Source organism: Marmota monax, unplaced genomic scaffold (assembly GCF_021218885.2).
Source record: "Marmota monax isolate L192 unplaced genomic scaffold, Marmota_monax_Labrador192_F-V1.1 WCK01_AAM20220418_F8-fsc00018, whole genome shotgun sequence".
In the NCBI taxonomy this organism is placed as follows: Eukaryota; Metazoa; Chordata; class Mammalia; order Rodentia; family Sciuridae; genus Marmota; species Marmota monax.
Window position 1 is genome coordinate 3523409 of NW_026692201.1, and position 288358 is coordinate 3811766.

The following is a 288358-nucleotide window of genomic DNA, read 5'->3' on the forward strand; positions in this document are numbered from 1 at the left end:
TTTGTGAAGGAACTATCAGGGTCATAGCTTCTAGGATAGATTGAAGTTGGAGAGGGCATCTGGCAGCAAAGAGAGCTGTAAGGGAGTTATTACTGGCATTCCAGAAAAGGAGTGCTGAAGGATGGGCCCTAATAACACTGCTACCCCTCCAACACATGCACTATACTCTTGTAGTTCAATTGATTTATACACACGTTATTGGTATGATTTGGATATAAGTTGTTCCCCTAAAAAGCTGATGCTAGACAATGCAGGAATGTTCAGAGATGAAATGATCAGACTTTGAGAGCTGTAACGTAATCAGTGGATTAATCCATTTGAATGGATTACTGGATGGTTAACTATAAGCAGGTGGAGCATGACTAGAGGAAGTAGGTCACTGTTGGTGTGCCCTTGGGGATTATATTTTGTCCCTAGTCCCTGTTCCCCTCCCCTTTTCTCTTCCTCCTCCTCCTCCTCCTCCTCCTCCTCCTCCTTCTTCTTCTTCTTCTTCTTCTTCTCTCTCTCTCTCTCTCTCTCTCTCTCTCTCTCTCTCTCTCTCTCTCTGTCTACCATAAGTTGAGCAACTTTCCTCTGCCATGTCTTTCCACCATAGATGCCTTGCCTCACCTCAGACCCAGAGCAATAGAGATGGCTGACCCTGGACTAAGACTTCTGAAACCATGAACCCAAATTAACTTTTTCACCTTTGACTTGTTTTTATCAGGTATTTTTATGACAGCAATAAAAAGCTAACTTAACACAGCTATATAAATCTAAAACAAATTTTAAACTGGTTTACATAATACAAATAATGATAGCTGGAAATGTAGCTCAGTGGTGGAACACTAGGTTTGATTTCTAGCACCACAAAACAAGAAACATATAAGCCAATTGTATTAAATGAATTATCACATACTATCTTGCTTATCTTTTCTTCTTGATTCTGAGTTCTTTGAAGACCAGTGTGTTTTGTAAGCCTTTGTTCTCTCTTATAAAAGGAGGCCTAAGAATGAATGGAGGAAAGAGATAACTAGTAACAGGAAATGACTTACTGTCTCTATCCTGCACAGCCCTGCACAGTAAGGTGTATATTGCTACAAGCCATGAATCGTTGGTTGCCAGTTGCCACAGGAGCTGAGAGATTGGTAGTTAGAATGTTTCTGCAATTCAAGAAAATTCAAGAAAGTGTCATCCCTAGACCCTGCAGTCTTCTGGGTAGTCAGCTCCATCATCTGTGCACACAGGGTCTCTGGATGCTGGTGGCTTGTGTCCACAAGCTCCCCATTGTCTTTGACAATCTAGTGCTCCTGATCAGCTTCTACTGACTCAGCTGGGAGACTTGACCAGGCAAAAATATAATGACTTCAGCTAAGAACATACTCTGCTGATAGGCTGAGTATGTTTTTATCACATGCTGCTATCTCACTGGTCTGGAGACAAAAAAATAAAATCAGTTTATGTTTCTAATATTCCTGCCTAGCCAACTGTGCAGCTTATGACGCCAACTACAAGGATTGAAAAACAGAAAAAAGCATCTTGGAAATAATTGTACAACTTCACAGATCATTAGCAAACCTGACTTCCCATTATGAACCCTGGAATTATAATGTGAGTTTTATTTCCATCCACCTTTTACTATCATTTAAAAGAAAAATTTATCCCCAATTCCCATACTTTTATTAAACTCACTTCTCTCTAGACCCCTAACAATCAAAAGATCCAAGATAAAAGTATCCATGTAAAACACAAACTATAAATTAATCAAATATATAGCCACTGAAAAAGAGGGTTCTTCATCAGGTAAGTTTTTAAAGGTACAGTAGCTGGACATTAGGTTTTCTCCAGCTAACCTGCTGTAAGCCTGCTTCCTGATGTTACCTCTAGAAATAGTTCCTTAGGATGGAGATTCACAAGTTTGTACAATTTTAGCACTTGAACACGGAATTTACATTTAGCACTGATCAGAAGGCAAGCCAAGGTGTTTTCATTTCCCAAGTGTGAATGATGTAATAACAGGCAGGCTGGGCCCCTTGGAGCTGATCACTCTCTAATTCCCAACTACCACTAGGATGACTAGGTGAGGGCTGCCATGTTTCTTCATCCAATGGCCACTTCTGTAAGCAGTCGTTTCATACTTAAAAGATGCCCTCCAACCATACCCAGCAACAGTGGGCTATGTGCCTCAACCTGGTGACTTTAAGAGATCCATGCTTTCTGATGACTCTTCACAAGATCATGGTAGAACCACAAGGGTTCAGCCAAACATTAAAGACCCTTTGTGTCACTTTAGCTCTTGGACAAGGAAGTGATATTTCTTGTAATTCAGAGGAATAATAATGAGTGCTGGATTTTAAGTTGCAAATTTTAAGTTGCAAATTAATAAAAAGCCTATCTGTGAAGGCAGCACATGCTTACATACATATTTTGAGTTCAGAATCTCCACAGAGGTGGGCGTGTAGCTCAGTGATAGAGCACTTGCCTAGTATGTGCAAGTCCCCCTGGTTCTATCACCAGTACAGTGGAAGGTTGGGTGACCTTTCTGGGGCACTGCTTGATACCTATCACCACAACACCTCAGTGATCACCAGGTAACTTAACTGGGAGTCAGCTCCACTGGCTAAGGGGCACTTTAATGCCTCGTTAGGAAAACAGATATTCTCCAAGGTTTCTTTTGGGAAGCTGACTTCAGAGACATTGATGATATCTAGGTATTTTTTCCTTGACTGCTCTAAGCAATTCTAGGTGATATGCAGGTTTTGCAGTAATTCACATGAAAAAACAAACAGAAGTTGACATTTCTAGGACTTTATAGCCAAGCAGATAATATCTGGAAAATTTACTGAAGCCATATAAAATATGCATGCCTTGGAATATTTGACAGGCTACAGTACTACTATTGTTTAATTACAGAACTTATTTTTTTTATTATTATTCTAGGCATTGAACCCAGGGACGCTTTACCACTGAGCCACATCCCCAGCTCTTTTAATTTTTTTTGAGACAGGGTCACACTAAATTGCTTAGGGCCTAAGTTGCTGAGGCTGGCCTCAAACTTGTGTTCCTCCTGCCTCAGTCTTCTAAGTTGGAGAATATTTATATTTAAAAACTCCCCATACAATAGTTATTTCCCCAAGATTTTAGGAAGCACATAAGGATGTCTTTATCTTCCTTTCTCATAGTTTACCTATTTTTCCAATATTCATTAGCAATCTTCTATTTCATGTATTATATACAATGGCTTTTCTTTGAGGAGAAATAAAAATCTGCTCATACATATGAATCACTTCAGGAGGCGCACATGCCTTATTGAAGAAGCTCGGCTTCCACATTTGACTTTGAAGCATCCTAATCTCTGAAACACTGGGCTGGAAAAAAAAAATCATCCCGGAGGACGGTTCCTTAACAGATGTGTGAAGCAAGTTTTGTATTGCTTACTGACTTCTATTCTAATGGTACCGTGAGGGACTGCTCCTACTCTCCAACTAGAGAACTGGCTGGGGTCTTTCAGTGGCTCTGGGGTCTTTGACTGAATACCGTGGTTGCCATCAGTTGAGATCATAATTCTATCACCCAGAGATTTTTGCTCTTAATGCATACACTTTTAAAAATAAAATTTAACAATATTGTGGTAGCAATGACTGTGGACCTTTGTGATTATTAACAACAGCTACATAGTGTTTCACTCTATAGAAGTTATCAATTCACTTCACCAACTCTCCCAATTTTGTCACACTAAAAACAATGTTGTAATGAACATCTTTGTATACATGTATTCATTTCTCACATTATTTTCTTGGGACAAATTTCTTGAAGTGATTGCTATTTTATGTGAGTTTTTTTTTTTTAATAAAAAGGCTTTGGATTCAAATTGCTAAGATACATTACGCCAATTTACTATCCTAAGATAAAAAAGTAGAACACCTAGTTTCAAGTCTTCATTCCACTCACTGCTGAGCTCACATTGTTAGAAAAGGTGAAAAGGTTGATTGGGAAGGGTGCAAAGGCTAGACTGCAATACGCCAGAAACATGCTTGTATCAGTCAGGAATACTGTGTCTCACTGTGGGCCAGCTCCCCTTCAGCTGTTTCTAGCCCCTCCTCCCTTATTCACTTTCACCATAAAAGCTACTTTTCTCTGCCCCTTAGATCAGTCTGGTCAATAAGATGATGTAAGCAGAGAGTCTGGGAACTTGAGGAAAAGTTTTCTCTCCAGATAAAAAGGACAGACATACTGGAACTGCTCCTTTCCACAGCTGTGGATATAGTCTGGAGCTGTCACTGCCATACTCCAACTATGAGGGAAAGACCATGAGAATAATCTGTGCTGACCAATGACGGCAACAGAAAACCTACAGATTTTATGATATGAAAAACATCTGTTTCTGTTTAAACCATTCTTCTTTTTATCTTTTGTTATTTGAAGTTAAAAATATTTTGACAGAAAACTCTGCATGCCAAAGTTTACAATGATTTCCAAGTTATCACAAATGATCACTCAGAAGTAATCAGAAAGCAAATATGGAAAATATGTATATATATTTAAAAATAGGGACATGAAACTTTAGTACAAAAAGCCAAATATGCCATTAAATGCACATTTGATTTGAGCAAGGAATAGGGAAAGGAACACAATGGAGGAGGGGCAGGGAGTGTGGCAGAGGACTATTTTATTTATCAAAACCCTATTTTTTTTTTCCTCTTGGGTACAGAGCCAAACCGCACTTCCTGTCTTTCCCTGTGTTGGTTGGAACCCCAAGATCAAGTTCTGGCTCATGGACTGTGAACAGAAGTAATGATTCCAAGCCTGGGCGTGGCCCACAAAAAAACTTCCATGTAATCTTTGCTCTTTCCTTCTCTGGCCAAATAGAGTTCTTGAGCAGAATCCAAAATGGAAGGAGCCTGGGTTCCCACATTACTATATAGAGCAGAGCTCATCCTTGAACCTACTCAGACTGTGATGTTAGCAATATTGTATTGTGTTCAGCCCTGGAGACTTTTACAGCAGTTAGAATCCTATCATCCCATAAATGTAAGAGTGGGGATAAGGAGAAAAGAAAAAATAACAAAGAAAAACATGATGGATGTTATGGTTTGGACCTGAAACATTCCCCAAGGTTTATGCCTTGAAAGATTGGTGCCCAAAGTAGTATTGTTCAGAGGTGAGACTTTTGGAAATGATTAGATCATGAGGGCTCTGACTTTAATAGATTAATGTATTAATGGGTTCACAGTTGATGCTACTGGGGGTTGTGGAAGCTTTAGGAGTGGGGCCTAGTTAGAGAAAGTAGGCCACTGGAAGTGAGCCCTAGAAGGGTAATATTCCCCCCTCCACTGTTCTTTCTTCTTGGCTGCCACAAGGTGAGCAGCTTTCCTCTACCACATGCTTCCACCATGAGATTCCGTTTCACTGCAGGCCCAAAGCAATGAAGCCAGCTGATGACAGACTGAAACTGTGCACCAAAACAAATTTTCCTTTGTTTTTCTTAGGTATTCTGTCACAGCAATGGAAAGCTAACTGACACGACAGAGTTATGGTATGAATGTTGAAAGTACTATTTGGTCTTTCCATGGGTTTCCCAACTTGACCTAAATACCTAAAGTGCTCCTTGTTGGTGACAAGAGATTTGACAAAATTTTCAATATTTAGGATGAATTCTTTTTTCTCATTTTCTTCCCCCATTTTTTTTTTCTAAATCTACTTTTTCTTTTCTTAAGGCCTCATGTTCTTGACTACCTCTTTAGAACATTATAATTTTTAAATTGTGTAGACTGTGTTCCTGAGCAGATACTGGTTCGGAGGAAAGTCATTGCTAAAACAACGTTAATTTAAACATATTTAGAAATACATTAAAAACAGTCCCTTGCTGAGCACAGTGGCTCACGCTTGTAATCCCAGTGGCTGGGGGTGGTGGGGGACTGAGGCAGGAGGATTGCAAGTTCAAAGCCAGCCTCAGTAACTTAATGAAGTCATAAGTAACTCAGTGAGACCCTGTCTCTAAATAAAATTTAAAAAGGGCCAGAGATGTGGCTCAGTGGTTAAACGCCCCTGGATTAATTCCCCAGTACCCAAAAAACACAGTCCCTTGTTAGACAATTTCAACATTTTGGAGATATACTCCAAATGTAGTTTTCTATATGACCAATAAAAACTAAGTAACACTTCAATCTGTATACCTGCACAAATGGCTGTATAAAGTTCAAAACCAATTATTCATTTCTTGCCTGGCTTGCATTGTCCTAACATCTATGACAAGCTATTACTACAAATAGGCATACAAAAACACAAAAACCGATTGATAAATTATATATTACATGTTTATTAAGGGTACAACTTTTATGTAAAATTTACATTTTATGAAAAAAAAATCAAAAATATTTACAAAATTTTGGAAGATAAATGTGCATTGTTCTAATTACAATCCAAAGTAGTAAATAACAATCCTTAAAAACTCACATTTGTTAGCATTCCGTGTTTACAAAATCTTGGTTAAAGAGGCAGCTACAAAGTTTATCACTATACATAAGCAAGAACCAGCTTGCTAGACATATTTCCCATCAAAAATCTGATTTTTTACACTAGTAGTGAATTTTTAAAAGAAAAAAAAAACATTAGTATAAACTCATATGGCTTCAAAATTGTAACCTGTACCCAATACAAATTTATGTATCAACACTTGGTATGAAGACTGTGGCAATTAAGAAAGTGCAGAAGTTTAACCATTTCACTAATTGTACATTTTAAAGGTAATACTTGATTAAAAACAAACATGGTGAGTATAATAGTGTCTGAATTCCAATAATGAAATATTAACTGCCTAATAAAAGTAGTTTGATTGCAAAGCAGACTTACAGTTAAAATTCCAGTAAAGGACTGTAATTGGCATTTAAAAGAGCACAATATAAGAGTTAGAAATCCTAATTTTGCTATTTAGTAAAGACTAAAATTTTAGCAAATTGTCTTATGTGTTGCTTTAGTCAAATCTAAATTTAGAATTGGGCTAACACTGGATATATAAAAATGCACATACTGTGTTACATACTGCTAAGGAGTAGAGTTTCTGCATATTTAGAACATAGCAAGATGTTACATAAATGTCTAGTGATAGGGGTTTTATTTTCTGTAAAGCTTAATATTACAATTAGTGGTTTTATATAAATTATCATATATAACACAAGTTATCAATTCTATGCAAAATGAATGACACTGTTTTTTTGTCATTATAAATAAATTCCCATCTGTAAATTATGAAACTTTGTTTAAAATATTTCATGAATACAAAGTTAGGGTTTTTACTATTTAGTATGAATAGTTCATTTTAAGAGCTTAATCCAATCTATTGCTTCAAATAATTTACCTATTTTTACCATGTAGGAATTAAATATTAAAAACACACAAACTGGTAATTTTTCCAATTGTTCAAATGAAAACAAGTGATAGTACTTCTCCCTCTGGGGCCAAAAATAATCTTTAAAAAATGTATTCCTCATACAATACTACATGTTCACAATATAATCAGTTTAAAAATGATAATAAACACAGTTGAGTGAAATGCTTAATTGAGAGTTAAAATACCAGTTTCCAATTTACCATCATAGTTTTTCAGAATTTATCTGTTTCACATACTTTTGATGAGGTTAATGTCAAATATCTGAAGGTAATTTTTTTCCTCCTGTAAACATACTCTCTCTTAGGCTTATTTCTCTGTCTAGTGGCTACAGTGTATCACTAAGGTGAGCCAGGATTCTGAAGTATAAATTATCCTTTAGTTGTTCTGAATTCTCTTCCCAAAGGAATGCCAAAGGTATTAACAAAAATTGCAAATATCCTATAAAAATTCATAACCACTGTAAGATTCTGAATAAGAGATCTGTTGTAAGGGGAAAAAAGTGAGGCACATTAATGAACACAAACTTAGGCACGTTTCTGGTTTTTGTTATTGTTTTAAAAGGCACACATTATGCAATCCATATAAAAATAAATTAAATCTACACCATTAATTCATCAAAACAATCACAAGTTCTATAAAGTTAATTGCAGAAGTAAATTTCTCTGCTGTCTTTTGCAAGCTTATTTTTAAAACACATTGCACTAGAGAAAATTTCAAAAATCATATAAAACACCATTTACACCTTATTAATATGTTTATGAGAATCAAATTATAGATTTTTTGCATACAGCTCGAACTCTGGTTTGATTACCTTATGGCACATAACTCAATTTAATTGAGTGTTCTGAGTTATTAACATTATCTAAAACTTAGAATTCATGTTCTGTTCATATTCATTCAATATCAAACTTATGAAATTTCAAAGCTATCTTAGACTAAAAATTTACGGAAAGCTAAATTATTTTGTGCTTGCTCTCCTGAAATTTTAGGCCTGATATTACACTATAACCCCCCCCTTTTAAACATAGACACTGAAGATAATTTAAAATTTTAGCCTATGAAAACTTCACTTTTACTGAGAATCAGAATAAATGTGTTTCCTGAATATTGCATATGATCGTTTACAGCGTACAAAATCATTTCAGTGCTATTTCTTTCAATGACTCACTTTGAAAGTGCGATTTAATGTTTGTAGTTAGCTCTCAAATATGTCTAAGTTTGAAAGACATCATATAAGTTACAATAGTGTTTGGAAAGAACAGGTATAATGCAGAATGGCAGGTCTGTATTACTCCCTTAAGCCAACCACTTTCTCAGGTCCATCAACAATCTGCCAGGTATCTTCCTGGAAAACACCAAGAAATTACAGTTTCAAATATATTCAAAGGACATTTTTCATTGTGCTCACAGACACAGAACCCTATTTTCCATTTGCTATTTAGAATACATTAGAATCACATTTCCAAGGTTCAAGGAAAAAATTTCAATGCCTTTAGATTATCAACTACTTAACAGCTGTTTAGTAGCTGTTAAAATACAAATGTTTCAGCTGGATGAGGCAGCCCACACCTGTAATTTCAGTGGCTCAGGAGGTTGAGACAGGAAGATGGCGAGTTCAAAGCCAGTCTGAGCAAAAGTGAGACACTAAGCAACTCAGACTGTCTCTAAATAAAATACAAAATGGGACTGGGGATTTGGCTCAGTGGTTGAGTGCCTCTTAGTTCAATCCCTGGTCCCCCGACCCAACCAAAAAAAAGAATACAAATGTTTCCCATGTACATTAAAAATTGCAACTTACCAGTGGCAAACCGCTTCTTTACTAAGGAAAGCCTATAGCCAGTGCCAACAAGTTCAATATCTACTCCTGAGAGGGTACTTCCCTCACTGAGGAATTGCACTGCAAGTGTTGTGGGTTTACTGGGTCCTTCTGAAAGATCAAATTTTGCCCTGAGGGACCCAGAACCTACAAAACAAACAAACAAATAAATAAGAAAGAATAAACTTAAATGAGGTAAAATACATTGTGCAACAAATTAAATCACATTAGCACATAAACTAAACTATTATCAGTCCCACTCTAAATTAATGAAATGTGTACAGGAAAAACAAACCATTATCTTGTTTCCAAATTAGATTATATTCAGTGAATCTGATTTTTTATAATCAATCCATCTTCTTTTTTTAAAATTTTTTTTTAGTTGTAGGTGGATACAATATCTTTATTTTTATTTATTTATTTTTATGTGGTACTGAGGATTGAACCCAGGACTTCATAAGTGCAAGGCAAGCGCTCTACCACTGAGCTACAATCCCAGCCCTCCATCTTCTTAACAGTAATCTTCAGAGATGGTTATTATTAAGACTTCTATGCTGGATTCACATTGAAGTTAAGTCAAAAGGAAAGAAATAAGCAATTAAGAGCAGCAGAAAGGGAAATGCTAGTAGGGATATATATAGGTAGGATAAAGTAAAAAACAAAATTACTGTTGAGTATCAGATCATGGGGACCAGAGAGGTGAAAAAGGAAAGGTAGCTATTGTTGGAAAGAATTGTTATCAACATTACTATTTTCTATTCACTCTTCTTTAAAAATTGTTTTTTACTTGTCTAACATCATGCCTTAGATTTTTCAGAAATTCCTTTTGATATAACAATTTTTTTCAACACTCTCTAATCCTTGACAACACTAAACCAATAATTATAATACATATGATAAATGCTGTAAAAGAGCTCCCAGAAGCTATAGACACAAAAGCACATAGCTCTACATGAAGCTATTAACTTCTGGTAGTGGTGATGGTTACACAGGTACAGAGACAGGAGACCTGCAAGAGCCCAATGCATTTAAGAGAACTGCATCTAAAATGTATAAAAAGAGTACTGCATCTATAGTAGAATAGCTGGAAAATATGATACAAGTGTAGAGCAGTAGATTAGACTAGTTGTGAGGACTTTGGGGAATCACCCACGATAAGGAAGACAGGAATATCTCCGATTAGTGCCCTAGAAAGGAAGGGAAAAACAAGATTCAAAATAGGAAGACCAGCTGTAAGTCAACAAAATAGTTTAGGACCACAGGTGTGAAGAAACAGGGATCTGAACTAGGCCAAGGGAAAGGAAAGAACAATGCATCTAAAGGATATTTAGGAGTTGAAGTCAAGAGGTGAAAAAGGAGTAGGAATCTAGAAGAGTTCCCATGTTTCTGGTTAGGTAAAATAGACAAGACTTGCTAGGTATGATTCCCTGTACAGAAGTGTAACGGTAGAAAAAAATGTGGAACAAGATGTCACAACACTGGTCTATTCTATTGGTGGCACAGATCAGAGTGGAGATGAACTGCTGCAGAACTCTTAACTACTGTCCAAGTCTTCCTTAAACTTTTACAACTTTTTTTTAAATTTGAGAGGTTTATTTAGGAAAGTAGATACATATTCAAGGGAGAATGGGAGTGATCTCAAAAGAGAGAGTAAAGCAAGAAATATACATGCACTCAAGGGAGAATGTGGGCTACCTGCAAAGGGGAAGACAGCCAAACTTTTGCAATTCTTGAAAATTACACTAGGAGCAAAGACCAGTCAATTTAAGGAACTTCTTAAACTTCAGAATTATTTCCTGTCCCTTTTCTGGGTACAGAGCCAGAAGAGAAAACATTTTTATTTTACAGTACAACCAGATTTGTGAATTTTTCACAGAGATTTTTATACCTAAATAACAGAAGGAAACTATTAAAATATGTGGTTAAAAATGCTTATTTTTGAGGGCTGGGGATGTGGCTCAAGCGGTAATGCGCTTACCTGGCATGCACGGGGCACTGGGTTCGATCCTCAGCACCCATAAAAATAAAATAAAGATGTTGTGTCCACCGAAAAACTAAAAAATAAATATTAAAAAGTTCTCTCTCTTTAAAAAAATGCTTATTTTTGAGAACAAATTCTTCTCTTGATAAGTATTTATGAGTTATTGTACAGTTTCGTTAAGTGGGGGGAAAAGACATCCTCCCTTCTTGCTAGCTGAATGCAAGTCCTCAATACAGGTAGAATGTCTACCTTACTTCCAGTTTAAACTAGGAATTTCAGTGTGGTTCCCTAAAGTCATATAACTAGGGTAAAAGTCAGTGTATCTGGTTACTTGAAAACAGCCACCTTTAAGTACCAAACAGAAAAAAGGAACTGCAGATTAGCTTGGTATTTCATTCAAAGTGCACCTCTTTAGTAAAGGTCTGATTCTGCCTAACAGGTATAAAGGAACAGACAATAAAGACATGCTCATGGTACTTTACACAAAAATATGTAGGAGAAAAATTACTGACATTATGCTCAAAATGTTCAAAAAGAAAAAGTTGAGCAAAATCTGAAAAGCCAAGAGAGTAGAGGACAAAACTACCTTCTCAATAGGAAAAGTTATTGGAGGCTAATTAAGCATTCCAAAAAAGGAAGAAGACTTCTCTTTTTATTAAGAGAAAATTAAACTATCTAATATTAAACACTGGGAATCATATGCTAATTTTAAATTTAGTTAGGGAAGATCTTAGGAGTGACCAGCAAGAATAGACTTTTCCTTCCTACTGGAAACATAGGTACGGACTTGAAGGAGGCAAATAACAACTTTTTAAAATAATCTTCACAGAATTAAAGACTGCTGATGGTTAGTTCTAATAAGGAAAAACAACCAGGAAAGACTTTCTTATTAAGTTGGGGTGGGCAAGAGGTTTTAAAAAGTAAGAAGATTCTAAATGATTTCTAGGGGGCCAGAATGAACCAAATAATGTGTTCAATTAGTTTTAATTAGTTATTAGGTTACCTACCTGGGATAGACAGTTCTATTTTTTAAATTCATTTTATTAGGTGTTTTTTTCTTAATGTTATCATGTAAATATGAGAGGCATTTACATAATATTTATAAATTTGTAACAAAACATGTTCATTTTCTTGCAGGGAAAGCTCCTTTAATCTAGAAAGGAAAAATCTGAATCATAGCTGGTCCAGTATATTTAAGGTGTTGACTTCCACCTAGTGGTCAGTTCTAGAACTGAAGGCATGCAATTCCAGGAGGCAACTTTCCATAAAAATGCCTAAAAACCCCAAGATGGGGGAATAGCTCACTGGTACATGTTTGAGGTCCTGGGTTTGATCTCCAGCACCACACATACACAAAAAGAAAACAAGAACAACAAAATTCATTTTCAGTTACACCACAAAAAAGCATGCATATACTTACCTCCATTTTCTGATTTTTCTGAAATGCCAGACAATTTCCAAAAGGCTTTCATTTGTTCTGCATTCCTGTAACACAAATAAATATCGTCAGGTTAAGTGTCTAATACATTAACTTATGCATACATAGGCACTTAATAAATAAAAGCACCTAAAGTATTTTCACTATTAACAACTACACTGCTAAGAAATATGTTTATGATATAGCATAAATAAATGTTCTTTCTTAATTAATGGAAATTTACCAGATTATAGAAGTTCTCTAGTTTCTACTGATAAAAAAAAGCTGAACAGGTATATGTGGCTTGGTACCTTAAATAGGTACTCGGGAAAACACTGTTATTAAATGATGAAACAAATATAAAGAGTTGTTAGAGTCTATACTAATATTAACAGAGGAGAGGAGGGAGGTAGTTAGAGGACAGTAATACTACTGAACACTAACAGGTGTTCCTAGAGATATACCAAATGCTATTTTTAACCCTGTAGAATAATTATCACTTTTTAAAAGAAGTTTAGTAATTAAAGGTATTCATTCAGTCGGATGGCATTTACAGCAAAACTGATTATTTTGGATTAAGGCTACTATATCTTGACTAGTAAAATTAACAGCATTTTTTATAGCATGATTTCTATGGGAAAACTGTACTAAATCTTTTGAAATCTGTAAGATAATTTTGAAAACTTGGGTTCTAAAAGTTGTGGGCTGCAATAGAAATTTAGCAGGAGTTCAGAAATATATATTAAATTACCACACTGCAGGGGGAAGGGACTGCATATTTGTGACTCCTCCATCCACTGGTACCACCACCTGTATGTTGGAAAGCACACTAGGTGCCACCATAGCTTCTGGATTGTACTTATAATCCACTCTAAGATCTGTGGTGCTGGCACTACATTTCCAGTATGTTGCAAGATTCAAAGGAGTGGACTGAATGCCATTTGATGATACCTTTAAAAAGAAAAAAATTGTCTTTGGCCTGAAGAGTAAATTAAGTCATATTCATTACACAGATACTTGAACATAAGAATTTACAGAATCAAAAACTATCTAATAAGAGTACTGATGCTAGTAACAGTAAAGGGTCACTCTCAGCATGTACACATGGGATGACCAACATCAAAACATCTGCAGTGCCTGTATACGGTGCATGTTCCCCTGGCTCTAACTGCTGAAAATCTGATTTGACAGCTTAGAGACAATGCCCAGAAATCAGCATATTATCAGATAATTCTTATTTGTGTAAAGTTTGAGAACTTTTCAACATTCAACATAGAATTATTTATGAATAATGAGAATTTAAATATAAAACAATAGAAAAAAGGGAGATTCACCAAACAGTTCCACAAGCCTGCAATCAATACTTCCAACTTAATATGGTTGACTTTAATCATCTGACCCATAATAAATGACACACTTTCTTCCAATTCTTCAACTCTTTGCTCAAAGGGCTCCTTTTGAAGCCATTTAAAAAGCTATCCTGGATAAAGTTCAGTGGTAGAATGTTTGTCTAGCATCTATAAGGCCCTGGGGTTCAATCCCAGTAACACACACACACACAGAAAAGCTACACTGACCACCCTTTACAAATTTTCGTTGAAACTACACTTTTGTCAGGTGCCGTGGCGCACACCTGTAATCCCAGTGGCTAGGGAGGCTGAGTTAGGAGGATCTAGAGTTCAAAGCCAGCTTCAGCAACTTGGCAAGACCCTGTCTCTAAATACAATAACAAAATAGGGCTGAGAATGTGGCTCAGTGGTCGAGTGCCCCTGAATTCAGTCCCAGGTACTGCCTTCCCGGCCCCCACAAAAATGACCCTTTCAATCTTCCTTAACTTTTTTTCCCCCTTTTCTCCATGTCATTATCTTCTAACAAACAATATTATTTAATTATGTGTACTGTCCTCCTGTCCTGCTCCTAGCAATTAGCACGAACTAAATAATAAATAAATAATAACACCCCCCCCCCACCATCTCTCTGAGGATTGAACTCCAGGGCTCTAAAGCACGCCAGCCTTTTTTTATTTTTTGAGGTCTTACTAAATTGCTTAGGGCTTCACTAAATTACTGAGGCTGGCCTCAAACTTGCTTGCAATCCTCTGCCTCAGCCTCCCAATTTGCTGGGATTATAACAACATGCTACCACAGCCAGCTCATTCTATTATTATTATTTTTTTAATGTGGTGCTGAGGATTGAACCCACTCCCTCACCTGTGCTAGGCAAGCACTTTACCACTGAGCCACAACCCCAGCCCCATAACTCATTCTTTTTAATGGTTGTAAGAACTCATTTAATCAATCTTTTCCTTTGCTGATATATACTTAGATTGTTTCCAAACAATGCTATAATGAATATTCTTTGTATCTTATCTTTGCCCATTTACTATGATTTCTGAGAATAAATTTCTGGAAGTGGAATTGTTGAATTAAAGATTATATCTACCCAACAATCTGCTACAACTGCCTTCTCTGAGGTTCTATTTGTGTTCCCATTAACAAGTGGCCACACCCCTACATACTGGGTAGAGCATCTGTTGATGGGCATCTAGACTGCTTCCATAACTTAGCTTCTGTGAAATGTACTGCAATAAACATAGGTATATGTATCTTTATGAAACATAGGTATCATGTATGTTTAAAATATGCTGACTTAATTCTTTAGGATAAACACCGAGGAGTGGGATAGCTGGGTCATATGGTAGATCTATTTTTAGCTTTCTTCCATTGTGGCTGTATTAATTTACATCCCTACTAACTGTGTATAAGGGTTCCTCCCTGTACCACATCCCCTCATCTTCACCAGCAAGAAACTAAAATATTACTCCACTTTAGTGTTTGGAACATTTCTTGACCCTTTTTATTTCATTCTGTCTCGGTTTTGTTTGGCGTCATCTTGTTGGGTTGTATTATAGTAGAAATATGGGATCAGAAATTAGTAAAAAACAAACTGAAAGAGTGTTAAGTAAATTGTTAGAGGAAGGAGGCATCCCAGTAAAATCAAGAGCAGTCAGGGCATACGTTGATACAATACAAAAATGTAGCCCATGGCTTTTTAAGGAGGAGTTGTTAAATATATCACAATGGAACCATCATGGTGAAGATTTAAAAAGAATAGAAAAGAAAAGCCCAGGGACTCTGCCAGTTGGCACATTGCCATTGTGGACATTCGTATCTTGTTTGCTTAGTCCAAAGCCTTCAGTTCAGACAATGGTAGAGGAAGGAGAAGACATAATGATTCAAGTAAAAGAGAAGGTCTCTCAAGTTAGTCAGACAGAGGAAAAGATTCAAGTAAAAGAGAAGGCCTCTCAAGCTAGTCAGACAGAGAAAGAAAGTGTAAAACAGAAAAAGCCATCAGGGGGAAAGTTACAACAGGAGACTGCTACTAACACCTTTCTATCACCAGAGGGTGTAAGTGTCCAACCAACAGCACCACCTCTACAGGAGACTGCTACTAACACCTTTCTATCACCAGAGGGCGTAAGTGTCCAACCAATAGCGCCACCTCCATATGCTGGGAGGCCCCCAACCCCCGCAGTTGATAGTTGGGATCCTGAGACAAGGTCTCAAATATTAACATGCCCTGTATTTGAGGCAGGAGGGCAGCGATTTTACCAAGTTTTAAATTTCAAAACAGTGAAGCAGCTAAAAGAGGCTGTAACAACCTATGGTCCTCAAGCACCCTTCACTGTAAGCATGGTCGAAGTCATTAACAACTTGAACATGACGCCAGCAGATTGGGCTAATATGTGTAAAGCTGTGCTAAATGGAGGACAATACCTGTTATGGAAGGTTGCCAATGAGGAATTTTGCAAGGAGACGGCTAGGCGAAATGCAGCAGCTGGTTATCCTCAGAGAAATCTAGATATGTTGTTAGGAAAGGGACCTTATGAGGATCAGCAGCAACAAATTGCATATGATCCTGGCGTATACGCACAAATTGCTGCAGATGCAATTAAGGCATGGAAGACTTTACAAGGACATGGAGGTTTACAAGGTCAATTATCTAAGGTAATACAAGGAGCTAATGAACCTTATGCTGAATTTGTAGATAGGCTTATTCAAACAGCTACCAGAGTTTTTGGGAATACAGAACAAGCAATGCCATTACTAAAACACCTGGCTTATGAGCAAGCGAATCGTTGGTGCAGAGATATCATTAGACCATGGAAACATGAAGATTTAAACACATATATTAAATTATGTAGAGACATTAATGAACAAGAGCAAGTCGTGGCAGCTGCAGTCAGACAGGCTTTAGATGCCAGAGACATTAATGAACAAGGGCAAATTGTGGCAGCTGCAGTAAAACAGGCTTTAGATGCCAGGCCAAGAACATGCTACAATTGTGAACAAACAGGACATTTTAAAAGGAATTGCCCCATTGGAGGAGGGTTTAACAAAACTAGGTATCAAAGGAGTAGAATACCAGGTATTTGCCCACGATGCCGTAGAGGGAGACATTGGGCTAATGAATGCCGTTCTCAAACCACCATAGAGGGTACTCCATTATCAAAAAACGAACAAGGACCAGGTGTTTATCCACGATATCGTGGAGAAAGGCATCGGGCTCCATTGCCAAAAAATGGACAGGGGGGCCCAATGCTCCGGGGCCCAAAACCACAAATATACGGAGCACTGGAGGAACCCAGCAACCCCATCAGGGTAGTGCCCAGGACACATTGTCCATCAGATCCCTCATCAGACAAACCAGAGGGAGCGCAGGGTTGGACATCTGCGCCTCCGCCAGAGCAGTACTAACTCCAGAGATGGGAGTTCAAATCATTCCCACAGGGGTGAAAGGACCTCTTCCCAAAGGAACAGTAGGCTTATTATTGGGACGCAGCTCTTCTACTCTAAAAGGACTTATGATAAGTCCTGGGGTAATTGATCCCGATTATGAAGGTGAAATAAAAATTATAGCCAGTTCTCCAAAGGGTATATCAGTAATTTCACCAGGAGATAGAATAGCACAGTTACTAATAATACCCAGCCTACATGATAAATTTTCCAGTTGTACTGTAGAAAGAGGTTCCAAGGGATTAGGCTCCACAGGTGTAGATTGAGCTATGCTTTCTTTAAATTTAGATTCTCGCCCCATGCTAAAACTAAATATTCAAGGACATGAATTTAATGGGCTACTGGATACAGGTGCAGACCTTAGCATCATCTCTCGTCAAGAATGGCCAAAACATTGGCCATTACAACAAGCCACTCAAACGCTTCGAGGCCTAGGAGTGGCAACTAATCCCCATAGAAGTGCAATGGTATTAGATTGGAAGGATCCTGAAGGATGTGAAGGAACTATACAGCCATATGTATTGGATCATCTTCCCGTAAATTTATGGGGACGAGATGTCCTAGATCAATTAGGTTTGACATTAACAAATAACATCAACCAAAATGCACCCACTATTATGACTAGACAAGGTTTTAGGAAAGGAAAAAGATTAGAAAAACAAGAACAAGGTATAGCAGCACCAATACAAATAGATCAAGGAACAGACAGACATGGGTTGGATTTTCAGAAAGGGCCACTGAGACAATAAAAATTACTTGGAAATCAGAAAGACCAGTATGGGTTCCTCAGTGGCCCCTGACTAAAGAAAAGATACAAGCAGCCCATGACCTGGTCAAACAACAATTAGCAGAAGGACATATACAACCTTCTGTATCTCCCCATAATACTCCCATTTTTGTCATCAAAAAGAAATCTGGTAAATGGAGATTATTGCAAGATTTAAGAGCCATTAATAATGAGATGGTTATTATGGGACCTGCTCAATCAGGGATTCCTCAGTTGTCTGCTTTGCCAAAAACCTGGTATGTTTTAGTTATAGATATTAAAGATTGGTTTTTTTTCAATTCCAATTCATCCTGAGGATAGTCCACGTTTTGCATTTACTATCCCTGCACTGAATCATGAAGGTCCTGATCAGAGATATGAATGGAAAGTACTCCCTCAAGGGATGGCTAACAGCCCAACTATGTGTCAAATTTATGTTAACAAAGTAATCCAGCCACTTAGAAATCAAAATCCTGAATTACAAATATTTCACTATATGGATGATGTATTATTAGCACACAAAGATAAAAACACATTGCTAGAATGTTATGCCACACTTACAAACTTATTAAAAAATTATAATCTAGAGATAGCAATAGATAAAGTACAATTAAATTTTCCAATTAATTATTTAGGAGTTCTATTATCCTCAACCATGGTCCGTCCACCAAAAATTCAAATACGAGTAGATCAACTCAAATCACTTAATGACTTTCAAAAGTTATTAGGAGACATAAATTGGATAAGGCCTTATTTAGGTATACCAACAGGAGAGTTGGGACCTTTATTTGATATCCTAAAAGGTCCATCAGATCCAAATTCACCCCGAATGTTAACGCCTGAAGCAAGAAAGGCATTAAAAATCATTGAAACATATATGGAAAATATGCATTTGGATAGAATTGATATAAGTTTGCCTTTATTATTTATTGTACTACCAACAAAAAATATTCCTACAGGAGTATTTTGGCAAGAAGGTCCATTATTATGGATACATTTATCTTATTCTCCTAACACTATTCTTACTAGGTATCCTGAGGCTGTAGGACAATTAATACTCAAAGGAATAAAAGCAGCAAAGGGAGTGTTTGGAATTTCTCCCAATAAAATTATTACTCCATATACTATGAATCAAATTGATGAGTTAGCTAATGAGTTAAATACTTGGGCAATAATCATGTGCAAATCTAATGTTTCATTTGATAACCACTTACCATCTAATCCTTTATTGTCTTTTTGGTCATTGCATCCTGTAATTTTTCCAAAAATGACAAGAAAAACACCTATCATGAATGCTCCAAATATATTCACTGATGGGTCAAATAATGGTACAGCAGCAGTCGTTACCCCTGATCAAACTTTTACATTTTTAGTACCCAAACAATCAGCTCAAAACGTAGAGCTTAATGCAGTTTTACAAGCTTTTGTGATGTTTAAAGATTCTGTATTTAATTTATTTTCTGATAGTCAGTATGTAGTTAATGCTATAGTATCTCTTGAAGATGCTGGTAGGATTTCCCCTTCTTCTACTGTTTTCTCTTTGCTTTCCACTATACAAAGTCTAATCTGGGACAGAAAAGATCCATTCTTTATAGGACATATCAGGGCACATACAGGATTGCCTGGAGCCCTTAGTTTGGGCAATGATTTAGCAGATAAAACTACACATGACATACATATTTTCTCTACACTAGAAGAAGCTATAAATTTTCATAAAAAGTTCCATGTCAATGCTAATACTTTACAAAAGCGTTTTAAAATAACTAAGGAACAAGCTAGACAAATAATAAAACAATGTCAAAATTGTGTGACCTTTTTACCACAAGTTAATCTTGGAGTCAATCCTAGAGGATTGATACCTAACCATATTTGGCAGATGGACGTCACACACTTGCCAGAATTTGGAAAATTAAAATATTTGCATGTTACAGTTGATACTTCTTCTGGATTTTTGATGGGCTCCCTTCATGCCGGAGAAAAAACTAAAGATGTTATAGCTCATTGCTTACAAAATTTTGCCACTGTGGGTGTTCCAAAACAGTTAAAAACAGATAATGCCCCTGGTTATACTTCTACCTCTTTTAAACAATTTTGCTCAACATTTGGCATTACTCATATAACAGGAATCCCATACAATCCACAGGGACAAGGCATAGTTGAAAGAGCTCATCAAACTATTAAAATGTACTTATTAAAGCAAAAAGAAGGAATTGGGAAGGGGTATATATTCCCCAAAGATAAACTTAAAATAACCCTTTTTACTCTAAACTTTTTAAATTTGGATTCATCAGGACTTAGTGCTGCGGAAAGGCATATGTGTCCAAAAAATGTACATAAGCCCAAGGTACTTTGGAAGGATATTCTAACAGGACAATGGAAAGGTCCTGACCCAGTAATTGTCTGGAGTCGGGGGTCTGTTTGTATGTTTCCACAGGGAGAACAGCAGCCGATTTGGATTCCAGAGAGATTAACCAAGGTCCTGACCCAGTGATTGTCTGGAGTCGGGGGTCTGTTTATGTGTTTCCACAGGGACAACAGCAGCCGATTTGGATTCCAGAAAGATTAACTAAAGCGATTTCTACAGACCAAAAAGAAGATGATTTGGCTCAAATCCATAACAACTGATATCCAAAACTCCAGTTTGGCTATTCTTACATCTGCAACAGAACCAGGATGCTTTTTTCAATATCTATTTTATTATTGCCCTTTGCCATATCATGAAGTTCTATTTTGTTTTTTGAGCTCATACAGATCTAGGTTAATGTTTTGCTGATCAGTTCTATTTTTTGACTATAGAGTTTTTAAACATTGCAATGGAGATTTCACCTGTAAAAAGTTATAAGGCCTTTACTATAATGTTATGTGTTGTATGTATTATATTATGTGTGCACACTTGTGTTTTGTGTTATATGTTTGAATGTACGTATGTCCATATATCATATATGATGAGCGCTCATGATAAAATGGATCCAAAATTTTTTTTTTTTCACGTGATTTATATGGTTTAATTTAAATTGGGTAAACAACTGTTGAGGATTGTTTTAATATGTAAACAAAAAAGAAGGTTAACAGATCTGTTTGTTTACTTTCACCTTTCCTTTTCATTATATTTAATAATTCTCTTAAAGATAATGTAAATTGTTAAGAAAATTGTTTTCTTTTAGTGCCTTCTGTAGTGTTACATAATTTTTTCTTTAGCCATTATTGCCAGAATTCCTATCTTCATCCCAGTGCCGGTGAAGACAATGTAAATTGTTAAGAAAATTGTTTTCTTTTAGTGCCTTCTGGAATGTTACATAATTTTTTCTTTAGCCATTATTGCCAGAATTCCTATCTTCATCCCAGTGCCGGTGAAGTCAAAGATAAAACCAATCTACAGCTTCTACAATAGCCATCACTGAACTGCTTGCAGAACTTGCCTGGACACATTGTGAGCTCACCTGTATGCATTGTGAACTATCTGTTGGTGCAGCGACTTGTGGTAGTGTTGGGGTATTTTTGCTGATGATGTCACCGGTGGTACAATTTTTCAAAGGAGCCCTCAATTGGCTTAATGTCATGGCATTTTGCATCCTCCTCTACTAGTGATGGTCTAAAATTTGGGGGCCAACAGAGGTGAGGCAAAGAACCTCACTCCCCCACAGGTGCAAAGGCCTATCCACAAGTATGGCTGTATGCTGGACCGGTAGTCAGTGACGGGTATGATCCAATTGCAGTGGTACCAACCTAAGACAGGAGGCTGACGCCTAGAGGTCAGTTCATCCGATGACGGGTAAGGACCATATGTTGAATTGGACTGCCTAACAGGCACGGTCCCTAAGCCACATGCTTGTTGTTTAAACAGAGAGGGGGAGATGTTGAGAGCCACAGCCAAAGGGGCCCCAGCAAACTTCCAGCTGCCAGCAAACTTCCAGCTGCTGGCTGATGATTGGCTCACAGCGGCCCCAGCAACATCTAGCTGATTGGCTCCTCGGCCCCAGCAACATCTAGCTGATTGGCTCCTCTGCGGTGATGCTCATTGGGCTGTTTCCCTGCCCTTTCAGACCACGGAGCTGCTCATTGGGGGACTTTTTTGGCTCCGCCCACGTGACCCAGCCAATCGGCCTCAAGAGCAGGAGGATTGTGGGAGGTGGAGAGAAGCTTGTGTGGGAGAGAGAGGCTTGTGGAAAGCCGGTGGTGGCAGTTGAGGCTCTGAGGGTTTTTCCTGAGAGGCTGTTTTGTTTGGCGTGTGTGGTTCTAAAAATAAAGTTAGTTTCTTTTGACAAGTGGCTCCTGATTGTGCCCAGCCAGACTGCGGCAGTCTTCCAGGTTTTATTCTTCCAGAGAATTTGAAAATAATTATCAAGTCTCCAAACATAAACAAAGACATAATCTCTATGGGGTCTCTGATCAGAGTCACATTAAATTTAAATTTAATTTAGAAACAACTAAACTTTTTATATCATGAATATTCCCTTAAATGAATAAATACTTTTCTACATATATGCAAAGCCAACAGACTGTTATATTTCTTCCTATTTTTTATTGTATTTTTCTCTATTAGTTTTTCTGATTGAAAAAGTTATTAATTTTGATATTAATTTTGAAACTGGTCACTTTATTAAATTCCCCTAGATCACAATAGTTTCCTAATTGCTTCTCCTGAATTTTCCAGGTATCACCTGAGAATAATACTTTTGGTTCCTCTTTTCCAATATTTATTACTGCTTATTTTATCCTCTTATCCAACTGTACTGGCTTAACACATTTAGAAAAATCTTCAATAACAATCCTATTAGTATTAATAGGAATAATGAGTGTCTTTGCCATACCTCTCTTCAATTAATTATTTTAGTTTTGTTATTAAGACTAATGCTACTGGTCTTTTCAGGTTAAGTACAAATTTATGTATTTATATTTATTCAGTACTTTAAACAAATTCTATCAAATTGACTGTATCATCCTCTCATTTATTAACAGATTTTCTAGTTTTGAAACATCCTTGCATTCCTGAAACGAACCTCATTTGGCTAAGATATATTTATTCATTTACTGATATGCTAGACTCCATTTGTTAATGTTTTAATTTAGGGTTTCTGCAATGATGTAATACTCACCTGATACTTTAATACATCCACATTATAATATGAAGCAGCTGGATTTTGCTCTGATAGCTTCTTGAGGTAGATGGTAACAGCTTGCATGTTCATCCAAAAATCTTTTGTGTTGGAATCACACTGTGATGGATCACTATATGCATAAGAAACATTTTTGTTATTTTATTTGACTTATCTTTTTCCTTTGCCTCTATGTAATAATTTGATAAATAATTCTCTAAGACTAGTAGAAATGAACCCAAAGATGGGTTCATTCATCCTCTCAGATTAGAGGATGAAGAACAAACACAGGAGAAGGTTGCCTGAAAAATAAGATGGAATGAAACAAAAAGTTTTAAAAATAACTGTCATTAGTTCAAAAACAAAATAAAACCACAGAGACTGTTTAATAATAGTAAATAATTTTGGTATTGTCCTCAAATTAAATATTAATTTCTTATAAACATTTCTTTCAAAGAAACTTCAACCTTCAAAACAAACATACACAAACCTGAACACAAGTTGTGCATTTGGAAGAATCTGCTCAAGTCTGCTGATATTTTTCACCCTGAAGCACAGCACAGCAGGAGAGGGATTGCTAGTGAAGACTTTAATAATTCCACTTGGAAATGATATAGTTACATCACCAGTGATCTTCACAATACATCTGAAATTGGGAACGTTGGTAAGTGCTAAAATAAGATACTTTAATTTCTAATTAAAGCATGTTTGGTTTAAAAAAACATACATGTATGTGTATATACATGTGTGACAATGTGTACATATATATATCTTTTATCATAATTATGGATGAATTATTTCTTCAATTTAATTATAAAAATGATTCTAGGAGAAACAGAACACTCATCTAGCATCATCTTTTCCTAGAATTAAACTTCAAACACAAATGTAAGCACACTAATAACGTTTCTTTACCATCCCCTGAACTACCTTAAGGGCACTACCTCCCTGGGAATACTACCCCTAGTTGTAGCCATGTTCCCCTCTTAGACCCATAAAGCACTGGACCTGATGGTGTTATTGGTACATGTCCCTCCTGCTCCTCGTTGCCCTCTATTTCTTCTTTCTTTGAAACTTGTGCATCAGACTATAGCACTCACTACCCCTTTCCCTTTCAAGTTGTATTCCAAACTCCCTCCCTTTCATGCCCTGAAAATCTGAGCTTCTGGCTCACTCTCAATCTTGTCTCATAATTTTAATGATTTCAGTATCCACCTAGATGGTGCTTTCAATATTTTTTGTCACCAAGTTCTTCAGTCCTTTACTTCCAATGATCCTTTCAGCCTACTTCAGCCATGAGCAGCCCCTCCAAAATCTCAAATTCACACTCCCCACTACCTACTTCCTACTTAGTATTTTTCAAACTCATTCTGACTAATACTACATCTTCAAAAATTCCCCAGCCTCATTCAAACCTCCATAACCCACTATTCCTAAACCTTTTTCACTAATCTCTACTCACCCTTTATGTCTTCATTTCCTCCTATCTTTGGAATTCTAGGTCCATCATAAGATACTCTTCTTTGCACAAACCCTCCCTTGTTCTTCTTTCACTGTGACTGCTTGGTCAAATAAAGAGTTTGGGCTAAATCTAGCTCCTTATCCACATCTGTACAGCTGAATGTGACAACAGAAAAACATATCACCACCTAACCAAAACTCTGAACTGGTACCCCTGGATGTTACCTGATAATTCTAAAACATGCCCTCATCTAGTCACTCTTGTCGTACTTTCTTTTTCCCCCTAAATTGTAATATCCCCTTTCCCTCTAATCTCAGCTGATGACTTTGCTTTTAATTTTACTGAAGAAATAAATCAGAAAAGAACTTCCTCACACTTTCACTACTAAACTCCTAATCTATCTGTATCTTATGCCTTCTCTCCTTTTTCAACAGATTTCTGCACCTAAGGTCAATTACACTGACTGACTGGAACTTATCAACTTTTACATACCAAAGGATCTCACTCTCACTGCATTGTCTATTCTCTTTTCTCCACAAATACGGGGTTTTTCTCATCTGTATACAGACATGCTGGGATATCTATATTTAAAGTTTATATACAGATATATAAACTTTATGTATAGTATATAAACTTTAAATAAATGTTTATATAAAGATTATTTATATAAACTTTTAAATAAATTAACAAAAACTAAAATAAATAAAACCCTCCTCTGATTCAGCTATTTTGCTCCTGCCATCATTCCACTTCTCTGCCTCCCCTTAGAGCAAAACATCCAAATAATTATCTATATTTTTTTCTTTAGAGTTTAAATCTGCATCATCTCCTGCTCCAACACTCTCCTGCAAACAGGCTTACTTCCACATGCACCACTAAAACTGCTCCTGCGAAAGCCACCAATGACCTTTACACTGCTAATAGCCAAATTATGACCTGCTGACAGCATCACATATAGCTGCGTATCTTTCTTCAAGAAATGATTATTCATTTAGTATCTTCATCACTGTAATGGTTCTCTCCTCTTTTCTCTTGCTGCCTGCTGTCTAAATTCCTTTGCTAGATCATTCTTGTCTTAACTGTTTTCAATCCTGTAGGAGATCAGGACTTAGTTCTCTAATCACTTTTCTATCCACTCCTTTAAGGTGCCTGGCTAAGTATTATAACAAGCACTTCAAATTTAGCATTCTACTACCTCAGCAAACCTTGAAAACTATTTTCAAAATACATTCAGAGTCTCATGTCTACTCACCACCTTGTTTCTAACATCCTTGCTCAAGCCACCATCATTTCTCACCTGGACTTCTGTAGTTAGCCTCCTAACTCATTCTCCCTCAATCTATTCTGGTTCCCTCCAGTTTATTCTCTATAGAGCAGCTAGAATACTCCTTCAAAATGTTAATAGCAATTTCATCATTCTTCCATTCAAAACCTTCTTGGCTTCTCATCTCATTCAAAATGAATTCCAAATTCTCTATCATGGGCCCACAAGGCCCAACCTGATTTGTTACTTCGCTGGTTGCATCTTCAACTACTCTCCCCCTTGTTTACTTCTACTTAGTGACATGGTTCTCCTTGCTATTTCCTGAGTATACCAAGCATGCTTTTACCCAGACCCTTTCACTTGCTGTTTCCCTCTTCCTAGAATGATATTCCTCCAGATATCTGCATGGCTTACTTCTATTTTTCAAATATCTGCTTAAATTAATCTCAGAAAGGTTTCCCCTGGTCAATGGATCTAAAATAGTACCCTTTCACTGCTATTCTCCACCCTCTTACCCAGGTTTATTTTTCTTCACAGCATATATCAATACCTAAACATATAGTTTTTCCTTGATAAATGATGCAAGCTCAGCAGAGAACATTGTTTTGTTTACTAAAGTATCCTTAGCATTTATCAGAGTCATACACAAGTGCTTAATTATGACTTTCTTAAAAGTAAGATGCTAAGCCAATTCTGCAAAAGTCTCATATGAAACATGCATTCTAGGTCTCTCTAGGAAATGCCATTCTTTCACCAAAGATACACCATCAGCCATACTAGTCAAACAGTAAATAAAATACAGTGAAGCCATCATTTATTACTGACTATAATGATTTTTTTAAATTTGAAAGGTAATACTGAAATTAGAAGGCAAAATGTAAATAAATCAACAAAGGCCCTAACCTACAAAAACTCCAAGAAAAACACTTAAAATTCAGCATAAATCCCATCCTGACCCCAAATACACACACAGACAAACACATGCAGGAGTATTTAAAAAATTAACCTGGTGGGATCTGCTCCTTTAAAATACGCATTTACAGACTCTGTAAGGGCAATTGCCACAGGTAAAGTGTCCTGATTTCCAAGGCTGACAGGGCTGGGACCCCGTGACACACCTAGAATACATAGAAAAACATTTGTTAAATCTTTCAGGAAGACATATATTAAAAACCAAGACAGTCAGATTCACAATGTTAGGTTGTCACAAGTGACCCTATAATTGGTTTTAATGATGCCCCAAAGAGAAATCGAGTGGTTAAAAATATAGCATAAACAAATTGTAATGTAATACAAAGAAAAGAAGAAAGGAAATCAAGTTCCACTGAATGTATATATCATATTTTGCTATCTATTTATCTGTCAGTGGACAGCTGGATTGTTTCCATCTTTTGGCCACTGTAATAAGTGCTGCTACGAACATGAGAATAAAAAACTCTCTTTAGGATTCTGCTTTCAATTCTTTTGGGCATTTATTCAGAAGTGGAATTGCTGTATCATAAGGTAATTCTACGTTTAATTTTTGAGAAATAGCCGTACTGTTTTCCACAGCAGCTGTACCATTTTATATTCTTAATAGTGCTCAAGAGGTCTCAATTTTCTCTATATCCTCGCTAACAAGATAGACAGCAAGCTCTCTACCACTGAGCTATACCTCCAGTCCCATAACCTTTTCTTTTTTAATTAAGGAAAATTACACAGTTGACCCTCCATATGAAGATTCTACATTTGTGGATTCAACCATGGACTGAAAATATTTGGAAAAAAAATTGTCTAATGAACACTTATTTTTTTCCTTATAATTATTCCCTAAATAATACAGTATAACAACTATCTACATAGGATTTATACTGTATAATGTATTATAAGTAATCTAAACATGATTTAAAGTATACAGGAGTGTATGTGCAAACATTATTGCATTTTATACAAGGGACTTGAACATCCATGGATTTTGTTATCTTAGGAAGTCCTAAAAACTAATTCCCTGTGGATACTAAGGGCTCCCTGTTTTAAATATGGAATTGATATTTCTCCTTGAGTAACTCACACAAATGGATATTTACACATAGTCAAGGGTAACATTAATAATGTCTGCTACTACTTTGACTATGAAAATCTAAAGAAACCTACAAAGGTTGGGGATGTAGCATAGTGGTAGAGTGCATGTCTAGCATACAAGAGGACCTAGGAAAAAAAGTGGGATAGAAAAAGGGAGGAAGAAGGAAAGACAGGAAGAGGAGAGACAGAGGGAAAGAGAAATCTTCAAAGTTAGTTATTCTTTCAATCCTCTAATTTGGGCAAATAATATGAAAATTCTTAAAATGGCTTCCCTGTAAACTGTTATGCTTGTTACTGAAATACTACCAAGTAAAGTTTTGGAAAGTAAGAAAAATACTCAAAAATCTACTTAACATTTGGCGGATCCACGTTTTATCTTCTAATTTTGTTAACCTTTCAAATCCATATTGCATAAGCATACTTTCAAAAAAATTAATTTACATATGAAATATTTATTAAAGTCCCTAGAAAAATCTCTAAATTTATACTATATTAATCTAAATAAATAATTTTTAAGAAATGAAATATTCTTTGTATCCTTAATAAGAACATTTTTATTTCCAATTCTGGCTTAAGTCTGTAATATTTAGACAATTGCATGCTTTGAAAATCCAGAGAGCTTATAAATTTGAGGTAAAGGGCACATGGTATCTTCCTGTAACAATGGGTGCTTATGTGTAATTCCTTTCAACTTAGGAGTAAAAATCAGAGGCTCACTCCCAATTATCTCCTACTTATGTTTTCCCAACTTCAACTATCCATGTTTTTCTTATAACAGCCTTTGCTCTAGTAGTTTAAGTATTATAATTTTTTAAGCTGATACATTCTTTGTGCTTCTTTTCTAATCATTTTTTCCCCTAATTCTGACAGCTTTAGAATTCAGATTTAATGATGCTTCTTTTTTATTTTTGATACTTCTGAATGCTGAGGCAAGGAGAAAGAAATGAAAGAAAATGCAAAAATAGTTATCTTTGATAATTGCAGATTGATATCAATGGATCTTGTACAGTAACTAGACACAATTAGCACAAATTTGAGATAGTTAATCTTAGTATTATTCTCAATTTCTGAGATACCATACACTGCTGGAAAAGGAAAAATTAGGTAACAAAGTATTTTAGATACACTTTAGAATCATTAGTCAACACATATATTTGCTTCTGATACAATACCTGGTGATGTCTCACAGTGCTTTTCAATTTCAGAGAGTGTCCCAATCAAATTATCATCTTCTATCATATTTAAATAAAACAAAATATTGCAGGAAAATATTTTCAAGAAACAAGAAGAATCAAAACTTAAAATCTAAACAGAGAGCTGAAAAAGCATCATGACAAAGAAGACTTCATAGATTTAGATTTAAAGACCTCTGTTGTACAAAGGTGGCATATCCACCTGCCTTGCCTGAATCAACACTATCACCAACTTGGGGTTCTCCTGTTGCCAACACTAGCTGAAATCATAAATATGACTTACTCAATAAAAAATTAACCTGAAATATCCATCAGAAATAGAAAATCTTCTAAATAATCTAGATAATGTGAAAGAATTAAAGCTTATTTTGGCTACCCAGACTACCTGCCTGATTTTTTTCTTTTTTCCTCCACGTACAGATTTTATATGTAAACTTTTTTGTTTTAATTAAAATTTTACTTGTGCATTTTAACTGTAAAGAAAAAAGAATTTTGGATCTGGGGTTGTGCCTCAGTGGGTTCAATTCTCAGGATCACATATAAATAAATAAAATAAAGATCCATTGACAACTAAAAAAATATTTTAAAAAATAATAATGAATTTCATTGTGGTATATTCAAACATGCTTATAACATATTTATCATTTCTACTCCACTATTACCCTGCTCTCTTTCATTCCCTTCCTTTTCTCTAGTAGTCTTCCTGTTACTTTCATGTTGTCTTTTTTCCTCACTAGATTCCACATAGTAGGGGGCTGGGATTGTGGCTCAGCGGTAGAGTGCTCGTCTAGCACATGTGAGGACCTGGGTTCGATCCTCAGCACCACATAAAAATAAATAAACAAAATAAAGATTCCACATAGTGGGAAAACAGGCAATAGTTGTATTTCGGAGGTTAGCTTATTTCACTTCAACATGATGCTCTCCGGTTCCATCCATTTTCCTGCAAATAACATGATTTCATTCTTCTTTATGGGTGAATAATACTCCTTTGTGTATATGCATCACATTTTCTTTATCCATTTATTTACTGATGGGCACCCAGGCTGATTCCATAAGTTGGCTATTGTGAATTGTGCTGTGAAAAATATAGATATGTAGGCATGTCTATAGTTAACTTTGATTCCTTTGGATATATACTTGCGGTTGGTTTAGCTGGGTTTTTATAGCTTCCTAATTTCTAGTAGGGTGTGTTGTGTGTGTGTGTGTGTGTGTAGTTTTTAATAGAATCTGCAGGAAGCAAAATTAACAAGACCACATATACAAACAAAAATAAAAATGTTCATTATTATCTAATAAGCTTGTCTTTTTAGATAATAAGAAGACAAGCTTATTAGATATATTCAATTTACATGAATCTGAAAGATGGGAAAATGCTATATATGAAGGTATATAAGGTGGTCACATGTTTAGGCATTTAGAAATCAAAACATTTCATATTTCCTTCTAGCCTATATTACTTATGCTATATTTATAATGGCCACACAGATAAGATACATTACTCTTAAGTAAATTTTGACAAATTAAACTGAATACAATTAAATCAGCTTAATTAAAACTGTCATTCTCAAACTTTAGCATTATAAAAATCATTTGGAAGGGCTGTAAAAAGTTTGGTACCCTCACTTCTAGACTGTCTGATTTTTAAAAGTCTGCATTTCTACTAAGTACGGAGGTACAAATGCTGCAGGTCCAACAACTACACTTTGAGCGCTATTGAATTGGTGCTCGTTTAGTGTACTTCAGGTGTTGCTCTTGAAACACAATTGATGTGGCTTTGCGCTTTGCTTATTACATTGAGAAAAGAATCTGTAGGAAGAACTAAGTAAAGATAATGACAGAAAAATTCTTGAGCAAAATATTCTAGAGCTAGTAAAACACTGGATTTGTTCAATGAGGTTTAGGCTTATAGTTCATATAATAGCTATTTTTAAATCTTTATGATTTAAATTCATATAAAAAATATAATTCATTGAAAGCCCAAAACCCTTTTCTTTCACTGAACCAATTGTTTTCAGAACACAATTGTTATTTTTGGGGGGGAGTACTGGGGCTCAAACCCAGTGGCACTTAACCACTGAGCTATATCCCCAGCCCTTTTTATTTTTTATTCTGAGACAGGGCCTTGCTAAATTGCTAAGGTTGGCTTTGATCTTATGATCCTCTTGCCTCGGCCTCCTGAGCCCCTGGGATTACAATTACGTGCCACCACGCCTAGCAGAACCCAATTGTTTTTAAAACACAAACTTTCTTAAGAATGCATCTACCTATCTGGGGCACAGTGGTGCACACCAGCTACTTGGGAAGCTGAAGCAGAAGGATCACAAGTTCCAGGCCAGCTTGAGCAACATAGTTAGACCCTGTCTTAGAATAATAAATAAAGGGGTCTATGGATGTAGCTTACTGTTAAGTGTCCCTGGGTTCAATCACCAGTACCAAAACAAAAAATAAAAGAATGCAATTATTAGTTCATGGTTGAAAGCATACCATTATATTTGCCTTCAACTATTTATATTGACCAGCACTTTATACATCTGATTTTTTCTTAAAATTACTTGGGAGTAAATCCAGGGGACCTCTGACACTAAGCTACATATCCGGTCCTTTTTATTTTTATTTTGAGATAGGGCCTTGCTAAATTGCTGGAGTTGGTCTTGAACCTGCCATTCTCCTGCCTCCACCTCTGGAGTAGCTGGGATTACACGTACAGATTGACTCATCCTTAATAGTGCTAGCCACAGTTAAAATTCTCCTATACACAATAAAGACTGAAATACAAAAGGAAACATGAACAGTTTGACAATGTTAGGTATGTTTCCTAAAAAATATTTCTATTATTAAATTCTTCAGTAGCCCATTAAAAATATATATGTATGTTATACATGTATATATAAAATAGTGTTCATCCTTCATATGCTAAATTTCATAATCAACAATGACCACTTACCTACTGTTGGAGTATTGGCAGCACTCAATGAAGTAGATGATGAGATAGAGGAAGAACTTTCTGCCCGGGCTAAAGGAGCAGCAGGAGGTGGGCTGGTATTGGAAGTTACAGGTGGACTGAATGGCCTGGGCTTAAAAACAAAAAGTTATTTATCAAAATGCTAAAACAATTCTTTCCTTGTCAGAGAAGATTTTTAAGTATCAGATAATTTTAATATACCAAGCCAAATTTATTGTTTCTTGTAATTCAAAATCAGAGATGCCATATGTCAAATCATTTTTAAGAATATACTGAAAGCTGAAGAGGCTGTTATTAAAATAATGCTATTAAAAATATCTTTGTGCATAAAATATCCTGTATGTCAAAAACTGTGCTTAATAAAGATTCTCAGAAGTCAGAATTACTAGTTTAAACAATATGAAGGCTCTTCATATATACTACCAAACTGCTTCCCAAAAGGGTTATTCACTTTACCCTACTATCCAATACATGTCAGATTATTTCTCCAGTACCCTTAGCAATGAATGGATGACTCATAGAAGAAGGAAAAATAATAATTAAAATGACTTTTTAGTTAATTTTTATTGTTTGTTTTTGGAGACAAGGTCTTACTAAGTTTCCCTAACTGGCCTTGAACTTATGATCCTCCTGCCTCTGCTTTCTTGAATTACAGGAATTACAGGTATACACCATCATGCTTGGCTTTCTAATTAATTTGGTAGGTAAAAACAGAATATGAATTTTCAGTTTTAAGAATAATGTGATGTGAACTTTGGTGTGTGTAAAGGGGAATCAGGGAAGGGGTGGGGATGGGAAGGATGGTAGAAAGAAACAGACATTTTTACCCTATATACATGTATGATTACACTAGTGGAATGACTCTGAACCATGTACAGCCAGAGGAATGAGAAGTTGTGCTCCTTTTGTGTACTGTATGTCAAAATACATTCTATTGTAAAATAAATTAATTTTAAAAAAAGAATAATGTGATGAGGTTTTGGTTTAGTATTACCTGAACTTTCACTAATCCTTTGCCTTACTTGTTACAAATATTTCCCTCCATTAACATTGCTTCCCCTTTATTTTTGATGTTTACAAATTTGTCCATATTTTACTTTGTAATTCCTTGTAATGCTTCCTCATTTAGAAAGTATTTCCCTCATGAGTTTGAGAAAACCTTAATTCTGTTGTCTTTGTACTTTTCTAGTTAAACATAAAAACAAACAAGGAAAATATATCTCCAACTTATTTGTCTTTTACTTGGGTGAATGGACTTTTTCTTTCCAAATTCCTAATTGCTCCAATAACACATTAGCAACATTTCCTAAGGTATTTCCTTTTTCAAAAAAATAGGTATATTCAGCTTAATTAAAAATAATTAAGGAGATCAGGTAGGGAGCAGTGGCACACACTTTTAATCCCAGCTACTTGGAGGCTGAGGACAATTGTGAGTTCAAAGCCAGCCTCAGCAATGGTGAAGCACTAAGCAACTCTCTACATAAAATATAAAATAGGCCCAGGGATGTGGCTCAGTGGTTAAGTGCCCCTGAGTTCAATCCCTGGTACCCCCTCCCCCACCAAAAAAAAAAAAAAAAAGATCAGTAGAAAAAGGAAAAAATGCGGTAGGAGGAGTGGAGATAAGGGGGAAGTGCTGGGGAGTAATATTGGCCAAATTATATGGTTATATTTTATGTATGAATGAATACGTAACAACAAATCATTATGTACAACTATAATGCACCAATAAAAAAGGTAGAAAGAAAAAAATAGATTTTTAAAAAATGCATTTTCTTGCTTATAAAGACAACAAATATTTATTTAGTGCCTACTACATGGCAGGCCCTGGATTAGGTACCAGGTACAAAGCTGTGAACAAGAAAGATACTTTCCTCACAGCCCTATCTATAAGTGTTCATACACTAAATCGGTCAACTCTTCATTATATTAATAAAAACATATGGATATGCTATAAACTATTAGGTTTTACTATACAAAAGTTTATAATTTGTAATCCTCTCCTGCCCATTTAACTATTTTTAAACTATTATTTTTTCCTAGAGTATAGCTTTCTGATGACTCCCGATTATGGACATCACATTGAAAACAACCAGTAAGATCATAAATATGCAGCTATATCTTTATACAGATAAAGATGATACAGGAAATGGGGCTGAACAGACACTGAATTCAATAGCTGGTCTGAAACTAAAAACCTTGGAAAAAGACTTCAGATCAGCTACAGCAGGGAATAGTTTTATGGCAACATGGCTTCATGATCAATGATGTGGCTGCATTTTTAAGAGCATTTTACAATTCTTAAGGAAAAGGCAAAAACAGCTCTTTTCTGAAGTGGTTTTCTCTTATTTTTAGAATGCTATTATGATGTAGTAGTCAATAGCATTTGAAATGTGGCTAGTCCAAACTGAAATGTGATATAAAGTATAAAATACAGAGTACACTTCAAAGATTTAACATACACACAAAAAAGTAAAAATTTTAATTATTTTTATTCTGAATACATATTAAAATGTAACGATAAGCTAAATAAAGCAAAACATCAAAATATCACTGTTCTTTTTTAATACAGCTACTAGAAAATTATACATGTTACTTTAAAACAGTATACATTAGTGTACATCAGAATCACTTGGAGCCCTTTTTAATGCACAATTTCTGGGCCCCTCTCAGAGATACTATTTCCACTAAGTTCCTGGATATGGCTATGCTACTAGTCTGATACCCTGCTTTGAGCATCATTCCTCTAGAACAATGAAGATGCTATCTGATGGACCACACAGCAATAAATATCAAGAGTCTTAAAAAATGTGCATACCATTTAGTTCATAAACTTCATTTTAAAAATTTGTTTACTAAGAAAATAGAGAATGTCTGCAAAGAAGCAAACATAAAGATATTAATTAAGACATTGTTATAAGGAAAACTTGGCAGCTTGTATCTAATATTTCATTTCATTTCTAGTAAGTCAATTCACTGGGATAGGAGTAAAAGAAAAATGTCATCATTTCAATACATGGTGTTCAAGCCTTTTCATTTATTCGATGAATATTTCCTAAATATTTCCTGTACCATGTGACAGGCATTTGCAAAAATCAAGGACATGAAATTGGCTAAGGTATAGTCCAGTAAGGGAAACACACACTAAGTCTACATAATGTGATATGTGTATTAATAGAAATATAAGCAAAGTATATAAGCAATAGAATGATTAAATATGATGGAATGATCAAAAACTAGGTGGTGATATTTAGCTGGGTCTTAAAGAGAGAGGCTAACTTGCTACTAAGAAAACTGAGATATGAAAAATTGTGCTCTATATATGTAATAAGAATTGTAATGCATTCTGCTGTCATATATAAATAAAAAATTTACATAAAAATTAAATTTCCAAAAAACTGTATAAACAGAATATGAAGAATATCACTTATTATAAAACATTTATGAAAAGCTAATTTTAGGGTTCTAAAAAGTTTGCTATGTTCATATATGGAATTCTGCCAATATACTTATAATGCACTAATTAAAATAATAATGATTATGATGATGATGATAATAATAATAAAAGGGATAACAATAGAGGAAGCAGATCAGGGGGAGGGAAGAGGGCAGTGAAAGAGAAAAATGGGGAAATGAGACTGACCAAATTATGTTATGTATATGTACAAACATGGCATAATGAATTCCACTATTATGTATAATTATAATGTATCAATAAAAAATTTTCAAGAACTTAAAAAAAAACTGAGGAGTGCTTTAAATAGAAGAAGCACAATAAGAAAACATGAATGTATAAAAGAGCATGATGTAGCTTAGTGGTAGAGTGCGTGCTAGCATGCACTGGATTCAATCCCCAGCACGAATTTTTTTTAAAAAAGCATGATGTGTTTGGAGAACACTGGAAAGTTTCAAGTGGCTGGAACCTAGGCTAGAATAAGAGGAGAAAGTGGGACAGTTAGTCTGGTGATGCAGGTTGCTAACACAACTTTATGAAGAGTCTTGAACATTCAGCTAAAACATCCAACCACGTGTATTATGAGGTACCAATGGAGATGAATACCAAAGGAAAAAAATAAAGTTTGACTTTTAGAAAATTAATCCTGGCAATTAGTACAGAAGACGAGGCAAAATGAAATGGAGGCAAGAAGGCTGGTTTGGGATACCCTCACTATAAATATAGCCCACAAATTTTTCCCATTATCAAATGACTTTTCAAGACCATATTCCCCACCATACACTTTTAAGTCAATTAACTGATAGAGACACCAGTTCTCTATGAATAAAATAAAGAAGGTGAACTAGATGCCCTCTAGGACCTGGAAGTATAATTCTAAGGTCTTAAGAACACACCACCATTACTTCCTTATATTTGACTTTAAACAGAACTATGTGAAAATTGCTTCTTTATTGTGAGACAACAGGTTCCAAATGGTGTTTTCATATTGTTGAGACTATAAGGGAGAGTGAAGGAAGTATTGGTTGGGGGAATTTTTCTATATTTGTAGGAGCTGAGTAGAAAAGTATTTAAATGTACAGGGGCATACAGAAAAATATCATTTGCATCTTAAATCAAAACAGTTATATAATTAAAAAAAAACACCTGAGTACATACTATTTCATTAATCCCACTGAGTTTGCCTGAAGTAAGCTTTGGTCTGGAAGCAGGCCTTGGAGGTGGGACAATGGTGCCTACAGAAAGAGGAGTTGTGGGCCTGGCTGGTGAGGGGAAAAAGAGAATTTGAAGAAAATCATTAGTATGTAGCAATCTTTATATAAAGACACTCTATTATAAAGGAACTGTTAGGATTCAAAACTCATTTTCTATGTTTTTTCAAAATGTAATTATAGGTTTTGTTGAAATAATGGGAATCTATCAAATATGCTTTTTTTTTGAAGCTACCAACAATATTCCTGAGAAAACAATCATTTATTAACCTTTCAACAAAATTGACATGCATGTAAATGTCATTCCTTTTTCAATTATTTATTTATATGTATATAAATTAAATCTGATAAACTGATGAAAATAAACCCTTTAAGGCCAGACATCATTATTACCAATATATCTACTTTATAGATAGTAAATCAAAACCAAGCCTTTGTAGCTGTGCTTCAGAATAATAATGTGAACTCCAAATAAAACACTTACCTTAATTAAACTTATTAATTCACTTTTAAGTGGAACCACATGGTAACATTTTTAAGAATTAAAAGCATTAAAAATATTCTATTAATTTGCTGAAATTATTTGCTTAAATCACTTCAGTTAATTTTGAAGTTTATAGTATCATTTCTTAAATCTTACACAAATTTAATGTTCAGTTTTGTAATACCACTAGCAAATTTTACAATTTTTTAAAATCTGCATTCCTAATTTTAAAAACTCTTATCACAGTATAAATTACTGAATGAAATTGAAAAATGTACATCACCAAGTCACAAATGAATTAGCATAATCAAAGTAGAAATGAAGATGGAGAAAAATATGCTTAAATTATTTTTAAATAAATATGCTTAAATTATTTTTAAATAAAATAACTTTTAAACTTTCTTGGTTCAATCTAAAATATGTGTTATAATTCAGAGATTGAAAGATATAAAAGGGAGAAAAGAAATATATTCATCAAGTTCTAAAAATTTACAAATGTACAAAATTTAAAACATATAAATGGTCCTAAATGTATACATGGAGAAACAAAGAGTAAAGTTGAAGGCTCTTGATTAACAATGGAGGAATGCAGGAATGAATGGGAGGGGCATACAGGTTGTAAAAAGAAATTTAAAGAAAAAGATAAAGTTACAGAATTGTAAGTAAATGCATGGGAATAAGGAATCATATAGAAAGTGCATCACCATAAAGGGATAAAAGATATAAAATTCAGGTCGTTTGAGGAAAACAGTAGAAAGTTAAAAAAGAAATCAAGCCTAGATTCGGGGGCTGCTGCCTTCTTCCAGTTAGTACTAGTTCTTTCATGCTGTACTCATACTGTAAGATGTTCACTATAAGAAACGTGCAACAACCTGAGTACCATAGTACTTCCCTATGCTATGACGTATCTCCTTTAACGATATGCTCATTATCCAGAATGGCAGCTATTATGAAGACAAACAATAAGTGTTGACGAGGATGTGGGGAAAAAGGTACACTCATACATTGGTGGTGGGACTGCAAATTGGTGCAGCCAATATGCAAAGCAATATGGAGATTCCTGGGAAATCTGAGAATGGAACCACCATTTGACCCAGCTATCCCTCTCCTCAGTCTATACCCAAAGGACTTAAAAACAGCATATTTCAGGGACACAGCCACATGAATGTTTATAGCAGCACAATTCACAATGACTAAACTGTGGAGCCAACCTAGATACCCTTCAGTAGATGAATGGATAAAAAAATGTGGCATATATACACAATGGAATTTTACTCAGCAATAAAAGAGAACAAAATCATGGCATTTGCAGGTAAATGGATGGCATTGGAGAAGACAATGTTAAGTGAAGTTAGCCAATCCCAAAAAAACAAATGCCGAATGTTTTCTCTGATATAAGAATGCTGACTCATAGGGGTTAGGGAGAGGGAGCATGGGAGGAATAGATGAATTCTAGATAGGCAGAGGAGTGGGAGGGAAAGGGAAGGGGCAGGGGATTAGCAAGGTTGGTGGAATGTGATAGACATCATTATCCAAAGTACATGTATGAAGACATGAATTGGTGTCAACATACTTTATATACATACTTTATATGAAAAACGGTGCTGTATACATGTAATAAGGATTGCAATGCATTCTGCTGTCATTTTTTAAAAAATCAATAAATATATATATATATATAATATATATATATAATATATATATATGCTCATTATCAATGACACTAGCACTGACCCATATGCCTATGTTATTTCAAGCTTGTGAGACAGTTTAACACAATAGAGGCATTTATACCTGAAGCTTCACTACTACTGATCAGAAGGCCTGTCCAAAGGCTCAAACCAAGCCTCCTGGTAAAAGAGTAAAGTTTAGTTCCTCCAAACAATCAAAATCGAAGCTTTTTTTTTCTTTCTTTCTTTTTTTGGTCCCAGAGATTGAATCCAGGGGTACTTAACCACTGAGCCACATACTTGGCCCTTTTTAATATTTTATTTAGAGACAGGGTCTTGCAGAGTTGCTTAGAGCCTCACTAAGTTGCTGAGGCTGGCTTTTGAACTTGTGATCCTCCTGCCTCAGCTTCCTGAACTGCTGGGATTATAGAAGTGCACCACAGGGCTCAGCCAATTCTGGCTTTTTGAGGAAAGCTAACAATTAGGTAGCCTCAGAAGGAGATTAATAACAACTGCTTACATTTTTAGGTGTTCTAACTGTACTTTGTTTTTTACTAGTGGATCTTATGGCTATAAATATCTATTTGATGTATTTTTTCAAGGAATAGGAAGTTACTATCTATAAAGTAAAAAAGACAACAGCATTAAGAGCTAAACCATATCTGCTCTCACATAAGGGAATAGACAACACATGTTTGTCAGATCATTCTTTATCTGAACAAAGCAGTAACTAATTTAGAGTCTAGCAGCAATGTTAATGATGTAGGAAATGATGACATCATTGTTAGCTTCTACTGTCAGTATTTTTCAGGACATGTAATATTATGGCAGAGTTCACTCTGATTTTCAGAGATGCTTCTGTTGGAAGACATGCCATCCGAAGAATTGGGGAATCTGAAAGTACTTTCAGCTTTACAATGCACTCTCTGGAAGCGTTGTTACTTTAGGATAAAAGAGATAATTAGGGGGAAAATCTGGTGATGGACTTTTCTAGACCCAGAATCTGACCTGGTTTCAACTAAATTTTCAGTTATTACATACCTAGGTATATCAGTGGAAAAGAAAGTGAGTTCTTATTCTTTTCTTTATGGTTAGCAAAATAAAAGGAAATAACTAAAAACCAAAGCCACAAAAAAATTTTAGAACTAAAATATAAATCTATACAGCCAAACAGTTCTGTTACGTTATTTTAATTACTTAGAACTAGAAAACAATTAATAATACATGGAACAAAAGCATGAGCTCAAACTCTTGTGTGTATTTGTGAGTGGTGCTGCTAGGGATTGAATCCAAGCCATGGCAGGCAAGCATTCTACCACTGAGCTATATCCCCTGCCCTCAAACTTTACATTAAATGAGGAAAAAACTATGAGCATAAGAAACCTAATACATATGAAAAATTATATAAAATGAAGGGCCTAAAACTACACTAAGTCAGAACTATTTGTTTTTCCAGTGAAGCAACATAACTATAACAGTAAGTATAAAGTCTAAAAAGATCTGACACAGTGGCAAAGCGATAGTGCTGTGTATGTGGGGTATTCAACAAAGTTCCTGACTTACCAGTGATAAAAACGGTCTCAGGAAGTACACTGGACTAAATGAGCACTAGTACTAATATTAAAGACCAGCTTAATATTTTTCAAGAGATAATTTTAAGGGTCTTTTGCAAAATACAAGAACTCCACTAATCCATGGGCAAAGAAGAAAATGGCTGACAGAGTATTTACCAAAGGGGAGGTAGGAGACATTTATGTTAAATTTAAAAAACACATACATGAACGATCATATATGCTCATGTATGAAATAAACTTGTATGCTTACTTATAGTCTACATGGTACAAGATGCAACACATCTTTTTAAAACTTATCAGTTATTAACTGATAGAATTAAGATTCTGAAAGACACAAAGGACAAAAAGGAATAATTTCACAACACAGAGCTTGCTAAAATATGCAAATGGTACTTGAATAGATGATGTTAAGATTCCAGGAGAAGTGCATTGCAAAAAATGCTGGATCAAAATTGAAGACATAATGCCTATTTCATACTTAGGGAAAGTTTTTAAAACAGAAAATCATATTAATATATTGATCAGCTTACTTCAAAATTAATCCTGTTCACAAGAAGTTTTTATAACAATTTCTATATAACAGGATAATTGCCTCTTTTGAACATCACTAACATTTTCTGAAGGACAATATAATCTATGACATTTTTCATATTATTATAGGAAGGTATAAAACATCAGTATAAATTGAAAAATCAGCAAAAGGTGAGGATTCTAACATATTCCAAACATCAGATGAAATGATTTTTTTTTTCTATAAGATGAAAGTGGTGTGGGTGAAACATTTTTCAGACAGGTAATAAGAGGGACAATTTTTTTTTTTAAATGGAAGACTGTACGCAGTAAAGAAAATAGCAAGAAACAATGAGCAGAATTATGAAGACATTATATAACTAAAGTCTCTGTGATACCAATTTGAAAATTTTTATTAAAAATTTTAATCACTCATAAAATGATATTAAAAAATTCAACACTACTGCTTATAACTCTTCATTCTAAATACAAAACATCATTCTTATATCTGTACCAAACACAAATGAGACCTCTATAACAATTTCAATTTTGTTATACAATTACTTTCCTCGGGCAGTGTATTGTAAGGTTAGTTTTGTAACACTAAACAGTAACACACATCCACTCAGAAAGCTTATAAGGTTACTTCAGAGTATGTTCAACTATCAGTGTGTTTTTTGTTTTTTTCCTGTTTTATAAGCATTAGGTACAGATTACCCTCCCTTCAAAATTTCAAACAGTGTCCAGGATTAAGCTTTTCTATAATCTACTTATAGTTGATTTTAAAAATATTTACTCCTTAAACAGTCTAATTAAAAATATTTTTAGTTGTAAATGGACACAATAACTTTATTTTGTTTATTTAGTTTTTTTATGTGGTGCTGGGGATTGAACCTAGTGCCTCATGATGCTAGGCAAGCGCTCTGCCACTGAGCCACAACCTCAGCCCTGAACAGTTTAATTTTAAATACTAATATTCATCAATAGTAAAATGTTTCAACATAGCTTATTTTTTTAAGCTGCCAGAGTGTGAAAAATTCAAAAAATTATTTTCAAATTAGTAAAATCCAGGTTGAATCCTGTCTCTATCATTTCTTACCTATACTATCTTGAAGAAGTTGCTGACTATCTCTTAAGTTTTTCCTTTTTTGGTGGTACTGGGGAATGAACCCAGGGGCACTCTACCACTGGAGCTATATCCCAGCCCTTTTTAAATTCTTACTTTGAAACAGGGTCTCACTAAGTTGCTAAGGCTGGTCTTGAACTGCAATCCTATCAACTCTACATTCTTACCAAAGCAACGACTAAAAAGCATTCATCAAATTTTTTCATATATTGCTTGCGTAGTGTTAAAGCCTTTCGGAAAAGCAGTTTGGCAATAAATATCAATGGGAATATCTTATGACCCATATATTTTATACAAGTTATCACAGGATATTATAAAATGTACACAAAATTTATTATTTCCACTGATGTACATAATACTAGAAAATCAGATGCAACTTGAATGCCCATCAAGAAAAGACATTATATTAATGCATATCTATGTATTTGAATTATCTATAAATAATAAGAATTATTATTTGGGCAATTATATAGAATGATAGCTAGAAATAAATATATCAATTTTAAACACCGTTGATATTTGATGAATTTTTATTCTTTTTTTTTTTTTTTAAACACAATGCCTTCATTTTTATGTGGTGCTGAGAATCAAACTCAGGTCCCGCCCATGCTAGGCGAGCGCTCTACCCCTGAGCCACAATCCCAGCCCTGAATTTTTATTCTTTAAGTCTTAGTAGCTTTACACTAAGTTAACCAAACTAGTATGAAATTATATCTATCTGGCAATATGATCAGAGGAAAAATTTTAAAAGGTTTTGGATCACTAAATACAAGACACAAGTGGTAAATAAATCAATTAGAAAAAAAAGAGGCTGCTGTATTCCTCTGGTGAAAGAAAGAAAAAACAAGAGCAGGGGAGAGAGTAAAGAGAAGAGTAGGGAAGAGAAGGGGAGGGAAGCAGGAGCAGGTGCAGGAACCAGAGCAGGAGCAGGAGCAGAAGCAAGAGCAAGAGCAAGAGCAAGAGCAAGAGCAAGAGCAAGTGCAAGTGCAAGAGCAAGAGCAAGAGCAAGAGCAAGAAAAAGCATATATATTTACCTGATGATGATGAAGTTAGTGAAGCTGAAGATGATGAATCAAGAGATGGTCCAAATAGGGGGTCCCAAGCAAGTAAATCACTGGTTCCTTTTCTACCATACCATTAAAAAAAAAGATTTTAACACAATAATATATTATTAGTATAAAAATTAGTCACATTTGTTTCGTAGAATTCTAACAGCTTACTCGAAATGATTGAAAAGTTGGATATTTTGCCAATGGTTTATATGACTTAATAAACTGAATAAAACAAGTACTTAAACAGAACCTACAATAAATTGGCAGGAGAAAATAGGGAAGATTAATCTCCCTTAATCATGCCTTATTAGACTCCCTTAACCTTGGGAATGAGAATAATGGTTTCAGCTTTGCAAATGAAGAAAAGCAGCATACAGATTCTAAATGAATTGTCCAAACACACAGAGTTACTTGATTCTAAAACAGTCTCACCTCTACTGAAACACACCTAGCACCCAGTCTTGAACAGAAAATTTAAGTGATTTACAGATATATTATCTTAATTGAGACACTTCCCCATTTTGAAGTTCACAAAATACAGTCTATAAAGTAACAGTCAAAACTGTAGGAAGACCTGGGTATGTGGTGGTGCACACCTGTAATCCCAGCAACTCAGAGGCTAAGGCAGGAAGGAGGATCACAAGTTCAAGGCCAGCCTCAGCAACTTAGTGAAGCCCTAAGAAGCTTAGTGAGACCCTGTCTCAAAAAAATAAAAAGGGTTGGGAAAGTGACTCAGTGGTTAAGCACCCCTGGTTCAATCCCCAGCATCAAACAAAAACAAAAATAAAAACAGAACTGAAAGAAGAAATAAGAACATTTTCATGAGAATAACTAGTTGAAATACAGACATATATAAGCTTAGGATATCATCATTTATTTAGAAGTAGTGAGGACACCAAGGCCAATTGCAGTTAAACACATTTAAAGAAAAATCATCCTAAAATTTCAATATGGTATTTCACAGTTTAGAAAAGAGAATGCTTAAGAACACTTTACTAGAATTAAAATTCTAGAGGTAAGCTACAGAAAAGTATAGAAAAAAAGAACAAGAGGAGGATACTTAAAATTTAAATGTGATGGAAAGGAAGGAAATAAGCAGAGCAGAGGATTTTGAGGGTAGTAAAAATACTCATGATGGGGAATATGTGCCACAATGTGTTTTTAAAACCCACAGAATGTACACCACAAACAGTAAACTCCAATGTTAACTATAGACTTGGGGTGATTTAGGTGTGTCAAAATTTAGGTGTATGAACTGTAACAAATATACCACTCTGGTGAGGGATTTTGATAGGGAAGTTAAGAAACCTCTATACCTTTTTCTCAATTTTGCTCTGAAAAAACCTTTTTAAAAGACCTTAAAAGAGCGTACTACAGGGATACTGCTACATCGATGTTCATAGCAGCACAATTCACAATTGCTAGACTGTGGAACCAACCCAGATGCCCTTCAATAGATGAATGGATAAAAAAAATGTGGCATTTATACACCATGGAGTATTACGCAGCACTAAAAAATGACAAAATCATAGAATTTGCAGGGAAATGGATGGCACTAGAGCATATTATGCTTAGTGAAGCTAGCCAATCCCTAAAAAACAAATACCAAATGTCTTCTTTGATATAATGAGAGCAACTAAGAACAGAGCAGGGAGGAAGAGCAGGAAGAAAAGATTAACATTAAACAGATACATGAGGTGGGATGGAAAGGGAGAGAAAAGGGAAATTGCATGGTAATGGAGGGAGACCCTCATTGTTATACAAAATTACATATAAGAGGTTGTGAGCGGAATGGGAAAATAAACAAGGAGAGATATGAATTACAGTGGATGGGGTAGAGAGAGAAGATGGGAGGGGAGGGAGGGGGGATGGTAGAGGATAGGAAAGGTAGCAGAATACAACAGTTACTAATAGGGCATTATATAAAAATGTGGATGTGTAACCGATGTGATTCTTCAATCTGTATTTGGGGTAAAATTGGGAGTTCATAACCAACTTGAATCTAATGTATGAAATATGATATGTCAAGAGCTATATAATGTTTTGAACAACCAATTAAAAAAAATAATTATTATTAAAAAAAATAAATAAATAAAGTCTGCTCAAAAAAATAAATAAATACAGAACTTACTCATTGGGTGGAACAGATGGCTTTGATTTTGTTAATTCCTCATCTAATTAAAAAACAAAATGGTATAAAAAAATTCATAATATGAGAAATAAAACACTTTAATGAAAACAAAAACTCTTCACATATCCCAGTGCTATGAACAATTTAAATTTTGGAAGTGTTAAGAGACAATTATGAAGAAAAAGTAAGTTAAATTGAATTTCTGCTCAATCTTTATTTTTTCCAACATCTTCAGTAAGAAATTATTTAAGTCAACTACAACATTCATTAAAATAAAATTACTGGTTACAGATGATAAAACAGGGCTGTAACTTTAAAATTACAAGAAATGTTTAAATACATATATGTATTAGTAATTATTATATTGACTAAAAGTAGTGACTAACTATTGAAGGAAGTCCTATTTCAAAAACTTAAAATTTTTATAGCACTCTGGAGCAATAGTCTTTTATCACCTTTTGCATTTGTGATGTGCCTCATTTCATAAGCAAGTAATAAACAGGAGAATCACATTAGTACCACAAAAGTCATGCTGGGAGCATAAGCAACTTCCCCTGCACATTAATGGTATGCATTACCAAGCACTAGTTGATGAATGCAAAGTAAATCAATATGGGTAGCTGCAACAAACTTCAGAGAAGTACTTCTCTGTACACAACACCCAATCATACTACATTCTTTCATTTGGTTCAGTTTGGCTCCTTATTCTGCCTTAAAATACTTATTGTACTCTTCTCCATCTTTCTACATTTTGCCCTCGTCTCCATAACTCAAAAGTTCTCCATTTATCTTCATTTTCCCCACAATCTCTATCATTAAGCTACTACAACATATCTTTTTCAATGAAAAAAAATTAAATTAATTTTGGTACGTACTATGAATTTAATAAGTCTTTTTAACTGTGCTAAAACTTTAATTAGGATTGATGTTTTGGGTTTTTGTTAGTCATTCTGTTTACAAAATTACATAGCTTTAGAATTTGCTGTCTCAACTTGTATTTTTCCCATAACCCTTGTTATTTTTAATGCATGACTTTGCAAAAGGTGCCAACACCCTGAAGATTTTATTACTAATTTCCTATTTGCAAACCATATAACAAAACTGAAATTATCCATATGATTTAAAAATAGATAAAACTAAAGATTACTTATTTTATAAATGATTTTTGGCTCCTACAGAGTATGAAAATTAAACATTTTTAAGATTCTTAATCAGTAGTTACTCTTTGGTTTTGCTGATTTCAGAAAAATTTTGTAGACACATGTTAAAGTTTAAGGTGTCTCTTAGTGCCCCAAGAAATAATATAGATAAGTTGTTTTATGTTTATAATAAGTGTGCTTCTAATCCATCATTAAAAACTGGTAATAGATGAAAAGACCATTTATTTCTATAACTACATAAGGCAACAAGACTATCAAATTGCCTGATAAATTAAGGTATATAAAATAACCAATTCAGATGTCAAACTTACTAGACGAATTCCGATTCATCTGTACCTAAAACAGAAATGCAAAAACTAAGTACTACTAAATAAATACTTTAATTCTGTAATGAAATATCTGGTAGAACGCTAATACCTGGAATCTAGTTTTAACCTGTTTTTATTATATTTGCTTAATTATAAACTGTATTTACATAAAATATAGAAAAAATTCAACAGTTGTTTTACAGTTAAAAAAAAAATACAGGGGCTGAGGCTGGGGCTCAGTGGTAGTGTACTTGCCTCGCATGTGTGAGGCACTGGGTTTGATTCTCAGCACCACATATAAATAAATAAAATAAAGGTCTATCAACAACTAAAAAATGAAACTGAAAAATTTTAAAAAAACATGTAACTACAATCGCAAGAAAATGTTCTTAAAATATTAAAACATTAATGTCTATAGTAAGATACAATATATAACCTACTAATCTAAATAATTTAACACAAATATTTTAAAAATCAAGATTTAAACAATACAATGTTTTTTAAAAAGTCAATGAGCAAAAATACAAAATACTGCACTTACCGGACTGTGTCTCTAAGTACATGGAAAGAAAAAGAAAGACATTGTGTTCAGTATAGAATTTAAGTTACCCTACTTTCCTGCTCTAATAATTTTTCTATTCCCTTCTGAATCACACCTAAAATATACATACCTTAAAACACATACATTGTTAGAGGCAAGCAGAAAAGATTGCTTAAATAAGCAAATTGGACAACAAAATATACTCAAAGATACCTTTTTTTTCAAATCCGATATTAACTGAAAATTTTTTTTATTCATTTTCTGAGTATGAAATTAACTTATGTTCATCTTAAAAAAAAACAGAAAATTAATAGCACAAAAGATAAAATTCAAAACTCCCCTCTACCTCACTACCCAGAGAGATACTTACTATTTTGATATATACAAGCATTCATCTAGGCTTTTATTTATTTACACAAATGTTTTTAAATTACACAATAAAAAATTTTAATAGTTCACACCACTTGTACATCACTCTTGATGTTACACAGTAATAATACAATAAAACACCACTTTAGAAATCTTCTTTGGATTGGGGATATAGCCCACTGGTAGAGTGCCTGCCTAGGAAGTACAACACCCTGGGTTTGATCCCTAGCACCCTGGGGGAGAGGGAGTTCTACAATTAAATTCCAAAGTACATGTTTGGGAGAAAAAAACATTTTTCCCAATATATATATATATATATATATATATATATATATATATATAGAGAGAGAGAGAGAGAGAGAGAGAGAGAGAGAGAGATATTACCTAAAACATATAATTAGATAATATAAAATGGGAGAACTTTTACTCTTTATTATCAAGAAAAACAGATTTAATATCAATTATGATAATGCACAGACATTTCCCTGACAGTATAATATTTCTGAATTCAGACTATGACATTATCAATGAAAAGATTTATTTTAGTAATGTTTTGTTTTTCCCTCAGAAGCTAGTGTTATAGTGACAGACAGGAAAAAAAAAAAAAAAAAAAGTAAAGGGGCTGGGTAGAATGCTTGCCTACCATGTTCAAAGCCCTAGGTTCAAACCCTTGTAAAGGATATAATTTAATTTTGAAATTCATTTCCATTGAGTACTTTCACACAAAGTTCACAAAATTTGAAAAGAAAACTTTAAAATTAGCTAAGAAAAAGATTAATACTTCCAGTTCACAAAATTCTACCTGAGACATACACCATTATTTATAAAATATAAAAATGACTGACTGAATTTTCCACATTTTTACTTTCTTGTAAAATACTTTCTGATCTAATATGTTCATTGCTAAATTGATGTCTTAGCTTTTTATAATGCTTAAAATTAAGTAGTTCTAGGTAGATGAGGTCAAAAAAATAAATAAATAGACATATCTATGAAGAATACAAATTTGTTCATGTTCCTACTTACAGATATTGCTGGTGAGAGTGTTATATTCCCTATAGAAACTTTTAATTCATCCAAAGAAGCCATTGTGTGATGTGAGTTATTTGGATGCATAGGCTTGATTTCTATCCGGTACTTCTTTGGTTCTTCATCTTCAGAGTCAGAATCACTAGATGAGTAGAAATGGTTCTCTTTGGTATGTGAATATCAGTTAAGGAATTTAGTTTTTAAATTATCTTAATGCATAATCTTAATGCATAATGTTTTCCACACATTAAAAGGAGAAAAACTTAGGGTAAGATAGAATAACAAATACAATGATTAACTTTTGTTAATGAAAGCATGTCAAACAATAGAGTAAGATTTTTGCTATAATTAAAAATTTGAACAGGCTTTAATTAACACATTATTTTGTTGTAACCATCTACTTATATGCCAACATAATCCCTAAGAATACCCATATAATAAAAGGATATCATTCTGATTTCCTTCTGGTTTAATACTATAACCTTCTTCATCTACATCAGGAATGTTCTATGGGGGGGAAAAAACTATTATAATAACAATTCCAATTTTCAAAAATATTAAAGATTAGCAAAACACCCTTAACTATTAGCGAGAAACTAAATCATTTACCAAATATCAACAGGTGAATAAAATTTTTAACACAGTGAGAAAATTAGATCTTTTTAGTTAATTAGCTTCAAATCATACTCCATGCTTCAGATGTCTGAAGAAAGAGGTGCAAAATGGAACAGGAAAAAAAACTCATAATTTCAGGTCAAAAAACCACCAGGATGAAGACCAATTCACAGTGCTCTAAATCTATAGTTGCTTTTCGGAACCAGGAAGGATAAGTGATTTTTTTAAAAAGCACTATGAAACTAAATATTCTCAATGCTATAAGAAGCTGAATGTCAATATAAGATACAGTGTGTCTTTAATCAGCTTAAAGCCTGGGAGAACTAATCAATCTATCTAGAATAGTGCATCAATATCTAACATCTCAGGAAGAGTTATCATGTGCCTCCGGAGAGAGGCAGCCTTGATAAAACAAAACAAGTGGAAAAAAAAAAAAAAAAAAACTTTAACATATATCTGATTAAGTGTTTAGATTCAAATATCAACTTATATAACAGAGAAGGAAAACATAATACACTGGGAACAAAATCATCAAAATCCACACTAAAGTAAACTACCAAACTACCCAGTCTCTTCAATAAATAAAAAGAAAGCTAAAGAAAGAAGGATGGAAGGGGAATCTATATATCAGGACTTTTTTTTTTATACATGTAAACAGATTCAACCAAAGGGTAATGAAACTGACACCAATAATAAATAATAAACACTGAAATGTTACCTGAAAATACTGATTTATCATAAATTATTTTAAAGTGTGCTCATATTGTGATATCATTTTAGAGATATACATGAAGGGGGTTCTGATGAAATTATATTATATGGAACTTGAGCATGAAAATGGATGGGCAATACTGGCTGTGGGAAATTGTTGAGGTTGACTGATGAGTACATGAGAGACCATATACCATTATGTGTATTTTATATTTCTTTAAAATTCTTCATATAAAAAGTTAAAAACAGTCTAATTGGCATTTATTAAAAGTTTGCAAGTTGCATATTACAATCAGATGGAAATTAGTTTTTGAAATGCTTTGAGCATTTTAAAGACTTCAAGAGGAGTCTTCTTTTGACACCATAAAATTCACTAAGAGGAAAGAAGAAAAGAACATAGTAAATGGGGAGACCTAACACGAAGTTAAGAAGGAAGAACAAATAAATCAGGTGTCATGGAAAACTTATTTTTTAAAAAATTAAAGGCAACTAGACATATCTGAAAGCAGAAGACGAGACAATAAATATAGATATTGCAAAAAGGAGAGGATATAAAATGGGAACAAGGTCTACAAAGAGCAAAGAAAAGAAGAAGAAGAAGAAGAAGAAGAAGAAGAAGAAGAAAAAAAAAAAACCCAAGATAAAACAAGGAGGTTCTAAGGTGCAACCCTGTAATCCCAGCTACTCTGGGGGCTGAGGCACAAGGATTGCAAATTGGAGGCCAGCCTCATCAATTTAGCAAGAAACACCCTGTCTCAAAATTTAAAAAAAAAGGGGGGGGGGCTAGCTATGTAGATCAGTGATAGATGGCTGGCCCCTGGGTTCAACCTCCAGTACTGTAAATCAAATAAACAATACACACACAACCAGAGAATACAAGTATTAAAGCAAACATAGGCAAAATTTAAAAAGTGTGAACTCTATTATTCTTGCATTTTTGTCAGAAATTATTTCTAGATAAAAAGCTAAAAAAGAAAAAAGAAAAACAGAAGACTGCCTCGAAATGCCAAGTACTACAGCAAAAATCCTTTTACTGATTAAATCTGCTTTTCTTCCTCTAATCACTTTGAAAGCTCAGCAGGAGAGGTATGGAGGATTGCAAAGTCAGGCAAAGTACAAGATCAAGGAGAACTAGGAGTAGTACTGACATGTGAGAACTTCCAGCCCAAATAAACAGTCAACTGTAGCCACTAATGAGTTAATAATTGAAATCAAGACTAGATATAGAAAATCAAATGTAGGGCAAAAAGATTTCACGGATAAAAAATAACCAATGCATAGGTATGGCACTAGAAGTACAGCACTGTCTTTGAGCTCTACATATTGCCTGCTGATATGCAAATATTACTTTAGAACACTTAAAAACTAAAGAAACTTTGTCAAATGTGAATTCATTAAAAATCAGAGTGAAAAGGGTTTTTTTTTCTTTAAATTATCCCTATAACAAGTATTCTAGAAACATATCAGGTACAGGAGTCCCCCAACTTACCCATGGTTTCATTTTATAAAATTTCAATCACTTGTGGTCAATTATGGCCTGAAAATACTCAATTGAAACGCCCAAAATAAAAAATTCACAAATTTTAATTAACTTTAATTATAGCATATTTCTATAATTATTCTATTTTATTATTGTTGCTAATCTTACTGTACTTGATTTATTAAACTTTATCCTATATATAGGTATATATTCAGAAAAAACAAACAAACAGATAGATGGTTTGTTTATTTCAGGCATCCACTAGAGATCTTGGAATATACCCTCCCCCCATGGATAAAGGGGGACTAAGATTTCAAAACTGACACTACTTTAAATTTCTTTACAGGGCTGAGGTTGTGGCTCAGTGGTACAGTACCAGCCTAGCACATGTGAAGCACTGGGTTCAATCCTCAGCACCACATTAAAAAATTTAAAGTTATTATGTCTATCTACAACTAAAAATGTTTTTAAAATTTTGTTTGCAATGGACTGTATAGTATGATGTAATAATTTAAAATAATACTAGCTGTTTTCAATGAGGCTGAGTAAGCTGCTTTTGACCAATCTCCTACAGAGTACACTATAAACTCTCGTCAAAATATATAAACAACTATCTGAAGGTATTGGAATGACCTAAAACAACCTCTAAAAAAGACTCTACAGAACAACTGACCCAAAAACTCTATAAAGAAAGAAAAAATGAAATTTTTATTCTTATTTTTTATAACTTATAAACTTTAATAAAATAGCAATAAATCTTAATAGTTTTAAAATGCAAGTATTTTAGATCAAATTAAGAACATATTTTGGTTTTATCTTTCCTTGTTTAAAATTTAACAACTTTATAGAGAATATCCTATAAAAAATGGAATTTTTAAAAGGTTCAAATAATCCAAAGGAAGGCAAAAAAATAAAATAAAAAAGATAAAAAAGTAGATTTAAACCCTGAAATATCATTAAATATAAATGGTCCAAGTGTATCAATTATATAAACTAAAAGGCTTCTGCACAGAAACCAGAGTTAAGAGACATCCTACAGAATTCACCCAGTAAGGAATTAATATCCAGAATACATAAGGAACTTAACAACTCAACAGTAATAAACCACTAAAAATCCAATTTTTTAAATGAGTAAAATGATCTAAATAGATATTTCTCAAAATAAGATATACAAATGGCCAATAGGTATAGGGAAAAACACTCAATTTCACTAATTAGGCAAATACAAATTAAAACAACAATGAGATATCTCACTGTAGTAAAATAGTCATTATTAAAAACAAACAAAAATAACAAATGCTTGTGAGGATGTAGGAAAAGGGCTACTCTCATACACTGTTACTAAAATTGTAAAATAGTATAGCCATATGAAAACAGCATCACGTTTCCTCAAAAAACTAAGACTATTTCTACAAAAAATGCCATTGGGATTTTGATTGGCATTGCATTAAACCTGTAGAGAACTTTGGGTAATATCGCCATTTTGATGATGTTAGTTCTGCCTATCCATGAACAGGGTACATTTTTCCATCTTCTAAGATCTTCTTCTATTTCTCTCTTTAGGGTTCTGTAGTTTTCATTGTATAAATCTTTCACCTCTTTTGTTAGGCTGATTCCCAAGTATTTTATTTTTTTTGAGGATATTGTGAATGGGGTGGTTGTCCTCATTTCCATTTCAGAAGATTTGTCGCTGATATACAGGAATGCCTTTAATTTGTGTGTGTTGATTTTATATCCTGCCACTTTGCTGAATTCATTTATTAGCTCTAATAGTTTATTTGTAGACCCTGTTGGGTCTGTTAGATATTTCTTGTAGAAATAGATAAAGCAATCATGTAATTCATATGGAAAAACAAAAGACCCAGAATAGCAAAAGAAATTCTAAGCAGGAAGTGTGAATCTGGTGATATAGCGATACCAGATTTCAAACTGTACTACAGAGCAATAGTAACAAAAACAGCATGGTACTGGTACCAAAACAGGCAGGTGGACCAATGGTACAGAATAGAGGACACAGAGACCAATCCACAAAATTACAATTATCTTATATTTGATAAAGGGGCTAAAAGCATGCAATGGAGGAAGGATAGCATCTTCAACAAATGGTGCTGGGAAAACTGGAAATCCATATGCAACAAAATGAAGCTGAACCCCTTTCTCTCGCCATGCACAAAAGTTAACTCAAAATGGATCAAAGAGCTTGATATCAAATCAGAGACACACCGTCTGATAGAAGAAAAAGTTGGCTACGATCTACATACGGTGGGGTCGGGCTCCAAATTCCTCAATAGGACACCCATAGCACAAAAGTTAATACCTAGAATCAACAAATGGGACTTACTCAAACTAAAAAGTTTTTTCTCAGCAAAAGAAACAATAAGAGAGGTAAATAGGGAGCCTACATCCTGGGAACAAATCTTTACTCCTCACACTTCAGATAGAGCCCTAATATCCAGAGTATACAAAGAACTCAAAAAATTAGACAATAAGAGAACAAACAACCCAATCAACAAATGGGCCAAGGACCTGAACAGACACTTCTCAGAGGAGGACATACAGTCAATCAACAAGTACATGAAAAAATGCTCACCATCTCTAGCAGTCAGAGAAATGCAAATCAAAACCACCCTAAGATACCATCTCACTCCAGTAAGATTGGCAGCCATTATGAAGTCAAACAACAATAAGTGCTGGCTAGGATGTGGGGAAAAGGGTACACTTGTACATTGCTGGTGGGTCTGCAAATTGGTGCGGCCAATTTGGAAAGCAGTATGGAGATTCCTGGGAAAACTGGGAATGGAACCACCATTTGACCCAGCTATCGCCCTTCTCGGACTATTCCCTGAAGACCTTAAAAGAGCGTACTATAGGGATACTGCCACATCAATGTTCATAGCAGCATAATTCACAATAGCTAGACTGTGGAACCAACCTAGATGCCCCTCAATAGATGAATGGATAAAAAAAATGTGGCATTTATACACCATGGAGTATTACGCAGCACTAAAAAATGACAAAATCATGGAATTTGCAGGGAAATGGATGGCATTAGAGCAGATTATGCTAAGTGAAGCTAGCCAATCCCTAAAAAACAAATGCCAAATGTCTTCTTTGATATAAGGAGAGCAACTAAGAACAGAGCAGGGAGGAAGAGCATTAGGAAAAGATTAACATTAAACAGAGACGAGTGGTGGGAGGGAAAGGGAGAGAGAAGGGAAATTGCATGGAAATGGAAGGAGACCCTCATTGTTACACAAAATTACATATAAGAGGTTGTGAGGGGAAAGGGGGAAAGAAAAAACAAGGGAGAGAATCGAATAACAGCAGATGGGGTAGAGAGAGAAGATGGGATGGGAGGGGAGGGGAGGGGAGGGGGGATAGTAGGGGATAGGAAAGGTAGCAGAATACAACAGTCACTAATATGGCATTATGTAAAAACGTGGATGTGTAACCGATGTGATTCTGCAATTTGTATTTGAGGTAAAAATGGGAGTTCATAACCCACGTGAATCAAATGTATGAAAGATGATATGTCATGAGCTTTGTAATGTTTTGAACAACCAATTAAAAAAAAAAAAAAAGACCTTACTTAACCAGCAAGGTCTATGCTAACTCTGGGCAGTTGGTATCTGAACTGAAAAAACAAAAACAAAAACAAAACTAGAACTATCATATAATGTGTCAATTTCAAGATTACATAAATATCCAAAGTAAAGGAATTAGTATATCAAGGAGATATTTGCATGTCCATGTTTACTGCAGCACTATTTATAATAGCCAAGGCATGGAATCAGCCTAGATGCCTAGGTGTCCATCCACAGATGAATGAATAAAAAAAAAAAATCACACATACACACACACACAATTATTCAGACACAAAAGGAATGAAATTATGTCATTTGCAGCAAGATAAATTAGCCTAGAGGACATTATGTTAAGTGAAATATGATCTGACTTACATGTATGAGCTAAAGAAATGAAGGTGGTGAATTGTTAGTTACTCTAATCTGATCATTTACCATTACATGCATGTATTGAAATATCACACTATAACACATAAAACTGTATGATTCTGTATTGATTAAATTTTTTAAATTAGCCAGGCATGGTGGCACACACCTGTAACTCAGGAGGCTAAGGCAGGAGGACAGCAAATTCAAAGTCAGCTTCAGCAATTTCTTGAGGCCCTAAGCAACTTAGTGAGATCCTGACTCAAAATATTTCTAAAAATGAAAAAAGGTTGGGGATATGGCTCAGTGGGTAAGTGCCCCTGGGGTTCAATCCCCTGTACCAAAAGAAATTTTAATTATAATTTTTAATGTATATAGTTATGAAAAATTATATAACTACTAAAATAAATAATACAAATTTTTAAAAGAGATTGGCAAAACAAATTTAAAAAGTCATGTTCCAACTATATAAGAAACTCACTTCAAATTTATAATAATATAAGTAGGCTGAAAGAAAAAGGATGGAAAAATATATCATGAAAACATTAATAATAATTAAAAAGGTAAAAGTGGCTGTCTTGGTATTAGATAAAGCAAATTTTAGAAAGAAAATTACCAGGGCAGAGAGGAATATAATGTCCACCCAAAAACCTGTACACACTGTTCACAGCAACTTTATTTCTAATAGCCCAAAATTGAAAGCAACTAAAATCTCCTACAATAGATCAACAGTTAAACTTTGGTACATGCATTACAAGGACTACTACCTAGCAATAGAAAAGAATTAACTCTTAATATACACAACAACCAGGATCAATTTCCAGAGACTTGTGCTGAGTCAAGAAGAAAAAAACCAATCTCAAAAAGGTGCTATGTGATTACCTTTATATAATGTTCCTGGACGACAAAATTATACAAATGGAGAAGAGATTAGTGGTTGCTCAGGTTAAGGAGCATGTGGGGAAAGAAGAAAAGCGCCTGGTACAGAGGCAACCAACATGAGGGATGTTTGTGGTAATGTGAATGTTCTGTTTTGTTTCAATTCTTAATATTCTAGTTATATACTTTACTGTAGTTTTGTAAGAAGTTACCATGGGGGAAAATAGAATCTAGATACACAACATTGTATTACAGATACACAACATTGCTCTATACTACCTTTGCAACCTTCTGTAAAGCTGTAATTATTTCCATATAAAAAGGGGTTTTAAATTTTTTTTAAAAAAAGGGGAGTTTTGGTTTTTCTTAAAACAGTGATTCTAAATGTACTAGCTTTTCAATGCTAGAACTATTCAAAGAAATCTGATATTAATAAAACCTTGGCCTGGCAAGTAAGGTCAAATTATAGGTGTGCCCTAGTAAGAAAAGGGCACATCTATATTTACAGTTACTAGGGAGGCTGAAGCAGGAGGATCACAAGTTGAAGGCCAGCCTAGGAAACTTATACCCTGTCTCAAAATAAAAAATAAAAAGGGCTTGGCATGTAGCTCAGTAATAAGAGTGCTAGCAGAGTATGCACTAGCTCTGGGTTTAATACTCAGTACTGCAAATAACAAAGCATGACATTTAATTAAAACCTATACACTGCCTCACATATATCATTAGACATTCAATCAAAAATTTCTACATAGGACCCACATTGCTGGGGTGACACATTAGATAGAAACCAGTATGAAGAACAGGCAACTTGATCCACCAATTTTAAAGGCAGATATTGTAGTAGTATAGTAGTAATGGTGATTTTTAAAAAATACATACTATAAGGGAGCTCAATATTCAATGGAATGTTTTGAAATTTCACTCTGGCATTGGGTTTATTAGCCAAAAAAAAAAAAGGAGCAATTTATATTTCCTTGGCCAACTTTCAAAAGATGCAATCCCCCAAATTAATTTTTTAAAATTATATACACTTTTTTTTAAAAAATAAGAAATTAACAATAAATAATTTTTCTACCAAGACAGCCTAATTATTTTAAAAAATAATTAGTAAGATAAGGGCATGAACAGGTCATAAATAAACTATAATTAGCCATAAATAAAAGGAAAAAATGAAAATCTTTTCATGCTCAAAGGTAACCACATTTAAGTGTCTTATAACTCATTAAAAAAAAGGTAACCAATATACCTACATATTTATATTACTTTTAAAATAGCAACTGCTTCAAAGACTATACTATCTTTTAATTGGTAAGTTCTTTCCATATCAGCAGACAGAAATCAACCTAATTCTTTATAACATCTGATTATTACCCTGTCAAGTGAATGTTTAATAATTCATTCAACCATTTCTCATTTTGAAGGATGTCTTGATGTTCCAGTTTTTTGCTAAGTGTAATATAATGTTGGAATTAATATCAATTTCTCCCTTCTCCCTCACCTTCTATAAATGGATATGCCTTAGTTAAGAGTGTGTTACTACTATGGTGTACACTACAGAGATATGATGTTTTGTGAGTACAGCCATTAACAGTAAATTCCTAGCAGGGAATTACAAGGTCAAAAAGAATGTTCACTTCTTATTTGGGGTAATATTGTCAAATCAATTGACTACCAATTTACATTTCTACAAATTAAATTGAAAATACAATTGGAGAGATAATATTTTCATTTTAATTTGCTTTAGTTCTGAGTTACATTTTTTACAGTTATTCCTCATTTTTATTTTTATAAAACTGCCTGTTTTCATCCTGAGTATGTTCTTTTCCTACTAGGCATTTTCTTGACTTTTGTACTAATATAAACAAAAAATTTTTTATAAATTAGCCTCCTGTCACATGTCTTGCAAATATACTCTCCTGGTTTGCCTTCAGTGATTCAAATCATCTCATGGTATATGTTTTTTAATTTTTATGAGTTTTTCATCTCTACACAAATTAATCAATCTTTTCTTACATGGCATTAGAATTTTGTGTTCTCTTTAGCCTTTCCCTAACCAGGAATGTACTGGCTAAACTTCAAAATTGTATAATAACTGATCATAATGGAAGAGTATCAATCAGCTGAGGGAATTATGTCTAATTTAAGAGAGTATATGTAAAATAAAACATGAAGTACTAAATAATTTTATTCAATGTTTCAATCATCAAATAAATGCTATGATAATCAACTGAGAAATAAAATGCATGATGAGAACTGTAGTAAATGTAAAACACATCTGCTTTTTTATTAATTGGTTAATCAAGGGCATCAAGTACTAAGGTAAAGACACATTGTATCTCCAGAAACATTCTAATGATTTTTAACTCAGGAATCCTACTTCTTAATTTTCATATAATTTATTAATAAATCATAATTTTGTTTTAAAACTGAAATAAAAAGTTAATACCTAAGTTACAGAAAATACAATGTTTTACAAAATATTTTTAGTTAACCATTCTACTGTAAAAGATCAAAAAGCTTTAGGGTAAAAGGAAAAAACAGTTATGCAAGTAAGAATGATAACCTTAAAAAGAGAGAATATTTGAAACTCCTATACTTATCAATACAATCAGTATCTAAGGAACAGTTTGAAAAAATAAGTCTGTCTACACTTTATTTCAATCTACTCTGCCACTGAACCCACTTGGCATTTCATTTAATATCTTCTTTAATTATATATAAGGAAATACATTTAACCAAGAAATATAAATAAACCTCCTTTAAAACAAAAAGTGCAAAAAAATACTGACCATGTTTGTTGCTTCCAAAATGACAACGTTTTAAATGAAACTCAAATACATTAACAAAAAGGCAGTATTTTAATAAAGCTAAGACTAAACTAGTAAAAGCACTATAATTTATAAAATAAAGGATGCAGATAGTCTATCTGGCATGTTTCCCTTGAAAAAGAATAATGATACAGCATTGCTCCAATTTCAAAAGTTAAATATCCACTTTTAAAAGGTAGTTGAAAAATACTAACTCACGGGAAAGTCATCTGGCAATGTTAAACCAAAGATACATTTTTAAAATAAGTTTAATAGTGAATTTATACTAACATGGTTAGTATTTTTCTAGTGTTTTAAAGATCTATTAACAATTCAAACATGCTAGTTTTTTTCTAATGAAAAGAGCTAATATGAATTATATCAAAGGTAAATCTACTTACAAGTGAATCTGCATCGGGGCATTCCCTATTAAAACAAAGTATCAAAAACATTCAACTATTAGAACTGTCACTTATTATGCCATATTTAAAGTATTTATTTTGGTACATAAACATAACTTTTACTTAAACTCTACACAAATATCTAGAGAAAACAAATTATGAAGATTAAATTATACCAAATTATTTTAAAATTCAAAAAAGAAATTCCTATACCCATAACACCTGACAAAAACAAAAACAGCTTTCAAATATCCTAAAAATTATTTTCAAAAATACTTCATTCCATGGATACTCATACTTCATACCAAAAAAGTTGGCAGTTCCATAAGGCTTTCTAATGACTTTTAATTCTCCAAGTAGAGAAAGTTTTTGTTTATTTTAAATTCCTTTGCCAGAAGGAAACTTGGCTTTAAAAAGTAAGGTCTATATTTAAGGGAGGAAGTAGTCTAAAACTTTAAAACTAGTGGATAATTTATATTTATTGGTAAATAAAATTTTAAAATAATATTTAAACACTTCAGTTTCATTTGAAGTACTTTTTATAACTTGGCATACACAGAAGTCAAAACTGGTTTTCTCCAAACATGCTGAACAAGAAAACTTGCCTTTGGTGTAACTTTGAAGTCTAACAGAGTATATAGTTGAGAACTAGTATTCTATCATGTATCTGATGAACAAATATTGAATTTTCATATAACCTAGGGAAAGCTATTATTTTAAATGTTAAACTAAAATAAAAAGATCAGAATACAATTAAGTCCACTAAGTTCTTGAGTAATAAGGTTAAAAGAATTTCTATGTATATAATCTAAAACAAATGTACAATAATTGAGAGTTCAAACTTAAAAGGCATTTATACTTTTTACTTAAAATAATTAATGCATACAATATAAGAATCTTATAGAAATAGGTATTTTTCTGGTCTGTGCTTAGAAAGACTAAGCAGAGACCAGAAAAATATGCAAATTTAAGAGTTATGTTAAAGGAAGATAGGATGAAATAGATTTACAAAGGAAAAGTACAGATCACTACACTGCTCTTAAACAAAATGGAAACCCCCAATAAATACATAAATGCAAATCCCTTAAAAGCCACTTTAAAAAAGTCAGGCACAGTGACACATGCCAGTAATCCCAGCTAAGGAAGCTGAGGTGGAAGGACTGCTTCAGTATGAGTTCAAAACTAGTCTGGGCCACAAAGCACATTAGAAAGACCCCATCTCAAAGGGGGGCAAGGAGTCACTGAAAATTGCAGTTTAAAATTCCTTACTCATACGTAAGGAATATAATATGAAAAAAAAATGCATGCTTTGAGATAATGTTCCAGAAAAGACACAGTAATAACATAGATAATTCTTCTAGAGAATTAAATCAATGAAGATGTTAGAACATTCCCATATTCTCCTTTTTTAAAGATACATTTAAACATAAAGTGTTAATGTTCCAAACAGTTTATTCTTTGGCTTTGAGCCAGAACTCTCCAGTCTGTGTGGTAAAGCACACATCTTATCTGTTTGCCTTCATGGTAAGCAGTATGAGACCTGCAGATAAAGCTCTAGGAAGAGTAAGGTCTAAGCAGGACTCATCTATCATAATTACTGAACACTTAAAAGCTTTCAGGCTATGAAGAAAGGCATGCCAAGAGCCTCTAGGATTTCAAGCAAAGTGAATTCTCACATTTTTCCTGCCAAGAAGTTTGAAAGAAGGTGACGGTGGTACAGTGGCTTAAGCACTGACTTTCTGTTCTTGTATTGTCTTTTGTTAAAAAAAAAAAAAAAAAATCTAACATCCAAGTGGTTTAATAATCCTACCGGAATTCATTGATCATGAAAATAATTTCCAAAGCATGGCATTTAAAATTATAAGTTCATTGAGTGAACAGTAGTGAAAGCCAGACATGATAAAAAGATCTTTATTTAAGGCTATTATTCTTTACAATATAGTCACTAGCACATAAACTGGCTACATTTAAAAAAAATTTACTTAACAAATAAATTGTTTAAACTTCAATATGTATTTTCAATATTGCAAAAAGAAATTAGGTTCCATCCTCTTAGTAAAATATCACCTTCATAAATGCTTAAGAAAAACATTAGAAGAAAAGATGCTATCCACAAATATATAAATCACTTTCAATGCTTTTAATTTTTGAACCAAATTAAGAAAAAAGAAACAGACATTTAGAAAAGGAGAAACTCAGTAATTAGATAGGAAGTAAGAATATTCAATGCACAAATTATTCTCTAATGTTGAAAATATGAGCACCAATCAAAATATCATAAGAGTTCTACTGATTATGCTAAAGAAACAGGGATTTTAAGCTTATTTTCAGACAGTGTTCCTGGGTTAACAAATCATTCAAGCCTTTTGATTAGTATCTCTTCAGTTTAAACAGACTGAGTAATTATGGAAAGGAAGATTCCTTTACTTTGAGTTTGTCTCTGAATAATCATAGCTCCAAGTTTTTTCAAACCTAGGCTTATATTAGGAATGCTTATATAGGTTGCTTAAAATGAAACACAACAAAAACTATGCTAAGGTCTCATGCCTAGAGAACAAGATTTAACTGGTCTTAGTGGCCACCCTAAGTAAGTTTATTTTAATATCCTAAGAAGTTTTAAATATAGCCATGGTAATTTTGTTTGGCTAATAATATTAGCTCAATTTATTATATGCTAATTATATATTCTTTGTATACTATTTTCTTATTCTTAAAAGAAGATAAATAAGATGTGTAAGAAGACTACATACTCCATCTAAAAATGAGAACTTCCTAAAAAAAAAAACTTAAAAAAAATAAAATAAAAATGAGAACTTCCTATAAATGGTAAAATATGTTAAGGTTTCCCTCTCTTGCTGTTCAACATTTTCCACTGATATATACATATATCTCTACATGCTTATAGCTTAGAATTGTCCAGGAAGATTTTCATCAAATAGTTGACCAGAGATTTTATTTTAGATAATAAGATTGTAGGATTTTTTGGTTTTTCTGCCTTTTAATTTTTAAAAATATGCATGTATAATTTTATAAAAATCAGAGTATTTTAAAAGTTTCAATTTCAAGACACTAAAGATTTCATCTATAATGTCTTAAATTTATTTTTAAATATTTTTTTTAGCTGTTGATGGACCTTTATTTGTTTATTTTTATGTGGTGCTGAGACCTGAACCCAGTGCCTCACACATGCTCGGCAAGCACTCTACCACTGAGCCACAGCCCCAAACCCAATGTCTTAAAAATTTTAAGTAATTAACTAGGGCTTAAAGTTGTGGTTCAGTGGTAGAGCGCTTGCCTGGCACGTGTGAGGCACTGGGTTCAATTCTCAGCACCACATAAAAATAAAAAATAAAAATAAAAACAAAGGTATTGCTTCAATCTACAACTGAAAAAAAAAAAAGGAATTAACCAATATTCTAACCAAAGGAACTGGCGAATATATTTACAAAATAGGTTTGCTTTTTCATACTTTAGATATATATTTTGAGTGATTTCCAAATGACTTTTCTCTTTCCAAATTCAAAACAACAACAGTCTTATTCACTTATAACAATGGAATAGATTTTCACAATATTTAAAATACTTACACAGATTCTGCATCCTTTTCCTTTTTAATTATTCCTGGCAAAGCAAAAGTCTTTCTTTTCCTTGGTTTTATGCCTTTAAGATAAATGTATATTGTTACAGAAACACATCTGCTCCTAATAAATATATTAAACTTATGAAATATTTTTTTGTGTTTTCAACACGATTTGTTTATAATTGTTGATGCTAAATGTGGATGAAAGAAATAAAAGTATTAACCTTTAAATTCTAGTATTTATCCTAGCATCTCAGGACCTGAATCTGAGGAAGGAGGATCGTTCAAAGCCAGCCTCAGCAACTTAGGATGGCCCTAAAAACTTGGTGAGACCCTGTCTCTAAATAAAATATAAAAAGGGCTGGGGGGGCTGGGGTTGTGGCTCAGTGGAAGAGCGCTCACCCAACATATTCGAGACCCTGGGTTCGAACCTCAGCACCACATAAAAATAAGTAAATAAAACAAAGGTATAAAAAAGGTGGGGGGCTGGGGATGTGGCTTGGTGGTTAAGTGCCTCTGGGTTAAATCCCTGGTTCCAGAAAATAAATAAATAAGCCCTAGTATTTAAACACAATCATAGTCTGTTTAAACTTTTCTTCATTCATTATTAGCCTATTATTCACCAAAAGATTATAGAACATTCACTTAATCAATGAAATTCTCTTTCTTCTCCTAAGTGTCCCATAAGTCACCTCAAGCAAAATAAGCACATGGAGGTATCTTAAAATTTTAAAGAAAGTACAATACTCATTATATTATATTTTGTTTTAAAAGCAGGTCAGATCATGATCCTTGTCCAGAGGGTCACAAATTATAAATGTGTTGTTTTGAATAAAAAGATAATAGAGCTGAGGATGTAGCTGGGAATGAGTGCTTGCCTAGCATGTGAAGACCTTAGGTCCAACCCTGATACCATGAAAAATTTAAAAATTTAAAAAAAAAAAAAAAGGCCAGTCAATCCATTAGAAGAGAGATATGAAATGTCAGTAGTAAGGCATTCTTATGTCCATATGTTATCACTAATACTATAAAGGAATATCACTAATTTTACCTACGAGAACCAAAGAGAAAAAAATCATCTTTGTTCTTTCTACTATGTCAATTCCTCATCCCCTAGTTATATGAAAATTATTTTTAAGAGTCAGTTATGCTAGTAATTGTTGATGGAATTTAAGTGTACTGGTGAACAGTAACAAACCCTCAGTAACCTAAGTTAATCTCTCATTTCAGACTAAGAAATTCAAGAGTTTTGGTTTTGTTTTTTAACTCATCAGATACAGTATCATGATGGACTTGCTATCATGCAAAACAAACCCTAAACATAACACATGATGATATGCTAAAAATCAACTTTTTTATTCTCATAGTATAGGTATTATATTTTATTATTTTCACTTTGCAATAAAAAGTTAAGGTTCAGAGAACTTAAAATACTGTTTTCCAACAGGTAGTGAGTGTTAGAAGGCTAGGTCCCAGGGCTACTGAGAACCCCAATAATAAACTTAGACACTATAACAAATAATTTTTCCAAACTCTTAGGTAAGGATTGGAAAAAACAGAATATTACTTTCAAATTATTTCTAGTAGCTCACATTCAGATTTTTATGTCACTCCACAGGCATGGTAACACCTATGGCTAGCAGCCCCTCTTTGTTTACTAAACAGATGACACTAGCTGTTGCCATGTGAGTTAGCACATTATAAGACATCAACTTACCTTCAACTGCACTAGCAGGGTCACATTCTTCAAATTCAATGAGGCCTGGGGAGTAAAAAAAAAAAAGAATAACTAGTAGAAAATGATTATTGGATAAATTCCATTATAATACATCCTTGTTTTTTACATTTTTAAATTTTAATGTAATTGACAAGACTGTTCTGTAATGTATTCCTGTGTTATTAAAATATAAGTTGACATTAATTAATACTAATTTAAATATCAGAAATAAGTCTTGTAAAACAAATAATCCTAACAGTGAAAAAACTTGAGAATAGCCTATTATGATCACAATAATTTACTGGATACTAGAGAACTGAAGACGCAGATTTAACATATACTTTCTGCTTTCAAGGAGCTTTAGCACAGTTAGTAAGAGAAAATAAAAATGATACGAGGCAGCTGCTAAATCCTTGGCTATGCTCATGGGAAAAACAGGGGTACCAAAAGGTAAATACTACTAGAATGTAAGCTTGGGATCTCATCTGTCTTGGTCACCACTATATCCTCATTTCCTAGAACAATGCTTAGCAAATATGAAGACTTCAGTAAATATTTGTTAAATATATCAATTAATTAATACATGCTAGTTAAGTGGTGGCTCTGGGATTATAACACACACACACACACACATACCTGTAAACTGGTCTTACATGAAAATTAATTTAATGCTAGTATGAGGGATAGGCTGTAGAAAGGAAATAGATGGTAAAATAGCCATGAAATGAGAGAACTGCCAAGACTAGACTTAAATGAAAAATAGGATATATTTCATATATGGGAAATACTATACTATTTAAATAGGAAAGCAGCAAAAGCATGATTTTTCCCATTGCAATATCCTAAAAGCTAAACATCAGTCTAAAAAACTTATCTCACTAAACTGACATATTAGCCCGGTTATACTATGTAAGTTTATGAAAGCCCAGAATTTTTGTAAAATAATTTTTAATTTATTAAAGGTAACTGGTATAACCTGCAATGCCAACTTAAAAATAGAGACTAAAGAAAAAATGACAAGAGGATCTGAAGAAAAAATGATAGAGAATTTATTTAATGGTTCTTGTGAAATGTTAAGCTTAACCATAACTGTGCTAATTCATGATCAGAGGTCTTATTGATCATTTTATTATAAAAAATCACTGATCAGCAAGAAATATTTCTCTACAACTAGGAGAATCTAAAAATAATTAGCCAATAGACTAAGAGCTCATTTTAGAGAGGGGGATAAAGATAAAAATAAAAAACACCAATGCCAAACAATCTGCATTATTTACAAATTGCATTTACTTTTACAACATCATCTCAGTAAATGTGGTATAAAAACATCTTTTTAAAGATCTCTGGGTGAATTGGTATATGTAAAAAGAGTAAATATATCCTTTAACTATAAAACCAGTCTTCAAACAAAAGTCCACATTTCTTCCTCAAAAACCCTTTTCCTATGTAGACATATTTTGATTAATTTCCCCTTTGCTTCTAAAAAGCCTCTAAAATCTATTCAAAATAAAAAAAATATCCAATTAAAATATTCAAAATAAATATTTTTCAAATATAAAATGTCAAATCCTTTCAAGTTATAAAATTTTAAGTACCATCCACATAAACTTTTCTTCTAAAGGCAGAAATACCAAGTTTCTAATATAATAAAACTAAATACAATCTTCAAAAAAAAAAAAAACAACCATTAAATCATGTACAGAAAGATTTTCTTTCTCAAATGCATATGCTCCACATGTTCCTTCACACGGCAAGGCTTTGCGTGCCTGGCTCAGTGCCAGTTGACAGCTCAGCTGGATATCAATGCACAGACTGACCCCCCTTGAAGCATGTCACTTCTGAACTATTTCACAAGTGGAAAGTTTATTCAGCATCTCTCTCAAATGCAGTGTACTGCCCATCATTCTGCTATTTAATCATAAGACTAGTTATTTTTTTGACAGTACTAAAGCCAGAGTAAGAATCTTAATGAATAGTTCACTACAACTGGAATTTTGACTGTTTTAGACTCAATTAATTCTGGTGTCAATATTAATAACTGCTCTTAGCACTTAGATTTTATGCTGGGTCACAAGGGCAATTTAGTTTATATAAAAGTAAATAAAACCATTTTGGTTCTGTCTCTTGATGCTCTTATCACACATTATCTAAAAATGCCACTATGAGTTCAATTAAACTCAAAAGAACAACTCTAAAAGGTCATCAATTTAAAGCAAAACAATTCTTAAATATGATGCTTTAACCAGCCGGTTAGAATAAATTATTGCTACAAAAAAAGCCATCAACCTAATAAATTCATCCAAGCCTAATTTGGATCAGAACTTTAAAGAAATGTTACAAGAGGAAAAGCAACTTACTTAACATTAATGTTTAATCATCACAAATGTTCTATGGAATGAAACAAAGTATAAAATATGTGAAATACTGAATTAACAGTCTCCACTGCTTTGGAATCAATCCTAAATCTCAAAGCCACCAATATGGAAAATTTGCAACTTCATCAAATTAAAAACTGGCCTCAAAACTTGATTTGAGTACCTGGGCTACTCAAATCAAGCACATTTCTGCATATTCCCAATAAAACCAAAGAACATCTGATTCTAATTAGAGCCAAGTTAAAACATATAAACATGCTTAGACAGCTGGGTGTGGTAGTGTACATCTATAAGTCCAGCTACTCAGGGGACTGAGGTAAGAGGATCACAAGTTGCAGCCTGGACAACTGACCAAGTCCCATCTACAAATTTTACAAAAGGGCTGAAGACACAGCTCAGTGGTAGAGGGCTTGCCTCACAATGCAGGAGGTCATGGGTTCAATTCCCAGTACTGCAAAACAAACAAGTAAATAAATAAAACATGTTTACACATACACTCAAAGTCTAATGAAGGGATGTGCCTGTGTAGGGTGAGAGGTTGACTAATAGCAATGGAAGTCAATGGGTACATTTTCAAGCTTGCTCCTATGCCTGAGGAATGTAACAAAGCCACACACCCAGATACCTGAGATGATGAACCAGGCAAGCTAACACATAAAACAGCATCAAACTCCAGCTTGTGGTGACATATAAAGGTCACAGAGATTCAAGTTCCAGTTCCACCACTTGCTTGCCAGCTGATCGTCTTGGACTAGTTACTTTCTTTGAACCCAGGTTCTACATTTGTAAAAGGCGATAACAATAATACCTTTGTCGTACATGTTTTCTCTAAGTATATCCATACACACAGGTTGTTGTTTTTATTTTTCCTTTTGCTAAATAGTTTCAAATTAAGGTACTGACATTAATGACACTTCCTTCAATCAATATCTTCTTTCCAGAGTCCTATGCATGCTAAGTACAAATTACCACTGAGCTACATCCCCAAACAGAGAGTTATGTTGAGGAATTCATAAAGAAAAATTTCTAGTGCAACACTTCTAAGCTCTATCATGTACAGAATCTCATGAAGACTAGTAAAATCACAAAACCTTGAGCCCCCACCCATAGTTATCCTATTTGGAAGGTCTGGAGTGCTGCTCTGGAATTTGCATTTTCATGGTCCTGGAATAACACTTTGAGAACTATGGTTTAAGTGGACCCTGGGGCTACTGCTGTATTTACCTTGGGGTCACATTTATATTCAGTAAATCTATACAGTGCTCTTCCAATTATACTGTACACACAAATCACCTGGGGATCTTATTAAAATACATATTCTGATTCAATAAGTCTGAATTAGGTTTATAACATGCATCCAGGAGACTTAATGTTGCAGGTTCTCAACCTCTATGCATTAAGTAAGCTGAGGAGTTTTAAAACATAGTGGTTCCCACCCTACATAAATAAAATCAGAATTTCTGTGGCAATGCACAGAAATAACAAGCTAAGGAAAAAAATAATCTAGGTACCCAAAGATGGAAAACTAGCAATGAGGCAAATTTGGAAATCAGTCTTATATCAAATAGATTTCAATTATTGAAAAATCTTCCAAATTTTCATCAAGTTCTCCAAACACAGAATCTTAGCATTGAAATATAACCTCCTCCAAGTACATTCAAATTCTGACACTGTGCACATACCCCTAGATAGAGTCATATTTTTGCATCCCCTATGATATTCACTAGAACCTTGTTTGTACTTTTAATTACAGTACTTACATCAGTAAGCCCTGCCCATCTCAGTTAATGGCAATCTCAACCTTTCTGTTATGCAGGCCAAAACTTCTGAAGGGATTCTTCCACCCTCTTTTAAACAGCTTTGCTGAGTTGTAATTAACACATAATAAACTATAAATGTATTTAAATTATAAAATGTGGTAAATTTTGACATGTGTCACATTTGTGAGTCTACTGCCACAAATAATATAAACCACCACTTCATGCTTGCTCTTTTGTATCCCATTCTACCCATCCCAAGGCAACCACTGACCTGCATAATTATTCATCCATGTTCTTCCATGAATCAATAGTTCATTAATTTTCACTCTTGGGTAGTACCTTACACCACTATTTGCTTATCCATTCTTCTGTTAAAGGACATTCAGACCATTTCCTATTTGGGGCTACTATAAATAAAACTACAATGAACATTCATATATGTCTTTTCAGGATATGCATTTCCTCTTCTTTTAGGTAAATACCTAGGAGTAGAATGGCTGGATCATATGGTAGGTGTATGTTAAGATTTCTAAGAACCTGTGGGCTGTTTTCCAGAATGGTTATACCATTTTATATTTACTATCATCAGTGTATATGAGTTCTAGTTCTTCCACATCTTTATGGACTTGGTATGGTTGGTCAGTGTTTTTTTTTTTTTTTTTTTAAATAATCACGCTCTTAAAGTATGTAGTGATGTTAATATGGTTTTAATCTACATACCTCTAATAAATAATGAAGTTCAGAATCTTTTTATTTGCTTATTAGTTATTCATATATTTTCTTTGGTGAAGTGTCTAAAATTTTGGTTATTTTTCTGCATTAAAACTTACTTATTATTTTGAAACAAATGCAAAATGCATTGTAATATTATTTATAACATTATTTTATATCTATACAGACTCATAGATATTTATTTTATTCTTTGGGTTATAATCCAATATATTCATTACTTATGACTTGTTCAAGTCATTCCAACTTTGGCCACAGGGAGCTCTTTTTAGTCTATCATCTATGCCCTTCTAAAAATATAAAATTTCTCCCCCAAACCTACAATATTAGAGAAAAAAAATCTTTTCTGACTTTGAGTTAGACAATTCTTAGATATGAAACCAAAAGCATAATATACACAAAATTAAAATTAGGTACACTGGATTTCATAAAAACTTTTCATTCTTCAAAAACTACCATTAAAATTAAAAAAGACAATCTATAGACTGAGAGAAAATGTAAACAAAATATGCATCTGGGTGGCTTGTATTCAGAATTAATAGGATTGACAATCCAATTTTAAAATGCTCAAAGGATATGAATTACTCTCTGACAAAGAAAATTATTAGCTGGGTATCATAGCAAACATCTGTAATTCCAGATATTGAGGGGGGGGATATGGGGTGGTGCGAGGCAGGGGGAACACAAGTTCAAGACCAGTCTGAGCAATTCAATGACACCTGGTCTCAAAACAAGAACTAAACAGGGATAGGGAGTGGCACAGTGGTAGAATACCCCTGAATTCAATCCCCAATACCACAAAAATTAAAATTAAAAAAAAAAAAACAGTTGGGGCTGGGGTTGTAGCTCAGTGGTAGACCGCTTGCCTAGCATGTGAAAGGCACTGGGTTCGATTCTCAGCATTGCATATAAATGAATAAATAAAGGTTGTCAACAACTAAAAGTAATATTTTTAAAAAAGAAAGAAAACTGTTAATGATAAGTACCTGAAAACATGTTCAACATTATTAGTAGTTGGGTAAATATAGATTAAAAAAAAAAAAATCAATGAGGCACTATTATCCTGGTAGAATGCCTATATTCTAAAAGACACAATCCTACATACAGGCAAAGGTAGAACCTTCATGCATTGCTGGTGAGAACTGTAAAATGCTACAATTATGTTGGAAAACAGTTTGGCAGTATGTTAAAAGTAAAGCATATAGCTATCATAAGAACTAGCCTTTAGTGGGGCTAAATACACGCTTGTATTCCCAGCAGCTCGGGAGGCTGAGACAGGAGAATTGCAAGTTCAAAGACAACTTCAGCAATGGCAAGGCATTAAGCAACTCAGTAAGACCCTGTCTTTAAATAAAATACAAAAATAGGACTGGGGATGTGGCTCAGTGGTTGAGTTTCCCTGATTTCAATCCCCAATACCCACCTCCCCCCACCAAAAAAAAACCTAGCCTTTCCACTCCTAGAAATCTCTACCCAAGAAATATGAAAACATACGTCTCATAAAGACTTACATGTTAAAATTCATAGGAGTATTATTCATAATAGCCCCAAAACTAGAAACATTGTAAATGTTTATCAACAGGAAAATTACTAAATGTGTTAGTCAGCATTTCATCACTGTGACCAAAATACCTGGCAAGAACAAGTTAGAGGAGGAAAAGTTTATTTTGATTCATGGTTCCAGAAGTCTCTGTCCATAGTTGGTCAACTCCATTACTCTCCACCTGAGGTAAGGCAAACTATTGTGGCAGAAGAGCATGGGAAGAAAGCTGCTCAACTTATGGCAATCAGGAATAGGAAAGAGAGAAGTTATGGATCCAGGGACAAAATATAATGCCCAAGGGTACACCCCCCCCAACTACTTCCTCCAGTCTTGCCCCACCCACCTACAGTTATCACCCAGTAATCCATTCAAATCATTAAGCCATCAAATAAATTAACCTATCAATTAGGTTATACCCCTTATTTAATCATTTTGAATGAATGTTGCTACATTGAACATCATTTCCAATATACCAGCCTTTAGGGAAACATTTTATATCCAAACCATAACACTAAATAAACCGTGGTTATTCCATACAGCTCATCAGAAAAAAAGTAATGATAGATGAAATAATGTGAATAAACCTCAAAAACGTTACCTAAGCGAAAGAAGTCAGATATTAAAAATTACGTATTTCATTTATATAAAAAATTCTAGAAAAATCAAAAATAGAGATAGTGGTTGTATGCTTGGAATGACACCATCAAACAGACACAAGGAAAGTTTTTAGGATGATGGATAATGTTTTAAAACTAAGTTGTGATGACATGTGTCCAATTGTTCAAAATTTCTAAAACTTATCATATATACTCTCAACAGATACACTTCATATACCATAAAGAACACCTCAGCCAAGGTTGTGGCTTAGTGGTAGAGCGTTCGCCTAGCATGTGTGAGGTACTGGGTTCGATCCCCAGCACCACATAAAATAAAGGTATTGTGTCCATCTAAAACTATATATACATGTATATGTGTGTGTGTGTGTGTGTGTGTATATATATATAGAGAGAGAGAGAGAGAGAGAGCACATATATATAATGCGCATATATATATATAAAATGTAAAAAAAAAAAAAGAAAGAAAGAAAAACTCTTCAATGTGGCAGGCAGAATAATGTCTCCTTTCCCCCAAAGAGGTCCACATGTTCACTCCAGAACCTTTGAATATGTTACATTAGGTTATAAGGCAAAGGGGAATTTAGATTGAAGATGAAATTAACATTAGTAATCAGATGATCTTAAACCAAGGAGGTTACCCTGGGTTATCAGAGTAGTCCCAATGTAATAAAGAGATATTCAAAAATAGAAAAGGGAAAAAGGAGGGGGAGAGGAGATTAAAATGATGCAGTGTGGGAAGAACGTGGCTAGCCTTTGCTATCTGGAAAATTACAGAAGGGGGCCGCAACCCAAAGAATTTGCACAGCAATAATTTCTAGAAGCTGAAAAAGGTGAAATTCTCCTCTAGAATCTCCATTATTTAGTCCTGCTGACACACTGATTTTAACAAGTGAGATTTCATGTTAAACTTCTGATGTAAAAAAAAATCACAAGGTAACAAACATGTTCAGTAAAAGTTTAAAAATGAGACCCAAGAGAGGAAAAGTTAGAGGTCTCACATTACCTCATTTCAAAACTTACTAAAACTTACTTCAGTCATCAGACTAGTGTGATACTAGCATAAGGATGGAACTGAGATTCCAGAAACAAGCCCATACACCAATACAAGTGATTTTCAACCAAGTGCTACATCAATCCAATTAGAAAAGATTAACCTGTTCAACAAATGGTGCTAGGACAACTGGATATTAATATACAAAATAATGAAGTTAAAACTCTTAAACTGATACTGTATATAACATATAAATAAATCTTTATGACCTTTAATTTGGTAATGATTTCTTTAATATGACAGTGAAAGCACAACCAAAACAAATAATAAATTGAACTTCATCAAATAAAAAAAACATTTGTTCAGCCGGGTATAGAGCACACACCTGTAATCCCAGCAACTTTGAAAGAAAATCTCTAAGGCAGGAGGATCTCAAGTTCAAAGTCCACCTCAGCAAAAGCGAGGTGCTAAACAACTCAGTGAGACCCCCATCTCTAAATAAAATACAAAATATGGCTGACGATGTGGCTCAGTAGTCAAGTGCCCCAGAGTTCAATCCACGTACCCCTCCTCCCCACCAAAAAAAATCTATGCATTATTTTTTTTAAATGAAGATAAACCATACATTGGTAGAAAATACTTGCAAACTATTTATATGATAAGGATCTGGTGTCCAGAATAAACTCTTTGAACTCAACAACAAAAAGAATCTAATTTTAAAATGGGCAAGCTGGTTACAGTGATGTGCACCTGTAGTCCCAGCTACTCAGACGGTGAGCAAGATCACATGAACCCAGGAATTCAAGACCAGCCTGGACAACATGGCAAAACCCTACCTTAAAAGGCGGTGGGGCACTGTTACAATTATCTAATACTTGACAAAGATGCCAAAAATCTATGTTAGAGAAAAGTCTTTTATCAAATGGTGCTGATAAAACTGAATATCCACATATAGAATGAAAACTAGAATCCTCTCACCCTGCATGTAAGTCCAATCAAGGTGGATCAAAGACCTTACTTAGTATTAGACCAGAAACTTTGCAACTGATAGAAGAAAACAGAATCAACACTCCAACATATTGGCGCAGACAGCAACTTCCTTAACAAGATCCCCGAAACTCAAGAAATAAAACCAAGAATCAACAAGTGGGATGCTATCAGATTAAAAAATCTTCTGAACAGCAAAGGAAATGATTAAGAGCATGACAAGAGAGTCTACAGAATAGGAGAAAATATTTGCCAGTCACTCCTCTGATGGGGGGATTAATACCCAGAATACATAAACAACTCAAGAAAACTTAATAGCAAAACAAAACAAAAACCCAATTAATAAATGGACAAAAGAACCAAACAGGTATTTCTCAAAGGAAGAAATATAAATGGTCAACAAATTATGAAAAAATGTTCAATATCCATGGCAATCAGGGAAATGCAAACCAAAACAACACTTTGAGATTCCATCTCAATCCAGTTAGAATGGTATTCATCAAGAACACAAACAATAATAAATGCTGGTGAGGATGTGAGGGAAAAGGTACACTCACACACAGCAAAGGAAATGATTAAGAGCATGACAAGAGAGCCCACGGGCTGGGACTGCAAATTAGTATAACCACTTTGGAAAGCAGTATGGAGATTCTTCAAGAGATTGGGAATAGAACCACCCCATGACCCAGCTATCCCACCACTTGGTATTCATCCACAATTAAAATCAGCATACTACAGTGATACAAGCACATCAATGTTTGCGAAAGTGTAATTCACAATAGCCAAGCTGTGGAACCAGCCCAGGTATCCATCAACAGACAAATGGGTTAAGAAAATGTGGTTTGTATGCACAATGGAGTTTTACTTGGCCATAAACACGACTAAAATTGTGGCACTGCTGGTAAATGAAACTGGAGAACATCATGCTAAGTGAAATATTCCTGACTCAGAAACTCAAATGTCAAAATGTTCTCTCATATTCTAAGGAAGGACTGGGGAGTCGGGGTGGCATGGATCTCATGAAAACAGAAAGATGATCAGTGGAGTAAGCAAGGAGAGTTAAGAAGGGAAAAGGGAGGGTGGAATTAATTTGTTACAGTGAATTTGACCTTTGTGTATATGTATAAAGTCCCAATTAAAATATAAATAAATAAATTAGAAGGAAGACCAAAAGACCAGTAGAGGAGAGGAAGGGGAACAAGGGGAGGGAGGAGGAGAGGGAAAGAAAAAGCACTGGGGACTGAAATGGAGCAAATTATATTTCAAATATGCATCATTACATTGAAATGAACCCCACTATTATGTGTAACTACAACATACTAACAAAAGCATGTTTAAAAACAGTAGGTGGAGGAAGGACTTGAAAGAGCGCATCACCAAGGAATACATACAAATAGCCAACAAGCACATAAAAAGATGCTTAGCATCATTATTAGTCTTTAGGGAAATGAAAATCAAAACCACAATAATATCTACTTCACACCCACTAACACAGTTACAATTTAAAAATAAGTAAAAATAATGTTGGCAAGAACATGGGGAAACTGGATCCCTCAACCCTCAGTAGGAATGCAAAGAGGAAAAGCTGCTGTAGAAAACAGTTTGGGAATTCCTCAAGGAAGTCAAGCAGAATTATCACTTGAATCAGTAATTATACCTCTAAATATACACCAAAGGGACTAATCAGATGTCCCAACAAAAACTTGTAAATGCCAACCTAGGGGGTTGAAGACTGGAGGAAAATAAGTTTAAAGGGTACAAGTGTTCTTTCTCTAGAATTTTATTTTAGAACTAGACAGTGTCATGGCTATACAACATTATGAATGTGCTAGATGCCACTGAGTTATAGACATTAAAATGGCTAAAATGGTAAATTTCACAATAACATACCACGACTTTAAAAAGTGAGAAAGAGGGATAATATGCAGGCCAACGTATCTAGGGTATATACACTGACTTCAGAAACATTCTGAAACAAATTTAAAAAGGAGGAGTGATGGACAGATACAGGGATGGGTGAAAAGATAATAAAGCAAGTATGACAAAATGGAATCTACGTGATGAGTATAGGGTTCTTCACTATAAAACACTTCCAATTAATCTGTATGTTTTCAAGTTTTCATAACAAATTTTGAAGAAAAGTTATGCTTAATATGCATTTACAAACCACAACCCTACCCTGCCCTAATTCCTACCTCCAGAAATTTTCACTTATCTCTTAGATGGGGATAGCTGCAGGAGATACTTGAGGTATTATGTTGAGTTCAATATAATTTCTTTTCTCTAGACAATGCCTCTCCCATCCCCACAAGTGATGGGTGCATAGCCATGTTTACACTGCAGATCCTGGCCAGAACTAACTGGACTAAAAGATGACAACTTGATCCAACCTAGACCGATCACATTCTTTCTCAAAAATATTTGGGAAAGGACCAAAAATTTGGATTAATTCTGAGCTCTGGCTTCAATCAAGGAACCAGGTTAATACAATAAGTCAAAAAAAATGTAGAAATTAATGTGAAGTCACATTATATCATGCTTACATTAATGCCACTGTAAAAATAAAAACATTTTGTAAAGAAAATAAAGCAGTAGAAGTCAGGAAGGAAAGAGAGGGAAATGATACATTACTTTCCTACTACTTGTTTCATCCTACTACTTAGGTTTCATTCTGAGGCCTGTCTATATTCTTCATTTTTGGATCCTTGGGATACCTCAGTTTTTTTCCAATAATTTCCTTATAATGCAAACTGGCTGGAGTTAACTTCTTTTATATATTGTGAAAACAAGTAAAACCCTGACCTTGTTACTATAAAGACAACTTTTCTTCTGATCATTTACATGTAAAATTATTATAAACTTAGGTATTTTACTGTTCTATTTTGTTGCCAAAATGTTTGCACATTTATTAACATTTTTAATGGCTACCTCAAATTAATGAAGCAAGCATTCCTTGAACACAGCGTGCACAACAAACCTTAATCTTCACAACTTAGAATTATTATTATGAGGATCGATTACTGTTTTGTGATACACATGTAGGTGCAGCTGGTGCAGAATAAATGATTTCTAAAACAGAATCTGCTTTATGACAAAAGTTTTGTCAGCAGCTAGTCTTATGACATACCATACACTACTAAAATAAACAAGACATGTATTCTCTAGCACATGGGTGAGCAAACTTCTTATGTAAAGAGCCGGATCTCAGACTTTGTGGGCCACAGGGTCTGTTATAACTACTCACCTCTGCTACTAGAGTGCAAAAGCAGCAATAGACAATACAATAAATAAATTCAAATAAAATTCTATTTTATGTACACTGAAATCTAAATTTCATGTAATGTTGCTATTCTTAACAATTTTTCCCCTTGATCATTTACAAATGTAAAACCCATTCTCTGCTCATGAGCCTCACAAAAAATAGACAGAACTGCCATGTTTGGTGGTGTATGCCTGTAATCCCAGCAGCTCGGGAGGCTGAGGTAGGAGAATTGTGAGTTTAAAGCCAGCCTCAGAACTCAGTGAGGCACTTAACAACTCTGCCAGTCCCTATCTCTAAATAAAATATTTTAAAAAGGGCTGGGGATGTGGCTCAGTGGGTAAGCATGCCTGGGTTCAATCCTCAATACTAAAATAAATAAATAAAATTAAATCTATATATTAATATATATAAATATATATTAATATATATTATTTTTTAAATTTAGTTTCTATGTCTACCCTAGGTAGAATGGGAAACACAGATGAAGCTGTACTCCTTCACTAGAATAGAGCTTTTTTTAAAAAATATATTTTTAGTTGTAGTTGGACACAATACCTTTATTTTATTTTTATGTGGTGCTGAGGATCGAACCCAGGGCCTCGCTCGTGCTAGGCGAGCGCTCACCGTTGAGCCATAAATCCAGCCCCAGAGTAGAGCTTTTTGATGTTCTTTTCTCTATGAGCACTCCTATTTTACTCTCCCATTGGTACCAATCTAGATTATCCTCTTCCCTAAAATCATTCTTCTTTCATCTTTTGCTAGTCATTTCCCCCTTGCTATCTAATAGTAAAACCAATCAATCTAATCACAGCATATCTTGTAAGGGTAGTGTTTCTTTATTCATTTCTTTTCTCTTTATTTTATTTATTTATTTATTTGGTGCTGGGGATTGAACTCAGGGCCTCATATATGCTAAGCATGTACTCTACCATTGAGTTACACCTCTGGCCCCTCTTCTAGATATTTTTAAATTTTCTTTCTGTTTTTAGCCATTTTTAGATTTTTTTTTTCTTTAATGTTTTTGTTTTTTGCTTCTCTGGTTTCAAACAACTTTTTAAAAAAAATCTGGGTAGGGATAGGGTAAGGAGGTTCTTGTTTTTGCTTCTCTGGTTTCAAACAAATTTTGTAAAAAGATGGGTAGGGATAGGAGTAGGAGGCTCTATAGGTCTGCATTATACCAAGGCTTCAAGAGGTTTAATAAGATGATCATTATATGATATTTTTAAAACATCATTTGCTTTGTGCTATAATTTATAATAATATACCTAATATAGAGGCTAATATATTCCTAATATCTAAACTAATACATTAATTTTAGGTTAGTCTGACCACATGAATCTCATTTTCCTCTTTTCCCTGGTAACTAATTTGTTTTTTATGTCCTCCTATTTATATCTTTAATTTGAAAGATCTAAATCTTTAAATTCCTTGAAGACTAAAATGGAAGCTATAAACCTATATTGTCATGTAATGAAAATATAGATAACCTTTCAAAAAGTATGTTTTATTTAAACATACTATATTCTGGTTCACTAATTTTTTACTTTCTTTAAGTTACTTATGCTCTTATTTCTTATAAATGGAAACTTGTGGAACTTTTATGAAAACATATATAATTAGAAGACCATAAAGCTAGCAGAATGACTGTAAAATAGTAAACATCAAAAATATGGAGCTTAATCACTTAGGAAATAAAATACATGAGAATGTCCGGACTAGTAGTATAAGGTCACTAGAAAATAAAAAGATATCTAAAATTAGAAAACATCTGTTTCTTTATGATTCTTTCAGACTGCAGGTGCTTTGGTATTCAAAGCATTCATTTACAACAACTCAAATTACAGAGGAACCAGGTAGTACTACACTTCAAAAATGATGACAATAATAAATACATAAGATATCACTACCTATAATAAGTAGTATAATAGTATCTCCATAAGTAGGGGAATTTTTTTTTTTTTAATGTTCTCCAAGTACTTAACTTACACAGAATTGAAAAGATAAAGTGAAAGGTTACACTGTGCAACAGGTGACTGACTAAAGATTCTTCAGCACCAGAAAAGTAAAACTTTTAAGTATATAAATTTTAAAACCTGGGTCTCATAGTTTTTTGTTAAAATATGTGGCACATAGAACTAAAATTAGTTTAAGAAGGAATTTGTCCACAGGGGACCCTTACAAAAAAAAGGAAAAATAAAATACTAATAGACATCAATAGTATGAAACAACTGAATGACAAAATCCTTAAAGTCCATGAATTTTACACAATCACATGCAAAATTCTGTGAATGTTATTTTTCTGAGAAACACCAAATTTCTATCATTGCAATGGGCCCCTGGACCTAAATGACCAAACACATGAAAGAGCTATAACTAGTTACTCACAGCAACTCAAGCAAAGAAATTAATATTTGTCCCTTTCCACTCTACTCCATACTACCTTCTTTTAGTAAAAGCCAGTCACCTACATACACAATGCCAACAGTCATTCTGAAACAGTCACCTAATTCTGGGTTTAGTGATTCTGGGAAAATCCATGTTATTACCATTCTTGGCTTCCTTCTTACTTCCTACCATCTAATTACATGAAATAGTTTCTATATGTCTTGGTATATCTTGAGATCAATAAAATAAAATGTATGAAGAAACAATATCAGTAGCTAACTATTAATCCAGAATGTATCTGTTTTTGAAAATAACATTTACTAAATACTTAATAACATTATTTCATGTAAACCTCATGGTAACTCCATGATGCAGAAACTACTGCCTATCCTCACTTTATAGATGAGGGCACTGAGACTTTAAGGTCTCAATGATGGTAAAGAGCAGACTACAAACTACAGCACTGAACCAAAGACAAGAAAACACATATGATCTACACATCCAGAATTTAAAAAGAGTCAGGCAGTTAGCCAAAAGACAATTCCTGATATACAGTCATTTTAAATACCCAATCAACAGAAGAAAATTTATAAAATAACTGTGTATTTGTTGAGTCTTTCATAGACAATGTATAAGTAGGTAGGCAGGTAGGTCATTTTGAAGAATAAGAATTCAACAATTCCCATATATTCAGTTAGTCAAATTTTTCAGAACTGACAAAACTTTAATTCACTTGTTAATCTGTATTAAATGAAATTAGTGGCATGTTTTCAGAAATTCCAATATATTTCTCCATGTAAAAAAAATGGTTTGGGACTAAATTATTCTTAAGATCCCATTAAGCAATAAAATTCCATAACTGTAAGAAAACTGAATTATATGACTTTCCCCCTCTAGTTTGATTTATCTCTGCCTCCTAAATGGATGTTTCTGATTATATAAATATGAATAATATGACTAAGCACTATAACTCAAAACACATATACAAACTACCCAGTTTTAAAAGGTTGTATTTTGGGGGTATGGTATCTTTTATACTTTGTACACTGATTTTATAATGTACTATATAGAAGTTATTTTAAATGTCTATTCAGAAATATTTCCACCATGATCTGGGCATGTGGCCTATACTGACGAGTTATATCCCACTATCCTAAACATAGGGATGGATTCAAAGACAGGCATGTAATAAATAATATGCTGACACTAGGAAAAACAAGGGTTTTCTCCTACTTGGAGTCTCAATTGAATTAATTTAGGTTTGGGGCTACTAATGCCTTCCTTCCCAGCAATAAAAGAAAAATATAATAGTAGCTTAAGGAAATGAAGCCAAACAGAGACAAGAAGAAATGAGAAAAAAAGAATAAAGTCTGGAAGACATTAATCTGGCCCGTGAATTCATTCCTGTCCTTCCAAAGTAAAAAAGTCAAAGCATGGAATTTTTGCTTAAGCTTGTTTACACTGGCTTTCTAACATTTACAAGAAGTCTCTACTGAAGTAACTCAGATGACAGGTTTCAACATGAATGCCAACCCTCAATATTGGCAGTGACTGCCTGCAGCATTGTGATGAGAGGGATTCTAAAGTCTTGTCTAGAAAAAGAATGCAATGAGCTAACAGTGGTATCTGTGCAGTAAGTCTGCACAAATGCCACCAAAATACATGTTAACCCTTAATGGAGCAGTGTCTAAGAAAATAACACTGGCATATAAGCAAAAGAGAAAAAAAAAAAAAACCCAAGAAGCCAAAATGGAATGGAAAAAATTACATGAGGGAAGGGATAAAATACCACCAAAAAATGCCAACAAATTAAAAATTGGCTTAACATTTTAATGTCCCAATTATTCTCCCATTTAACAGTTTAAGAAAACACTAATCTATTTCAATTTGATTCTCTGGGTTTTTTTTTTCTTTTTGCTTAAATACACTCTGGATCTTTTGTGACCCAAAGGGGGAAAAAATATGGCTTATCAGTTTAGGTTTCTGCTTCATCTCAAATCCCATGATTTCAGGCATTTTTCTAACTGAAATTTTATTGAGATAAATGTGGATTCACATACAGTTGTAAAAAAATAATACAGAGCAATCCTTTGTTCAGTTTTTAACAATGATATAATTTCTGCAAAACTACAGTATGTCACAACCAGAACACTAACAGACACAATCTGACAAATCTTATCCCTATTTCCATCTACAGCACATTTTAACTAGCTAATACATCTTTGCTTTAATTCTATCAACTCTTCTAAATACTTTTTAAAAATATTTTAAAAGTATATTTATTTGCTCTAAAATACATGATTAAGCATGAATATTTATCTCACAAAAATATATTTTAAAATGTTGTAAATATATGTATTTTGTGCCATATACTGCTAATAGGTATCTTACACTTATTCTTGCTATTTTCTTTGATAACTCTGAGTTCGAGAAGAGTATCTCTCACCTTCCTGATCTCTTGGCTAGATGGTAGCTACTCGCCATCATGTAGTGAGAAATAATCTAAGGTTTCTGCTCAAGTTTTGTTTTCCTAACTTAGTTAAGTTTCTTAAGTTAACATAAGTTCCTAACTTAAAGGTAAAACTGTGTCTGGAGTTGAAACCTCCACCAGGGAATAGGGCATGAGGAAAAACGGAAAAAAGAATCATGGAACCCTTGAATACTGTTGAGTCACTGAATGAGCAGTAGACACTGGCTTTTCCTGGCTACATTGTTCTCGTTCTTAAAAAGTACACTGAGGTTTTAAGAGAAAAATATGGCTATTTATTATTATTTGCAACTATACAGAAACATTTAAAAAAATAAATTGAAGCTTAACATATATTCTTTGTAGACCACAGATGACATGACATGCTGTGGCCATTTTTTTTCTGAATTTTCAAATATTATAGCTGTACTAAACAATAGTCCTACTAGCTCTCCTCCTGCATGTGGTAGTTCTGGCAGGGGATGGTATCTCCCCGTCCTATATGTAGCCTGAACCTAGCTTCTGCTACTGCTGTCTTGGTTTCTTTCTTTCTTTTTTTTTTTTTTTTTTAATTTTTTTATTAGTTGCTCAAAACATTACAATGATCTTGACATATCATACATTTGATTCAAATGGGGTACATAATCTTATTTTTCCACGTGTACAGATTGCAGGATCATACTGGTTATACAGCCACTTTTATACATAGGGCCATACTAGATACTCTTTATAAAAATTCTATTTTAATAGACTCCTACCCCATTGGTGCCATAGTTGTCCCCAGAAAGAGGAACTAGGTGTGTAGAATCAAGGGTCTCAGCGTGTATAGCAGGGGACTTACCAAATGGCCAAGGGTGTTCTGACTTCCTGAGTTCAGTTTCCTTTTTCTCAAAGTCAAGCAACTGATGGAGCAACTTTGTGCAGTTCAGGGAGAGAAGGTGGGAGTTCCCTGAACAATACTAACAGACACAATCTGACTCTTTTAAATACTCTTTATAAAAATTCTATTCGTTCCTCAATTTTTTTAACCTAGACTTTACTTATAATTTAATCTCTTTAAAGGAGCTTTTAGGTTTCATGCCATTCTTTATTTATGTATATCTCACTATCACTATCCTCATTCTATTTATCTATAATTTAGATATAATTTATTTATAATATAATTCCATTTATCTATAATTAGTTCTACTGTAATTTTTTCCCAACAAATTGGTCTTGGGATCAAGAATCCTGGAATTGAAGAATCATGGGCTCTGGGACAGGAGTTCCCTGTGTTTCTCCTTTGCTAGCAAAGTAACAAAACTTTTTCCTTTTTCTTAAAACATTGTCTTCATTATTGGATTGGCATCAAGGACAAGGATCAAGCTTTCTGTTAAAATTTGGCTACTGCAGCAGGACCACGCAGTAATCACGCCCCCCACCCCGGGCCCCCGTCTACCCACTCCAGCTTTCTTGGTCAGGTCTGGCACTCCAAGCAACCTCCACTTCCATGCTGAGGATACAAGGTGGCTGGTGAATTTCTTGAGAGTTGACTGCTGGAAAAACTGGGAGACGGTGAGTTTGCCTTGGATCAAACCAAAGGAGCTGTTCTGTGAGTAAACAGAGGGGCTGAAGGACTATAGAAGCTTTTTTTGCTTCAGGGAACTCCCACCTTCTCTCCCTGAACTGCACAAGTTGCTCCATCAGTTGCTCGACTTTGAGAAAAAGGAAACTGAAATCAGAAAAAGTCAGGACACCCTTAGCCATTTGGTTAAGTCCTCTGCTATGCAACGCCGAGACCCTTGATTCTACACACCTAGTTCCTCTTTGTGGGAACATCTATTCCCTCTTTTTGGGGACAACTGCAGCACTAGTGGGGTAGAAGTCACAGTTCAGCCTAGGGATATTTACTCCCTTTTGATCTGTTCTAGGTTTTCATCTGTTTATTGGCCTTGAGTTTGGGAATTCCCTCTCTGTCTGCCTGTGTGTTGTTGTTTGTATACATTACTGGCCCATTTAAGACATGAACAACACTGCATCAATTTCTTCTGATGGTCCTTTGAGAAAGATCCTGGCTGACTGGGCCATGTATAGCTATAAACCTATGACTAAGAAAAAGATATTATGTGCATCATATGTATGTGTGTGTGTGTGTGTGTGTACATACATACATATATAAAATATATAGAGAAAAATATGGTATTTTACTGAAGTCTGGCTAATATACGTTCTGTAAGGGGAAGAAAGGTGGCCATTGTCTGGTACTCTGAAATACCATATGATATTACAGTTAGTTGGGGCTGTTCTGCCAGAGGAAAATGAGAAGAAATCCCATATATGCAGGCTTTTATGTTGCTACATAATAAGGAGTCTGAATGTCCAGGGACTAAGTTGATGGTTCATAGAAAGGCACAGCCTCTAGTGTGTGAGGACAGCAGAAAGTCAACAGAGACAGTTGAGGAGGATTTGATAAACTTTAATATAACAAATAATCCTACTTCTAACCTAGTACCTGACCAGCCAGCTAGTCTGGCACCACCTCTGGCTCCCACTAGCTCTCTTAGTCCCATAGGGAGCCATCCACATGAAGGGAAGGTGGAAGAGGGGCTCCCACTATCAGCATCAGCATGCTATGACTCAGGGTCAGGGACCGTCTCCCCATCTAAAACCTGCCAGGGTATTCTTTCTGGCTAGGGAGCACCCATTGCCAGGGCAGGTCAATTCCCCCTAAGGCAATACCTCATCAGCATAAATGCACAGGGGCAACCAACAGGGTATCAATGGACTTACAGTCCCTTCTTAACCTCTGACTTGATTAACTGGGAAAATCTGAACCCAACCCGTCAAGAAGATTCACAAAAAAATGGCTGAGTTATTTACTACCATTTTGCTACTCACTGCCCCACCTGGACAGATATACAGTCTCTGCTTAGTATGTTACTCACAGCTGATGAGCACCAAATAGTGATAGATAGGGCAAGGGAAGACGCTCAGAGGCTCCATGATGAGGATCCCAATCACAGAAGCTATTCCTATAAGGGAGCCCAATGGGGACACATAAATGGCAGCAGACAGCAAAATGATTAAACATTATCAGAAATGTCTTTTGGTGGGACTCAGAAGAGGAGTACCCAAGCAGAAAAGTTTAAGATTCAGGAATTACAACAAAAGATCAATGAGAAAACATTAGAATTTTTAGAGCGAGTTTATTAGGCATACAGGAAATACACAGATACAGAAGCCCCTGAAAACCTTCACATGGTCAATATAACTTTCAATGGGCAAAGTGCCTCAGATATAAAGAAAGAGGAAACTTTAGCGGGTGGAAGGGGCAATTGGTATGAACCCCCTCACAGCTGGTTGATATTGCCTTCAAGGTATACAATTCCAGAGAGGATCAGAAACAAAAATCAGTATGTGTTTTACTGGCAACCCCTGCAAAAGGGAGCCTTAAGAAAATCCAAAGGAACGAACAGGAATAGGAGCCGAAGCAAAACCAACGTGCCTACTGTAAGGAGGAAGAAAATTGGAAAAAGAACTGTCCAAGGAAGCAAAGGTTCCCAGAACCAGATCACACCCCAGAAAAAGAAATTGTTTCCCAAATCCAAGGCTCCAGGCCTTGTTGGAGGCCTCTATACCATTAGCCCCAAAAGAGCCCCAGGTACAAATGACAGTGGGGACCCACTGACTTCTGTTGGACACTGATGCCAGTTATTTTGTTGTAAATACTAAATTGATCTCCTTAAGCACTAACATGCTGGCAGTAGTTGTAGTGACAGGCTGCACTGAGCATCATCCATTGCTCCAGCCCCTTGAATGTAAACTGAAAGAAAAAAAATTAAGGCATAATTTTTTTGTATGTCAGATTGCCCGATCCCTCTCCTGGGATGAGATCTGTTATATTAATTAAATGCACAGATAACATTCTCACTCAAAAAGCAATAGCTTCATCTATAAGTACCTGCTGAAATGTACTCTGGCTCCAGCTTTTTTGCTTGCTAACCAGGAAAAGGAAACTGAGCCCATCCCATTGAAGGTCATCAGAAAAGTGAGTAAAACTATATGGACTGATGGGATTCCAGGCAGGGCCATTAATGTTACTCCCATCAAGATCTTGCTTAAGGAAGGGGTAGCCTGCCTCCAAAAAAAAGAAAAAGAAAAAAGTACCCCCTTAAAAGAGGTCACTAATAAGAATTCAGCCACTTCTAGATAAGTTTTTGAAATGGGTTGATTCATCCTTGTTAGTCCCCCTACAATATGCCTATCCTGCCCTGTTAAGAAACCTCACACTGATGAGTACCAATCTGTGGAAGACTTGAGAACTACAAATAATATTATTCAGGACATTCATCACAGTACCTAATCCATACACCCTGTTGACTACAATGCCAGGTAACTCTGCCTACTGGTTCACTGAATTTAAAGGATGCATTCTTTTGTATCCCTCAGGAAAGAAAGTCCCAATTACTATTTGCTTTTGAATGGCAAGACCCAAATACCAAAGTAACTACTCAGAATTGCTGGCTGTCCTACCTTAGGGATTTAAAAACTCCCACTCAATTTAATGAATGGCTGCCAAAAGACTTGCAAGGGCTACAGCTGCATCAGGGAATCCTCTTACAATATGTGGATGACCTGCTTTTAGCTAGCCCAGACTATGAACATTGTCTTTCAAATACTATTGCTGCTCTAAACCATCTAGCCTCATGCGGATATAAGGTGTCCACTAAAAAGGACCAAATTTGCAAACAAGTCACTTACCTAGGATTTCAGATTAGCCAAAGAACCCAAAGTCTGATGCCAGACCAAAAGCAGACAATCTTAAGCTTTAGGAAACCCAGAAACTGGAGGCTGTTAATGGGTTCCTGGGGAAGGCAGGATTCTACTGTATCTGGATCCCTAACTTTGGACTAATAGCAAAGTCCTTGTGTGAGGCACTAAAAGGAACAGAAATACAACCTTTGATTTGGATCCCAGAATGCCAAGCTGCTTTTAAGAAGTTGTTATGGTTTGGAAGTGAAGTGTCCCTCCAAAAGCTCACGTGTGAGACAATGCAAGAAGGTTCAGAGGAGAACTGACTGAGTTGTAAGAGTCTTAACCCAATCAGTGATTTAATCCTCTGATAGGGATTAACTGAGTGGTAACTGCAGTGGTAGGATGTGGCTGGAGGAGTAGGGATTGAGGCATGGCTATGGGGTATAGATTTTGTATCTGGAAAGTGAAGTCTCTCTCTCTCTCTGCTTCCTAATCATCATGATGTGAGCTGCTTCCCTCTGCCATCCTTTCCCAACCATGATGTTCAGCCTCACCTCAAGTCCTAAGGAATGGAGCTGGCCTTCTATAGACTATGACCTCGGAAACTATGAGCCCTCAAATAAACTCTTCCTCCTCTATAATTGTGCTGGTCAGATCCTTTAGTCACAGCAGCGAAAAAGCTGACTAAAACAGAAGTTAAAATATAGCCTCATGATAGCCCGTGCCTTGGGACTTACCAAGGAATTCAGATTCTACATGCATGAGAAACAAGGCACAGCCCTTGGAGTTCCTTTACAGACACTAGGAGATATACCACAACCAGTGGCCTATTTATCAAAACAGCTAGACGCCTGTAAGGATGGCCTTAGGCATGAGCCTAAGCAAATCCATTTTAAAACTCCAGTTTGAAACCTGCAGTCTCACCAGGCATGTCTAACGGAGCCCTACATTATGGATCTCAGACACAAACAAATCACATCTCCCCACCCTGACAAACTCAGAGTGAAGTCTCTAGCATGTGGTCCTCGCCTCGAAAAGGGAGAAAGGCAAGAAAATCAGGGTGGGGACCACCAAACCAAATGCTTTAACCCCAGGGTAAATGACGTTGGTGGCAGCTGATAGGGATTCAAAGGGGTGGTCAAAAGCCCCCAAATTTAGTATAAATAAGGGAGCAAATGAACAGACATTCAGCCAGCCCACACTGATGCCCTCACGTGGAGAGTCTGATGAGGACCTGGAATGACATCCCAACTCTTCTCATCATTTGCCTGATCCTCTGATCTTCCTCACCGCTCTCAAAATTCTACAGCCACATCTTGACCCTGGTGAGAACTGCAACTTCTCCCTACAACCTTCTCCTCAACTGGCCATCAGCTCTACCCCAGGAGAAGCCTGCCTTGGTTCCTGATCTGATCACCACGGTTTGAGAAGTGTACATTTGCGGGACTCAAAGCCTAAGGCTTGAGACTTTTGATCTGACACTTGAACTTAGCATGCAGAGGGATGGCTGGTATGAGCCTGTCATGATTAAGTGTGTTTGCAATGCTTAGAATTAATCTAGAATTGTTTGCTGTAAATTAATTAATCTAAAACTGTTTTCTATGAATTGATTATGTTTATTGTAGTGCTTAGCATTAAGGATTGTCATTTTTCTTGATTAAGAACCTATACAGTGAAATTGTATTGAGTGATTTGAGTGAATAAAACATTGACAAAGGCAGAAGCACATGGATATTCTTTATTTCTTCCCCCTCGACTGCATAAATTGCACCTTTTGCCATTGCGACAACCACAGAGCCCTAGGTGGCCCTCCTGCCTGCAGCCAGCAGCTGCCACTTGTGATTTGCTATAGGAGACTGAAAAGTTCACTCTAGAACAACCCATCACTATATTTGTCCCCCACCAAGTCTTGGTCCTACTAGAACAGAAGGGTGGCTACTGGCTGACTGCTGGGAAAATAGAGAGATATCAGGCCATCCTACTACACAACCCCAATGTCAATTTGTGTTATGTTATATTCAGCAACACTGTTGCCATTAGATAGTAACGGACCATACAACATAACTGCCTAGACATTTTAGAAACTGTCTACTCTAGCAGACTGGACTTTTCTGATCAGCCTATCACAGAGCCAGACTGGGACCTCTTCAGAGATGGGAGCAGCTTCATAGATAATGGTCAGTGTAGTAGCTAGATATGCTGTGGTCACAAGAACAACAGGTATTGGAAGTTAAGGCTTTATCACTGGGAACATCAGCCCAGAAAGCAGAGCTAATCGCTCTGACAAGAGCACTCAGGCTATCAAAAGGAAAGAAGGTAAACATTTATATAGACTCCAAATATGCTTTCACGATAGTACATGCACATGGGGCTATTTGGAAAGAAGGCTCCTCATTGCTGAAAACAAGGACATTAAACATGCTCTTGAAATACTGACATTAATACAAGGCAGTGGCTGAACCAAAGCAGGTGGCAATCATGCACTGTTCCGGTCACCAGAAGGTAGACACTACCGAAGCAAGGGGAAATCAAGCTGCCACTAGGGCAGTCAAAAGAGCTGCAAGAGTAAGCCACCATTTATTAGAGCTCTGATACCTCAGCATGAACTGGACTAATACAAGCCCATTTATACTGAGGAAGATGAAAAATGAGACAAAGAATGGGCTGTTATTATTTTTTTAGTTGTAGTTGGACACAGTACCTTTATTTTGTTTGTTTACTTTTATGTGACACTGAGGAACGAACCCATGCCTTGCACGTGCTAGGCAAGTTCCCCTACCACTGAGCCACAACCCCAGCCCCAAAGAATGGGGTTTCGATTCCTGGGATAGTACTGCCAGGTGGAGACAAAATTCCCAAGGACTCATCCTCCTGTCTGAAAGACTGGTCTGGTCCTTGGTGAAACATCTACATGTGAATACACAAAATGGGAGGGATACTTTGGTGAATCTTATCAAGCCCCATTTGCAAGGACCACACCTCCAAAAAATCACTCAGCAGGTTACTAGAAACTGTGCATTATATGCCGGTAAAAATCCCAACACTGAAAGGCAGCCTACTGTGAGGAACACAACATGTGGGAACACAGACTTTTGATGATTTTACCTAAATGCCCCATACCATAGGAAACTTCAGATATTTGCTTGTACAGGTGGAACGCTTGCCTACCACATGTGGGGCCCTGGGTTTGATTCTCAGCACCACGTAAAAATAAATGATGTAAAGGTATTGTGTCCAGCTACAACTAAAAAATAAATATTAAAAAAAAAAAAAAAGACCTGGAAAGAACAGGGACTGGAGCAACAACTGTGAGAAAAGTGGACAGGACTTAATGACATGCTTCTGATAACCCACACATCCCTGAAACTTGCTGGAATAAAACCCTGGGTTCATCATACTACAGTGAAAAAGTATCCAAGAGACTTGCAGGAAGTTGCATCCCCCGAATGGACATCAGAACCCTTAGGAGATGTACTTGAGGAAACATAATGAGAGATTTGATGCTTTTACCAACTTTGATGCTTATCCCCATTCCCTCTCTAGGCTGAAAGAACAACAATTTGGTTAGAATAGCACAGACCTTGGCTACCTTGCATCAGGAGGTTGATTGATGATCTGCCTTCCAAGAGCATAATCTTCTATGGCCCATGATGACCCCTTTGTACATACAGTTATAAACTTACTCAGATACCAGATGAAGGGAGACTGGGCACCGACATGAGACCTCCGAGCCTGCACCATTATGTATTGTGTTTGAGTAATGCATTACACATCTGAGACACTCTTCAATGTTCCCTTTCTCACTCTTCCTCTTATGCATCTAATGCCATTTTCCTGGTCCATAAATACAAATTCCAGAATATCTTGAAACGAGACCTCCTCCAGAACAAGAACAAACACCTTTGTGTGTACAAAATATTGTCTAATTTCTCACAGAAAAGATTACAGTGTAACTAATTGCTTACTCCTTCCCAGCCCATTCTTGGATGGAATGCACAAAAGTTAAAGTTGGGAATTATTTCCTATTGGGGACCTACTAGATTTCTTTAAAGAAAAACAATGGCTTTCTGGGCCCCTGCAGTACAGGTGTTCACATATAAAATTAATAACTATCCTTGGGCTTTCGAATGCCTCAGAAACTTCACAACTCCCACCCAATGTTTTCTAGGGAATTTAGATACCATTTCAATTCATTATTTAAAGGAATCAGCTCACTGGGCAAGCTCCCTAAAGCTTTTTTACTGGACTGGCATAGGACCTCCCTGGTAGAATTCCTCATAGCGATGAATACTTTTTTGGCTACCTTACTGCCCTGGTGGGGAACTGGGGCACGCCATTGGGTCCTCCAAAATCTGTCAAAAACTTTGATCAACTTGGCCAATGAGACAGCCTTGTCCGTCTCAAATTTACAGACTTGTCTGGACTTCTTGGCCAAGGTAGTTCTAAATAACTGCATGGCATTAGACTACCTGTTAGCCGAGTAAGAAGGAGTTTGTGCTATAGCTAATACATACTGCTGCGTTTATATTAACACCTTCTCACAGGTGGAGACCAGTATTGAAAAGATCAGTAACTAGCAACCTGGCCACAACAGACCCTTGACCACCACACATCCCTTTTGGATGGAATGGGAATAGGCCTAACTGACTGGTTTTCTAGCCTCTTCTCTTGTATACCAAGAAATATTAAGTCTATTTTACTACGTCTTCTCTACCTCATTCTGACTACCTCACTCATCACTGCCCTTGTGTATGTGTCTTTCCATTTACTGCTCTGTTGCTGTTCCACCCTTTGCAATTATGCAACAAAAAACCAGAAGAGAGAATGGGTAACAAGTAAACAGCTTCCAAAGATCTCCTTCTTTGCCCCCTTTCAGCAGGAAATAGCTTGGAAATATAGTCGCCCACTTTCCATAAAAATGGAAGCTACAAATTGACAGTGGAGAAATGGAATAGGGATTCATTTGATGCTTTGACTATATCCCTTGTCGCTTTAAAACTTATATGTTTTTTTCTTTTTCCCGACCTTCTTTTCCCTGGTCCTCTTTTCTCTGACCTTCTCCTCCCTGATGTTCTGTTCCCTGATCTTCTCCTTCTTGATCTCTCCTGCCTGATCTCATTTCCCTCAATCACCTCCTTAAACCACCCCAGCTCCCCACCCCCCATTTCCCCATGATAGAATCATAGGCTCTGGGACAAGAGTTCCTGAATTTCTCCTTTGTTAACAAAACAATATAACTTTTTCCTTTTTAATTTTTTTAGTTGTAGATGGATACAATAGCTATATTTATTTATCGTTTTATGTAGTGCTGAGGACTGAATCCAGTGCCTCAGACACGCTAAGCAAACGCTCTACCACTCAGCCTCAACCTCAACCCCTTTTTCGTTTTTCTCAAAACAAACAAAACAGAATCCTGGAATTGAAGACCAGTTCTGACACACACTAGCATAGGCAAATCTTTTAACCTCTCAATGTTTCCCTCATCTATAAAATTGGAATAATAATACCTACTTCAAAGAGTTGCTGAAGATCAAAGTGTGCCTACAAATGGTTGTCATAGTATATAGCTCAGAGTAAGTGTTCACTAAACATTAACCATAATTATTTAGTATTTACATAATAAAAATTTTCTAACAGCAAATTCACCCACTCCAACCTCCTTAACACTTGAATCTTACCATTATATGTCCATTTGTTCATCATTCAATAAAAATACACTATTTACTAAAAGAAAAAACAGGTGCATAAAATACGTCACTTTTTTCATAAGTGCAAAACTATTAAAAATTAAAATAGACAGCAACAACTCAAGAAAACCAAAAAAGTATAAAGTTTTCTCTTATTTTTGATGAGAGATGTAATATACAACCTGCCACTTTAAGACTACATTCATTCAACACATAAATGAGAAAATATGGGACAGGAAAAGGAATGGGATCTAGCATTTTCTAGGGTAAGGTCATAAAAACAACTGAGATACTAAGGGAAAAACCTGGTATATATAGGGAATAGCTAGCAGTTCAGGTACTGGTATAGAAATAAGGAAAGTAAGAGTACTGAGATTAGTCAGCCCAGATCCATAAAGGCTTTGAATACAAGTTGGAGTCTAATTTATAATCCTTCTACAAGGAAAATTCAAAAATTTATAAGTAGTGAAATAAGTTCACAAATGCATACTCCAAAGGTGAGTATTACATAACATTTAAAAAGGACTGGAGAAGAAATCTGTCCTATGCCAGTATGAGAAACCTACAAAGTAATTAGGCAGGTGGGGGAAAAAATGGAGAGAAAGTGTGAGGAAGAAATACTAACACAACTAGATAAGTAAATTTTAAAATTAGTTAAACCTGGGAAGAAACGATGATTCAAATTTCAAGCCTTAGTTCAGTGAACTGCACGGAAAAAAAAAAAAAAAAAAGGCTCCCAAACTTCACAAATCACTTATCTACTTTCCTGAATTCCATACCATATTTTAATTTCTTTTTTTAATTAGTGATTTTTTTAATACTCCTATTTTATTTATTTATTTTTATGTGGTGTTGCTGAGGATCAAACCTAGTGCCTCACGTATATTAGGTAAGCTCTCTGCCACTGAGCTCCAGCACCAGCTCCCATATTTTAACTTCTTAACTGGACTAAATTATTTTTACCTGTAGAGTGAAACAAGTACCTTGCAAGAACTTGGTATAGTAACTAACACAAAGATTCGAAAAGTCTGGAAGATTCTAAGTAAAGGAGGGAAATGATCTATTAATTGTACCCAATATATTATAACATGCTTTTTAAAAGTAGAATAATTCTATAATCATTTATTCACAAAAAATAGGAACTAAAATTCCCATATCCATTGGTTCATTGGTATATCCCCAATGCTTAGAATAGTGTCCAGTATAATGTTAGTACTCAATTTGTTGAGTACACATGTGTATGAGAAAAGAAAGAAAGAATCACAGCCTCTGGGACAGGAGTCTCCTGTGTTTCTCCTTTGCTAGCAAAGCAATAAATCTTTTTTTTTTTTTTCCTCTCCTTTTTTTCAAAAAAAAAAAAAAAGAAAAAGAAAAAGAATTTTAAGAAAGGTTCTATGTTGGTTTTAATGTCTCTGAGGGTTCAATATTCTCTTCCAATCTTTTTTTTTTTATTAAAATGGTCTTATAAAGCTAATTCTCCTTTCACAAATATAAAAGCAAATTTAGTATAGGTTATAATAATGATTTTAAATAATACTGAATTATTAAGCTATGAAAAGCAAATAAAAATCATAATTTAACATATTATCACATCCCAAGAAAACAACATCAGAGATTTTACACATTTTTAGGTATGCCTATTTTTAGGTTTGGTTCCATTTTATAATTTCAAATGTTATTTAGTTAAACTTGAGATAAAAAGTCAAAATCACCCCATACATGCATGAATTTAAAGGCAGTATTTGTTACTAAGTGAGAAATTTGTGGTTTATCATCTTACCAGGTCTCTCCTTTCCAGTGCCTTTTGACTCAGCAAATTTTTGTATTAAACTTTCAATGGTTGTATTAGCCATATTGTTTATAAATTCTTCATGAACCTATTAAAACAAAGAAAAAATGTTTATTTATCCATAAATATTTTTACTATATTTCAGATAAAACTTCTACAAAGCAATTAAAATTTATTAAACAAAAAAATTATTGTCTTGATCCAAGGGCATTTGGGAACTTTCATTTACCTAACATACTATTACCTAACAGTATTAGCAGATCTGTGAAGACCAATAACTACATACCTTTGCTCCTTTAAGATACGGCCTCACAGCATTAGAAATCAAGGTAGTTTCCAGTTCTCATATTTTGTCTTTTTTTTTTTTTTTTTTTTTTTTTTTTGGTGCTAGGGATTGAACCCAGGGCCTTGCACATGTGAGGCAAGCACTCTACCAATTGAGCTATATCCCCAGCCCTCCAGTTCCTTTTGAATGTTTTAGACATAAAATTCTTATGATAATTAAAACTTATAAAGACAATGAAAACAGTCTGGAGGTTTGTTTATTTATTTATTTAGTTGTTGATAGGTCTTTATTTTTATTTATTTATTTTTATGTGGTGCTGAGGATCCAATCCAGTGCTTCACATACGCTAGGCAAACGCTCTACCACCCAACTCAGCCACAACCCCAGCCCTAGTTTGGGGGTTTTAATAGTAAAAAATAAAAGACTTCATCTTTCTGTATTGTTATTTCAATGCACCCAAAATTCTCATCACTAAACTTCTTTTATATTTCCAGAACATTTCTAAGATCAATTTCTCTAACTTATTGAAGTTTAAAACAGAAATATTCAAGAATCAGCAACTTCAAACTTTAAATGTAAAGAGGACTGAGCATACTTAGTTTTGAAAAAATAATTTGAATTATAATACTTATTAACCAAAAACAAAAAATGCTTGTAATTACATATTCATTATCTGAAATAATCCAGTATCATATTAATTTTAGACAGTGTGATAAAGATTCATAAATAGCCATAAATAAACATAAAATGTCATAAATTGATTCAACATAAAGTAAAAATACTTACCTGGCCTATTTGCAAATGAATTTCCTTTATAGCATTTGACAAGGATCCGATTATTTCCTTTATGTGAATGAGATGAGTTTCTTCAATGTCTTGAAATTTCTGGGTAGCAAATATAAAGTTACATATATACATATATATATATATGCACACATAAATAAAGCATAGATGTATACAATTATATGTTCTAAATCAAAAGAGATTTTATAAATCATCTCAATACTGATAACCAAATTAAGCAAGTTACTATTATTACATAACATTTAACAATACCTCTCCACAAATGATTCTTCAATATATCTACTAATTTACTGAAATACAACATTGAGAAAAGTTAACTTTTTGTTATATCATCTCTTTGGCCAATATGAACTTTTTCAAAGTTTAAAGATACTATATGTTAAATTCTATAGTCATAATTTTTTTAAAAAATTAGGAGATTAAGAGGCGAATAATGTTACAAAATCCAAGGAAGAAGAGTTTCCAAAACTAAAAAACAATTAGCTGGTAGAGGAAAATTATAGTTTACTTCTGAAGACTACAATCTGTCCAAAGATCTCAAAATGTCATTCTAAGTTCTTGAAATTATTAAAATAATCTCAAGAAGATATGTTCTGTGAATGAAAAAATTAGGGAAAGAAGCTCTTTTAACCAAAGGTGGAGATGCTCCAGATCATGTAGGGGACATTTTCAAACTATAAAACACATTGATTCACCAATACTACTTGAGTAATGGGGATGAAAACAGGTAAGAATATTGTTTGGAAAAAATTCCAAGGTATTGTAGTATTTATTCCCTCTGAGATTAAAAAGTAAAACAAAACAAAACACCATTCCTAGCCTTGGTTTCACAATAAACATACTAAAAACTCTTAAGACCGAATGGGGTTATAGAATGGTACTTTTCCATCATGCTCAAAACTTAGGTTTGATCTCCAGCCCACATACATATAAGCACATGCAAGCATGTATACACACACACACACACACACACACACAGAGAGACAAAAAAAAAAACCCTCAGAAATACTCAAATAAGGAAACATTTCACTTTGCTTAACCCACAGCATTTTATAAATTTATTTGTAGCAATTTGTAAATTTCTTTGATCTCACAACCTTTTTTTAAATTCTTTTTCCTTAAATATTACTATCTCACAAAAGAATGTTCCTCAAAACAGGGTTTGCGAAATGCTGAATCAGACATTTTTAAACAACATACAATTGTCATTTCTACTGTACAAATCTGATTAAACTTTTCTTGCCAGGAAAACAGCAGTTCTAAGGAATGGGCCTAACAGCCTTATTATATTTTCCTCATAGTTTATCAAATTACATTCCTTCATCTCATAGTGATGTCCAAACTTCTCTAGCAATGATTTACATGATCAGAAAACACTAAGCCAAATTATATCTACATTTGTGTAGATAAAATAAACTTCTAAAGAAATCAATAAGGGGTCTGGGGTTGTGGCTCAGTGGTAGCATGCTTGCCTAGCATGTGTGAGGCTGAGTTCGATTCTCAGCACCACAAACAAATTTTTAAAAAAAGGTCCATCAACAACTAAAAAATAATAAAAAAAGAAATCAATAAGGACAAAATTACATTTATAGCAGTTAAGTCCATTTTATTAATGAGGAATGGTAGAATTAAAATAAAGCACTGTCATTGATTAATTCTCTAAGCCAAAGAGAATATTTCAAAATCCTGGATTATTCTCAATAGAAATACATTCAGTAGTAAAATGATATTTCTAAGTTCATATTAAAATCAGTGGTCCTCAGCTTAAATTTCAAAATTTTAATGAATAATGTATTTTCTTATAGACTGGCAGAACTAAATACAGTAAAGCTAGGCAATAGAACCATTAATTTCAGGGGATAACCACTAACTTGAAGGAAACTGCATGTTCATTCCTCTTTTTCAAAAAAGCAGAAATCAGTGCATTAGTTATACATAATGGTGGGGTTCATTTCAAATTATTAATAAAATCTTGGAATATAATTTGCTCCATTTCAGTCCCTAGTGCTTTTATCTTGCAGTCTCCTCCTCCCTCCCCTTGTTCCCCTTCCTCTGCTCTACTGATCTTCCTTCTATTTATTTCTATTTTAATTGGGACTTTGTAGATACATCCAAAGGCCAAATTCACTGTATCAAATTAATACCACATTCCTTCACTTTTTCTATCCCTCTTCCCTCCTCTTCAGTCTCCTTTACTCCACTGATCATACCGCTGTTTTCGTGAGATCCAAGTGGCCCCCCACTTCCACCACCACCCGCTTGCTTAGCTCTAACTTCTGCAAATGAGAGAAAACATTTCGTCCTTGACTTTCTGGGTCTGGTTTACTTCACTTAGCACGATATTCTCTAGTTTCATTTATCAGGAAATGATATAATTTAATTCTTCTTTATGGCCAAGTAAAACTCCATTGTGCATACAAACCACATTTTCTTAATCCACTTGTCTATTGATGGGTACCTGGGCTTGTTCCACAGCCTGGCTATTGTGAATTACACTGCAGCAAACACTGATGTACCTGTATCACTACAGTATGCTGATTTCACTTTATGTGGATAAATACCAAGTGGTGGGATAGCTGGGTCATGGGGTGGTTCTATTCCCAATCTCTTCAAGAATCTCCATACTGCTTTCCAAAGTGGTCATATTAATTTGCAGTCCCAGCAACAATTCATGAGTATCCCTTCCCCCCCCCCCCATCTTCACCAGCATTTATTATTGTTTCTGTTCTTGAGAATGCCATTCTAACTGGATTGAGATGGAATCTCAAAGTGTAGTTTTGGTTTGCATTTCCCTGATTGCCATGGATATTGAACATTTTTTCATATATTTGTTGACCATTTATATTTCTTCCTTTGAGAAATATCTGATTGGGTTTTTTGCCCATTTATTAACTGGTTTTTTGTTTTGTTTTGCTGTTTTCTTGAGTTGTTTATGTATTCTGGGTATTAATCCCCCCATCAGAGGAGTAGCTGGCAAATTTTTCTCCTATTCTGTAGACTCTCTTGTCATGCTCTTAATCATTTCCTTTGTTGTTCAGAAGATTTTTTAATCTGATGGCATCCCACTTGTTGATTCTTGGTTTTATTTCTTGAGCTTCGGGGATCTTGTTAAGGAAGTTGCTGTCTGCGCCAATATGTTGGAGTGTTGATTCTGTTTTCTTCTATCAGTTGCAAAGTTTCTGGTCTAATTCCAAGGTCTTTGATCCACTTGATTGGACTTACATGCAGGGTGAGAAGGACCTAGTTTCATTCTACACATGGATATCCAGTTTTCTCAAAACCGTTTGTTAAGACTATATATTTTTCCAAGATAGATTTTGGCACCTTTGCCAAGTCTCAGATGACTGCAACTACGTGGGTTCATCTCTGTGTTCTATTCTATTTCATTGGTCTTCATGTCTTTTGTGTGTGTGTATGTGGGTGTGCCAATACCATGCTCTTTTTGTTATCTGAAACCAGGTGGTGTGATGATGACTCCAGCATCATTATTCTAGCTCAGGACTGCTTTGGCTATTCTGGGTCTTTTATTCTTCCATATGAATGTTTGGACTGTTTTTTCCAGTTCTGAGAGAATATAATTGGTACTCTGATGGGGGTTGCACTGAATCTCCGTAATCCTTTTGATAATATGGTCATTTTGACAATATTAATTCTGCCTATCCAAGAACACGGGAGATCTTTCCATCTTCTAAGGTCTTCTTCAGTTTCTTTCTTCAGCATTCTATAGTTTTCATTTTAGAGGTCTTTCACCACTTGGTTAGATTTATTCCTGAGTATTTATTTTGGTGGTGGTAGGTTATTGTGAATGGGATAGTTTTCCTGATTTCCTTCTCCGTATATTCACTACTGGAGTATCGGAAAGCTATTGATTTATGAATATTTACCTTATATTCTACAACTTTGATAAATTTATCATCTCTAGAAGTATTCTGGTGGAGTTTTTTGAGTCTTCTAGATGTAGAATCATGTCATCAGCAAACAAAGATAATTTGACTTCTTTCTTTCCTATCTGTATCATTTTAATTTCCTTCTCTTGCCTGATTGCCGTACTAGAGTTAGAAAAACTATACTGAATAAGAGTGGTGAGAGTGGGCATCCTGGTTTGCTCCTGGTTGTAGAGGAAATGTTTTCAGTATGCCTATAATGTTGGCTTCAGGTTTGTCATATATAGCCTTTATGATGTTGAGGTAAGTTCTTTCCATCCCTAGCTTTTCCACTGTTTTTTAACACGAATGGTCCTGGATTTATCAAAAATCTTTTCTGACTCTATTGAGATGACCATGTGATTCTTGGCCTTAATTCTGCTTAAGTGGTAAATTACATTTATTGATTTGCAGATGTTGAACTAACCTTGCATCATGGAATGAAACATACTTGATTACAGTATGTCATCTTCTTGATGTGTTTTTGAATGTGGCTTGCTAATATTTATTTAGGATTTTTTGCATTAATGTTGATCAAGAATACTGGTCTGCATTTTCCTTAATGCATATTTGTGTGGTTTTGGTATGATGGTTACACTGGCTCCATAGGATGTATTTGGGAGTGTTCCCTCCTATTTCATGAAATAATCTGACAAAGAATGATGTTAGATTTTTTTAAAGGTCTCATAGAGCTTGGCTGAGAATCCATCTGGTCCTGGGCTTTTCTTTGTTGGAAAGCTTTCAATTGCTGCTTCAATTTCATTGCTTGCTTAGGTTTTCTATATCTCCCTGTTCTGTTTGGGTAGGTCTTTGTTATGTGTCTAGAAATTTGTCCATGTCTTCCAGATTTTCCATTTTACTGGAGTATAAGTTTTCAAAATAGTTTCTAAAGATCCTCTAGATTTCAGAGTGTCTTTGACAATATCTCTTTTTCATCTCTAATTTTGTTGATTTGGACCTTGTCCCTCTTTCTTCTAGCTAGTTTGCTAAGAGTTTATCAACTTTGCTATCTTCTCAAAGAACTAACTCTGTTGCACACATCTTTTGTAATATTTTTTGTTCTCAATTTCATTCATTCTTTTAATCTTAATTATGTCCTTCTTAATTATTTCCTGTCTTCTACTCAGTTTGGAATTAGTTTGTTTTTCCTTTTCTAGGACCTTGAGGTATATAGTATTAGATTATTTGGGATCTTTGTTTTTTTTTTTAAATGTAGGCACTTAATGCAATAAACTCTCCTCCTAGAACTGCCTCATACTGTCCTAGAGAACTTTATTTTTTGTATCTCTGTTCTCATTTGAATCTATTTATTGCTTTCTTCTTTCATTTATGATCCACTCCTCATTTAAAAGAGTACTGTTCAATCTTCATGTGTTTATGTGGTTTCTATAATTTTTATTCCTGTTAATTTCATTCCATTATGATTCTATAAAGCCATAGGATTATACCAGTTTTTGTATTTGCTAAGACTTATGTTATGTGTTATATGGTATATTGTGGAAAAGGTTCCATGAGCTGCTAAGGAAAAAGTGAAATCAGCTATTCTGGGGGTCATTTTGTAGATGTTTGTTTGTTAGGTCCAGCTGATTTATAGTATTATTTAGACTGGAAATATTTTTATTGATTTTTATGTTGAATGTCCAATTGGTGCAAGGGCTTTGTTCAAACCATCCCATATTTTTGTACTTGGATCTATCTGGGATTTATTGTTAAGAAGTATTTTTAATGAAATTAGGTGCACTGCTATTTGAGGCACAAATATTTACTGTCATCATATATTCCAGTTGGAGTGTTTGCTTTCCAGGATGTAGTGACTTAGTGTTTTCTGATTAATTTTTGCTTGAAGTCTGCTTTTGTTGGATTGAGAATAGCTTCTCTTGTTTTTGGACTTCACTTGCATGGAATATTATTTCCATTCTTTCACTTTCAGTCTGTGGGTGTCTTTGCCTATGAGATGAGTCTCTCGCAAACAGCATCTACTTGGATCTTGTTTTTAATCCATTCTGCCAATCTGTCTTTTACTTGGGAAGCTGAGATCATTTATATGCAGTGTTTTTATGGGTAGATATTTGTTATTTGTTGCCATTTTGGCTTCTTTGCTATGTATAATTTGGTCTTATTTCCATTTGCTTAGTTATTTTTCTAGATAGGTTCATCCATTTATAAGCTTTGGAATTTATTAGTTCTGTGTGTAGTATATCTGTGAGTATTTTGTAGTTGTCGTTTAGTGGTCATAAATTCTTTTGGCTTATCCTGATCGTGGAAGTTTTTATTCCTTCTTTGATTCTAAAAGACAACTTTGCTACATACAGCTCTCTTGGCTCTCAACTATTTTCTTTTAAAGCTTGAAACATCTCATTCCAAGCCCTCCTGGATTTTAGAGTCTGATCTGAGAAGTCAGAAGTGAGCCTTATTGACTTACCTCTAAATGTGACCTGACATTTTTATCTTGCAGCTTTTAATATTCTTTCCTAACTTTCTATATTATGCATTTTGATTATGATGTGTCTTGGGAAGAATCTTTTTTGATCTTTATTTGGTGTGCTATATGACTCCTATATGTGGATGTCCATCTCATTTCTAAGGTCAGGAAAAATATTTCTGCTGTTATTTAACTGAAAAGATTCTTAATACCTTTATCCTGTATCTCTACATTTTCTTCTATCCCAATGATTCTCAAGTTTGCTCTATTGATGTTTTCCCAGAATTTTTGTATATTCCAATCGTGGTCTCTTTTTTAACTGCATACTAACTATTCAAGTTCATATTCCCTGTCTTTAAGGTCAGTCTTCAAGAAGTAGTTCTGTCTTCAAGGTCTGAAGTTCTATTTTCTATGTAATCTAATCTGCTGGTGATACTTTCAAGATAATTTTTAATTTTATTCATTGTGACTTTCCCTTCCAAAAATCCTGGAAATCAACTCAATTTCCTTATTGAAATAGTCTTTCACCTCCTATTATTTCTTCCCTTGATTTATTCTTTAGATCTTCTTTTAGCTCACTGAACATTTTAATAATTAGTTTATTATAGTCTTTCTCTGGAATTTCATCCACTTTCATATCTTGTGGATTCCTCTGTTGGGGTACTATAAATTTTGGCAAGAGACTTGTTTGCTCATTTCTTCATGTTTTCAGAGGTCTTGGATTTGCATGTGTGTTGATATGGATTCCTCTCCCTCTTTTATTTTTTTTTTTATTTTTTTTTTTTTTATTTTTTTTTTTTTTCAATTTACAATAATCAGTTTATTTTTTTATTTTTTTTTTTTTTTGCTTTTCCTTTTTTTTTTTTTTTTTTTTTTTTAATTTTTTTTTATTGGTTGTTCAAAACATTATAAAGCTCTTCACATATCATATTTCATACATTAGATTCAAGTTGGTTATGAACTCCCAATTTTACCCCAAATACAGATTGCAGAATCACATCGGTTACACATCCACATTTTTACATAATGCCCTATTAGTAACTGTTGTATTCTGCTACCTTTCCTATCCTCTACCATCCCCCCTCCTTTATTTTCATTCCCTTTTGAAATATTACACTATACTAAATAAAATACTTTCTTAATTATTTAGAAACATTTGAGGCATGAATCCATACAGAAATTCAAAGCACAATTCAAATGCAATTTTAAAATTTTGTTATTTGGGGGGTAAGGATTACTGCTAACTACCATAATTTCTCAAAATTAGTGACTACTAAACTCAGAGCAATTCATCAATAGGAAATAAGGATAGTCAAGTGTTAAGTACAAATAAATGAACTTTATTGAACTAACCATGGTTTTATGTACTGACAATACTGCTTTACATAGGCTTATAATCCTTTATTCACTCTTCAGTACCAGATGAGGTTTAGCATTCTAATTTTCTGGATTTTTAAAAAATAAAAATGCATGCATTATAAAAATACCTCGTGTTTTAGACTACCATCAGCAGGACTTAAAGCAGCATTTTTTTTGTCAAACACATTAATGTTTCTAAAGGAAATTATATGTATATTTGATCTAAATAAGATAAATAAGACTATGAACATCTTTACATTGGTTCAGGTCACATTTTGCTGCCAAATAAGTTACTAAAGAAAAAAAAAAACCACCTTTTTTCTTCTCAGAGCTTTGGGGATTCACAATTGTGTATAAAAGACTGTGGATATTAAATCCAGTTGAGATTACTTGGCCCTTCCAAACTGACTACTTGATGTCTCCATCTGGGTTATCTCAAAGGTATCTCAAAATTAACCTGTTCAAAACTAAATATCTGATCTCTTTGCCCATCAAACTAAGAGTTCTTCATCTAGTCTTTCCCAATCCTCTCTATCCACAGAGAATTGCAAACCAAAATTTGAAAGTAATCTTATTTTCCTCAAAATTTCTCTACCTATTCTGCCACTTTCAAGGCATTCACTTTTCTCCTCCTCCAAGACCACCACTCTAGATATCATCCTTCTCACATATTATATATACTGCCTTCTATACTGGACAATGTCCTTTGGTGGTACTATAATCCTACACAAAACTGACAGAATTATCTTTTAAAATATAGATCAGATAATGTCACATCCTCTCCTAAAACTCTTAGGAGGTTTCCAGATACTCTTAGAAGAAAATGTAAATCCTTACTAAAACCCAGTCCTGGACTTCACTCTTAAACTGCATTTCTCTCCACCATCTCCTCAATTTTAGTATGTATTTTTTACTTTCCTGAATGCATTATTTCTTTTACACCTCTAAGTCCTCATATCCATGCTCCAAATCTTGAAACACTCTTGTACTATTAGTCTCCTACCTTTCTTCAAGTCTCAATTTTTAATTCTCCAAAGTGACTTCCTAACCCAAATTAGGTCATTCCTATTATTCTATCTTATGGAAACCTATTCTTTTCACTTGTAACATTTACAATTATTTATCAACTTAAGCATGTATTTAATGTTTGCCTCCATATTCTATACTAGAAACTTTATCTAAGCAGAGTTATTTACATGTATACTGCATACATCCAGCATTTAGGACAATACCTACAAAATGATAAAGAGGGATGCCTACATGCAAGTCTATTGGTTTCTAAGATGTGAGTCATGCACTTCTTCTAGTGGGAGGACAAAAAATTAAGAGTCCAAAATAACAGATTTACAAAATCCTTCATACTTACTGTATACCCACCAAGAGCTGGGATCTATTTTAAATACTGAGGATATAACAATATAAAAAATAAGTCAATTCCTGTTCTTAGAGAACTTACATTTTAGTGAGGGAATGACAGACAATATAAAATAAATAGCCTGACAATGTGGTGCATGCCTATAATCCCAGAGACATGGGGGGATGATGCAGGAGGACTGTGAGTTTGAGGCCAGCCTCAGTAACTTAAGAAGATCCTGTCTTAGAATAAAAATAATGAGGGCATGGGACATTACTCAGTGGTAGAGCATTGCAGGGTTCAGTCCCCAATACTGCCAAAAGAAAAAAAAATAAATAAGAAGCCAGTGATCTTCTCTATGTTTACAGTCTCTCAGCTATGACTCAACCATTTTAATGAAAATAGCTTTTCATTAGTCATTGCTTTTCAGAGGTTCTAACCTCTAGCCTCAGTATCAGAGCTGTAGTCCACTATGATAAACATGCTGCATGATAAAAAAAAATAAACCCTGCTGGAAGCCACCAGTGAATTACTTGAGGGTTTTCTCTCAGTATAGCAGCCAAGGAGATTTTAGGTTTAACCTTGGGAACTATGTGTGGCTCTCCCACGGCATAGATTTCCCAAGGAACCTGACCTTTATCTGCACTCTACTAGGAAGATCCCTCATAGTAGCTCCAGAGATGGGCATAACCTGTTGGGAACTGGACAGCCTACCTATAACCTTTTTTTTCTTTTTGGTGAAGAATATTCTATGGAAGGCCTTTAATGTTCCCCAATATAAAGAAAGCAAGCACAGGTCCCATTTCATCTTTTTAGTACACAAGCTCAAGCTGTATGATTGGCTAGCCGGTCCCACCCCTGCTTTCTGATAATATTTTCTGTGTCCTATTGTTTTTTTCATCGTTCTATTTTTCTTACCTTTATTTTGCAGCCAGCCCATTCTACCACATTTCCATCACCTGTGTGGGATGCATGCGAGAAAACCCGATATTGCAAACTACTGAGATTTGTGGGTTTCTCTGTCATCTTAGCATACCTAATCTGACCTGATAGAAGTGAAATTCATGGTATCTTGGAATGTGATAGGTGCTAATGAGGAAAATAAAACAAAAAGATAAGAAGGATGGAAGTGGAAATATTAGGAAGGACTCATCTCATAAAGGGCATCCACCTTAAACTAAGCCTTTAATTATGGCTCTAAGAACACCAAACTGAATATAATTTATCTCAAGATTATGGAAGAGATATTTTATTGTCTTTTTCCCCCACTAAAATGTAAGTGCTATAGAAGAGGGTTTTTTCATTATTTCACTGACTGCATTATCCTCAATACAGAGTCTTTCCAGTTTTCTTAAGTAAATCTTAAAATCCACACACAAGTCATTGTCTACAGCATGTACCAATGCCTTCATTTTCCCTAATTATCTTTAAACAGCCTCTTCTGAACCATCTGAATAATTTTTATGACATTATTAGTACTGTATCTTGATTCTCTATCTCATCTTCCAAACATGATGCAAATATTTTAAACAGCATTATCAGAACACTGAAAATTTAAAATTTCTAATACCAAGAAATTATATAGCAGAAAAAATCTACTAATTAGTACACACAAATACAATTATCTTGTTGGGTTTTTATATATACATATACCTTTATTTTATTTCTTCATTTTTATGTGGTGCTGAGGATTGAACTCAGCACTTCCCACGTGCTAGGTGAGCACTCTACCACTGAGCCATAACCCCAGCCCTACAAAGTATCCTGTTTTTAACTTAAAGCCTTAAAAATACCAACCTGGGCTGTTTCTGTCATTTTCTGTTCAAAATCAGCTTTTGCTAATGCATATTTTTCCACATAGAGTTTATACGTATCTGTAGCTTTCTTAGATTTAACAGCTGCCTGTAACAAAACAAAAATGTTTTTAATTTTTTGTTGACCTTTTTTCCCCCTAATATAAGTTCATTTGAAATAACAAATTAAAATGTACTTTTTACATTGATATTTTTATTTTTTTAATTGATTTTACTTATTTAAATAAATTTATTTATTTATTTAAATACATGGTAGTAAAATGCATTACAATTCTTATTACACATAAGAGCACAATTTTTCATATCTCTGTTTGTATATAAAGTATGTTGACACCAATTCATGTCTTCATACATGTACTTTGGATAATGATGTCTATCACATTCCAACATTATTGCTAACCCCCTGCCCCCTCCCTTACCCTCCCACCCTCTGCCCTATCTGGAGTTCCTCTATTCCTCCCATGCTCTCCTCTCCCTCCCTCCCCACTATGAGTCAGTCACCTTATAACAGAGAAAACATTCGGCATTTGTCTTTTTGGGATTGGCTAACTTCACTTAGCATCATCTTTTCCTACTCCATCCATTTACCTGCAAATGCCATGATTTTATTCTATTTTATTGCTGAGTAATAGTCCATTGTGTATATGCCACATTTTTTTTAATCCATTCCTCTAATGAAAGGCATCTAGGTTGGTTTCATAGTTTAAATATTGTGAATTGTGCTACTATAAACATTGATGTGGCTGTGTCCCTGTAGTATGCTGTTTTTAAGTCCTTTGGGCATAGACTGAGGAGAGGGATAGCTGGGTTAAATGCATTTTAAGATTTCAATATGACAAATAACTTTAATACCTGGTGGTCAAGCCTGCCTTAATCGTTTTGTTTTTGTTGTGATCATAAATTAACTCAGGAATTAAACATTGACTCTCCTTTCTATCTGATGAAATATACTTTAAAAAATTAAAATACTCTCATTTTATTAACCAGAGTGAGATTGTATAACCACATTATAATAGTACAGTGTTACTAAAACTATATTAACACACTGTAAGAAAGAAATTTTCTGACAATGTACAAAAAATGTTACAATACCATGAGAATATTCTTGACACCTCTAAATGAGTGAGTCTTCCTTCCTCCCCTACAACATATACATATTCCACTTAATGTCTGATTAAAGTCTATAAACCTAGATCAAAAGCTAAGAAGACTGGGGTTCTTGGGGGGTTTTTTTCCCATTATGTTGCAGCAAATCTATGAATTTGTTTTTAATCTTTGCCTAATTTTTCAAGATTTCTATCTTTAAAAAATGTTGCTACAATATTACCAGTTCAGTTATTTATTCAATTAAAAACATGTTATTTTTTTTTCTCAAGGACTCCATAAAAGAAAGATAGCCTACATATAAACAATTATAAATTGGTAGAAAGTAAACAAGTCACAGATATCAAGATAAATTCTGAGGAAGACAGACATTCAGGGGAATTTCTGGCATCGTGTTGAGTAGGGTATACACATAGCTATCAAGAAACTTTACTAAGTATTCTCAAATGACTGATCAATTTGAACATAGGAAGATTGGAGTGGGTGACTGAAATAAATAAGAGTTCAAAAAAAGATCAAATACAGACAAGTTATAGAAATCCAAGATATAAAAACCTCCATTTTCTTATTGAGGTAACACTCTGCTATGAATGAGAAACAGTAGGGTAAGGCCTCAGAGCTTAATGAAAATTTAAAATAAATTTCAAACCATGGTATAGAGGACATAACAAGCAGTGTAACTAGATGATTAAAAGTAACGGTAAAGGGAAAAGCTGGAAACTATAAAATCTGTATAGAGCCAATCAGGACCACTAATGTAATTATCTCCAGCTGTGATCAGGAGTCTAAGAACAACAGTTAGAAATACAATGGGGCTTACCCTGTGGTTTGGCTAGAGATAGGGTTGTAGCTCAGTGGTAGAGCACTTGCCTAGCACATGTGAGGCATTGAGTCTGATCCTTAGCACCACATAAAAATAAATCAATAGGGCTGGAGTTGTGGCTAAGTGGTAGAGCACCTGCCTAGCATGTGTGAGGCACTGGGTTCAATTCTCAGCACCACATATGAATAAATAAAAATAAGGTCCATTGGCAACCAAAAAGTATTTTTAAAAATAAATAAAATAAAGGTATTGTGTCTACCCACAACTAAAAAAGATATTTAAAAAATTTTTAAAAACATCAACTTTGTTCTAACTACATATATTATAGTAAGTATATATGTTGTACGTTTTCCTACCTTCTTAGAGAATACAGGATGTCATTTTACCATGTAGTGTAAATAAAACTGCTTTGGGAACCAGAAGAACTTAACTCAAAATTTTGGCTCTACCATTTACTACCCTTTTGATCTTGTCTCTAAGCTTTACATAGTTCTCTCATTCTTAAAATAGGAACAATATCATTTATTTGTAAAATATACGGTAGTGATGAAATGTAAGTAAATAAAATCCTTATGATAGGGCTTGACACACAGTCAAATTTAAAAAATAAGTGGTATCAGCTATTTTTCATAGTTTCTAACAAAGAACATCATCAAGAACATACAATATTTAGTTTTGCTACTATGTAAAGATATACATGACTCATACTGAGTTGTCTGTCCCTAGAGAAAGTGACTAAAACCTATAACAATTTTCTACTTTGCTCCTATATATAATTTTTTTAAGAGAGATGGAGAGAGAGAGAGAGAGAGAGAGAGAGAGAGAGAGAGAGAGAGAGAGAGAGAGAATTTTTTTTTAATATTTATTTTTTAGTTTTCGGCGGACACAACATTTTTTGTCTGTATGTGGTGCTGAGGATTGAACCCGGGCCGCACGCATGCCAGGCGAGCGCACTACCACTTGAGCCACATCCCCAGCCCCATCTCCTATATATAATTTATATATATACATATATAGATATAATTTTACCATTGTCTGGTCATTTGACATTATTTTATACCACTGTTATTATATTTTCTCTAATATCCTATCCCTGTTCAAATACAACAATTAGAAAAAATGGTTAGTTAGAGTTTATTACGTACCCTCCCAGGAAACCCAGATAACCATGTTTGCTAGAATTATTTTAGAAACAATTCTAATGTAATGGTTATATAGGTTTCCTTTTGGATTCTTCTTATGCAAAGAGACTTTAATATCTTCTTCCAGCTACCTAATTTTCAGTATACCTGAGCAATCAACAATCCACAGGTCACAAAATTATTTTCTATGACCCAGCCTAGCAAAATGATATAGCTTCACTGGTAGCCCCTTCTTTGCTTGTTCCTCATCCTGAAATCTACTCTTTTTTCCTGCTATTAAATTATGGTTTAATAATTTATGTCACCACTTGATAAAGATGTGATCATTCAAAAATTCATAAAAATGGAAAATATTAAAAATTAACTATAAGGACCCCTGTTGAAACTTTTCAAAGTAACTTATTTCAATAAATCTTTCTTATCATCTTTCCTTTTTAGAGATTTTCTTTTTACAGGTTCTAAACAAAATCAGATACTACCCCCTCTCTAACCTCTTATTCTGCACTCTTTGATAATATATCTTGGTTCTCCAAGATATGAACACTTCTTTTTTTAAAATATTTATTTTTTAGTTATAGGTAGACCCAATGTATTTTACTTTATGTGGTGCTAAGGATTAAACATGCATGTCTCATGCATGCTAGGCAAGCACTCTACCTCTGAGCCACAACCCCACCTGGATATAGAATACTTCTTGAAGCAGGAAGAGAACACCATCAGATTCAGTCTTTAATAACACTCATGGCATCTAGCATGGTAAAAAGCTAGGAACCAAAACAATTATTTACTATTAAATTCAACTTATCACTTCATAATTCAATAGTAAATCAAAAAATAGCTAAATAAATTATTTTAAAAGGCAATCTATTCTAAACCTTACAGCTAAAATAAACTCCTAAGTTTTATTATATGGATGAACAGAAAAATTTACGTTTTTCTATAATGATCAATTTCCATATAAATATATTTGCTGTGTTACATTCAATACAAATGATGGTTTCTCAATGACAAGAATGTATAATCTAAAGAAACGAAAATGACTGCCTAGAGGAATATTACTCCTTATAGAAGACCTGTATTTCTACAATATAATTATTTCATATTACTTATCACATTACATAGAAATTTAAGAAATGAAGATTCCAAAGCATCATTTTCTTTCCCATACTCAAAGTCTCTAAAATTCTAAAGAGTTTTGCTACTAAGTCTTTTGAGTCAAAATCCATAAAAATACTAATTTAAAACTTTTACACCAGCAAATTTTCATTTTTTCTTCCAACATTAATTCCCTTGTACCATAAATCTTGGTTTAGTCATTCAACTCAGCATACAAACATTTACTAATTCTGAGCATAATCATCTTTATCTCAAAGATAAAAGAGCTGGATCTAACTCAAAACTGTAAACAAATAAGACTTCTGAATCATACCCTCTGATATCAGGAAACTAAAATTTCACTTCTCTTATTTGGAAGCATGAAGAAAGAAAGAAGACACTTTTTTAAAGATTTAACATTTTTTTATATTACCTCTACCTCTTCAAAGGTAAACCCAGTATGTCAAAATCTTAAAATTACACACCAACTTTAAAGAAGTATCTTGGAAAATGAACAAAAAAGGCACTTACTAATAAAAGAATAATATTTAATACAAAATACTTTGTTGACTTACGGGAAATTTTAAGGATGACAAAACTAAATTTATAGAAGACTATCATGTAAAAGGATATAGATGCAATTTTAGAATATAATTATAACTATTATTTTTAAAGCAAAAAATCTTTCATAGGAAACAGTTACAGAATAATAATACTGAATTATTAAATCAAAATGACTTCTAAAATAGCATATATCCTTAATAATGCTATAAGTTTTTACAGCAGAACTACAGAAACTGCATGCCTTGGTAACAAGAATCGTAACCACTTTTGTAGTCATTATTAAAAGGGAAGTTGGAGCATAGGGGTTGAGTGTTTTGTTTTGTTTTGTTGTGTGGTGCTGAGGATTGAACCCAGATTGTTATACATGTTAGGCAAGTGCTCTACCACTGAGTCACACCATGAGCCCTGAAACATTTGTTCTCAAATGAGGAAACCATGTTTAAAAGCAATAGCTAGCCAGGCACAGTGGCACACGTCTGTAATCCCAGTGGGTTGGGAGGCTGAGACAGGAGAATTGGGAGTTCAAAGCCAGCCTCAGCAATGGCAAGGCGCTAAACAACTCAGTGAGACCTGTCTCTAAATAAAATACAAAAATAGAGCTGGGGATGTGGCTTAGTAGTAGAGTACCCCTGAGTTCAATCCCAGGTACAAAAAAAAAAAAAAAAAAAAAAGAAAAGAAAATACAAGCAATAGCTATGTTTCTTCTCATAAATAACAGATTTGCTCTAATAAATTACCTATGGGCAATAAAATCCTCCATCTTATTCATTTTCTTAACATTACAAATTTACTGACATACTACCAAAAATATCTCTGTTTAAATGCCTATTAATTTTATGGTAAAATTTTGTGAAACCAATATATGCATATCTGTTCTTGATCACAGTCCACAAATATGCATGCCTACTAAATGGTTTTTTATAAAAATAAGGGTGTATGAATGAGGATAAAAGCAAACTATGTGGTAACACCAAAATATTTATGAAAGGAAAAATAGTTCAAAGATCTGCCTTTAAAAATACATCATGTTAATACAGTTTATTATAGACCAAAAAAAATTATTTATTTACACCCATATCATAACACATAATAAATCAGAATGACTAATATATCTAGCATATAAGTAAAGATGCCACCTCTGAGCAGGTGAATTACAAAAAAGTATTCATTCCATTGAGCTGTCTATCACTAAAGGCAAGCAAAACACTGGCTGGATTTTAGCCACCAACTCACAACCCTTGGATACAACCATATGCTATGGTCCTGCTCAATATATAAAAAGAAAAGAAATCCTTTTATTTCATCCAAGTCATTACCTTAAACTTTTCCTTCTTTATATCAAAAGACTTAGAATCATTTAAGTATAATCTCTTTGCCATCTCTTTTCAAATGATCACTTCAGAGTAGGTGATATGTTAAGACCACTGAGTTTCACAAAAAAAGAATACATGGGAGTATTTAACCCAGTAGTATTTTCACCCTCTGGAAAAGTTCAACTAATTTAGACTATAGACATCTTCATTAATGAACTGGTATGGTTTCCCATACCAATAGTTACATATGTTCTATACGTAAACTGCTCCTATTGCTTAATTATTTTACTTTGAATTGTACCCTGCTTCATTTGTATTTGCTCCTCTTTTTTTTTTTTTTTTTTGAAAAAAATTAAACATCACACAGACAACAAAAGCCCTATGTTCTTCATAGATCCATTCCCCTCTTTCTCTCCTCAATGTAATTTCTATCATGTATTGGTGTTTACTATCTCCATGAAGGTCCCTAATAAGTATTTACTTTTTTTTTTAAATTGTAGTTTTCAGGATAGTTTTATTAAATAAACATAATTTAATATATCCTCATTTTTTCTTATATTTTACTTCTTTTTTTACAAAGCTAAACATACATTTTTTATCATATCTCTGATTTATTCATTTTTGCATTGTAATTCTTAATATACCTTTATACCACAGTTTATCATATCTCTGATTGTGTATTTACTTTTATATATAGTATGTTTTACAGAGAATTAAAGGTTATGTAAAAGATATCAAATTCTATATATTCTGCTGAAACTTTGCTTTTCTTATTCAATATTATGCTTTTTAGATTTATTTAGGTTAATTAATACATGTCATTCTAGCCAATTCCTGTAGTGTAAGAGACCCCAAGAACCAATCACCTAGAATCAAGATTTCATTTATTCCTTTTCCTCCAATTTTTTTTGCTATAATATTTTAAATTCCTAATCTATCGTTCTACCCCATTTAGTTCATTTATATGAACTACCATGTGATGTCCTATATTATTAAACACTCTCATATTACCAAATATTTCAATTTAATAATCTATTATTAGAAGTCTAATCCATTTATATATATTGTGATTATTGGTATGTTTGGATTTATTTCTTTCAACTTACTGAGTTTACTATTTTTTTCTTTCCTTCTTTGTTTCCCTTTAAATTAATATATATTTTAAATACCCTCTTCCTTTACCAATGTAGAAGACTTAAATTACATTGCTAATTCTTTTAGTAGTTAAACTTAATAACATACCTGACTACTACTAAATCTGGTATAATTAATTGTAAGACACATCATTATCTCACATACCACTATAATAAAAAGATGCTATCAACTAAGCTATGAAACAATGCTTTCTTATGATTTAGAATTTTTACTTCTACATTTGTTGAAAGAGCTCTTTTAGATTAGTGGAGGATGTTTATTCTAAATTACCAGTGACGGCACTCTTATGCAATTTAAAAAATAAAAAGGAAAAACAAAATGAATAGATAGTATTCCTAAATCATACTCACATTCAGATTCTGACCCTTTTCAATTGCTTTCTAATTTAGAGACCAATGAGGTCTATTTTTTCAAACATAATGTTATCCTCAATGTCATCAAGAGCATTACTGACGTGTATTTACTTTTAAGTGTTCAAATATTATATCCAGATTTTCTCCCAAGCACTTGTTTTTAACAAAAGGTTTTCAAATAACAATCAGAACTATTCCTTCCTCAAATGGTCCTTAAATTATATGTTATATGTACTTTCAAACTGCTATAGCTATACAATTATGCAACCAAGTTTGCCCAGGCAATGAAACTATGTCATAAATGCCACATTATCAACAATGATTACCCATATATTATCAATTATCGATATGATGATACTAACAAATGAGATGCAATTTGATTTCAGATATGTGTTAAAAGAAATGCTTCCTAATTTTTAATGTTCTCTTTTTATCTGGTGAATAGTCCTGGATTTATTTAACCTACTTAATTTCTATAATAGTATTTTCAATTTGCAAACTCTTAAATTTCTTCAGTTCTGAAAAATTCTTAGCTATTAATTCTTCAAAAGACTACTTGCCCACCATTCCCCTCCATTTTTTTCCTTCTGAAAATCAATAGTAAATGAATGCTGGTAACTTTATTTTGCTGCGCTACACTCTAGATTAGGTCTCTTAGCACAGGTTGAACATCATCCTTAACCCCAAAATCCAAAACTTTTTGGGCCTCAAAATGATAAGACAAGGACAAAATTCCACAGAATGAGACTTTGTTTTATGTAAAAATTATCAAAAATAGTGTATAAATTACCTGCACATTACATGAATAAAGGTATATATAAAACATAAATGTTACTTATGTTTAGATTTAATGTCCCACCCCTAAAGTATCATATAAATATATATACACTTCATATAAAATAAATATCATAAAATATATTTTATATATATGTATGTTTGTGTGTTCCAAAAAATATCTGAAAAAATTTAAAGTACTTGTTACAACATTTTAATAATTGATATTCAACCTGTACTATCTTCCAAATTTATTTTTATTAATTAATCTATTTTAATTAGGTATATACTACAGAAGAATGCATTTTGATTCATTGTACAAAATTGCAGCACAACTTTTCTTTTCTCTGGTTGTACACAATGTAGCATCACATCATATGTGCAGTCATACCCAAATCTATATTTTTCATTTCTGAGTTTTCTAATTAGCTGTTTTTTCTATCTAGTAGATTGTTTCATTATGTATCTTTTACTTTCTTAATCTTCTTTAATGTAAATTTATATTTCTTTACACGACCTTTGACAAATTTCTTGTTTTCACATAGTTCATGTTTTATAAATTTAAATTTCATCACGGTGAGCTTTTTATTCCAATTATTAAATTCACTGGTTGTCTATTAGATTTTTTAGATGTTCTCTAGATTTTGTTGCTCACTCATTTCAAATGGGAATTTTGTTTCTGTTCTTCTCTCTATTGCACTCCATCAGAACTGCTGAAAAGCTACATAGAATACAATGTAAATGGTATCACCTCCTTGAATTGTGTTCTGTCCTTTATACTCAACCACTCCACTCTAGAAATTTTTAGGTTATCTCTTGCCAATCCTCCAAAGATCCAACTTAGCATCAGTCTTACAAAGGTAGTTTTTAATTATTTCTATATGAAAATTTTGGTGCTATGGCCAAATCATGAATTGGTTTGATTTCAGATAGGAACAGTATCTATGGATCTCTACTCGCAACCTCCCATAAGGCTTTAGCCCTAGTCATTCTTCTTTTTTCCTTCTACCTATAGCTTCAAGTTCTTTGTGCCTCATCTTAAGAAGGGAACTTTGGCCTCCTTTATCACAAAATAATATTTCACTGCCTAACTTAGGACTTCAAGTTCAACAAAAGTTTATATAATCAATCTTTATATGCCACTTTGGATTTCTGGTCTACAGAGATAATACTCTTCATTTTAGACTCTCTTATTTTGCTTTCTCTTTTCATATTTTATTCAAAATCACTATATCTGGAACACAGGGTTTTCAAATCATTACTATGGTTTTATATCTCACCTCCCAATTTTCATTTATCATACTAACATTAAATAAAATTTATTATTCCAAATTCTATCAACTGTTTTGATTTTTTCTTCTAATTATTGTCCATGCATATATGCTTTTATAGTCATAACTGTACTACAGGTATAATTTAGTTTTCATTTTTTACTAGATATTTCAAATATTTCACAAAGTTTTCAAAATTATCACTCCATATGATTTATCACTAAATGAGATATAGTACATCAAATAAGTAAATGGTTAAACCATTTTAAAAGAGAAAAAAAATATTTTTAAAGCATGAATGAGGATCCAACATGGCGGCGAGAGGGGAGGCAGCGCTTTCAGTACCTCCTCAACAACGGGATCAGAGAGACGCATGGATACGCTTAGATTCGACCTGCTGAGAAACTCCTAGCAAAATTCCACTAAAGAGAGACCAGCCGGGAATTGGAAGGATTTTTGGAGGTGACAGTCTGCGCTAGACGAGTGAATCTCCGCCACGCAGCCCAGAGGTCCAGACCCGCCAGCCGCTGCCCGCGCGACTCGGCGACTGTCGGCTGCCTGCACGAGGCCCCCGCGTCAGGGCGGATAGCCTCCGAGGCGCAGCGCAGCAGGAGTGGTGCAGGGACTCTAGGAAGAGGTCTCTCGCCAAGCCTTCATGAAATAGCGAACCGGGAGCTAAAACCAACCAGAGACAGACCAGTCCCACCCCTCCCTTAGGACACTCCAGCAAGGAGCCTGGGGCCCGCCATAGCAGAGTGGTGACATCACCAGAGTTCCGCCGACAGAATTCCTTCCCAGCGGAATCCACATTAGCAGGTGTGTGACTCCCACCCCCTCCAGATACAAGCAGCCAGGAAACCACCGGGGGCGTGTCTGTAGGGAAGCAGAGGGGATTCCAGATCCCCACCTCCCCTTAACACCAGCGGCAACACCCAAGATCTTAGCCGCCAGTTTCTGGGGGCGTGCCCACCAAAGGGGTCCGGAAAAATTAAACTGTTGGTTCCCAGATCACCCCACCACAGCACTGGGGCTTAATTGAATGACAGAGAGGGTGTTCATCGTTCGGGATATAGGACACGCGGTGGGGCTGCAAGTGTAATCAGATCCTTGGGGAACCGCCTCTGGTGAACAGGACCTGGCTGGCTGGCTGGGAGGAGGAACAGGGGGAGGGGCCGGATAAGTGAAAGGGCTCTGGACTAACAGGACTGAGAGACTCCCAGGAGCCACCGTACAGGGATTTCTGTCAGCACATAGAGGGCAGAAGCTCGGCTCAGAGGGCACAGCTCCACCTATTGGAAGAGAAGAAAATGGGATGCAGCCATAGAACAGGGGATGCCAGCATGGCAGAGATCTGATGTCATCGGAGAGCGGCCGAGGAGAAAACTTCATTGGTGCCAGCGGCGACGGAAACAGTTGGTCCCCTGGTAGGGAGGGTGAGTCACAGATACCCGAGTCTCTCTCGCTTTGTCGTCGAGCCAGAGGGGAGGAGCGGGGCCGCCGCCCGCGCCCGCAAGGTAGGCAGACCTGCGACCAACCTGCAGATCAGGCCCAGCGGTCTGCAGGCATGGTAGGAGGGACAGGGCAGAGCCACCGCCCGCGCTGGCAAGGTAAGCAGACCTGCGACAGACCGGTGGATCAGACCCAGCGGCCTGCCAGCGTGGTACACACTTCACCCCAACTGGAGTAGGGGCAGAGCCTTCGCCTGCGCCTAGATCAGGCCCAGCGGCGCCTGTGTGGTGGTCAAGTGACCCCCAATTGGAGTGGGGGCAGAGCGGAACTGACACCCGTGCCCGCAAGGTGGGCAGACCTGCGACCAACCTGCAGATCAGGCCTAGCGCTCCCCGGGTGTGGTAGGAGGGGCAGGGCAGAGCCTTCGCCCCCACCTGCAAGGTAGGCAGACCTGCGACAGAACGGCGGATCAGGCCCAGGGGTCCGCGGGCGTGGTAGACACCTCACACCAATTGAAGGAGGGGCAGAGCAGAGCCCCCGCCCGCACCTGCAAGGGAGACTTTTCAACTATACAAGAGCAATATAAATATATAGGGGGGGAAAAATTTCAAAAACACAACAGTTTCACCAAGAAGAAAGAAACGCAAGCAGTATGAAAAGACAAGGAAAGAAAGGACCACAAGCAATGCAGGTCAGCTCAACTTTAGAAGAGGTAACAGCTGCAGCAGATGGAATGTCAGATAAAGAATTCAGGATATATATGCTTCAGATGATCTGGAGTATCAAGGAAGAAATTAGACAGCAAAATCAGACAATGAAAGATCACTTCGACAAGGAATTACACAAACAAATCCAGGAAGCAAAGGATCAACTATACAGGGAGATAGAGGTTATAAAAAACAAACAAACAGAAATCCTAGAAATGCAGGAAGCAATAAACCAACTTAAAAACTCAATTGAGAGTACTACCAGCAGAGCAGAACACTTAGAAGATAGAACATCAGACAATGAAGACAAAGTATTTCAACTTGAAAAGAACATAGACAGCTCAGCAAGACTGTTAAGAAACCATGAGCAGAACATCCAAGAAATATGGGATAACATTAAGAGAACAAACTTAAGAGTCATTGGGATACAGGAAGGTATAGAACTCCATACCAAAGGAATGAGCAATTTATTCAATGAAATAATACGAGAAAACTTCCCAGACTTGAAGAATGAGACAGAATCCCAAATTCTAAAAGCCTACAGGACGCCGAATGTGCAAAATCATAAGAGATCCACACCTAGACACATTATAATGAAGATGCCCAACATACAGAATAAGGAGAGAATTTTAAAAGCTACAAGAGAAAGGAAGCAAATTACATTTAGGGGTAAGCCAATCAGGATAACAGCTGATCTTTCAACACAGACTCTGAAAGCTAGAAGATCCTGGAATAACATATTTCAAACACTGAAAGAAAATGGGTTCCAACCAAGAATTGTGTATCCAGCGAAATTAAGCTTCAGGATGGAAGATGAAATTAAAACCTTCCACGACAAACAAAAGTCAAAGGAATATGCAGCTAGAAAACCATCTCTTCAAAACATCCTCGGCAAAACATTACAGGAAGAGGAAATGGAAAATAACAATGAAAACCAACAGTGGGAGGTAGGACAGTAAAGGGGGGGGGGGAATAATCAAAGAGGAAAACAAACCATGTTTAGTAACATAAATAAACAAATATGGCTGGAACAACAACCCATATCTCAATAATAACCCTAAATGTTAATGGCTTAAACTCACCAATTAAGAGACACAGGCTAGTAGAATGGATCACAAAACAAGACCCAACAATATGCTGCCTACAGGAGACGCATTTGATAGGAAAAGACATACACAGGCTGAAGGTGAAAGGTTGGGAAAAATCATATCACTCATATGGACTTCGGAAACAAGCAGGAGTGTCCATACTCATATCAAATAAAATAGATTTCAAGCCAAAGTTAATCAAAAGGGATAAAGAGGGACAATACATACTGCTTAAGGGAACCATACACCAACAAGACATAACAATCATAAATACATATGCCCCAAACAATGGTGCAGCTATACAATGGTGCAGCTATGTTCATCAAACAAACTCTTCTCAAGTTCAAGAGTCTAATAGACCACCATACAATAATCATGGGAGACTTCAACACACCTCTCTCGCCACTGGACAGATCTTCCAAACAAAAGTTGAATAAGGAAACTATAGAACTCAATAACACAATTAATAACCTAGACTTAATTGACATATATAGAATATACCACCCAACATCAAGCAGTTACACTTTTTTCTCAGCAGCACATGGATCCTTCTCAAAAATAGATCATATATTATGTCACAGGGAAACTCTTAGACAATATAAAGGAGTAGAGATAATACCATGCATCCTATCTGATCATAATGGAATGAAACTGAAAATCAACGATAAAAGAAGGAAGGAAAAAGCATACATCACTTGGAGAATGAACAATAGGTTACTGAATGATCAATGGGTTATAGAAGACATCAAGGAGGAAATTAAAAAATTCTTAGAGATTAATGAAAACACAGACACAACATATCGGAATCTGTGGGACACACTGAAAGCAGTTCTAAGAGGAAAATTCATTGCTTGGAGTTCATTCCTTAAAAAAAGAAAAAACCAACAAATAAATGATCTCATGCTTCATCTCAAAATCATAGAAAAAGAAGAGCAAAACAACAGCAAAAGAAGTAGAAGGCAAGAAATAATGAAAATCAGAGCTGAAATTAATGAAATCGAAACAAAAGAAATAATTGAAAAAATTGACAAAACTGAAAGTTGGTTCTTTGAAAAAATAAACAAAATCGACAGACCCTTAGCCATGCTAGCGAAGAGAAGAAGAGAGAGAACTCAAATTACTAGCATACGGGATGAAAAAGGCAATATCACAACAGACACTTCAGAAATACAGAAGATAATCAAAAATTATTTTGAATCCTTATACTCCAATAAATTAGAAGATAGTGAAGGCATTGATAAATTTCTGAAGTCATATGATCTGCCCAGATTGAGTCAGGAGAATATAGACAACCTAAACAGACCAATATCAATCGAGGAAATAGAAGAAACCATCAAAAGACTACCAACTAAGAAAAGCCCAGGACCGGATGGGTATACAGCAGAATTTTACAAACCCTTTAAAGAGGAACTAATACCAATACTTTTCAAGCTATTTCACGAAATAGAAAAAGAGGGAGAACTTCCAAATTCATTCTACGAGGCCAACATCACCCTGATACCTAAACCACACAAAGACACTTCAAAGAAAGAAAACTACAGACCAATATCTCTAATGAACCTAGATGCAAAAATCCTCAATAAAATTCTGGCGAATCGGATACAAAAACATATCAAAAAAATTGTGCACCATGATCAAGTAGGATTCATCCCTGGGATGCAAGGCTGGTTCAATATACGGAAATCAATAAATGTTATTCGCCACATCAATAGACTTAAAAATAAGAACCATATGATCATCTCGATAGATGCGGAAAAAGCATTCGACAAAGTACAGCATCCCTTTATGTTCAAAACTCTAGAAAAACTAGGGATAACAGGAACATACCTCAATATTGTAAAAGCAATCTATGCTAAGCCTCAGGCTAGCATCATTCTTAATGGAGAAAAATTGAAGGCATTCCCTCTAAAATCTGGAACAAGACAGGGATGCCCTCTCTCACCACTTCTGTTCAACATAGTTCTCGAAACACTGGCCACAGCAATTAGACAGACGAAAGAAATTAAAGGCATAAAAATAGGAAAAGAAGAACTTAAATTATCACTATTTGCAGATGATATGATTCTATACCTAGCAGACCCAAAAGGCTCTACAAAGAAACTATTAGAGCTAATAAATGAATTCAGCAAAGTGGCAGGATATAAAATCAACACGCATAAATCAAAGGCATTCCTGTATATCAGCAACAAATCCTCTGAAATGGAAATGAGGACAACCACTCCATTCACAATATCTTCAAAAAAAAATAAAATACTTGGGAATCAACCTAACAAAAGAGGTGAAAGACTTATACAATGAAAACTACAGAACCCTAAAGAGAGAAATAGAAGAAGATCTTAGAAGATGGAAAAATATACCCTGTTCATGGATAGGCAGAACTAACATCATCAAAATGGCGATATTACCAAAAGTTCTCTATAGGTTTAATGCAATGCCAATCAAAATCCCAATGGCATTTCTTGTAGAAATAGAGAAAGCAATCATGAAATTTATATGGAAAAATAAAAGACCCAGAATAGCAAAAGCAATGCTAAGCAGGAAGTGTGAATCAGGCGGTATAGCGATACCAGACTTCAAACTATACTACAGAGCAATAGTAACAAAAACAGCATGGTACTGGTACCAAAACAGGCGGGTGGACCAATGGTACAGAATAGAGGACACAGAAACCAATCCACAAAACTACAACTATCTTATATTTGATAAAGGGGCTAAAAGCATGCAATGGAGGAAGGATAGCATCTTCAACAAATGGTGCTGGGAAAACTGGAAATCCATATGCAACAAAATGAAACTGAATCCCTTTCTCTCGCCATGCACAAAAGTTAATTCAAAATGGATCAAGGAGCTTGATATCAAATCAGAGACACGCCGTCTGATAGAAGAAAAAGTTGGCTACGATCTACATACGGTGGGGTCGGGCTCCAAATTCCTCAATAGGACACCCATAGCACAAAAGTTAATAACTAGAATCAACAAATGGGACTTACTCAAACTAAAAAGTTTTTTCTCAGCAAAAGAAACAATAAGACAGGTAAATAGGAAGCCTACATCCTGGGAACAAATCTTTACTCCTCACACTTCAGATAGAGCCCTAATATCCAGAGTATACAAAGAACTCAAAAAATTAGACAATAACAAACAACCCAATCAACAAATGGGCCAAGGACCTGAACAGACACTTCTCAGAGGAGGACATACAATCAATCAACAAGTACATGAAAAAATGCTCACCATCTCTAGCAGTCAGAGAAATGCAAATCAAAACCACCCTAAGATACCATCTCACTCCAGTAAGATTGGCAGCCATTAGGAAGTCAAACAACAACAAGTGCTGGCGAGGATGTGGGGAAAAGGGTACACTTGTACATTGCTGGTGGGACTGCAAATTGGTGCAGCCAATTTGGAAAGCAGTATGGAGATTTCTTGGAAAGCTGGGAATGGAGCCACCATTTGACCCAGCTATTCCCCTTCTTGGTCTATTCCCTAAAGACCTAAAAAGAGCATGCTACAGGGACACTGCTACATCGATGTTCATAGCAGCTCAATTCACAATAGCAAGACTGTGGAACCAACCCAGATGCCCTTCAATAGACGAATGGATTAAAAAAATGTGGCATTTATACACAATGGAGTATTACTCTGCATTAAAAAATGACAAAATCATAGAATTTGCAGGGAAATGGATGGCACTAGAGCAGATTATGCTAAGTGAAGCTAGCCAATCCCTAAAAAACAAATGCCAAATGTCTTCTTTGATATAAGGAGAGTAACTAAGAAGAGAGTAGGGACGAAGAGCATGAGAAGAAGATTAACATTAAACAGAGATGAGAGGTGGGAGGGAAAGGGAGAGAAAATGGAAATTGCATGGAAATGGAAGGAGACCCTCAGGGTTATACAAAAGAACATACAAGAGGAAATGAGGGGAAAGGGAAAAATAATACAAGGGGGAGAAATGAAGGTCAGTAGAGGGGGTAGAGAGAGAAGAGGGGTGGGGAGGGGAGGGGAGGGGGGATAGTAGAGGATAGGAAAGGTAGCAGAACATGACAGTCACTAGTATGGCAATATGTAAATCAATGGATGTGTAATTGATGTGATTCTGCAATCTGTATATGGGCTAAAAATGGGAGTTCATAACCCACTTGAAGCAAAGTGTGAAAGATGATATATCAAGAACTATGTAATGTTTTGAACAACCAACAATAAAAAATAAAAAATAAATAAAAAATAAAAAAATAAAAAAAAAGTAAATGAATGTAATAAAGGTGAGGAAAAAAAAAAGAAAAAAGAAAAAAAAAAGCATGAATGAGGGAAAGTTTGTGGTTTATCATAATGTACATGTGCTCCAAGTCAACAATAAATCATCCACAATATGTATTTAAAGATAATTTTCAAGCATCCAAATTTTTTTAAATAAACCAAAATATGATATATATATATATAGAGATAGATAAATAGATTTATTTCTTAGTATAAAAATTTTCTGCAGGGGTTGAGAGTATATAGCTCAGTGGTAGAACATTTGCCTACCATGAGCCAAGGCCCTAGGTTCAGTTCCCAGCATCCAAAAAAACACATAAAAAATAAAATAAAAATAACTTGTAAATTTGTCACCAAAATAAAAAATCCTCCTCTTTTATGTTTGTCAATCTATTTATCATAGACAACAGATGTTACAAACTTGCTTCTATAAATCACAAACTCTGAAGGTGTATCTTCATCTTTAAAATGAGATCACTCTTGAATGTCTAAAGATTAGATGTAGTCTTATATCACAGTACCCTGAAATCATAGAAGTATTATTTTTATCATAATTACCTTTTCTATTTCTCTTTGTGTAGCTCCTTCTTTTTTTAGACGCTCCTGTTCTACACACTTGGCATTGTAATTTTCCTTGGATTTCTGGAGGGCCTGAGTTATGCTCTGAATGGTTTGGACAGCTTCCAGAGTTCCTGCAACTTCTTCTTTAGTCTGTTTGGTATGAAATGATTCATCAAAGTTACTGGGCTATAAAGCATTCAATATCTGACCAATCAATCCTTAATAAGAGAAAAAGATACCTTTTTATGAGATTTTGCTTGTTCTTCTCCATATTTCTGAACTTCCTTTATTAATTCCTGTAATTTTCTAACAAGATCCAAGTGACAATTTGCTAATTTTTCTGTAGATGTTTTGAACACATCCCACACTGGTGCAAATGTTCTAAGAAAAAGGAGAAGCATGGGAATAATTTACTAAAAGAAAAAGACTAACGTTCTAAGATGGATCCAATGGAAACACTAATGCTATATTTGGCAAAAAAAATAGTATTAAAATAAATAATGATGATATGACTGATATGATCTTGATTTTTTAATCCTTGGATAATTATCTAAAATATTTTTGGGTCACAGGTACACAGAAATGGGTTAATTTCATTAATTTCATGCCACAGTTCTTTACAGCCCACCCCACCCCCCACCTTATTTCATTATGTTCACATTATTTATTTTCTGCATTGATTTGGTAGAATTTTCTTTTTCCAAGGGGCAGTTACTGGGGATTTCAGGGGCACTTAACCACTGAGCCACATCTCCAGCCCTTTTTATTTTTTATTTTGAGACAGGCTCTCACTATGTTGCTCAGGGCCTTACTAAGTTGCTTAGCTGGTTTTGAGCTCATGGTCTTCCTGTCTTAGCCTCCCAAGCTGCTGTGATAAAATACTATTTTCTATAATACAACCAAGGTCCATTAATTAAAGCTATCTTTTGTTATTCCAGTTTCTTTTGGGCCCTCTACTGTAGTTAATAAAGAAGAAATTACATTTCAGGAGAAGTTTACCAGCATGCAGCCTCTAGAAATAGGAGGGTGTCAGAAAAGTGAGAAGGTTGCCTGTGTAACCTTTAGACCCACGTACTAGGGAAAGAGAGACAGGAGGATTACAAGTTTCAAACCAGCATGGGCAACTTAATGAGACTCTGTCTCAAAATAAATAAAAAGAGCTGAGGATTTGCTCAGTGGTAGAGTGCCACTGGGTTCAACTCCCAGTACTAGGGAGGAAAAGATGAGAAGAGAAATAGAAAAAAAGGAAGAATGAAGTTGAAGCAAAGGAAGGAGAAGGAAGAATAAGGACAAAAGGAAAGAAAAAACAAAAAATAGTTATCAACCACCAGTCTCTATTCTTCCAGTGAAAAAGGCTGCAATTTACCAGACTTCCTAGACACACTGCACAGGACTACAGGAGGGCCTCTTAGTGATATACACTGTTAGCCCATACCTAATGAACAGTGCCACTACACTAAAAGTGAACAAAGATTCCAACTCTGCTTTGCCCAAAACACAAAGCAGAAAGTCTTTTGTTCAAATTCATTCAACCATACTCTAGAATACTTACATAAAATACTCAATCATTTTTAATCACAGAATTATTTGTGAATGCAATCATTTATATAGACCCTTCTTAAATGAAAATATAAATTAACATCTATACACAATTTTGCATGAAATTTTAGAGGATTCAAAGGTTTATCAGAACTGCAGATATAGAAGAATTTTTTATTGATAATCACTGAAAAAATCTTTTCAGACTAATTATTTTAGTATCTTAGTTAAAATACAACCTTTCCTCAATTTTTAGATAATTAAATAAGATTAATCATTCCTTCCTGAGTTGTTGTGGTTCAGGGGATTATGGATACGAGCACATTTTCATTTTAAATACGTTTTTGTTATTAGTTTTCATATTTCAAGGAGTATATTTTTTTCAATACAAATTTTTAAAGAAAGTTCTATAATAAAAAGATATCTTAATGGAATTTTTTTTTTTTAAGTACTGAGGATTGAACTTGGGGGCACTTGATCACTAAGCCACATCCCCAGCCCTGTTTTATATTTTACTTAGAGACAGGGTCTTACTGACTTGCTCAATGCCTCACTTTTGCTGATGCTGGCTTTGAACTCCTAATCCTCCTGCCTCAGCTTCCTAAGCCACTGCGTAGTCATCTTAATGGATTTTAATCCACTAATAAGACAGTTTATGCTAAGTGAGTTTTAAAGATCACTGTTATATTACAACAGAATTTAAATTAACTGATAGAAAACTTACCACTTTACAAGTGGTAACATTCATCATCTCAAATTTATATACTACTGAATGACTATACAGAAAAAATAATTGTCAAATTTCTTTGTGTTAACTGATTCAGCAACATTATTATATTTTCTAGCAAGTCAAGAATATATTCATAAGACATTTTAAATAAACACATAATACAATCATACATATATACTGACATTTCAATCAATGACAAACCACATAAACAATATATATCAGTAATCCCATAAACTCATATCACTTCATGATATTATAGCCATTTTAGTTTGTGTAAGTATATCCTATGCCATTTGCATAACAAAAAATTACCTAACATGTGATTCTCAGAATGTATTACCATTGTTAAATGATGTATATCACTGAATTTCTGAACTACTATATCTTAAGTAGAAACCTAATATTCTTAAGAACTTTGCCTAAATGAACACTGAAAAAGAGGAAGAAATTAACTCACCCAAGTTGTGAATAATTGCTTGCAGATTTTGCTAGTTTTGTCATTGACCTGGAATATGCCTCTTCTATTGTAGCTCTGTTGAATCAAATTTCCATATTAGAATATCTCTTAATTAGTGACCAAAAACATAACAGTTACCACAATACAATAACAATGAAGAGACAAAAAGATACTTCAAATTATATGTTAAAAATTATAGTATACAATTCTGAATTTCTGGTCTATATGCCTTTTGTACACATATACTTTAAAAAGCTGGTACAGAACTAAAATAACTTACATCATAGTAAGTTTTAATGAATTTATTTTTTTATTTTTAGTACCAATGGTTATTTGAACAGGAAGCACAAGAGTGTTGCTTCTTGTATTCATCTGTAAACTAATTCATTGTGTAAGTCATTTGTATTTAATACTTCCTTAATGTACTTAACATAATTTTGTTATTATTCAAAACTGAGATCCATATTTAACAGAACAAGAAACTAATGGCAGTCATTTGCACACAACTAAATATAAACCAGCAGAAAGTCTGAGGTCCTGAATTTTGGAGCTTATTTTGTGATTAGGTCTAAAATATAAGTATTTCATACTAAAAAATTGTGTTTTATATAACTATTATTTAGTGGATCGGATTTTAGGCTTAAAAATCCATTAAATATGGTTAAAAAACAAATTATTCTACAGATAAATAATCAATGAATGTTATAGTTTTACCTTTTTCCATAATTACCCTGGTCCTTCTCAACAGTGCTATTCCTTAATAGTGGAACATTCTGTCTTTTCATTTGACAGGTTAAACTTCCTGCCCCTATCTAAATCAGATCTACACTGCTCTTACCCCAGTAAAGGCCCCAGTCCTAGCTACACTTAGATATCTGCATCACTGCAAAATCAGAATATCCAAACTAAGCTCATTTCTAAATTCTTCCCAAACTCAGCCCCTACCAAAAATAGTTAAATAAAAAAGAAATAGTAGCAGTAACTGCCTCTCACAGATAACACTGTGGTTTTTTTTCCTGTTCTTCTAAACTTTTTGGTATTGTTTAAATAATGATATATTATAAAAGTAATACTTTGATCACCTAAAAATCACTCAGAAATAAATATCAGTATCTCAATTTTGTTTAAGAGCAAAAAATAAACACACACACACACACACACACACACTTAAATTTCAAATAACAGTAATGTGAGTATGATACCAAAACCTCTTACTAAGGAAAATTAGAAAATGATGGAAGGGGGAAATAGTGACTTAAAAGCACCAGAGAACCAATCAAAGATAAGAATCAGAATGCCAAAATCCAAGAGAAAAATACTCCAAGAAGTGAGTCAGGAATGTGGGGCATCTTTATCCTTAGGGGCATCTAGAAGAGGTAGCTGAAAAGCTAAGAGTGAAAAAAAGCTTTCCACAGTCTCACGAGCAAGGAAAACAAAACTTATAAAGATTATGATAGGAAGCAGGGGAAATCCCATCCCACGAAGTTGAGGTAATAAATGCAATACTCTTCAAGTAAGGATGAACCAGAAGTATAGACAAGCACTCACAAGAATCATAAACCATCTCTTCAAACTCTGATGTTGGATTTTTGTATAGACATCTTATATACACTCAGAAAACCACTAAGCACATAAGGAAACAAGATAACATAAACAAACAGAAAAACAACAGAAACAAATTACCAGGATTCCAAATGTGAAGATGACAAAGCTTAGACTTTGAGTACATGTATTATGTTCAAGATCATATATAAATCATATCAAGAATCTCAGTAAAAACCTGAAAATCATTAAAAAGGACTAGAAGAGCCAGGCGCGGTGGTACACACGTGTAATCCCAGTGGCTCAGCAGGCTGAGATAGGAGAATCTCAAATTCAAAGTCTGTCTTAGCAATAGTGAGGCGCTAAGCAACTCAATGAGACTCTGTCTCTAAATAAAATACAAAAAAAGGGTTGGGGATGTGGCTCATGCCTGAGTGCCCCTGGGTTCAATCTCTGGTACCCCACCACCACCACAAAAAAAGGACTAGAAGAAAGCTTGCCAAATTAGGGGGAAAAAAACACACAAACTGAAATTCTGAAATATAAAATAACCAAAATTAATATCTCAAAGGATGAGATTGTTTTTTGGTACTAGGGATTGAACCTAGGGTGCTTATCCGCTAAGTCACATCCCCATCATTTTTTATATTTTATTCAGAGACAGGGTTACTTATGGCCTAAGTTACTTATGGCCTTGCCAAACTGCTGAGGCTGGCTTTGAACTTGCAGTCCTCCTGCCTCAGCCTCCCTAGCCGCTGGGATTCAGGCATGCATACTATACCTGGCTCAGATGATGAGATTGTTACAGCAGATTGATACACTGTAATGAGAACTTGATAACTAGAAGACAGATAAGAAGAAATCTATCCCAGACTAAAGCTCAAATACAAAAGAGGAGGAAATAGAGAGTCTAACATATGAAGAAACAAAGAATGGGTAAGAAGAAATACTGAAAGAAATAATGATGGAGAATTTTCCAAAACTGACAAAAGCTATAAAACCACAGATCTAAATAACACAACAAACCTACAAGTATGAATAAAAAAAGGTTGGAGATATGGCTCAATGGCAAGTGCACTTAGCATACATGAGGGTCCTGGGTTCAATCCTCAGCACCACAAAAGAATGAAGAAAAAAAAAAGGCAATCAACACTTAGTTACACCATATAAAACTGCTGAAAACCAAAAACTAAAAAACAAAATCAAACATTGTCAACCAACAAATGTCACTTTCAAAGGAGCAATAGCTAGACTAACTGCTAACATTTCACAGCAGATAATGAAATGATTTTCAAAGATTTGTTTTAAAAAAGGAATCTGCCAATTAGAATTCTATATCCAGCAAAATATAAATGAAAGTAAATCCCTAAGGCAATAATTGATCTAGGAGATGATCATCAACAATCATTAACATCACAAAACAGATATAATTGGATGTTACACTCCTAGGATGGAGGATGTTACACACCTCTGATAGAGTATGCACCACCACCTATTATGTATTCTGCTCAGAATACTAAGTGAAATTTGTTCAAGATGCTAGATGTAAATAATCTATAGGAAATATAAAGGTAAGTAAAAATGTTAAGTAAAATCATTACATATTACCAGAAGTGGAACACTAAATAGTATAATCTGATTTATTTAACAACCAAAAGACAATAAGAGACCTGAAAAAGAAACAAACCAAAAAAAGACATCAACCAGGTATAATATAGAGATCTTGCTAGGATACTAATTAGAAGATATCAACTACATATGTGCATATGTGTACGTATATGTACATATGCATTGTGTATGTTCATGGCAACTAAGGAAAATTGAGCACTCACTGTATATTCAGTGATACTAAGGAATTAATACTACATTTTTAGATAGGAAATGTTGTGCTTTTTAAAGGCTCTTCTAAAGATACATCTGAAATGTAAATGGATGAAATGTAACATTTCTGAATCTGATACTGAATTTATAACAATTTAGTAGCAGTGATATGGATCAGCTGAAACAAGAATGACCATGATTTGATAACAAGAATAGCCATATTGAGGCTGGGTGATTGCTACATGGAAGTTCCTTACATTAAGAACTTCTATACAGTTCTGTATGTGTTCAAAAGCATTTTAAATTATGATAAAGATATTATTACGCTAACAAAAATTGAGAATTTATCATCAGCAAATCCACATCAACTAGAATTTTAAAAAGACGTATTTAAAACAAAAGAAAAACTATCCAAGATAAAGTATTTTTTTAAATATATATATTTAGTTGTAGATGGATACAATGACATTAATTAATTTATTTATTTTTATGTGGTGCTGAGGATCAAACTCAGTGTCTCATGTGTGCTAGGCAAGCACTCTACCATTGAGCCACAACCCCAACCGCGAGATAAAGTAATTTTAACAAACTTCACTAATAACTGTATGAGAATAATAAAAATAAAGAGCATTTTTGTGTGTGTGAATGGGCCATAAAACCTAAATAACAAATTACATGACTTAAATTAACTAAAGACTGGAAAATTTTAAACTAATCATTAAATCTGTTGGATAAATAATGTGATTTTTAAGTCCAGAAAGCCACCTTAAACAAAAATGTCATGCTGGGCACTGTGGCACACACCTATAATCCCAGTGACTCAGGTGGCTGAAGCAGAAGGATCACAAGTTTGAGATCAGCCTCAGCAAATTAAAGAGGCCCTCAGCAACTTACCAGGACCCTGTCTCAAAATAAAAAATAAAAAGGGCTGGGGATGTAGCTCAGTGGTAAGGTACCCCTTTCACCAATAGGTCATTCAACATAAAAATCAATAAAAATATTTCCAATCTAAATAATACTATAAATCAACTAGACCTAACAAACAAACATCTACAAAATGACCCCCAGAACAGCTGAATTCACTTTTTCCTTAGCAGCTCATGGAACCTTTTCCACAATATACCATATACTAAGTCACAACATAAGTCTTAGCAAATACAAAAAACTGGTATAATCCTATGCATTTTATAAAATCATAATGGAATGAAATTAGAAATTAAAAGGAATAAAAATTATAGAAACCACATAAACACATGAAGATTGAACAGTACTCTTTTAAATGAGGAGTGGATTATAAATGAAAGAAGAAAGCAATAAATTCTTAGATTCAAATGAGAACAGAGATACAAAAAATAAAGTTCTCTAGGACAGTATAAGGCAGTTCTAGGAGAAAAGTTTATTGCATTAAGTACCTACACTTAAAAAAAACAAAGATACCAAATAATCTAATACTATGCACCTCAGGGTCCTAGAAAAGGAAAAACAAACTAATTCCAAAATGAGTAAAAGATAGGAAATAATTAAGAAGGAAATAATTAAGATCTAAAACAAAATAAATGAAATTGAGAACAATATTTTATCCTATAATATTTCTCAATCTTTTATTGCATCACTTTTGCTAACATATCCAATGAAAAATGCATAAATAGTATGTTAAGCAGTAATTTGCAAACCAAGTATTTAACAATGTCTCTCCAAACTATTATGCAGCCCTCAGGTATGTAGATAATTAAAAAAAAATACTCCTCTAAAATATAATTATAGGTAAGCTGGATGGCACACACCTATAACCCCAGGTACTCAGGAGGCTAAGGCAGGAAGATTGCAAATTTGAGGCCAGCCTCAGCAACTTACCAAGACCCAGTCTCAGAACTAAAATAAAATAAAGGGGTGGGGATGTAGCTGAGGAGTAAAGTGCCCCTGCATTCAATCCCCTGTACTGCAAAAAGTAAATAAAAAGACATAACATTCATAAATATATATACACATATATACATATAGTTACAGTATACTTATATACATATATACATGTAGTTACAGTATACTTTTTTAAAGTGTCCATTATTATTCTAAACCCTACCAAATTTTGTCCAATTACTTATATTTTATAATTCAAATTGATAATTGTTTAACAAATTACTTATAACAAATACATACCTTTCTCTTACAAAATCTGCTAGTTCTTTTGTTGATATCTGTCCATGTTTCATATTATGGTAGAGAACGTCAAAGCCACTATTTTTTTCTCCCTAAAATTCAAAGATATTTAATATTTAGTTTATAGATATTTAGTTTAACAAAAGAGAAAGAGGTAAAAAATGACTGGAGAATACAATAACTCTAGACTACATAAATATTATTCTTATCTTACAAATCTTATGCTCTGGTAAGTTGTTTTTCCTTAATTTAACCACTATCATTCACAGTATGATTTTAAACTGTTATCAATGCAATTCTACATGCTTTGATAAATGTAATTTACTATATATACACATATAGACATGCACACACATATGCTCATATTCCATAATCACCCATAATGGTATATAATTAATGAATATAAGTATGAAATTTTAACATACAGCATTAAGTTAGAAAATATCAGCAACAGACCTTTTAAAATCCCATTTCAGTTCTTTTGAGACATACTAAGAAACTAACTCAAGAATTTGTGCTTTAAAACAACTAAATCTTGACCTGAGTCAAGATGCCATAGTATTTTTTCATCATATAAGCATTAGACACCAGAAAAACAAATACTTTACAATTCCTATTCTAAACCCTTTAGTAAACTTGAGAGAGCTTGAAAAGAATAAAATTTTAAGAAAAGAGAAGAAACAGGCTATTTTCTTAGTCTTCAACTAATTAGAATAACAGAATCAGATCACTACACTTTATTGCTGTGTAATTGTATAAATACTAAATTAGTAAATCACGACAAAGAAAACATGAGAAATGTCAATTTAATCTGTGAAATAAAAGATCACTAATAAACATAACAACTCTCTTTAACAGGTTTATTTTTCTTCAGTGCCAAATTTACTAAATTTTACTATTTTATTGATATTAAGTAAAATTTAGTAAATTTAGCATTCAATAGAGTAAAATTAATATAATAACAGTAATATACCTTGGGAAACAATATTAGCTACTCCACTCCTCAGTTTTGTTGTTTTTTATCTTAGGGATTTTCTAAAATAACATCATTTATTTATTTGTTTTTATGTGGTGCTGAGGATTGAACCCAGTGCCTCACACATGCTAGCCAAGCACTCTACCACTGAGCCACAAACCCAGCCCCTCAGTTCTTAACTTAGAAAGAACATTTTTCCTAATAGGGATCATGATGCACAAGGAACCTCCTTCGAAGGCACTAATGACTACACATTGCCTGATTACAAATCCATTTGTTATTTCTTCTATTTGGACATTCATTCATGACCAGGTCAAAAAATACAGTGAGTCAGACTACTGAGCACACAAGAGAATTAAATTACCTTCAGAATCTGTATTCTGATTAAGAAGCCCTTGAAGAAGTAAGTTATTTATTAAGAAATTCAGATATCCAGATAGCATTTTACTCAGGAATTCCCAGTAGAAGGGGCATTCCTTTTCTCTAATACAATTTCACAAACTTATTAACACAGATATTTATTGATCATGAACATTTTCTTTGAAACAAATTAAGCAATAACTTAAATACTTCAAATGAATATGTTATTTAGATATATACACATATATAGACACACACATATATATCCATACAGATAAATATATTTGCGCATATATATATATCCTTTTATTAAAAACTTCAGGGCTGGGGTGTGGCTCAGTGGTAGAGCACTTGCCTTGCATGCATGGGGCGCTGGGTTCTATCCTAAGCAACACATAAATAAATAAAATAAAGGTATTTTATCTACAACTTAAAAAAAAAAAACTTCGAAGTTGAGGTGATTAACAAAGAACCTAGGTTTTACTGTCACCATGTCAAAAACTTACTGTAAAGCCTAAATAAGAGATGACAATATATTAAATACACATATATTTCAAAATCAATTTTATAACATTTTGTTGTCCCCCCAAAAGAACCCACACCCAAGTGGCTACATTTTTAAGTGTAGGTATGTACATCAGTACCCATCAGGCTCATTTTCAGCTGGCTTATTTGTTAATTTGATCAGTACTTGTGAATTAAGCACATACATGTCCACAAAGAAATTTGTATATGAATGTTCGTAGCAGTATTATTCACAATAACTAAATAGTGGAAATAATCCAAATGTCCATCAACTGATGAGCAGATAAAAACAAAGTGATATACCCATACAATGGAGTATTATTGGGTCATAAAAAGGAATGAAGTAGGCCAGGTGCAGTGGTGCACACCTGTAGTCCCAGCAATTTGAGAGGCTGAGGCAGGCAGATCACAAGTTCAAGGCCAGCCTCAGCAAATTAGCGAGGCCCTAGCTAATCTAGCAAGACCCTATCTCAAAAAATTTTTTTAAATAAAATAAAATAAAAGAGCTGAGGATGTGCCTCAATGGTTGCTGGGTTCAACGCCTGGTACCAAAAAAAGGGGGGGAGTGTGGAAGATAAAGTATTGTTACATTCTCCAACACTGAGGAAACTTGGAAAACATTACACTAAGTGAAAGATACAGTTGTCAAAAGACCACATACTATTACAATTTCATTCATATCAAAGTGCAGAACAGGGAAATATACACAGACAGAAAATAGAGAAATGGATTGCTTGAAGGTAGGAAAGTAAGGTAGGGGATGAATGATAAAGGTTACAGAGGTTTCTCCTTAAAGTGATGAAAATGTTCTTAAATTGTATTTGATGATGACTGCACATATCAATGAATATTGCCAAAAAAAAAATGAACTGAATTCTATTTCTATTTCTATTGTATTACTGGGGATCCAACACAGGCTCTACCACTGAGCTCCAACCCCCAGTCTGAATTGTACATGTTCAAGGAGTGAATTATAAGGCATATAAAAAAATATCTCAATAAAATTATTTTTAAAAAGTGAAGTACATGTTTTTTATATGTTTCCCTTCCTAGGTTCTTGTGTTAAGAGCTAACAAAACTCTGGAAGAATTCAGCTTACCCTTCTTAATCAAAAAATTCTTGCAGAGCAATTTTTATTATTAACTGGCAAAAACAGCTATCAATACCTTTGCTGGTCCAAAGAAGAAAATTACAATGAAGGTTCAAACTTAGATAGGATCTCTTATCAGTTGATCACAAAAGCATTTTACAAAAAGCAGTACTCTGACTGAATGTCCACTAGCTATGACCTGGTGTAAATCAAATCTTATTATAATCCAACACAAACGAGTATCAAACATCTTTGCAAATTGGGTTGGGAGTGAAGCTCAATGCTATAGCACTCGCCTACCATGTATAAGGTCCTAGGTTCACAGTCCCCAACATTAAACAATCAAAATCTCTGTAAATGATTTTTAACATGAAAAAGAAAAAAAGGGAATTGTAATTTCAGCATCCTTGGAAGATTATAAATTCAGAATCATGTAAGCCCTTTAAAAGAACAAATTTCTTGGGGCCGGGATTGTGGCTCAGTGGTAGAGTGCTTGCCTAGCATGTAAGGCACTGTGTTTGATCCCTATCACCATATAAAAATAAACTAAAAATAAAGGTATTGTGTCCATCTACAACTAAAAAAAAAATTTTAAAGAAGAACAAATTTCTTGGTACCTATTTTTTTCCTCTTCCTGCTCTAATTAAGATGATTTCAGTTAACAGTTTGATGTACATCAATCCAGAATCCTTTTTGCACAGGCAAGATGTTACTTTTAATATGAGAATGATATTATGTTATCATATCATTTTTGCACTTGTATTAACAACTAAACTAAAATTTAGCTAAAAAGATGTTATAAATAAGTCATTAAAAAATATTTAAATTTGGGTTGGGGTTGCAGCTCAGTGGTAGAACATTTGCTTAGCATGTGTGAGGCACTGGGTTTGATCCTCAGCACCACCTAAAAATAAATAAAGGTATTGTGTCCATCTACAACTAAAAATATTTTTTTAAATGTTTAAGTTTTTTCCAGAAGTCACAAGTGAGGCATCCTTGAAATTTCTAATTAAAACATTTAAATAAGTTGTTAGGTCTACCTCTTGAAACCCAAAGACATTTTTTATTTAATTTGATAACAACTTTATACTTTAAAATAAATACACATAATAATCTAGCATATTTATTCTTTAAGAAAAAATGATTTTGAAATTTCTCCTTCAACAAACTTTTTAAGGTCAACAGTAAGTTAAACACTAAAAATAAAACCTGGATATGCTTCACTTTTGATAACTGTAAGAATTGGAGGGCTGGGGCCATAGCTCAGTGCTAGAGCGCTTGCCTTGCAAATGTAAGGCACTGGATTAGAGCTTCAGCACCACATAAAAAAATAATAAATTAATAAACAAAGATATTGTGTGTCCATCTACAACTAAAAAAAATTTTTTTAAAAGAAGGTTTAGCTTTAGACTTTTAAAAAAAATTGGAAAATAGGCAGAAGATAGACTGTATACTGTATAATGAGTTCAAATGATGGATTTCACTAAATTTCCTTTTTAATTTTTTTTCTAATATCTTTATTTTATTTATTGTTATGTGGTGCTGAGGATCAAACCCAGCGCCTCGCACGTGCTGGGCGAGTGCTCTACCACTGAGCTACAACCCCAGCCACCTCCTTTTTAATCTTTAAAAAAAGCTTTTGGAGGGCTGGGGTTGTGGTTCAGTAGTGGAGCACTTGCCTAGCACGTGTGAGGCACTGGGTTCAATCCACATAAAAATAAATAAATAAAATCAAGATATTGTGTCCATCTACAACTTAAAAAAAAAAACTTTTGGAAGGGTGAGAGAAGGATAAATAGACGCTTCCTATAAAACATCATCAGTAATATGCCTAAACCATCCTTACATCCAAATCCCCTCAAAAATAAATAACTGGGACTCTCTCCATCTATGAGAGATGTGCCTTTATTTGTAAGCTCTGTCAAATAAACTCTCCTGTGTATCTCTACCTGGTCTTGGACTTTGATTTCTCACTCACCATCTCCAGGTTCCTCGCTTTCCTTTCAGATACCATAGACAAATAAGGACTTTGCATCAAACAATATGGCAAATTTCCTTTCCTAGGCAGTAACTGTTGACCAAAAGACTCAAAGAGAAAGAAAGATAAATACTGCCATTTGGGCCATGGATGTCTGCAAACCTGGAACCTGGTGGAGCATATGTTAAAAAGGGAATAAGAGCCAAATGCTGAGGTAACCATCCAATCCCAGCTACTGAGGAGATGATGCAGGAGAATCACAAGTTTGAGGCCAGCCTCAGCAATTTGGGTCTCACTAAGTTGGCAAGGCCAGTCTCCAGCATGCGATCCTTCTGACTCAGCCTCTCAACTCACTGGAATTCTAGATATGTGCCATCCTGCCAGGCAGGGCAGAAGGTTTTAAAGAGGACAAAGTCATCTGATTTACATTTTTCATTATTTTTAAGGATGGTAAGTGGCCTCAGGGTGCTGCCCAGGCTGGAGTACAGCGGCTGTTCACAGACAGGATCCCACTATTGATCCACAGTACACTGCAAGCTCCTACCTCAGCCTCTTGAAGAGCTGGGACTTCCAGGCAAGCCACACCAGGAAGGCTCTCGTTTGCATTTTAAAAAGATATCTTTAAATGAGTTATCAAGTCATAAAAATGTAACCAAAAGCATTGGGTTCTCCACTTAGTGGTCATGAATCTAATGAGCACAATCAGAAGATAAAAGAATGGAGAAAGACTTATATGACCTGCAGCAAGCATCAGTTGTCTGTAAAGTTATGCTCTCCCTGAGGAAAGGAAGCATGGGGATTCTATTGGGGAGCTAATGCACATTTATTTAGGAAAGCATACATGGGGTGGGCAGGCACATTTCTGAGCATGCTCAGTTCGAGGCACAGTTCAACTGGAATGACAGTGGACACATTTCTGGGTATGCCCAGCGCAAGATCATAGAGTACATATGTGAAAGATGGCAGAAAGGATCACTTTGGGCTATGCTCAGGTCCGGGTCATAGGGTCAAGTTCAGATGCCTAAAAGAAGGAGTCAAGTGACTCAGTTTCTCGAAAAAGCTTTAGGTGAAACCCAAAGAAAGGATACTTTTAAGACACATCAAAAGATGGTGGAATAAGATGGACATCATTACCCTTGGTACATGTGTGACTGCACATATGGTGTGATGCTACATGGTGTACAACTAGAGAAATGAAAAATTGTGCTGCATTTGTGTACAATGAATCAAAATGCATCCAGCTATCATATATACCTAATTAGAATAAACAAATAAATTTATAAAGAAAAATGAAAAATAAAGAAATATCATCACTTCCTGCCCTATCTACATTTCCTTGTTACTATAGCTCTTACTGACATTTATTAAATAACTTTGGACAAGTCACTACAAAATATAATACCCATTTTGTCCCAGCATCTCAGGTACCATATTTGCCCAATGTCCTATTTATAGGATGGCTTACATATGTAAAAGATACTATACTGTATCAGTGTTCTGTTTATACAACAATCTGTATTTTTCATTTTTAATGATAATAAAGGATACATACACTCTAGATCAGGATGATCAACCTATTTTAATACACCTATGTCAATTCTGTTGGAATACTCACAAAATTAGAAACTCGGTACCTAATGAGCAAATACATGCTGTCACTTTATCCAGTATTGTCTGAAAAACATCATGAAACATTTAACTGTCTAAAGATATTTTTTCTTAGATCAGCCCTTCTAGTAAAGAACCTTTAAAGATCCTTTTGATGGGAATTCAACAAATCTGCAATGACAGTCCTCCCGTGCCATTTTTGCCTTGAAAATTGCTAAGAGGAGGATAAAACATAAAAAAACAGTTTTTCTCTAAATAAACATGACATCACAAGTTATAATCTCTTCTAGTCAACATTTTGTTACATACTGAAATTTTCAGTCAGGATCTCTAAAAGTATCCTTCAGAGCCACTGGCAAGATAGTGTTAAAGCTGAAAAATAGTAATTAAAATATGTAGAACAAGTAATTTTCGGCAGTCAGAACTATTTGCTGAAGGTACAAAAGTGACTCACATTTGTTGGTTGACCAAAGGAAAGAAATTACATTTTTAAAACACTGCTTTTCTCACCCCTAGGTTACTCCTCCCTAATCTTTTTTAATTATAACTCATCTCTTCCATTTAAATCCTTAAAGCTATCTAAATAGATACATATAGGGTTCAGAAAAAAACAGCAGAAGCAAGCAGTGGTGAGATCATTTTTTAAATTTAGATTCTGAATTTTCTGTACTATTCTATAAACAAAGTAGTTATTATTACTTTCAAAATAAAAAGAAATTAATTTCAGCTTTCTCAACTCTTTATTCTTCCAGGAAAAAGAAGAGCATTTTCTTAAGCTAGCACCTTGTTCACATCAGTACTTAACTCTAGTCCTCATAATTCATGATTGGGAAAAAATGGGCCGAATCTAAGTATCCAAAAGGGAATCAAAAATAACAGCCTATCCATTTCATGGAAACCTATGGAGTCACTGAAAATTTTCCAAAAAGCTAATCATATGAGAAAAATGCTTGATGATAGTATCATTTAAAAGTATCAAAATATAAGGCTAGGTTATGGCTCAGTGGTAGAGCACTTGCCTAGAACATGTGAGGCACTGAGGTTCAATTCTCAGCACCACATAAAAAATAAATAAAGATATTGTGTCCATCTACCACGTATGACTAAAAATATTTTTCAAAAAGTATCAAGACACAAAACTATATAGTATAAGTGATCTTGATTTTTCCATTTCTAAAGAAAATGATAAGTTTAAAGGGAGAGGCTATAGGTAATTCTTATTCTGTACTTTTTTTGTGTTTTACCTATCAGTAGCAATAGATTAATTAAAAAGAAAATTGTACTTAAGTATTTGTTTCAACCAACTGAAAACTCTCATTCCTTGGGTTTAAAATCAATCACCACCAACTTGCTTTAATTATGTTATACGTTCCCCTTTTCTCTAAAATCAAGCAAACATTCTTGTCATAGATTCCATACTTCTATTCCTTCAATTCCATGAAGGAGCATAAATATCTTCTCAATTTCAACACACAGTTCACTAGTCACTTCCCAATTTCATCTTTGTTAACTCTGGCCATTCTAGCAACATTCTCTAGAACCCTACCCAGTGATGTAAATCTAGCAGCTGTTGTGCTTGTCTTTTTGTTTCTCCCACATCTGGCCAATTTATGCCTACTTTGTGGACAAGATTAATACTAAAATTCTTCCAACTCTAATATCCTTTAATTCTTCCACACTTAGAAAACTGAAAACCAAATCCTTATTCCCTTTCCTTTATAAATCCCTATGGCACCACATTTCCATTTGGATTTCTAAGGGTGCTTCTGTAAACTGTTTTAGAATTATGATATCAAGAGGATAATTTCAAGAGATAGTCCCAAATAGCTTATATTAATCAAATGTGCAGGATGATTCAAAGCGTAACTGTTTTCTCATCCTTTCCTAAATAATTTAAGCAGTTCTGAAAGGATTAGAATGTCTAAGACTTAATGGGCAGGACTAGAAAAAACATCAAATTTTTATCCTTTCCAATATCAATATTCAAAAATCATTCTTTATGCAGACACTATTGATTTTTTTACTTCCAAATTTATTTTAAAATTTAGACAAAAATACAAAACAAACAAACCACCCCTAAGGGTCTCACAGTAAAATTTAGTGAAATCTAAAATTCTTTGACTTTAGAATGTCTACTTGTCAAGACTAATGGAACCAAATAAGATGAATCTATAGTCTGTATTTTCATAGTTTGTTGCAGTGAAGATTATTTGGGCATGGCTAACTAGCTAATAGTTATACAATAATACTTGTTTCATTTTTTGGTGAATGTTATTTGCCTGTATATACATAGATTATCTGTGGAAAGCTACTAAGAAATTGGTAACAGTGACTTCCTTTACGGAGATCTTGATGGCAGGAGATTTTACACTGTATTCCCTTTTGTACCTTTTAAAAATTAACCATGTAAAATGATTTGCAAATCTGTTAACTGTAAATGCATACACCTGTGTGCATTTGTACTTAGTTTTAGTATACCACCTGATGGGATAGCATCCTAACCAGATATCCCAAACTGCAATATTTGGGAATCTTTTCTTTTTTTAATATCTTCTTATTTATTTATTTATATGTGATGCTGGGGATCAAACCCAGGGCCTCACATGTGCAAGGCAAGTGCTCTTCCACTGAGCTACAGCCCCAGTCCCTGATATTGGGAAATCATAAGTAATAAAAAGACTACCTATATTCTGCATTCCTCTGGTCATCTCGACTAATTTTCTAAAGATATATATTTAAAACTTTTCATATGGATAAATAACCCCAAAGAACATGTGTATCAATGTCTCATTTAAAATACTAAATTCAAACCAGATAGTAAAGCAAAAATATGATAATGTTTTGCTCCAGGCATGGTAGCACACACCTGTAATCCCAGCAGTTTGGGAGGCTGACGCAGGTGGACTATAAATTCAAAGCCAGCCTCAGCAACTCAAGAGAGGCTCTGAGCAACTCAGTAAGACCCTACCTCTAAATAAAATGTCGTTCAGTGGTTAAGTGCCCCTGAGTTCAATCCCTGGTTCCTTATAATAAAACTTATATATATATATATATATATACACACACACACACACACACACACACACATATACATATACATATATAATAATGTTTTGCATTTCAAAATCCTATTAATAGCAATTCCAGATTTTTCAAAACCATTTTCATCCTCCCAACTTACCCACGTAATGATAGAATAAATTGTGGATATTTATAACTAAGTGCTCCAATTTGGCAATACCCATGAAGTAACAAACAAATGAAATGAGACTTCTATACTGGTTAAAAAGGGAAATGAGGAAAATTTCATATTTCATAATAAAAATACCTGAGATAACTTGTTTATTAATTTTTTGCTCACTAGAAAAAGTCACCTAACTAAAACCTTCAGTTTGCTACAATGTGACATTTACTAAAGAATACTGAGTGTCTTTATGTAAATGCCTCATATATAGACTAGGATTACTATGTAAAATTAAGTTTATAAAGTATTTAACTCAAGCATATTGCCTATTTTTTCCTTTAAATAATGATTAGCTATGAAATTCATTCCTTTAATATTTTTACTGAGTTAATCCAGGTTTATATAAAATCATTAAGCCATTTTAATTACTATAAGTACAACATTAATATAACCTCAGAAATATTGTAAACTGTATTCAATTCTTTGAGAAAGGCACTAAATACAGAGTTACTTCACTGTAATATCAGTTAATAACCCTTGAAAGTTTACACATGATCTTTTGAAGGGTTAACAATTGCTTTTACACATTAAAGGCAATGGTGTGGATTTCTGGTATCAAAACTATTTTTGCTGTCCAATTTTAATAAAAGAGAAACATTTCAGCTTGATTATCAATAGCACTAAACTTCATGGCAACTGACTTATCAGCAACAAAACACCTGCTATGCAGGAAATTTTGAATACTTTTTTTTTTTCTTCAAAGCCTGGATTAAGTAAAGGAATTTTTAATTTAGCAGATAGTTTTAGTTAAGAAAAACTATAAAGAGTAAGGAAGAGGGCTGGGGCTATAGCACAGTAGCAGAGTGCTTGCCTAGCATGTGTGACGCACTGGGTTCAATCCTCAGCATCACATAAAAATAAAAAATAAAATAAAATAAAATAAGGACATTCTGCCCATCTACAACTTCAAAAAAAAATTTTTTTTAAAAGAATAAGGAAGAATGTGCTGATTTTAAACAAGTTTGAACTTAGTTTCAGTCTTTCAAAATTTCCTCTAACAGAACACCACAACAAAAAAAGTTTGCCTTTATATGTGTAGGGTGAAGACAATCAATAGGTTGTCTGGTTAGAAACCTAAAACTTAAAAGGTTCCCCTTACCTCACACTGACAATTTTTTTTTTTTAATTTACAAAAAATCTGGGCTGGGGTTGTAGCTCAGTAGTAGAGCTCGTCTAGCATATGTGAGGCACTGGGTTCGATCCTCAGCATCACATAAAAATAAATAAATTAAAAATAAAGTCATTGTGTCCATCTACAACTAAAGAAAAATATTTTTTTAAAAATGTAATGCCACTTTAAATGTGGAGGAGTGAAACTGATGCTGTAAATTCTCAATTTTAAGGAATTATTTCATAAATGACCCTGAACTATGTAAATTTTTAAGTTTTTTTAAACAGACTACTATCAAATTCCCAGAAGCTGGTTATTTAGTTAGTTCCTAGATTTTCCTAGCTCATTTAGATTCCTCTAAAGCTTTTCAAGCTCCAATTTTGAGCTTCCAGCCCCAATTTCAGAATAGGAAATAAAATGAAATGCAGTCTATTTTACTATTTGTTCTCAACAGTGAAAATAGGCAAAGACTAAAACAAATTACATTTTCGTTTCTCTCTAGATTTCAGATATTCATGTTTATTCACATTCCTAATAGGGACAAACAGGGGACATAAAAATATTACAAAAATATTCAGAAAATAGCTACAAACTGGGCTGGAGTGTAGAGTGGTAGAGTGCTTGCATAGCATGCATTAGGCCCTGCGTTCAATTTTCAGCATAGAAAAATGTTTTTTTAATAGCCACAAACAAGGCTATGTTCAAAACTCAATTAATAGAAAACAAAATATAACTTTAAAATGTTAAAATACAATTTGAAACTATGTTAGCAAACTTAAAAAACATTAATGCATCAAAAATATGCAAAACATTAAAAAGAACAATGTTTTAAACAATCATATATTTAGAAAAGTGTTTCCAGGCCAGGTATGGTGGCTCACATTTGTAATCCAGCAACTCAGGGGGCTAAGACAGGAGGATCACAAGTTCAAAGCCAGCCTCAGCAACTAGCAAGGCCCTAAGCAACTTAGCAAGATCCTGTCTCAAAAAAAAAAAAAAAATTAAAAAGGGCTAGAGATATGTCTCAGTGCATTCAATCCCTAATACAAAAACAAACAAACAAACAAAAAAAAACAAAACTGTTTTTAGAGTTGGGGATTCAGCTCAATGATAGCATGCATGAGGTCCTAGTTAATCCCCATCACAGCAAAAAAAGGTGGGATGGGCTGGGGGAATTTTCCCTGTCTTTTCCTACACAATAAACCACCAAGATTTCAGTGAGAAGGGATGTGCTTCTCCTACAAAGGCCAGGAAACAGCCTTGATAGGTGTCTCTGTGTGTGTGTGTGTGTCTGTCTGTCTGTCTGTCTCGCCCCCCCCCCCCATATAATAGTAATATGCCTAGAATGTCGGGATCTCCAAGGTCAGAACCTCTAAAGGTAAGGACCCTGGTTGATGAATTTGCCTTTAACTTAAAAAATAAACAAATGCATAGGGGGATTTTTAAAAAAAAGGTATTCCTAAATTGCCACTATAAAACGGCATGTCTAAAATTGACAGGCTAGTCCTAAAATTCATATAGAAATGCAAGGGACTTAGAATAGACAAAATAATCTTCAAAAAAAAACCCAGAATAAAACTTTCATTTCCTAATCCCAAACTTATTATACTGTTATAGTAGTCAAAACACTGTGGTAGTGGCTGGCATAAGGATAAACAACGAAATAAAATTAAAAATACAAAAGTAAACATATACATCTATACTAAAGTGATGTTTCACAAGAGTACCATTTAATAGAGAAAAAAAGAGAGACTTTTCAACAAATGGTGCTGGAACTGGGTATCTACATGCAAAAACTTAAGTTGTACCCATTCCTTGAACCACACACAAAATTTAACTTCCAATGAATCACATACCTAAAATGATCTAAAACTATAAAATGCTTACAAAGAAAACGCAGGAGTAAATTTTGAATTAAGCAACGGCTTCTTAGATACAACAACAAAAGCACAGGTGATTAGAAAAGTAAATAAATCAGAACTTACCAAGATTTCATCAAAATTAAAATTATGTGCTGCAAAGGCTGTTTATCAAGATAGTCCACAGAATGGGAAAAAATACTTTCAAAACATATATCTGGGGCTGGGGTTTTGGCTCAGTGGCAGAGCGCTTGCCTCACAGGTGTGGGGAGCTGGGTTCGATCCTCAACACCACATAAAATGATTAAATAAAAGTATTGTGTCCATCTACAACTAAAAAAAAAATTAAAAAATATATCTGATTAAAAAAATGTGTATCCAGAATATAAAAAGAACTTATACAACCAAATAACAAAGAGACAACTTGATTAGGATGTAAACAGGCAATTCTCTAAAGAACATACAAAAATGGAAATAAGCACATGAAAAGATTCTAAATGTCATTAGCCATAGAGAAATGCAAACCAAAACCACAATGAGATGCTACTTCACCTCTCCCCATTATAACTAAAAAGATAACAAGTGTGGATAACCATGTGAAAAACTGGAACCCTGAGACATTGCTGGTGGGATTGTAAAATGCTGCAGTCAGTTTGGAAAAGTTTGGCAGTCCCTTAAAATGTTAAATATAGAGTTACCATATGACCCAGCCATTCCATTCCCAAAAGAAATGAAACCATATGTTCACACAAAAACTTGCACAAAAAATGTTCATGGCAGCATTATTCATAATCACCAAAGTGAAAACCAAATGTCCATCTCCCTGGATAAGTAAAATGTAAAATTATCTGGCCATAAAAAATAATTAAGCACTAATACAATTTATGGAGGAACCTTCAAAACATTATGCTAAGTGAAAGAAGTCAGTCACAATAGTCCCATTTATATGATAGGTGAAGAACAGACAAACCTAGAGAGGCAAAGAGTAGATCATTTGCCTAGAGCAGGACATGGGGAAAATGACAAGTAAATGCTAATGGGTAAAGTGTTTCTTCTGATAAAATTCTTCTAAAATCAATTATAGTGATGGTCTGCACAACTCTATGAAAATATGAAAAAGCATTGAACTGTACACTTTAAATAGGTGCACTGTTTGGAATGTGAATTGTATCTAAATAAAGTAGTTTTAAAAGTAATGTTTAGTATGTATGCAGTGTGTGGAAAACAAGGAACATTCAAGACAAGTAACTATAATTGATTTGATTACTAAGCAAATCTATGCTTGAGACCCTTAGAATTAAGAATTTAACATACCCTCCTTGCAAACTGAGATATTACTCCTTGAAACATTTCTATCTTGGCCAAAACAGAATTAAAGTACTTGCAACTGTCAGGTCATTAAAATAAGATTCACTCAAAATATCTGAGTAAACATGTTTCTTTCCTGTACATGGCTGAACTGTGTACTTACTGCCCATTACAGCAAACAATAACTGCAGAAAAACACAGCACGGAGAGACAGAGAAGTCATTCTCAAAGAAGAAACTAATACTAAGTTGAGATCTATGGAAAGAATGAGGAGAGAGGAAAAGAGGGCTAAGGGAAATCTCCATGCATTTAAGCCCATAGAGTTCATTTACATTAAATTCAACTTTAGTGAGCTTTGTGAACAGGCCTAGAGGCAAAGTCCCGGGCGCATACCCACAATCCAAGCAGAACTGCGAGGTCAAGAGGAAGTGTGGATCCAGCCCAGCCCCGCATTGGCTTGCGTGTGGATAAGGTGGGGGGCTGACGCGCTCAGACGCGGGCCTGCGGAGCGGGAAGGCAACGAGCCCCGGCGCTCCCCGGCGCGCGCGCAAGGCTCCGTGCCGGGCCCGTCCTCCGCGTCCGAGCACCGCGCACGCCTCGCGCGGTGCGCGCCGGAGCCTACGATGGGGCCGGCTCCCGTCTCCCGCCCCATCCGGCGCTTTGTCCCGGCCCCGCCGGCGGTCGGCCCCTCTGTGTCCCAGCCGCGGCTCCCGGGCCCCACTGACAGTCCCCACGGTCAGGAAGGCTGCGAGCCTGGCGGTCCCCACCGGCCAGCGACCCGTCGCCCGCCGGACCTCAGCCAGGCGGGACCCGGGAGGCAGCGGTCCGAAGACGCTCGCCCTACTGGAGAAGCCGCCGCCGCCGCCACCGCCCGAAGCGCACGCAGGCCGAGGTCGGGCGCCGAAAGCCTCGGACTCCGAAACCCATACTTGTTTCCAGCATCCCGCGCTTACCCAAAAATTCTCGACGAAATGCGCCATGACCATCGTGCCGCCGCCGCGCCGGGTTCCGTGTCCGCACCCGCCCGCCGCTGTGTAAACACGGACCCGGCCCCCACGGCGCCCCCGCCTTTCGCCGTGGCCGCCGCCTTCTTCCCAAAGACCGGCCCGCACCCTCCAGGGCGCATGCGCCACCTAGCGGCCGCCGCGACGGAGCGAACTCCTAGACGCCGCGGTCTCGGAGCGCGCATGCGCCCCGGACCGCTGCCCGGGTTTGGTCGCCCTTTGCTCAGCCTGGCGCGGCCAGATTGAGTATTCTCTTGGGAATGGTGAAGAACTGGGTCCCTGAGGAGTCACCCGAAGACTGCCCGCGCCCTTTGCCGCGCAATGGCTCTGGCCCGGAGACAGAGAAGGGCCCTGCCCACTTCTCCCCTCCAGGTTCTCTTCCCGGCTTTCGAGGATCTCGAACAGAGCAAAGACTGGACCCCCTGAGATGGAGGAAACTTGGCGTCTGGCCACCGGAGGAGACTAGGAAACCTTTGGTCAACAGGGCGCCTTTCCTTGACAGGGATCTGAGATCCAAAACAAAACTATTCGAGCCCGGAAAGGGAGGAACCGCCCAGTGTGGCCAGAGCGCCCTGGAGCTACGCGAGACCCAGCACCAAGGCCGGAGCCGCTGACCTCTAGCACGCCCGGAGCCAGCCAGGCGGGACTGCTGGCCCAGGGCAGGAACGTGACCGAAACGAGCGAGTTTCCCCAACCCAGGCATTCAAAAACAAGTCTCTTCTAGAACGTGTTCATAAAAGTCCATGGTTCTCTTGGCAACTTGTACGTTTTAGAAAAAGAAACAAGTTTTGACATGCCTCTGCCTAATAGAGAAACTAAATCCCCTTCTCACACCTTGTTTTCCAAAGTTAAAAAACAAAAACAAAAACAAAAAAAACTTGTGGAAGTCTCAACTACACTGTCATCAGGTTAGTTAGGTCCAAAATCTGCATGCAGTTCTTGAGGCCAAGCCCCACAAATAGATTTAGTGTAGTTTTAACAATATACATCATACCTTCTCAGATCTTGTGGTTTCAAAAGTAATGGACATTATAAGATAATTTTTCTAGAGAAATTATTTTTATCCGTGCAATAAAAGTTATAAAAACCACAGCTGGCACGTAGCGCACCCCTGTAATCCTAGTGCTCCGGAGGCTGAGGTAGGAGGATCTGGAATTCGAAGCCAGCCTCAGGAACAGTGAGGCACTGTCTCTAAATAAAATACAAAATAGGGCTGGGGATGTGGCTCTGTGGTCAAAAGCCCCTGAATTCAATCCCTGGTAACCCCCCTCCCCCTCCCAAAAAAAATGCTTTCATATGGATGAAACTGAAATACTTGTTTTATTTGATAATGGTACTGTGTTTATATCTTTTTAAGAATATCTTTTAGAAATAAATATGTAATGATAAGGCGTCTAGGATTTAATCAGAAGTAATTCATGGGGGTGGGGAGAATGAGTAGGCATATAAATGAAACAACATTGGCTATTTCAGCCAAAGCAATCCTTAGAAAAGTGAAGCAGACCAACAATAAAAAATTAAAAAAAAAAAAAAAGTGAAGCAGGAGGCATAACAATACCAGAACTTAAATTATACTAAAGAACTATAGTAACAAAAATAGGGTGGTATTGGCACCAAAACAGGCATGAAAACTAATGGAATGGAAGACACAAACTTACATAAATACAATTATCTCATATTTCACAAAGGTGCCAAAAATATACATTGTTGAGAGCCTCTTTAACAAATGATGCTGGGAAAACTGGAAATCCGTATGTAGTAGATGAAATTTAATCCTACCTCTCATCCTGCACAAAACTCAAAGTGATTCAAAGACCTAAGATTAAAGACCAGAAACCCTGCATCTGCTAGAAGGAAATGTAAGCCCAACCCTCCTTGTTAAGGAACTAACTTCCTTAACAAGACTACTAAAGCACAAGAAGTAAAATAAAGATAAATGGGATGGCATCAAATTAAAAAGCTTTTTCACAGAAAGGAAACAATCAGGAATGTCAAGAGAGAGCCTACAAAATGGAAGAAAAATCTTTGCCACCTGCTCCTCAGATAGGGCATTAATATCCAGGATATGCTGAAAACTCAAAAAACTTAATACCCCCCCAAAAAAAAAACAATGATTGATACAATTGATGCTATTATAGCTGGGAATTTCTCAAAAGCTATTAAAAAAAAAAACCCTCAATGCCAAAAAAAGCAAATAATGCAATCAATAAATGGGAAAAGGAACTGAACAGACCCTTTTCAAAAGAGGAAATACTAATGGTCAGGAAATATATGAAAAATGTTCAACATCTCTAGCAATTAGAGAAATGCAAATTAAAACTACACTAAGGGGCTGGGGTTGTGGCTCAGTGGTAGAGCGCTCACCTAACATGAACAAGGCACTGCGTTCCATCTTCAGCACCACATAAATGTAAAATAAAGATATTGTGTCTACCTAAAACTTAAGAATAAGTATTAAAAAATTACACTGATATTTCATCTCTAGTCAGAATGGCAACTAGCAAGAATACAAATAACAATAAATGTTGGCAAGGGTGTTGGGGAAAGGGTACACTCATATGTTTTTGGTGGAACTGCAAATTAGTACAACCAACTTTCCACAACATTGGGAAAAATAGTATGGAGATTCCTCAAAAATCTTCTAAATAGGTTGGGGCTGTGGTCACTGGTAGAGAGCTTGCCTAGCATGTGTGAAGCAATGGGTTCAATCCTCAGCACCACATGGGTGTTTATAGCAGCACAAGTCACAATAGCTAATCTATGGAGCCAATCTAAATGCCCTTCAACAGATGAGTGGATAAAGAAAATGTGATACATATACACAATGAATATTACTCAACCATAAAGAAAAGTAACTCTGGGGCTGGGTTTGTAGCTCAGTGATAGGCACTTGCCTAGCACATGTGGGGCATTGGGTTTAATTCTCAGTGCCGCATATAAAGAAATAAAATAAAGATCCATCAACAACTAAAAAAAAAAGGGGGGCGGAAAGCAAAATTACTCTGACGTTTGCCAGTAAATGAATGGATCTGGAAACTATCATGCTAAGTGAAATAAGCCAATCTCCAAAAAACAGAGGTCAAATGTTTTCTCTGATATTTGGAAGCTAACTCCCAATAAGGCAAGGAGGAATAGGAGAAAAAAAAGAAGTTCAGTGTAGTAGAAAAAGGGGAATGAAGGAAAGGGAAGGGGATGAAAAAAGGAAAGATATTGTAATGAATCTGAAATAACTTTTCTATGTACATATATGAATATACCACAGTGAATCTCGCCATCCTGCACATCCACAATAAATTAATTAATTAAAAATAGCTATGAGTAAATGGCAGAAAGATCAATAGAGGGAAAGGATTAGGGGGTCAGAGGAGGGAAGGGAAAGGAGAGGTATTTGGGACTGAATTAGAACAAGATAAATCCCGTGCTTTTATAATTATGTCAAAATTGATTCTACTGTTGTGTAACTAAAAAGAACTAATCCTGGACTTGATGCAGTGCTTTCAAGGATCTCACAAGTCTCCATCTCTCTCTCTCTCTCTCTCTCTCTCTCTCTCTCTCTCTCTCTCTCACACACACACACACACACACACACACACACAATTTATTCTAAAAATCACTTGGGTGCCCCTGACACTGGTTCATAATCATAAATCCCTTCTCCCACAACCAAGAATATTCAGGCCTTTATCTCTTGCCCTATATCCTCAAAACAAAAGGTGGACTCCAAATGAAGTGAAAATGTGTAGATAGTATGGCTGTCCACATTAAAGATAGACTGCTTTGAAGTTCAGGCAGAATTTAAGCAGAAGTACTTACATAAGAAAGATGTTAACTTGTTAAATCCCTCCTCTCAGCTTGAATACAGTAGATTCTTGCATAACAAAATATTGCTTACCAATAGTGTCAAACATGGATTTTCTTTCTCTTGATGTTTCAATTTATGGTTACAACACTGACTAGCTTAGTATTCACAATATTTGTATATGCTACGCTGGCCTCTATTTGTACTCTTACCCCTGATCCCATAAATATTAGGGATAAGTCCACCATGAAGATAAACATTCTGTGCATTTCAGGTATTCATAAGGTTTTTTTAGGGCAAAAACATGATGTGTTGTAATTGGCCCATATAAGTTGTGGAATTTTATAAACAGTGATTAAGGTGACTATGTTTTAGATAAGATGATGTAGTGTAAGAAGAATGTGGGTATCAGTCACCTTCTGTCCTCTCAAGTGAGGTTTCCAGGGATGCACAGATACTCTGGCAGAGCATAGATAGATAAGACTCTGAGAGGGTAACACTCACATACCTTAAAGTGTTTGTGCTACACACATTTAGCCCTTGCTTATCCAAATACATTTTCATATTATTAAAAAGTGACATAGATAACAACAGAGTACAACTTACTGCCAGTAATACCTGTCAACTCATAGTCACTTAGGAAGTGTTCAGTGAATGCATGGATGATTAAGCCTATAAGAAATGTCAAGGTGGATGAGTCCTTGGGTATGCAATAATTCCATTGTTTTACTCATGCTCTTAAATATGTGCTTATAGAAAATATCATTATTTAAGTCCATCTTGGTTTAATTTTCCCATATTACTTTAAATATTTTCAAAAGAATTCTTTTGAGCTTGAGCATACACACACACACACACACACACACACATATATAGCATGTGAGTGTTACCCTCTCAGAGTGTGTGTGTGTGTGTATATATGTATGTGTGTATATATATATATATATGTATGTGTGTGTGTATATATATATGTATGTGTGTATATATATATATGTGTGTGTATGTATATGTGTGTATGTATATATATGTATATGTGTGTGTGTGTGTATATATATATATAAGTTGTAGTTGAACACAATACCTTTATTTTATTTTTATGTGGTGCTGAGGATTGAACCCAGTGCCTCACACATGCTAGGGGAGCGCTGTACCACTGAGCCACAACACCAGCCCCTTGAGCATACTTCTTAAAAGATAGTGTATTTTGTAATAAAAATAAAATAAATTTTGACCTAGCAGGAGATCTCTTTTTGGGAAGGGACTCCTAAACAATTTGACCTTTTGTTTTTGGGTGTACCCATCACCAAATTTATCTTCTACTTAGGGTCTCTCTCAAATGACACCTACCACCAACACATTGGCTTCCAGGGGCTGCTGCTGCTTCCCCTAAACTCTGACCCAAGCATGTACATTATAGTCCAAACCATTCATGCAGTGTTAAAACATAACTTGATAAATGGTAGTATATATGAGAGGGAAATTTTACACAAAATATCCTCAATCTAAATTCTTTCATTTAAAAAATATGACTTGCCTTCAAGATTTAAGGGCTCGATCTCTTAGGCAAGGCACCCAGAGCACTTCTACCTTTCCACTCCTTAATATGAACTCCCCTTTTCAAGCCTGGGTTCATACCTCAAAGCACATTAATCAACATTTAGTACCAAGGGCTATTTTCTCATAACTGCATTGAAAACTAGTTCTATCTCACAAGAATTGGCTATAAAGTAAAACACATTTTCCTATTTGTTTTCAATATAACTTTGTAAATGTACTTCTACTTGTCCCCAGAATGAGAGTAACAGAAATAATTTCCTAATAACTTCTGTTTCCTATTGATTCCTTCAATAGGCAGCATCCTTTATCAGATGCAGTAGTTCTTCTCTGTACTTATCTTGTGCTTGACAGTAACAAATGGCAAATGAGTTGAGCTTCACTAAAAGACTAAAGAGAAATAGGCAGATCTCAGAAGTTTGGAATTCTCTTGTTTCTCCCCATTCAATTGTAGCACAGTGAAAGCAAAATCTTAGCAGATGGTAGCCAGGCAAGCTTCTATGAGGACCACGAGGAAGAAACATGTTAATGGAACTGCAAAATAGAGCTAAACCTATCCCTGTGGGCAACCTTCTCAGTTCAGAGCAGCTGGCCAAGCATACCTTTCTTCTCTCCTAAGTACACCTGAACTTGACAGCACACTTCCTGATATGGCACCATCCCTTCTGCCAGAATGATATGTACTTTCCCAGGGGCTCCCTTAACTGGCAATTGTAGAAGAAATACAAAAGCATCTGGCAGGTTGTTCAAGGGTGTACACTGCTAGTGACCACAAAGAACACAATGAGGGCATCGAAAACAAGAAAAGAGAATGTACTAAATTACAGAGTCAAAAGGTAATAATATTACAAAAACATGCAGGAATGTTTGTCATTAATGTTACGTGGAAAGGCAGAAGACGACATGGAAAACATTAACATTACAAAATGTAAAAACAGGGCTGGGGATGTGGCTCAAGTGGTAGCGCGCTCGCCTGGCATGCGTGCGGCCCGGGTTCGATCCTCAGCACCACATACAAACAAAGATGTTGTGTCCGCCGAAAACTAAAAAATAAATATTAAAAAATTCTCTCTCTCTCTCTCTCTTAAAGATTTAAAAAAATGTAAAAACGGAAAACATTAACATTACAAAATGTAAAAATGTGCACATAAACAGACAAAAATAAAACATGGAAAAATAAACAATGCATATGTTTAGAGTGGTGAAATTACAAAAATTATTAAACATTTAAAATTTATTTTGATATAATAACATTGTACAATTTAAAGAGCAATCTTTGTTCTTTGTTTTTGTTTAAATATAAATGTGACTGGGTATAATCATCTTTAACATCTTTCAGTAACTATTATTTAGTCAGTAACATTTATTGAGCACTTGTTAAAATAGAAAGACTTTCTGCTCTTAAGAAATTCACAATCTAATATAGACTCATGATGCAGATGATAAAAATAATGACATTTTAACAATAATATGCATGAAAAAGTGCCTGGCACATACTTGGCAACCGATGAACATTTGTTAAATGAATAAATTAATGAATCACTGTTCCAGAAGGGTAACCTCAAAGAAATTCAATTTGTGCTTCCTTTTCTTCCTTCCTTCCTTTCTTCCTTTCTTCTGTATTTTTTCTCTTTCATAAGAAAACTGCCCTAGATTCTCTGGGAGTATCCCTTTAGCACAGGGATTGGGGGTCCATGGAATAGTAGAGCCCATAGCAACTCTGAAACAGTCCCTGGAACCAGGTGGCTCCCTAGGAGAAAACTGCTTGTACAAACTGGAAGAACAGAGTACCAGGCATTGTACCAGAAAAGCCCAAGCAAAAGGCACTCTTGGTTGAGCTAAAAGTGGAGGAAGTATGCTTGGTCATCTTTGAAGACCCACTGAGGACTGGGCAGGAATCTGAGTTCACCAGTTGCTATGGTTAGTCCCCCAGAAGTCCATGTGCTGGTTTCCAGTATGAAGGTATTGAGGTAGTGAAATCTGTAAGAGTTGGGGCCTAGTGGAAATAATTGGGTTGAGGGAACACCACCCATAAGGGCTCATGGGACTGGATTTTTTCCTGTCGTCTAGCACCTCCCTATGAGTCCCTCTTCCTCATACTCTGCTTATACTCTCACTCACGTACCTGCCATGGTGATGCCATCTGCCAGGAGATCCTCAAAAGAGCTGAGCAAATGCCTGTGCCATGCTCTTGAACCTCCAGAGCTAGGAGCTAAACAAACCTTTCTTCTTTCTAAAGTATCCAGCCTCACCAGGCATGGTGGCCCATGCCTGTAATCCTAGTGACTGGGATTACAGGAAGATTGGACCTCAAATTCGAGGCCAGCCTCAGCAACTTTAGTGAGACCCTGTCTTAAATAAAAAATAAAAAGGATTTGGGATGTAGTTCAGTGGTAGAGGGCCCCTGGGTTTAATCCCCAGTACTGCAATAAAATAAAATATTCAGCCTCAATTATTTTGTTATAGCAACAGACAACAGACCAAGATTCCAGTAGACTGGCACCTTCTGCCCACTTTGTAGTTTAACAGTGGTCCTCTTTATGCTTTGAATATAGCCCTTACTCCTCTGCCACTGAAACTTATTTTTAAAATGGATGTAATTCTTTTCCTTGCTCTCTCCCTGCTCTTCCCTAATCTCTCCTCCTCCCTAATCTCAGAGGAAACAGGATTACTTTTCTTCCCCATCCTAGGCAGAATTATCTGTCCCTGCTTACACATCCACCATAGGAACAAAGTAACCCAGACTTTTGGGATGGTACCAGAGGATCTCAGAAATGACTATCTCCCAAATGAACAAGTGAATTACAACTCCAGACAGAGAACACATGGAATATAGCCTTTGAGTTACCTCTTTAAAAGCCCCCTGTTCCTATTGATGGGCAGTAACGGGGGCGATGGCCAGTATCTCTTTGGGGGGGGGGGGGTTTCTCTTTCTGTTGAGGAGGGTGTAAGCCATCTGAAAACTTAAAGTTTCAAATAATTAGTGAAGAACAAAACACAAGTAGTCAGAAATATATTTACAAAAAGGAGAACCCCTGATAGATCTAGTCCACATGGTTCTGGAACTAGACAAAGGGAGAATGTCTCCAGTGGTTTATTTAAGGAGGTACATCAAAGGCAGGGATAAGGTTTCAAGGACCAAATCTTGCTTGTGATGTCTTGCAGTCAGCAGGTTGATTGATATCTCGGCAGGTCTCGCCCTTCTCAGGTGCTATGTGGGCCATGGCAGAGCTGGATAGAAATTCACACTGTCCCTGGGCAATTGGCCAGAGAAAATGTCCACTGGTCATTCCAAGCACCAGATGTCTCTATCCACTAGGCTTCGATGCACGGTGACTCACATGCAACCCATGGATGGATCACGACAGGGCAGAATCCTTTGAGACAGGAGTCCCCCGTGTTTCTCCTTTGCTAGCAAAGCAATAAACCTTCTTTTTCCTTTTTCTCAAAACCATGTTCTCATTATTGGATTGGCACTGGGGACAAGATTGAGCTTTTGGCAACAGCAGCACCAGATTTCAGCAGTAACAGAGTATACCAGTGGCCTCATGTATATATTTATTTAACAAACATTATCAAACACCTATTATGAAGTAGGCCATCTTCTAGACACTGGGGATACAGTGGTAAACAAGGCAAATAATTTTGCTGCTCTCCTGGCACTTAATGTGAGAAGACAGCCCACAAGGATATAAATGAGACCTTTTTGGTAGGGATATATGCTAGGAAGTATAATTAAGGTCGATTATAGTAGGGAAAGGAGGGCATCTTCTTCATCTAGAGAGGTCAAAAAGTCCTCTCTGAGGAAGTGATGTTTGAGTAAAAACCTGGATATGCTAGAGAAGGAAACAGTTATGCAAAGATCTGCAGAGAAGTCCATGTTGAAGATCGACGATAAAACTCAATGAAGTTCATTTGCTCAGGTACTTGGAGAAGAGACCAAGAGAAGCTAGAGTGCAGTGAGGTCAGAGAGGGAGGCAGAGTCAAGAAAGCCAACAGAGGGTTTTAAAGCAGCAGAATGTTATGATCTGATTGTGTTTTTAAAAGATTCGCATTGACTGCTCTGTGAAAAGGGACTGTAGTGGGACAATAATTGAAAGGGCACTTGAAAGACTGTAGAGCACTTGGTTAGCATTTGTGAGGCCCTGGGTTCCACACCCAGCACTGAGGGTGGGGGCGGGAGGGATTTAATAGTCCTGGCAAGAGAAGTTGATGGCAGAGACTAGGTGACAACAGTGAAAGTGGCCAAAGTGATCAGGCTCTAGATCTGTTTTGACTGTAAATCTGACAGCACATAAATGGATTGGACACAGGGTATGAAGTGGAGAAAGAAATAAGGGATGATTCTAGGAATTGTGCCTGAGCACCTAGGTATAAATGGTGCCACATAGATGGAAAGAATATGGAGAGGAGCTGGTTTGGATAAAGAGAAGGAAACTCCAGTGTTCTATTTTGAACTCATTATGTTTGAAGTGCCTATTGGAATTCCAAGTGGAAATGTCTAACAGGCAATTGAATATATGATTCTGGAGCTCAGGACAGAGGTTGCATTCAAACATAAATTGAAGATTCATCAGCAAATATCAGATAAGGCTTAATGAGATCACACAAAGAGAAAGGAGGAGGGCTGGGATGTCACTCAGTGGTAGACCATGTGCCTAACTTGCACAAGGCCTTGGGTTGGATCCCCAACCTCCAAAGAGAAAAAAGAGAAGGGTGGTGAGGGGGGCGGGCAAGAGTAAAGGAGAGAAAGGAGGAAGAGAAAGATAGAGGCTGTGGAACTGAGGGAAAGTCTTGAGACATTCCTACATTTAGAGGCCAGAAGTAGATGAGTCAGAAAAGAAAATTAATGTAAAGTACAAGAAGTGTCAGGAAAAAAGAACATGGAAGCCAAGAGTAGAGAATGTTTTAAGTGGACAACAGATGACAAATATTGAGAAATGGCCAATGGACTTAGTGATAGGGGCAGCCCTGGCAGGTGTTGATCCTTTAAAATGATGGAGGCATAAATCTGATTGAAGTAGGCTGAAGAAAGAAGAGGAAGTAGACAGGCAGGTGTAGACAACTCCCTCAAGAAGCTCTGCTGTGACAGGGAGCAGAATAGGCAGCTATTGGAGGGAATAAGGAAGAAAGGGAGAAGCAAGAAGGAAGGATAGAGCCAGGCACAGTGACTCGGCCTATAACTGAGGCTACTTGGGAGGCTGAGGCAGAAGGATTGTGAGTTCAAAACCAGTCTCAGCAAAAAGCAAGGTGCTGAGTAGCTCAGTGAGATCCTGTCTCTAAATAAAATACAAAAAAGGGCTGGGATGTGGCTCAGTGGTCGAGTGTCCCTGAGTTTAATCCCTGGTGCCAAAAAAAAAAAAGGCAAGCGTGGGTGGCAGAGAGGATGAGCCCAAGAGATGGGAGATGGTTGTAGAAATGATCTTGAGGAGAGGAAAGAACATGGGAATCCATAGTAAAAGTGGAACTTTAAGAAGGTGTTTCTAGATTTCTAGCTGGGTAATAAGTCTAACAGGGTCTTGACCAATTAATCAGAAAAAAATAAGAATTTTAACTGTGTGGTATTTTTAGTTTTGCATATTAAAAGCATCCTTCATGTAAGGATTCAATTCTCACATCTTTATTGAATTTTCACATTGACCTTGTGAGGTCACTACTATTATCCCAATTTTACAGATGTGAAAATATGATCCAAGAGATTGAGGTCATATAACAATTATGTGAGAAAATTGCTGCTGATTTAGTAGTACAAGAGAGACATGATGGGCTGAGGTTGTGGCTCAGCGGTAGAGCGCTCACCTAGCACATGCGAGGCTCTGGGTTTGATCCTCAGCACCACATAAAAATAAATAAATAAAACAAAGGTGTTGTGTCCAACTACAACTAAAAAAATAAATATTTAATAAAAAAGAGAGAGACATGAGAAAAGTGTGATAGAAGGAAGGAAGGCAGGCCTCAAGAAACAAAACAGATCAGAAGAAGAGAAAGAGTTCAGGGTGGAAGTTTAACTCATCCACCAGGGCTTTAATTTGTGGGGTTATTTTGTTGTTGTTGTTGTTTTATTTTAAACTGGTGGGTCTGGTATTTATCAGTTTTCATATTCTTTTCATGAAGAGATTTTTTTTTTCTTTTTTGAAGCAGAGTCTCATTAAGTTGCTGAGGCTGACCTTGAACTTGGGATCCTCTGCCTCATTCTCCTGAGATACTAGGATTAGGGGTGTGCATCAGCTGAGCTCTCTTCCTTTGGGACCCTCTCCCTAAATTCAGGTGCTGTACATGGATATGAATGCTAATAAAAACTCCATAAAGTTTTTTAAGGAATTTAATTTGCAATCTAGTATTTAAAAAGCCTTTTCCTCTCTTGTCTGTCCTGAAACATACAAGAAATATAATTATTCAAAATCTCAGAGTTGAGTCAAAATCTAGGGTTGACCCACCCTAAACAGGACATCTGGTCATTGTATTAAAACCCAGTCCCTTTTGATTGGTTGAAGGAAATAGAAAACCAAATCAGCCTGTAAACATGGCTGTAATGTCCTCTATCAAAATCCTTAAGAATAAGCACTAAATTCTGATGAACTATTTGCAGGAAGGAATTACTCTGAGTCAATGTGGCTAGATTCAAAGGCAAGGAAATAAGGAGTGGGGGGTGTGTGGCTCAGAGGCAGAGCACCTGCCCAGCACCTGTACATACACATAAATAGGTAAGGAAAAAACATTTTTCTTTCCAGTCTTAAAATCCCGTTGGATGGCATCTGCTTTTATTTTTCTGTACAGTGTTTCAAGAACAAACTGTCACCAAGTAGTTATATTTTTTTCTCATTGAGGTCTAGAAAATGTATGTTATTTTTTTCTTCCCACCTCCCACATGGCTGCTAAAAATCACTTTTTTATTCAAAGCTGTCTTCAAATTATGTTCTCCAAAATAATAAAGTTACCAAACCATTGCTTTCTGTATAATCTGTCTTATATTGCTATTCTCCTCCATATTCATGGATAGATAGATCCTTTAGATCGAGTAGTTTATATCTTGTCACAAAAACCTGTTTTTGTGCAAAAATACTGTTCTTTGTAACTTCTTTTTTGCTTTGTTTTGCTTTCCCCTTGAAGGCTTATGCATTTGTATTGGTGGATGTGTATGGGGAACAAGGAACATTTATTTTTCTTTCTTTACTTTTAAAAGCATACCATTTCTGCATGTGGTGGCACATGCCTGTAATCCTAGCAGCTCAGGAGGCTGAGACAGGAGGGTCTCTAGTTCAAAGCCAGCCTCAGCAATGACAAGGCACTAAGCAACTCAGTGAGACCCTCTAAATAAAATACAAAATAGGACTGGGGATGTGTTCTTACCACACTTAAAAAAATTATACAAAAGATGGTGGAATGAGATGGACATCATTACCCTAGGTACATGTATGAAGACATGAATGGTGTGACTCAACTTTGAATACAACCAGAGAAATGAAAAACTGTGCTCCATTTGTGTACTATGAACTGAAATGCATTCTACTGTCATGTATAACAAATTAGAACAAATAGATAAATAAAATTTTTAAAATAATACAAGTATATGAGGTAATACATATGTTAATTAGCTCAATTAAGTCATTCCACTATGTACACATGTTTCAAACTGACATGTTGTTCATGATAAATATACACATTTTTGTCAATTAAAAATTAATTTAGGAAACTGGGGTTGTGGCTCAATGGTAGAGTATTTGCCTAGCGTGTGTGAGGCACCAGGTTCAATTCTCAGCACCACATATAAATTAATAAAATAAAAGTCCATTGACAACTAAAAATATTTTTAAAAATTGATTTAGGGTTGGGGGTATAACTTGGTGAAAGATGCTTGCCTAGCATGCAAGAGGCCTGGGTTCAGTCTCCAACAGTGCAAGATAATAAAAAATAAGAAAAAAACCTTTTTTTTAAAATAGCAGATGAGGGACCATAAAGAATATAGCTCTGGGGCTGGGGTTGTGGCTCAGCAACAGAGCGCTCACCTAGCACAAGCAAGGCCCTGGGTTCGATCCTCAGCACCACATAACAATGAATAAAATAAAATAAAGGTATTGAGTGCAACTACAACTAAAAATAAATATTTTTAAAAAGAATATGGCTCTGGAATAAACTGCCTGAGTTTTTATCCTGGCTCTGACACTTATGAACTCTGTGACCTTATGGAAGTTACTTAACCACTCTTGTGATTCCATTTGCACATCTCTATAAAGTGAAAATTATAGCATCTACTTCAAAGGGATATAAGGACTAAATGAATTAAAATAAACAAAGCACTGAGCACACTGCCTGTTTTATAGTAAATACAATAATTGTAAACTATTAATATCACAGAGAGCAGAGTCATTTTGCCCAAATGTTAAAAATGGTGGTAGAACTGGGGTTGAAGGATAGGACTCAACCAAAGATATAAAAATAGACTAGATGCTTGACAGGAAAAAAACACCAACCTTACTACAAAGGTACTAGCTAGCAGGGAATAGTGCAGGGTTGCTATTTCAGAGAGAATTTTCAATGTAGACTTACCTAAGAAGAAAAATTAAGTGAAGGAGAGAGGGTCTTATTGTGTCTGGAAGAAGAAACTACCAGGCAAAAGGAAAAAATTTATGCAAAGAGAAACAATGAGGTTGGTATGGCTTGAGCAGAATTATTAGGTAAGAGTTATAGAAAACAAGGTAATCCAGGCACGTTGGTGCACGTCTTTAATCCCAGTGGCTTGGGAGACTGAGACAGGAGGAGCCAGAGTTCAAAGCCAGCCTTAGCAATGGTGAGATGCTAAGCAACTCAGCGAGACCCTGTCTGTAAATAAAATACCAAATGGGGCTGGGGATGTGGCTTAGTGATGGAGTGCCCTGAGTTCAATCCCCTGTACCCCCTCCCCACCAAAAAGAAAACAAGGTAAAAGAATAGAGTCAGGTCAGATCACCTAGGACCCTGCAGAACATTTCAGGTGGTCTTCTAAGAGTGATGGGAAGTTATCAGAGCTCTTCCAGCAAAGCAGTATCATAACCTAATGCTTAGAAGGACCATTCTAGCTTCTATGTGAAAGAGACTATAGAGGAACAAGATGGCTGGTTATTAAATATTACCAGCACATCACTGAATTCAAGATATATTAATACCATATGTAGAAACAAGGGGTAGAACAAAATGCATAATATATTACCATTTGCATAAAAAAGAAATCTGGCTGGGTGTGGTGGTGCACACCTATAATCCCAGTGGCTTGGAAGGCTGAGGCAGGAGAATCTCAAGTTGAAAACCAGCCTCAGCAAAAGTGAAGCACTAAGCAACTCAGTGAGACCCTGTCTCTAAATAAAATACAAAATAGGGCTGGGGATGTGGCTCAGTGGTCGAGTACCCTTCAGTCCAATCCCTAGCACCCCCTATCCCCACCCCCTGCAAAAAAAAAAAAAAGGTTGGGGATGTGGTTCAGTAGTCATGTGCCCCTGGGTTCAATCCCTGGTACCAAAAAATTTTTTAAAAAGAAATGGGTTTATGTGTATATAGATGTAAACATTTTACAACTATACCTGAACATCTATACACACAATCTATGTTTATTACATATGTCTTTGTTTGCATATAAACATACTATCTCTGGAAGAAATGACATTAAGAAACTGGTAATAGTGGTCCTTTAAAGAGGGGAACTAGATGATAGTAGTAGGAAGACTGGCTTTCACACCTTTTGAATTTTGCTCTGTGTGAATGTACTGACTGCCTCATTAAAAATACACAAACTTTAACGTTAAAAGCAAAGAAATGATTCAGAGTCATTTTGCCCAAATGTTAAAAATGGTGGTAGAACTGGGGTTGAAGGATAGGACTTAACCAAAGATATAAAAATAGACTAGATGCTTGACAGGAAAAAAACACCAACCTTACTACAAAGGTACTAGCTAGCATGTGTTAAATAAATAAATAAAACCAAAAATGTTTTCCTGTGGCCTTTTACTTGGATAACAATTTCAACTGTATACAATTATTACATAATACTTTACTTCCTTGATTTTATACAATCATTATACTGCTTCCCAGCAGTAAGTATCCGTGATATCTACAGCTTGCCTAAATTATTTTCTCTTTTTTTACTTGCTTTTACATACAAAATTTATTTTTTGAGTCAAGTAAATTTATTATATCTTGTCATAGATATTCCACATGCATATTTTTTCTGTTACTCTGTGTAATGTAGGATAGACAAAACTATAACATAGACCCCCCTCAAAAGAAATGGTACTAATAAAATAGAAGTTTATTTCTCCTTAAGGTAATAGTCTGTAGCAGATATTCCATATATAAGACAAAAAACTCTTCTCCTCACAGAATCAAGGACTCTAATCATTTGTCCAACTCTTTAGATGAAGGAGAGAACAGATTTTGGTATCTGGCAAAGAGAGATTTTGCTAATAATAAATTGTGTCTCTTCATCAGTTGATATGTCTTTTATTTATGGAATATTCTTTTGAATTCTCTCTTAAATAGTATCTTTAAACACTCACTTGAAATAAATTAGGTATCTTATTTCAGTGTTTATGCTGAAAATACCCATCATGCAAATATGGATATTCCTTTCCTTGCCTTTCATAATTATTTTTCTCATTAATCCTTTTTAACTTGTAAAATTTTTCATTTTTTACAATCCTGACCTTTTTGTACCTCCCTGTGTTTTTTAAAAAATATTTTTTAGTTATACATGGACATAATATCTTTATTTTGTCAATTTATTTATCTTTTTGTGATGCTGAGGATCGAACCCAGTGCCTCACATGTGTGAGGCAAGCACTCTGCCACTGAGCCACAACCCAAGCCCTCCCTGTGGTTTCGACAATGTGTATTTTCCTCTGTGTTGTTTCCCACATCATTTTCACCTTTGCAAAGTTTACATTTTCTTTCCAGTTCTCCATGGGCCCACCTGTCTCCTCTTTCATCTTCCCTATGCTCGTATATTAATGCTTCATGTTCTTGTGTTATGGAGTTGAATTTTATAGAGATGATTTATTGATTGATTGATTGGCAGTGCTGGGGATTGAACCCAGGGCCTTGTGCATGTGAGGCAAGCACTCTACCAACTGAACTATATCCCAACCCAATAGAGATGAATATTTAAAAGTTAATTCATTACAATTTGGCCTCCATTTTTTATCTGCTGCGGAGTGAGACTGCTTCATCTGCCTTTTGCTTTGCCAGGGTTTGGGTTGCCCTGCCCCCAACCAACACATCTATTTCCTCTTTTCATAGTTCCTATGTTTTTAATAACCTTAAGTAGGCAAATTTTTATCTATTTTCTGGAGTTTTGTGTGAGAGTGTCCAGGATTGTATTCATAGTCAGCAGAAAGTCTTGTAACAGAAGTTTTTGTATAAATCAGTTTCTTTCATTATTCCATCACTGCAGCCTCATGAGGCCAGCACCAAAGGGATATCACAATGCAGTCCTTCTCCTCTTCTCACTCCTTAATGGTGGATTACTTCCTAAAAAATATGATTAGTCTATGATATTTCTTGCTCAAACCTACTTCCTCAGCTTTTTCTCAGTACCCATTGTCCCTACCACTATTATTGTTAAAAAAAAAAAAAAGAGTCTTGATTTTTTTTTCATCTTAGTTTGGAGTCACAGGCTCTGCTGGCTTTTTCTCAGACTTGCAGCCCTGGACTCTCAGGGCTCAGTCCTTCTGCCTAGTTCAGGTTCAATGTCTTCTAATTTCACCAGAGGTGGTGTTGGCATTACTGGTTTTCATTATTCTTGATATTTTTGACTAGTTTCTAAAAGGAGAGGCAGAAAAGACCTAACTTTTCTTTGTTAATATCTGGATACCTTTGGAAGATTGTTTGTTTTAATTTTGCTGGACATTTAATATACCCTTTAATCTAAATCCTTCTTTTGTTCTGGGAAATGCTCTTTTTTTATGTCTTTGATAATTTCATTTCTTTTTATTATACTCAAAGTCCATACCTGTCTAATTTTCTTCTCCCTTTCTCCTCTCTTTGTCTCTTTTTTTTCTCTCTCTCAATATCATTTTGGAAGAATCTCTCAGCTAAGTTTTCCAACTCCTTAATTGCATGTTCAGCCCAACTATTGGATTTAGCAAAGATATTTTTAAATTTCCATAAAGTCTGATTGTGTTTCATGGTATCTGACTCTTATTTGGATGTGATAGGCTTTCAAATACCTCTGAGGATATTAACTATGTCTAATTTAAAGTTTTTATGTTTCCATTAGCTGTTTCAGAGTGAGCTATTTGGAGTCATTGAATTTGGTGTTCAATTTCATACTTTTGGTTTCCCCAAAATGTTGAGTCATGGATTTCTGCCCCTATTTGTAAGTGCATTTTCTCACTTCAAATGAGAACTGTTTACCTGGCAGTAAGTGCAAGCTTTGATTATGGACCCTAACTTCTGGGGTTAGACAAGAATAGGCAGACTCTGCAGGTAACTTCCCTTCTGAGCATGGTTTCCTTGACTCTCCAGGGCATTGTCCTTTTTCTCTAACCTTAGCTTACTCTGCAGCTGTGGTATGCTGGTAAATGTTTAACAACCACCTCTGGGATGGAGGGGGCAAGTCCTAATTTGCAGCCTTTCTAAGTTTCCATGCATGTAAATTCTCCTACCCTAGCTAATTTTGAACTAGCAATAAAACACCACTAAATGGGGGTGTTGGGAAGATATGTGCAATAGATTCCCAAAAGTCTGACTTCATTCACATACTGCCCATTCAGGGGCTGCTGTGATGACTATTTTAGAAAACTACCTTGAAATTTCGTCTGCACCAAACAATGAAACTCACTTCTCTAGGACTGATTCCAGGAGCTGGTGGCATTTTGAGTGAGTGGCTCAATTATTAATCTCTTTGGTTAACTGAGGCCCTGTTTTTGTTAGTGGTTTTTAGGTTCTTCTGCCCTGCAAGATTGTCCTGCCAATTGTTTCTTATGTTTTCATATTCTTTTAAAAAGTTCCTGATTATGTTATTACTTTGATAAAAGCACCCCTTTTGTTTTTTTCCTGTGCTGTTTTGAACCTTTTTCAAAAAAATTCTTTGCAATTTCAATGGAATTTGGAGTAGGAAGGGAAAGCGGAAGTCCTTCTATTTCTTGCCTTAACTTGTTTTCATCAAAAGTCACTTCCTCTTATGTGTCAGAGGTCAGTTCTCCTCCCATGATCAGTGGTTTTCCTGTAAGCTCATTATCTTGAATGACTGTTTGACTAAGAAGGGCTGCTGACTTCTAAGATGCTTCTGAGGAAACTTGAGTACTTGATTGAGGATGTTTGCCTCTACATGGAAGCCATGCACCCTGGCCACACAGGAACAACCCTGGGCTGAAGCTTGGGGCATGGGGTGCAGTCTTCCTCAGGCAGTCAATAAAAAAAGAATCCATGTAAGTATTTTCCATTCTCATATGTCAAATGAGGGGACTTGCCAGATTCACTAAGTAGGTATTTAAAAGTGGTTTGCCCCCGTTCTCTACCACATGACTCTGGTTGATGCTACTTGGACCCCAACACTTGAAAGGCTTTCTCTGATCAGGAGCCATTTTTACTTTTCTATGAAAACCTCCAAAATAAGGGTTGTTATCACCCTCAATTTACAGATGCAGAAACTGAGACATTTCAGGATCAATAAATAGTTGAGACAGGATTGAAAGCCAAGTTTTGTGATAATTGTGATGAGTCAGTAGTGGTGGTGGGTAGGTGTGTGGTAGGTGTATAGGTGGGTATGTAGTGGCTTTCCCTCTAAAGGAAATCTTTCAACTCTCTGTGAAACAACCAGAGAGCTACAGTTCTCTGGGTCCTTCACAGGTTTGCAGGCTCATCAGTGAACTCAGCAGACGATGTCCCATGCCACATTATAAGAGGCAAATTTTCAGCCTGCTTATCTTCTTTTGATAAAATGTGTTCTCCCTACATGGTAAAAGCACTCTCACCCCATATGGTCTTCTTATAATGCTGATACTATTCCCAGAGGTGGGATCCATATTTCTTCCCCTTGATACTGGACAGCAATCTGATCACAGCGGATTTAAAACTAGGTGGCATATGAGGCGAGGTCATAAAAGCAATGCAACCTCCATGCAGTTCTTTTAGGACACTTGATCTTGAAACTCAACCATTGTGCTGTGAAGAAACCTTTAGCTCATGAAGAAGTCCAGTAACAGAAGTCCAAGGCTCATATCCCCGGCTGATTTCCCATACTAAAGGTACCCCAAAGTTGCCAGTCCTATGAATGAGACTTTTTTTTTTTTTTTGGTACTAGGGATTGAACTCAGGGGCACTCAACCACTGAGCCACCTCTCCAGCCCTATTTTGTATTTTATTTAGAGATAGGGTCTCACAGAGTTGCTTAGCACCTTGTCATTGCTGAGGCTGGCTTTGAACTCTTGATCCTCCTGCCTCAGCCTCCTGAACCACTGGGATTATAGGCGTATACCACCCAGCCCAGCTTGAATGAGACATATTGAAAGTAGAATCTCTAGGTCCCAGACCAGCCACTTTGGCAGAGATGTGCTTTCCGTTCAAGCTCTGTCTGAATAGTAGATTTATGAGAAAAAAATAAAGGATTGTTGTTGGATATTATCTGTTTGTCACCCTAAAATAAAAAAACTTCATCTCATAGGTGGGACTTTTCCTGAGGGCTCTGGTAGTCATCAGATTTTCACCACAACTTTCACCAAATGGATAAATTAGAAGTATTAGTCCTCTTGAAATTAAAGATAGTTATTAAGTTATCATGCAGTATCTTCTTTCAACTAAATAATTTTAGCTTCTTTAACATTTTTAGACAAGTCCTTTTTCCTCCTTTTAGTCACTTTGTCAGTTTTTTCTGAACCAGCCAATTTTTCCACATCCTCCTCAAGTAATTTACCACTGAGCTACATCCCCAGTTCTTTTTTTCATTTGAGACAGGGTCTCACTAACTTCTTGAGGCTAGCCTCGAACTGTCGATTCCCTGCTTTATTCTCCCAAGTACCTGGAATTACATGTGTGCACCACTGTGCCTGGTTTCTATCTGGCTTTCCTGCAGCAACTTCATTTAGCTTCACTAAGAAATTGAAAAGGATTCTTGAACAAAAGCCCAAGCTAGAATCACAAAAATCTGACTGCAAAAGAAACTTAATTTTGTCTGCACTCTTAATAATTATTCCAATTCTCCAAGGAGAAGAAAAATTTGGCAGGGCTGTATGCTTTTAAACTCAGTGTACTGTTGAACTACTCCAGGAGAGGAAAGAATATAAAGAGTATAATCTCTCCTGATTTCATTTTTTCCTTCAAATCTTTTTTTTTTTTTTTTTTTTTTTTGGTACTAAGGATTGAACTCAGGGGCACTTGACCACTGAGCCACATCCCCATTCCTTTTTTTGTATTTTATTTAGAGACAGGGTCTCACTGAATTGCTTAGAGCCTTGTGGTTGCTGAGGCTGGCTTTAAACTCACGATCCTCCTGCCTCAGCCTCCCAAGCCACTGGGATTACAGGCATGCGCCACTGTGCCTGGCTCCTTCAAATCTTTATTTGGAACACATTACATATTAAGATTTAAAATAGGAATCTAACTTAGATTTTTTTTCTTAGTTATCACACATCATTTTACCATTTTTTTTTTTTTTGTGGTGCTGATGATCAAACCAAGGGCCTTATGCATGCGAGGCAGGCACTCTACTGACTGAGCTATATATCCCCAGCACCATTTTACCAAATTTTATAATATTACCTTTATCATTAGTTGGATTCCCTAAAGGCAACAATATTAAGGTAAGAGTAAGCATGAAATAAACCTTCAACACAGAAGGGGACAGCAAGAAAACTTGCTAATTTGACCTTTACACTGGATGGGAAAAGGGATCTCTGCTAAAAATTTATAATTATAAACTAGTACTTATGTGAATTTATAGCTTGCACTCAAGCTAAAACAAAAAACAAATGAAAAACCCACCAAACCTCCAACACAGCATATATTTCAAAGTGGCCCTGAGTTACTTTGTAGGCCAAATTAGTAGTAGAGGCAAATATATATAAATCCACTCTGGATGACAATAATTTAAACCATGCCTCAATAATTTCCACAAATAAAGCTCCAAGGAACATGAGATCATCAAAGTTAAAAATCTCAAAACACAAGGAAATCAGACACCATAAGTAAGAGATAATAGGATCAGACATAAAGACTATAGACACTGAAATTATCAGACACAAGATAAGCAATTAGGTCGATTATGCTTTGAAAAATAGACTGAAAATAATGGGTAAACAATAAATTTATATAAAATGATCAGATTTTAAAAAGCATAAAAATAAAATTTTTATTTTAATAGTTAAAATTTAAAACTCAATGTAAGGATTAAAGGAAGTATTAAGCAGAATGAAAAATTGGTAAATTGGAAGATAGATATTTGAAGACAATGAAAAATAAAAATATTAAAAAGATATTAAAAAAATATAGATTATAGAGTAAGGTCTAACAAATTTAATGGTGTTCCAGAAGGAGACAAAAGAAGATTCAACATTTTAAAAGAGAATGAGTAAAAATTACCAAAGATATTAATCTTAAAACCTAGCAAGTCCAATGTCTCTCACAGGATAAACTATTTAAAATATTTTCACATTCAGATCCAACATGGTGAAATTGTATCAAAGATCCCAAAAGATATTAAAAACCAAAATAAAAGCAGGTTGCTTGTCCCCAAAGTAATTAAAGACTGACTTTTCAACAATTATTTAAGACTGAAGAGAAAGAAATAATATCTTCAATGTATTATAAGGAAATAAATGTCAACCAAGAATTATATACCCAGTGAAAATATCTTTCAAGAAATAAAGTGACCCAACTCCCAAAGTTCTAGTCAGGAACAGGGCTCCTGAGTGCCTTAGCAGATCACCTATCAGCACCTGCAGAACGCCTGGACTTCATTCTGCTCCCATGCATGACACTTAGCTGCTACCTACCCTCAGCATGATGCCATTGCCTGGCCTTCCCCACCCCATCCAATATCCCGGCAATGGAAGCAGGCTGCCTCCATCTTGGCTCACCTTCCTCACCATATTTGGTGGGGGCAGCTTCCAGATTGGAACTTCAGCTGGCCAGGATCCCTGCACCAGCCTTTCCACCCCAGTTACCTTCACCATCCTGAGGGCAGAGACACCAGCTTACAACAGACAACCCCACCTATTAAATGAGAAGGGAAGCAGGAAAGATACGGATCTCGAAAGCTAGCTACAACCCTGGTTTTAAATTTTCTCTTTTTTTCTTCTCTCCTTCGATCCTCCCACCCTCACATCCCCAACATATGTAAAACCTAGAACTTTGCATGAATTAGGATTTTGAGGACTGTGGGACATCTGAATAATATAATATAGAGATGTTGTATATGCTCTTTTTTTCTTCTTTTATTTTTCTTTTCCTCTCCAATTTTTACTATTTTAACATCCTTTATTTTTTTCTAAATACATATGTGTGTTTGTTTTATGTACTCTACTGTCTTCCCACATACTTGTCTATCCAAAATTACTTCTTGTCTATTCTCTTGCTACTAACCCTTTTCATAACATTTCTCTTTCACACTTCCTAAGATATATTAACTCTATATCCTCACATCCTACCTCCTCAGCATATCATCCTGCGCCTCACCCCCAGTGCATTGTCCACGATCAGAAACTGTAAACTCTTTTACAAACCTACTGATTATATTATAGATAATAATCAATTCCAACATTTCTGTACATTGTGACCAAACTGTAAACATCTTAATAACAACAAATTGTTTATAGGTGGTATATTATTGATATTGGGAACTGTTAACATTGTCCATCCCCCACAAAGGAGAAGTTTTGGAACCCTACAGGAGCACTACAAATCTATAGGGTAAAAAAGTAATAATACCCTGGACCCACAGAACTAGAAGAGAAGACAAACGAGCAATGTGAAAAGACAAGGGAAGAAAATGCACCAAACAAATCAAGATACCACATTATTAGAATCCATGGCAACCACAGCAGAAGAAATTACAGAGAAGGAGATCAGGATGCACATTATTAAAATGTTTTATGAACCGAAGGAAAATATACGAGAGCAAATACAGGCAGCAAAAGATAATTTCGTCAAGGAGCTACATAAACAAATACAGGAAGCAAAAGATCACATCAACAGGGAGATAGAGGTTCTTGAAAAAAAACCAAAAACCAGAAATCCTTGAAATGAAAGAAACAATAAACCAAATTAAAAGTTCAATTGAAAGCAACACCCACAGAGTAGACCACTTGGAAGACAGGACATCAGACCATCAAGACAAAATTTATAATCTTGAAAAGAATTTAGACCACACAGTGAAAATGGTAAAAAACCATGAGCAGAACATTCGAGTTATATGGAATAGCATAAAAAGACCAGAATTTAAGAGTTATTGGGATAGAGGAAGGCAGAGAGTTCCAAACCAAAGGAATGAACAATCTATTCACTGAAATAATGTCAGAAAAAATTCCAAACAAGAAGAATGAATTGGAAAACCAAATTCAAGAAGGATGCCGAATGTACAAAATCAAAACAGATCCACACCAAGACACATTAAAATGAAAATGCCCAACATTTTCATTAGAATAAGGAGAGAATATTAAAAGCCACAAGAGAAAGGAATCAGATTATATATAGGGGGAAACCAATTAGGATAACGGCAGATTTTTTAACACAGACCCTGAAAGCTAGAAGATCCTGGAGCATCATACAACAAGCTCTGAAAGAAAATGGATGCCAACCAAGAATCTTATATCCAGCAAAAATAAACTTTAGAATTGATGATGAAATAAAAACCTTCCATGATAAACAAAAGTTAAAGGAATTTACAGCTAGAAAACTGGCACTACAAAACATTCTTGGCAAAATATTCCATGAAGAAGAAATGAAAAACAATAAAAAAAATCAGCAGAGGGAGGTAGTACTCTAAAGAAAAAACTAAACAAAGAAGAAAACAAGTCAAGTTAATAACAAAAATAAACAAATATGGCTGGGAATACAAACCATGTCTCAATAATAACCCTGAATGTTAATGGCCTAAACTCACCAATCAAAAGACATAGGCTAGCAGATTAGATTTTTAAAAAGACCCAACAATATGCTGCCTCCAGGAGACTCATCTGATAGGAGAAGACATACACAGACTGAATGTGGAATGTTGGGAAAAATCATACCACTCACAAGGACTGCAGAAGCAAGCAGGTTCCCATCCTCATATCAAATAAAGTAGACTTCAAGCCAAAGTTAATCAAAAGTGATAAGGAAGGACATTTCATACTGCTCAAGGGAATCATACACCAACAAGACATAACAATTATAAAGAGTCAAATAGACCACAACACAATAATTTTCGGCGACTTTAGCATACCTCTCTCACCACTGGATAGATCTTCCAAACAAAAGTTGAATAAAGAAACTACAGATCTCAATGATACAATCAATAACTTTGACTTAACTGACATATATAGAATATATCATCCTTCATCAAGCGAATACACTTTCTTCTCAGCAGCACATGAATCCTTCTCTAAAATAGAGCATATAATACGCCACAAAGCAGCTCTTAGCAAATACAAAAAAAGTAGAGACACCACACTGCATTTTATCAGATTATAATTGAATTAAATTAGAAATCAATGACAAAATAAAAAATAAAAATTACTCCAACACCTGGAGACTAAACAATATGCTACTGAATAAACAATGGGTTGCAAAAGACATTAAGGAGGAGATTAAAAAAAATATTAGAGGTAAATGAGAACATAGACACAACATATCAAAATCTCTGGGACACTATGAAAACAGTACTAAGAGGAAAGTTCATTGCATGGAATTCATTCCTTAAAAAAAAAGTCAACAAATTAATGACCTAACATTACATCTCAAGGCCCTAGAAAAAGAAGAACAAATCAGCAGCAAAAGCAGTAGAAGGCAGGAAATAATTAAAATTAGAGCTGAAATCAATGAACTCTAAACAACAGAAACAATTGAAAAAAATTGACAAAACAAAAAGTTGGTTCTTTTAAAAAATAAATAAAATTGACAAACCCTTAGTTACATTAATGAAGAGAAGGAGAGAGAAAACTCAAATTACTAACATACGTGATGAAAAAGGTCATATCACAACAGACACTATAGAAATACAGAGGATAATTAGAAATTATTTTGAAAATTTGTACTCCAATTAAATAGAAGATATTGAAGGAATTGACAAATTTCTCAAATCATATGATTTGCCCAAATTGAATCAGGATAATATACACAATTTAAACAGACCACTATCAAGTGATAAAATAGAAGATGCCCTTAGAAGCCTACCAACCAAGAAAAGCCCAGAACCAGATGGATCACAGCCGAGTTCTACAAGACCTTTAAAGAAGAACTAATACCAATACTCTACAATTTATTTCAGGAAATAGAAAAAGAGGGAGCACTTCCAAACTCATATTGAGGCCAATATCACTGATTCCAAAATAGAAAAAGAGGGAGCACTTCCAAACTCGTTTTAAGGCCAATATCACTCTGATTTAATGCAAAGACACATTAAAGAAAGAAAACTTAAGACCAATATTTCTAATGAATATAGATGCAAACATTCTCAATAAAATTCTGGAAAATGGAATATAAAAACATATCAAAAAGATAGTGTACCATGATCAAGTGGGATTCATTCCAGGGATGCAAGGTTGGTTCAAATTATGGAAATCAATAAATGTAATTCATTACATCAATAGACTCAAAGGTAAGAATCATATGATCATCTCAATAGATGCAGAAAAAGTATTTGACAAAATACAGCACCCCTTCAAGTTCAAAACACCAGAAAAACTAGGGATAACAGGAACATATCTCAACATCATAAAGGCTATCTACTCTAAGCCCCAGGCCAACATCATTCTAAATGGAGAAAAATTGAAGGCATTCCCTATAAAAACTGGAACAAGACAGGGATGCCCTCTTCACCACTTCTATTTAACATACTTCTTGAAACACTGGCCAGAGTATAGACAGATGAAAGAAATTAAAGGGTTACATATAGGAAAAGAAGAACTTAAATTAGCACTATTTGTTGACGATATGATTCTATACCTAGGAACCCCCCCAGCCAGTTGCTGTGCTGCGCAGCTTCCTTAGCGGTTGCCGCTGCCAAAGATGGTTGGAAAAACCAGTTGTTAGGAGCGCTACGAGAGACGAACGACTTTTCCCTCCTCAAGACCGAACTCCGCGTGCACAGGAGTCGGCGTTACTATCGCTCGACAGGGTATCTGAAGTAAAAGGGGGTATATTGAGATCTTCAGAAGTAGCAGGAGTGAAATCAAAGGATTTTATGACCCACCAAGAAGATTGCTGGGACAGCGACCGGGACCATATGATAGACCAATAGGAGGAAGAGGTGGTTATTATAGAGCTGGGCGGGGAAGCTATGGAGGTTTTGATGACTATGGTGGCTATAATAATTATGGCTATGGAAATGATGGCTTTGATGACAGAATGAGAGATGGAAGAGGTATGGGAGGTCATGGCTATGGTGGAGCTGGTGATGCGAGTTCAGGTTTTCATGGTGGTCATTTTGTACTTATGAGAGGGTTGCCTTTTTGTGCAACTGAAAATGATATTGCTAATTTCTTCTCACCACTAAATCCAATTCGCGTTCATATTGATATTGGAGCTGATGGCAGAGCAACAGGAGAAGCAGATGTAGAGTTTGTGACACATGAAGATGCAGTAGCTGCCATGTCTAAAGATAAAAATAACATGCAACATCGGTACATTGAACTCTTCTTGAATTCTACCCCTGGAGGTGGCTCTGGAATGGGAGGTTCTGGAATGGGAGGCTACGGCAGAGATGGAATGGATAATCGGGGAGGATATGGATCTGTTGGAAGAATGGGAATGGGGAACAATTACAGTGGAGGATATGGTACTCCTGATGGCTTGGGTGGTTATGGCCGTGGTGGTGGAGGCAGTGGAGGTTACTATGGGCAAGGTGGCATGAGTGGAGGTGGATGGCATGGGATGTACTGAAAACATAATCGCCAACATACAAGTCCTAACAACAGCATCTGGTCTACTAGACTTTCTTACAGATCTAATTTCTTTTGTATTTTAAGAACTTTATAATGACTGAAGGAATGTGTTTTCAAAATATTATTTGGTAAAGCCACAGATTGTGATGGGAAAATCTGTTTTCTGTAGGTTTTATTTGTTGCATACTTTGACTTAAAAAATAAATTTTTATATTCAAACCACTGATGTTCATACTTTTTATATATACTAGTTACTCCTAAAGATGTGCTGCCTTCATAAGATTTGGGTTGATGTATTTTACTGGTAGCGCTACAAACAGTAGTATAGTGTAGTATTAGAGAATAATGGTTCACTTTGATATGAACTACAATTCTTTATAAGCAGACATCTGAAATAAGAGCTTGAATAATTTTTTCTTTTATTTCTCCTGGATAGCACTGTAAATATAAAGCCTAAAGAAGAGTTTAGGTGGCTTCAGGAGTATAAATTCAGCTAATTCTATATTATTATTTTTCAGATGTCATTTATCAGGCATAGCTCTGAAATGTTGATGATCTAAGAGGTATCTGGATTTCTGAGTATTCCTAATTGTGTTACCTAGGTATGGGAGTGTTGGAAGTTTGAATTCTAGCCCTAGATTTTAGAATACATTTCCCTCAGCACTTGACTGAAGTACCAAAAATGTTTCCAAAAGGTGAGAGTCATAACTTATTTCAGGATGTTTAGAGTAGGTAGGATTCTCAATGACATGAGAATTCAGTGTGTAAGGCATTTACTATGAATCATAATTCTCACAGATGTATTTTCAGTTTCTTATCCAATTGAGCATATGGGTCTTAAATAAGTGTATAAATGACTACATTTAAAAAATGTAAGACACAAATCCATGTCATAGTCAAAAACAATCCTGCAGTTGGATTTTGTATCTGATGTCAGTTTGGAGTTTTAGTTAAAAATATGTAGCAAGGAAAAGGTGCTTTTTAATTTCATCACTTTGATCAATATGGCTTTTTTTTCTCAAATTGGCTTAATGGATCAAAATGAAACCTGTCAATGTGAATTCAGTTACTGAACTTGTTATTTGTTTTTGCTAGAATGTTATTAATGTAATAAATGTCAATGTGGGAGATAAAAAAAATGATTCTATACCTAGAAGACCCCAAAGGTCCACCAGAAAATTCTAGAATTAGTAAATAAATTCAACAAAGTAGTAAGATATAAAATCAACACCCATAAATCAAAGGCATTTCTGTATATCAGTGACAAATCCTCTGAAAGGGAAATGAGTAAAACTACTCCATTTACAGTAGCTTAAAAAAAATAAAATACTTGGGAATCAACTTAACAAAAGAGGTGAAAGATCTATACAAGGAAAACTACAGAACCCTAAAGAAAGAAATCAAAGAAGAACTTAGAAGATGGAAAGATCTATCTTGCAGAATTAATATTGTCAAAATGACCATACTACCAAAAACACTGTACAGATTTAGTGACATTCTGATCAAAATCCCAATGGCATTCCTCACAGAAATAGAAAAGCAGTCATGAAATTCATCTGGAAAAATGAGAGACCCAGAATAGCTAAAGTCATCCTTAGCAGGAAGAGTGAGGCAGGTAGCATCACTATACCAGACCTTAAAGTATACCACAGAGCAATAGTAACAAAAACAGCATAGTATTCGAACCAAAACAGACTGGTAAACCAATGGTACAGAATAGAGGACAAAGAGACTAACCCACAAATTTTCAATTATCTTATATTAGACAAAGGTGCCAAAAAACATACATTAGAGAAAAGATAGCTTCTTCAACAAATGGTGCTGGCAAAACTGGATATCCATATGCAACAAAATGAAATTAAACCCCTATCTCTCACCATGCACAAAACTCAACTCAAAGTGGATCAAGGACCTACAAATGAAACCTGAGACCCTGCATCTAGTAGAAAAAGAAGTAGGCCCTAATCTTCATCATGTTGGATTAGTCCCCACCTTCCTTAAAAGACTCCTGTAGTGCAAGAATTAAAATCAAGAATCAATAAATGGGATAGATTGAAACTAAAAAGCTTCTTCTCAGCAAAAGAAACAATCCATGAGGTGAATAGAGAGCCTACATCTTGGGAGCAAATTTTTACCCCTCACACATCAGATAAAGCACTAATCTCTTTTTTAAAAAATATTTATTTTATTTTAAAAATACATGACAGTGGGATGCATGACAATTCTTATTACACACATAGAGCACAATTTTTCATATCTCTGGTTATATATAAAGTATGTTTATGCCAATTCATGTCTTCATACATGTACTTTGGATAACGATGTCTATCATATTTCACCATCATTGCTAACCCCCTACCCCTTTCCTTCCCCTCCCACCCCTCTGCCCTATCTAGAGTTCATCTATTCCTCCCATGCTCCCCCTCCCTACCCTATTGTAGGTCATTCACCTTATATGGGAGAAAACCTTCAGTATTTGGGTTTTTTTGGGGGGGAGGATTGGCTAACTTCACTTAGCATTATTTTCTCCATTGCCATCTATTTACCTGCAAATGCCATGATTTTATTCTCTTTTATTGCTGAGTAATATTCCATTGTGAATATATGCCACATTTTTGAAATCCATTCATCTCCTGAAGGGCATATCTAGGTTGGTTCCACAGTTTAGCTATTGTGAATTGTGTTGCTATAAACATTGATGTGGGAACGTCCCTGTAGTATGTTGTTTTTAAGTACTTTGGGTAAAGACCAAAGAGAGGGGTAGCTGGGTCAAATGGTGGTTCCATTCCCAGTTTTCCAAGGAATCTCCATACTGCTTTCCATATTGGTTGCACCAATTTGCAGTCCCACCAGCAATGTATGAGTGTACCTTTTCCCCCACATCCTTTTCAACACTTATTATTGTTTGTCTTCATAATAGCTATCTTAACATATATCTTAACATAGTTCTTGAAACACTAGCCAGAGCAATTAGATAGATGAAAAAAATTAGAGGGATACAGATAGGAAAAGAAGAACTTAAATTAGCACTATTTGCTAACGATATGATTCTGTATCTAGAAGACCCAAAAAGCTCCACCAGAAAACTTCTAGAATTAGTAAATAAATTCAGCAAAGTACCAGGATAGAAAATCAACACCCATAAATCAAAGGCATTTCTGTATATCAGTGGCAAATCCTCAGAAAGGGAAACGAGGAAAACTACCCCATTTATAGTAGCCTCAAAAAAAAAAAAATACTTGGGTATCAACTTAACAAAAGAGGTGAAAGATCTATACAATGAAAACTACAGAACCCTAAAGAAAGAAATCAAAGAAGACCTTAGAAGATCTACCTTGCTCTTGGATAGGCAGAATTAATATTATCAAAATGATCATACTACCAAAAACACTATACAAATTTAATGCAATTCCAATCAAAATCCCAATGGCATTCCTCATAGAGCACTAATTCCTAGGGTATATAAAAAAAAAAACTCAAAAAGCTAAACAAAACAAACAAATAACAAAAAACCCCCAAAACCAAAAAACAAAGCCCAAATAACCCAATCAATAAATGGGCCAAGGACAGACACTTCTCAGAAGAGGATATACAATCAATCAACAAATATATGAAAAAAATGTTCAGCATCTCTAGCAATTAGAGAAATGCAAATCAAAACTTCTCTACAATTTCATCTCACTACTGTCAGAATGGCAGCTATTATGAAGACAAACAACAATAAATGTTTGCAAGGATGTGGAGAAAAAGGTACACTCATACATTGCTGGTGAGACCACAAATTGGTGCAACCCATATGGAAAGCAATATAGAGATTCCTTGGAAAATTGGGAATGGAACCACCATTTGACCCAGCTATCCCTCTCCTCAGACTATACCCAAAGGATTTAAAAACAGCATACTACAGGGACACAGCCACATCAATGTTTATAGCAGCACAATTCACAATAACTAAACTGTGGAGCCAACCTAGATACCCTTCAGTAGATGAATTAATAAAAAAATGTGGCATATATATACAATGGAATATTATTCAGCAATAAAAGGGAATAAAATCATGGCATTTGCAGGTAAATGATGGCATTGGAGAAGATAATGCTAAGCGAAGTTAGCCAATCCCAGAAAAACAAATGCTGAATGTTTTCTCTGATATAAAGAAACTGATTTCATAGTGGGGTAGGGAGGGGGAGCATGGGAAGAATAGACGAACTCCAGATACAATAAAGGGGTGGGAGGGGAAGAGAGGGGGCATGGGGTTAGAAATGATGGTGGAATGTGATGAACATCATTATCCAAAGTACATGTATGAAGACACGAATTGGTGTGAATATACTTTGTATATAACCAGAGATATGAAAAATTGGGCTCTATATGTGTAATATAAATTGTAATGCATTTTGCTGTCATGTATAAAAAAGAATTAAAGCAAATTAGAATTTACTACAAACAGATCCTTATTAAAAGAAGGTTTGAAATATGTGCTTTAGGTACATAAAAATGATTAGAGTTAGGAGATTTAAGATACAAGAAGAAAAAAGAAAACATGAATAAATAAAGGCTAAATCTATAAGATAAAAATAATATATGATTTACGGATTTTAAAAAAGAAAATTATGCTAGGAATGTAGCTCAATGGTAGAGCTCCTACCTAGCAAGTACAAAGCTCTGGGTTGGATCCCCATTACTAAAAACAAAACCTTAATGACGGCACATAAGGAGAGAATGGTGATCAGAATTAAAATATTCTAAGGTCCTTCAGTTATTGGGTGACTAGTTAGGTGATGCATGATAAAATAGCTTAGGTCAACATAAAAGAATTAAATAAAAGGAACCAGGGCTCTTTGCAAAAATCATAGAAAAATATGGTTAAAGAAAAAAAAGTTTAATCAATCCAAAAAACATCAGAGGATTAAAAGGTAAAAAAATAAAACCAGAAAAGAAATACTGTGGAACAGATAGAAAGCAGAGATAAATTAATATGTAACAGTAATTATATAAATGTAGATGGATTAAGAACTCTTCTAGTTAAAAAACAAAAATTGGAGGCTGCATGTGTAGGTCAGTTGTAGAGGGCTTGCCTAGCATATGCAAGGAAGGTCCTAGATCCAATTCCCAGTACTGAAAAAAATTTGTCAGGCTGAATTAAAAATTTATTTATGCTTTTTTAATTGATATTTTAAGTAACAAAAGATAAGGAAAGGTAGAAAAAGTATGGAAAGAACTGGGATATAATACAGTGGGAGGGTGCTTGCCAGCATATGTAAAGCCCTGGGTTCCAGCCCCAGCACTGCTAAAAAATAAATGGGCTGCGGTTGTGGCTCAGCAGTAGAGCGTTCGCCTGGCATGTGCAAGGCCCTGGGTTCGATCCTCAGCACCACATAAAAATAAATAAAATAACGGTATTGTGTCCAACTACAACTAAAAAAATATTTAAAATAAAATATGAACTGGTGTACAATGATAAATTTATGATTTATTTGTTAATATATTGTGGTACTGAAGATTGAACCTATGGACTCTACCACTAAACCACACTCAGCCTTTTTTTTTTTTTTAAATATTTATTTATTTATTTTAGTTATTGGCGGACACAACATCTTTGTTTGTATGTGGTGCTGAGGATTTAACCCAGGCTGCACACATGCCAGGCGAGCGCGCTACCGCTTGAGCTACATCTCCAGCCCCACACTCAGCCTTTTTAATTTTATTTTTTGGTTGCAGGGATTGAATCCAGGGGTGCTTAACCACTGAGCAACATCCCCAGCCTATTTTACATTTTACTTAGAGACAGGGTCTCACTGAGATGCTGATGGTCTCACTAAGTTGCTGAGGCTGGTTTTGAACTCATGATCCTTGTGCCTCAGCCTCCTGAGCTGCTGGGATTATAGGCCTGTGCCACTGTACCTGGCCTCTTTTTTTTTTTTATTGACAGGGTCTCAGTAAGTTGCCCAGGCCAGCCTCAAACTTAGGATCCTCTTGTTTCAGCTTCCTAAGTAGTTGGGAGTATAGGCAAGCACTATCACACCTGGCTAAATTAATTTTTTATATTTTTTTGGTTATTAATTTTCTATAAGAATAAGTTCAGGGGCTGGGGATGTGGCTCAAGCGGTAGCGCGCTCGCCTGGCATGCGTGCGGCTCGGGTTCAATCCTCAGCACCACATTCAAACAAAGATGTTGTGTCTGCCAAAAACTAAAAAATGAATATTAAAAAAAAAGTTCAAGGGCTGGTGATGTGGCTTAAGTGGTAGCACGCTCGCCTGGCATGCACGGGGCGCTGGGTTTGAGTCTCAGCACCACATAAAAATAAAATAAAGATGTTGTGTCCACTGAAAACTAAAAAATAAATATTAAAAAAATTCTCTCAAAAAAAAAAAGAATAAGTTCAAATCCTGGGGAAATTATGATTCCTAATTGATACCTAAAACTAATACTATTAGATAATAAAAATACTGACAGAACTACAAAGGGAAATAGGAAAATCCACAATCATAGTGAAAGTTTCTTTTTTCTGATGCTGGGGATGGAACACAGGGCCTTGCACATGCTGGAAAAGGTACCCCCAGCCCCATGGAGACAGATTTTAATATATATTTCAGTAGGCCCATGGGCCCATGAATCTACTGTATGGCACCTGTATGTTATGACCTCACTGAAGGGAGTGGTGAAAATGGGAGCTGACTTGAATGAGTGTGAAAGTGGTGTTGTGGCTGAATCCTGTAAGGCTAGACTATAAAGAACTGTATGGATCCAGCGGCTGGAGTTGTAGCTCAGTGGTGAGAGTGCTTGCCTCAGTGTGTGAGGCACTGGGTTTGATTTTCAGCACCACATATAAATAAAATAAAGTTTCATTGACAACTAAATATTATATATTAAAAAAAAACTGTATGGATCTAGTTGGCAAATTTGTTTCTCACAGTAATTTGGGAAATTCTGAAACTACATATTTATTGAGGTGGAATTAATAATTGAATACACTGAAGATAACTGAAGCCTGGCTTTCTTCCAGAGAAATGTTATAAATAAGGTAACAGTGGTGGAGGGGAGATTAGAATGGATTAGTTTATTATTTTATAGTAATACTGAAATTAACATGGGTATGTGAGCATACAGGGGTTATATATTTTCCCACATCTTGCATTCTAAAGATCCTTTTCAAAAAAAGGAACCAGGGCTCCTTAGAGAGTTAATTCTAGGACAGAGGTAGAAAATATACAAGCTTAGCCTTTAGTCCTATGTAACACTTGAAGGTAATTCAATGTTAAGTACAAAGCTATAGAATTTTTTTTTCCTTTTTTGTGTATGGCTTGAATCCAAGGCCTTTCACATACTGCTAACGTGCACTGCTCTACCACTGAACTACCAGCCTAGCCCTCGCGATGTAACTTAAAACCACAAAGCACACACAATTGTTGTAGCTAGGGGATTAGTCAAATCCTTTGTTAAACTTTGTTAATAAAATTCGTAAATACATTCTTAAATTATTTCTGGGAGGTAGAAAAAAATCAAGTAGTTATCTCATTTTACCAAATAAGATAAATGGTGGCCTTACAAGATTAGAAAAAGTTAACAAAGAAAAAATCAGAACTTTAATAGGATAATGCAACTGGGATGGTAATTCCTAGCAGGAAGCCAGAAAACTGAAACCTGATCCAGCAAAAGACCTGATGTTAAATGACTCCATTTGGCTTCTTGCCCAGGAATACTCCAGGAGCTCCTGTCCTTATTGATCAATTGTCTGTAATTTGGGATCATGACCATTCATTCCTTTGGATGATGAACTACAAGACTTAATGAAGTTAGATACTGGGGTATGGACTGGTGGCACCTTGTTCCTTCAGAAACATGAAGTAGGCCTTAACATCTCCTATCCTGTCTGTGAGTGGGCAGTGGGTGTGTCTGTGGGAGTTCTCCAAGCTGACAGCAAACACCACACTCTAACAAGCATAAATGATCATAAACAGATACATAGGCCTTTGGACAATAATTGCCTTTATCAGTGTGAGTCTTGATCTCTTTGTTGGGTGAGAGGTTACTTAAAAACAAGTGGCAATACAGTATTTTTGTTAAAGCATCGTTCGGGAGCCACAGTGATGTTTCTGGGTCTGGGGTTATGGCTCAGTGGTAGAGCACTCGCCTAGCATGTGCGAGGCTCTGAGTTCGATCCTCAGCACCACATAAAAATAAATAAAATAAACTATTGGATTCTAATCTTGGCTTCGCAACACGTGACTGGTTTGCTTTTCTGTGAAACGGGAAGAGTACAGCTTACCTTAGAGGCTGTCAGGAAGATTAAATTACTTTATACAAAGAACTTTGACACTGTCCTTTCATTCATCCAACAAATATTTATTGAGCATTTATTGTTTCAGGACACTGCAGATACTTGAAGGGGAAAAGAAAGCACAAAACCTGCTCTCATATGAAGCTTACATGCTAACTATTTACAGTATAAGGGAACTTCAGTTCCCAAGAAACTCTCTAGGTCCTTGCTAACACAAAGTGAGGTCCATAAACAAGAAGCAAGAATCATCTAGGAGCCTGCTAGAAATGCAAAACTTCAGGTCTCATCCAGAATTAAATGCATCAAGATATATATATTGTTAACAAGAGTCTTAGAATAAAGTTTGAGGTGTTCTGCCTAGATCATAATTCTGTACTTGGACTTAAGGCAACATCTTGAAAAATTCTTGCATATCAGCGGGAGAAAGCATTGAAATTCAAAAACTGCTCTAAAGAAAAACATTTCAAGGTTATTTTCATTTAAAAATGATATGTTATAGCTAGGTGTGGTGGCACATGCCTATAATACTAGCAGCTCTGGAGCCTAAGGCAAGAGGACCACAAGTTCAAAGCCAGCCTCTGCAGCAAGGCCCTAAGAAACTGAGTTTCTAAATAAAATATAAAAAAGGGCTGGTGATTGAGTGCCCTAGGTTCAATCCCCAGTACAAAAGACAAAACAAAGAACAACAACCCTGAAACCAGACACGATGAGGAAATGAGCTGGAGAGAGAAATTTGCATATGCTTTATGTTCCTACAAAATATTATATATCAAGGGTTAATTTAGGTAAATGGCCCCCTCTAGTGGAAATATTTTGTCTTACACATTATTGGGTATACTCGAGTTCTAAGAGATCTTAAGAGAATTTAAGACCATTTTAAGGATCTTTAAGAAAATGAGCATGTCTGCAATTCACAAAGTATAAACAAATACTTGCACAATCCTAGCATATCTGGAAGAAAAGGCCTAAATTAGTAACCACCAATTCCTTCCCCCCCATCCCCCCCCCCCTTTTTTTTAACAGATTTGGCCTTTAAGTGCTAATTTTTTTATTGTGATACAGAAGTGTTCAGAAGACAGCAGATGAGATACTTTTCTATTTGGGAAAACAGGCCTTCAAAGTGAAAAAAGTACTTGAGGAAATTTATCAGTAAAGACACCAGAATTGTGAATACAAAAATCGTGTTATTTGTTCTTGTAGAAAATATTACCTTAGTTTAATGACAAAAATGCTTATGCTCTTTAGTTTCCAAGTATACTAGAAAGAATGATCTTAACACATCAAACACATAAGTGTTACCATAAACAGGCATTTCTTTTTGCTAAAAAAAAAAAAAGGCGGGGGGGGGGTTGGCAATACACCAATACATGGCTATCAAATGTGTTCTCTGGTGCTATATGCATGTGTAAAATAGTGGGTTTATGAACGAGGCAACCCTTTGTTTTTTCATTTTTATTGGGGTATAATTACATTAGATGAATTTGTTTCAGGTATTTGTACACGCACAAGACATTAACAGTACAATTTGGTCAACATTTTTGAATCTTATGTCATCTCCAAGTATTCTATAGAGACTGGCTTCTTTTGCTCAGCACTATTTTGAAATTTATCTATTCTACTGGACATTTGGGTTCTTATGCTTTAAGATTGTTTCCTGGATGCATATGATATTTTAAGGTATCTACATACACACCTAGGGGAGAATAGCTGTCTTGGTGTATTTAACTTTTTCAATGGCAAACTGTTATCAGCGTTTTAACTTCCTGTTCTGCTACCATTCTTTAAGGAGTCATGCCACCTGAGTTTTCAATTAAAAAAAAAGATATTTAGTTTTAGTTGGACACAATACCTTTTATTTTTATGTGGTGCTGAGGATTGAACCCAGTGTCCTGCACATGGTAGGTGAGCACTCTACCACTGAGCTACAACCCTAGCCCCTCAATTTTTTTTCCTTTGCAGTACTGGGGATGGAACAAAAAAGCACTTAACCAAGTTATATCCCCAGCCCTTGAATATGTGTTCACCCCACCTCAGCCTCCCCAGCCCCTGGGATTACAAGACTGTGCCACCAGTTTAGTGAATGTGAAGGTTATCTAGCACCCTTTCATTTGTCTATTGGCTATCATATAGTTTAATGACTGTGTATTGATATTTGTCAATAATGGACTATATATTGAACTATTGGCCCATAAGGGATGTGGAACTGCTAAATCTGGATTGTCTATTTTTACTGTCTCTTCTGTTTAAATATACACTATTGTGTTAACAAATGCCTACAGTATACTACCACACTGTATAGATTTGTTGCCTAGGAACAACAGGTTTGTGTAAACATAATCAAGTTCACAAGATGAATTTCCAGAACATAATTGCAAGTGTGTATAGATTATTGATCTTCATGTTATACTAATTTACTCCCAACTAGCAATGGATGTTTATTTCTGTAGTCCCTAAAAGAGAATGGCATCCAGATTTTTTGACCTTTCGTCAATACAGGATCTAATTGCAGCCAAATTTCAATTTACTTAAATTGAGAATTTAAATACCAATTAAAAGAAAAAAAACAATTGGTCCCATGATTGAAGCCAGGGGCCTCAAGCACACTAGACAAGCACTCTACTACTGATCTACAACCCCAATCCTTTTTTTCTATTTTGAGTCAGGGTCTTGTTAAGTTGCCTAGGCAGGCCTTGAACTTTTGACCCTGTGCCTCAGAACTTCCCAAAAGAATCTAGTATCTTCAAAACAGAAAATTTTGTGAACATTGCCTATTTTTCTATTGTTCATCTTATTGACTTGAGGAAACTAACCAGTCTGGGAAAGGGGCTTCCAAGTTGTCTCCAAATTTTTAGACACTCTCATGTATTAACAAAAAATTTTGGTTGTTTCTGCAAATTTCTACTCAAGTTTTCCCATCACTTGTCAAATAACCTATCTTTATTCATTGATTTGAAGAACTATAGACTAGTCTTAGGTATATTTAGATGTTTTCATTATTTTAATTGATCTTTGCATGCTGCTGTAGTTTTAATGTAATCATACTTTAAGTTGGCCTTGAAAAATCAAAATACTAGGTTTCTAGAAACTCTTAGAGGAAGGAGGTTAAGTTATTCTGATTCGAGTTTAAAAATATGCCCCCAATCCTCCATGTTGTTAAATGTAAATGCTGTCCTCTTAACTTGATCTATGCCCATGAGAATACCACGCTCTTCTGGTTTTCTTTACAATATACTCAAGTCTAAGAACTGAGTAATGTTTCAGGGTTAGTTCCTGCCATTTTCACTTCCTGCATTTGCATCCTCAGATATATTTTAGCTTTGTGGTATGAGATTTATACACACCTTCCCAGGTTTCCATCTCCACGTAGGTTATTGAACTCCAATGCAATCTACTGCTCACATATCAAAATAAATGCTACATAAATCTTTCCTATCCCAATTAATGGCAATTTCATTCTTCTAGCTGCTCATGAGGCTGATGGTCTAAGAACCACCTATGATTCGTTCCCTACACTACATTATTTAGTATGTTGGCAAACCTTGTTGATGACTCAAAATGTCATCCAGATCTACCTTCTTCACTTCTACCCTAACTTATCAGTAACTCCCCAGATCATAACAGCACCCTCTAAGTGGTCTGTTTCTGCCTTTGGGCTAGAGTTCATTCTCAATCAGTGATATCACTTTTCTACTACAAACTCCTACACCACAGCCCTTTACTTCAAATATAAAACCAACCAGTTACCTTAGATCTAATTTACCACTCTTCTCCCTTGCTCTGGGCACTCCAGTTATATCCTTCTCATCTGCAATAACTATCAAATATATTACTGACTTTGCTCCCTTTCATGAAATACTCTCTCCCAGACACTCAGGTTTTTGCTCAAATGACACCCTCAGATCTTCCACTTCCTGTTCTAACCAAGCATTAATTACCATCATAGCCTATTTCACACATCTGTCTCCTTAAAATAGAATGTAAGCTCTCTAAGACCAGGGAAAAGTGCCTGCAACATAACAGATAACTGTTAAATATGTAATATGAAATCATCAATTCCACATATAAAATTTCCTAAAGATAGAAAGCCATGCTATTAAGTTACAAAGTATAGCATGACAGCATACTTTCAAGTTGCTGCTGTGGACGATTACTCTCCTTTGGACCTGATAACACCACTCACCATAATTATTTCAAAGAATGAATAATTAGAAACTTCTGAAAGTCCAACAATACTAAGGCAGTTGTGTGAACTGTTCACAGAATACCACTTAGCTATGTTTGGATACAACATACTGACTAAAAACAATGCATAAATTTACTATATATTCGTATGTGCACAGAATTATTAACAGTAGTTATGTCACTGAGTAACTATTAAAATTCATAAAAATTGTTCACTTGTCATTCTCAAATGCTTGTTAAATGACATTCTTTGAAAACCAATATAAATTGTCACAGTAAGATTACTTTAACAAGCACAGAAATGAATTACATTAATAACTGGGCACAAAACCCTAAAGGTTCTTGATATAGCTATTCTTTTATTATTCCCAATGGATTAGAAATTACGTTAAACTTCAAATTGTAGTTTGCAAACTGTCAAAATAAATGCTTGGGAGATCTTTCAGGAGGTTCTTAAAATTTTTTCCATCAAATTAACACAAGACTCAGATTAAAGACTACAAACTGACAATTACAGCTTCAATAATTTCCATATTCAAGTGCATAATACAGACAAAATCCAAACACAAGAGTTGCATAGTTTTAACTGCCACTTTCTCCAATCATTCATAAACAATCACATGAAATGTAAATTGTTGGGAGTTAGATTATGCAGCTATTACAAAATATAAATACCTGTTAAAAAATCCCATTACAAGACAAAGATGTCAAAATCAATAACCCAGCTTTACTCATTAGTATGGTTTAGTTACTTGAACTGAGAAGAAAAAAAATTTGCATAAAACTGACAATACTTTCACTAAAATCTAAAGATTTATGAAAGGAAAGGTTTTTAGCTTGAGGCAATTCTAAGTCCTGAACTCTAGAATCTTAAATTCTTTCTTAATTATGTTTTATAACAACATCCAGATCACAATTTGCCTTCTTGTCAACACAACTGTGACATATTAAATATTTTTATGTGTAGGTAACAAAGGTTAAGAAACCCAAGCTGCACTTCCTTTAAAAGTCTTTGGGTTACACTGACCTTTTAGGCCTTTTCCTGTTCTCAAATATTCCAAATCTCAAATAGACAACCACTTGAGAGTCATGAACACATATTCCCTTATGTGTATTAATGCATTTAATTTTAATTAGTAACATGCAACTAATATTAAAAAGATTACTACCTGAAGAGGAAATGATTAGTTTTATAAATGTTACTTTCCAAAATTACAAGTCTTAATATTTTGAAAGATAAACAGCCTCAATAGGTCATACATTCATACACATTCATGCAGTCTATCTTTATATATGTTTTATATTTACAGCTTCACCTTTAATTCCCCTTTTTTGTAGAGCAGAATTCCCCTATCCTCTAAACAGAAACCATTTGAAAATTTAACAATTAATAGGAGGTAAGTTCAAAATGCAGGGAAAGAGGCTTTTTACTACACAATATACTAAAATCAAAAAACAATGTTAGACAAGAGTGTACTAATGTGTAAACTAGGGAAAACAAAACAAAAATGCTTTAACAAAAAAAGAAGAAACACCCCACAAGATCTATCAGGACCAAAATGGGGGTAGGGTGGTGGGTGGGTCATTTCCTCTCATTAAAAATCAAGAGTGCAACATCTATAGTTAAACAACTTTATTAACATAGTCAAGCAGTGATTAACATTCACATCTATTATGTCACATCATACAAATGTAAATACAAAATTACTACAGTACAATATATATTCTCTGCATGATCCAAAATATTTGGTGGCCCCAAAAAACTCTCTTTAAAATTCAGCAGCTTATCAAAAATTAAAACCGTATTCTATTTAAAATGAAGATCTGTTAGCACAGAGTTAGATAGACTTCAAGAAATATCAATTTAGTACAGTTTGAGAAGTTGCAGGAGGATATGTTTGAAGGACACATTCTAACATATAGTGTGGCAGGTACAGGAAACATCAGATTTAAAGCTTTTAAGCGTAACTCATACAACCTAAGTTGTCAGCAGAAAGATCAGTTATTTAACTAAAGCTAACACTACTAAATTATTGCACCCAATGTTAACATGTCTATTAATTGTAAAACTGTTTTATAATATGAAGTGAAGTCATTTACCACATTTAAACACCTCTTCTCACAAGATGATAATCTATTGAGTAAAATTAATTACACAGTATTGTCTAATTATTTCCATAAAAATCAACCAAGCTCAATTTGGTTATATATCCAGAGGAAAACAACAAAGTAATATGAGAAAAGTATACAGTGGAACCCCTTTAAAAGCTGACATTAGAAGGGGACCAACACTGCCTTAAAGGCTAACCGTGTATATAGTATGCTTTTCGAAAGATAATTAGACCTGTAAAAAGCTAATTCTGTATAATACCAAGCCACAACAGCATGAAGGGATTCTAGGTAAACAAAAATTATAATAAAAGAACAACTACTGGTTTTCTAATTAGTGATACAATACTTGGCAAATAGATTTGGCTTGGTTTTAAAATGCACAAGAGGTGAAAAAAATTCACCATTTTAACTTCCCTCAAAACCATGCATACATTCAGCTGTTATGCATCTTTTTATTTAAACACAATACATTCTGGGATACAAACCACAATACATAGTTGCTGTAATTTAAATGTATACCTTAAAAATATGTATAATAATTAGGCATAAGGAGTTATCTACATATATGTAGTGCCAATGGGGGAAAGATCTATATATAAGACTGAAAATATTAGTTGCAAGTCACCTAGAAAATGTACTGGTGAATGAAACTAACTTTCAAGTGAAATATAATTTTAAAGAGGCATTAGAAGCATTGCCATATTTAATACAGTACGAAATGCATTAGGTTGGTATACAATGCCATTGCAATGTATTAATACTAGATAATATTATTAGCAACACAGCTCACTATTGATCTGATTTTTCACCTAAGATTATCCCAGGTCCTTAACTATTCGAAGACCAGAGTTTTCTTACAGATTCCAATGACTGCACTTCATTAACAATCCTAGGAGCAAGTGTTTTACCCACTGGTAATATTTGCAAAAATAATTTGATAAGCAAAGTTGTATTTTGAAGTACTACCAAAGGAAGGATTTAAATTGCAGTTTTGCATGACACACTCTTCTCTTGGAAAGAATGTTTTTGCACCATTATCTGTTAATACATTCAATATGAATAATATAGACATACTATATGAAGCAAAAAACACTTCCCCTCATGGCAAAGGTCTTAAATTTAGACTGAAGGGTTTAAGACATAATTAGCTTAATCCTGGCATTTCAGCCATGCAGAACAACTTTATACAGAGGAAAAAAAAATCCACTTTCCTATTTTGAGGATTTGAAGAGGAGGAACAAATTTAACTCACTTTCAGTAACCCTGAATGCGTAGGTCTTGTGAGGAGGGTTCTATACCATTCCAGTTTGCAAACTAACTGGAGGAAAAAAGAAATCAGACAAACTGGGAAGATTCTCAATGAAATACACTAAAAAAATGAAGACCATTTAAATTAAGTATGACGACCCTTTATAAGCATATGCCACCAAAGCAAAATTGATACAAGGTATTCACCTGAGATAAAACTTGTATCTGTATATTCTATAACTGAGTAGACAAAGCATTTCAAGAGGAAAGTCAGTTGAAATCATTTTAAAATATACATCTGATCCTATTTTACAATATATGCAATTTAACAAGTCAGATCAATGAAAAAGTCTTAACCAAAAAAATCACAGTGTTTATCAATGTTAATTACAAAATGTATGCTACTTGCTTTGTTTTTAAGATGTAATGGCTTGGTTAAGTATTTAAAAATCTATTGTTCTGCAATCTAATTTGCATAACAAAATCAAGTAGCAATAATGTAAAGCATCAGAACTGGCTCTTAAAGATATTTACATGTTGATTATTTTGGAAATAATCAACCAAAAATATAAAAGTGATTTTTTTACACAGTATGAAGTCATTAAAGATATTAGACAATACAAAAAGCAAAATTATTTCCTGAATAAATGAATATCTGTGGCACTAAATTCACTCACTAATGGACTGGTAACATGGAACTGCCAAACATGCATTTTAAATTATATTAAAAACACTTTCTGTTTCCAACTTAGGTTGATCAGCAGCTTTTGTTCTGTTAGAATCCTTCAAAGAGAGAAGCTCAAACAGGAAAAAGAAGGCATATATAAAACAGTAAACACTGACCTCCTGAGGTTCCTACAACAAAAATATTCAAGTAGAAAATCTACATCACTTAGCAGCGGCTATTTCTGTAGTTGAGCACACTAACAGCATTTTAGTGTGTAAGGAGCAGATGAAGTAAGCCGTGCTTTAAGCATGCCAAGAGGCAGAAACACTGGAATGTAACAAAGACAAACTCACAATCTCATAGACATTCAGTCAACACTTAAAACTATTAAGACTACACCACAAGAATTAAGTTGCTTTATATATATATCCCATGATGTATTAGGTTTTATCAGAACAATAAATGCTAAATCAGAGCTTACCTCAAAAGATAACTAAAATGGCTTCTGCAAATTCCTGTGCTATATACTATGTTATCTGAAATATAATATAAATTAGGAAGAAACAATAACCTCAATGGGGAACAAAAAATTCAACCTAATCTCAGGTTGCCAGTCATATTAATTTACTTCCATTTTTTTATTTTAAGATTAAATTTTCTTTAAATTTAGAAACATGTCAAGTGACTACAAAGATGGGCATTCTTGTAATTTATACATCTAACTGGAAGCTAACTTCTAGTCAGAGAGGCAACAATTTTGCTTTTAGTTGATACAGAATTGTCAATCACAGGTTTAGATAACTACTAAAGGTTATTTGTTTTATTGGGTTTAGAGAAGAATTTGGCCATTCTTTTAAACTTAAAATGTTTACTCACTATTCCAAATTATTAAAATACCTCCCATATTAAGTTCTAAAAAGTATTTGAAGCATTACAGGCCACTGATATAACGTAGGGACAAAATAGCTATCCTATCCAAGTTTTAAAGACAAACAAGAAAAGAAATTTTGAGCTCCCAGTGAACTAACCATACTAAAAAGCAAAATGCTATATACACTTTGAATCTAGATTAAAAAAAAAAAAAAAAAAAAGGATGGGCACATTATAAAATGATTTAAATTTCAGGCTCTACAGACTGAAATTTGCAAAGCCAAAGTTGAAGAAAGAAAGTGAATGACAGAACATGTTAAACACACATACACACATACATACACACACACACACACACACACTTAACAAAAAACCTTTCTACATGCTACCATGCATTTGAAATTTTATGAAACAGTATTTATAAAGTCACACGCACACAGCTCAAACTTCAGTGCAATGGCTGTATCATTCAACACTTAAGAGAACAGAACCATGCAAAGAGGAGCAACTGCTTATAAAAATGGTTATTTAGTATTTATTCTGCAATGCAAAGGTGACAAACTAAAATATAAAAAGGCTGTTATGGCTTAACATTTTGTTGCAGATTAAATATGCAGCATTGAAAAATGGAAAGGCGTGGCTTCGTCTCTGACCAGCAGAGTTAAAAAGAAAAATCTCTCCATTTTCCTTCATCATCATGGGATACACTGTTCAGGCAATCCAAATTAATAAAGACTTGCACTTTCATATGGACATAAGATCAAGTGTACCAGTTAGGTTTTCACATTCACAGTATATAAGAAAATACACATGGAAGGAAAAGTAAAGGGTTAACTTAACAAGGATTTATTCACAGGAATACATGTAAGTAGAGAAAAACAACAGAAAAGCTAAACAAATGAAATGAAGAGGATCCAAACCAACTTTCACTCTGTAGCTTTTAACTTGCACCCTGTGTGCATATATCTAGGGCACAGAGGGCCACCAACATGCGCCAATACAGTGTAGGAACCCTGCATTACATCCATTAACTTAAACATATCTTTAAGATCATGCTTTGAACAAAAAAAGGAAAGCTTAGAAGGCAATATGTTGAGTGGGAATAAACATTGAAATAGAGCAATCATTTTTCAACTTCTACAATTGTCTTTATGTGCCAACTAACATTTATGCAGCCTTTTACAGATCTTTTACCATGTCATTTAAGTTTTAGAAGTTTTGATAAAAATCACTAGTAGTATATAACCATGCAGAAAGCACATCACACTGACAGCACAGAGGCAAAGATTTTGCACAGGTATATCAGCTTTCCACATTGTGCAGGTTACACACAAAACAATATCAATCTTATTCCTAACAGATCCTAAAAAGATATTTCAAGGCCTAGCTGTAAACTACAGTACTTTTATATATCTATATTCTTAATAAAAATAAAATCCACAAATCTTAAAAAGGAATTTTAAATGCAGGGCTATATTGAATTGGTAAAATGCAACACGAACTGGCGCAACATAGGTCAATGAATACCAATCTCACTCTATGTGATGCAAGCATGCTACTTTCCCACTAATTTACTTTCAATCACTATGAGCCAGAATGCATGCCTGAACCTTAAACTGCACTTTAAAATAATGTGTTGGCCTAGAAATTAAATCTAATGAAGTACAACCATCAAATTATATGCACTACATTAATGTTTTAATGTAAAATTAAGATGTCAACTTTAGTTCTGATATGCCCAACCCCATTTATTCCACCCTCCCTCCCACCCCGCAAAGGTAAAAGGAGTGACTCATTTGGCATTTCACAGGGTGCTTCATTGTTTAAATTTGTTTTGTTTTATTTTCAACATTTTTTGGGGGTACCTTAAATTGTAATTTCCAAGAACCTGCTTCTACTATGGGAAGGCAAGCTGATTTTAACTCTATTAGTTTTGTTTGTGTAGTTCTTCATCAGCATGCAAAACAAGGCCCCATAATGTGGGAACATTTATATAAAAACCTTTAAATTAAAAAAAAAAAAATCTTCTTTACTGTTTGTAACCCCCATTCTTAGGTTTCCTTTATTGTGCGCTATAGAATTTTTCCTCTTTCTTATCCCTATGCATCATTTATATGGTTCTTGTTTTGGTACAATTCCCCATAATATTCCAGAACGTACTATTTTGTGAGTAGACTGAATAGATTATTTTTGCTTCTTCACATCCAGTGCGGAGTTGTAATTGAAGACAGATTTCCACCCACAAAGGCTCCAGATGTTAAAACGTTTCCCAACATCGACTTAATACAGTGACGGCACACCTCCCTCCCGCCCCTCCCAGTAGGGTTGGGATTGTACTGTATTCCCTACTGGTATACCCTTCCCCCCTGTAAAGGGTAACATTTTCCCTGGGTGCAGAGGCTCCCTCATAGTCTCCAAGACCGAAGGACCTATAAGAAACAACAGAAACAATTTTATCTTTAACAGCTGTCAGTGGAAACATAAAATTCATCATAAAACAATACTATCTTTACCTATAAAATAAGAAATTGGACAAAATGGCTAAGATTATGTTAGTTAATTTTAACCACACTGCTTCCTTCTTCTATGGCTCTGAATTGTTACCTGCATTAGATATGAAAAGTGAGGCCAAGTTGAGGAAACAGAGAGGCACACAAAACTTTGTACAGATAAAATTTGCTTTGCATAATGTTACCAATCTAATTCTATTTTTTTTTGGGGGGGGGGGGGGCAAAATGAACCCTAATGGGAACTGGTTATTTTTTATATAATAAGTTACCTTACTGTCTTCAAAATTAAATACCACTTTCTTTAGGACAATCACTTTTCTTACTTACAGAGAATTAAAACATCACTCACTTTTCCAGTAAACCCAGCACTATGGAAACAAAAATTTACTTCAAGAACCAGAAAAGCATTAGTTATTTTTGTTTGATGTTTCACCACAAGGACTAGAAATGTGCATTACACTATAGACAGTACATTCAGTAAATATACAAAAGCAAGTTTTAACACCATCTTCTTAATGTTCTAATTTTCACTCTTCCAACTCAACTTTATTTGGTTATTTTTTCAGGCCAGCTGATTTTCCTGATGAGAAATTTCCTAACACAGTTTTAGTGGTGAAAAGGACATAAATAAATTAGATAAGATTATTGGATAAACTATTACCTGATAGTGGTCCTTTTAAACAAAACTCTACCACCCACTCATGCCAAACTTTGGATATGCAAGAATATTCATGTGAATTCACAGAGGGTGATTAGTGCATCTGTGGAGAAGTACAGCAACCCCCTTTTTCTCCTGCCTCTGAAAAAATGGGAGAGGAGTACAAAAAGGCAGGAATAAGAGGTACCAATCCACTTTTAGCTCTAATTAGGAAACTGAAAATACCAGTCTCAGAACAATCACCACCACAGTTAATTTATGATGAGACCAAAGAGATAATAAATTTGAAAATGATCAAAACTTATTAACTCAATGTTGAACCCTTTAAAACAAAGTCATTTCATCTACTGCAGTCACATGATTCAACAGTGAACTAATAAGCACGCTAAAGCCACAAAACAGCTCTGAGGACTTGACACCTAAGTGGGAAAACTATGCAAAGGGCCTGAGACATTCCTTAAGGTTGCAAAAGTCCATAACTTGGATAGTACATTTTTTCCAGATTCAAAACCTAAATCAGATTAAACAGGCAGCAAGCAAAGGAAAACTCCAGTGTCGAGCACAATTCAATTTGGTGTACACCTTCTGTAAACACATTCAGTACACCCTCTGGCTTCCAGTCAAATCAGTCTCGATTCAATTCATCTTCAAAACCTGAACAATGTCAAAACTCTGGTTCACTGTACTGGCTAATGTTTCTAACATTTACTAAGCCAATTAAATGTGCTAAAAAATATACTAAGTTATGCCATTGCATACTGTTCAGTATTTGATCCTCAACATAATTTAATGAAGAAACTAAAGCTAAAAGATAGGAATTGTTAATCTCACACACAGAAAATGTGGGGAAAAAAAAGAGTTCTCACTGGACTTGGCCTTCCACTCCCACAAAAGAAAACAGAATCTTTCAAGTCCCCTTGTGGGGCAAAATTCTTAAAAACAAAAAAACAAAATTCTTAAAAAACAAACAAAAAACACACAAAAAAAACCCCTCTAGCCTTTATGTAGGTAATTTTAAAGTCTAATATTATTCCAACCCTATAGAAAACAAATAGCTTTTTATTATCTTTTACAGTTTTAGATTATAATCCTAAATTTTTCATCCTGAAAACTTCTTATAACTTACCCCTAATTTTGGGACTGCAGCTTAAGTGTACTAGATTAAACACCGTAAAAAGCTGCAAGACGCTCTTTTAAGGGAAGAGGAAACTGGTCAGAGAAACGCCTCCAATTCTCATCCCCAACTTGATTTTTAAATCCATGAAGGATCTGCAAAGAGTGAAAACCCATTAATTCATCACTAACAAAAGAAAAACTGATCTGTATAGCTTTTGAAATCAAACAATATTGATTTTTAAGAAATATTTTATCCATTTCAAAGTAGTAAGCTCAGACTTTGTTATAATCTATACCACTGTAACTTGCCTAAAAGCATCTCATAAAATATACTTTAGTTAAATATAAAATCCAACTAGTATTCTAGTAAACAAATTTATTCTAAGCAATTGGACATCACAATAATTAAAAACAAACAAATAAAAAAGGCACAGAATTTACCCAATGAATAAGACTTACCACGCTAAGTCTTTTCAAACTTGAACTATATAAGTTTTGATCTCATGGCCAAAAATATAGCTCACTAATTTCAGTATCAGATGATGCAAACGTGTAACTGCATTTTATTTCTTATTCTGTTATAACCGAGTGATGAATGGAATTAATCAAAAGGGGCACTAATAAAGCAAAGAACTATGTAGGCTCAATTCTTGTGGAAACTACTTGATTTCATTTCTGTTCAATAGTTTTAGGGGATACTTCAAATTTTAGCATCCATTTTTGGAAAGTATGCTATTTCCTTTTTTTTTTTTTAAAATATTTATTTTTTAGTTGTAGTTGGACACAATACTTTTATTTATTTATTTTTATATGATGCTGAGGATGAAACCCAGGGTCTCACACGGGCTAAATGAGTGCTCTACCACTGAACCACACCCCATCCCTGTAAATATGCTATTTTCTGTACACGAAGTAATGGTACTACATGAATCGGTGGTATTTTTTTGGGAAAATATTTTCAAAGTGCATGATCTATTGATAGTCACACCATATTTTAAGACTAAACGTAGTTCTTCATTAAGAACAAAGGTCATATAATTTACCCAGAGCGAAGAGCCTAAATTTAAACTAAATGTTTAAAAAAAATTTCAAACTTTCAACTAGAAATTTAATAGTCCTACCATGCATCATGAAGACTTATTAGTTACCTTACAGAACATGTCTCTGAGATCATCTTTTGGATTAATCCACGATGCAACAGCATCACAAAAAAATATAAAATCCTGTAACAGGCAAAAACCACATCTTAGATTGATAATACATTTATCAAACTTAGCAAAATTCAAAACATGCAAGACTCAAAATTTATGTCATGATACACTCATAGCTAAAAGGGGAAAAGCAAATTTAAAATCAACGAGGATAGGGAATTAGAAGTGATTATTTAGGATGTAAATAAATGTCCTATTATATCATAAAACAACAACAAAAAAAGCAAATCCCTGCCCAGCAAATGCTTAGCACACTGAGAGCACCATATCAATACCAATAAAATACTTTAATTATTAGATTAATTAATCATATGAATTCAATCCTAATGTGAGATCTGATTCAGCATAGAAACAATTTAAATTCAGCTAAATATATATCAACTGAGCTTAATCTGACATATTAGGAACTAGGGGTACTGGGGATTGAACGCAGGGGCCCTTGACCACCAAGCTACAGCCCCAGCCCAATTTTGTATTTTATTTAGAGACAGGGTTTCACTGAGTTGCTTATCACTTTGTCATTGCTAAGGCTGACTCTGAACTCACAATCCTCCTGTCTGAGCCTCTCAGGTTATTCAGATTACAAGATCAAGCATGGTGGCTCACTCTGGTACTCCTAGCTAATTAGGGGGCTGAGACAGGAGGATTTCATGTTCAAAGTCCAGCCTGGGCAACTTAGTAAAAGACCCCCCTTCAAAATTAAATAAGAACCATGACATATTTCATAAAAATATTTCTTCAATTTTGATTACCGTAATGAACTATTAACAATTCAACATAAAACATTCAACATATTGCTAATGGTCTGACATGTCAACTACTTCAAATTTTACCATTAAGTTCAGAAAACAAAAAAATTTACCAACATGTGTAAAACAATTATTTAAGCAAATGTCATTTACATTAAGTTCATTGTTTATTCAAATCAGGATTCTAATGCCATCCAAATATCCAAAGATAATGTTAAAAATTTAAACACACAGGGCCAAACAAGGTGGTGGACACCTGTAATCCCAGCAGCTTGGGAGGCTGAGGCAGGAGGATTTTGAGTTCAAAGCCAGCCAGCAACTTAGTGAGACCCTGTCTTTTTTGGGCAGAGGAGTGTTTCAGTGTTAGGTACCCCTGGGTTCAATTCCCAGAGCCAAAAAACAAAAACAAAAACAAACCCACACAGAATATATAAAAATTGTGATTAATATGAATGGAGTTAACAAACAAATTTCTACCAACTCTTAAGTTGGTAGTGATTTTATGACCACTGTGCTACTTCTACTACCTTTAAAAACTAACAATACTGGTGAAAAGATGTTTCTTTTAATAGATAGAGGTAAGACACATGAGAAAACAACATTTATTCCTGAAAAACAATACTAGGAGGTTATTTTGAAACTAGGATCCTTATCTCAAGGTAGTATTGGCTTATTCTGATTATTAAGTGATTAATGTTTCATGAACGTGAAATTAGTCAAAAGATCTTTTTCTAGCTCTAAGCTGTATATTTTCTATGCCTATCAATCACATTGATTTGAATTTTAAGTAATTATTTGCATTTCTAAAACCAAGTTAACAAACACCACATGTAAAATAAAAATTACCAAAATCTCAATTAAAAAGGCGGAAAAGCTCCTTTCTCTTGAAAATGTAAAGATTTTTATTTTTTTTGCATTTAATGTAGGTCTCCTGCAGCCTGAGATTTGTTTATGGTGGAGTTCAACATGCTCCTTTGTTTTTTGTGTCCAGGAAACTGGCAGTTCGATCTATAAGCTTTACTAGACTTAGGATCAGGACTGATATCAAATAATTAAAATGCCTAAATGTAACAAGAATTTAAGCTCAAAATAGGGATGAATAAATGATAAGTTCACAACATTAAAGCAATTTCAATGGCTGATTCAGTATTCTATTTACTGTTTGTAAATTTGATTTCCATAAAGTTTGACACTGTTGTAGATATCCTCAAATTCAGCAATCTGATTGACATTCATAACAGGAGGCATGTACAAAGTAAGTAAATAAGTAAAGCCTGAATAAAGATGGAAAAAAAAACCCAACCTGGCCCGATTCCAAGTAAGAATGTAACCTTACTCTCTGAATCTGCTATTATAATCTTTCCTAATCACCCCCCAAATAATTTTACTACTTAGAACATTAAAGTTAAAAACAAATCATTGTGAATATCTTACTTGGATTACGCCACTAGGATTCACACTGATCATGGTACAAATTCCACGGAATGCTGAATCCTTTTCCTCATTGTCTCTTATGTTTCTCAGAGAGGTACACCTATCGAATTACAGAATTGTTTTTAGCATTTAAGTAAAAAGCACATTCAATTATAACACTAATAGACAGTATTTAATGGAATAAGCACCACAGTGTAGATAATGGTTATATTAAAAAGAGTGTTTTTTAGAAAGCTTAACTTTCAGTTTCTCATACTTCCCGAATGATGGGCACATCTCATCTCAATGCAGTGGAAACAATGAAATTCATATTTTCTTAATAGACTACAACTACACAGACAACTAATTTGGCTCATTTAAAGTATTAATGAACCAGAGCCAAAAAAAAGTAAATTATCAAATTTTGAAAATTGTATTGACTTGTATTCCATTAAACACTACTAAAACCAATCTGAATTGAAGATTATCAATTGAAAGAAGCAGAACATAGAATATACTGCCACAATATAAACTATTACTATACAACTTATGGTGTAGATGTTTAACTTTTACATTAACAAGCAAATAAGATTTTATACATAACAAATTTAAACATGTATTTAATGCAATCCAAGTTTCCAAATTAATTCTAAAAAAGAAACACAATGCAAAAACCTAAATTTATAGAAATTGCATGCATCTTAATTTTTCTGGTGGATATTTAAATGCTTTTTATGTATAATCAAGCTTTTTAACACAGCAAGCATGTGACAATCTTATCCCATGCATCAATTAGTCGTTAGCCACAACATAAAATAAATATACATGACGATGCTACTAAAAAACCTCACAAACCTGATAGGACAAGATTAGTCACATGGTTGGCAATGATTAAGGATTGTGAATTTTGTAACCAACTGAAAATATATCTAAAAGTGAGATAGAAAGAGAAAGAAATAGTGAAGAAAAATGAATTAAAAAAAAAAGATTGAATAATACACACCAGGGTCTTATAAACTGCTGTAGCATGGGGGCCACCTCTTGAGGACAAACGTAACCAAGACGACCAATTGTTATTGCTAAGGTAACGCAATCACGGTTATACACCACCAAACGCCAACCAAGACATGAGCAAATGAGGGGGAAGGAGAAAAAATAAAGAAAAAACAACAAATAACTCAGAAACAGAAACCAACAGAATTTGTGTATGATAATAAACATAAGATTTCACCAGTGCTGTTTATTACCACCCCCTAAATAAGGGGCAGCAACATATATGGCATACTTTTGGAAAAAGAAAAAAACAAAAGGAATTAAAAAAACTCTAAAGATTGAGAGAACACCAAAAACCATGATGAATTGCTTTTCTTGCTCAAATAGTTTAAGAAAAAAAAAAAAGAGAGATTAAAATGAATGGATTTAGAGAATCATTTAAAGCCAGTCAATTTCAGAATTTAATATGAAATCTACATTTCCCCCAAGAATTAGTAAATATAATTACATTAATGAATTTTCAAACATGTCTCTGTAGCTATAACAGTTCAAATTTACTTGTCATTTCCCTGTACCTCCTTTTATAAATTATTTCATTCTTTGAAAATTATCTAAGAAAATTAATTCAAATTTTTCTAGTATATAGTTTGATTTAACATTTCCCAAACAAGCCAGCAGGTATCTGTTGCCTGATATATCAAAAATCAATTGTCATATTTTAAATAGTATGTTACCCAGTGAACGAATAGATTGGAAAATTGCTATACTATGTCAAATTCCATTCCAATAGACCTCTGAAAACTCAGGTTAATAGTCCACTAATATCAAACCATATTTAAAATAAAATTCTAATATAGTCCACTGTACTGACACGTGATATGTGGACCATAGGGAAAAATATATTGTCTCTACTATAAAAGGTTTAACATAAAATAGTTAACACATTATACTAATAGCATGCTAATATTTAATTTTTTAAAAATTTTGAAGGGGACAAACATTTATCATCAAAACTCAAGAGCTCTGAAACTTACAAAGACCTAAAACAAGTGCAATTTAGAACTGCATTCTGCAATTCAAAAGTACATACATATAAATACATTTATACACAACGGGAAAAAATACAAACAGAAAACAAACCATGAAGTGCTTTAATGGTGTTCTCTCAAAAACTTACAGGTTAACCTTTCATAAAAAAAGGGGTCGGGGAGTAAAGAAAAATGTTTAAGGATTACTTGAAGCAAACTACACAGATAATACTAAAATTCAGCAGATTCATATGAAGCAAGAGAAAGAAAACCTATGTTCAAAAGACACAAACTATGCAACATTCTCATTAAACAGGCAAGTATGAACAATCCAATGAAACATGCGATAAAGCAGATGATGGTCCATTGAAAAAGTTCAGTGTAGGATATACTACTAATTAGAAAAAAAAGCAATAATGGCGTACTAAGGAATTGGCTTTATGAAATAGTGAGATAATGGTAATTAAATTGCTAAAACTGTAGATAATGATTTTCATTTAATAATCAAAAACCCACTCTCTTTTGGATAAAGAAGACAGAATTTTATGTAGTCACTTGCAGTTAAAAGTAATCTAACGAATATCAAGCTTGTTTCTCAATTTGATTGAATCCATCAATTTGTAGAGTATTATCAATTACCGTATTATTTACTTGACATAATCATATATAATATAGATCTTCTATATAAAGCCAATTTGCTAAAGGAACTAAATAACAAATTCATCAGCTGATATCCCACAAGAAACTTTAATATACATTACACTCAACATTTATTTGCAGTTACGCATTCACATTTAAAATAAATAGGAAGTTTTGTTTAGGTTCAACAATAATTTTATAATGGCAAGTGTTTCAAATCTGAATGTCATGTATAGGTACTGCATTCTAAGGAGATAAAAGTCTGACAAGGTTTCATAACCATCCTAATAGACTTTCATACTTTTCAACAAGAAAATCTAATTAACTTTGTGAAGTAAACAGTACCCATACAGCCAAACAGCCAGATAACCATTTCATATTTAAAAGATTTCCTTCCATACCAATAAACAATGTCAATTTTAATTATGTAAAGACAAAAATCAACTCTATAATTTAAAAATACCAAATTAAAGTGTCTCTGAAAACAAACTTTCTTATTTGGAAAACCTTTCTAATTTGGAAAACCTTATTTTACTCTTTGTTCAGTATTTGGTAAGAACCTCACTGACTATGAATAAATTACTAGAATTATCTTAGGATATAAAGAAAGGGATGTGCCTGAATGAATATGGAACTTAAATCTTTCATTATTAGCAACAATCAGGGATGGTGGAAAGAATAGGACTCAATCACCCTAAGTGTGTTCTATAGTATGGAAGGTACTCTTTAATATAAACATGCTCTCTGTTAAGTGCAAAAGAGAAACAAGCCTCCTAAATAAAACTCCTATAAGGAACTGCATGAGTTCCCAACTGAAGGAAATTTTATGATGAAATACAAAATACAAACGCCACAGTTAACCAGCTAGTCACTGTAATCTATTTTTGGCCAGATTTTCATAGATTAAAAAAATCAGCACTTTGCATCTCTCAGTTACACTCTGGATTAATTAAAAAAGCAAAATTCATACAGTTCAATAGTTGGCTGGAATCCATTTTAGGGAGTATTAAAACATGGAAATAGGGGAGGAAAAAGTATTTTTCAAATGTTTCTGAAAACTGGTTATGGAATGTAGTTAAAAGAATACATTTTGTTAGTGAGAATTCAAAATAAATATAAAAAGCTGAGTTTTTAAAGCTAGCTTATTGCTTTGGTTTCTCTACGCATCTTAATATAATATTAAAAGACAACTAATTTTCTCTTCACCATAACAGTTCAGTTATATGGTACCTGTATTCTCTAACAACGTCTTTGGTGTGTTGGGTCTGTTAATGATTTCTACAAGCTGGTGCAACACCATAGGAATATAAGGCTGCATCTCTATACCTAGATCATCCCACAGAGAGAGAAAAAAGAAGAAAAAAAAAAAAAAAAGAAAAAACTGAATGTTAAAACATTAGTGTACAACATTATGCTTCCCTTATTAAATGTGACATAGCTTTATATGTATATATATGTATGCACACAAATATTTTTAATTAAATTTAAAAAAAAAAGCAAAAAACCAATTATGAAAACATCAACAAGTCTAAAAATTTATACTTTTCTGGGAGTGGAAAACCTCTTACCCATTTGAATGGAGATTTCTCCAATCGCCCATGTGGCATTGTTGCAGACTGAAATGAACTCCGGATTTAGATTGGTTCCCAATATTGGCATGAAATCGGCTTGGAAAAGAAAAGAAAAAAATAAAACTAAGTAATAAACTTCTAAATAGTAGTCTATTAAATTTCAAAGGGAACCTACTCAGTAGAAACATAAATCTAGGCAAAAAATGTTTCACCATAAAATAAACATTATAATAGCAATTATGAAATTGATGAAAAACACTTCCTAATGGCTGGTAAAATTTATCTTAGGGAACAGAAGGAGGTAATTATCTGGCTACTGAATTTTTATTTTGAATTAACCCAGGAAACTGAGTTTTGGCCCATTTTAGTTATCTTTAGAAATCGAGTAATCTTTTTGTGAGACTAAGAAAATTCAAATTAAAAGTGAGGAAAACACAGCCAGGCACAATGGCACATGCCTGTGATCTCAGCGGCTTGGGAGGCTGAGGCAGGAGGATGCTAGTTCAGAGCCAGCCTCAGCAATTTAGGGAGGCCCTGTCTCTAAATAAAATACAAAAACAGCTGGTGGATGTGGCTCAGTGGTTAAATGCCCCTGGGTTCAATCCTGGGGGCGGGGAGGAGTAGAGAAAACATGATAAAAATGGAATTTTCCTCAAAAAAAATAAAAAATAATAATAAAAAAAATAAACAAAACAATCCATGACTTTGGTTTTAAAGCAACTTTCATTCTACTGCCCAATCTGAAATCTTTAAATATTACTTTCCACTAAAAGAAAGGAGGGCTTGCAAAGAAATATCTCATTATAGGAGAAGGAAGGAAATGTGCAAAATAAGTCTAGACAGTCTTGCTATAACAGAAAAAAACCCAGGGACCAACTTGATTCAACTTCCACTGCTAGCATCATGACAATTTGATTATGACTTCATAATGATGTTAATACACATACACAAAAGCTAAAACACAAAAGATACCCTTGGAGGATGCTGGGAATCAAATAGTTATGAAAATTGATAAAGAAAAGCAATCAAGTAATTACCCTGTACCTCTTACATGATTTGTACTTCAGGGTAACAATTAATATGGCAAATGCCTCTTTTACATATATTCTCACTATTAAATAAAGAATGAGAATATCATGATGGGGGGGCAGTAACCAGGGATCAAAACCAGGGGTGCTTAACCACTAAGCCATATCCCCAAGCTTTCTTAGTTCTTATTTTGAGACAGGATCTTAAATTGCTTAAGGCCTAGCTACGCTGCTGAGTTGGTTTTGAATTTGTAATCCTCTTCCTCAGTCTCCAAAGTTGTTGGGATTACAGGAATGTCACCATATTTGGCCTATTATAACTACAGGCGTGGGCCACGATGCCCAGCATAATAAATTTTTAACTCTTGATAAATTAGCGGGTTGCAATGGTTTGAATGCCTTCTCCAAAACTCAGGCCAAAATTTAATTAATTGCCCCTATGATGGTATTAAGAGATGGAAACTTGCTGGGTGTGGCAGTGCATGCCTATAATTCCAGTGACTAGAGGATCAAAGGTTTAAAGCCAGACTTCGAACTTTAATGAAAACTTAAGCAACTCAGCAATAAACAAAAAATAAAAAAGGATGGGGATGTAGCCCTTGTGGGGAAAAGTGCCCTTGTGTTCATTCCTGGTACCAAAAAGAAAGAAAGAAAAAGAAATGAGCTGGGTATATAGCTCAGTTGGTAGAGTGCTTGCCTTGCATACACAAGACCCTGGGTTCAAACCCCAAGCAACACCACCAAAAAAAAAAAAAAAAAAGGAATGAGTTGGGGAGAGTGGGGTGGGAAGTTTAACAGGCTGGGCATGGTGATGCATAGCTGTTATACCAACTACTTGTGATGCTTAGGCATGGAGATCACAAGGCTGAGGTCAGACAGCAAAAAAATCCCTATCTCAAAAAAATAAAAAAGGGCTGGGATGTAGCTCAGCAATAGAGCACTTGCCTCACATGCACAAGGTCTTGGGTTCAATCCCTAGTACAAAAAAAAAAAAAAAAAAAAGGTGTGTGTATGGGGGTTAGATCCTAAGGGCTTTGCTATTCATGAATGATTAGATCTATTCATTTAATCATGAATAGATTAATGATGTTATTGTTGGTATGGATTTCTGATAAAAGGACAAGAATCCCAGAATCTCATTAAACCTGAATCTAGATCTAACTGCCAATGTATTAGTGAATAAAAAGGCTCTCATTACATATGAGCCTCCAGAACCATAAAATAGGATTTCTCTCAATGGGCCAGATCATTCTTTGTTATAGGGGAAAGGATGTGTTACAGGATATTTAATTCATCTATTATAGGATATTTAGAAATACCTTCTGCCTATATGCAATGAATACCAGTAAAACACCTCCCTAATGTTAAAAAAATGCCTCAACATAGTGGAAAATATTCCTTCGAGACCAAAATTGCCCCACTAGAACCACTAATCTAGACAATACTCATTAAGATTGACAACATTACAAAAAAGAAAACAAATTAAATGAAATCTAGATATCAAATGCCTCTTCAAGAAAGTACACAATACCACTTACCCTGGAATCTCAAAGAACCTGTCTCTAGATCTGAGTGCCAATGTATTAGTAAATACAAAACTTAGAAGTATCTTCAATGGCACCAGAGAGATGCAATTAGTAAAATACAGAGTATGACAAACTATTTAGGACAAAACAAACAAAACAACAACAAAAATCCTTGGTTTAACAGCAGAAACAAATGAAAAGAATTTTCAGTATTTCTGTCTATGGATAGTGGCATAGAGGAGACAAAATTGTACATATACCGACACCAGTTATACTGACACAGTAATAGAAAGCTTATTATACTTTACTGTTTTAAAAAATTTTAATAAAAAGTTTAAAAATTATCTTTAATTAAAAAATAATAGGTAATAAATATTTGTATGACTAGCTCCCCACAATATAAGCATTCATTATAGTTTTATAGTGGTTGGGTTTAAAACTTTAGTATGGCTCTTAACATATCCTAACGTTATTACGCAAAGTCTAGAAATTATTATTATTCAAAAGCACAACTGTAGCAGGTGAAAAGCCGTGTAGGTGTTTTAAAAGTGATATTTATTTAAAATTTCCTAGATATCTGAAAAGTTATGCTGGTGCATTAAAGAAGAAAACCTGATACTATTTCTGGGTACCACTACAAAAAAGAGGCTACTTATGAAGATGCCTGACTACACTCAGTATGAAGGCTTCATTGGTGGGCATATCTGTTAATTCTAAATTGGTACTACTCACAATTTCTTCCAGTCACAGGACTGCCTAAAGGGCTGCTGAATAGACAGCGAGCTCAAGGAAACTGGAGTTCCCACATCCTACCTGCTTCGATGAAAGCACCTTTACATTGGCCAGTAGTAAAACTATATACTTATAAACGTTGAGATTCCACAAAAATTTTTAATAAAATTTAGTAAAAAGCAAATCTAATGTAAAAATAATTTAAAAAAAAACCACATCCAAGGCTGAAATTATTCATACCTATACAAGGTTTAACATGCTGAAAGCAAGCTTTAGTCAGGTCACCTAATAGGGCAAAGGAACTCTGTCGAACTTCTGGCATTTTATCCTGTAAGAGAGAAGAAGAAATTAATCCCAAGGTGACAGGATGATCCAGGTTTCGATTCATTTTAACCTTACAAATCTTACCTGCATGCATTGATACATTAGTGTTAGGATGTTACTTCTGGCTACTAGCTGTTCAATGTTGCCTCCAAGACCTTCAGCCAGCCCACTGAGTAAATCAAGAGCCACTATCATAAAATCTTTATCTGGAGCCTCATATTGATCTGGTTGAGCATTGTTCAGCTACAATTAAACACATTTTATTTTTAATCAATTACTGAAAAAGTTTGTATACTTTATGTCTAACTTTAGATATGAAAAGAAAATACCATGGCTTGTGCAAGAGTCTTTTGTACTAGATTCACACAACGCTGATACACAGGTTCACAGTATGGAAGGAAGCCAGACTGCAGGGCCGTGGCGACTGAAGATAGGCACTAGAAAGAATAAAGTACACATGCTAAAATATTCTGGGTAAACTTAAGATTGTGATAAATGCTTAAAACAACTCAAAAGGATCCTAGTTGTTTATGAGTCTGCTTTACTACTAGTCTAGAGCAACCAGTTTATCTTTTCGAACCCCTTCTTTGGATGTCACTATTGTTGTCAGCTTGCCAGCCTGTCAGGAGAGGTTAATTTAGAAGAGAATGTAAAGAAGTTTCTATAATGAGTTTGTCCTTCAAGGACAGACTATATGTTCAAAATTTCCCTCAAATATAAGTGATAATTTATGCCCCTATTCCAAAGATGTGGCTAGACTTTACTGGACACATGGAGTCCTTGTTTAAAAATAAATATACATAAACATATATTTAAACCCTCTATCCATGGATTCAATTTGTGGTAAAAAATATTAAGAGAAATAAAAAAGAAGGTGCATTTGTATTAAACATGCACAAATTGGGGGAAGGGTGTTGTTATTCCCTAAACAATAGTATGCAATAACTACGATTCTTTTTGTTCTGTTAGAATAGAAATTAGCTGTTGTTCTTAGTTGCAGAAGATTTTCAATTCCTGTCTAGGGATAATCCATGGCAGAAATTGGTGACCCTTAATATTATACGGGGAATAAAAATGAAAATGACTCAAACTGGCTCTAATAAAGTCAATTCAAGTAGGTCTGTCATGTTTCATTCTGAACACCATATCTTTAAAGAAAAAAATAATAAACATACATGGAAAAAATTTCAAATTAAAAAAATACAAAGTGAAGACTCTCCACATCAGCAAAAGTCCTAATGCTACTTCACATGTAATGTGAACAGATAACACAAAACAACAGAAAACATATTATAAATACATTTATTATCCATAGAGTAGTTAGAGTACTGTACAATAAAACCCTTTGTCTACTTTTAAAAAATATAATGTCCATTACACTTTTTCTATTTAACAGTAATTCTTCATACGAATGTATTGTAACTTAAGTAATAAGAAGTTGTGTATTTATTCAATATTTAAAACAGAAATGGTGCTGAATATATCAACTTATTAACACTATTATCATAAAACCCATTTTGGATTAAAACATGTATTTTTGATGACATACCATGTTAAATTAGCTAAATATTACCAGCCCAGCATACCTCAAGTAAAGGAAAGAGATCTTTATCTTCATCCTTTAACATGTTCCATTTCTGGATCAGTGGAGGCATTAGCATCTGAATATATTCCTATTTACAATGATGAAAAACATGTAAAGCTCCACTATCATATGTAAATAAGTCCACTGAGTCTATGAAAATTAAAACCCATTTAGAGCAATTGTGTAAAATCATTACAGAAGGCATTTTAAGACCCATTCTTTACACTAAATAGTTACTTTAAAATCTTTTGCCTACCTTTTCATTTAGATGACCATGTCATCTTATATTCTTTTTGAAACAAAATGTTCATCAATAAATACATCACTACATCAAAATGTAGTTTGTTAAATTACAAACAAAAGAACATTTAAGTTCTACTCTTCTGTAACAGAATGTTACATGTAAAACAGAATGTTACATAAAAAATAGCTTTGCTTTTATATAGCACATTATAAATGAACAGATAAACTTACATGAGGAAAAAGATTCACAATTAGCAAAGAGAACGTATTTAAACTGAAGAATAACCAATAAAAAAGCCAATAATCATAATAATCATATAAATAAGCGGTACAGATTCTGAAGACACCCAGAAAACACAACCTATCCTCCAATCAAACTAATACCAAAGCAATCCTATAAACCAACCATCTTAAACATCCCTAAGACTTTTGATTTAGCAATCACATGTATCAAAACATTTTTCAACTTTTCACCAGGGAAATTAAGCTACACTAAAATTCTATCATCATATAAATCCTAGTCAAACAAATCTACTGTCCTCTTCTACACTATTACTACAGACAAGATCCTTTTGTACCACATAGCATTTTTAACCTATTGCCTCAATTTCTAATTGTTTCATATAGTACACCCAATATACTTGCACATTCTGAAGAAAAAACTAGATGTGGTAATTAAAAGTTAGTGTTTATAAAGTGGTAGATACAAAAATACTTGGAATTAAAGAAAAGTAGGAATCTAGAATATAATTTTTTTTCTTTTCCTCTAGTCACGCATTGGTGCATTCCTAAGAGATGCTATTGTAATTTCCACCTATTTGAAAGGATATACTTGCTGCCTTTCTAAGATCTATATTCTTAAAGAAGCAAAAATTAACTTCATATTTCCAGTCTTTTTATTCCCAAATTCAAGCTTATTGAAAATAGCTTAGATACTTACTGGCTTGTTTAAATGATGTCCTACTGAATCTGCTAATGTTCCTATGGCGTCATAAAGAATAAGCAGGTTCTTATGTTGGTATTTACTAAATGCGAAGACCAGGGTATCAAGTATATAAGCAAGGTAAGGAACAAGTTCTGTACAAGCCTCCTCTTCTAGGGTAGCAAAGGCACTAAAATTTTTTAAAAAGAATAAATATTTATTGTTGTGTAAAAGAAATAACATACAATAGATAGGAAACAATCTTATTTACAGAGTACCTATTTACATTTTATATTCCTTGCCTCATCACACACACCAGTTGCTTATTTTTACTATTTCTTTTCCATTGTTTAAAATCACTTTTTCGTTTCAAAGAGGCTGTTTCCATGGTATCTGCTTAGCTACAGTGGTAAAAACTGTAAATATTGTTCATCTGTGTATTTACTAATTCAACAAGTTTATTTAGTGCTGAACTATTTATATAATCACTGAGTAATGGGAATATGGTCATGAGAAAACAAGCCTCTCAGGGAGCTTGGATTGCTCTGGATTAGTGAAACTGGAATTAAAACAGTTAAATTCTACTTTACAACTCACCCTTTATATGCATAAGCACATCAAGGATTATTATAGAAACACAGGAAAAACTTGAGTCTCGGTGCAATTACTTCAACTTGATATCTAAATGTCTTATAGTAAAAATGAAAACCTTAGTCATGAAAGTCCTACTCATTAGCATTCAGAACTATTTATCCATTACCTTTGTAGCATCTGCCATAAATTACAAATACACAGTCATTAGGCATTTCCTACTACCCTGTAAGTTTCAATTGGCAGAAACTATAAGCCTAGCATCCAATATGTGTAACAACTAGTAGCTAAAGACCAACAACAAAAAAATCAAAATGTACTGAATGAATAAATCACAGGAAACCAATCTATATCCTTCTCCAATTTTTAAAAAAAGATTTAGTGCTATCAATCACCATAGCCCCCTTGTTCAACTTTTCCCCATCTCATTAAGAATTAGAACTCTTCTAGGTATTACTGCTTCAGACCTAGTAAGGTTCAACTCAAATTTACTTTCCTCTTTGCAACAGTTTTTTTTTTGTTGTTAAAAAAGTCAATGGGAGCTGGGGTTACTCAGTGATAGGGCGCTGACCTAGCATGTGTGAGGCACTGGGTTCGATTCTCGGCACCACGTACAAATAAATAAATAAAGGCCCATCAACAACTTAAAAAAAAAAAAAAGGCAAAAAGAGTAAAGCTATTATGAATAAGAAGGGGGAAAAAGTCAATGGTAAGCCAGGTAGGGTGTGCATGCCTATAACACAGCAACTTGTGATGCAGAGGCAGGAGGATTAAAAATTCAAGCCCAGCCTGGGCAACTTAACAAGACCCTGCCTCAAAATAAAAAATAAGGACTGAAAACATAACTCAGTGGTAAGTGCCTGGGTTTAATTTCCAGTTTAAAAAAAAGAATCAATAGTAGAAGCAATTCTACTTGAAAAAGATTGATAAGTGGCAGCCTTTTTAGAACACAAAGGTTTGTTCTAGGAACCAAATACCTGTGTTAATGAAAGCAGGAGGTCTGATTTATAAAAGAGAGATTCAAATCTGACAGATAGCTAGGGGCACAGATCCACTAAGCATCAAAAGTCACAGATAAGGCTGTTTCCCTGTAGTATGCTATTTTTAAGTCCTTTTGGGTATACAGACTGAGGAGTGGGATAGCTGGATCAAATGGTGGTTCTATTCCAAGTTTTCTAAGGAATCTCCATACTGCTTTCCATATTGGTTGCACCATTTTGCAGTCCCACCAGCAATACGTATGAGTGTGCCTTTTCCCTCACATCCTCGCCAACACTTATTGTTGTTTGTATTCTTAATTGCTGCCAGTCTGACTGGAGTGAGATGAAATCTTATAGTAGTTTTGATTTGCTTTTCTCTAATTGCTAGATGAACATTTTTTCAAATATTTGTTGATTCACTGTATATCATCTTATGAGAAGTGTCTGTTCAGTTCCTTGGCCCATTTATTGATTGGGTTATTTGTTGTTTTTTTTTTTGGTGTGAAGATTTTTGAGTTCTTTACATATTCTAGATATTAGTGCTCACGCAGCCACATCAATGTTTATAGCAGTGCAATTCACAATATTTAAATCGTGGAAACAACCTAGATACCCTTCAGTAGATGAATGGCTGACGAAAATGTGGTATATATACACAATGGAATATTATTCAGCATTAAAAGAGAATAAAATCATGGCCTTTGCAGGTAAATGGATGGAGCTGAATAATATAATGCTAAATGAAATTAGCCAATCATAAAATACGAAATGCCAAATGATTTCTCCGATTTAAGGATACTGATTCATAATATGCTGGGTGGGGGGAATGGAAGATTAAATGAACTCTAGATAGGGCAAAGGGGAGGGGGGGGCAAAGCGGGAAAGGGAAAGGAAGAGGTATATCAGTATAGGAAAGATAGTGGAATGTGATGGTCATCATTACTCTAAGTACATATATGAAGACACAAAGGATGTGACTCTACTTTGTGTACAACCAGAGGAATGAAAAATTATGCTCTATTATGTGTAATATGAGTTGTAATGCATTCTGTTGTCATATATAACAAATTAAAATTAAAAAAAAAAGTCACAGATAAGTGACAAACCATAAATTTGTAGGACTTTCTGTGGAGTTACGGTAATTGACCTGTAGACTAATACGAATCTACTCAAACTTTGCTATTCCTTTAAGAGTAGAAGTCCTGCCAGCAACACTTCAGTTGTCTGAGAGAATAAGGATGTGAGATAACTCTACTGTTAGCATAGCCACTGAATGGAAAAAAGAACAAATTGAGGAAGAAAAGCAAAGACTGAATGAAATTCAGATAGAATCACATTTCGATGCATAAAAACATCAGATAACAGTTGTAAATAGAAATTTATCAGCCTAACAAAATGTGCAATTCCCAACAATACATATCAGTCCTATAAAAAATTCACTAAGAAAAAGCAGGGAGGAGTCAAGTTTTGTGGTACACACCTATAATCCCAGTGACTCTGGAGGCTAAGGCAGTAGAATCTTGAGTTCAGAGCCAGCCTCAGAAACTTAAGTGAGACCCTGTCTCTAAATAAAATATAAAAAAGGTTGGGGATATGGCTTAGTGGTTAAGCACCTGTGTGTGTTCAATCCCCAGTATCAAAAAAAAAAAAAAAAAAAAAAAAGGAAAACAACTTCCTTCTATTGCTTGAGGTTTTCTGTTATGAAATATTACATTAATGGTTTAATGTCAACATTCCATCACAAGTATGAAAATTTGTCTCTCACTGAATTACCAATTCCATAATAAAGACTATGTTATAAATTTGTCCCACCTGCAGGCAGCTTCTTGTACTCTCTTGTTGCTATCCAGGATACGCTTTAGCAATTCTGTCATTAATGGCTTCAGGTACGTGTCTGGTGGCTGGCTAACTACCCAGTGTGCATAGCGGCTAAGTGTCCAGCATGTTATGGAGCGCACAAGAGCCTTTTTATCAGAGAGGCACTGAATAAGGTGAGGAATAAGCTCAGGCAGGTATGGAATCATGCCCTGCATGCAACCTAGAAAAAAAACAAAATAACAAAAAACTTTCAAAAGGTGCCAAATGTGGTTTAAAATTTTTTAGTTGAATACAAAAGTGACACATGTACCCATGAAAAATATTCAGTGTATTCTCACTGCTGTATATATTATAATAATCTATACCAACATTATTTTAAAATAATGGAAAACAGAGTTAAATGCTCCCCTGAAGTTCTTTTTAGTAGGATTAGGACTTCATTTTACCTCTGCTAAAAAATTACAGCTTGCAGAAATGCCTATGTTTTATTTCTTGTAGATGAATGTTTACAACCAAAACAAGATCAACAATAACTCTTTATAGGATGATGATACTCCTGTTTTTCTCAGGTTTCCCAAACTTCTTAGAAAACAAAGCTATTTTTCTAGCAAAAATGCTTCAGACATCAGAGCCCTTTTTGTTCCCTCTACAATAACAAAAATATCTGCAAAGTGACCTGTCTAGGATAAGAAGTAAATCCAAGACTCTTTAATCATTTAAAAATGGTTCAAAATAGAAACTTATCCCAAGATGGCTTTTGGATTCAATGATTTCTTTTAGTTTAATATGGACCACAGTTTTGTCTATGCCATACTGCTTTACCAGAGAATAATCCAGTATGTAAATCTAGAGTGAACCCTCTTTGCTTACAGAGTAACAATTCCTTAAAGTAGCCCAGCCTTATACCACGTATTGAGGACTTCATAATCGAAAATGGACTTACCTTCAGCAATTGCTCCTAAAACCAAGATGCCTGATTCTTTAACAACCCATTCATGATGAAAAAGCAATTCTTTCAAAAGGGGCAAAATATGTGGCAATAGCTCATCACGATATACATTTGCAAGAACATCTAAAGCAGCAGCAGAACATTTTCCTAAGAAAATATTTAATTAAAAATAATTATATTAATCTCTATTATCACTTAGTTACATATTTAAACATAAATACTATATGTATAATGTTTTAGTCATACCTTTAGAGTTAAGAATTCAATTAAATAGAAGGTAGTCACATGAAAAGAATCTATTAAAGAGAATATGCTTTTATGACAAAGAATTAACAAAATAATTATGCAGACATTTAATTCTGTACATGGAGGTCAGACTAGAATTCTACTGACTACATAGAAAAATTAAAATGAATACTGTTCCACTCAATTCAATACTTCCAAAATAGGATACCTACTGTTAAAATCCTGAGGAAAAATAATATACCCATTTATTAATTCCATTTAACATTTCTAGTGGTAGACCATTTAGAATCAAGTATATAATCATTTGGCTGGAAGTTAGGCCCATAAATTGGAACAAAAGTCACCACCAAATGAAGCATAAAATGTTAGAAAATATTCTTTACAAAGGATTAACTATAAAATAACTTGAATTTTATTAACCTAACAACTTAGATAAGAACCAATGAAAATATAAAGCACAATAATTTTTCCAATGTGAAATAAGAATAATAGCAAATAACTAATTACAAAATATTAGAAATGATACAATTCTTAAAAAAAAAAAATCCTGATTCTAATGCCATCACATCAGACAAAGTTATGGGTGGAAGGGGAAATATAAGGAAATGCTTGGTTGCCATTCTATATGGAAGCACTGAAGTCTAAGAATTATTTGCTTTCCATACAATTGTAATAGATTATCCCTTAAAAAACAAAATAAAACAAAAAAATTCTTTTCTGGCATCTTTTCTAGAGCAGGAAAGAAAGAAATGGAATCACAGAGGATGCATCTTGAAATTCACAGTTATGGTGAGAATTGTTTCTCACGAGTCCTGAGCGATTGTGACTGTCTTGGGTTACTATGGGGTTTTCTTTCCCCCACATTTCGTTGGAGTTTGGCTTAAATGATGAAAACATGTGTGTCACCTAATACTTGTAGCATGGCTAAATAAATATACACTCAAAAAAGCAAAAAAACGCTGTTATGTCAGTCAAGTAACACCTTAACCATCAAAAAGAATCTTAGTTACACTATATGCATGCTGGATCCATAGAATTGAACAGTACACTAACATGCAACAGAAGACTGATATAAAATGAGATATAGGCTTCATAGAAAGGCAGAGCAGCAAATTGCATATAATCTAATTTTGTTTTTGAAAATTTGACTTCAACTTTAATATGTTTTACCATATGTGGGAAAAAAAAAGCAGTTTCTGGAAGGATATAAAGATGAGTAAAAGGATGTGAAGAGGAAGTGTCTCTCCTCCCCTGCTTCACACACAGTACTACTTTAGTAGATATAAGCATATTCTCTTGATCTTTTCTGCCCCTTCAACTTGAAAGCAGGGATATGCAAGCAGTTAATTTGTGACAGTAGTGAAGACTTTGGATTGTCTTGTTAAGTGGTGAGACTTGGGTTCTAATACTGGATGTGCTATCAGTAGTACCTACGTTAATCTTGCAATAGTTTGTCTTTCTGCAGTTTCCTTATCTACCTATAACTGCAAAGTTCTTGGCCTAGTGTCTGTACATTAGGCACTCTAAATAAAATGTTACAGGAAACTAGGTAACAGGGCAAGAATTACCATCATCTAATCAAATCACATACTCTGAGCAGATGATACAAACCCCTAACCACTTTCTAAAAATTTTTTGAAATTTCAACACTAACAAAAGGGGGTGGTTCTTTCCTGGGGGTGATTTTATCTCCCAGGTGACTTCTGGCAATGTTTGGAGGCATTGTTGGTTGTCACAATGGTGTGTACACTGCTGGCATCTTTGGAGAGAAGTTAGGGATGCTGCTAAACATTCTATAATGTACAGAATAGCCTCCACAAGAATTAATTATGTGGCCCCAAATGCCAATAGTGCTGAGGTTGAGAAACGCTGAAATAGAGCAGTAGTTAAAAAAAAAATCAGCAAGTAACCAAAAATAAAACAAAGGTGTACTGGCCCCAGCCCAATTAGTGTGGGTCAGAATGCCAGTTGCACAGGCTATGTGAACTTGAAGGTAAGGTTGAAAATCAACAGATTCCCAAGTTTTGAATATTTCAAAGGAATATGATAGCATGCAAATTATCACGCATTAAAAAAAAAAAAAAAAACTAATGAAAAGCTATGGCAACATTCCTAATTTTATCATTTCAAAATATTTAGTCTTTTGAGAAACAGTTTTAGTAAGAAGTCTGATAATTAAATACAAGAGCAGAGACTAAGTAAAATGCAGACCAAAAGCACAATGATACCCCTTCACATTTACTAGAATAGCTACAGTAAAAAAACAGATGTAATAATAAGATGTAATAATAAGAGAAACGGAAACCCTCAGACATTGGTGATGAGAAAATAAAATGGTGCTGCCTCTTTTGGAAAACGTCCTGATGGTTCCTTAAAAGGTTAAATAAACAGAAACCACATGATCCATCATCAAGCTCACTCCTGGGCATATATTTAAGAGAAATGAAAATGTATGTTTGCATAAAAACTTGTACACGAATGTTCATGGAATCAATATTCACAACAGCCAAAAGGGAAATACAAATGTCTATCAGATGAAGAATAGAAAAATAATGTGGTATAAAGGAATCAAGTATTGATATATGCTATCACATAGATAAACCTTGAAACCATTATGCTAAGTGGAAGAAAATGAAAGTAGAAAGGACCATTCCATTTACATGAAACGTCCCAAGAGACAGATTTCATAGAGAAAGAACATATTTTGGTAATTGCCTAGGGTTAGGGGAAAATGGCGAATGACCAATAATGAGGATGAGGTCTCTTCCTTGGATGATGTAAAGTGTCCTAAAACTGATGATGGTGATGGCTGATAGTTGTGTGAATATACTAAAATCCACTAAATTATGACTTCAATGGGGGAATTAAAGCTCATTAAAATTGTTATCCAAGTGGGCAACTGTATTTTTCCTTCTCCAACTTACTTAGATTCCAGTCAGAAATTGTATCATCATCATCAATTTCATCATCATCATCTTCTTCTTCTTCAATTCCATCTTCATCATGCTGCTGAGCCACGGTCCTTGATCGATGAAAACGTGGTCTTATATCCTGCTCACTATCAGGAATTGTTTCATCTTCTTCCACATCACCCTTTTTCAAAGTGAAATTTTTCATGATATTCATTAAGCTAGTAATATGTACACAAGTAAAAAAAAAAAAAAATCAGAATATCCAGGGATGGGGTCATGTGAAGGACTGTTTTCTGTGGTACAGGGGACCGAACCCCAGAGTCTCACACATGTTCAGCAAGTACTTTACTACTGAGTCACATCTGTACTCCCCAAATTTTTGAGACTGGGTCTCACTAAGTTGTTTAGGTTAGCCTTGAACTTGTAAACCTTGAATAGCTAATCATAAGGTGTGTGTCACAGTGCCTAGAATGCACAAGATTTTGAAGCATACCTCCTTGTCAACAACTACTTCCCTATCCAGAAAATAGTTCCTTGTGAAAGGGAGCAAAGGGCAACATACAATACCTATTAGGCCATCAAGCCCTTTAGCTGCACTATATATTGCCTTCCATGAGGTGGTATAATCTAACAGAATCAAATTCAGAGCAGCATATGTAAGAATAATTTAAATATAAACTCTAAGTAGTCTAAATCAAAGATAAACTAATGATAATCTTACTGTAACTAATATCAATTAAGCTAGAATTTATAACCATTTAAATTCATTGTTCTGTCTTTGGACTTTTGTAGCCTATTATATGCAACGGGCAGCCTATTTACATAGGGCCTATTCTAAATTAATGTTTTATTGGTCAAATTAAAAATCTACCAGGTCAATATAAAAGTCATCTTCCCTATTCATCAGAAGTTTCCTTACCTTAAGCAGGATAATATCTAGATCTGAGTACTTCATGCCATTCACTAATACAGGAATCAATCTATAAGAAATTAATTCATGAAACAAAACAATTTAATAGAATGAACAAGAAGTGTTAACCTTATGTACACTAATAAAAGCAATGAGACAATCACTGGTAATATTATCTTTGAGCATCCAGGTAGTATAATCACCCAAAAACTCCACAAACACTAAACCAGGTATAAATTGCCTAGAGAAAAATTTGTAATATTTATAAGGAACTTTAAAATGCTCATACATATTGGTTAAAAATTACTCCCAGGAATTCCAATGTAAAGAAATAATCACTTATGACAAAGAAAGATTATTCTTCCAGGATTATTTATGACTGGGAAAAAAAAAGCTAATAAATACTCAATGAGAAAAATGTGCACATAGTATGCACAGATATAACAGGGCACACTATGATATAAAACAGTACAGTCATTTAAGTGTTAAAAACTAATGTTGTAGAGGAAATTGCACAACACACAAAAACTGAAGAGCAAACCTTAAAACTGATCATATTCTAAAGCACTAATTATATGTGAGAAGCAATTTTAAGCACATTATACATTATCACATCTAATTCTTCCCCAAATGCTCTAAATATATGGTATTTGGTATAAGATGATTGCACAGAAAAATAACATTAAAAACCAACATATCAAAAATATAGTGATGACTTCTGCAATTTAATTTTCTTCCATGAGCCTGTAATACTTTGTTTTCAAAAAAGTAAACATTACTTTTAAAAGTCACTATTTTGGGTTAAAAATAGATAACAATAAAATTTTGCAGCATCTCAACTGGTGGAAATCATCTTTAGGAAAAAATTCCACCTTGGGATCCATGGTCAAAGTAGAAATATTATTTAAGAGAGAACTATGCCAGCAACAGTGTCGTATGCCTGTAATATCAGCGCCTGGCAGGCTGAGGAAGAAGGACCGCAAGTTCAAAGCCAGCCTCAGCAAAAGTGAGGTGCTAAGCAACTCAATGAGACCCTGTCTTTAAATCAAATACAAAATAGGGCTGGGGATGTGACTCAGTGTTTAGTGCCAGAGATCAATCCCCAGGTCAAAAAAAGAGAGAGAACTATGTCATAAATGGTCCAAGATTAATTATGAATTAAAATATTCTAATTTATTAATCATGGAATTTTAAAAAGGTAATCAATTCTTGAAACTCTTTATACTTTCAACAACAGTAAAATTAAGCCTGACTTCTTTAGAACCTCAATCCCTCATGGCAGAAAAATGAATTTTATAAAAATATAAACATGGAAGAATCACTGTTAAGAAATTAAATTTAAGAACAAAGCATGATTTACAAGTAGGAACACTTACTTAGGAAGATGCCTTACGAGTACATCTTTGCATATTGGCTGCTCAGCCAAAGTTAACCAAAATTCACAGGCTTCTAAAGCCACATTTTCATCTTGGTCTTGAGTCCTCTGTAGCATGTACTGTAGAAAGAATCCTTAATATTAATCAGTTTAAATAATGCAATTAATAATTAATGTAAACTCAGGCTTGTACCATACCAAACTAAATTCAAACATATCAAACGAAATTCATTCGTGATTTCCCAATGCACCTGGAGATGGAATTGGGGAGTCAACTGATGAATTCCTACTACATACATGCTCCTCTTCTGGACTCAAATGCCTCACTTGACAAAACAAGGCAACACAACAGTTGTCACATTATGCCATATCATGTCCTACTCCTATGCTGAGTATTGCTAAATAAAGAACTGTAACATTATAAATTTGGCTCCCCAGCTGTTACCTAAGCAAGTGATAAAATTTCTTAACTTTCTGATTAATGCCAAACTCTCACTAATCTTTTAACCAGCCCCACCTGGCTCTTCACAGGAGAGTTTCATCAGAGAAAACATCATTTATCCTAATTATGCTGAAACATATCCTCATTTCTAGAACTAATTTTCCTAATGTTTGAGAACGGAAGTTGCTGCACACCATGGAAGATAAGCCTTCTTCTAATGTTTCTTAAGGATCCTCCCTCTCCACATAATAAGGAACTTTTAAAGTGAAAGGGAGGCTCTACATAACATACTCCTTGATGTATTTGCAAGGCTATATAATATTCATGTAAAAATACAAAATACATTCAGCAATCTGGAAATAGATAGTATAAGTTTGACTCTAGCAGTACTGAGTACTGCCTAAACAATAATTTATTTTCTATCTTGTTATTGAAAAATCCCTTCCTTTCATGATGGTTAAACTGTGATTGATATACTTAAAATTTCCTAACAATTTTCTTTCAATTACATGGAGACTGAGAGAGCCTTTAAAAATCTAAATGATCTGATTAACTATATATAGATACTTACTTTTCAGATATAAATTTACTATATATATATTTTACTTATCAGGTAATAGTATAGCTGGAACCTCTATCCAAATTGGTATTTAGAAATGGTTTTATGATTTAAAATCATTGCATTGCAGTCATATCATATCAAAATAATTAATTCTCATATTTTTTATTGGTAAACTTTTTTTAATTACAAAAGAAAGCAATAATATTTTTGGGCATGTATATTTGTAACATGTCAGAACTCTGTAGAAGTGGAATTATTGAATGAAAATATATGCACATAAGATAGATGCCAAATGATAATGTAAAAGACTGCAGCAATTTATACTCCACAAGATATCCATATCTTCCATCAACAGCTATGGTATTTATTATTTATTTTTACCTTGTATTAACTTATGTGTGAAAAATATTTCATTGCTATTTTAATTTTTCTGATTACCAGTGATATTTTTCTTGAAGGATAAAACTTCCTTCTCAAGATAAAAAAAAAAAAAAATCTAAATGATCTGTAGAAACTAAAATAGTCAATATCATTTTCATGACTTACAGTAGATCAGATAAATTTTACCAGTAAGGTATAGGAAGGAACTTTTTAAATTTTCAACTTCAACAACCCAATAATATGGTACTTATCTCCCAAAGTTTTATTGCTTATTTAGTCTGACCCTCATTTTATAAACTCAATGTAAATATTTCCTGGTTATTACAATTAAAAGCTCTCTAATTCTTTAAATAACTTCCTCCCATAGTATCTTAAATCTTATGAAATAACAATCACCATAAAGATAACTAATTTTAAGATAATCATAATTCATTTTATAATCCCCCATGTGTCATATAAATTAGAAAACCAGTTTCACATTATGTATCTTGTGTCCAATATTTTTCTTGAGGGAACAATGAAGAAAGTCTTTAAACTATCTGTGTTACCTCAACTATATTATGCATATGAGGAAGCAGGCGATCCATTCGAACTTCAAGCAACATGACAAGAGCCCGGCACACGTTTTTTCGTACCTCTGGTTCCTCATCACCAGCCAAAGCAAAGAGATTCTATTGCATGAGAAACACAATATTTTTTTCTAGTTAAAAAATTCCAACATATTAGAAATGTTTATGTATAATAAAAAGAAATCTGTAAGCTAGTGATCTTTAAAGAAAACTTAAGATATAATACCAAAAAAAAAGATTTAATTAAATGGCTTTCAGTATTAGAAAAGACAATTAAATGTATAACAACTGCCAAAGATTTTGATAACAGATGAAAAGCCATTCTCTTACAGTATAATCAGTTGTGTTTTGAGTTAATTTTTGTTTATAAGAACAAAACAGTTTCATTAGAAGACAGGGCACCCGAAACAGAGGTTAACAACCTAACCCTACATTGCTGCTGCTCACAAAGTCAACTACTGGAAAAGAATTATAATAGCAATTACAGCAATCAATCTTAAAGCTATTTCTCACAAGTTCCTCTACAAGCTAAAAAAGAATGTATGAATGGAAAATAGATTATTTCATTTAATCTTTTTTTTTTTTTTCAATCACACAAGAGTCTTTATTGCAAGCTTGAGCCTGGACTCAACTGTTCCCTATGAAGCGGTCCCAGGGAGTGAGTCCCGGTCTTTTATTCAGTGAGGTTTTATAGGTTTTGGGGGGATACTATACTCTATGTGTCACAACATCACACAGCAAATCATTCCATACCTCGGGAAAAATCAAACAATAACTCTTAACATTGATTAGCACATTCAATGGCGGGAACAAGTTGGGTAGGGGTGATTGGTTAGTACAATAGTGGGATTCGTTTGAACTGACTGGTTTAGGCCACGAGGAGTGTACGTGCTACATGGTTTCCCAACATGTTATCAAGGTTGAATTTTACAGATAAGGAACTAGAAATCAACAAAGGATAGGGAGGAGAACAGTGATAGACATGCAAGCATCTGTAAGGAAATATAATTTAGAAGAAATTAAATGCTTTCTGTATTTATCTTTTTTCTGGAGATAAAAGTTCTTCAGGATTACACTCAGTGGGGACAAGAATATTTCCTGACAGTTTAAAATAGTTCACATTACAGTTAAATACCACAAGGTCAAAACTTTGCTACCTGAAAATCCTATAGTCAGTTTTCTTCTCTACAGAAGTCACAAACCTCTGGAGGAAATGCAGACATCCAGTAATCCCTCAGTAATGGTAGGCCTAGCCAGTGAGGAATCTGAATTTGTTTTGTTTGGATTCTTAAGTTCACTCTAACTTCACTATTAACAAGCTTCCATTGAAAGAAGTTATTTCTTGCAGAGGTTGCAAATGAGGATGTGAAAAAAACAATGAAGCTTTCCTTAAGTCACTCAAGAAGTTTTATCTACACACACTGAAAGCAGTAAAAAACAACCATTAAAAAAAAAAAATACACAAAATCCAATATGTCCCAATGTTTTTTTTCTTCAGAAAATCAGTCTCTCTAAAAAAATGAATCTGAAATTTTGTTTTTTCCAGTTTTTATTGGTGCATTATAGATGTACACAATGGTGGGATGAGTTGTTTTATATATTCATATAAGCACACAATTTAACAATATAATTTGGCCAGTATTACCTCCTATTATTTCCCCTTTCCTTTCCCTTCTCCCTCCCTGGAACCTGAAACTTTATTACAAAAAAGACCAAAGAGAAGTGCAATGATTAAATGTGACACTAGGTCAAGTACTGTTAAAGTAGCACTTTTTAAACTTCAATTTTTCCAAGTCCTGCTCCTATTTCTGACATCCAATTCAGTAGGTTTCTTTTAATCACAGATATTTTATAGGGCCAGAGAAGAAAGCTCTTCCCAGAAGGTGTTACTTATATATTACACACGTACCCTTCGTTAAATTTTACTAAAACTATTTAATTCATTTTTTTACCTCTTAGAGAATAGTAACTAGGCTAGAGGGTGACAGTGTTATTCGTTCAATTAATCACCATGTACCCATTATTTTCATTACTACTATTACTGAATGAATACCCAGGTTTGCCAAGGTATATGTACTGGTAACAAATAGACTCCTCATTAACATTCTGTCAAACTTAGCAGACATAACATCAGCCCCTGAAGAAAACATTCATAATTAAAGAAAATGATTAGTCTACTAATCCATTTAGCAAATTATTACTGAAGGTCCACTATGTGCCAGTTATTTCCTTATAGGTCTATTATCTAGGATTAGCAAAGATGCTTTACTATGGTACTTATCAGTAATGTAAAACATTATAAAATGCCAGGAGATTTTTAAAAAATATTTATTTTTAAGTTTTAGGTGGACACAGTATCTTTATTTTACGTTTATGTGGTGCTGAGGATCAAACCCAGTGCCTCATGCATGCTATGCGAGCACTCTACCACTGAGCCACAACCCAAGCCCAAGGAGATGTTCTTGACCCACTCACTGAGGATTTTTATCTCCAGAAGAGAGTTTCTTTTATTCTAAATTATATTTCCTTATAAGATACTGGTATATCTATAACTGTTTCTTTTATTAAGCTGTGAAAGAATGCTACTATGACTACAAGAGAAACCTCTATTACCTCTAAATATAACAGCTAACACAAGAAGCTTATTTTGTGGTGAGCCCTGTTCTATTTTATTTATAGCAACTAGCTTTATAATAAACACAATAAGGGAAGTCAATGTCAGTCCCATTTATAGACGATAAAATAGAAAAACATTAAATAAATTAAATAAAATACCCAAGGTCACATAACTACAAAGCTGAGGATAGAACCTAGGCAGTCTTGTCCAAGACTTTAAAAAATTAAGAAAAAAAAATGTTATTTAATTATTATTATTTTGGGGGTACCAGGGATTGAACTCAAGGGCACTCAACCACTGAGCCACATCCCCAGCCCTATTTTGTATTTGATTTAGAGACAGGTCTCACTGAGTTGTAGCGCCTTGCTTTTGCTGAGGCTGGCTTTGAACTCTCATCCTCCTGCCTCAGCCTCCCCAGCTGCTGGGATTACAGGTGCGTAAGCTTATTTTATTTATTTTTATCTGATGCTGAGGATCAAATGCAGTGTCTCATCCATGCTAGGCAAGCGCTCTACCACTGAGATACAACTGCAGCCCCTTATCTAAGATTTTCTAACACTACCCAGTACATTGTATTATCTCCACTCAAAAGTATACTAAAAACACCTTGCAGGTATACTAGGGGCAGGGGGCTCAGAAAGAGCCAGGGATGATGGTATATACCTGTAATCCCAACTGCTTGGGAGACAAAGGCAAAAAGATTAATTGAGCCCAAGGATTTGAGGGCAACACAGTGAGACACAATATCAAAAACCTCAAACCAAACCAAAACAACAACAAACCCCAAAATCAAGTCAGATGTGGTAGCACACACCTGTAATCCCAGTGACTCTGGAAGCTAAAGCAGGAGGATCAAATTTGAGGCCAGCCTCAGCAATTTAGCAAGATCCTATCTCAAAGAATAAAAGGAACTGGGGATGCAGCTTAGTGGTAAAGCATCCTAGGTTCAATTACAAATTACAAAAAAATCCTCAGAAGGAGCCAATCCATTTAAAAATTAAGCAAAGAAAAAAATACCCCTATGATTCCCTTCCTCCCAGGATTTCAACAGTATTATCAGCAGCATGATCTCTAAAGGATTTTTAAGAACAGGTGAAAAGAAATGGACCATTTTATTAAATTTCATTTAATGAAAATAAATAGAAGACAAGATGCCTAAGGAACCTTAATATCTTCAACTGTTCTCAAGCAACAGACGTTTTGAAAAGTAAATGTACTGTTTCTGGTTCATGGCCAAAAAACTATGCTTTTATCAAAAAATGTCTTTAGAGCTGTTTGTTGAGATACAACAGTTCATTTTTTTCCCTTGACACCTCTAATTTTACAAAAAACATCAGAAATCCCTGCTTACCTATGGGGACACAACCTGAGAAATGCATCTTTGGGCAATTCCATCATTGCACACATCACAGTCCATTCATACAAACCTAAATAGTATAGCCTACTACATACTGAGGTTATGGGACCACATCATATGCTGCCCACTATTCAATGGAAGGTAATTACTATGTCCTTTTAGTCCATACTTTCAGATTCTTTATTGGGCAACTTTATCCAACCTTACCAGTTTTTCATGTTTCAAATACTGGAATAACTTCCATATACAATCTGAACAATATATTGATAGGAAAACTTTTAAAGTATCAAGATAAACAGACACTTACACCTTATAATAAATGTTTGTATTACAAGCAGAAAAATTTTTATTTTCAGCTAATAAAAATTACAAAGTCTATACTGTATCCAATTTTAATACTACCAGAAATAATAAGTCAAATACTATTCACAATTATAAGTTATTTAAAAAAAATACGAGCTGCTAGCATTATTTAACATTCTTGAAAACAAATGGGGTGGTGACAAATCTTACCTCAATAAAAGAATCAATGTGCAACATCAGAGCTTGAGTCCTACTAATGATAAACTGATTGACACATGCAACAGCATGAGACCTAGAAACAAAGTTTGAAGTTTAACATATGCTCAGTGTGGTTTTTCTGTCTACAAGACTGGCAAGATATTAAACATTCTTTCATAAAAATATTTTGGTACATGCATACCATATAGACAACCACTAAAATGAAAGAGTCAAATCTCTGTGTATCAATAAAGATTGATTTTCTTCCACTTAATATGTTGTTCACAAAGTTACAAAGCAATGTTAGCGTTTCTAAACAAATGAAAAAAGTCTGCAAGGACATGCAAATTTTTAATAGTGGATAGCATTAAAAAGTAGAGGATTAGGTGAAGGGAACAATTTATTTTATATGCTAAAGATTATTAACTAATGTATGCATTCCTTTTGAAACAAAAATGTAGAACCAAATAAGGCATACCCAATTCAATCCTTCAGCATTATCATTAAAAATACCCTTAATCCAATCACTTTCCCTGCCTTTACTTCTTACCTAGTGCGCACCTTGATCTCTTCCCAGGGTTATTACATAGGTCCTAGTTGGTTTCCTAAATCCTAATGTGTCAAGCCCTATTATAACCTGCCTGACACACATTAAACAACAACAACAAAAAAAACCAAAAACACTTCTTCAGATTGCTACAATAAAACCTAATCTATTTTTCCTGCAAAAGGCTAATGTAATATTTTAAGCTTCATGGACCACATATAATTTTTACTATGCCTTCATTTTGTCCTCAAATATAGTCTTTTAAAACCATTCTTGGCTTATAGGTTATGGGCTGAAATTTCACTCCATGGGTAAGAACTAGCTAGTTAACCTTTACAATAGGGCTCCTTCTCCCCAGCCTCTATCTTTGGTTTCTATGGTGCTACAGTGAAGTTTTTTCTTTTACTATTCTAAAAGGCTTAATCCTAATTCCAGGGCCCTTTCACTTGCTATCTCTAAAATGTTCTTCCCTTTGATCTTCCAAAGAATCTTTATTTTGTTCAGTCTCTGCACAAATGTTACCATTACAGGGAACCTCCTAGATCAAACATTTAAGGTATTAGGTTATAAGGAGATCTGAATCATATTAAGTGTGTGGCACAAGGTAAGCAGTTATGATTTAAAGTCTCATCTATAAAATATCATATTCATCCATTTATTGTGGGGATTAAACTCAACAAGCAAATGTATGTTAAGTCATTGGCACAGTAAGTAAATGGGAAAAAATAATAAGAAAAGTGACTTCTTAAAGGGTTTTTAAACTGAACTTAAAAGTGTTTGTGTGTGTGTGTGCATGCACATATTGGCAAAATTACTATTATTACTACTGTTTCCAAAATAGTTTTTAGAAAATTAATAGCAGGATGTACATTTTTAAAAAGTATTTTTTAAGTTGTAGATGGACACAAAATCTTTTTTATATGGTGCTGAGGATCGAACCCAGGGCCTCACACATGCGAGGCAAGCATTCTACTATTGAGCTACCTACAATCCCAGCCCAGGATTTACATTTGTAAGTTCATAGTCGGACAAATAAACTCCTTTACCTCATGATCTTTTGTTGAAATAGCTTGCTTAATACACGTTAGTTGTGAACATTGCCAATAAAGGAAAAAATTAGAAAATTTAACTTAGGAAAATTACCACTTATAATACTATTGAAGAAAATCAAGAGCCTAGGAATACATTTAATAAAATGTGAAAGACTGCTAAAAGTATAAAAACTTTTACTGTAGACGCCTATTTTCCCCAAATTGATCTATAAATGCAACACAATTCCAATATATATTTCAAGTTTTTGTAAAATCTGTTAGTTCTAGGGTTTACATGGAAAAGGATCCTTACTGTCCTGTTTGTAAACTCTTAAAACAAACTTCTTCATATTGATAATCTGATGATTAAGGAACAATAAAAAGAAAAAAAAATGTTCCTGGTATGTATTCATATATTAGTCAATGTCTTAATGAGATCTGTCTGAAAACATGTAAATGGCATTATTTCCTAAAGAATAAAAATTTTCCCAATATAATCCTTTTCCTATAGACCATAGTATTTTTATATTGGAAAAAAAATCTCTTAGAAGCAGCTGAAGCTTTAATAAGCTCAGAGTAAATTCTGCAAAGTGGAGAATGTTTCAGTTATTTTCATCTTGCAGTTTTTGCATATTTTAGATCAAATACTGTTTGGCCTATCTTCCAACATCAATTTTTGTTAGACATAACTCTTCAAATAAGTTGCTTATGATTATTTCCACTGCCCAATGCATGTTTTAAATCTGTAAACTTAGTCAGCACGGTGGTGCACGCTTATAATCCTAGCGGCTGGAGAGGCTGAGGCAGGAGGACTGTGAATTGAGCAACTCAGTAAGACTCTCTAAATTATTAAAAAAAAAAAAAAAAAAAAAAGGGCTGGGGATGTGGCTCAGTGGTTAAGTACCCCAGAGTTCAATCCCTGGTATCCCCTGAAAAACAAAACAAAAAAACCTGTAGGCTTTATTATTTTCATTCAATTCCAGGAGAGAATTTAAATTTAACTTATTATAAATAGTAGTATAGTACTATTGAACAGTTAGTCCAAATTAAGATATTCTAGAGCATGACTTAAAAAACTGAAAACTTATCTTGATGTAGTTTGAAGTCCCCTTGTTTAACTTGTTTACTTCTGAATACCAAAACATTCCAATATCTCTTTTTTAAATAACTGCAATTGCTAAAAGCCTCAAAAGCTCATTGCCCTAAAATAAGCCAGAATTGTTTGAGGCTATGTACATAAAATAGCAACAGAATACAATCGAGAAATCATAAATTGACCATATACACATGGAATTTTGCATGATAAATGAGATTTTTAAATCAATGAGAGAAGAAAAAAATTATTTTTATGAATATACTTACAAAAATATTGTTATTTAAATAGAAAAGACAGAACACATTCCTATCTCGTGAGCCAGGTGGCACACACCTATATACTTCCAACTACATAGGAGGAGGCAGGAGGATCACTTGAGCCCAGCCTGAGCAATACTGAAAGAACCTGTCTCAAAAAAAGTATCCCCATAACATGCCTACAGACAACAGATATATTTATCTATTAAACATCAAAAAGCCTCACTTGAAAATTCCTGTGTCAAACGGAACACAGAATAACACACAAGGAAAAAAAGGACAACAGAAAAAGGCAATGCATAGAGCCAATAATATTCATTAAGATATCCATCATTCCTTATTGACAGGAAAGTACACTAGCAATACAATGAGATATTTTATATATATTTGATTTGCAATATTTAAAGCATGACAATACCAAAGGCGGTACATGTGTACCCACAGAATCTTTTAAATCTTTGATTAACAGAGTATGAATTGGTACAACTTGTTCTGAAGTTTGATATTGGCAGCACTATTAATAGTAGCAAAAACCCAGATGTCACCCAAACGCAGCCAGGGGAAAAGTGTACACCAAATTGTTTAATTGTCACGCAAGGCAAAATTACACAGTATTCAAAACAAATGGGCTATAGTGACATTATATGAATGCATCTTAGCAACATAATACTAAATAAAGTCAACAGAGATTACAATTAGTACAATGCCATTTTTATGATCCCATAAACAAACTGATATTCTATTTGTGTATAAATGTGATAAAATTATTTAGAAAGAAATGCAAGGGAAGGAGAGTTGAGATTTAAATGTAAAACTATACTCCATTTCCTCATTTTGTTTCCAAGTTCCCAACAATAATATGAGGGGACAACATTTTTAAGAGTACACAGTAAACACAAGTTAAACTTTTTAAGTTGTTAAATAATATGAATTATTGGAAACATTTATATAAAGATGAATATTAGTGCACAGAGAAATTACAGAGCAGATATCCATATCCACCCAAATATACATCAAAAAGAAAAATTTTAACTAGATAAAACAGAATCTCAAGTATGTAATCATGAGTATTCACTAAATAGAAATATTTTGTACCGCTGATCAAATGACCATCTACAAAATAAAACACTGAAATAATTATTAATATTTAATATCTAGCAATAGTATATCAATTACCAGGAATATTTTATTGGATTTTTCTTAATTGCTGAGAATTACTCACAAAAAAGTTAATATTCCTAGAAGTGAAGTATATAAACCACTCACTGGTTAAAAAGTCAATGGAGGAGAATTTCTGGGGGACACAAACTTCTATTTAGTTAATTATGCCACAAAAATAACAGTTTGAAAATATACTCCTTTCAATATGTATTTTGATGCCACCACAATTATACATCTAGTAACTAATTTCCAATCTGAGCATGACACAAGTACTACTTATGAAGAAGAGTAATTGAAATTACTAAGATAAAGTATGAAAGATTGAGAAATAAACAGAATTTAAGATACATATTCTTATAACCCCTTGGTAACATTGCTGATACCACAATCCTTTGAATACAGTTTGGAATTTTGAAGCCCAACTAATAGTTACAGTCTATGGAATACGGTCATGCTCTTGAACTCCTGAATAAGTGCCTCTAGGCAATGATTTTTATTTAAATAATAATGTGACATTTGATTATTTTATATAAAACCATGAAGCACCAACAAATATAGCAAAAACCAAAGTAACCAATAGTTAAAGAAGGAGCAATATTTTTCATAGAAAAAAGTTAGGGGGAAAAAAATCACAAATGGATCTCTCTCTCTCACACACACACACACACACACACACACACACACACACACAAAGAAGCCAACTGGTACAGCAGCTGCGGGAACACTTGAAGTTATGGAGCCTCATGCACTTCCAACAATTAAAACAACGACATCATATTTATAGCTTGTTAGGAACTGATGAACAAACTTAATAGGTTAGTTTACATATTCTAATATAAGTTTGGCAACTATGTGTGAGGCACTGTTGTAGAAATTAGGGATACAGAGATGATCAAGGCAGACCAGGTTAATTTCAGGATCAGCCAAGAAAACCTACTATATGATTTCAGGGTGTAATAAAATATTCTGCTACCTTTGAACTTAAAATGTTCACTACCCCCCATAATTTAGATGTGAAACTCTTCATTAAAATTACATCAGTTTAGTTATCAGAGGATGAAGAAAAGCAGAGAATAGGCCAGTCACTGAACCTGCAAACAGTGGTAGAAGGGGAAAGACGACAACATATGTTGAAAGGATCGAAGAGCTCACAGTATTATATCAAATAATGTTGCCTGACTCTAAGTGACAAGAATATGTAGATGTTATTCTGAAGGAATTTCTATTACACATCCACAAATGAAGGCATTTGAACTGGGCAAGACTAATAACTTTAAAAAAAAAAAAATCCCAAAGCCCCTCAACTAAATCTGTCTTATAAGAACTTGTAAGATGATGGCTGGTAAATACTGGGAATGTAATTAACTATGTGAATGTAATTAACTATATTTAATGAAAATTTCATCATTAAGAGTCAACATTTTATGGGATTTGTTATTAAAGTAGTAAATTTCAACTTAATTAAGTCTACCTTTGTGGAATATCCAATATTGTCTCTGTTTTTTTTTTCTCCCCTCAGTTCTGGGGACAGAATCCAGGGGTGATCTATCAGTGAGCAACAACCCCCAGCCCCTTTTGATTTTGAGACAGGGTATTGCCAAGTAGCTGAAGCTGGTTTTGATTACGTGATCCTTCTGCCTCAGTCCCCTAAGTCTCTGGGATTACAGATGTGTACCATTATATCTGGCCCATTATCTTTTGCTAATCACAAAAATACAAAATAGGGCAGAAGTAAGGCTTATATCAGAGTTTATAAATTAATATTCATCATATAAATACCTTATTTTGGGGCTACTGTGTTTGAAGAACTGTAAAAATTTGGGAATCATGATGTTGAGAGGGCGATCTAAAACATCACTATCTAAAATCTCAGCAGAATCTTCACATATCTTCTGAAGGGCACCAAATGCTCCCTGTAAAAGATACATACTTTAAATTATTGGAATTCATTCAAAACAAAGGCATTTAAAAGCAAACTGAGGAATATTGCTTAATTTTATGCATCAATGTTCTCAGCCCACATAAAATGCTGCCTTCTAAAATCTCTATATCATCAATTTTGAAATAAATTATACCATTGAAATCTACATTTTCATAGAAGTATATATGTAACCACTATAACTTCCCTTTTGGAAGAACATAAAGAAGTCAATACCACTTAAAATTTACTTATAGGTAAACCATTTTTTGGTTAAATGGTGACACAATCATTTAAGGGACAGACAATTCACATCGGCAACTATTTCCCTATAATCATTTTATCCCAAAGTGGATAATCCAAAATTCTTAATTTTACCATAGCAACTTTGTGTTTATTCTCCATAGTACAGTTAACTAAAAATTGCCTTTTTAGTCTTTAAGGCAATTACCAAACATCCTTTTAGAGTTTATAATGCATCAAAAAGAAACTTGGGAATATAAGTTTACAATTTAATTAAAAAATATAAAATTTCAGCCTTAGATTTAACACATTAAATATAACCTTGTTACTTATTAAGGCAACAACAAAATAAAAAAAACAAGTTTCAACTAAGAACAAACAATTTAGCAATCATTTCATACCTACACCTAAAAAGTCCACATCTTTAGTTCAGACAGATGACAAAAATATTTACTTAAAATACAATTTTTGTGTAGCTGCTACACAATTCACAATCAGGACAAATTTTTTATTCTTGGAAAATGCTTAAAATTTTCATCTGTTTACCATCACATCAAAGTAATATTTAAATAGAATCAACTGTTATATGGTGACTAAATATTACTTTTTCTGTAATTTTCTAAGTGTATTTTTAAGGAATTTGTGTGTGTGTGTGTGTGTGCACGCGTGTCTCTGTGAATTAAAAAAAAAAAATTGGGGGGAGGGGAGGATACCAAGGCATCCCAATACTTTGCCAACACTCCCTTCCCCCTACCTTTTCTTTCCTATTTCCTCTTCCCTAAGACAGGTTAGGCAACACACTACATCTCATAAAATTATTTGATTCCTTATTGTTAGGTTATTCTTATGCTTCTCTGCTTTTAAACCTTGCTACTGTTTGAAAAGGAAGGAGTTACTGCATTAGAAATTGTAAACACTTAAAATGGTTTCACTTAAAATAGACTTCTGCTCAAACTGGAAGCCTGCTATTGAAACAGATACTTTAGAAGTACTTATTAACAGCGAGAAACTGTAAGAGAAGAAATCCGTAGAATTCCTCTTTATCTTACCAAATGAAAAGGTTGCCATTGACTTAATCAATGCCCCCCCCAAAAGCCCAAGATCAGAATTACAATATGATTAAAACTAGACCAAAATGGGACATACCGCAAATTCATCATTTATTAAACATAAAAATGGTTCTGAGAAACTAAGAAAGTACTTACGGTCTCAGAATTTGGTAACTTTCGGTCTATCTTTAGATATGAACATAGCATTTCAACTGATTAAGTCTGGTAATAACTTTATTACATATATGTAACTCCCAAGAATAATTTTACAATAGAAAAACAAGATATTTTCTTATAGGAAACACAGTAAATTATAAGAAGCAAATATTCTTACCTCACAAGTGTTGTAATCTTCAGAATCCAATAGGCTACAGAGTTTTGGTAAGAGGTCAGGCCAGTTCTGCAATTCTCCCTTGGAAGCGATGGTTGTAATCAATATACCTTGAAAGAAAATACATATTTTTAAGAAAGCTGAGTGCATTGTGTTAAATAGCACCATGTCAGCAACACATTTTTAAATGTCCCATATCAGCCCAAGATTTCCAAACCATGTAAATAGCATTCATCAATCCCCATATTACCAAAAGCTACCTATAGAAAAAAAAAACCACAGCATAAATCAGATATTTCTAATCTTGTTTCCCAGCAATTCACCCTCTAAGTTGTTGCTTTTAAAAATATTTACTAAGTATCTCTATGAAAGACTAAAACTTGCTTCTCTTCAATAATGCCAAGATAGCGCCACTAATTAATGAACTCCAATTTCACAAAAATTATATATAAAAGAATAGAAAGAAAATAGACCAAAATATTATTACTAGCACTTATCACTAGGTGATAAGTTCATGAAGTTCAAATAAAAAATATCTGAAGAAGCTAAGTATAGCTCCCTGTTAATATGGAATCCAAGTTAAGGACCATGGTAGGGAAAAGGAAAGTAGTGGATCATCGACTGAGAATAATTCTGCATGTTAATGCAATCTGCAACATTCCACCTCATGTAGATAGATTATATACTCCTGCAACAGTTCCCACTTACTGGATCAAAGATGAATCGCCAGAAAGGCGATCTTCAATCTTGGAGGTTGGGTGGCACATGCTGACTGATCATGTCGTTTTGACTGACTGGAGTATTTCAACTGTGTTGTGCAGCTGCATTGTGAGAGTGGATTATGCAAACACACAAAAATGTTAACACAAAAGTTTTGTGTTAACATTTTTATCTGCCTTAGTAAATATATCATTAGTAATATGTAATATGCTCAGTGATTATGGTTCTTTTAGTACCACTAAAAGTATAAACTCTGACAGTAGGCAAATTATAAGTACTTTAAGCTGCAAAAACTAGTTTGTTAAAATGGAAAAAAGAAAAAGTACTCCTTTCCCAGACTTATCTTAAAAATTCAATGAAATACATAGAAAATGCCTGGCTTCTAGTAAATAATTATTACTGAATAGCAAATCTCACTGTGTGGATAAACTTTAATTTTCCACCTTTAGCTTTCAGATGGTTGTTTCAACAACATAACAACTAAAAAACAAAGCTTAAATAAAGCTGTTGGCAAATGTGCACTGTTCAGGGAAAAAGTTTAAATAGTAAGGATTAATGTATTAATTACATTAATTTTTTTTTTTTTAGTTGTAGATGGACATAATATCTTTATTTGTTTATTTATTTTTATGTGGTTCTAGAACCCAGTGCTTCATGCATGCTAGGCAAGCGCTCTACCACTGAGCCACAATCCTGGCCCCTGATTAGAGTTTTAAGACATAAAGCTCAAATGAGCTCTCCACTAAGATACAAAACTAACAAGACCCAATCCTTCTTGCAAACTTTCTTTCCTGAAGTTACAACATAAAAGAACTGAGAAAAAGGATCTGGATCTGCCTTAATAGAAACTAAGCATGTCTAAAAGACTGCAAATAAGTAATAATTAATAGAAATCAGACATAATCTACAATTTGGTACTAATGGACTGACATTTATTACTCCTGCTAGTAAAGCACTAAAGGATGTTGACTGAAAAATTCCAAAATCTGCCCCTTAATCACATCCACTCTTGAAAAATCTAATGAAAAGTCTGTCTTTAGAACAAGGGAGAAAAATCGGCCATACTTATTAAGATCTTAAATGTTTAAATAACACTTTGACCCCAAAATGCCACTTTACAAATTAATCCTGTAGAAACTTCCCAAAAGAATATAAGCATACATAAAAGGAAATTCCCTGAAATAGTAAAAATACAAATCATGTATTTTTTAGACAACTTTATATTCATGCAATGGATTACTGCAGTTAGTAAACTGTGATCCCTTCCAAATATATTTCCTTAATAAGATTCTCGATATGTATTATAAAGATTAAAAAAAAAATTTAAAGTGGGGCATGGTGGTGCACACCTGTAATCCTAATTACTCAGAAGGCTTGGCTAAGCCATGGAGTTGAAGGCCAGCCTGGACAAGATAGCAAAATCTTGTCTCAAAGAAAAACAATTAAAAGCCAAGGAGGCAAACTGATTGCTTTATAATCAGAAATCTTTTACTTAAAATATTTACTAAATTCTTAATATGGTACAATCATTTTATTAGTGTTTTTTATTAATTTATTTTTTTTTGAGAGAGAGAGAATTTTTCATATTTATTTTTTAGTTTTCGGCGGACACAACATCTTTGTTGGTATGTGGTGCTGAGGATCGAACCCAGGCCACACGCATGCCAGGCGAGCGCGCTACCACTTGAGCCACTTCCCCAGCCCTCATTTTATTAGTGTTAAGGAAAACAGATAACTCAAAACCCTACATGGTCCTTATCCTTATAGAGTTCAGTCACATTTGCACATTTGGCACTGTCTGTGGGCACTTTTGGTTGGCGCAACAGAGGGTGTTGCTGTCACTGGTATCCAATAGGTACAAATGAGAGACACTAATTATCATCCTATAATGCACAGAATAGCCCACCACAAAGAATTATCTAGTCTAAAATGTCAAGTGCCGAGATTGTAAAACCCTGGTCTAGACAAACAGAATTCTACTTAAATCAATAATGTATCATGCTTATGTTATTATACCCATCTCAAGAATTTTCTATTAAGGTTGATAAGTGAAGTTCTCAATTTTCTTAGAGATACCTTTCAAAAACCTACAAAAAATATTTTTACTTATTTTCTTAGGAGAATTAAGATTAACTAATTTAAAAGATAAAATTTCCAGATTTATTGGTGGGAAAGCACCAATAATTTATAATAATAACAAGCTCATCGATTTTCCTAAAGGAGAAAACAAAAACCTGGCTTTACTTTATCAAAAATAAAAAAGAACTCCTGATGATTCCAAGATGATGCTTTGGATGAGACAAAAACCAAAAACCAAACAGAACAACTTTAGAATCTTAATGCTGTGCACTCCTCCTTTAATAATTACTCCCCTCTTTAGGAGGGAATTCTGTATATCAATTTCACCACCACCTTTTCTAACCTGCATTAAAATGAGCCACGGGAAAGAACAAAAGTCATCTATTTTTAATTTAACAACATAAAACAGATAATTTAATTGGCTAAGCCATTTATTTCAAGTGATAAGCTTTATTTTATCCAATTAATATTATAGACATTTTTGAAAATAGAAAACCCCAATATACAAGTTGAGCATCCTTAATCTAAAAATTCATACTTAAAACTTTTTGAATGCTGACAAAGATTCAGATATTGACCTGGCTACAGTGGTATATGACTTTAGTAATCCCAGTGACTCAGGAGGTTGAGGCAAGAGGATTGTAAGTTTGAGGCCAGTCTCTGCAACTTAGTTAGACCATGTCTTAAGAATATAAATAAATAAATAAATAGAAAAAAGTAGCTTAGTTGTAAAGCACCCTGGGTTCAATCCTCAGTACCAAAACAAAAACAAAACAAAAAATGATTCAGATTTTGTAGCAGTTCAAATTTTAGATAACGGATGTTCAACTAATAAAGTATATGCAAATATTACAAAATCCAAAAATGTTTGAAATCTGAAAACACTTCTAAATCCAAGCATTTTGGATAAGGGATGTTCAACCTGTACATAATATTGAAAAACAAAATAATTAAATGTATCCACTACCCATCTTCAACAATAGTCATTAATACACACTCAATCACTGTTTCATCTATACCTCTATCCACACCTTCCACCTTCACAATCCAAACTGTTTCTTATCAAATTCCATTAAATGTCTTTTGGAATATATTGCAGTTATGTCTGAAGTTTATTCACTCATTTTTAGTGAAGCAGAGTAAAACAAATTACTAAATTAAAACTCTACCTCATTGGTTTCTATATTGAAAACTGTGGTGTGGTCTCTCACAATTAGGATATTTATATACATAACATAAATCAGAACCAAAACACCAAAAATCTTTCATATCCTACAAATACCAAGAAATAAAAATTACATCTATGTATGTCAATTTCATTTGTTTCAAAATAAGATGTCAGAAGACACTTTCAAGTATTTAAATAATTCTGGGCTAAGGATGTAGTTCAGTGGTAGTGTGTGTGTTTAATATGCACAATACTGTAGGCTTGATTCCCAGTATAAGAAAAAACCATTTCTAATAAAAACCCAGTTGCAAACATACTCAAAATCCAGCATTCCCTGGAATATCAATTTTCCTCTCCCCAATACTATTACTTCCAGCCTTTCAAATTTAAGGCACAAAGCACTGTAGTTTGGACAAAATGATAAGTTTATAATGAAATACAGTTTAGGAAAAACTATTTTGTATTTAATTTCTATATCTTGCCCTCCCTCTCCTTTCCTCTCAGCAGAATTGCCTTCTAAGGAAATCTACTTCTTTTAAAATCCCATTTGACCACATTTATGAAGATTTCTCTCCCTGATTTTTATACAGAAAAGGCTAGCAGACTCTACCCTTCTTTACTTCTCTAGCAAGAAGTAAAGCCTTGAGAAGGTATATAGGGTTATGTTAAAGTTACCTAGGAAGTCCTTTTCCTCAAACTACAATTATCTTCTACCTATCAAATTTGAAGCCAGTGTTAACAATGGCACTCTTTTTAATATGAGACTGTCCGGAGGGGAAATCAAAGAATCTCTGCTTTTTATTTAGATTTAGCTAGATACTTAAAAATTCTTTATTCACCTTTTATTTTATTTAATTTTTTTGGTGGTGCTGGGGATTGAACCCATGGCCTTATGCATGCAAAGCAATCATTCTCCCAAATGAATCTCTGCTTTTTAAGAGACAAACAATACATTTCAAACCTGAAAGACCATAATATACAAAACTAAATAAACTCAGTGAGTTTAACTGACTTCCATTTGACCAACATGCTAGACTAACGGCAATTTACTAGGTCCTTATAAAATTCAGCTGCTTAAACCCACGGCACACTAAACACTGCCTATTAGTAGGCTGCTCTGGAGTACTTCCTATTTCTACTGCTACCCATTGATATGTGTTCTTGCTAATAGCCAGTTTTGTGTTCCCAAACTGGTTTACAGCAGTTAATGTAATTAAACATTTATTACATGAACTGATAGAAGGTATGCTTTAAGAATACACTCAGAAAAGACTAAAAATTGCCAATGAATTACGTACAGATGAGACAAATATTAGAAACAAGTGGAAAAAAATAGTAAATATGTAGAATTCTATACTTAGATCGCTTTTATAGGAGGGTTTTCTTGGCATGAAAAAGCATTACACAACATAGACAATAAGAAACTCCAACTTGCAGAGTCAAAGAAAAGGCCTAAATATCACTTGTTGATGCTCCACTTGAACTAACATTGATTAAGCAACTACCAATGACTTTGATCTCAGTGGTAAAAGAGCTTTTAATGTAACAGTTAACACTATTTCAAAAGCACTTAAATGGTAATAAAAACATCTCCATCATAATTTAACATGAAATGAACAATGAAAATTCCGATGAAAATGATTTGTCACCTCTGAAAACTATCTAATTGGGATTAGTCAACTTTTTGTAATGTAACTTACCTACAGTGGCTCTGATCAGAGGAGAGGCATCACCAATATTATTTAAACATTCACTTTTAATAAAGTCTGTCACACCATTTGGGAAGTTCTGAAAATGTGCTTTCACGTTATTCTTCAAAATGAGGCCACTCAATGATCTTGTGGGTTCATCTGTAATAAAAAATAGCATTGAGTTTTAAAGTAGTTTTCATCTCAAAACATGCCAGGAACAACTTCAAAAACATTTCTTATTTAATGGTTGATTGCAACATTCCGATTTATTTTGCTATAACCAGTTTTTAAAAAAATCGATTATAAAAAAAATAGCTCTATAATATAGTTTAAGGTTTCTTGACCCTGGCACTACTGACATTTAAAGGATAATTCTTTGTTGTGGGGCACTACTCTGTACATTGTTAAGATGATTAGATGCATCACTGGCCATACAAAAGTATTTCTAGGTAATGTCAGATGTCTCCTAGGGAGGCCAAATTGCTCCTTTTTGAGAACCACTAATATGGTTTAAGAGTTAGTTTATATATGGCCACTGTACTAAAGCTTTGTTATCTGATATAAACATCATCATAGATCTCAAAGTATTAAGTCACTAAAAATATCCAATTAAAAATTAAACAGACATCAAATATAATACATGGGGTTACTTTCACATAATAATTGCCATAATTTATGTTTTTCACTTGCCTGTGAGCCTTAAAAAAAAAAAGGCAAAATAAACAAAAACATTTTACAATTAAATAAGTTAAATAAATAAATTTAAACTATGGTCTACAAATTGGCACCACCACCATCAATATTTAATAGTTAACATCTTCTAAATGCTTATTATGTACTAAACACTGCTAAATGCTTTTCAAGTATTCTGCATTTAATTCTTAAAAACTTGAGACAGATATTATTAACCCCTCTGTATAAGGAAAAAAACTGAGGCCTGGCCAAAGTTACACAAGACCAACTTCCTTAACAATGTGAGGAAACCAAATTAACCTCAGTAGTTTGGCTCCAGAGCATACACTCTGAATCACTCTACAGTATTACCTTCCTCTGAAAGGGCTGAAAGAGCAGGTGTAAAAGCCAGCGTGTTGAACAGATTGCTATTAATACTACTGCTTCAGCCATCTTCACATGTTAAGTAAATACCTCGATCTTGTTCTAGTTAGTATTATGCTCCCTAACTGACTGCCATTGAAATCTTCAAGTATAAAGCACATATAGAGGTAAAAAGAGTAAAGTTTCTCAGCACATAAACCCTATTCGGGTCATCACAGCAATATAACCTAAGAGCTCTATTTCATCTAAAAATTTCTTTCCATTCACAACTCATTTCAGCAAATATCTTAAAAGGAAAACACTTCTAAACTCTTAAGTTTAAAACAGCTGTGAAATAAATTGAACAGATATTTAACTTCCTCAAGTGATAAGCTTATTATTACTATATTAGCAAAATAATTTAGCCATGTAATTAAATGGCATGCATATTTGTTTACAAGAGGTACACATCACTTTTATAAGTCACAAGAGTTAATAACACAAAGTGAAACAATTTAACATTAAAAGTATATAGCTTCTGTCCAAATGTTTAAAAAAGCCAACTTCTTTTAAAATTAAGATTGTACTTCATAGTCTCTCAATTTGATCATCTGTAAAGTGAGTTCATCTCAGATCTCCAGATCTAGAATTCCTTCTCCATGATTCAGCAATAAATTTACTAAATAAGCATTTTCATTTAAAGATATTACTTACATATTCCTTCTGTAATGTGAATGGACACAATGCTAACATTATTACTAATTCTTTTTAAAGGAAAATTAGATACGCTAAACCTATTTTCTAATCTTCTGGGGGAAAAAAATTGATAGGCCCATACAAGTAGAAATACCAAGTGTTACACTACTGCGGGGAACAATCTTTATATTGAGAAAAAAGGGGGTTGAATGTTGTTCAGCAGTAGAGTACTTGCCTGGTACATATGAGGTCCCAGGTTCGACCCCTGATACAGCCAAAATAAATAATGTATCATAAACATACCATCAAACTAGAACATTTATTGCTGATTAAGATATGTTGAGAGAATTCCTAGTTTTTCAAAAGCTAGATTTAGAGTTTTAAATTCCCTACTATGTTTTTCAATCACAAAACCCACAAAATTAACCAGCAAATCATCTGAAAATGATTCAAAAGAAATCACTGTAATGAATACGAAATATCAAAATCTAAATACAACCTGCTAGAGTTTGGAGCTGAAATCTCGTCTAATAGGCATTTTATAGCTGAAAGAAGCAAGTGGAGGTTAAATGGTGTCAGAGTCTAAATAAAACTCGTTATTTCACAACTCCAAGTGCAGTGTTTTTACTATGGCTTCTAAAACACTAATCATTCAATAGGGGACAGCACTTTCATTAAAGGCCAGTCAGTTATCAATATTGAGTATCTTCTATGGTCTAACAATATTCCAGGAAGGGAATACTCAGTACTCAAACTGCCTGACAGAGGTGCTCAACAAATATTTATGAAATAAAGTTCACAGGGCTATACTACCTGTATTAGAAATAAGCAAATGACTGTCACATTAAAAAAAAAAAAAAAAATCAAAGTTGTTGGCCTTTAAACTGTTAAGAACTTAAAATTGTAAATTAATGAAAAAGTTTCATGTACACTATTAAAAGTTTTTTAAAAGTTACAAGTTTATTTATAAAGAGAATGATATCATATTTTTATAAAATGTTTCCCTATGGGACTGAGGTGTAAGTCAGGACCTCATACATGCTAGTCCAGTGTTTTACCATTGAGCTACATCCCCAACCCTTTTCAAAATTTTACTTTTAAGACAGGGTCTCAATAAGTTGCTCAGGCTAGCTTTGAATTTGAGATTCTCTTGCTTTAGCCTCTTAGGTAGCTGGGATTATAGGCATGCACCATTGCATCTGGTTGTTTTTTGATTAAATAACTTAAAAATAAAATACAGTTATTTAAAAAAGAGTGTAGACATACACAACTAAAGAGATCATCAATAATTATCTGATAAATAATTTACTTTGGCTACATAACTTTAATTTTTTCTTATAATGAACATGAATTCAGTTAATTAAATCTCAACTTCAATCTGTATACTGAAACAAATCAATCTTTATTATATTTCTGTATATGGAATGAAGCAAAACACCCAAGGTAGACTTGTAACACATTCTTCATTTGCAAAGAATGAATTTATTATATAAATACCCACGAACAACTGAATGTTTATTAAACATTTTAAAGCTTAAAGGTGGTAACTCTAAGACTCTACATATCACATGTATATTAAGCATGTGGTTAATACAAAATGAAATTATTTGAAATGAATAATTCCCAGAATGTCTTCACAGTGTCTTAGAGACACTTTCAAATAGTTATCAACACAAACCCTACTTACCTTCAGATTTTAATTTTGTAAGAACAAAAATCAGGTAGTTGTTAAAATCTGGATATTGATTGAGTTGTTCCAGTTTCTAGAACAAATAGTAGTTAAGGAAACTTCTTTGTGTAATCCAAGGAAGAAATTAAGCATTTTAAAATCTAATAATCAAGAGTACTTTCTGTGATATTTTTAGTTTTCCACTTTTTACTGAGATTAAGGTATCTGGTTAAATCTAATTATTGATGCGTAGTTCAAAAGCACACTAGTGTTTGTTAAAATCCTTAGGTGCTTTTACACCTAAAATTAGATCAATTATATTCAACACAACATATGTTCCAGCTTCAGCATGCTTGATATGGCAAAACTATTTTTCAAAATAAAATTCTTAAGATTAATTTAACAATTTTAAAACATTAAGGCCAAAGGATGGGGATATAGCTCAGTTGGTTGAGTGTTTGCCTAGCATGCATGAAGCCCTGGTTTCAATCCCCAGGATCAGAGAATGAAGGGGGGGGGGGGGGGCACGAAGAAGTTATTTCAGTATAAAATACAAAAAAAAAAAAAAAAAAAAAAGAAACATTTCATAAAAATGAGAACAAGTTTTTTGTAAAGGTGAAGAGCATTTAGGGAAATTAACTTAATAAAACAGGCTTTTAATGGAAGGGGGGATATTTAAGAAAAAAAAATGCCATTTATGCCTAAACCTATACACCAAACCTAAACCCTATAAAAAGTCAGCAATACAGAATAGTTCTATAACCCCTTTCCCCAAAGATCTAACATGCCTGGTGACACAAATTTGCAGGTATTTTACCAAGGCTGGCAGATATGTGGCATAATGCTCTACATTTTTTTCTTCAAGCCCTGACTCTCAACCCTTAATACATTCGCCAACTATTTTACTACACAGAAAGATGAAAATATTTTTTACTGAATGGACCTAAATGTGATTAAATCCCTGATACAAATGTGAGGTATATCACATTTGTGCTTACTCTCAAAATGGATAAAGGACTGAACATAAATTCTAATCAAACACAGTCTCTAGTAAAATTCTGAGGTATAATTATTTTCTCCAAGAAAAACCCAGACAACGATTACTTGTTTTGGTGAATGGTCAAGATTAACAGTGTACTGATATAATACATTTTCTATATTTCCTGATAAGGCTTACTTTCTTACAACTTGAAGCTATACTTATTTATGCTACTGTAACAGTCTTTCAAAAAGTGCTCAAGTCTATACAAAACAATAATTAAATAATTATATCCTTAGAAGACACAAAAGAACAGAGTTCATTATTAGCACTATGAAAATATAAAGCAGAGCATATTATTTTTAGTTAAAATACTGTTTTCCTTTCTCAAGAACAACAATTTACTTTGCTCTTACTCAGGACATATAGGTTGTTTTTTTTTTTCATGTACACAATAAACTATAAAATTATTACTAGAACAGACCAAGCACAGTACTGGGATGTATAAAAGGTACTTAATGAACATAGTAAAACAAGAAATTACAATGCAATTCTGGACTTGTCTAATTTAAGAATCTTAATAATTGTGGCAAACAATACCTACAATTAATTGTCAACTTCTATCAGTCACAGAGCTTTGACAACATAAGACCGAGCCATAACAGAGTTCTGATAAAAGTTCCAATATATCCCGAGCTACTGTACTTTCTTTAGTACCAGCAGTATCAAAACAGAAAAGGGTTAAAAAAAAAAAAATTCAAGCAGATCTAAATTATTATCCCCTCCATTTTTAAAAGGACAGTGTTACATTAATCAAGAAGCTGAGTATACTCATTTATTGGAGGCTTTAGGTTACAGCAATGCAGTACTTTTTTGAAACTCTGATAAATAAAACCTTAACTTTAGTGTCTTAAATTTAAACAAACTCAAATATGAAAGAGCTTACCAAATTCCAGATTAAGTAATTTGCTGCTTAATGACAATAAAAATAACAGACTTAAGATTTTTAAAGAATTAACTTCTTTGGGCTTAACAGGCCACGGGTAAAAAGGTTACTCATGATCTGGTTAAGTGAATTTGTTTCTTTTACTGGACCCAGTAAGGGCTTCTGCGCAGTTTAGGGCACCTCAGAAGTATCATACACAGCGGTTGTTTTGCCGCTTCTTTTCCACCTTTTCTGATTCTAAAACTGTAGCAACAGGACCGCTACAACAGCACACTCCATAACCAATTAGGTAATTGCACCGACAGGTTGGGCCAAAGCTTTAAAAATAAAATCTCATTTGAGAGTTAGGGAGCTCGCAACAGGTGTTAACACAAGCAGCCCGGAATGAGACCCCAGCAGAGACCCCTTTCTCCCACCTGCAGCTCTTCATACCCTTAAGGGAAAGGGCCCTGGAGAAAACCCCAAGCCCAACCCCGTAGCAGTTCAAACCCCGCGCCAGCTCCACCCATCCCTAGCCGGCCAGCGGTCGTGCAGCTCCGTTCTCGCAAGCTCCCTCCACCGGGCCTCGCGCGCTGGCGCTGCCGCCCCCACCCCGCGGGGCGCATTGTGTGGGCCCGGGCCGCTCCCGCCGCTCCCCACCCCCTCGGCAAGTCTGTGGCGGGCGGGGACGTGGCGGCCCGGCCGCGCACATGTCGCGATCTCGGGCGGCGGCCCGGAAGCCGGCCGCTTGGAGGCGAGCCCCACGCGGCGGCGCCCCGGTAGGGCGCGAGGGCCGCGTGCGCCAGGCGCAGGGCAGGGGCCGCGGCGGCCGGCCTCCCCGCGCAGGCGGGCGGGGAGCGGGCCGGGGGGGAGGGGCGGCGAACCCCCGGGCGCGAGGAGCCAGGCAAGCCGCGCGGGCGGCGGGCAGGCCTTGGGAAGGATACTTGTTGCACGGTCCTCTGGATGGTGGTGTCTGGGGACTGGGACTCCTTCAGCAGCTGCAGGATTTGCTGAAGCCCTTGCTGGTCAGGTTTCCACTCATACTCCATCTTGGTTTGCTGCAAATAAAGCCAGACACAGGAAGAGACGGAGCAAATGTTACTCCCCGTGCACAGGCCGGAGGGCTGCCCGCGCAGAGCAACCTCCTTTCCCCACCACGACCACCCCATATCGCCCTAGACGCCTCGGACCTGCCTGGGATGCCCCAAAGGAAGTCTCGGACAGTGAAGCCCGGCGGAACTGCTCTTAGCAGCTCGGCCGCCAACGTCTGCTGCTGCCGCCGCGGCCGCCGAGCGCAAGGAGCCGACCAGACTGAGTCACCGCGAATTTGCAATCTGGCCCCAAGATCCGCTCACGGGAGCCCCCTGGGTCCTAGTGCCACGCAGATTTCTCCAACTCAACTCATTCTGTTCAGAGTACTACTGATTTAAAGGTAATCAAAAGTCAAGACCTTATTAAAACGTCTTCAAAACACCTGAAGAAATCCGTCTTGGGTCATTATGTTAAGTAAACATGGTGGAAAAAAGACGAATGATTGAAATGGGGGAGGGGGCAGTTAATTCCCCTGACAGGTCAACCATAACTAGTGAGAATAAAAATGTTACCCTTTCTGATATTAAATATTTAAACTAATGATACCACATTAATAACCACAACCCACACTTCGAAAACATTATATGCAACCTTTGTAGAATTTGGCTAAAATAAAATTTCATTCTTTCATAAACTTCAACTTTTGAACTCAGTAGGTGAAATTTCATCAGGAACTAACTACATTCCCCAACTAAGGAATTAGGGCTGAAGAAAAAAAGCAAGTGTAATTTTACAATTGGATGGTGTTTAATTCTATTACAGTATCTTCACATAAATTACTATTGTTATTCAGTAAAGACTGCGAGTAAAGTCTGGTGTCTTAAGCTACTACAAGTTGCAAGTGCTAGTCAACTGAAACTATTATATCAATGACACACTTTTATTAAAGCGAAATGATTAAACAAAAACGACAAACTTAAGTATCAAGCATGAATTATTTTACAAAGCCAAATTGAACTTGATAAAGGAGATATTTTTAATATGACTTTTACGTGATAGTTTGACAGGTGAAATTAGTAAAAGTCCTAGCAAAGGTTAAAAGAAAAATTTCTTGATATAGCTCTCTAGTTAGCTTTTCTTTTCCTTCCTTCCTTCCTTCCTTCCTTCCTTCCTTCCTTCCCTCCCCCCTCTTTCCTTCATGTTTTTTCCTCTCTTCTTCACCTTTATCTTCTGCTTAATATCCTGTAATCTGACTTTGCTTACCACCTTCTATTGACTTCCTAAATAACCCAGAAAACTCTTCTTTGAGGGGGTAGCAGGGATTGAATCCAGGGGTGCTTTACCACTGAGCTACGTCCTCAGTCCTAAATTGTTGTTAAAAACAAAAATTAAAAACCAAAAAACTACGATCATCATCTAGACATATTTATTGATATTGCTGTACTTTTATCTCAGCCTCCATTCTGTTTATATGTACACTCTATTTTATGAAAATGGGGCTGTTTCTAGCTTGACTTTATTCATAGTTAATAAAATAAAATAAAAACATAACTGTTCCATTGTACTGCTGTTATAATTTTTATAAATGTTTAATTGATAATATAGACACAAGTTTGTACAAATAGATGGATTGTTACAAAGTGAATACACCTGTGTGACCAACACCTTGCGCTTAATATGGAGATCATTAACTAGTGCCAGTCTCTCTCGTGCCCATTCTATCACTACATATTTCTCCCCTTCCATCTTTTATTTTTTTATTTATTTTTATTTTTTAGAGAGAGAGAATTTTTTAATATTTATTTTTTAGTATTTGGCGGACACAACATCTTTGTTTGTATGTGGTGCTGAGGATCGAACCCGGGCCGCACGCATGCCAGGCGAGCGCGCTACCGCTTGAGCCACATCCCAGCCCCATCCCCTTCCATCTTTTAATTTAAAAAACTTTTAAAAAGTAACAAAACCCACATTATTATAAACCAAACAACATGATCAAACAAGGAAAGTTAATTCAATACTACTGGCAAAGCTTACTTCTCTGTAAGACATCTTTAACAGTTTGATATGAATCCTTCTACACCTTTCTCTATTCTCAAACAGTATATTTTTATTCTTAATTTTTTTTATAGTTCATACCACACTAACCCAACAACATTTTCACATATAATATGGTGTGGTCATTATTCCACGTCAACACACATGGATTTCACTCACTTTTTAATAGATGCACATTGGTCTTTATAATGAATAGAGCATAATTTGTCCAACCACTTCCTGACCGACTTCCAGAGTACCTCTACTTTTTTTGCCACTATGAAAAACACAGCAAAAAAATTCTTGTATCATTGTTCCTACCCAGTAGTGGCAACCCTGTGGCATTATTAGGTCAACCTAACAGTTATTACCAGATTACTTTCCAAAAAGTTATGCAATTCATACTTACCAACAATATGAGTATTTCATATCACCTAGGTTGTTCTTTGAATTTTTTAAATAACAATTTAATTTCTTGTTACTAGTAGCGGTGGGGAACCTAAGAGTCTGGGCCTTAGTCTTAGTTTTGAGTTTGAACTGCTACCATGCACAAAACCTACCTGTTGAGGTGACATTTGAAAGTCCACTTTCACGTTCTGCTGCACTTTTGAACAGAGACTAATAAACCCAGGAGCCAACAAGAGGTCAAGTTTGAAAAGCATCTTAATCATATCCATCCTAATGATTGCTGCACCATAATATCAGGTCATACAATGCTTCCCTCTTTATCCCTGCACTAAAATAAATAGGATTATTTTTCTTTTTCGAATAGTTTAGCATTAAGAATATCTAATTTGATCAGATTATGTTGATAGGATGGTGTTTTCCTATATCTGATTCAAACTATATGTAACAAAGGCTCTCAAAAATATTTGACTGATAATATTTGACTTGAAGAGAGACCTCAGGACACTTTGAACTTCTGTATCTCATCTTATAAAAAAAAATGTGATAAGGCCGGGTGTGGTGGAGCACACCTGAAATCCCAGCAGCTCAGGAGGCCAGGCCAAGACAGGAGGATCTTGAGTTCAAAGCAATAGCGAAGTGCTAAACAACTAGGTGAGATGTAAAATAGGGCTGGGGATGTGGCTCAGTGGTTGAGTGCCCCTGAGTTCAATCCCCAGTACAAAAAAAAAAAAAAGAAAACCAACCTGTGATAAAATATACATACACAAAATTCACTGTTTTCTATGTACAGTTTAGTGGCATTAAGTATATTCCCACTGTTGTACAACCATCACCACTAGCCATCTCCTGAACTTACATTTTAATAGCCACTAAAATTAGTAAGAATCTTATTTCTGTAGCCAGAGCTATTGTAAGGTTAATTAGACAACATCTGAAGTACTTCAAATTAACCAACACACCAGTATTATTATATGAGGTAGAAATCATTTATTTATATAATAATATATTAAATATCAAGATTTAAATCTGATTTTTAATCAATTTTAAATCATTACTACACAAGGTATTTATTTTGCATGCTGAATGTCCCCCAAAATAGGAACATAAATAACAAGGAAGTAGTCCTTCAAATTTTTCTCCTTTAGAATATACAAATCATGCTGATTGGCTGGGACACTCAATGGCGAATAAAAAAGGCATTAAGCAAAAAGACAGTTCTTTGAAGAATTAAGTGGATAGAAGATAGTACCAGAATAAAAAGCAGCTTTTAAAATATAAGTGACTGGATACCACTGTGGATCTTCTGAAGACCAAATCATATACTAGGTCCCATACTGCTAATTTACAATTTACATTAAAATTTTAAATTTGCTGCAATTGAAAATGATATGATAAAGAATGAAGACTACTGCTGGGGTTGTGGCTCAGTGATAGAGCACTTGCCTAGCATGTGAGGCACTGGGTTCAATTCTCAGCACTGCATATATAAATAAATGAATAAAATAAAGGTCCATCAACAACTTAAAAAAAAAAATGAAGACTAGTTGAAGACAGTAAAAATACCTAGCTTCTTCCCTGCTAGAGGGGATGTAATATATAGTTTAAATAGCAAGACAGGAGGTATGGGCTCAACTGACCCAAGTTTGAATCCTAGTTTCTCAATTCACCTGTGCAAGTTAATCTCTCTAAGCCTCAGTTTCTCAACTATAAAATGGGACTCTGTTTACTCTGTATTAGGGTTATAAGCACCTAGAACAGAGTATGAGTTGAAGAAGGTAGTTTTAATAACTAAGCCAATGGTTTTCTATTATCTTCAAGATAAAATCTAATTCATGGAAGAAGGCTCTTGGGGAAATGGTCCATCACCTTTAGGGGCAGTGTTTATTTCTTAGTTTCCAACTCAAGTCCCCAAATTTATGCTCTAACAATTCTTCCTGCACCTCTCATTCTGCTCAGTTTTTGAATAGGGATTTCATGTCTGGAATACCCTCTTCAAATTCAACCATTTTGCAAACTCCTTTCTACTCTAGAGAGCTACTTCCATCCACTGTATTTCCAAATAGTTCTTGAGAGTCTGCTTTGGCATTATGATTGATACTGAATACTATTTCTCTTCAGTGACATGTTTCTAGGATCTTAAAGGTATTTTTATTACAGAATTATAGTTTACAGCCATTTCCATTCTAGAAACTGTCCAACTGTATTATAATTATTTCCAGGTCTGTCTGTGTTCCTCAGTGTCTTTTTGTCCTCTTTGCCTAACACAGTATGATTAAATAAAAATTTGTTGAATAAATACTATTGTTTTGCTATTAATTCAGCTGAATAAATATAAAGTTGAGCAACTACCTTGTGCTTGGTGAGCACTGGCAATTCAAAGGCAAGTAAATACAGTTCCTGTCCCCACCAAATTCTCTTTTAGTGAGAGAGATACATGTGCCATCTATGAATGAATTATGACAGAGTGCAATAGGAAAAGTGAAAAGCAAATGTATTCTTCCAGGAAAGGGAAGTGCTTTTCCCCCATTTGGTTCACAGCTTTTCTTTCCTTCTCATTTTAACTAAATGCAAACAAATATTTGCCAAGCAGTCAGATGTTTCTGCCTATATGTTGAATCACTATAAATGTGATAAATGTTGCCACCAGTGACACAACTTCCCAAAATTATGAACAATTCATGGTAGAGTTCCAAACAAAACAAAGCACAATCATCGTTCAATAATACAGTATTTTTTATCCTGGTAAAATTTGATATGTATTATAACCCTGCCAAAAGTATATAAGTGAAAACTGAGTTAGGGGCTTGGTTCTGAAAACTTTTAAAAATACTGTTTTCCACTTTCATGACCATCTAGTGTGCTACTCACAAGTCATACAGGACTCAGGATAATTCATATATATATTCTCATATATATAATTCACATATAATATATATTATATATATAAAATTATTAGTTACAATTGGACACAATGTCTTTATTTTATTTATTTATTTTTATGTGGTGCTGAGGATCCAACCCAGTGCCTCACATGTGCTGGGCGAGACCTCTATTGCTGAGTCACAACCCCAACCCCCTCAGTCCTACTCAGTAAATGACAAGAGCATCTCAGTCATAAGGACATTCCCAGAGAACAACTTTGCATCAGTGAAGAATGGCTATGGCAGGTGGGGCTTCAAGGACATTATGCTAACCCAGTTAGGAAATCAAGAAAGAACTTCCTTACAAGAATTTCCAAAAAGTAAATATAAAAGGAAGGCAGACGCTAAGAAGACTTCATAGATCTTGTTAGGAAAGATCCTACAGCTAATAGGAAGTTTGTGAAGGGGGTATAAATTGATAGAAGACATGATTAAAGGGCTGGGGCTGTAGCTTAGTGGCAGAGAGAGCACTTGCCTTGTACATGTGAGGCTCCGGGTTCGATCCTCAGCACCACATAAAAATAAACACATAAAATTAAGGCATGCTGTATAACTACAAAAATATTTTAAAAGACTAGATTAAAAATGAGGAAAGAGAGGTTCATCTTCTGTTCTACAGCTAAATTTTGTAATAAAAATGATTTTGAAAAGGACTTAAACTCAGTATACTATAGTGACATGGACACATCAATGTTTGTAAGCAACTCAATTCACAATAGCCAAACTATGGAACCCACCTAGGTGCCCTTCAACAGATGAATGGATAAAGAAAATGTGGTACATATTCACACTAAAATATTACTCAGCCATAAAGAAGTATGAAATTATGGCATTTGCTGGTAAATGGATGTAAATGAAGACTATCATGCTAAGTGAAATAAGCCAATACCAAAAACCAAAAGACTGAATGTTCTCTCTGATATGCAGATGATAACACAATAAGGGAGAAAGGAGCGAAGAACAGAAATTCAATGGATTAGACTAAAGGGAAAGAAGGGAAAGGGGGAATGGGAATGAAAAGACAGTAGAATGAATCAGACATAACTCTCTTATGTTCATATATGAATACACGACCAGCGTAACTCCACATCATGTACAACAATAGAATGGGAAGTTATATTCCATGTATATATGTCAAAATACATTCTACATTCATGTATAAGTAAAAAGAAGAAATAAAAAATTTAAACAAAATGATTTTTTGAAACTGTATCAGGCTGCATATGGGCAGGAAGAGCCTCAGAAGACCTAATTGCCCAACCTGCATCTCAAATACAGCTCCAAGTCTAGCATCCTGGTGCAGACCTGTAATCCCAGCTATTTCAGGGGCTAAGACAAGTGGATGTCAAGTTTGAGGCCAAAGTGGGCAATTTAATAAGACCCTATTCTCAAAATAAAAGGGTAGGGATGTACTTCAGTGATAAAGCACCCCTGAGGGGTTCAATATCCAGTACTAGGGGAAAAAAAGGACCTCTAGTTTGTTAGGGGAATGACAGTCATGTTTCAGAGAGCCAAAATTCTGGTCCTTAAATATTAAAGACTAAAATTCTATTTTTTTTGGTCAATAATGGTGACAGCTATTGTCTTTTGATTATCAGCCAGTACTCTAAGCAATTACACATGTTAACTAAGTTAATCTCAACTCTATGACATATTTTTTTAAATATTTATTTTTTAGTTGTAGTTGGACACAATATCTTTATTTTATTTATTTTTATATGGTATTCAGGATCGAACCCAGAGCCTCGAATACGCTAGGTGAGTGCTCTACCACTGAGCCACCACCCCAGCCCAACTCTATGACATATTAATACTAATCACAAGCTATGGAGTTATAGTTTGGATCTGAAATGTCCTCCCAAAAGTTCATGTATTGAAGGCTTGGTCCCCAAATCAGAATGTCCAGAGGCAGGGCTTTGGGGTAATGATGACTGACTGGATCATGAGGAATCTAATTTTATCAGTGGATTAATCCATTTGATTGATTAATAACCTGATGGACTACTGGGAGGTAGTAGAAGCTATAGGTGGGTAGGGCATGGTTAGAGGAAATAGGTCACTGGTGGTGTGTCCCTGGGGATTATACTTGTCTTAAGCTCCCCACCACCCCACCCCCCCACCACCTGCTTTCTAGCTGCCATAAACTGTGCAGCTTTCCTCTGCCACTCCACCATGAAGTTCTGTCTCATCTCAGGTTCAAAGCAATGGACCAGCCAACCATGGACTAAAGCCTCTGAAACCGAAACAAATGAGCCCAAATAACCCTTTCCTCCTCTAAATTGTTCCTGTCAGGTATTTTGATCACAGTGACAAAGATGACTAATACACGTGGATATGATAAATACACTGAGGCACAGAGACCATGATTCAAACACAACTAATCTGGCTCCAGAGTCCACTCTCTAGGCCCCTGCTACACTGGCTTTCCAATAGAAATATCCATCTCTATACACTGGGGAAATAATCATTTAAAAAATTGCATAATAAAGACTATATACTTGGGGCTGGGATTGTGGCTCAGCTGTAGAGTGCTCGCCTAGCATGGATGGGACCCAGGTTCCATCCTCAGCACTACATAAAAATAAAGGCATTGTGTTGTGTCCATCTACACCTAAAAAATAAATATTTTTTTAAAAAGAATATATACTTGATAATTAAGTGAAGAGATAAGAAAAAAGTAAAAATCATATTTCAGTATTATAAAAATCTTAACAGATCTTAGAAAACAGTGTGGGTATAGCATGAAAATATAAAAATGAGATATTTCAGTAGCATTGAGTAAATGAATTAAAAGAGTCTAAATCTAAACTTCCCAACATCCCTTAAGTAGGTGGCAAGCATTATTTTCATTTAAAAAGCAGATAAATCAAGAAATTTGTTGAATCACTTACTGACCATGCAGACTTCCACAGTAAATGTCTCCTATACTTGTTTTTTACAAAAAGATGCTATCATGAGCAAGGAAGGAAAAATAAAACAAAACAAAATACCAGAGCTATCCAGTGGTCTAAAAAGAGCATGGTATTTAAAGAAAATAATTATTTAATAAAACTTGCACCAAAATTCAGATACAAAGGGAAAATCTACAAGCAGCTGGTTTATAACTTTTAAAAACTGAAATTTTTTAAACAACAAAGAATCAAATAGACTGTTAAATAAACTATAGCAATCAGTGGAACCAGAAAGCCCTTTAAGGGATTTTATACAGTAGTCAGAGGTTTTAGATCAAGAAAGAAGTGGGGGAGGAATCAAAACTACTGAGCTCAAGCTAGTTGAGGAAATGAACTCAATCAGTTAGAAGGGCAAGGAAGACAACGTGTGCTCCGTGCATGGTGTTGGACATTTTGTTGTTTGTTTTTTGGTACTGGGGGACTGACTGAACCCAGGGGTGCTTTACCACTGAGCTACATTCTGAGCCCTATTTTTTTGTTTATTGAGACAGGATCTAAGTTGCTGAGATTCTCACTAAATTACTGAAACTGGCCTTGAACTTGATCCTTCTGCCTCATCTTCCTCAGTAGCTGGGATCACAGATATGGGCCACACGCCCTGCAACACATGGGTTTTAAATCATCCTTGATTTATTGATTAGGGATGGTCTAATTCATCACTTGGAAGAATTATGCCAAGAAGTTAAAAAAGTTTGATTTTCTGGCATTATAAACTTATTGCCATCTAAGAACTGGACAATTAATATAAAAAAAAAGAAAATGGAAAATAGGTTCTTGAAAAATTAAATAAATACATGTATTCTTAGAGTACAGGGAGACCTTTAAGATAACTAGAAGGATACACAAATACTAAAAAACTTACTAACAAACATTAAAAAAAAAGTTTGGTAACAAAAGATGTGTTAAATTTTGATAAAATGTCAAAATTCAACCCAATCTGTAAGCAGGCACTTCTTATACTTCAGCTTATTTAATATTCACAACAGAACTATGAGGTTGGTATCAAATTCATTTTATATATCTAAGGTTTCTAAGAAGTTAAGCAGCCTATTCAGCTTGTATGTGGCACAGTACATTCAATACCAGATTTGTGATTCCAAAGTCTAGATGTGCCTGGCAATATCAGCAACCGGGCTATCATTAATGAGTTGCTTCTGTGTGTTATTTATCATGTTAAGTTCTTTAATTGCATGATCTCATTTAATTTTGAGTATGTACTATTATTATTTCTATTTTTGCAGAAGAGGAACAGGCTAAGTGAACTTAAGCAATGTGTCCAAGGTCACACAGACAGTAATAAGCAAAGCCAGTACTCAACCCCAAATGCATCTGACTTCAGAAACTGGCGCACTGAACCACACTGCCATATTATTTTCAGTCTGTCACCCCCATAAACATGTGACTACCCCTTAAAAGAACTCAACAGTATGTCAACCATGAATGTTGTTGGGCACTCTTCTCTTTACCTTTCCATTCCATGCATCATCAAGAAATGAACAACTTTCTTGATCGGTAAACACTAACTCCCTGGTTCAACAACTAATTTAACCTTCACAGTTGGTCACACTCTCCATGGTTCTCAACATTGACTGCACATTATTATCACTGAGAACTTACAGCTAGATGAGGACTACTTATTAACTCAATATACCTGCCCCTGACAAGTTTCATTATTTCTTCCTCTAATGAGTAGCAGTATGCTAGTTGTCCTGAAAAACAGGACAAGAGGAACAGAATGCAGACTCCTCTGATTAATATGGAAACATAACTGACCACTAAAAAAAAAAAAAAGTCTTTGATGAAAACCAAAACATAAGAACATATTGTTTAAAGTTACTTAATAATTTGTACTACTTAGTAAAGAAGTTAGTAAGTAAACAAGCTAGAAAATTGTGGTCTTTGATTGGCAAAATATGATTTAAATTTGTAGAGCAAGACAACTTATGCTGAGAATGATAACCACATCTTCCTTCAAATGGATATTAAGTCATTCATAAAACTAAAGGCAAACTCTCCTAAAATAAGAAGTCCATGTGTTAAAACCAATATCACAAAATAAGTAAATTAGATTCCTGATTGTTTTAGCATCGTAGTATTCATCAATGGACTTTACTAGTAACTGTCCACTGCTACATTCAACTGGCAAATTATTTATTTAAATAGTTCCATGGACTATTGCCATTGTCTGTCAACTCTACTCAAATAGTTATTTCTATGACAGATTTTTTTAAATATTTATATTTTATTGTAGTTGGACACAATATCTTTATTTTATTTATTTATTTTTATATGGTACTGAGGATTGAACCCAGGACCTCGCACGTGCTAACACTCTACCACTGAGCCACAACCCCAGCCCTCTGTGACAGATTTAAGGGGGAAAAAAAAGTCTTCTCTAAGTATTGATTGTAAATTCCACTTCAGAATATTGTCTGATCATTGCCAAATGGTTTCAAGTACTTAATTATTTTCAAAGTACTTCATGTTTTATCTTAGTTAATTTTCAAAATTCCCTGTGAGATGAAGAAATAGTATCAGTGATAAAACTTGCTAAAAGTCACTCAGCAAGTAAATGTTAAGAATTGAGCTGGAATGAATATCTTCCTATTTGGGGTTCAATGTTTCTTCTACTCCAAACTGCTTCTTTAATTCATAGTCCATTAAATATGTACATATGATCAATTAAAAGAGTGACTTGTCTTAAAGTAACATTGCTCTCCACTGTTTATTACTTGCTGCTTTATATGTGGGCAAGTATAAAAGATGGAGACAAATCTGTAGTACTCTTGGAAGACTATGATCTCTCTCAGTAAAATACTGGCTTTTAATGATTAAAAATCTAACAGCACCAGGCAAGTCACTGATTATAACTGCACTTAACTGAATTTAAGGAACTGGTAAAAGTTGCTGTGATGCAAGTGGCCAAATATTTTTCTGTGAAACACATCAGAAATTACAAATTAAGTCAATAAAAGATTTGATTCAATATTTTAGAATCTACTGTCCTTATTTATGAAGTGAGAGCATACCTGTATAGTTGATAGAACACCAACCTGATAATTTTTTTAAAAAATTAGCAGGAGGCATAAGTAGGAAAAATGGTGGAATGACGGACATCATTACCCTAAGAACATGTATGAAAACACAAATGGTGTGACTCTACTTTGTGTACAACCAGAGGCATGAAAAATTGTGCTCTATTTGTGTAATATGAATTGAACTGCATTCTGCTCTCATATATAACAAATTAGAATTTAAAAAAAGAGAGAGAAAAAATTAGCACATGGGGCCTGGGGTTATAGCTCAGTGGTAAGTGCTTGCCTCACACATGTTCGATCCTCAGCACCACATAAAATAAATAAATAAAATAAAGGTATAAAAATTAGCACATGGGGATAACTATTACAGATCATTTTAGTAACAAGTATGCTGTTTCACTGCAGTTAGTTAGACTGCTCCTAACTTTCTGAATGAGAGGGTTCTGGGATTTCTCATTCATATCCAAAACTATCCTTGATTAAGTTTAATGTGTTGATTCAACATTTCACGATTCAAGTGAAAACAGAAAGAAAGAACATAGCACTATGTTCACTGGCAAGGGCTGAATGAGAAAAGAGAGCAGTTTAAGCAGTAAAACAGAAAGGTTTAAAAAATGGTAAAATGTTAGTAGTCTGGTTAGCATGAATGTTCATTTTATTTTTCATTTCTTCATTGAAATCTCACTCACACATAACAAGAGTATATATTAGTCAGGTTCCAATTATGGGAAGTCAGACACAGCAGAAAAAACTTATGAAAGGAAATCAATTTTTATAATTTTATTTCCTGGGCTGACTACTATTCTACACTACTTGTTGCTGGCAAAAGGGAAGATAAGAGTAGAGGAAGCATGGAATCTAGAGTCATATATACAGGGTTCAATCCCCGTTCTCCCAATTTGTCTTTTTTAGTAAACCTTTGTGAGCCACAATTTAGTCATCTGTGAAATGGGTCTAAATGAAAATAAGAAGATTAAACGAGAATATATTGCCTTCACACTACGCTCCCGACTAGAACTGTCGCTAAAACTCAGATTTACCGAAGGCACTTTGTACCATCAGATAACATAAAATGAAGATTACTTACATTATTTAAAAAAAATTTTTTTTTTGGTACCAGGGATTGAACACAGGGTTGCTTAACCACTGAGCCACATACCCACCCCTTTTGCCAAATGAGTGACAGGGTTTCGCTGAGTTGCTGAGGTTGGGTTTGAACTAGTGATCCTCCTGTCCCAGCCTCCTGAGTTGCTGGAATTACAGGTATGTGCTTCCATGCCCGGCTTACTTATTCTACTTTTGACGATCAAAGAATACGCAACAAAAATGGGCTATTTAACTTGTTGTTTAAATGAGATGATACTATGATTTGAATATTTGTACCTTCCTAAAAATTCATGTTAAAACTTAATCTCTAGGTAGGGCCTTTACCAGGTGATTAAATCATGAAGGCAAAGTCCTCGTTGATGGGATTAATTAGTTCCCTTATAAAAAGGTTTCAGAGGGCCTATCTGGCCCTTTCACTCACCTTCTGCCAAGTGACACTAGTTATGAAGCAGAGTCTTTACCAGAAGACATTCAACCTGCTGGTGCCTTGTTCTTGGGTTTTCCAGACTCCAGAATTGTGAGAAAAAAAGTTATTTATAAATTATCCAGTCTAAAGTATTTTGTTATAGCAACAGAAATGGACTAAGAGAGGTGATATTCTAAATAAATAGAGAAACCAAAAGAGAAATTTTGGAAAAATAAGAGAAACAAAGAAAAATTGAAATCAAGTGGCGAATATTAAATCAGATATGAATTTAATCAGTATGAAAAAATATATAAAAGGAAAAACTAAGTAGCTGATCAATGGTGGTGCTCATAGCATGCAAAAGAGGTAAAAAAAATCACAAGAAAATTCTTTAAAGACAATACAAAAATGGAAAAAAAAATTGCAGAAAATAATGTCATGACAGATGGTACCACATAACCTTAAGTTTAGTTCAAAATACAAGAACATACATTCTATAAGTGTTTGATCATTTTTTCTTTTCCTTGGGACAAAGAAACAATAAGACTCAACCAAGATTAATGAGACATTAAAAAAATAGTGAATATAAAAATTAAAATGAAATGTGATAAGAGAATCTCATGCTGGACACAAGGATAATGCTAATCTACCATACATACAAGTAGAGATACTAAGTTAATAGCCAGGTGAATATCATGTTCTTATCACCATTCATTCCCCTCAATCCACAAAATTGGAATTTATCAATGTAAACTTTAACTGTAATTAGAGAATGGCAATAATAGCATCTAATCATCAGAATGAAAAGAACATTGGGAAACATCTAATCCTTTTATTTTTTAAAAAAAGGGAAAATTAAGACCCACAAATCAACAATATTACAATTAGAAGGAAGAATGATTTCTAATTTTAAAAACCAGATATCTAGTTCTATATTATGAAGTTTCTCCCCACCCCCTCGAATTTTTAATAGTACATTAATTTTCTAAAGGGAATTAGATGGCTTGTACAGCCCATGTTTCAGGGAAGAGTCTAATGGCAAAGTTTATACTTTGTGACCACATTTCCTAAATAATCGATTAAACCAGATTAAGCACTCAACCCTTCATATGATGAATCCTGGCACACACACACAAAAAAAGATGAGGTAAATCAACTGAAGTTCCTTTCCTGGAAACATGAACAGAAAGTACTAAGATAATTTACCATTTACCAGTTTTGAAAACAAAAGCTAAAATGTCATAATGTGGCAGGTAGGTAATTACCATGTTCTATAAGCAAGACAAAATAATGCAGGTGCAGAAATTGTAAGCAAGCAGGAGAAAGGACCAGCACCGACAGAAGGAAGGAAGGGCTGAGCAAGATTGTATGATCCACCACAGTGAGTACTGCTTCCTGATGATTTTCTATTTCTAATCTACGAATGACTTAAGATAAATCTCTCCCTTTCTTTTAGGCCAACCTGAATGAGTTTCTCTTCGTTGGAGAGTAAACTGAGGGGATAGAGAAAACCATGAATAAAGTTAGCAGCCAATTCAGGTGTGCACCTTCTTTACAGACAACAGAATTCCTTTCTCACCAACTTTCTATCCCTTCTCTATCCTTTTCCAAGGTTTTGGAGGAATGGCAATCACTGCCACTAATGTCACTAAGGAAAACTGCCTCAATATTTATTTTGTGAAACCTATATGCCAGCGGGAAGCATAGAACAGGAGCAGTTTACCCTCACTACAATGTTAACTTTCAGGTAATACTTGCTTCTTAAGACACACCACATCTCAAAAGACCTATAACATCTCTTGTGCATTTCCAGGAGGCAGCATTGTTTACAAATGTGATAAATATGCTTTATTTGGAAAGTACAAAAGGGAGATCCAAGCATATTACAGCAATACAAAGTTAGATGCTCTAATAAGGTAGCAATACATGAATAACTTAACCTGGAAAACTAATTTAGAACCAATAGATAGCACAATGAAGAAAAATTCACAAGAGAAAATACAACATTAAACAAGGGAAAATGCTGAACCCTACAAGTAATCAATATATGTAATAATGAAGTAATGTTTTCAGTCGAATTAGCAAAGATAATATTACAATGATAATATCCTATGCTGCTGAGGATATGATGAATCAGTAACAAATTACCAATGGCAGTGTAAAACTAATACAACCCTTTGGAAATTAACTTGGCAATCTATGTGGAGCCATATACATTTTTGTACACTTTCCCCCCATGATTACACTTGCAAGACTGTAGTCTAAGAATCCCAAATACCCGAAAAGTAAGAATTAATTTCAAATATTTTTATCCCAGGATTATTTCTAACAGCAATAAATTCATCAGTAAAAAAACACAATATTTAACTTATGGGCTATCATTAATCATAAAAAAGATGATTTCTACAATAACATGAAAAGTACATATGCTCAATAAGTGATAAAAAGTAAAAAAATGCATACAGAGTATAATTATAAATAAGTAAAATTTGTATAAGAAAAAGACCATATTATTAAGTGGATAAGACTGGAAGGAAATAAAAAGTTAGCAGTATTTTAAAGTACTGGCATTATAGGTGGGTAATGACAATATAGTCTTCTAACAGTACTATTATCAGATGTTATATAGAGAACAGGGCAAAAGACCCATGGAATGTCACTATTTCATGGTACAATGCTTTCTATTCAAAATGATGACTGAGTCATCAAGAAGCTTAAATTACACGTCCAGGAAAAAAATAAAAAAGACACTTTAGGAAGGCAGGAAGGTATGACATAGTTTAGAAAGTCTTTTTGTGAAAATGCTTAAAGGTTATGGTTAGGGTGAGGTGTCTAGAAAATTCATGTACTTGGAGCAACTTTTTTCCAAATTATGTCCCTGGAATGAGTAGACAAAATTATTTTTAAAATCTTTAATTATTTTTAAAATCTACTTTTGCAAACCACAGAATTATAACAGAAAAGCTATATTATAATTTAAGAGTCCTACTCTCAGTGTTCTGAATATTAGAGATCAGAGCTTTATTTTTACTTAGATAGGTAATCATCTATAGGTGATTATTTGTCATTACTGTTTTAACATTGAATGGAAATAATTTTTAATAATGTTATAAAAATAAATTAATGTTGACTAATTTAAATATAAATAGTGTGGCTTAGGAAACTGAGGGAGGAGGATTGTGAGTTCAAGGTCAGCCTAAGCAATTTAGCAGGACCCTAAGCAATTCAGCGAAACCCTGTCTATAAATAAAAATATAAAAGGGATGGAGATGTGGCTCAGTTGTTAAGTGCCCCTGGATTCAATCCCTGGTTAAAAAAAAAAAAAAAGTAAATAGTTAACAAATATATACAGAAACAGTAATACTACTACAAAATTAAAACAAGAACAAATGACAAAATTTCACTGAATTTGAATTTCAAAAGAAATAACAAGCATCTTTCATCAATTTCCTAGTTTTCAAAATACTGATGCACAACTCTGGAAATAACATGTAGAAAAAAAATAGCCCAAACAACATGTTGGACCAAGAAGAATTAATAAAAGAAAACCCAAAGATATAAAAGTGAAAAGCAAATAAAAATGAATTTAAGCTTAGAAAAGAAACCTATAATTCTTCTAAAATGGTTCTTGAGACTTCTGCAGTACTAAATTCAACAGATTTTCTCAATAGTTATAACCATAAATATTTTAAGAAAAAATTACATTCCATAAGCATAATAAAATCTCTATTGCAGAAATAAATTATAAGTAAATAAGCATGCCTACAAATAAACTTATCACTTAGCATACACTGAACTGAAAAAAGTTAATATTCTAGTACTCTTTTTCTTAATAATCAACCACTGTGTAATACACCATTTTAATCCTATTTTAGGAACATATTTCATAAATAATTTAAAATTAAGACCTTAAGAAAATAGCAAATAAAACTGTTCATTTAAGATTAAAATATTGTTAGAATTATCAATGGGTTATTCTTAACGTATTTTTCTGCCTAAGGAAGCAAATACAACAAATGTAAAGAGATGGAAAGAAAATGTACATTTATACTTAAAATGAATGGTGTAGTTCGGTGTGCCTATTTAAGTCTTTTTAGGTATATACCACACTCATGACTATACACTTCTAAGTCTAGACATAAGGAGTCTAATGAACTATTTTAAAAGCGCAAACTATTTACACTACACTAACTGATTCTTAGAAACATGAATTAATTTCTTACAAAATTAGCTTCTAAATCTTCCTGGAGTACGGTTAAGGACAAACACAGTAAGTCTTTACTAATGGTATCTCAATTTACAAAGTAATTTCACATAGCAACTAATCCATATTATTTACAATTAATAAACACTTAATGCCAGCCAACTCTTGATTCTCATTCCCCCCAACCTCTCTTTTAAAAGACAGGGGTCTCACTATTTCAATATGTGGCTCAAAGCTGGCCCCAAAATCCTGAGCTCAAGCAACCTTCCTGCCTCAGCCTTTCAAGTAGCTAGGACATAAACACACACACTCAACTGCATCCAGTTTGATTATGGAATCTTGATATTAAATAGAAACTAAACATTTATTAGGTGCTTGTATATGCAGTATTTTATAGCTGGAAATTACAAATGTAATTTGTAAAAAGTTTGGAATGAGAGTGATGACTAGGAAATTCCTAGGATTTAAATTATTAAATCCAATAATTCAATATGGCTATGCACCTGATGAATTCAAATAAAAAACATTTGGAGGTTGGGGTTGTAACTCAGTGGTAGAGCACCTGCCTAGAATATATGAGGCACTGGGTTTGATTCTCAGCACCACATGTGAATAAATAAAAATAAAGTTCTATCAACAACAATAAAAAAAATTGAGATGTTCAGGAGTTTGTATTACCTAGAATCAAAAAATGATTTTGTCTGAAATAATAATTTTCCCCTGGCTGCTGAGGATCGTAACCTTAACTAGAATGGAGTTTGAATATGTATATTGTTTTATAAATTAAAATTGCTGGCTGTGTATCTGGAACAGCAAGTATAAATACCAAAACAAAAGCCCTAGAAGGTAAAGTTAAAACAAAGCTTGAATTTTTATTAGAGCCTTTTACTTTTTATGCCTCATCATTTTATTTTACTACTGGTTCTTATTCTTCTCCATCAAATTCTTACCCTAAATATTAAAGTACCATAACACTTCTCTGATTCAGAGCTTACTATCTATACTAAAATACGACTGCAGAAAATTCCTCACCTTTACAGTGCCTCAACTGTTTCAACCTTTATTTATTTGAGTGAGGGGTTGGACAACAGAAAGATGGTATGTGGGGAGGCAATGAAGACACTTGAACTCACAACCACAGCCTATTTGGAGCTAAGAATGAGCCCAGTGTAATTTCAGGAGGAATCAAAATACTCATTACAGCTCTGGGACTCAACTCTCCATTCTCTGTACTAAGAAAAGCTTAGCTGGGCAATCTCATATAAATCACTTGTACTCATTTGGTTTATTTCCTCACCTATAAAACAACTAAAGACCATGTTCCTTTCAGCTTCCAGAAATAATACATTCAATTGACTGTAAATAATAAATATGCTTCTACTCCATACAAAAAAGCCAGCCCTATTTCTTTTCTTTTATACTTGCCACTGAAATTCTCTACATACCTCCTATCCTGCAGGGAGACTTGTACTCAGTTCAATTGTTCAAGTGTAGTTCTGGGACGACTAAGTTACCTGAGTAAGAGTTACATGTCACTTGATTCTCTGGCAAATACATGTGCTCCTATGCAAGGGCACAGTACTGTGCCTGCCTTAAATAATTTCTTATAGAAGTCACATTCAATAGTAAGAATAACCTTTGGTTGCAAATGCTATAGAAAAAATTGATGATAACTTGGATTTCTATGCAATGAAAGTCCTTTTTCATTATGTCCTCAAAACTGGGTGATAGAAAATTATATAAAACAAAAAAATCCAAGTTGAGCATTCTAATTCCTGTTCTGGAGCACCTATAGTTTTAATGGTTCACTCTTCAGTGCTCTTTTCCTAAATTATCTTAATATTTTCTAATAAGAGCTTGACAATCAGCATTTTATAAGTGGAAACAAACTCTAAAACAGATCAGAACCCTTTTGAACAAGTCCATATACTGTTAACTCAATCTTATCAAAGAATTAATCTAAATATTTAATTTTACCTTTCTAAGCAATCAATACCAATAACTCTGAAAACATTATTTATACCAAAGTCTGAAAAAGTTATATAAAACTTGAAATATTATCACTTTTCTTGTTCTTCCTTCTGTTCTTATCAGGATACCATATTAAACAGATCTACCATTATGAAGTACTACACTACAAAAAATTTAAAAATTTTCCTTTTGGTATAAGGATCATTGCCTGTGGTCTATATTTTTGCCTTATCTGTCCACTTCAAATAAGGAATTTTAGATTTTTCCAGGCACTACATGGCAGATACTATAGTGCAGTTAAGAATGCAATACTGGAGTCCCTCTGCTTAGCTTTGAGTTCTGGCTATGTCACTTATTAGTCATGGAAAAATAATTAAACTGTGATCTATGAAATGAGATAATTAATAGTACTTATATCTCAAGGGATTTTTCTCAAATGGTAAAGTTCTAGCTTAAAAAATAAAAAGAAAGTACCTCTTTGTGTCTAAAAAGACATGACAACTAAATGTAAAACCCTGCACTGGATTGTGTACTGGCAGAAAACAAAATGGTATAAAGGATGTTACTGGGACAACAAGCAAAATTGCAATATGGGCCATAAAAAAATTGATATCGTATGGTTTCCTAAGAGAATATGTTGCTCTTATAATACATACATTAAAGTGTTCAGGGCTAAAAGGCAAAGATGTAAGCAGCTTACTTTGGTCATCATTCAAAAAAATTAACAGCATGGCAGGAGTGGACAGTAAACAAATGTAACAAAATGTTACAAATTGGTGAATCCAGGTGAATTGTGCATGGGAATTCTGGGAATTATTATCATGGGAATTATTTCCACAGCTTCTCTGCAAAATTTAAATCATTTTATAACAATATCTTTAAAACCCTACTTTAACCTTGTTCACTCTCACACCTACTCTATTTCTCTACTCTCCTCTACTCACAGAAACATTTTAAAATTGTGCACAGTCACTGTGATACCTTTCTTTATTTTTTTTCTCCTTTTTGTGGTATTTAGGGTTAAACCCAGGGGTGCTTTACCTCTGAACTATACCCCCAGCCCAATTATTTTTTTTATTTTGAGACAGGGTCTCACTAAGTTGCCCACACCGGTTGTAGAATATGTGATCCTCCTGTCTAAGTCTTCTGAGTAGTTTACCATACCAAACTTGTCTCCCCTTCTTTACTTCACTCCTGGGAGGCGGATTTCCTTATTGCCAAACCCAGTGATTTCTTCTTGGCCTCATTTTATGTTCTTCACAGTGCTGAACGCAGGCAACCACTCTTTCACGTCTTAGCTGATGACACCATGTTTTCCCTATTTCCCTTTATTTCACTAGCTGGTCTTTGTTATAGTCTTCTTTACTGGCTCCCCTTATCTCTAAGTACCCTGGGCCCCCTTTCTTTTCTCTACCTATATTATCTCATCCAGCCTGTGCCATTAAACAGCATCCCAAATTTCACACTGAAGTATCTAGTATCTTACAAGACATATCCATTTGTTTGTTTAATGGGCATATGGGCATCTCATACTTTGCTGACTGAAACAGAACTTTTTTTTTTTTTTAAATCCCAGGGGCACTTTGCCACTGAGCTCCATTTCCAATCCTTTTTAATTATCTTAAGACAGGGTCTCACTAAATTGCTGAGGCTACCTTGAACTTGCAATCCTCCTGCCTCAGTCTCTGAAGCTGATGGGATTACAAGCATGAATCACCATACAAAGCTGAAACTCTTGTTTCCCTTTCCATCCTACCCAAATCTGTTCCTCCTCCAGTGGCCTATTATCACTAAATGCTACCAGCTTTCATCTAGTTGTTCAAGCCTTACTAAGTGGTGATCCTTGAATTCCCTTATATTCCTCATCCAAACTGTCTACCGGTAGTATCAAAATATGCTTTTAAAATACACCTGGAACCTGACCATTCACCTCCTCCACCTGGGAGTTCCAGAGGCCATGCTGAGAACATAATCTGCGACAATAGATTTCCTGTCTTCTATTATTCCTTTATAGCAAAATGATCTAGTTAAGCCTACAATTTATCATGTCTTCCCATCAAAATATTCCTATGGCTTCCCATCACACTTAAAATAAAACATTATATATCCTTTGATAGCCTACAAAGCTATGTCTAATCTGGGCCAATGCCTATCTAGATTCATACTCTATAGTCTCTGGGTTCCCCTTGTTTATCATTCTCCAGTCAAACCAGTTTTCTTGCAGTTTCCTGATCATGCTAAGCTTGTTCTGAACTAAGAACCTTTACTTTTGCATGCTCTTTTCCCAAGTACATATATTGCTCACTCCTCCTTTTCTTTCAGATTGCTGGTTAGGTATGCCATTTTAGAAAGGCAATGTGCTCCTCCCTCTTCACCCCATTACCCTCCATTTTCTTTCACTGCTTTATTTCCTTGAATATCTGTTTGCTTTTCCTCTTGCTTCATTTAAAAAAAATCTATAAATGAAAAATTAATGTGACTACTTCTCATTATTAAAGAAAAAGAAAAGTAAACAATATGGATGATAATCAAGCTCCTTTCAACTACCTCTTGTAATCCTGTCCCCTCTGACCCAGCCCAAGGTATTCTGGTATTCATTTGATATATATTCTTGGAGAGCTCTTTCTGTTCTCTAACAAACTGTTTTTCAAAATACAGCTTGGTTTTCCAAGCTATTATATATAGGTCTATTTCATTACTAATTACAGTAATTTAATGATGAATACTCAACCTATTTAAAATTTTGTACCACAAAAGTTCCTTTTAAAAAATATTTACTGAAAGCTTACTACATTATAGACACTGCTATAGTTGCTGTGGATACAGCAATAAGTCAAATAAGGAATTTTGCCTTATTAGAGTTTGCATTCTTGAGGAGGAGAAAGACAACAAGGAGAATAAAATAAAAACTTTTTCTGAAAAGAGCCAATAATAAATATTCAAGCTTTGCAGGCCACATATGTTTTGTATATTCTTTGCCTTGTTTACAGACCTTAAAAATGTAAAAACCATTCTTTGCTCGGAGGCTGTACAAAAATAGGCCATGGGGGGTCCAGCTTGTTGGTCCCTAATATAGGACATTAGAATTCGGTAGGTGCTATGTAAAAAATAACAATGCATCCAGGATGGGTTAGGACGGGTCCGGGAGGAAACAGTAGTATTAAACAGAGGGTTTAAAAAAGGTAAGATCTGAGTAAAGATTTAGAGGTGAGGTTACCAAGCCAAGCAGATATGGTTAAGTACATTCCAGATAGTAGAGATATAGAAATGAGGCCAATGAGCAAGGAGGGAAAGGAGTAGTAGGAAATGAGGTAAAGAGTTAAGGAGAAAGGGTAGCAGGTTGGGCAGATCATATAGAGCTTTACTGGCCACTTTAAGGATTAGATTTTCTGAGTGAAGGAGAGAATATCCACTCAAGCTGCTATAATAAAAAATCATAAACTAGATAGCATATAATCAACAGAAATTATTCCACCGTTCTGGAGTCTGGGAAATCCACAATCATATTTAGAATCTGGTCTGCTTTCTGGCACACAGAAGGCTCCTTGCTGTGTCCTTCAAGGGACAAGAGGCAAGGGATCTCAGGCAATTTTTATAAAGGGCACTATCCCTATTCATGAGGATTCCACTGCTGTGAACTAATCACCCCCAAAGGCCCTTTTTCTGAATATTACCTATCACCTTGGATGTTAGGACTTCAACTTATAAGTTACAGAAGGATAAATACTTTAAGACCAGAGTAGGAGCTACTACTTGGCTTTGAATAGAAAAATAACAGGGAACAACTGTCTTAGTTCGTAAAAGGCTTAACTCTGCTACTGAATTGAGAAAATACTGCTGGGAGGGGCTAGAATAAAATGGACAGATCAGGTAGTAACATATTACCATAATCCAACAGGTGATAATGATAATGATTTGGACTAGGGTGATGGTAGCTGTGGAGAAGCATGGTAGGATCTTGAATATATTTTGATGACACAGAAAACAGTTTTTCCTAAAACTTTTTCCTAAAATGGATTTTAAGAGTGAAAGAAAAAGTAAAATCAAGAGTAACACCTTTTTGGCCTGAATTAATTAGAGGACAGAATTGCCATTTACAGCAATAGGGAAATCTGTGGTTAGGTTTTGAAGAATAAATTTATGAATTTAGTTTTGGATATGCTGAGTTTGTTGTCTACCATTTTAACATTTAGGTAGAGAAGTTGCATAGGCTGTTGTACATATGAGACTGAAATTAGGGAGAGAGGCAAAAGATCTAAATTTTGGGCATCACTGACATTTAGAAGGTATTTAAAACCATGGGACTGAATGAGATTACTAATGGAAGAAGTGCAGATAGGAACAAACAAACAAAACAAAAAAGGACTGAAACTTAGAGATCTCTAAGAGGTCAGTGAAGAGCAAAGCAAGGGAGAATTACAAGGAGCCAACTTTGAAGTAGGAGATAACCAAGAGTGTGTGACATCTGGAAAAAATGCAGAAAGTGTTTTAAGACTAAAGGGAGCAAAGAGCTGTGTCAAATGTGGCTTAGAGGTTAAGTACAATGAAGTGAATCAGACATTTGGCACTCAGCAATATGGAGGCTACTGAAAAACCTAATGAGACAGCTCTGCAAGAGTGGTGCAGGCAAAGGCTTGACTGGAGAAGGATTAGTAAAGTGCTGGAGAAGAAACCAATAAATTGGGGAAATGAGTAGTGAAGAGTGGGTCAAATGCTTTCTTCTTCTTAAAGAGAAATAATAGTTGGTTCTCTGTACCTGTGGGTTCCACATCCATTGATTCAACTAAAAGCAGATTGGAATTATTAGGAAAAAAAAAAAAAAAACAGTGTTTATATGAAACACAATACAGACTTTTCTCCTTATCTTTACTCCATAAAGACTATAACAACCATTGACATAGCATTAGGTATTGTAAGTAATCTAGAGATGATTAAAAAAAAATCTGATAGGTTCTATGCAAATACTATGCCATTTTATATAAGGGACTTACCAACTATGGATTTGCTACCCTGTGAGGCAGATGTCCTGGAACCAATCTCCCACACATACTGAGGAATGAGTGTAATAACATGTCTGTTGCTAGTAGAAATGATTCAATAAGAGAAGAAAATGGGTGATGTAAGAGAGGCTAAAGCAATGTCCTCAAAACATTGCAGATGACAACAGGAGGAGTTAATCTAAGGTAACAGGCAGGAAGACAGCACATATTACCACATACACTAGCAGGTTTGTGGGGTGGTGAATCTATGAAATTCTTTTTTGAAAAAATATTTTTTTAGTTGTAGTTGGACACAATGTCTTTATTTATTGTTACGGGGTTCTGAGGATCGAACCCAGCGCCTCACACGTGCTAGGCGAGTGCTCTACTGCTGAGCCACAACCTCAGCCCCGAGTCTGTGAAATTCTAATTAATTTTTTTACAAAGTAGAAACCAAGGTCATTAGCTTAAAGTGAGGATGGGAAGAGAGTAATAGGACATCTGAGGAAAAGAAAACATGAAAATAGTCACTTAGAAACGTGGGGTGAACAGACTAGGAAAATACAGGACCACCAGGCAGCATGAAGGACCCACTTGAGGTTTGTGGTCATGTGTGATCCTGTGCTTTTTTCTGGCCACACCAGCTACACAAGCAAGCACACTCAAAAAGCTTGGTTTTTCTGGGGCTGGGGTTGTGGCTCAGTCGTAGAGTGCTCACCTAGCATGTATGAGGCATTGGGTTCAATCCTCAGCACCAAATAAAAATAAAACAAAGATACTGTGTCCACCTAAAACTAAAAATTAAATATTAAAAAAAAAAAGCTTGGTTTTAACTACAACCCTGGTCTTGCCAAACAAGCAAAGAGTAAGGAATGAGATCCAAAGCAATTAACCATGGAATTTAAGCTGAGTAAATTCCCCATGAAAGGAAGTAGAAATATCAAGAAGGTAAGTGAGAACAATAGTAACAGGATCAATGGACTGGAGATTCCATTCAGAGCAGAAGATGGTTAGGGTTGAGGCACTATGAATGAACTTCAAAACTAGGAAGCACTGGTCACAGAGTAGAACAACATGAAATGGTAACTTTGGAAGCATGGCAGTTGTTGACAATACAAAGAGGATATCTTTGTGGAAATGACTGGCTGAGATAGGGTAGATGGGAAGAGCACTGAAAGAGATGTCTAGGGAAAGAGGCCAGGGTATTGGAAAGATCTATTTTATATATATATATATATATCCATTTTATTCATTACGCACGCGCGCGCGCGCACACACACACACACACACACACACACACATACATTCTAGATCAATATAAAATTCTGGGTGGCACTTGGGCCTTTATGATATAACCCAAAGTCTAGGATTTTTAGGGAGAAAGGAGAGAGAACAGTCTGAAAGCAGCAAGGAGATTTGTGGTAGACACCTTTCCCATCTCCAGAACAGTGGTAAGGAAAGCTATGTAAACAAACAAACACACAAACAAACAAAACCAGGCACAACTACACAGTGGAAGAGTAAGATTTGAATCAGAAAAAGAAAATGAAGGGAATATTTAAGAATAGGTTGAGACTGGATTTTGCAAATGATGGACAGTAAATTCCAAAGGGGTTGAAGAGTTGGAGAAGTTTTTTGTTTTGTTTTGTTTTGTTTTGTTTTAAAAGACAGAGACAGAGAAGACAGATTTAGGGGAAAAGAATATGCGGCTGGGTACTGGGGGTGAACCCAGGTCCTCAGGTATGCTAGGAAAGTGCTCTACCACTGAGCTAAATCCCCAGCCTTCTTTTAAAAATTTTATTTCCAAACAAGAGTCTCACTAAATTGTCCTGGCTGGTCTTGAACTTGTGATCTTCCTGCCTCAACCTCTCAAGTCGCTGGGATTGTAGTCGTGTGCCATCACACCCAATAAGAATAGGCTCTGATGAATGGAGTGCAGGAAATGAAAAGTGATCTGAAAGAGGCTCCGTGGTTACTGACAAAGACATCCTAATACACAACAGCTCTTGATATACCATGTGTTTCTCTAAGAAATGGAAACTGCTAGGTCAAACATGATTTTACTTTACAATTAAAATAGTTGTAATGATTTATCCAAATTATCCAATTTAGAGTTTCCCTACAAAGTGTCAACATACTAGCAAAACATTTTAGTATGATAGGAGAAAAAATACTGCTTTATTTTGTATTTTCCTACTGGTAAAGTAGAGCATTATTTCATGTTTACTGATAGCTCTACTTTATTTTCTGTGAACTTGCTCATTTAAAAAACTGAATCGTTTTTCTCTTATTGATATGTAATGCTTTAAAACTATTTTATTCTTTTCTTAATGGTTCATACAAATAATGAAATTTCCTGATTTCAAATCTTTCAAATGGTTCATGTTAGGGCAACACAAGGCTCAGGAGGTTGTCTCCTCCTCAAATCCCCCTGTGCTGTGTTTTAAAGAAAGAAAAAATTAAATTATTATTATTAGTAGTAGTAGTAATAGTATTGTAGACAGGATCTCACTATGTTGCCCAGGCTGCCTCAAACTCTGTACTGTATTTTAGAAGTTGTCTAAGGCCCTCCAGTCAACTCTGGCGACATCCATTAGTTTTCTCACCTTCTGTCTGTGTTGTACTACAATGGCAGAGTTGTTACGGCCCATGAAGTAGAAAATACTTATTATCTAGCCCTTTACAGAGAAAGTCTGTGGATCCTGCTCTATACTTTTCAGGTCCCTGAAATGCCTAGTTGGCCCGCCACTCCTCCACTCTCTTCAAGGAGTCTATGGTAGCCCTCCTTGGGGCCTGTACAGATTTATATCACAAAACCTGTGCCTGCACTCAAATGTTTACTTCTCTCTCCCCACTGGTACAAAAATCTATGGAGGACAAAAGATAATCCTGGCACTAATAAACGGCAAAGTTTTTTGTAGTTTGTCATCTTTCCCTCTCTTCCTATGTTCCAGCTAAAATAAACAACTTACATTTTCAGTTTATCGAGTATTTTTCAAAAACACAAATGATCAATGGTTCCAAAATTTTATGTTCATTTCTTTAATATCTGGTGGATATCATCTATTCATAATCATTTATTTAGTATATATTCATGATTTACTAAAATACCTCTCTTCTCTAATGCCTTCCTCAGTAAAGACAAAAGCAACCGGAAGTTGACTTTCCGAGATGAACAATTTCATCTATGGTAGGATTTATGCATCTAGGATAAAGATAATTATTTTACTAAAGTCTTCAGAGTCCATTATAAAATGCACTCAAATCTGTATGTTTTAGTCAGGCGTGGTGGTGCACGCCTGTAATCCCAGCAGCTCTGGAGGCTGAAACAGAAGGATCAAGAGTTCAAAGCCGGGCTGGGGATGTGGCTCAAGCGGTAGCACGCTCGCCTGGCATGCGTGCGGCCCGGGTTCGATCCTCAGCACCACATACAAACAAAGATGTTGTGTCCACTGAAAACTAAAAAAAATAAATAAATATTAAAAAAAAAAAAAAGAGTTCAAAGCCAGCCTCAGCAATTTAGCAAGGTTTTAAGCAACTCAGTGAGACCCTGTCTCTAAATAAAATACAAAAAAGGGCTGGGGATGTGGATCAGTGGTTAAGCACCCCAGAGTTCAATCCCTGGTATCAAAAAAAAAAAAAAAAAAAAAAAAATCTGTATATATTTCTATCTTTTTTTTTTTTTTTTTAAATATTTATTTATTTATTTATTTAGTTCTCGACAGACACAACATCTTTGTTGGTATGTGGTGCTGAGGATGGAACCCGGGCCACACGCATGCCAGGCGAGCGCCCTACCGCTTGAGCCACATCCCCAGCCCCTATATTTCTATCTTTGCTTAATTTTTCAGTATAAAATTAGTTCCCTTTATTCTCCTTACCTGGAACATTTCCATTAATTTTTTTTTTTTTTTTGCTTATTTCTCCATTAAGAATTTCATCAACTTTACCAGGGATTTTACCAAGTGTATTTTTCAATTAATTATTTAATGGGTCTTTAACTTCTCTGAGTCACCAAATTTAAACAAATTTTGATAATTTCTTTTTTCATATTTGTACTGATATCATTACAAAGAATGCTGCATCCTAAAATACTTACTGCATTGATTTTAGAATCCTGCTTTATATATTCATTAACAATTTTATCTCATTCAGGTAAGGATTTCTTTTTATCCTCTCCTAAAATGAACATAGAAAGTAAAGCTCTATCTGGTTTAACTTTGTGACTCTTCATTATTTCCAGCTCAATTAACTATCTCAGTAATGTGGTCTATAATTTATAATTACTTATATAAGATTCTGAATATGTATAGTATATAAGCAATACAAAGTAAGCATGCACTTTCAATCAGGCAGATCTAGATTCAGATTCAGGCTTGAACACTGAGAGGGCAAAGTACTTATCTAATCTTCCTTCTCCAATAAGTAAAATTTGAAGTAACTTCCATTTATACCAGAGGAGCATAAAAATAATGGTTGTAAAAGTAACAATGTATGCTAAAATGCCTAAGACATTACAAGAAAAAAAAAATGTTAATTCACTCTTTCTTTTTACCCCAGTTCAATAGGGTCAATAAATCTGTGTTGCTCCAATTTACTTTAAGACCATTTTTATATTTCTTTAAATAAAAGCAATTTGGCAATACAGGCCATAAACTTTGGATGATCACATACTTTGCCCTAATATTTTCACTTTAGAGAAACAATACAAAACACATAAATTGCTTTATGAACAAGCATGCTCACCATACTCTTTTATAATTGAAAAAAAAAAAAGCTCTTTAATTATGAGAGAGTCACACAAACATTACGTGCCCATAAGAAAAGCTGACAAAATAAGTCAATAGCATAATAAAATGCTTATGATGCCAGGTTAAAAAAAATACAAAATTATTCATAATAGCAAAATCTTAACTGTATTAAAAAAATCAAATAAATTCAGAAAATATATTGGAGGAAAATGCAACCAAAGGGATTAATAGCAATTATTGCAAAGTCCTGTTCCTGTTATTGGCAAGTTTTATTATGATTATTTAATAGTTTTCTAAAATTCTTATTTTATGATTATTTCCTACAGTAAATAACAATGATAATGACATTGATGAGAACAGTAGCTATTATTTATGGAACAATCACAATGCCAGGTGCAGTTCTAAGAGCTTATTGTATTAACTCATTTAATCCTCATAATCATTAGGAGATGAAAAATTGCAAGATGAAGTAACTTGCCCAAGGTCACACAGATAATTACAGAGGGGACCAAAATCTGCATCTAAGTAGTATGGCTCTAAAATTTCTTTTCTAACCTCTACACTATAATAAAAAGTTTTGCTTTGTTTCAAAGATTTAACCATTAAAAAGGATAACATATCAAGATAGGTATTACAGTGGTAAGCACCTATAATCCCAGCAACTCTGGAGGCCAAGGCAGGAGGACTGCAAGTTCAAGGCCAGCCTCAGCAACTTAGAGAGACCCTTGTCTCAAAAAAACAGAAAGGGCTGGGATTTTACCTCAGAGGTTGAGTGAGTTTGGGTTCACTCCCCAGTACTGCTAAAACAAAAGGCATATAACAATCCAAACCTATTATCTTCAGTTGCCAGTTTTCTTTTAGTACTGAGTTCAAATATTTGCTCTGCTATTGAATGCCTCTTCAGAATAAGATGTGGCCACCATTCCTGTATGGGTTTATCTATTCCAGATAATTCCAAGACAAATCTGCAGCCCTTATTTCCTATTTCAATATCTTACTTGACAATTGAGACTTCTGAATACTAACATTATTACTTATTACACCAACTGACAGTACTTCAAAGAATCCTACCTAGTATACAAGTCTTGGAGTAACTCAAAGTTGGCTTTAGAACTTCTCTTAGAAGAACCCCCACCTATTTAACTATAAATTATAGTTACTGCTTTTGCAAACATCTGTCTTCCATTGTATTCATTCTCTCTGCAACCCAGTAAACCCCTCATCTACCAATACCCTCCCAGAAATCTACCATAGCACTGGCTAAATAGGACCAAGAAAGCGCCTCAACACCTGGGGAATTCCACTCTTCCTTTTTGAACATGGCATTGTTCCCCATTGTTTTTGAAATATCATCAGGTAATTAATAAAGCGAGTCTCTCTCGATTTCTCACTCTTTTGATGGTAAACCAAACTATTTAAGGGTGGAAAAAAGATCTTTCCTCAACTAATAGGTATTCAAAAATCAACTGCAGGAATATTCATAATTTTTATACCCTGGCCAATAAAAATAACTTCCCCTTACTGCTCTCCCCTCTCTTCAGTTCATATCTGATAAACTTATTTCATTACTTATGTCACATGGCTTGGTTTATAACCTGATATCTTTTCTTTAAAAAAAAAAAAAAAAAAAGGTTTGGGGGCTGGGGTTATAGCTCAGCCATAGAGAGCTTGCCTTGTACATGTGAGGCACTGGGTTTGATTCTCAGCACCACTTAATTAATTAATTAATAAAGATGTTGTGTCCTTAAAAAAAAGTTTGTAGAATCCAACATGATTAACAAACACAAGAAATTTTTCTAAATAGAAGAGGCATACATTTCAGTTCACTTGGCTTTTAGAAAAACTGAATTCATGTTATAGCTTTAACATTATATAATTAGGAAAAACTACAGTCATAAGACAATGAATATAATAACCAGTGATGATAATGGAAAATTTTATAATCAGAATATTTTTACCAAAATCTTATTCTGCTCACCTTATATAATGGCAAATGGCTTTGGGGACTGGAGGTAAGAGTATAAAAATTTTTTTCCTATATATTTGGTGGGGAAATTGAATAATTTCCGGAAAGAACAGAGATAAGAACCACATCAAGGCTAATCCAAGCTGGAGGATCATTTTAGGAAAAGAAAATGGAGGATTAATAGTTGAATAGGTTTTAGTTAAATTACACGAAGTAAAAACTCTACTGTCAAACTCGATGCATTTGCCAAGAAACAAATCTGCACCTTCAAACTAATTTCTTTTTTGCAGTTGCAAGTTTCAGCTTGGTGCAGTCATTCTCGAAGAACAATTGGGATATAGGGTAGGGGAAAAGTGGAAAACAGAATCCTTTCTCAAAAAACTGAATTCCGTGTTTCACTGAATACACTTCCTTATTACTGCAATATGAAAATATGGATATAATACGGAAACTTGAGCTCCAGCAAGTACTTTTATTGTCTTAAAAATGAGCACAATTAGACAGCCATTTTACAATCGTAAAAAATCCAAATACCTGCTGCACCAAACATCTTGCACTTTTATCTTTTCTTGGGGGAGTGGGGGTTAGCTTCTTAATACAACTAACAGAATTAATTAACAGACAGCTTCCAACTTCAAGTTTCTACATTTATATCAGTTGCTGAATCAAATCGATCAGTGATTAGGATAACAGATTTAAATTATAAGCACTATTGCAAAATTCAGTTGATTTTTAAAATAGGTAAACAGCACGAGATCATTTTTAAAGGAAAAAAAACCCCAGCCACTCCAAAACCAGTCTGCGGCGGCCAGTCTGCTCCTCAGCAGCTGTTCCCGGTTGCGTGTACGCGTAGGAGTGGAATAAGTGCAAAACCCACGCAAAACGCGTAGTTACAAACAGCAAAATCATGTTTACATGCGGTGAAGCCAAGAGGCCCCAAGGGGGAAAAAGAGCGGGGAGGAAGGGATCTGCTCTCTGAAACCAAGGTGTGCACGGACCTGGGACCCCGGGGCCCAAGGAGCCGGGGCGGGACAAAGACCGGCCCACGTCGAGCAGCGCCCGGCAGTGGCGAGAAGCAGCCGTCCCAGGGCTGCACACTACCGCGCCCAAGGGCTCGCAAACGCCGGGCTTAACAGGCGGGGGCAAAAGCTCCGCCGGGCAGCGGACCCTCGCCTCCCGCAGCACGTAACGGGCCCTGGGACACCTGAGGAGCGTCGCCTCCCGCCCTTACCCCGACCCCAGGGCGCCCCGGCCCGCAGCTGTTGGGCTTAGAATCGCGCCGCCGCGGCTGCCGGACTCCAAACGGCCAGGCAGGCATCGGGAGGGCGGGCGAACCTGGCCTTCTCCCCACCGCGCATGAGGCAGCTTTGGAATACCCTGTCTCCGCTCCTGCCCCTCCAGTCCTGGGCCGCGCACCCTCACGCCACCTACCCGGTCCCACACCATCCCAGAGGCCTCCGACGCTCGGGCCTTCTGCCGAAGCGGCACTGCCTCCCGTCCGGGGCCCGAAATGGCTGCGGAACAAAGAGAATCTGGGCTCGGGCGAGCGCCTGTCCGATTGGCCGGGGGGCGGGGCCCGCCGCGGGAACATTCGGCGGCGGTCGCCTTGGCAACCGCGGCGGGGCTGGGAAAACTGCGGCCTGGGCCTGCGGACCTGTGGGCCTCTGTGCCTGCGTCCAGCGTCCAGCGGCGCGCGACAGCGGTTTCTAAGCCGGTTCTGCAGCCTGGGATCTGGACCCTGTGCTGGGCTCACAGATGCTCGCGCCCCCTGCGGCCGCAGCGCAGGCCGGAGCTTTGGCTCTTGAATATAGCCACGGAGACGTGCCCCGCACCGTGCGCCAAGGGAAAAATGGCTTGCAAGCGTGTTGCCTGGGGCCTTTGCGGTGCCTTCCTAGGAGGATGACCCTACCCCAACGAACTTCTGTGCCCCAGCATAACCCCCAAGTGACAGCCGTGCCCTCGGAGCCTATTCGAACATGCCGCGTATCCCACAATAATACAATTCCAACTTCGCTGGTAAAAAGCAGAAATTGCATTGGGAGATAGATGTGGGTGCCTGCTTAACACAAGATAGGCTTTTGAGATATGCTGTAGCTAGCACAAAATTACTATATAGTTCCAGCTAAATAATTTATAAAATTGTTTTACGTCTCCAGGTGTGTATCTCACATAAGACTAGTATCTCGTTCATAGAAATAACAAGCCTTTCTCCCCTTAACCAGCCATCATAAATTAAAATGTCTTCTGTTTTCTGAACAGAAAATAATTCAAAATGGGAGAGGTAGACATTTTTATACCCAATTGTATCATGGTAATGAATAGACATATGTTGGTTCCCTTCCCCCAGATCATTCTTACATATAAATTTACTGTATATGAATATTTTAAAATTTACAGAGGAGGTGGTCTTTATTTCCTAAGGAGATGATGATGCCGGTGATAATATTCCTCATGATCAACGTGTGTAAAAATGCCAGCAGTTTTAACTATCTTACTTGAAAGTGCTGTATATGTTCTGAGGATGTTTAGCAATTGTTACCTTCCAGGTACAGTCCAGATAAAACTGCAGTACATAGTACTAGAAAAATAGCTGATTTGTTAACAAGCCTGCTAATAATTTTCATTTGAATTGGCCACCATTTTACTGGAACAACTAGTTTATTTAACTTAAATTTTGAGACTGAAGAACCATTTTTAACATTGAGAAGTTGAACATAGCAAGACAAAATATTATAAATAACTAAAACACTTATGACTTCAACATTTTCTAATGTTAATTTAATAGCAATTGGATTCAGTAGTGTGCATGGGAAGAGACCCCCCTCCAAATAGGTTATTAAGAAAACAATTTAATGTGACCATTTTAATATGGTAGTTTAGCATGTCAGCAGGGACATTTACCCAGATAAGTATATTTATCCAAATAACAGTCCTTTTTTCACACTGTAAAATTTGCACTGTGGAGTAGGGATCTGTATAAATCAGAGAACATAAAGTGTCTGCTTTCTATTTTGCTAAAGACTAAAAAAAAAAAAAAAAAAAAAACGGAGTATTTTTAAAAATCAGAAGGAATAGCAAATAATGACAAGAACTACTAACTAACGATTAGTAAGGAATTCACATGATTAATACTTTGGAAATAATTGAAATGAGTTGAAGGGGAGTGAAGTATTATTTGGCATGTGCAAGATTTATTGGTTAAAATCTTTTGAGAGAAAAAATTTTGATTATCAGATATAAAATCGAGACTAGGCAAACTAGATATTCTTTTATAAAGCTTAATTGAAAACGTTAAAATAGTTTTGTTTTGAATAGAAATGTTTACACATATAGTCTTTTTTTTCTATCTTCTACTACAATTAAAAATACATGCTTTTAACAATAATTCTTACCATTGATAAGGGTGTATTATTTTGTTTTTCTTTTCCTACTTTTTTTTGTTTTCTCTTTGCACCATTTGCACATATAATGGCAGCTATCTAGTAGTGTTTTCTCTTCATACCCAATACAGTATTACAATGCTCATGTAATAAAACTTTGAAGAATTGTTGATGTTTTTAAATGACATACACTAAAATTAAAAATAGTAAACTTTGTTTTGAACTGTTAAAACTTTTTTAATAGTTATTTTACATTTTAATTTCTATGTTAGTCTCCTCCTTAGGTGAAAAAATTTACCAAGATAAAAAATCAAGGAATGTTAGCAGTTGCAAAATAGCTTTCAAGGGAGGAAGCCTACCTATAATCTTTCATCTAGGAAGAAAAAGATGCTTAACTTGTCAGATGTACCATTGTCAAAACAAGTGAGAGGCAGAGGACCTATATGCAGATGTTGGCTTTACTACTTGTGAACGATTTCTGTCTAGTCCCTTTGAGCTTCACTTTCTTTTGTGTTAAACAGGATTAAATAAGAAACAATATTTAAAGGGCTCATTAGCAGAATACCAGGCAGATAGAGGGCAATAAATGAAAATATTACTTACTGTATAATGAATGGAAGTTTGAAAAGGAATGATTATTTTTAAAAACCCAATAGTCTAATATATCCAACAGATAGTCCAAAAATTTTTAAATAAATATATTTAATAGGCAATTGTTAGTGAGTATGTAGAAACTCTAGAATATAGTGAAATATTCTTTTAGATACAGGCAAATTTCTAAAATAGAATACTTCTGAGAAATATTGTTTCCACCTATGCTTATGGAAAGATGAGATTCTCATTATATTATTTAGCACTAGACAGTCTAAAGAATTGTCTTTCTGCTGCAATGTCTTCAGGATGGCTTTAAGGAAAAATATTTTGTAAAGTAATTATTCAGAAGAATTTAACTCAAATGTTGAAAGAGGATTTTTATGGTTAATATTCAGAAATATGTAAATAATCTATTGGTATTTCTCATTTAAAGCAAACCCACATATAAATTTTTAATTTATAGAATGAAAAATTAGGGAGTTATTATTAACTAGGAAAGGATTAATTCCAAAGTTCTTTTAACTATTAATGCCTCCTAGTGTTTAAAATATGATTTGATTTATAAAAAGATCTACTTAGACTTGCACTTCTGGAAAAAGAGAGTAGCATGCTTTTCTCTATTCCTCCCACTGAGTACAGCTTAAAGTCCTGAACATTATATATAGGGAAAACACAAGAAGACTCCAAACAGTGGAGAGAAAACAGACTAACTAGGGACGTCAGGATCCAAGGAACGTCATAATGATAATTCTCTAAGTTTGCTTTTTTTCTCATATATCCCAGACTCGAAGCTGAAGAACTTACCAACCTGGAAATACCAATGGCACGGACAAAAAAAGCCCCATCAAAACAATGTTCTCTGTAGCTGAAGGATCAGAAAGGGAACAGCACAGCAGAGAGAAAACTTTTAGATCATAACTGCTTACACCAGCCAAAAATCACAGAAAAAAATCATAACCCTACCCAATTCATCTCAGCAAAGGCTTAATGGAGAGCCCAGTCTCTAACAAGGTGACCCAACCCCTCTTTGCCTAGATGATATCAGTGAGTATCAAATAGAGATCCAGGATTTCATCATCATGGGGCAGTAATGAGGAACCTCCCATCTTGGGTATCATTGGGTATCAGAGGGAAAGTTGGATTTCTCTGACAAACTGGCAATAATAAGGTGGTGCCTGCTTTTCCTCACCCCTCTCACCCTGATAGCACTGGTAAGAAAAAAAAAGTTAAAAGGGAATATTTTTTAAAAGATCCCAAATCTTATAACACCCCAAGTGTGCAGGTTTCAATTGAAAAGTATGCATCAAGAACCAGGAAGATCTCAAATTGCATTTTAAAAAATGACAAACCCCAAATATAGAAATGTTAGAATTACCTGACAAAGATTTTAAAGCAGATATTTTTAAAAAATACTTCACTGAGCAACTACAAAAACATTTGAAATGGGGTAGGAAGGGTAGTATAATCAATCAGACATTATTACCTTATGTACATATATGACTATACCTCTGGTGGGATTCTACATCATGTATAACCAGAAGAATGAGAAATTATATTCCATTTATGTATGATGTATCATAGATCATTCTACTGTTATGTGTAACTAATTAGAACAAATTTTAAAAAACACTTGAAACAAAAAGAAAGTCTCAGCAAAGAAATAGAAGATATAAAGAAAAATCAAACGGAAAATTTAGAACTAAAAAAATACAATAATTATAATAAATATGTGGTTAGGTTTACAACAGAATAAAGGGAACAAAGAATCAGAGAACCTGGGAATATAAGTTACCCAGTCTAAAAAAAGAGAAAATAGAGTGGAAAAAATGGTCAACAAGATTTCATGGAACTGAGTGCCTATAACAAATAATCTAATATTCATGTCAATAGACTTTCGGAAGGAGAAAAGCAAGAGGGTGGGGATAAAAACTATTGGAAGAAATATGGCTGAAAACTTATGAAATTTGGCAAAAGATATAAACTATACATTCAAGGAGTTGGTGAATTTTCAATGAAGGTTTCAAAACAGTTTAATGAGAGCAAGTTACTCTTTTCAACAAATAATGCTGTGACAACTGAGTATCCACATGCAAAAGAACCTCTGCCTCATGTTATTTACAAGAAGTAACTCAAAATGCATCATAGAAGTAAATGTAAGAGTTGAAAGTATAAACTTATGTAAAGAAAACATAGAAGTCAATTTTGAGACATTAAGAATTCTTAGATATGCCACTGGGGGCCAGCTAGGGGGAGGGGGTGTGAAAAGAAAAACAAGGACAGTTGACAACATCAAAATTTAAAACTTTTGCGCTTCAAAGACCACCATTAAAAAAGAAAATGATCCCAAAGGCTTATGAGGCAGAGGCAGGAGGATTGTGAGTTCAAAGCCAGCCTCAGCAAAAGCAAGGCTTTAAGCAACTCAGACCCTGTCTCTAATAAAATACAAATAGGGCTGGGGATATGGCTCAGTGGTTGAGTGCCCCTGAGTTCAATCCCTGGTACCTGCCCCCTCAAAAAAAAAAGAAAATGAAAATATTTACAAGTCACATAATGGATAAAAGACTTCTATCTAGAATACAGAATGCTTATCTCAATAACAAAAAGACAACCTAATAAAAAATGGATAAAGGATCTATACATATATTTCTCCAAATGTCTATATGAATGACTAATAAAGATATGAAAAGAAGCTCAATATCATTAGCTGTTAGGAATATGCAAATCAAAACAAGGAGACACCACTTCACACCCATTAGGAAAGCAATAATAAGGGCAGTGAACAAGTATTGGGAAGTTTGTGGAGAAAATGGAGCCCTCATACATTGCTGGTAGGGATATGAAATACTACAGCTGCTTTGGAAAACAATGTGGCAGTTCCTCAAGCTATTAAATATAGAGTTTCTGTATCTCCCAGAAATTCTACGCCTAGTGGATATGAAAACATACCTACACAAAACTTGTGCACAATATTCATAGTGGCATTATTTGTAATTATTTGAATGCCCCAAATCTAGAACAACTGAAATGTCCATCAATCGATTCATGATTAAACATATAATATAGCTATACAATGGAATATTAATTGACACTAAAAAGGAGTGAAGTGCCAATATGTATTGCAGTATGAATGAAACTTGAAAACATTATGCTAAGTGAAAGAAGCCAGTTACATAACCCACGCATCGTATAATTATATGAAATGTCAAGAATAGCCAAATATATAGAGGCAGAAAGTATATTAGTGGTTCCAGGAATTGGGAAAAGAGAAATAAAGAATGGTTACTAATAGGTATAGGGTTTCTTTTTGAGGTGATGAAAGTGTTGTAAAATTAGATGGTGAAGGTTGCACAACACTCTGAATACTAGAAGTCACCAAACTCCAAACTTTAAGAGGGTGAATTTTATGGTATATAAATTATATCTCAATAAAGTTGTTGTTCTAAAAAAGAGAGAAGTGAAACCTAAATAGGAAAGAGTCAAAGACATTCTTGCCAAGACACACTATAGTTCAACCTTTGAAAACAAAGAAAAAAAATCTTGAAAGCAAAGAAGAAACCACACCTTCACTATAAGGGGGAAAACAATCTAAACAACAGTGTATTTCACATGAGAAACCTTGGCAACAACAAAGAAGTGATACAACATTTTTAAAGCGCTCAGAAGAAAAACAACTCAACCCAAATCAGCAAAATATCCTTTATGAATGAAGGAGAAATAACATTCTCAAATGAAGGGAAACATATTTTATCACTAGCAGACTTTTTTCTAAAAAGAATAGCTACAGGAAATTCTCTAAAACAGAAAGAAAATTACAAAAGAAGGAATATAGGAAACTTGGGAACCAAGAAAAAAAGAGATTAAACAACAAAAAAGGGTAAATTCAATAGTACAATACAAATGATCATAACTCATCCAACGTAAAAGAAATTATTTGAATAGCCATATAGCTACTAAGGAAATTAAATTCACAATTTTAAAACTTCCTTAAAAGAAGTCTCCAGGTGCTTTCACTGGAGAATTCTATCAAGCATTTAAAGAATTAATGCCTGTGACAATGTTTTTCAGAAAAATAGGAGGGAACTATTCCCAATTTATGTAGTTACCCCAATCCTGATACCAAAACCAGACAAAAACGGTACAAAAAAAGAACTTCAGGCCAATATTTCTCATGAAAATGGATTTAAAAATTTACAGGACTCAGCAATATAAAAGAGTAATTAAATTTCAAGGCTGACTCGATATTCAAAACTTAGCGGACATCGTTAGCCATTAAATGAATGCAAACTAAACCACAATGACATATCACTACACACCTATCTGAATGGCTGAAATTAAATTCATAATTGTCAACAATAAAATTTGGTAAGGACATGGAGAAATCAAATCATTCATACATTGCTGTTGGGGGAAAAACAAAAACTATAACTATCCTTTGATACCAGCAGTTGTACCCTTGAGAACTTTTCCCAGAGAAATGAAAACTTATTTTCACATAAAATCTGTACATGAATTATGTGTGTGTGTATTTAGTTGTAGATGAACGCAGTATCTTTCTTTATTTATGTATTTTATGTGGTGCTGAGGATCGAACCCAGTGCTTCACATGTGCGAGGCAAGTGCTCTACCAATGAGCTACATCCCCAGCCTGTACATGAATTTTTAAAGCAGCTTTTTTATAATAATTGGAAATAATTCAGACATTTTCAATGAGTAAATAGTTAAAAGTGTGGTAATCCACCAAGGAAGACTATTCAGCAATAAAAAGGAACAAACTGTTGATACAAACAATCACTTGGATTATTCTTCAGAGAATTATGACTGGGAAAAACTCTGATCCTTGGATCCTTAGTTAATAAAGGCCATTCCTTTCTTCTGATTTTCCCCTTCGCCTTCTGTCTCTAGTGTCTTCAACTTCTTCCCACCACTTTTGCATCTTCTGTAGAATGACCTTGGAAGTTGCAACAGAAAAGTCAGACAAAGCCAAAACTTTTCCAGAAACAAATTCAACATAATTTTAATATTGGTTATTGTTGTGTGGTCCTAAGATAAGAACAAATGGAGAATTCCATCAAAGTCTTCAAAAGACTTTTAGGGTAGAAGGCAGAATTGCATCCCCATATCTTAAAGGGTCAAATAAAAATAATACTGAGTGATCCACTGGAGAAAAAAAAAGCAGACTTCAGTGGATAGATCAGGGCTTCTTACTAAATGGAATTTGGAATCATAATGAGCAACTTGTGAAGTTATGAAATATCTGTTACTAACTATGAATAGGTCCAGTATGGTTCATTAGTATTACTGGGAAGAATCAGTAAAATTTCTAGTCATTCATGATCCTAACTGTATCTTCTAAGACAAAAAATTCCACCAGAAGATTTCCAGAACGGATAAATAAGTTGAGCAAATTATCAGGATACAAAATCAACACTCATAAATCAATTACTTTTATATACTCCAACGTCATTCAGCTAAGAAAGAAGTCAGGAAAACTCACCTCTTTACAATAATCTAAAACAATACCACCACCAACAACAACCACAATAAAACCAAACCAGCCAACCAATCTTGGAATTAATTTAACCAAGGAGGTGAAAGGTCTCTATTAGGAAAACTATAGAACACTGAAGAAAGGAATTTACGAGAACTTTAGGAGCGACTTCGATGTTTATGGCAGCAAAATTCACAAAGCTAAATTATAAAATCAACCCAGATGAATGGATTAAGAAAATGTATATATACACACAATGGAGTTTTTCTCAGCCATAAAGAACAATGAAATAATGGAGTAAGTGAATAGAAATGGGAAAAATCATGCTACCTGAAATAAGCTGAACTCAGATATCCCATGTTCTTGGATAAGCAGAATTAACATTGACAAAAGGACCATACTACCAAAAGCAATATACACATTCAATACAATCCCTATCAAAGTACATTCTTCATGGAACTAGAGAAAAAAAACAGTCCTGAAGTTCTTTGGGAAGAATAAAAGACCCAGAGTAGCCAAAGCAATTTTGAACAAGAGAAGTCATGCAAGAGGCCTCACAATACCTGATTTCAAACTATACTACAGAGCTATAGTAGCAAAACCAGCATTATTTTGGCATCAAAAGAGGCACAAAGACTTATGGAATAGAAAACACAGAGACCAACTCAAATTTTTACAGCCATATGATACTTGTCACAGGTACCAAAAATTTATGTTAGAGAAGAGAGCATTTTTAGTAAATAGTGATGGGAACATTGATGTTCATATGTAAAAGAATGAATTTAGATCTGTATCTTTCACTCTGCACAAAAGTCATATCAAAAGGATCAAAGAGTTAGACCAGAAATCTTGCAACTGCTAGAAGAAAACATTGGATCAACACTCCATCATATAGGTACAGGCACCGACTTCCTCAACAAGATCCCTAAAACTCAAGAAATAAAACCAAGAATCAATAAGTGGGATGCCATCAACTTAAAGAGCTTCAGCACAGCAAAGGAAATGATTAAGAAAGTGAAGAGAGGGAAAAATGCACACTCATACATTGCTGGTGCAACTGCAAATTGGTGCAGCCAATATGGAAAGCAATATGAAGAATCCTTGGAAAACTTGGAAAGGAACCACCATTTGACCCAGCTATCCCATTCCTTGATCTATACCTAAAGGACTTAAAAATAGCATACTACAGGGACACAACCACATCACTGTTTACAGCAGCACAATTCACAATAGCTAAATTGTGGAACCAACCTAGATGTTCTTCAGTAGATGAATGAATAAAGAAACTGTGGTATATATACACAATGGAATATTACTCAGCAATAAAAGAGAATAAAATCATGGCATCTGCAGGTAAATGGAAGGAGTTGGAGAATATAATGCTAAGTGAAGTAAGCCAATACCAAAAAACCAAATGCTGAATGTTTTCTCTGCTATAAGGATGCTGATTCATAATGAGGTTATGGGGGGTATGGGAGGATTAGACAAATTCTAGATAGGGCAAAGGGGTGGGAGGGGAAGGGAGGGAGTATGAGGGTAGGAAAGACGGTGAAATGAGATGGACATCATACCCTAAGTACACATATGAAGACACGAATGGTATCACTCTACTTTGTGTACAACCAGAAACATGAAAAATTGTGCTCTGTATGTGTAATTTGAATTGCAATGCATTCTGCTGTCATATATAACAAATTAGAATAAATTTAAAAATAAAAAAGCCATAAAAGAAAAAAGAAAGCAAAGAGAGAGCCTATAAAATGGGAGGAAATCTTTGCCATCTACTCCTTTGATAGGGGATTAATATCCAGAATATATAAAGAACTCAAAAAACTCAATGCCAAAAATACATATAGCTCAAACAATAAATGGGCCAAAGAACTAAACAGAAACTTATAAGAAGAAATACAAATGGCCAACAAATATATAAAAAAGTGTTCAGCATATTCAGCAATTAGGGAAATGTAAATCAACTTAAGATTTTATCTGACTCCAGTCAGAATGGCAATGATCAAGAACATGAATAACAGTAAATGCAGGTGAGGATGTGGGGGAAAATGCACACTCTTACATTGTTGGTGGGACTGCAAATTGGTACAACCACTCTGGAAAGCAGT

General features: G+C 34.9%; 3 protein-coding genes across 8 annotated transcripts; 1 reads left to right on the top strand and 2 right to left on the bottom strand.

The window, feature by feature from the left end:
- Window positions 1–6278: 6278 nt before the first annotated feature.
- On the bottom strand, window positions 6279–147298 carry Fcho2 (FCH and mu domain containing endocytic adaptor 2). Of its 4 annotated transcripts, none has more exons than XM_058574144.1 (27): window positions 147148–147298; window positions 132136–132227; window positions 126616–126690; window positions 124129–124270; window positions 123887–124039; window positions 106214–106318; window positions 95341–95439; window positions 94260–94356; window positions 64943–64987; window positions 63233–63305; window positions 59646–59670; window positions 49249–49309; window positions 48800–48972; window positions 47405–47416; window positions 46867–46891; window positions 45396–45438; window positions 43247–43338; window positions 36796–36899; window positions 32169–32298; window positions 29201–29260; window positions 26974–27085; window positions 23732–23887; window positions 23242–23374; window positions 13335–13534; window positions 12587–12651; window positions 9168–9332; window positions 6279–8714 (listed from the first exon to the last, which is right to left on the bottom strand). In XM_058574144.1, the coding sequence occupies exons 1-27, from the start codon at window positions 147178–147180 to the stop codon at window positions 8692–8694; spliced, it is 2493 nt and encodes an 830-aa protein (XP_058430127.1). In that variant the 5' UTR covers window positions 147181–147298; the 3' UTR covers window positions 6279–8691. The 4 variants fall into 4 exon arrangements, with proteins under 4 accessions (XP_058430127.1, XP_058430126.1, XP_058430129.1 ...); XM_058574143.1 differs by lacking the exon at window positions 147148–147298 and adding an exon at window positions 146588–146694; XM_058574146.1 differs by lacking the exon at window positions 29201–29260 and having other exon boundaries at window positions 147148–147211.
- Window positions 147299–153334: 6036 nt separating this feature from the next.
- Window positions 153335–174819, top strand: LOC124082655 (heterogeneous nuclear ribonucleoprotein H3-like). The gene is made up of 2 exons (XM_046429143.2): window positions 153335–153387; window positions 173848–174819. The coding sequence occupies exons 1-2, from the start codon at window positions 153335–153337 to the stop codon at window positions 174593–174595; spliced, it is 801 nt and encodes a 266-aa protein (XP_046285099.2). The 3' UTR covers window positions 174596–174819.
- A 13860-nt stretch (window positions 174820–188679) lies between these two features.
- Window positions 188680–278363, bottom strand: Tnpo1 (transportin 1). 3 transcript variants are annotated; one of them, XM_046427269.2, is made up of 25 exons: window positions 278211–278363; window positions 245956–246069; window positions 243126–243201; window positions 239717–239866; window positions 234053–234159; window positions 232288–232421; window positions 226429–226510; window positions 221921–222043; window positions 219989–220107; window positions 218622–218682; window positions 217715–217883; window positions 214539–214691; window positions 213590–213815; window positions 210225–210396; window positions 209043–209129; window positions 207786–207893; window positions 207541–207699; window positions 207373–207460; window positions 203844–203942; window positions 203506–203601; window positions 200619–200694; window positions 199637–199736; window positions 197391–197465; window positions 196253–196395; window positions 188680–194387 (listed from the first exon to the last, which is right to left on the bottom strand). In XM_046427269.2, the coding sequence occupies exons 1-24, from the start codon at window positions 278223–278225 to the stop codon at window positions 196288–196290; spliced, it is 2697 nt and encodes an 898-aa protein (XP_046283225.1). In that variant the 5' UTR covers window positions 278226–278363; the 3' UTR covers window positions 188680–194387; window positions 196253–196287. The 3 variants fall into 3 exon arrangements, with proteins under 3 accessions (XP_046283225.1, XP_046283235.1, XP_046283242.1); XM_046427279.2 differs by lacking the exon at window positions 278211–278363 and adding an exon at window positions 246202–246354; XM_046427286.2 differs by lacking the exon at window positions 278211–278363 and adding an exon at window positions 246206–246340.
- Between the last annotated feature and the right edge of the window lie 9995 nt (window positions 278364–288358).

Excerpts from the sequence above, each read along its gene's own strand:
- LOC124082655 (XM_046429143.2), top strand. The coding sequence starts at position 153,335 with ATGAGGGCATCGAAAACAAGAAAAGAGAATGTACTAAATTACAGAGTC. Across the intron at positions 153,388-173,847 it reads CTAAATTACAGAGTCAAAAG|GGGGTATATTGAGATCTTCA; the intron begins GTAATAATATTA and ends CTGAAGTAAAAG.
- Fcho2 (XM_058574143.1), bottom strand. The coding sequence starts at position 146,647 with ATGCGGGGCTGGGCTGGATCCACACTTCCTCTTGACCTCGCAGTTCTG. Across the intron at positions 106,319-123,886 it reads CACAAAGAGAAATAGAAAAG|GCAGCTGTTAAATCTAAGAA; the intron begins GTAATTATGATA and ends GTTTTGTTACAG. Across the intron at positions 48,973-49,248 it reads AGAAGGAAATCAGAATGATA|CCAAAGAGAACCATTTCTAC; the intron begins TCCTTTTATTAT and ends GATATTCACATA.
- Tnpo1 (XM_046427269.2), bottom strand. Across the intron at positions 234,160-239,716 it reads TCTGATCAGAGCCACTGTAG|GTATATTGATTACAACCATC; the intron begins GTAAGTTACATT and ends TTTTCTTTCAAG. Across the intron at positions 196,396-197,390 it reads TCAGAGACATGTTCTGTAAG|ATCCTTCATGGATTTAAAAA; the intron begins GTAACTAATAAG and ends CACTCTTTGCAG.